Source organism: Scyliorhinus torazame, chromosome 11 (genome assembly GCF_047496885.1).
Source record: "Scyliorhinus torazame isolate Kashiwa2021f chromosome 11, sScyTor2.1, whole genome shotgun sequence".
In the NCBI taxonomy this organism is placed as follows: Eukaryota; Metazoa; Chordata; class Chondrichthyes; order Carcharhiniformes; family Scyliorhinidae; genus Scyliorhinus; species Scyliorhinus torazame.
Genome location: NC_092717.1, coordinates 13181740 through 13470097, shown reverse-complemented (window position 1 = coordinate 13470097; position 288358 = coordinate 13181740).

The following is a 288358-nucleotide window of genomic DNA, read 5'->3' as shown; positions in this document are numbered from 1 at the left end:
TGCTACCAGGACTTGATGGTCTGAGCTATAAGGAGGGGCTGGCTAGACTGGCACTTTTCCCCCTGGAGCATGGAGGGCTTAGGGGTGACCTTATAGAGGTCTATAAAATAATGAGGGGCATAGATAAGGTAGATAGTCAACATCTTTTCCCAAAGGTAGAGGAGTAGAACTAAAGAGCATAGGTTTAAGGTGAGAGGGGAGAGATACAAAAGAGACCAGAGGGGACATTTCTTCACACAGAGGGTGGTGAGGATCTGGAATGGGCTGCCAGGGGCAGTGGTAGAGGCGGGTAGGATTTTGTCTTTCAAAAAAACAGTTAAACAGTTACATGGGCAGGGTGTGTACAGAGGGATATGGGCAAAATGCGGGCAAGTGAGACTAGCTTAGTGATAGAAACTGGGCAGCATGAACCAGCTGGGCTGATAGGCTTGTTTCAATGCTGTGAACATCACAGCGCCAGGGTCCCAGGTTCGATTCCCCGCTGGGTCACTGTCTGTGTGGAGTTTGCATGTTCTCCCAGTGTCTGCATGGGTTTCCTCCGGGTGCTCCGGCTTCCTCCCACAGTCCAAAGACATGTAGGTTAGGTGGATTGGCTAGGATAAATTGCCCTTAGTGACCAAAAAGGTTTGGAGGGGTGATATACCATCAATAATAGATGATGAGTGATGAACGTAACTGAGGCTTTAATACACTAAACGGCAAGCCTCCTGCCTCTGGACCCGAACTGGGTCCAGAGGCGGAGACTTGCCGCTTTTATACAGAAGCCCCGAGGGGAGGAGCCACAGGCGGAGCCAGCCTGGACAAGCCCAGGCATGTACAACACAGCACAGTGAATATAATACAATAAACACAGTGGTTTACCACATTCACCCCCTGTTTAAAAAAAGTCCGGCAGGGGTGAAGTAATGTTAAAGGTCAAGTCTGGCGGGGGCCTTGACCTTCCGCTGTGACCGCCTCAGTCTCGGCTGTGGTGTTGGCGCCGGCGTCGAGACCTGCGCATCCGGGAGTGTGTTGTCATCTTCTTCACCCAGATGTTGAGTCGGCGAAGGGGGGGGGCGGTGTATGGGCGGGGGTGGTGATGCTTGTCCTCAGTGGGCCTGCGGGAGTCAGTTCGTGAGGGAGGTGGGCGGAGGTGGGGGGAGACGGTGCAGGGTGGGGTGTGGTGGTGATTGTTGCCGGGGAGCCTGCAGGAGCCAAATCCCGAAGGGAGACCGTGTCCTGCCACCCATCCTGGTGTGCCACGTAGGGATATTGGGGGTTCTCAACGAGGGGGTCGGTTTTATGGCTCCTCGCATGCTTGCGGAGAAGAACGGGACCCGGGACTGTCAGCCAGGACGGAAGCGAGACCCGGAGGTGGACTTCCTGGGGAAGGCAAACATACGCTCATGAGGAGTCTGGTTAGTGGCCATACATGGAAGCGACCGGATGGAGTGGAGCTCATCAGGGAGGACCTCCTGCCAGCGGGAGACTGGGAGACGTTTCGACCGTAGGGCCAGGAGGACGGCCTTCCAGACCGTTGCGTTCTCCCTCTCCACCTGTCCATTTCCCCACGGGTTATAGCTGGTCGTCCTGCTGGAGGCGATGCCTTTGCTGAGCAGGAACTGACGCAACTCGTCGCTCATAAAGGAGGAGCCCCGATCACTGTGGACAGAGGCGGGGAACCCGAACAGGGTGAAAAGGCTGTGCAGGGCCTTGGTAAAGGAGGCAGAGGTCATGTCAGAACAGGGTATGGCGAAGGGGAAACTGGAGTACTCATCAACAATGTTGAGGAAGTACACGTTATGGTCAGTGGAGGGGAGGGGCCCTTTGAAGTCCATGCTGAGGAGCTCAAAAGGGCGGGAGACCTTTACCAGATGTGCTCCGTCTGGTCGATCGAAGTGTGGTTTGCACTCCATGCAGATCTGGCAGTCCCTGGTCACGGACCTGACCTCCTCGATGGAGTAGGGCAGGCTTCGAGGCTTGATAAAAGGAAAAAGCGGGTGACCCCCCGGTGACACATGTCGTTGTGGAGGGCCCTGAGTCGGTCTACTTGTGCGCTGGCACATGTACCGCGGGAGAGTGCATCTAGGGGCTCATTGAGCTTCCCGGGCTGATACAAGATGTCATAGCTGTAGGTGGAGTGCGCGATCCTCCACATCAGGATCTTGTCGTTCTTGATTTTGCCCCGCTGTGTATTGTTAAACATGAAGGCAACCGACCATTGGTCAGTGAGGAGAGTGAATCGCCTGCCGGCCAGGTAACGCCTCCAATGTCTCACAGCTTCTACTATGGCTTGAGCCTCTTTTTCGACGGAGGAGTGTTGAATTCCGGAGCCCTGGAGGGTACGGGAGAAGAAAGCCACGGGCCTGCCCGCCTGGTTGAGTGTAGCGGCCAGAGCAAAGTCAGACGCATCGCTCTCCACTTGGAAAGGGATGGACCCATCCACAGCGTGCATCCCGGCTTTGGCGATGTCTGCTTTGATGCGATCGAAGGCCAGTCGGCCCTTAGTCGCCAGGGAAACGTGGTGGACTTGATCAGTGGGCAGGCCTTGTTTGCGTAGTTGGGGACCCACTGGGCATAGTAAGTGAAGAACCCCAGGCATCTCTTCAGGGCCTTGGGGCAGTGGGGAAGGGGGAGTTCCAGGAGGGGACGCATGCGGTCGGGGTCGGGCCCTAGGACTCCGTGTTCCACGACGTAGCCGAGGATGGCCAGGCGGGTTGTGCGAAAGACGCACATCTCTCTATCAGAAGTGAGGTTCAGGCGTTTCGCGGTGTGGAGGAAGCGCCGGAGGTTCTCGTCATAGTCCTGCTGGTCACAGTCGCAGATGGATGACGTTGTCTAGGTACGGGAACGTGGCCCGCAGTCCGTACTTGTCAACCATTCGGTCCATTTCCCTTTGGAAGACCGAGACCCGTTGGTGATGCCGAAGGGAACCCTTGAGGAATTGAACAAACGAATGTGATATAAAATAGTTAGTTCAAATATTAGTTACAATAATGTAGATGTGAGCCAGTCTGATAGTAGTGAGTTCACAAACAAAGGACAAACAAAGGGATTCAGAAAGCATGGCAAGGATGAGGAAAAGGATGCTGGGTAACAAGAGGCCCAGGGTTAAGGAATGCAAATTGAGCCAATCAGGATATATGGCCAGGTCAGGAGGTGTATAGGGTGACCTATGAGAATCTTGTATGTGAAACTTGATGCCATTTGAATGAGATTTGTAAAGATTTCTTTGTCTCCGATCTCGCTCGGTTCTGGAGCTCCAGGAGACCGCTTGTGTGTTCTGAATCTCTGTAGAGCGAGTCAGCCTTGCAAGTTGGTTAAAATTAAAGAATACTATACCTACAAATCCATCTCGAGTTTTATTGAGGCCAGACTGACGGGTAAAGAATTCAATATTGTCACCCTGAGGAAGTGATAGAGGCGGCCGTCTGCCTCGAAGGCAGTGTATTGGCGGTCCTCCGTGCGGATAGGGAGCTGGTGGTACGCAGACTTCAAGTCGACTGTAGAGAAGACTCGATACTGCGCAATCTGATTGGCAATGTCAAATATGCGGGGCAGCGGGTAAGCATCGAGCAGCGTGTACCGCTTGATGGTCTGGCTATAATCGATGACCATCCGGTGCTTCTCCCCAGTCTTGACGACCACCGCTTGGGCTCTCCAGGGGCTGTTACTATCCCCTCTTGCAGGCGTCCCTGGACCTCTGACCTGATGAAGGCCCTGTCCTGGGCACTGTAGCGTCTGTTTCTGGTAGCGACGGGCTTACAGTCCGGGGTGAGGTTTGCGAATAAGGGTCGCGAGGCTACAGACGGTGAGGGGGGGCAGGGGTCCGTTGAACTTTAGGGTAAGGCTCTGGAGGTGGCACTGGAAGTCGAGCCCCAGTAATAGGGCAGCGCAGAGATGGGGGAGGACGTAGAGCCTAAAGTTGGTGTACTCTACGCCTTGCACAGTGAGGGTCGTGACACAGTACCCCCGGGTCTCCACTGCGTGGGAGCCGGAAGCCAGGGAGATTTCCTGGGTCGCGGGTAGGATGGGGAGGGAGCAGTGCCTGACCGTATCTGGGTGTATGAAGTTGTCCGTGCTCCCGGAGTCGAAAAGGCAGGCCGTCTCGAGCCTGTTGATCCGGACGGTCATTGTAGACTTTGCGAGGTGTTGCGGCCGGGACTGGTCCAGTGTGACAGAGGCGAGTGTCGGAAGACGGTCGGCGTTAGCTGCGGCCAGCGTATAGTCGGGCGAGGTGGGTTCCCGGGAGGCAGCGGAGGGGTCCCAAGATGGCAGGCCCCATGAGTCGTACCGTGGCGGGCGAGGTGCAAGATGGCGTCCAAGATGGCGGCCCCCATGGGTCGTACGTATCAGCTGAGATTAAAGATGGCGACGCCCACAGGTCGCACATGGCGGGTGGTGCGGCAGCTGGGGATGGCCCCGACCGGCAGCAGGCAGCGCTGCTGGGCCTAGAAGATTTAGGGGGGGGTCGCGCCTGGCAGGCTTTTGCGAAGTGGCCCTTCTCCCCACAGCCATTACAAGTAGCGTTCCGTGCCGGGCAGCGTTGTCGGGGGGCGAGTACCCTGGCAGCAGAAGTAGCACTTCGGGCCTCCGGCTTTGGCGGGTCGCTGCGCGGCTCAGGCTTGTGTTGCGCCCGGGTCGGTTGATGGCTGTGCCCACGAGGCCCACGAGGGTGCCGTGCGGTTGGAGGTGTAGGCACCCATGTTCTGGGAGGCTAATCCCACCAGAAAGGGCTCAATTGTTTTGCTAGCTCGTACCCATATATATATTCAACCTTGATTGTTGACAATATCCTCATCTGATACAGGTGTCACGGTGGCACAGCGACTAGCATTGCTATCTCACAGCTCCAGGGTTCCCGGTTCAATTCCGGCCTTGGGTGACTGTGCGGAGCTTGCACTTTCTCCCCGTGTCTGCGTGGGTTTCCTCCGGGTGCTCCGGTTTCCTTCCACAGTCCAAAGATGTGCAGGTTAGGTGGATTGGCCGCGCTAAATTGCCCCTTCGTGTCAAAACGTTTCGGTGGGGTTACTGGTTAACGGGGCTAGGGTGGAGGTGTGGGCTTAAGCAGGGTGCTCTTTCCAAGGGCCGGGGCAGACTCGATGGGCCGAATGGCCTCATTCTGCGCTGTAGAGATTCTATGATTCTATACTCTGGTGCAAAATGGCACATCATCAAATCTTCCCTTCATCGTTGTCAGTGGCAATAAAGAACTCTCCAAGCCTGTTTAAATCTAGAAATTATTTCTGAAAGATACAATGAGCAGGGTTTTCCTGCGCCTCCACTTACCCGGTTTCCTTCGACGGGACTGGGAGATGTCATCATTGGCAGGGCCAGAAAATCTCACCCAATGTTTGAAGAATTCTGTTTCTGGATCAGAATGTATCAGAGGAGGATGCCCTTGAGTCTGGGGAGCACTTTTGACCATTTAATTAGATCATGGCTGGTCTTTTCTCAACCCCTTTTGACTGCCTTTACCTATATCCCTTGATGCTCTTGCCTAACAAATGTGTTATTTGCTGGTACATGTCGGCATTTGTTGCCCACCCCGAGTTGCCATTGAGAATGTGGTGGTGGTGGTGGCAAGTTCTTGAACCCGCTCCTGTCTGAGTTGTGAAGCTGCTCCCACAATGTTATTCACCTGAGGAAGGAGCAGTGCTCCGAAAGCTAGTGATTCGAAACAAACCTGTTGGACTTTAACCTGGTGTTGTAAGACTTCTTACTGTGCTCACCCCAGCCCAATGCTGGCAGCTCCACACACTGGAAGATAGTGGGTGAAGTGAATGTTAGGCGAGCGGAAATAAAGACTTGCATTTATATCGCATCTTTCGCAACCACCAGACCCCAAAGCTCTCTACCACTAATGAAGCGCAGTCAATGCTGTGAATTAGGAAGGACAGCAGCCAATCAACACTCAGCAAGCTCCCGCAAACAGCAATTTGATGAACACCAATTCATCTAAATGTTTGAGGCAAGGTAACTATTAGCCAGGGCACTGGGTTAGCATCCCTGATGTTCTTCAAAGTGAGGGCGAGGGATTTTCATGTTCACCCAAGAGGGAAAACAGAAGCTCAGTTTAGCACGTTATCGAAAAGACAGCACCCTCGACAGTGCGGCATTCCCTCAGTACTGTACGGAATGGTCAGCCTTGATGCACGTGCTCACGCTGGTGGAATGGGAGCTGAACCCCCAACTTTCTCACTCAAAGGCAGGAAGGAGCGTTACTAACTGAACTCCTGCTGACGCACAGAGTAAAACAAATGAATCAAACTGATGAAATTAGAATCAAATAGTAATAATGGGCTTTACCTATATTCTGCTGGGCAGTTGGGAATAGCAGGTCACTTGAAGGAATAGACATAAGCTGACAGTCCTCAATCCCATGATGGAGTGCAAATCAATCACCCTTATAAGTTAAATTTTAATAAAATGAAATTGCTTGCTTGTTTTCTCGAGATAAACCTTGCATGGAACCTTTGTTCTGGGTCTAAAAAAAAATTGTTCTTTTAATTAAAAGCTACTGTTATATTGCTGAAGCATTAGACCTTTGTCCCCCCTACCCAGATATATTTTCTGCTGAACTATTTTGTCATATACTCATTAAAACAGAGAAGGCAGAGGGGAAAGAAACTGGGAAGCGACTCAGGTACCAGCACTGTGTCTCATACTGCACACCTTCAAAAAGTTAAACCCTGCTACATTCTTGCTGCACGGAGCAAATGAAAACGGAGGTTATCGTTTATTTCCATTTCTTTTGTCCCCTCCAAACAATATATTCCAGGACAAGTTGTAACATCTAGCGGGAAAAAATTGTATGGCCAATGTTTGAATTTATTACTAGAGGTAATTCTAATTTAATACTCGAGGTAATACTAGAGGTAATTATTCATGAGTTAAAACCCGTCCCAATTGCACCTAACATTGGTGAACCCAGGATAAAACAGACAGATGAGGTCAAAAGGATGAAGTTTGAGGCTTTCAGTCACATAAGCGCTTGTATTATACTACTTAACTCCCTAGCGCAGAGATAAATGAGTCAAATTAAAGTTGTATTCACACAAGCAAAATCGAATCATTATAACAAGAGGCACATGTCAGTTTAAAATCCCATATCAGGCATATATTAATTATGTTTAACTTTTGTGATACAACACAACCTCACTTCTCACACGAGTTTGCTTGTGGAACCTATTCATCATAGTCCAAAGATGTGCAGGTTAGGCGGATTGGCCATGCTAAATTGTCTTTCTGTGTCCAGTGGTTGGGTGGGATTACAGGGATAGGGCGGGGTTTGGCCTGTGTCGGGCGGTCTTTCGAATGGTCGCTGAAGACTCGATGGGCCGGGTGGCCTCCTTCTGCACTGTAGGGGTTCTTCTGTGACATACCATCCTGAATTACCATAGTTGCCCAGATGAGGTGAGACCGCTCCTGGAGTATTTTGTACAGTTTTGGTCTCCTTTCAGGGAAGATGTACTTGTAATGGAAGGAGTGCCACGGAAGTGCACCAGATTAATCCCTGGGATGGCGGGAATGTCTTATGAGGAGAGATTGAGGAAACTGGACCTGCATTTTCAAAAAATGAAAGGTGATCTGATTGAATCTTACAAAATGCTGACTGGATGTGACAGGATTGATGTGGAGAGGATGTTTCCCCTGGCTAGTGAGTCTGGAACGGGGGGACACAGGGCGAGATGCTTTGGCCTTCCCCGTGGTGTATTTCTTGACAGGGGGTGGTGACTGGCAGTGGGAACTTCTGGTGTGTCCACCCCCCCCGCTGTCAATGGGATTTCCCATTGAATCCACCAGACCCCACCGGGAATCCCGAGGTGGGGGTGAACCATCAGCGGGACAAGAACAGCCGGAAGATCTCTCCCATTGTCCCAGAATAAGGGGCAGGCCATTTAAGATGAGGAGCAATTTCTTCATTCAGAGGATGGAAAATCTTCGGAATTCTCTATCCTGAAGAGCCGTGGAAGCTCAATCACTGAGCATGTTGAAGACAGAAATCGATAGATTTCTGGATACTAATGACATCAAGGGATATGAGGATAGTGGGGGAAACTGTTGCGGAGATAGATAATCATCCATGAATTGTTTGAATGGTGGAGAAGACCTGACCGGCCAAATGACCAACTCCTGTCACATGTTCCTACGCTCGTATTCATCCAATATATAATTCTGCTGTTTCAGACAATTAAAGGTTAAGTTGATAGGATAGATGCGGAGAATCTATTTCCTTTGGTGAAGCAACAAGGAGGCATAACTGCAAAAGTAGAGCTCTTCAGGAGTGAAGTCCTGAAGTACTTCTTCATGCAAAAGGGTGGAGGAAACATGGAATTCTCACCAACCATAAAGCTGTTGAGGCTGGATTGGCAGGGTGGGGGGTGGGGGGGAGGGTGAAGGTGGGGGGTGTGGTGATATACATCACTGTAAGTACACAAAGGGTTAATGTACATACACTACACCTAGCTAGACACTAGAGGGAACTCCAGAGACATGACACACAGACAGTCAACCAATAGGTCAGTAAGATAGGACACGACCAATGTGCAGTCACGATACACACAGGGGTGATACTACCACAGGAGGGCATTACACCAACCCATATAAAAGGACACATCACACATGATCTTCTTCTTTCCAGTGGAGACACTCAGTGTGTACACAGGGTTGATTACACATCACTCCCACCACATGGATTGTAGCAGACTGGTTAGTCAGTCTGAGTAGCTATAGCAGGATTAACAGTAGCGTCGAATCCAAGTAGGAGAATTGTTAATAGTTTAATAAACGTGTTAAAGCTATCTCCAAGTCTGAACCTTCCTTTGTCAGAGTGCACATCAAGGAAGCAGCTTATGCTATGTCACGAGCATAACAAAACATGATTCCAGGAATGGACTGTTAAATCCATATAGTTTCAACTCAGCGAACAGTGACAACCAGCAACAGCAGCCAGGCAAGATGATGTTCGGGATTCCAGTTCCACAGCAGCTCCAGTACCAAGGCAATCTCAGTGAAAATTTGCGTTGGTTCAGGCAGAGATTAGAGATCTACCTGGTAGCATCCGACTTAGATGGCGTGGCGGATGCAGAGAAAATAAAGCTTCTACTTACCATCGCGGGTCCAAAAGCAGCTGAAATCTTCCAGATCTTCAAATATTCAAAGGAGCAAAACAAGAGCGACTTCCAGGCAGTCCTGGACAAATTCCAAGAATTCTGCGAGGAACATACAAGAAGAAAAGGTAAAAGAGGCGCCAAAACTCACCGCGAGGTAAGCCTGCAGCAATGAACGGCAGTTTTGAATTGCAGCCATCTTGGGAAAGGTGCTGCACATGCGCAGTTGCGCGAAGAGCGCACAGAACGGGAAGGTTGACGAGAAGCCGCGCATGCGCAATTGAAAAGAAGGCCCCAAGGAAAGGAACAGCGATATGCGCATGCGCAATCGCTTCCTACGCTCTACGTCAGCCTCAAAAACCAGATTCTTTCATCTGGAACGACAGCACAATGCCTGAAATTCGACCAGTAGCTGAAAGTAACCTCTGCAGAACCCTGCAACAAGCAGTTAGCACCGCCCAAAGAGGTGATACAGTCCTTGAAGACTATGATTCAGCCCTCAAATTCTTTTTTGGACATCGCAAGCCCAATGCCAGCTCCGACACAAAACGTGATGATATGGTCTTGGAAGACAATGACTTAGACAAAGTTTTCACCTTGGGAGGCTACCCCAGTACCTAATCCGAACCGCAACTAGACGTGTTGCACATTGACGACCCCGACGACAAGTTCTTCGGATTTGAGGATGTTTAGCCCAGCAGATATGACATCCCGTCGTGAGTGCAGGATTATGCTGCGGCCTGACACCAAGAGAGAGAGAGCGGTACCAGCCCACAGAGAGTGGCCTGCTGCCACACAGAGAGTGGTCCATGCACCACGAAGGGGCCCCGACTCCACACAGAGAGTGGTCCACGCACCACAATGGATCCCAGCCTCCACACAGAAAGTGATGAAAGACTCCACAGAGATCTCGTGGACAGACTCCACGATTGAAGCAACGCAAGACTCAACAGCGCAGTCCTTGCATGAATAAGAAGTGACTCGAATGACACAAGCCTCCACAGAGAGCTCGCGGACAGACTCCATGACAGAAGCAACGCAAGACTCCAGAGCGCAGTCCTTGCATGAACAAGAAGTGATGACAGTATCCACAGAGAGACCAATGCACGATTCCACACAAGGAATGCTGCAAGACTCCACAGAGGGAGTGACGCAAGCCTCCACAGCGAGCTCGTGGACAGCCTCCATGATAGAAGCAATGCATGAACAAAACCATGAGGGTCTAGCAACCTCCGTTGAGCAACCAGCAGCAGGCAATGCAAGTCTGCCACGCTCAAGTGTACAGCAAGCAGACTCTGACAGTCTACCACGCTCCGGTGAACAAGAAGAAGACTATGAAAGTCCACCACGCTCCAGTGAACAAGAAGAAGACTCTGACAGTCTACCATGCTCAAGTGTACAGCAAGCAGACTATGACAGTCTACCACGCTCCAGTGAACAAGAAGAAGACTCTGACAGTCTACCCAGCTCAAGTGTACAGCAAGCAGACTATGACAGTCCACCCAGATTATTTGAGCCACCAGAAGAAGACTCTGACAGTCTACCCAGCTCAAGTGAACGACAAGAAGACACTAAGGCTCTACCCACTGTATGTGAGACAAGTGACGACGGCATCCCACCTTCCATACCAGATGTGCAACGTGACAGACCTCAGCTAATGTGTACAGAGGCACTCGACAATCACAGTGAGACTACTGGTGATTCCGGTGACACCACGTTACTTCAAACCTCATTCGCTCGAGCCTATCCACAAGCAAATGCATTCCTGACTGTTTTGACTCCAGACGGGGAGCATCAAGAAACCTCAGCTGATTCAGGTAAAACAGACCAGACTCCAGACGGGGAGCATCGACAATCCAAAATGGACTCAGGTGAAACAGACCAGACTCCATACGGGGAGCAACCACAAGCCACAGCTGATTCAAGTAAGCCGGACATGACTCCAGATGGGGAGCGCCGCAAACTCAGTGACAGCACGCTCAAGGAGACAGCAGATGCCACAAAGCACGCTAACACGAATAACTGTGTGAAGGACTCATATTATCCACAGGGTGTGGTCCTTGAGCGCAGCAAACACGGCAACAAAACCAACCACCATAACAACAACATCAAAGACAATAGCAAGAAGCGCACCAAAGGCAACAACGTTGACAACAAGCACGACAAAAACAACACCAATGGAACTACGATTGGTACGACATGGTACAACTCTGCAAATGAGGGACACTGTTACTCTCAGCTCAGTACAATGACATACCATGGCAGGACGATGCATCTTACCAATTCACGTTTGCTGCACTACCAACAGGCAACCTGGCTTTTAGGACAGATGCCATCAAGAATTACCACCACAAACATCGAAAGAAAAAAAGAGTCCAAATTAGACAAGGAAGTGATTTGACCACTTCTTGGTTCCTTCAGCACAGGGACACTGATGGCGTTTACAATGCAATTCCACCATCAACATCACCAACTCACCAACCAAACAAGAAAACCACTCAACCAAAATAATTAATGAACTTTGGACTCATGCATATGATTTGGACTTATTGTTTAATGATCACTGTTATCATAACTTGTACAAAGTTTCACTCATCTACCTAGTTTGTTCAATTTTCTTTAACACTGTACAGAAATTATGTAACACGTAAAAAGGGGGGATGTGGTGATACACATCACTGTAAGTACACAAAGGGTTAATGTACATACACTACACCTAGCTAGACACTAGAGGGAACACCAGAGACATGACACACAGACATCAACCAATAGGTCAGTAAGATAGGACACGACCAATGGGCAGTCACGATACACACAGAGGTGACACTACCACAGGAGGGCATTACACCAACCCATATAAAAGGACACATCACACATGCTCAGTCTCTTTCCAGTGGAGACACTCAGTGTGTACAGACACAGGGTTGATTACACATCACTCCCACCACATGGATTGTAGCAGACTGGTTAGTCAGTCTGAGTAGCTATAGCAGGATTAACAGTAGCGTCAAATCCAAGTAGGAGAATTGCTAATAGTTCAATAAACGTGTTGAAGCTATCTCCAAGTCTGAACCTTCCTTTGTCAGAGTGCACATCAAGGAAGCAGCTTATGCTACGTCAAGAGCATAACAAAACAGGGGGAATGGTCAAATAAAAGTTTGACAACTGAGATTGAGCATTGTTTGATAGGAAAGGGTGCTGAATGGATGCAGAATGTGGCTGGGTAGAAAGAGTTAAGATACAGATCAGCAGAGCATTAATGAGGGGCTGAATTCCTCCTCCTGTTGCTATACAAACAAAGAACAAAGAACAAAGAAATGTACAGCACAGGAACAGGCCCTTCAGCCCTCCAAGCCCGTGCTGACCATGCTGCCCGACTAAACTACAATCTTCTACACTTCCTGGGTCCGTATCCCTCTATTCCCATCCTATTCATGTATTTGTCAAGATGCCCCTTAAATGTCACTATCGTAAAAGGAGGCCATTCGGCCCATCGAGTCTGCACCGGCTCTTGGAAAGAGCACCCTACCCAAGGTCAACACCTCCACCCTATCCCCATAACCCAGTAACCCCACCCAACACTAAGGGCAATTTTGGACACTAAAGGCAATTTATCATGGCCAATCCACCTCACCTGCACATCTTTGGACTGTGGGAGGAAACCGGAGCACCCGGAAGAAACCCACGCACACACGGGGAGGATGTGCAGACTCCGCACAGACAGTGACCCAAGCCGGGAATCGAACCTGGGACCCTGGTGCTGTGAAGCAATTGTGCTATCCACAAGGCTACCGTGCTGCCCAATCCCCTAACTATGTTCCTGGTTGTGTCCTGCTTGTAATCTTCACACCAGCAATACAATGGCCTTATGGCACAGGCAGCAGGGAGGAAAAATAAAGTTTACAGGGGGAAAAAATGGTTTTTGATAATATCTCCAGTTGTCAATGTTTCAGTTATAATCTGGTTGCACTTTGCGAATTTGCCAAGAAGGTAATTTTTCAGAATAGTGCTACCAACAGCTAAAAGTCCTCCTCATAGGTACTGTTCCTATTTGGATAGATTTGGACACATTAGATGACAATGGAATTCAGGGTGAGTATCTTCCTCTAATTTTATAAGGGATGTGATATTTCTCATGCAATCAATAACAAATTGCGCTCGATAATTATGTTCAGTGTTTTTCAGGGAAATATAAACTTCCTCAAATAGCTTCATTTCAGAATGAAGAAAGGTCAAGTTCGAGGCCAATGATACTTCAGTGCACATTAATGGAATGCGACTGGTTATGACTTATCCAGTTTTTATGGGACACTGCTGGATTCAATGTTCCCTAAATTACTATTATTTAATTTGTAGAAATCAGCACAGAAGTGTATCATTTCAGTGCAGTTAACCCATTCTGGCAAAGCATTTACCCACATTTCTGAAAGAATGATTTAAATTTTTTTTGTTTTATGGTGATTTTCATAATTACTTCATCCAAACAAATTTGCTTTTTATTTGTGTTTCTTAAAACTTTAATAGAATTTACAGTGCAGAAGGAGGCCAATCAGCCCATCGAGTCTGCACCGGCTCTTGGAAAGAGCACCATACCCAAGGTCAACACCTCCACCCTGTCCCCATAACCCACTAACCCCACCCAACACTAAGGGCAATTTTGGACACGAAGGGCAATTTATCATGGCCAATCCACCTCACCTGCACATCTTTGGACTGTGGGAGGAAACCGGAGCACCCGGAGGAAACCCACGCACACACGGGGAGGATGTGCAGACTCCGCACAGTCAGTGACCCAAGCCGGAATCAAACCTGGGACCCTGGAGCTGTGAAGCAATTGTGCTATCCACAAGGCTATCGTGCTGCCCGTGACACTTCTGATAGTCCCTTTACTGCTGATTGTCAGTGATAAAACCACCTAGTATAAGAAGAAAACTGACGTATTGAGCTGTATTTTCATCCTTGAGGTGGGTAGCGAGAGTTGGAAAAATTCCCACCTCAGCTCTGTTATGGGCCAGGGCTTGAAACACCAAAGTGTATTATGGAGTTCACCTGACCTGCAACCTTTATGTTGAATTTGGCTAGGATGAGCACAAAAGCCTTCGCCCCAGGTATGATTCATCAGACTGCCTAGACACCTTAATCAAAACAAGGTTTATTCTAAGAATATAGTTAACACACATATATATATATATATATATATATATCTCAATTACAAACATAAATACCCCACACAGCTACAGTACTCTATGTATAACACTTAATGAATTCCCCCTCAACTGTTCCAATTCAATAACAAAATCCAATAAAGCAAACGCTATTCAAGGGTGTGGCTCAGCGCACTGCATTCTCACTTGAATGGGACTGGGCCCTTCCCCAACATTCTGATCCAGTCTCTTTTCAAAAAATAATATTTTATTAAGGGATTTGAAATTTTTTACAACAGTAACAAAACAATTACATCAACATGGTAAAATAAACATCCCCCCCCCCCCCACCCCAGCCCAATCTTCACACACCTCAACCATTCAAGAACAATCCGCCCGCATGCCCCCCGCCCCCCCCCCCCCCCCCAACCCAGGTCTCTACACTCGGGGGCTTCCAGTCCCTCCACATTAATAAGATCCGTCTCTGGTCTACCAGGAAAGCAAAGGCCAGGACGTCAGCCTCTTTCACCCCCTGAACTCCCGGATCTTCCGACACTCCAAAGATCGCTACCTCCGGACTTGGCACCACCCGTGTTTTTGGCAGCGTGGACATTGCCTTAGCAAAACCCTGCCAAAACTCTCTAAGCTTCGGGCAAGCCCAAAACATGCGGACATGATTTGCTGGGCTTCCCGCGCACCTCGCACATCTATCCTCTACCCCGAAAAACTTGCTCATCCTAGCCAATGTCATGTGTGGCTGGTGAACTACGTTAAATTATATCAGGCTAAACCTGGCGCTCAATGAGGAGGTATTAACCCTGGTTAGTGCATCCGCCCATAGACCCGCCTCTATCACTCCACCTAGCTCGTCCTCCCATTTGCCCTTAAGCTCCTCCACCGGACTTTCCTCCGCCTCCGAAAGCTCCTGGTAAATATCCGATACCTTCCCCTCTCCCACCCAGGTACTGGAGACTACTCTGTCCTGTATCCCCCGTGGCAGCAGCAGCGGAAAGGCCAGCACCTGTTTTCTCAGGAAGCCGCGCACCTGCAAATACCTAAAACCATTCCCTGCTGGCAATTAAAATTTATCCTCCAAGGCTTTCAAGTTGGGAAAGCTCCCATCTATAAATAGATCCCCCAGCCTTCTAATTCCTGCCCTCTGCCAACTCCGGAACCCACCATCTAGCCTACCAGGTACAAACCTGTGGCTATTATAAATGGGGGTCCAAATCGATGCTCCCTCCACTCTCTTATATCTCCTCCACTGCCCCCAGATCCTCAGAGCCGCCACTACCACCGGATTTGTGGAGTATCGGGCCGGCGAGAACGGCAGAGGTGCCACTACCAATGCGCCCAGACTGGTGTCTATACATGACGTCGCCTCAATCCGCTCCCATGCCAACTCCTCCTCCACTACCCACATCCTAATCATGGCTATATTAGCCGCCCAGTAGTAATTGCAGACGTTCGGCAGCCAACCCACCCTCCCTCCGACTGCGCTCCAGCAACACTTTCTTCACTCGCGGGGATTTACTCGCCCACACAAAGCCCAAAATAACCTTATTCACCCGCTTGAAAAAGGCCTTAGGGATGAAGATGGGGAGGCACTGATAGACAAACAGAAATCTGGGGAGGACCGTCATTTTCATTGTCTGTACCCTCCCCGCCAGTGATAGCAGGAGCATGTCCCATCTCTTAAAGTCCCCTTCCATTTGTTCTACCAGCCGGGATAGGTTTAACTTGTGTAGTACCTCCCATTTCCGGGCCACCTGGATTCCAGATACCGAAAGCTCTTCCCTACCATTCTAAGCGACAGCTCTCCCAGTCTCTTTTCCTGCCCTCTTGCCTGGACCACAAACATCTCGCTTTTCCCCATGTTCAATTTATACCCCGAAAAATTGCCAAATTCCCCCAAGATTCGCATCACTTCCCACATCCCCTCCAACGGGTCCGGTATGTACAAGAGCAGGTCATCTGCATAGAGCGAGACCCGGTGCCCCACCCCCCACCCCCCGAACCAGCCCTTTCCAGTTCCTAGAGGCTCCTAACTCCATGGCCAATGGCTCTATGGCCAGAGCAAACAGCAACAGGGAGAGGGGGCGCCCTTGCCTCATCCCTCGGTGTAGTTCAAAATATCCCGACCTCAGCCGGTTCGTACGCACACTCGCTACTGGTGCCTGATAGAGCACCGCACCCAGTCAATAAAGCCCTCACCAAACCCAAACCTTCCCAGCGCCTCCCACAGGCAATTCCACTCCACCCAATCAAAAGCCTTCTCCACATCCATCGTTACCACCACCTCTGCCTCCTCTCCTTCTGAGGGCATCATAATAACATTTCGAAGCCTTCGAACATTGGCCTTGAGTTGCCTGCCCTGAACAAATTCCGTCTGGTCTTCCACTATCACCCCTGGGACACAGTCCTCTATCCTTGTGGCCAGTATCTTAGCCAGCAGTTTGGCATCCACATTCGGTAGAGAAATCGGCCTGTATGACCCTCATTGCTCCGGATCCTTCTCCCGTTTCAAGATCAATGAAATTGAGGCCTGTGACATTGTTGGGGGGAGGACTCCCTTCTCTCTTGCTTCGTTAAATGTCCTCACCAGCAGTGGGCTCAATATCTCTGAAAACTTCTTGTAGAATTTCACCGGGTAGCTGTCAGGCCCCGGGGCCTTGCCCGACTGCATGCCCTCCAGCCCCTTGATTATTTCCTCAATCTTAATTGGGGCTCCCAGCCCCTCCACCAGGTCCTCCTCCACCCTCGAGAACCTCAACTGATCCAGAAATTGCCTCATCACCTCCACCCCAGCCGGGGGTTCCGACTCATATAATTTACTATAAAAGTCCTTAAACACATCATTCACCCCCACTGGGTCCAGGACAGTATTACCGTCTCTACTCTTTACTTTACCTATCTCCCTGGCCGCCTCACTTTTCCTGAGCTGCTGCGCCAACATGCTGCTTGCCTTTTCCCCGTACTCATAGATCGCTCCCCTTGTCTTCCTCAACTGTTCCACTGCTTTCGCTGTGGTCAATAGCTCAAACTCCACCTATAACTTCCACCGCTCCCTCAGACGCTCCGCGTCCGGGGCCTCCGAGTATCTCCTGTCCACCTGGAGTATCTCCTCCACTAATCTATCCCTCTCAGCCCGTTCCGCCGTTTATCTGTGGGCCCGTATCGAGATTAATTCCTCTCTGACTACTGCCTTCAAAGCTTCCCAGACCGTTGCTGCAGAGACCTCCCCCGTATCATTTGTTTCCAGGTAGTTCTGGATGGACTTGTTAACCTGCCCACAGACCGCCTCGTCCCCTAGCAACCCCACATCCAGGCTCCACAGCGGGCGTTGCCCTCTCTCCACACTGACCCGTAGATCCACCCAGTGCGGGGCATGATCCGACACTGCGATTGCCGAATACTCAGTATCCATCACCTTCGGTATTAGCGCCCTGCTCAGAACAAAAACATTGATGCAAGAGTATACCTTGTGGACATGTGAAAAAGAAGAAAACTCCTTCGTCCTCGGCTGTGCAAGCCTCCATGGGTCTACTCCCCCCATCTGTTCCATAAAACCCTTCAATTCCTTTGCCGCAGCCGGCCTCCTCCCTGTCCTGGATTTTGACCGGACCAATTCCGGATCAATAACTGTATTGAAGTCCCCTCCCATGATCAGGTTATGTGACTCTAAGTCTGGGATTTTACCAAACACCCGCCTCATGAATTCCACATCGTCCCAATTCTGAGCATATATGTTCACAAGTACCACTCGCACCCCCTCCTGCTTCCCACTCACCATTATGTACCTACCCCCTTGTCTGACACGATTCTCCCTGCCTCGAATGCCACTCATTTGCTGATCAAGATCACTACCCCCGTGGTCTCTGAGTCCAGTCCTGAGTGGAACACTTGGCTAACCCACCCCTTCCTCAATCGTGCCTGGTCGGTAACCTTTAGGTGTGTCTCTTGTAGCATTGCCACGTCCGCCTTCAGTTCCCTCAAATGCGCGAACTCTTGACCAGCCCATTCAGTCCTCTCGCGTTCCACGTGATCAGCCTGGATGGGGGGCTTCCAACGCCCCCCCCCCCCACACACCCGGCCTACTAGCCATCACCCTTTTTAGGCCAGCCTCGAGCTCGCGCCCTCCGCTTCCTCGAGTCCCCACTCAGGCTGTCGCCGTTCCCGACCTCAAATTTGTCCCCTAGTAACAGTTCCTCTCCTGTCAGCAAAACCGCTACCTCCCCCCCCCCCCCCACCACCTAGCAACAACACTAAAAACCCAATCCCCCAAGTAAAGCCCCAGCTTAACACATGTCCACCCCCCACTGCACTTCCGAGAGTCAGCTGACCCATGCAGACTCGATAGCTCCCACCCCTGGCACCAAGCAGTCTGTCTCCCTATTTTACTCTCCTCTCTCCCCCCCACATAAATAAACATTTTAAAAGCATCACATTCCCCAGTGAACAAACAACAGAAAAAAAACAGTGAAGGAACAATCACTTTAGAAAAATAGTCACCCAAAAGGCAGAACTAAATTCAAAGCCAATCCCCCCCTCACAAGGTCCCTGCAAGACAGATAAACCTTTAACCTTCCACACAGCTCATTATTTCACATAGAGCTACTTAAATTTTCACAATCCAGCACCACAAATCGCTGCCACAGTACTTCTCCAAGGCTTAAGTGTCTTTTAATTTGCCTCCAGCTTCATTTCTTTATCCATACTTCACCTGGTGTTTCAAAGTAGAAGTCCCGTTCCTCATGTGTGACCCACAGGGGGGCTGGGTACAGCATCCCGAACTTCACCCCCTTCTTAAAGAGGGCCATTTTTGCCGATTGAACACAGCTCGCCTCTTGGCCAAATCCGCTCCCAGGTCCTGATGAATGCTCAACTCACAGTTCTCCCACTTGCTGCTCCGTTCTTTCTTGGCCCACCGCAAAATGTGTTCCTTGTCCATGAAACGGTGAAAACGTACCACCATGGCCCTCGGCGGTTCGTTCGCTCTGGGATTCCTTGCGAGGGCTCTGTGCGCTCTGTCCAATTCCAGGGGCCGAGGGAACGCCCCAGTCCCCATCAACTTCTCCAACATGACCGTCACATAGGCCCTCGCCTCCGATCCCCCACTGCCTTCAGGGAGGCCAACAATTCTGAGATTCTGCCTCCTGGACCTATTCTCCAGGTCCTCCAGCTTCTCCTGCATTCTTTTCTGGTGGTCGTTCATCATCCCCACCTTGCTTTCCAGCACGGTTATATACTTCTCGTGCTTGGGCAACCTTTGTTCGACCTCCTGGATCGCTCTCCTGTGTGTTTCCTGATTCTGAACCACTTGATCAATCGAAGCCTTAATCGGGTCCAGCGTGTCCTTCTTCAGCTTGGCGAAGCAATCCTCGAAAAACTTCACCAGCTGCTCCGTCGACCACTGTGCCGTCTCCCCGCGGCCCTTGCCCTCCGCCATGCTGTCCCGTGTTACCAGCTCTGCTTGCGTCTCCCTAAGAGGACTTTGTTGTCTCACACGGCCACTTCTGGTCCAATTCTCCATACACCGGAGGGGGATTTCTCCTTACTGTCTCACTCTTCACTGCTTTATCCCATAAAATCCGAAAAAAAACCAGGGGATAAAGGTCCAAAAGTCCATTACAGGCGGGAGCTATCAAATGTGCGATCTACCCCTCCATGGCCGCCTCCAGAAGTGATTCTGATCCAGTCTCAACCGGCATATTCAAACTCCTTCCTGAAAACAACCTATATATTTTAAGTAACCAAAGCAGTTAGCCACAACCAATGGTCTTTTTATTCTGGAACAGCTTTTAAAAGGAAAATAGAGAAAGGCAGGGAAAAAACACTTCTTTCTTCCTCTGCCGTTCAAAACAGTCCAAAATGAAACTGAAACCCAAACACCCTCACAGCCACAGCCCAGCTCCACCCACAAAATGACATCACTAAAACCATGTGATAAGCCAAAAACCTTTCTTAAAGGGACACTCACATTACATCCCGCCCATCTTAGGAGGAAGTGTCAGGAGAAATGGGATTTTCATTCCAGGGGGTCGGTGCAGGCTGCAACATTGGGTAATGAGGTCTGGTTGAAAGCCCAGAAACTATTAGACTGTCAAAACACCTTCACACCAGGGAAAACATTACTTGATTGACAGCTCTGACCCTCTGATCTCTTCTGTCAGTTGCACAAGGCTCATTTACTCAAGATAAAGGGGTTTCAAGTGCTTTCAGTTTCTGCTGTTGCTACTTTAAAAGGTCAAAAAGGATCCTTATGCTCACAACGCCTCTGAGGCGTCGTCAATCCCAACTCCTTGAAAAGCTGGCCCAATTAAAATAGAGGAGGACTAGGCCATGCTTATCCCCACAGTAGAGCCAGGCAGGTCAGGAATGCAGAGTGCACACTCATGATCCAAACCAGACCACCCTTTAAAAGGCCCTATTGAAAATCAAAGACCCTGGGAATAGGGTTAGGAATCCTGGAATCGGGTCTCGGTCCGCTATTTTTCACCCCTCCACAGAGTCTTTTTGATTCCATGAAAATCCAGGGTGTTAGGTGAAAACACCATGAAGCCTAGGATTTTGAAGAAAGGATGCAGCCAAAATGAACATATAACATAGAACATTACAGCGCAGAACAGGCCCTTCGGCCCTCGATGTTGCGCCGACCTGTGAAACCAATCTAAAGCCCATCTACATTATTCCATTATCATCCATATGTTTATCCAATGACCATTTAAATGCCCTTAGTGTTGGCGAGTCCACTACTGTTGCAGGCAGGGCATTCCATGCCCTTACTACTCTCTGAGTAAAGAACCTACCTCTGACATCTGTCCTATATCTATCTCCCCTCAATTTAAAGCTATGTCCCCTCGTGATCGACATCACCATCCGAGGAAAAAGGCTCTCACTGTCCCCCCTATCTAATCCTCTGATCATCTTGTATGCCTCAATTAAGTTACCTCTTAACCTTCTTCTTTCTAAAGAAAATAACCTCAAGTCCCTCAGCCTTCCCTCATAAGATCTTGCCTCCAGACCAGGCAACATCCTGGTAAATCTCCTCTGCATCCTTTCCAATGCTTCCACATCCTTCCTATAATGCGGCGACCAGAACTGCACACAATACTCCAAATGCGACCGCACCAGAGTTTTGTACAGCTGCAACATGACCTCATGGCTCCGAAACTCAATCCTTCTATCAATAAAAGCTAACACACCGTACGCCTTCTTAACAACCCTCTCAACCTGGGTGGCAACATTCAGGGATCTATGTACATGGACACCGCGATCTCTCTGCTCATCCACACTACCAAGAATCTTACCATTAGCCCAGTACTCTGTATTCCTGTTACTCCTTCCAAAATGATCTACCAACCCCAATCTTTGACATGATTCATAATGTCATGATAGGAAGAGCAAACGATTTAGTCGTTGGTCCACCTTGAACTCTGTAATGAAAGCAGCTTTTATCTTTCCTCCTAACTTTTAAAATACCTTGTCCACATTGGATTTGGGTGGAAGTGGATTTTTCGAAAAATAATTGAATCGAAAAAAACGGATGGATTGAAACAAACATAAAGCAGCTAACTTATTCCACTGATAGACATGGATGCAATTGCTGGGAGAGAAATAGTTTTGGTTTTGCACTTAGTCAGCTCTTCTACCAGGCCAGATTTACACCATCTCCAGCTTTGGACAGAATCGAACAGAGGAAATCATCAAATTGGTTTGCGATGCTCTGTACAGTCAATACAATGGAGCCACATGGTGCAATGCGAGTGAAGGATGCACATGTCAAAGGCACATTCTGCAAAAACTGTTGTTCCTAATATTTCCCTAACAGACTTTGAAATAATGAGCACACGCCAAATGTGAACACTTTTCCCTTTATATCATCACCAGATTCTGAGCACTTATGAAAATAGCTTCTCGCATAAATAAAACCCATCAGTCAAGGTTCTTGAACACAACTGGTCAATAGATTGTCAATGGCTATGGTGCCTCTCAGGAGGTTTATACTAAATCCCAAGAAACCAGACATATCATAGACTCGATCCTGAGCCCCCCCTTAAAAGATAAGCTTGGAAAACATGCAGATTAGAAAACAGAAATGCACGTATCAAAATTTAGCTGCCAGTTCAGGTACAACTAATATATTTGCCCCTAAATCTAAAGGATTGGTAAAGTGTTGCAGTGATTTACTGAAACCAGAGATTTATTTTGTTCATTTATGAATCATCTCTTCGGAGCGCGAACCCTCGTAATGTGGCTTCTTTTATAGTTTTAAGGTCACAGTGACAGCAATATTCAGTTTTCCTTTTGCACTAATTAGCACTAAAATCAACCTTTAATTCACTTTCAGTGCCCATTGATTACTGTTATGCCATTATGCTAAAGCCGTATAATGAGGCAAGGACTATAGATCGAAAATCCTGGTGCGTGGAGTGCTTGCATTTCATAGCTGATGGATGTCATAATCTGCAAACTGCCTCTTACTCCTTTTAATTTCCAATATTGGATGTAAATTGTGCAGCCTGCAGCATCTCAAAAAATACCCAAAGTCTACTCGTGTCTCCTAGCCCTGTGGGGATATGAAATTCTTCACTGCTTTTAAAAAACCCAGACATTTTGTTTCAATCGCAGGAAATTCAAATGTACCATCCAAAATACAATGAAATATTGTATAGCTTAACAAAGCAGAGCAGCATTAGCAGACGAGGTACTAATATTGGAACGATACATATTTTTTAAGTCTGCATTTTGAGCACAAGGACTGTATTTTCGAATACTGCACAGATGTTTGCAGTTTAGTAATTAGGGCACCAAACTGCTTGAACTATGAATATGCACCAAAACCGGGTCCTTCAGTGTTTGCAGCCAAGGATCCATCTGCAATAGTATTCTGTACAACATTTTTCACAGTCCTTTCACATTTTAAACCTGGTCAATACTTAATTACAGCAATTTTCTCAATGCAATCAGTAGTTGCACAATTAAATTGGCAATATCCTGTATTATAGAGAAGCACCATCATTGGTGTGTGTCAAGCGTTTTATCATCATTTCGCTCACTATAATGTGGAACAAAAAAAATGTTTCTGCAGATTGGAGTGGATCTTTCATGTTTCCCTGAATGTATCATCCTTTCTATGCCACTCCTGGGACATAACAATGTCTCGGCATAAACTCAGCACTGAGGGAATGCTGCACTTGGGTGGCACAGCGGTTCGGACTGCTGCCTCAGGGCCCAGGGACCCGGGCTCGATTCCGATCTTGGGTCACTGTCTGTGTGGAGTCTGCACGTTCTCCCCGTGTCTGCGTGGGGTTTCCTCCGGGTGCTCCGGTTTCCTCCCACAGTCCAAAGATGTGCGGGTTAGGTGGATCGGCCATGCCACATCACCCCGAAATAGCCAAAGGTTAGTCGGGGCTATGGGGACAGGGCGGGGGATTGGGCCGAGGTAGGCTGCTCTTTCGGAGGGTCGGTGCAGTTTCAATGGACCCAATGGCCTCCTTTTGCACAGTCAGAATTTTATAATTGCACTATTGGAAATTATGGGAGGGATTCACTGTGCTGCCAGCCCCATTTCCAATGCGGCCCGTCCCGCTCAGCAGCGCGATTCTCCGCACCCACAGCCGGCCAATGGGGTATCCGATTGTGACCACTGCATGCTGGCGGGAATCCCGCCAGCATGGGTGCGCTGCCGGTGAAGCGGAGGTTCCCGCCGACGGAGAATCCCGCAGTAGATCTTTCGGGCGAGGTGCTTAAACTGAGACCCAGCTGGACGTAAAAGATCGTACAACACTTAATCGGAGTAAACCAGGGAAGTTCTCTCCCACAGTGGCCTGGCCAATAATGATCTCCCAACCAGCGTCTCTAAATAAGATCATGGACACATTGCGGTATGTGTGCAGATTGGATATGCATTCTTTACTTCACAATAGTGATTACGCTTCAAAACTGCTTCGTTAACTGTACAGCTCTATGGGACATCCTGAGGCTGTGGTAGGCGCTGCATCAATGCAAGTTTTGCTTTCCTTACTTTGTAGCATTAGGGCGGGGAGTGACTGTTGCGAGTCCACCCCGCTATCGCAGCGAGTGAGAACGAGAATCCACCCCGCTATCGCTGCCAGCGAGGACGGAGACTCCACCCCACTATCACTGCCAGCGAGGACGGAGACTCCACCCCGCTATCGCTGCCAGTGAGAACGGAGACTCCACCCCGCTATCGCTGCCAGTGAGAACGGAGACTCCACCCCGCTATCGCTGCCAGTGAGAACGGAGACTCCACCCCGCTATCGCTGCCAGTGAGAACGGAGACTCCACCCCGCTATCGCTGCCAGCGAGGACGGAGACTCCACCCCACTATCGCTGCCAGCGAGTACGGAGACTCCACCCCGCTATCGCTGCCAGTGAGGACGGAGACTCCACCCCGCTATCGCTGCCAGTGAGGACGGAGACTCCACCCCGCTATCGCTGCCAGTGAGGACGGAGACTCCACCCCGCTATCGCTGCCAGCGAGTACGGAGACTCCACCCCGCTATCGCTGCCAGTGAGAACGGAGACTCCGCCCAGCTATCGCTGCCAGTGAGAACGGAGACTCCACCCCGCTATCGCTGCCAGTGAGGACGGAGACTCCACCCCGCTATCGCTGCCAGTGAGGACGGAGACTCCACCCCGCTATCGCTGCCAGTGAGAACGGAGACTCCACCCCGCTATCGCTGTCAGTGAGGACGGAGACTCCACCCCGCTATCGCCGCCAGCGAGAACGGAGACTCCACCCCGCTATCGCTGTCAGTGAGGACGAGACTCCACCCCGCTATCGCTGTCAGTGAGAACGTGACTCCACCCCGCTATCGCTGCCAGTGAGAACGGGGACTCCACCCCGCTATCGCTGCCAGCGAGGACGGAGACTCCACCCCGCTATCGCTGCCAGTGAGAACGGGGACTCCACCCCGCTATCGCTGCCAGTGAGGACGGAGACTCCACCCCGCTATCGCTGCCAGTGAGGACGGAGACTCCACCCCGCTATCGCTGCCAGTGAGGACGGAGACTCCACCCCGCTATCGCTGCCAGTGAGAACGGGGACTCCACCCCGCTATCGCTGCCAGTGAGAACGAGACTCCACCCCGCTATCGCTGCCAGTGAGAACGGGGACTCCACCCCGCTATCGCTGCCAGTGAGGACGGAGACTCCACCCCGCTATCGCTGCCAGCAAGGACGGAGACTCCACCCCGCTATCGCCGCCAGTGAGAACGAGACTCCACCCCGCTATCGCTGCCAGTGAGGACGGAGACTCCACCCCGCTATCGCTGCCAGTGAGAACGAGACTCCACCCCGCTATCGCTGCCAGTGAGAACGGGGACTCCACCCCGCTATCGCTGCCAGTGAGGACGGGGACTCCACCCCGCTATCGCTGCCAGTGAGAACGGAGACTCCACCCCGCTATCGCTGCCAGTGAGGACGGAGACCCCACCCCACTATCGCTGCCAGCGAGGACGGAGACTCCGCCCCGCTATCGCTGCCAGTGAGGACGGAGACTCCACCCCGCTATCGCTGCCAGTGAGAACGGAGACTCCACCCCGCTATCGCTGCCAGTGAGAACGGAGACTCCACCCCGCTATCGCTGCCAGCGAGGACGGAGACTCCACCCCGCTATCGCTGCCAGTGAGAACGGAGACTCCACCCCGCTATCGCTGCCAGTGAGAACGGAGACTCCACCCCGCTATCGCTGCCAGCGAGGACGGAGACTCCGCCCCGCTATCGCTGCCAGTGAGAACGGAGACTCCACCCCGCTATCGCTGCCAGTGAGAACGGAGACTCCACCCCGCTATCGCTGCCAGTGAGAACGGAGACTCCACCCCGCTATCGCTGCCAGTGAGAACGGAGACTCCACCCCACTATCGCTGCCAGCGAGGACGGAGACTCCACCCCGCTATCGCTGCCAGTGAGAACGGAGACTCCACCCCGCTATCGCTGCCAGTGAGAACGGAGACTCCACCCCGCTATCGCTGCCAGCGAGGACGGAGACTCCGCCCCGCTATCGCTGCCAGTGAGGACGGAGACTCCACCCCGCTATCGCCGCCAGTGAGAACGAGACTCCGCCCCGCTATCGCTGCCAGTGAGAACGGAGACTCCACCCCGCTATCGCTGCCAGTGAGAACGGAGACTCCACCCCGCTATCGCTGCCAGTGAGAACGGAGACTCCACCCCGCTATCGCTGCCAGTGAGGACGGAGACTCCACCCCGCTATCGCTGCCAGTGAGAACGGGGACTCCACCCCGCTATCGCTGCCAGCGAGGACGGAGACTCCGCCCCGCTATCGCTGCCAGTGAGGACGGAGACTCCACCCCGCTATCGCTGCCAGCGAGGACGGAGACTCCACCCCACTATCACTGCCAGCGAGGACGGAGACTCCACCCCGCTATCGCTGCCAGCGAGGACGGAGACTCCACCCCGCTATCGCTGCCAGCGAGTACGGAGACTCCACCCCGCTATCGCTGCCAGTGAGAACGGGGACTCCACCCCGCTATCGCTGCCAGTGAGAACGGGGACTCCACCCCGCTATCGCTGCCAGTGAGAACGGAGACTCCACCCCGCTATCGCTGCCAGTGAGAACGGAGACTCCACCCCGCTATCGCTGCCAGTGAGGACGGAGACTCCACCCCGCTATCGCTGCCAGTGAGAACGGGGACTCCACCCCGCTATCGCTGCCAGTGAGAACGGGGACTCCACCCCGCTATCGCTGCCAGTGAGAACGGGGACTCCACCCCGCTATCGCCACCAGTGAGAACGGGGACTCCACCCCGCTATCGCTGCCAGTGAGAACGGAGACTCCACCCCGCTATCGCCACCAGTGAGAACGGGGACTCCACCCCGCTATCGCCACCAGTGAGAACGGGGACTCCACCCCGCTATCGCTGCCAGTGAGAACGGAGACTCCACCCCGCTATCGCTGCCAGCGAGGACGGAGACTCCAACCCGCTATCGCTGCCAGTGAGGACGGAGACTCCACCCCGCTATCGCTGCCAGCGAGTACGGAGACTCCACCCCGCTATCGCTGCCAGCGAGTACGGAGACTCCACCCCGCTATCGCTGCCAGTGAGAACGGAGACTCCACCCCGCTATCGCTGCCAGCGAGGACGGAGACTCCACCCCGCTATCGCTGCCAGCGAGAACGGGGACTCCACCCCGCTATCGCTGCCAGCGAGAACGGGGACTCCACCCCGCTATCGCTGCCAGCGAGGACGGAGACTCCACCTCGCTATCGCTGCCAGTGAGGACGGAGACTCCACCCCGCTATCGCTGCCAGTGAGGACGGAGACTCCACCCCGCTATCGCTGCCAGTGAGAACGGAGACTCCACCCCGCTATCGCTGCCAGTGAGGACGGAGACTCCACCCCGCTATCGCTGCCAGTGAGAACGGAGACTCCACCCCGCTATCGCTGCCAGCGAGTACGGAGACTCCACCCTGCTATCGCTGCCAGTGAGGACGGAGACTCCACCCCGCTATCGCTGCCAGTGAGGACGGAGACTCCACCCCGCTATCGCTGTCAGCGAGGACGGAGACTCCACCCCGCTATCGCTGCCAGTGAGAACGGAGACTCCACCCCGCTATCGCTGCCAGTGAGGACGGAGACTCCACCCCGCTATCGCTGCCAGTGAGAACGGAGACTCCACCCCGCTATCGCTGCCAGCGAGAACGGGGACTCCACCCCGCTATCGCCACCAGTGAGAACGAGACTCCACCCCGCTATCGCTGCCAGTGAGAACGGAGACTCCACCCCGCTATCGCTGCGAGTGAGAACGGAGACTCCGCCCCGCTATCGCTGCCAGTGAGAACGGAGACTCCACCCCGCTATCGCTGTCAGTGAGGACGGAGACTCCACCCCGCTATCGTTGCCAGTGAGAACGGGGACTCCACCCCGCTATCGCTGCCAGTGAGAACGGAGACTCCACCCCGCTATCGCTGCCAGTGAGGACGGAGACTCCACCCCGCTATCGCTGCCAGTGAGAACGGAGACTCCACCCCGCTATCGCCGCCAGTGAGAACGGAGACTCCACCCCGCTATCGCTGCCAGCGAGGACGGAGACTCCACCCCGCTATCGCTGCCAGTGAGGACGGAGACTCCACCCCGCTATCGCTGCCAGTGAGAACGGAGACTCCACCCCGCTATCGCTGCCAGCGAGGACGGAGACTCCACCCCGCTATCGCTGCCAGTGAGAACGGAGACTCCACCCCGCTATCGCTGCCAGCGAGGACGGAGACTCCACCCCGCTATCGCTGCCAGTGAGGACGGAGACTCCACCCCGCTATCGCTGCCAGTGAGAACGGGGACTCCACCCCGCTATCGCTGCCAGTTAGTACGGAGACTCCACCCCGCTATCGCTGCCAGTGAGGACGGGGACTCCACCCCGCTATCGCTGCCAGTTAGTACGGAGACTCCACCCCGCTATCGCTGCCAGCGAGGACGGAGACTCCACCCCGCTATCGCTGCCAGCGAGGACGGAGACTCCACCCCGCTATCGCTGCCAGTGAGAACGGAGACTCCACCCCGCTATCGCTGCCAGTGAGAACGGAGACTCCACCCCGCTATCGCTGCCAGTGAGGACGGAGACTCCACCCCGCTATCGCTGCCAGCGAGTACGGAGACTCCGCCCCGCTATCGCTGCCAGTGAGGACGGAGACTCCACCCCGCTATCGCTGCCAGCGAGGACGGAGACTCCACCCCACTATCACTGCCAGCGAGGACGGAGACTCCACCCCGCTATCGCCGCCAGTGAGAACGGAGACTCCACCCCGCTATCGCTGCCAGCGAGGACGGAGACTCCACCCCGCTATCGCTGCCAGTGAGAACGGGGACTCCACCCCGCTATCGCTGCCAGTGAGAACGGGGACTCCACCCCGCTATCGCTGCCAGTGAGAACGGAGACTCCACCCCGCTATCGCTGCCAGTGAGGACGGAGACTCCACCCAGCTATCGCTGCCAGCGAGAACGGGGACTCCACCCCGCTATCGCCACCAGCGAGGACGGGGACTCCACCCCGCTATCGCTGCCAGTGAGGACGGGGACTCCACCCCGCTATCGCCGCCAGTGAGAACGGAGACTCCGCCCAGCTATCGCTGCCAGTGAGAACGGAGACTCCGCCCCGCTATCGCTGCCAGCGAGTACGGAGACTCCACCCCGCTATCGCTGCCAGTGAGGACGGAGACTCCACCCCGCTATCGCTGCCAGTGAGGACGGAGACTCCGCCCCGCTATCGCTGCCAGCGAGTACGGAGACTCCACCCCGCTATCGCTGCCAGCGAGTACGGAGACTCCACCCCGCTATCGCTGCCAGTGAGGACGGAGACTCCACCCCGCTATCGCTGCCAGTGTGAACGGAGACTCCACCCCGCTATCGCTGCCAGCGAGTACGGAGACTCCACCCCGCTATCGCTGCCAGTGAGGACGGGGACTCCACCCCGCTATCGCCGCCAGTGAGAACGGAGACTCCACCCCGCTATCGCTGCCAGTGAGAACGGAGACTCCACCCCGCTATCGCTGCCAGCAAGGACGGAGACTCCACCCCGCTATCGCCGCCAGTGAGAACGAGACTCCACCCCGCTATCGCTGCCAGTGAGAACGGAGACTCCGCCCAGCTATCGCTGCCAGTGAGGACGGAGACTCCACCCCGCTATCGCTGCCAGCGAGGACGGAGACTCCACCCCGCTATCGCTGCCAGTGAGAACGGAGACTCCACCCCGCTATCGCTGCCAGCGAGGACGGAGACTCCACCCCGCTATCGCTGCCAGTGAGAACGGAGACTCCACCCCGCTATCCCTGCCAGTGAGGACGGGGACTCCACCCCGCTATCGCTGCCAGTGAGGACGGAGACTCCACCCCGCTATCGCCGCCAGTGAGAACGAGACTCCACCCCGCTATCGCTGCCAGTGAGAACGGAGACTCCACCCCGCTATCGCTGCCAGTGAGAACGGAGACTCCACCCCGCTATCGCTGCCAGTGAGAACGGAGACTCCACCCCGCTATCGCCGCCAGTGAGAACGGGGACTCCACCCCGCTATCGCTGCCAGCGAGTACGGAGACTCCACCCCGCTATCGCTGCCAGTGAGAACGAGACTCCACCCCGCTATCGCTGCCAGCGAGAACGGAGACTCCACCCCGCTATCGCTGCCAGTGAGGACGGAGACTCCACCCCGCTATCGCTGCCAGTGAGAACGAGACTCCACCCCGCTATCGCTGCCAGCGAGGACGGAGACTCCACCCCGCTATCGCTGCCAGTGAGGACGGGGACTCCACCCTGCTATCGCTGCCAGCGAGGACGGAGACTCCACCCCGCTATCGCCGCCAGCGAGGACGGAGACTCCACCCCGCTATCGCTGCCAGCGAGGACGGAGACTCCACCCCGCTATCGCTGCCAGTGAGAACGGAGACTCCACCCCGCTATCGCTGCCAGTGAGAACGGAGACTCCACCCCGCTATCCCTGCCAGTGAGAACGGGGACTCCACCCCGCTATCGCTGCCAGTGAGAACGAGACTCCACCCCGCTATCGCTGCCAGTGAGGACGGGGACTCCACCCCGCTATCGCTGCCAGTGAGGACGGAGACTCCACCCCGCTATCGCTGCCAGTGAGAACGGAGACTCCACCCCGCTATCGCTGCCAGTGAGAACGGAGACTCCACCCCGCTATCGCTGCCAGTGAGAACGGAGACTCCACCCCGCTATCGCCGCCAGTGAGAACGGGGACTCCACCCCGCTATCGCTGCCAGCGAGGACGGAGACTCCACCCCGCTATCGCTGCCAGTGAGGACGGAGACTCCACCCCGCTATCGCTGCCAGTGAGGACGGGGACTCCACCCCGCTATCGCTGCCAGTGAGGACGGAGACTCCACCCCGCTATCGCCGCCAGTGAGAACGGAGACTCCACCCCGCTATCGCTGCCAGTGAGAACGGAGACTCCACCCCGCTATCGCTGCCAGTGAGAACGGAGACTCCACCCCGCTATCGCCGCCAGTGAGAACGGGGACTCCACCCCGCTATCGCTGCCAGCGAGGACGGAGACTCCACCCCGCTATCGCTGCCAGCGAGGACGGAGACTCCACCCCGCTATCGCTGCCAGCGAGTACGGAGACTCCACCCCGCTATCGCTGCCAGTGAGAACGAGACTCCACCCCGCTATCGCTGCCAGCGAGAACGGAGACTCCACCCCGCTATCGCTGCCAGTGAGGACGGAGACTCCACCCCGCTATCGCTGCCAGCAAGGACGGAGACTCCACCCCGCTATCGCCGCCAGTGAGAACGAGACTCCGCCCCGCTATCGCTGCCAGTGAGGACGGAGACTCCACCCCGCTATCGCTGCCAGCGAGGACGGAGACTCCACCCCGCTATCGCTGCCAGTGAGGACGGAGACTCCACCCCGCTATCGCTGCCAGCGAGGACGGAGACTCCACCCCGCTATCGCTGCCAGTGAGGACGGGGACTCCACCCCGCTATCGCTGCCAGCGAGGACGGAGACTCCACCCCGCTATCGCTGCCAGCAAGGACGGAGACTCCACCCCGCTATCGCCGCCAGTGAGAACGAGACTCCACCCCGCTATCGCTGCCAGCGAGGACGGAGACTCCACCCCGCTATCGCTGCCAGCGAGGACGGAGACTCCACCCCGCTATCGCCGCCAGTGAGAACGGAGACTCCACCCCGCTATCGCTGCCAGTGAGAACGGAGACTCCACCCCGCTATCGCTGCCAGTGAGAACGGAGACTCCACCCCACTATCACTGCCAGCGAGGACGGAGACTCCACCCCGCTATCGCTGCCAGTGAGTACGGAGACTCCACACCGCTATCGCTGCCAGCGAGTACGGAGACTCCACCCCGCTATCGCTGCCAGTGAGGACGGAGACTCCACCCCGCTATCGCTGCGAGTGAGAACGGGGACTCCACCCCGCTATCGCTGCCAGTGAGAACGGAGACTCCACCCCGCTATCGCTGCCAGTGAGAACGGGGACTCCACCCCGCTATCGCTGCCAGTGAGAACGGAGACCCCACCCCGCTATCGCTGCCAGTGAGAACGGGGACTCCACCCCGCTATCGCTGCCAGTGAGAACGGGGACTCCACCCCGCTATCGCTGCCAGTGAGAACGGAGACCCCACCCCGCTATCGCTGCCAGTGAGAACGGGGACTCCACCCCGCTATCGCTGCCAGTGAGAACGGGGACTCCACCCCGCTATCGCTGCCAGTGAGAACGGAGACTCCACCCCGCTATCGCTGCCAGCGAGGACGGAGACCCCACCCCGCTATCGCTGCCAGTGAGAACGGAGACTCCACCCCGCTATCGCTGCCAGTGAGAACGGAGACTCCACCCCGCTATCGCTGCCAGTGAGGACGGAGACTCCACCCCGCTATCGCTGCCAGCGAGTACGGAGACTCCACCCCGCTATCGCTGCCAGTGAGAACGGAGACTCCGCCCAGCTATCGCTGCCAGTGAGAACGGAGACTCCGCCCCGCTATCGCTGCCAGCGAGGACGGAGACTCCACCCCGCTATCGCTGCCAGTGAGGACGGAGACTCCACCCCGCTATCGCTGCCAGTGAGAACGGGGACTCCACCCCGCTATCGCTGCCAGTGAGAACGGAGACTCCACCCCGCTATCGCTGCCAGCGAGGACGGAGACTCCACCCCGCTATCGCTGCCAGCGAGAACGGAGACTCCACCCCGCTATCGCTGCCAGTGAGAACGGGGACTCCACCCCGCTATCGCTGCCAGTGAGAACGGGGACTCCACCCCGCTATCGCTGCCAGTGAGAACGGAGACTCCACCCCGCTATCGCTGCCAGTGAGAACGGGGACTCCACCCCGCTATCGCTGCCAGTGAGAACGGGGACTCCACCCCGCTATCGCTGCCAGTGAGAACGGAGACTCCACCCCGCTATCGCTGCCAGTGAGAACGGGGACTCCACCCCGCTATCGCTGCCAGTGAGAACGGAGACTCCACCCCGCTATCGCTGCCAGTGAGAACGGGGACTCCACCCCGCTATCGCTGCCAGTGAGAACGGGGACTCCACCCCGCTATCGCCGCCAGTGAGAACGGAGACTCCACCCCGCTATCGCTGCCAGTGAGGACGGAGACTCCACCCCGCTATCGCTGCCAGTGAGAACGGGGACTCCACCCCGCTATCGCTGCCAGTGAGAACGGAGACTCCGCCCAGCTATCGCTGCGAGTGAGAACGGGGACTCCACCCCGCTATCGCTGCCAGCGAGAACGGGGACTCCACCCCGCTATCGCTGCCAGCGAGGACGGAGACTCCACCCCACTATCACTGCCAGCGAGGACGGAGACTCCACCCCGCTATCGCTGCCAGTGAGGACGGAGACTCCACCCCGTTATCGCTGCCAGTGAGGACGGAGACTCCACCCCGCTATCGCTGCCAGTGAGAACGGGGACTCCACCCCGCTATCGCTGCCAGTGAGGACGGAGACTCCACCCCGCTATCGCTGCCAGTGAGGACGGAGACCCCACCCCGCTATCGCTGTCAGTGAGGACGGAGACTCCACCCCGCTATCGCTGCCAGTGAGTACGGAGACTCCACCCCGCTATCGCTGCCAGTGAGAACGGAGACTCCACCCCGCTATCGCTGCCAGTGAGAACGGGGACTCCACCCCGCTATCGCTGCCAGCGAGAACGGGGACTCCACCCCGCTATCGCTGCCAGCGAGTACGGAGACTCCGCCCCACTATCGCTGCCAGTGAGAACGGAGACTCCGCCCCGCTATCGCTGCCAGCGAGTACGGAGACTCCGCCCAGCTATCGCTGCCAGCGAGGACGGAGACTCCACCCCGCTATCGCCGCCAGTGAGAACGGAGACTCCACCCCGCTATCGCCGCCAGTGAGAACGGAGACTCCACCCCGCTATCGCTGCCAGTGAGAACGGAGACTCCACCCCGCTATCGCTGCCAGTGAGAACGGGGACTCCACCCCGCTATCGCTGCCAGCGAGAACGGGGACTCCACCCCGCTATCGCTGCCAGCGAGTACGGAGACTCCGCCCCACTATCGCTGCCAGTGAGAACGGAGACTCCGCCCCGCTATCGCTGCCAGCGAGTACGGAGACTCCGCCCAGCTATCGCTGCCAGCGAGGACGGAGACTCCACCCCGCTATCGCCGCCAGTGAGAACGGAGACTCCACCCCGCTATCGCCGCCAGTGAGAACGGAGACTCCACCCCGCTATCGCTGCCAGCGAGGACGGAGACTCCACCCTGCTATCGCTGCCAGTGAGAACGGAGACTCCACCCCGCTATCGCTGCCAGCGAGGACGGAGACTCCACCCCGCTATCGCTGCCAGCAAGGACGGAGACTCCACCCCGCTATCGCTGCCAGCGAGGACGGAGACTCCACCCCGCTATCGCTGTCAGTGAGGACGGAGACTCCACCCCGCTATCGCTGTCAGTGAGGACGGAGACTCCACCCCGCTATCGCTGCCAGTGAGAACGGAGACTCCACCCCGCTATCGCTGCCAGTGAGAACGGAGACTCCGCCCAGCTATCGCTGCCAGCAAGGACGGAGACTCCACCCCGCTATCGCTGCCAGCGAGGACGGAGACTCCACCCCGCTATCGCTGCCAGTGAGGACGGAGACTCCACCCCGCTATCGCTGTCAGTGAGGACGGAGACTCCACCCCGCTATCGCCGCCAGTGAGAACGAGACTCCACCCCGCTATCGCTGCCAGTGAGAACGGAGACTCCGCCCCGCTATCGCTGCCAGTGAGAACGGATACTCCGCCCAGCTATCGCCGCCAGTGAGAACGAGACTCCACCCCGCTATCCCTGCCAGTGAGAACGAGACTCCACCCCGCTATTGCTGCCAGCGAGGACGGAGACTCCACCCCGCTATCCCTGCCAGTGAGAACGAGACTCCACCCCGCTATCGCTGCCAGTGAGAACGAGACTCCACCCCGCTATCGCTGCCAGTGAGAACGGAGACTCCACCCCGCTATCCCTGCCAGTGAGAACGAGACTCCACCCCGCTATCGCTGCCAGTGAGGACGGAGACTCCACCCCGCTATCGCTGCCAGTGAGAACGGAGACTCCACCCCGCTATCGCTGCCAGTGAGAACGGAGACTCCACCCCGCTATCGCTGCCAGTGAGGACGGGGACTCCACCCCGCTATCGCTGCCAGTGAGGACGGAGACTCCACCCCGCTATCGCCGCCAGTGAGAACGAGACTCCACCCCGCTATCGCTGCCAGTGAGGACGGGGACTCCACCCCGCTATCGCTGCCAGTGAGGACGGGGACTCCACCCCGCTATCGCTGCCAGTGAGGACGGAGACTCCACCCCGCTATCGCTGCCATCGAGGACGGAGACTCCAGCCCGCTATCGCTGCGAGTGAGAACGGAGACTCCACCCCGCTATCGCTGCCAGTGAGAACGGAGACTCCACCCCGCTATCGCTGCCAGCGAGAACGGAGACTCCACCCCGCTATCGCCGCCAGTGAGAACGAGACTCCACCCCGCTATCGCTGCCAGCGAGGACGGAGACTCCACCCCGCTATCGCTGCCAGTGAGGACGGAGACTCCACCCCGCTATCGCTGCCAGTGAGAACGGAGACTCCACCCCGCTATCGCCGCCAGCGAGGACTGAGACTCCACCCCGCTATCGCCGCCAGCGAGGACGGAGACTCCACCCCGCTATCGCCGCCAGCGAGGACGGAGACTCCACCCCGCTATCGCTGCCAGTGAGAACGGAGACTCCACCCCGCTATCGCTGCCAGTGAGGACGGAGACTCCACCCCGCTATCGCTGCCAGCGAGGACGGAGACTCCACCCCGCTATCACTGCCAGTGAGAACGGAGACTCCACCCCGCTATCGCTGCCAGTGAGGACGGAGACTCCACCCCGCTATCGCTGCCAGTGAGAACGGAGACTCCACCCCGCTATCGCTGCCAGCGAGGACGGAGACTCCACCCCGCTATCGCTGCCAGTGAGGACGGAGACTCCACCCCGCTATCGCTGCCAGTGAGGACGGAGACTCCACCCCGCTATCGCTGCCAGTGAGGACGGAGACTCCACCCCGCTATCGCTGCCAGCGAGGACGGAGACTCCACCCCGCTATCGCTGCCAGTGAGAACGGAGACTCCACCCCGCTATCGCTGCCAGTGAGAACGGAGACTCCACCCCGCTATCGCTGCCAGTGAGGACGGAGACTCCACCCCGCTATCGCTGCCAGCGAGGACGGAGACTCCACCCCGCTATCGCTGCCAGTGAGAACGGAGACTCCACCCCGCTATCGCTGCCAGTGAGAACGGGGACTCCACCCCGCTATCGCTGCCAGCGAGGACGGAGACCCCACCCCGCTATCGCTGTCAGTGAGAACGGAGACTCCACCCCGCTATCGCTGCCAGTGAGGACGGAGACTCCACCCCACTATCGCTGCCAGTGAGAATGGGGACTCCACCCCGCTATCGCTGCCAGCGAGGACGGAGACTCCACCCCGCTATCGCTGCCAGTGAGAACGGAGACTCCACCCCGCTATCGCTGCCAGTGAGAACGGGGACTCCACCCCGCTATCGCTGCCAGCGAGGACGGAGACTCCACCCCGCTATCGCTGCCAGTGAGAACGGAGACTCCGCCCCGCTATCGCTGCCAGTGAGAACGGAGACTCCACCCCGCTATCGCTGCCAGTGAGAACGGAGACTCCACCCCGCTATTGCTGCCAGCGAGGACGGAGACTCCACCCCGCTATCGCTGCCAGTGAGAACGGACACTCCACCCCGCTATCGCCACCAGTGAGAACGGAGACTCCACCCCGCTATCGCTGCCAGTGAGGACGGAGACTCCACCCCGCTATCGCTGCCAGTGAGAACGGAGACTCCACCCCGCTATCGCCGCCAGTGAGGACGGAGACCCCACCCCGCTATCGCTGCCAGTGAGAACGGAGACTCCACCCCGCTATCGCTGCCAGCGAGGACGGAGACTCCACCCCGCTATCGCTGCCAGCGAGGACGGAGACTCCACCCCGCTATCGCTGCCAGCGAGGACGGAGACTCCACCCCGCTATCGCTGCCAGCGAGTACGGAGACTCCACCCCGCTATCGCTGCCAGTGAGAACGAGACTCCACCCCGCTATCGCTGCCAGCGAGGACGGAGACTCCACCCCGCTATCGCTGCCAGCGAGGACGGAGTCTCCACCCCGCTATCGCTGCCAGCGAGGACGGAGACTCCACCCCGCTATCGCCGCCAGTGAGAACGAGACTCCACCCCGCTATCGCTGCCAGTGAGAACGGAGACTCCACCCCGCTATCGCTGCCAGCGAGGACGGAGACTCCACCCCGCTATCGCTGCCAGTGAGAACGAGACTCCACCCCGCTATCGCCGCCAGTGAGAACGAGACTCCACCCCGCTATCGCTGCCAGTGAGAACGGAGACTCCGCCCAGCTATCGCTGCCAGTGAGGACGGAGACTCCACCCCGCTATCGCTGCCAGCGAGGACGGAGACTCCACCCCGCTATCGCTGCCAGTGAGAACGGAGACCCCACCCCGCTATCGCTGCCAGCGAGGACGGAGACTCCACCCCGCTATCGCTGCCAGTGAGGACGGAGACTCCACCCCGCTATCGCTGCCAGTGTGAACGGAGACTCCACCCCGCTATCGCTGCCAGTGAGAACGGAGACTCCGCCCAGCTATCGCTGCCAGTGAGGACGGAGACTCCACCCCGCTATCGCTGCCAGCGAGGACGGAGACTCCACCCCGCTATCGCTGCCAGCGAGTACGGAGACTCCACCCCGCTATCGCTGCCAGTGAGAACGGAGACTCCACCCCGCTATCGCTGCCAGTGAGGACGGGGACTCCACCCCGCTATCGCTGCCAGCGAGTACGGAGACTCCACCCCGCTATCGCTGCCAGTGAGGACGGAGACTCCACCCCGCTATCGCTGCCAGCGAGAACGGAGACTCCACCCCGCTATCGCTGCCAGCGAGTACGGAGACTCCACCCCGCTATCGCTGCCAGCGAGTACGGAGACTCCACCCCGCTATCGCTGCCAGCGAGGACGGAGACTCCACCCCGCTATCGCTGCCAGCGAGGACGGAGACTCCACCCCGCTATCGCTGCCAGCGAGTACGGAGACTCCACCCCGCTATCGCTGCCAGTGAGAACGAGACTCCACCCCGCTATCGCTGCCAGCGAGGACGGAGACTCCACCCCGCTATCGCTGCCAGCGAGTACGGAGACTCCACCCCGCTATCGCTGCCAGTGAGAACGAGACTCCACCCCGCTATCGCTGCCAGCGAGGACGGAGACTCCACCCCGCTATCGCTGCCAGCGAGTACGGAGACTCCACCCCGCTATCGCTGCCAGCGAGGACGGAGACTCCACCCCGCTATCGCTGCCAGCGAGGACGGAGACTCCACCCCGCTATCGCTGCCAGCGAGTACGGAGACTCCACCCCGCTATCGCTGCCAGTGAGAACGAGACTCCACCCCGCTATCGCTGCCAGCGAGGACGGAGACTCCACCCCGCTATCGCCGCCAGTGAGAACCGAGACTCCACCCCGCTATCGCTGCCAGCGAGGACGGAGACTCCACCCCGCTATCGCTGCCAGCGAGGACGGAGGCGCCACCCCGCTATCGCTGCCAGTGAGGACGGAGACTCCGCCCAGCTATCGCTGCCAGCGAGGACGGAGACTCCACCCCGCTATCGCTGCCAGCGAGGACGGAGACTCCGCCCCGCTATCGCCGCCAGTGAGAACGGGGACTCCACCCCGCTATCGCCGCCAGTGAGAACGAGACTCCACCCCGCTATCGCTGCCAGTGAGAACGGAGACTCCACCCCGCTATCGCTGCCAGTGAGAACGGAGACTCCACCCCGCTATCGCTGCCAGTGAGAACGGAGACTCCGCCCAGCTATCGCTGCCAGTGAGGACGGAGACTCCACCCCGCTATCGCTGCCAGTGAGGACGGAGACTCCACCCCGCTATCGCTGCCAGTGAGAACGGGGACTCCACCCCGCTATCGCTGCCAGTGTGAACGGAGACTCCACCCCGCTATCGCTGCCAGTGAGAACGGAGACTCCGCCCCGCTATCGCTGCCAGCGAGGACGGAGACTCCACCCCGCTATCGCTGCCAGTGAGAACGGAGACTCCACCCCGCTATCGCTGCCAGCGAGGACGGAGACTCCACCCCGCTATCGCTGCCAGTGAGAACGGAGACTCCACCCCGCTATCGCTGCCAGCGAGGACGGAGACTCCACCCCGCTATCGCTGCCAGTGAGAACGGAGACTCCGCCCAGCTATCGCTGCCAGTGAGGACGGAGACTCCACCCCGCTATCGCTGCGAGTGAGGACGGAGACTCCACCCCGCTATCGCTGCCAGCGAGGACGGAGACTCCACCCCGCTATCGCTGCCAGCGAGGACGGAGACTCCACCCCGCTATCGCTGCCAGTGTGAACGGAGACTCCACCCCGCTATCGCTGCGAGTGAGGACGGAGACTCCACCCCGCTATCGCTGCCAGTGTGAACGGAGACTCCACCCCGCTATCGCTGCCAGCGAGGACGGAGACTCCACCCCGCTATCGCTGCCAGTGTGAACGGAGACTCCACCCCGCTATCGCTGCGAGTGAGGACGGAGACTCCACCCCGCTATCGCTGCCAGTGTGAACGGAGACTCCACCCCGCTATCGCTGCCAGCGAGGACGGAGACTCCACCCCGCTATCGCTGCGAGTGAGGACGGAGACTCCACCCCGCTATCGCTGCCAGTGTGAACGGAGACTCCACCCCGCTATCGCTGCCAGTGAGAACGGGGACTCCACCCCGCTATCGCTGCCAGTGAGAACGGGGACTCCACCCCGCTATCGCTGCCAGTGAGGACGGAGACTCCACCCCGCTATCGCTGTCAGTGAGGACGGGGACTCCACCCTGCTATCGCTGCCAGTGAGAACGGAGACTCCACCCCGCTATCGCTGCCAGTGAGGACGGAGACTCCACCCTGCTATCGCTGCCAGCGAGTACGGAGACTCCACCCCGCTATCGCTGCCAGCGAGGACGGAGACTCCACCCCGCTATCGCTGCCAGTGAGAACGGAGACTCCACCCCGCTATCGCTGCCAGCGAGAACGGAGACTCCACCCCGCTATCGCTGCCAGTGAGAACGGAGACTCCACCCCGCTATCGCTGCCAGTGAGGACGGAGACTCCACCCCGCTATCGCTGCCAGTGAGGACGGAGACTCCACCCCGCTATCGCTGCCAGTGAGGACGGAGACTCCAGCCCGCTATCGCTGCGAGTGAGAACGGAGACTCCACCCCGCTATCGCTGCCAGTGAGGACGGAGACTCCACCCTGCTATCGCTGCCAGTGAGAACGGAGACTCCACCCCGCTATCCCTGCCAGCGAGGACGGAGACTCCACCCCGCTATCGCTGCCAGTGAGGACGGAGACTCCAGCCCGCTATCGCTGCGAGTGAGAACGGAGACTCCAGCCCGCTATCGCTGCCAGTGAGGACGGAGACTCCAGCCCGCTATCGCTGCCAGCAAGGACGGAGACTCCACCCCGCTATCGCTGCCAGTGAGAACGGAGACTCCACCCCGCTATCGCTGCCAGCGAGGACGGAGACTCCAGCCCGCTATCGCTGCCAGTGAGAACGGAGACTCCACCCCGCTATCCCTGCCAGTGAGAACGGAGACTCCACCCCGCTATCGCTGCCAGTGAGGACGGAGACTCCAGCCCGCTATCGCTGCCAGTGAGAACGGAGACTCCACCCCGCTATCGCTGCCAGTGAGGACGGAGACTCCACCCCGCTATCCCTGCCAGTGAGAACGGAGACTCCACCCCGCTATCGCTGCCAGTGAGAACGGACACTCCACCCCGCTATCGCTGCCAGTGAGGACGGAGAGTCCACCCCGCTATCGCTGCCAGTGAGAACGGGGACTCCACCCCGCTATCGCTGCCAGCAAGGACGGAGACTCCACCCCGCTATCGCTGCCAGCGAGGACGGGGACTCCACCCCGCTATCGCTGCCAGTGAGAACGGGGACTCCACCCCGCTATCGCTGCCAGTGAGGACGGAGACTCCACCCCGCTATCGCTGCCAGCGAGGACGGGGACTCCACCCCGCTATCGCTGCCAGCGAGAACGGGGACTCCACCCCGTTATCGCTGCCAGTGTGAACGGGGACTCCACCCCGCTATCGCTGCCAGCGAGAACGGGGACTCCACCCCGTTATCGCTGCCAGTGTGAACGGGGACTCCACCCCGCTATCGCTGCCAGTGTGAACGGGGACTCCACCCCGCTATCGCTGCCAGCGAGGACGGAGACTCCACCCCGCTATCGCTGCCAGTGAGTACGGAGACTCCACCCCGCTATCGCTGCCAGTGAGAACGGGGACTCCACCCCGTTATCGCTGCCAGTGTGAACGGGGACTCCACCCCGCTATCGCTGCCAGTGTGAACGGGGACTCCACCCCGCTATCGCTGCCAGCAAGGACGGAGAACTTGGCGCTCCATTCGCTGGCGGTGGAATTCTCTACTCCTGCCCCTTGTCAATAGGATTTCCTCTTGAAACTGCCCTCGCGGCTGAGAAACCCATGGGTGGGGGTGAGCTGCTGGTCTGATCAAACAATCCCCCCACCAGCGGACGGCCAGAGAATTCCGGCCTTGGCTTCAATGATTATTAATAACGCTGCTGTGTGGATTATTCAAAGAAGTAAATAGACTTTTATAGGGTGATATGCTGCAGCATAGAAGCTCACAACCAACCCCCACCCCCGTCCCCCACCCCCGTCCCCCACCTCTCTCCCCTGATGAATTCCCAATCATGGTTTAGGGACGAGAGGAACCACAGGAATGGAGTCAGGTGCTTCCCTCCAATGAAGAATGGAAAATCAAAGAGTGAGTTCCTCTCGATCCCCCTTGTGCATTTCCAGTGACTTAGTTCCAGAGTGACATGAGGCGGTGATCTTTATTCCTAAAAATAAATTGTCTCCATATCACGTTGCTCAAGAAACAGGCGGTGGCAAGGAGAAATATAAAGAAGAACAAACTTCCTTCAATATCGAAAGAAAGGAAGAATACACTAAGCTTTCAAATAATGTATCAGCGGAAGTAATAATTAGTTTCAGATATACTTGGACCTCTACTGTTTCAGTTCGGGAGTGTTGATGCTATTTTGTGATTTGTACGGCTTGTTATAAACTTTGGGGCTGCACTAAATAGTTCCATAGAGTCACTGCCAACAGTTTCTCCAATCAGTGGGATTCTGCATCCCTTTTCACCAGGAATCTACCTTCAGTATAAGATCAAAAAGTTGCTGATCTATTTATTCCAGGGTATCTGCACTTTTCATAAGTGAATTCACAGAATCACAGAATGGATGCAGCGAAGACGGAAGCCATTCGGCCCATCGTGTCTGCACCAGCTCTCCAAACGGGCATCATGACTTAGTACCTTTTCCCTGCCTTTTACCCACAACCCTGCACATTGTTTCCATCCAAATAGTCATCTAACGCCCTCTTGAATGCCTCAATTGACCCTACCTCCGCCACACTTCCAGGCAGTGCATTCCAGGCATGAAACATTGGTTTTGTGCAATCACATTAGTTTCTTTTGCAAATCACTTTAAATCCGTACCCTCCCGCTCTTGATCCTTTTACGAGTGGGGAGAGTTTCTCCTGATCTATTCTGTCCAGCAACCTCATGATTTTGAACATCTCAATCAAACCCCCTCTTAGCCTTATTCTCTCCAAGGAGAACAGTCCCAACCTCCCCAATCTGTCCTCATAGCTGATGTTTCTCATCGCTGGAACCATTGTCAGATTCCCAATCGTAACAAAAATGTAGCAGTGACATTTTCTTTCAATTCTATGATGTGTTTACAATTTGCAGCTGAATCTGGCTAAAACCTTCCAATTTCCCAGTAATTTCATATTCCGATGAATAGCTCAGTGCACAGTTCGCACAATATCGCTCAGGGGCAGCACGGTAGCACAGTGGTTAGCACTGTTGCTTCATAGCGCCAGGGTCCCAGGTTCGATTCCCGACTTGGGTCAGTGTCTGTGCGGAGACAGCACTGTGGGTGGGCCTATGTGAACTGCACCAGTTCAAGTATCAGATTTACTGCCACCTGGACACCTAGGGTTGGGTAATTAATGACGGCCTACCAGTGACGTCCACATCTTAATTTTGAATAAAACACAAACTATGCAGTCTAACCAATCCTTCTTTTGTCTCACATGCTACTTGTTTGGTTACGTAGCCTAACATTCTATTTATTGCTGCTTTCCCAGGACGAATCAATTCGCCTTTAATTTGCCGACAATAATTCCTTTAACTATTGCTCATTATTAGTTTCCACTCCGATCCAAGCACAGCAATGGCAAAAGGAACATTGCCTCAGGATGCTCAGATATACCGGGGATATACCTGAGAAGCTGTGCCATTTACTTTAAAAAAAACATGCAGGAGGTTTGGAACATAGGGACGAGACTGCCAGCAGCCATTTAAGTGTCCCAAAGTTCCTCAACATTAATGCCGCCAGCATTTCTAGGGTAGCAGAGAGGGACATCAGCCAAGTTGGATCAAAGAAGGTGATGGAGGTTAACTAGCAGAGTATTTTCATTCCCTTTGCTATTGAACAACGACACTCACACACAGAACTCCTCAATGTCACCAGTCTGCAGGGTTTCCAACATTTCAGAGGGAAATGGGTGATATCCGTATATTCGTCCAAACAAATAACTTTAAAACAAAACACTGCGGACGCTGGAGGTCAGAAATAAAAGCAGAAAGTGTTGGGGAGAGACCCAGCAGGTCTGGTCTCATCTGTGGAGCGATAAACAGGGTTAATGTTTTGAGTCCAATATGATTCTTCTTCGGAACTGGACTTCGGAGTTCCAAGGAAGAGTCAGATTGGACTCAGAATGTTAACTCTGTTTCTCTCTGCACAGAGTGTACCAGAGTAGCTGTGTTTTTTTCTGCACTTTCTGCTTTTATTCATCCAAACACCTATGTTTAGCCCAAACTTATGTTGAATCCAAACCCATAGGCACAATACGCTGGCCAAAAGAACAGGAAAGGGTTGGAGCTATCAATATATAACTGATCGATAATAGCCAATACTGTTTTGTGCTCTCTTCCCAGACCACAGTCACATTGCCTTAATTTTTCATCAATCATCAATGCCAAGCTAATTTGAAGGTGAAGGCAGATTGGATAGATAATGACACTGAGTGCAGCACGTTTGCGCAGTGTGTTAGCCCTGCAGCCTCACGGTGCCGAGGTCCCAGGTTCGATCCCGGCTCTGGGTCACTGTCCGTGTGGAGTTTGCACATTCTCCCCGTGTTTGCGTGGGCTTCGCCCCCACAACCCAAAGATGTGCAGGCTAGGTGAATTGGCCACGCTAAATTGCCCCTTAATTGGAAAAAATGAATTGGGTAGTCTAAATTCATTTTTAAAAAAGATAATGACACTGCTGAGGCAGCCATGAGAGCAGGAAGCATACAGGTACAACAAGACTCACAGGATTGTAATCATTTGTACCTTGACCGTAAGTGTCTTGAAACTGCATTTCATAGATTTGAGAAGTTCAGTGATAATCTGAAGTACATAGCACAAGTTCACTCTCCCCTCCTGCAAGTTCTAATTAGTTACTGTAGACAGTTGAAATATCTTTCATCTCCTGCGACTGCCTGAGTACTAACATAAGGAATTGGAGGAGCTAGATGTCAAGGGTCCGATAGGGGCTTCCTGGGTGAGATTATCCCCCTTGCCTTTTTCCCTGAAGGTGTTTGGTGTCAAAATTCTTTTCATCTTCAAGACAGGTGCAGTGTCATCATTTTTAATATCTGGTCCTAAAGGGGACTCTCTCGCATTTATAAAAACCCAATTTTTAAAAAATGTTTTGTTTAAATAAGACAATCTGGAGCAGTGTTTTACAAACTTTTTTTCCGGGGACCTATTTTTATAAACCGGCCGACCTTCGCGGCCCACGCCGGCCGACCTTCGCAGCCCACGCCGGCCGACCTTCGCGGCCCACGCCGGCCGACCTTCGCGGCCCACGCCGGCCGACCTTCGCGGCCCACGCCGGCCGACCTTCGCAGCCCACGCCGGCCGACCTTCGCGGCCCACGCCGGCCGACCTTCGCGGCCCACGCCGGCCGACCTTCGCGGCCCACGCCGGCCGACCTTCGCGGCCCACGCCGGCCGACCTGCACGACCCACCATTTTCTCTTACCTTGTTTGTTGCTGACAAAAATGGAGGAAATGGTTTTGGGTCCCTTTGGCCCCAATGGTCCCTTTGTTGGGCACGCATGCGCAGTGCGGCCAAATCTGAAAAAATCTGTTCCTGGCCATTTTGAAGCCCGCTTGCAGCTGGCATTATTAAAAGCCAGCTGCGGCTGTTGCCTGCGGATTTGCGCGATCAGGAGCGCCGTGACGGATGACTCCGCGACCCTCCCGACTCCCGCCCTCAACTCACCCGCAGGTCGCGCCCCCAAGTTTGACAATGCCTGATCTATAGAATCCCTACAGTGCAGAAGGAGGCCATTTGGCCCATCCAGTCTGCACCGCCCCTCTGAAAGAGCTCCCTATCGAGGCCCACTTTCCCGCCCTATCCCCATAACCCTGTAACCTCGTCTAACGTTTGGACACCGAGGGAAAATTTATCACGGCCAATCCACCTAACCTGCACATCTTTGGACTGTGGGAGGAAATGGGGGCACCCGGAGGAAACCCACGCAGACACGGGGAGAACATGCAAACTCCACACAGACAGTCACGCAAGGCTGGAATCAAACCCGGGGCCCTGGCGCTGTGAGGCAGCCGTGCTGCCCACAGCAGCCACCATTCCGCCTCAATCCAAGACCTGTGAGGAACATTTTAATACATTGTGTCTGCATCTTCTCATTTAAGCAATCGGCAAGGCAGTCTTTCCATTGAAATACTGACGCATCAAACTAACTTGAGTCAGTTCTATTTCTTGACTACTTAACACCGTGAATGACTGCAGTGACTTAATCTTGACCTCTTTATTAGGCTGTTTAAGTCAGTCGAAAATGCAGTAATGAGTACTTTTGTGAAATTAGTGACATTTAAAGGGTGCACGGCCTTTCATGAAACATATTTTTACTCAGGGGACAAGAAGCCAGATTAAACCACGATATCGAATGAGTGGGTTACAGCGTAAAACAACTAGATAAGGGAATTTTATGGGAATATATCATGTGCTGCCCAAGGAAGTGTCGCACCATGGTAACGTCTGGTTACAAAATGACAGGTGTCAATGCAGTTGCATCATCGTGCATTTGAAAACAATCAAGAGATTTACCAAGTATTTTATTTCTCTTGGACAACACCGTCTCTTAAAGATCCAGCTGAATTTAGTCATCAACTCACCTGCGAATAACATACTTTGCGCTCTGGAGGATGGAGTGAATTTCTTGCCCACCAAAAAGCGTTTGTGGTGGTCAAACCCATGTGCAGAGGAGGTGAAATGCCACGAACATTAAGACAAGCAATAAAATCTGGTAGAAATTGCTACAGCGGAGCTATCAGATCAAGTGCTCATTACAGTGCAAGAGTCCTTCCTGTTTATTTCCCTTGTTCCCATTTCATTTATTTTATTATTTCTGGTTTGTGGATCCATAATCGGGATGTGCCTCGAAGCAGAAGATTCAAAGTTGAAGCTGCCTGCTTACCAGGACACTGTGTTCCCAGGTTTGGGTTTTGGGAAGGAGATGATGTGTTGGGTATGCCGGGTCTGCGAGGACTGCGTTTACTGCAGCAGTGACAGAGACAGGCTTCCAACACTTGAAGAAATGCAACTCGATTTTATTGAACTCGTAACTATCATACATACTTTAACTGTGGGTTGACACTATGCTGACTTGACTGGAGACCTGAGGCTAACCTGACCAGACTATCTTACTACCAGATGGTGTATGTTCTAGTTGTGGTGTTGGGTGCTCTGGTGCACAGATGAGCCAACACAGTTGTATGTGGTACAACTCTATTTTATTATAACTCTTATAATACAGTTCGTTCTGGATACTCTGCACGTGCTGTCTCCCTGAGTGTCCTTGGCAATAGCTGTGTCCTGGTTCCCCTCTGCAGCTCTTACTGACCACCAGGGGTTGTGTCTGTGCTTTTATATCTTTCTGTCATTGGTTGTGGTGTTGTGTGTTCTGATTTGTCTGTTGGTGTGTCTATCATGATGTGTGTGTTTGAATATCATGACATCCCCCTTTTTTACAAAGACAAGTGCCTACGTGGTTATAAATACAATTGTGTCGTGAGTGCATCTAAGAGTGTGCGTTTGTGTTGTGTACAGCGTGTGTTTATGACGTAACTATTTACATGGGGCGATGTCGGGTGCGTCACACTAACAAGGTTGTACCATAACAAAACTTGGATGCGAGAGAAAAAAAAAAACTTGAACATTGGTCCGGTCAGACGATATCTGGAACAATAAACAACAACAGGTTATAATACAGAAGTGTTTGACTTTTTGAACGTATTAACAGCGTTATAAGTCCAGTCTAATGGGTGACCGCCTCAAGAATGGGCTGGTCCTCAAGCCGGTTCAGCTGTGGAGATTTGGGTTCACACTGGTTCACCTTGGACTGTTGGAGGTGATGCTGTTGCCGAAGTCTCTACTTTACCATTTGTTGTACTTCATGCAGTGCTTGGTTTTTTTCATTCTTGCAAATATAACATTCAACATCTTTGTTAGTGGTGCCCTGGCTGTGGTTTGGTTCTGGTGGCGATGGAAGGGGCATGATCCGTGGCATCTCCACGAAGTCATCCTTGGGAACCAGTGGAGGATCCGGCGTGTGCGTACGGTGCAGTTGCGAGCGTGGAAGGTGGCACAGAGCCCGCTGATTGCGCCTACGCACCAATCCATCCGCCCTGCATGCCAGGAACAAGGTGGAGTCTGTGTTCTTTTTATGTTTATGGTGGACGGCATCTTGTAGCCGATGGGTCGTTGCCATCGAAGTAGCACCATCACTAATATCATGCAAGGCGATGACTGTGCCAGATGTGGAAGTTGGCCAAGACCGTGTACGCTGGTTCCGGCCACCTGCTGTGCCGGAAGGGCGACTCCGCAGAGAAACGTCGAAGCATGTCGCCTTGGATAGAGAATTGTTGCTCGCATCAACGTCTGGCGATGGCGCGAGTTGGTGTGTCCATCTTGGACCGCCGGTGCTGGTTGCCACTGCCGACCCAGTGGGACTGCCACGCGATCCATTCCCTGTCGCCGTGGCATCTGCCGTCACCCTGAGCGTGCCATCACCGAGGCCGCGACACCGCCCGTCCGGAGCAAGGTCTGGCGTGCGCAGATCAGAGTCGGCGCTTGGCTGCTCCCCATCTGGAGTCCGGTCTGCCTTCCGTCGATGCCCCCCATCCGGAGTCCCAACAGGTTCACTGGAGGCAGCCGAGATTCCCTGAAGCTGCACTTCTGGAGTCGGAACATGCAGGAATGCACCAACCAGTGGAGAGGCTCGAGCCATCGAGGGTGGAAGCGGTGCGCCGCCACCGCAGTCGTCAGTGGTCCCACCGTGATCGTTGAGTGCCTTGGTACGCACTAGGCGAGGTCTGTCACCTTGCACCTTTTGCATGGGAAGTGGGATGCTGTCGTCACTCGTCTCACATCCCGTGGATAGATCGTCATTAGCAGCTTGCTGTTCACTAGGGTTGGGTAAATTGTCAGAGTTTTCATCTGGTGGTGCACACCATGTCGGTGGACTGTCATTGTCTTGCCATTGTCCTTCATTTGGGCTTTTCTTCTTTGGAACTTTAAATCTTCCCCCAGACATTGCAGAACCTTGTTTATTACCCCAAAATTCTCCCATATGTATGGTCTCGAATATAGTATCCACTGTTTCTATCGACATTGTACCATTTTCCAAAGAACATTCCGTTTCACTTTTCTTCTCAGGTACCTCATATGTAACTTTGTTTGATGTACATGCCTTCATGGTCTCTGGGTCTGATTTTGCTGGGACTGGCATGGTCACAGTCTCTTTTTTACTGTTCTCAATTGCCCACATTATACTCCCCATACATAACTGCTTAAGCACTGGGGTTAGTGTGGTACAATGGATAATCGGGTCGACCTTATCTGCATCTTCATCATTAGTGGAAAGCACACTTGGTTCACTTGAAACTGCTGTGGGTGTTAAATTCGTTATCTGGCTACTTGATGTCGGTGTCCTCAGGATTCTTGCTCCAATGTTCTGCTCAATAATCAGTGGAGTGTGTATAGGTTCAATGCAATTAATGTTCCCCTCCAGGTTTGAAGAGTCATTACTGACTAACTGCTGGTCTCCGAAGTTGGGATTTTGCGGTATTGTGTTGAAGGGAGACATTTGTCCCTGCTGTAGATATGATTCAGGTTGTGTTATTTCCATTACCTGAGGATCAATGTCTTGTCCATTTTTTCGATCCGTACTAAAACACTGGCAATTCTCAGTCTGCTCCTTGCAAGTTAAACATACAATTAATTTCGTTAGCAAATCCTCAGCATCCTTCTGTGGCCGTGCTGCATTATTAATCACTGTTCGGCTACAATGATCCTGAAGGTCAGCGCATAAACCTTTTTTCTTCGGGCTTGGACGAGGCGATTCCTTTGGCTTGTCTTCAGTTGGGCTTGAACAGTCTTCAGCGCTGTGCCCTTTATTGTAGCGTGAGAGACCGTCATGGTCATGCTGCTGTGTAGTGGAGCATGGTAGGCTGTTATAGCCTTCTTGCTGTTCACGGGAGCATGGCAGACTTGCATCGTCTGCCGCTGGTTGGTCAGGAGAGGTTGCTAGACCCTCATGGTCTTGTTCCTGCGAGGACTGCGCTCTGGAGTCTTGCGTTCCTTCCATCGTGGAGTCCGTCCACGAGCTCTCTGTGGAGGCTTGTGACACTGGAGTCACTTCTTGTTCGTGCAAGGACTGCGCTCTGGAGTCTTGCGTTGCTTCTATCGTGGAGGCTGTCCACGAGCTTGCTGTGGAAGCTTGTGACACTGGAGTCACTTCTTGTTCGTGCAAGGACTGCGCTCTGGAGTCTTGCGTTGCTTCTATCGTGGAGGCTGTCCACGAGCTTGCTGTGGAAGCTTGTGACACTGGAGTCACTTCTGGTTCATGCGAGGACTGCACTCTGGAGTCTTGCATGTCTTCTTTCATAGAGTCGGGAACGTTGAGCGGGACGTGGACCACGCTCTGTGTGGCAGCAGGGCACTCTCCGTGTGCTTGCACCGCTCCCTGTCTGGTAATGTCAGGCTGCAGCATCATCCGGTACTGATAAGTTGGAACGTCATATCTGCTGGGTTGAAGATCCTCAAATCCGAAAAATGTATCCGCATCTGCGTCGGATTCAATATGGGGGCCGCCAATGTGCAACACGAAAGGTTCGTCCGAGTCATAGTCATATAGGACCACGGAGCTATCATTGGGCTCGCGAGGTCCGGAAACACTGTAAAAATCGTCATCGAAGTATTCAAGGTCGGAATCATCGGCTTGTGCGTAGGTAACTGCTTGTCGGAGGGTTCTTCGGAGGTTAAATTCATCTCCTGGGTCAATTTGCGGCACTGTGCTGTCATTCCAGGTGAAGGAAGGTTGTTTTACAGCTTTAACAGATTTTTGTTTTTTTGATTTGGGACGTTTCCCTTTTAAATTGGATTTGGGACATTTCCTTTTTAAATTGATCCAGTCTTGGGCCTCTGACATCCTGACGCTCGGTATGTAGCACGTAGGAAGCGACTGCGCATGCTCAGATCGCTGTTCCGTTACCGATGGCCGTTTTCTTAACTGCGCATGCGCACCATATTGCGCATGCGCAAACGAAACTTCCGGTTCTGCGCACTTCTCGCGCAACTGTGCTAGCGTTATACCTTTAGCAAGATGGCCGCCGACCTCGACCCAGCCTTTTCTCAGGCCCGGGATTTCGGGCTCCGGGATCCCAGCCACGAGGTGAGTACTGCAGCTTGTCTTACCTTTAAGTCCCCATTGGATTGCGTATTCTTCACAGTACTTGGCGAATTTGCCCATGACTGCCTGGTAATCGTGCCTTTGCTGCCTCCTGAAGAACCTGAACCTTCTGAACATTGCTCTTGCCCTTGCACCGGCGACGATGAGGAGAAATTCAATTTTTTCCTTATCATCCAGGTCTTGGAGTTCAGCTGCCGCCAGGAACAACTCGAACATTTGCCGGAATCGCCGCCAGTTTTCGTGGAGGTCGCCGTCGCACTGGAGCGCCTGCGGAACCGGGAGCTCTTGCATTATGCCTGGGCACTGCTGGTTGTCTCTGTACACTGAGGTATGCCGGCAGGTATCGATCCACTCCTGTACCATGTGGTGTTGGGTGCTCTGGTGCACAGATGAGCCAACACAGTTGTATGTGGTACAACTCTATTTTATTATAACTCTTATAATACAGTTCGTTCTGGATACTCTGCACGTGCTGTCTCCCTGAGTGTCCTTGGCAATAGCTGTGTCCTGGTTCCCCTCTGCAGCTCTTACTGACCACCAGGGGTTGTGTCTGTGCTTTTATATCTTTCTGTCATTGGTTGTGGTGTTGTGTGTTCTGATTTGTCTGTTGGTGTGTCTATCATGATGTGTGTGTTTGAATATCATGACACTAGTTGCTGCTCATGGGCTCTGACTGTCTCAGAGGCTGGATCCCAAGAGAGCGGGAAAACTAGTGCCCTCTGGCTTTATAGTGGTCGTGTCCTGTCTGGTGATTGGCTGCTGTGTTCTGTGTGTTCACTGGTCATCCTGTGTGTCAATCACTGCCTGTCTGTGCACCATCATATACCTGTGTGTATATTATGGCAGGAGAAGCCAGACTCCTCGGCACCGAGTGGATCTTAGGAACCAGCTTTGGAGAGAGTCAGTTCAGTTGGTTAACTGGCAACTGGTGGGTTGACCAGGTATAGTGTTCTGCCTGATAATGGTCAGTGATTATTTCCTGCCTGATGCTTTCTGGGAGAACTGGGCAGAAATGTTTAGACCTTAGAAATAAAAGGAACGCTCTCTCTCTCTCTCCTGCTTGCTGAAGTGAAAGAACGAAAGTGAAAGAGGGTGGCACAGTGACACAGTGGTTAGCACTGCTGCCACAGAACGCCAGGGACCTGGGGTCAATTCTGGCCTTGGGTGACTGTGTTTGAGGAGTTTGCACGTTCTCCCCCAGTCTGCGTGGGTTTCCTCCGGGTGCTCCGGTTTCCTCCCACAGTCCAAAGATATGCAGGTTCGGTGGATTGACCATGCGAACAAATTGCCGCATAGTGTCCAAAGATATGCAGGTTAGGTGGGTTATGGGGTTACGGGATAGGGCGAGAAAGTGCATCTAGGGATGGTGCTCTTTCAGCAGATCAGTGCAGACTCGATGGGCTGAATGGCACCGGGGGATATCCCCGGCTATTGTAGGCCGGGGTGGTCGGGCTCTGGGCAAGGTGCGTGGACCAGGCGTAACAGCAGCAGGGGTGCCAGTCAGGCATCTTGGAAATATCAGGCTGGCTGGGGCACTGCTGGGTGCCAGGCTGGCAGTGCTAAGGTACCCGGGTGCCAGGTTGCCCCCCCCCCCCCAGGGACCGTGCCCGGGGGGGGGGGGGGGGGGGGCCTGCCCTTATGAGGTGGAGTGAGGGGTGGGGGTTCGAGGACCCCCTAACAGGTGAGTAGGGTGGGGGGGGTGGGGTCCGGAGGTCATGGTGGGGAGTCCGAGGGAAGGACGGTATTTACAAATGGCACCTAATCTCTTCCTGCACTGACAAGCTCAGGAAATGAGGTAACTGTGACTTTGGAAGGGCGTTCCTCATCGAGGCCAAAAAGAAGAGTCCCGTTTGATGGCGGGGTTATTCTCGGAGCTGCAGGTGCTGAGAAGCACCCTGCTATCTGAATCCAAAGCAAGTCTGTACCTTGGGCGTCAAATCGCACCCACTGACTGGAATTCATCCCAGCGCGTCAACGATCCTTAGCCTCTGATTTTAATTAATATTTTCTTTCCCTTTCCACCACCCTTTCCAACACTCTGCGTTGTTTGTCTGTTTGTGTGTGTATGTAGAGAGGGGGGAAAGTTAGAAAGGGGGGCGGTTGGGAAAGGGGTATTAGATGGTCAGTTACATTTTCTGCCTGTTTAATTATAATACTGTACACAATAGAATGTTACTTGTGCTAAAGTTACAAACCTGGTGACTGTAGTATATCGGGGCTCAACCAAGGACCTCAGGTATTTCAAATTAAATCTAATTTCACCAGTGTCCTGACTCCGGTTCAAATGGGACTGGAATGGACCACGCACCAACCCAGGGTGTCCACAGCTATATTCTCACCCTGCCCAAAACAAAAAAATCATTGCAACGGAATCTCTGTAAAACGATCTGGCTGCTGGCAAAATAATAAAAAGCTTTATTATTGTCACAAGTAGGCGTCAATTAACACTGCAATGAAGTTACTGTGAAAAGCCCCTAGTCGCCACACTCCGTCGCCTGCTCGGGTACACTGAGGGACAATTCAAAACGTCCAATTCACCTATCAAGCACTTCTTTTGGGACTTGTGGGAGGAAACCGGAGCACCCGGAGGAAACCCACGCAGACACGGGGAGAACATGCAGACTCCGCACAGACAGAGACCCAAGCCGGGAATTGAACCTGGGACCCTGGCGCTATGAAGCAACTGTACTAACCACTGTGCTACCGATAGACACACTCACTGTGCAGTCTATTTGGGTTCAGATATTTTTACTGTGACCAAATAATTTGCCGTTTTGTTTTCTAGGTCTGTTGCATTGATGTCATCTCTACTGCTCCAGATTAAATTACTATTCATCTCCTCATTGCTGCTTATGTATATTTGATAGTTGCTATTGGCTGCCTAACCACCCCCCCCCCCCCCCCCCCCCACCAAATGCACTTCCCAAATAACGGAGTGGCTGTCAAACATCTGAGTCCTACCGAGGAAATGATAAGGTATTGTATTATTATGTAGACTTGTTTTTCTCCTCCTTCATCAGGGTCCACTTGACGTTTCCCAGCGGGATCTTGATCATTAATATCTAGCGGCAGCATTTCATATTGTTGGGTGAGAGTCGAAACAAGAATAAGGAGGAAGCCCTGCCCTCAAAGAACATCAACAGCAGTCACTGGATAGTTGTGAGAAATTGAAACTGTGGTAGTATGTATTGGGGGTCATGTGGGACTGGAAGCCCTAATGTCATTGGCTGACAGATCCCGAGTCCTGGTTGGCCGTTGACCTCTAGCTCCGCCCTGAAGGCGGAGTATAAGAAGCTGGAGTCTTCCCCCGCAGGCCAGTTTACTATCGAGCTGCGGGGGAACAGACACGCTTAATAAAGCCTCATCGACTTCACTATATTCGTCTCATGGAGTCTTTGTGCGCTACAATTTATTAAGCGTGCCTAAAAAGGACTATGGAGCTCAGGATCATTCCGGAATGCCTGAGGATCAGCCCCCACGCAGTGAACGCGGCAGCAGCCTTCAAGTACTGGCAGACTTGCTTCGAGGCCTACCTCAGAACGACCACCGGCCGGGTCACAGAAGACCAAAAACTGCAGGTCCTGCACTCAAGGGTGAGCACGGAGATTTTCTCCCTCATCGAAGACTCGGAGGATTTCCAGACGGCGTTCGCAGCACTGAAAAGTCTCTATGTCCGCCCAGTTAACCAAATCTACGCTTGGTACCAGCTCGCGACGAGACGGCAAGCTCCCGGAGAATCGATGGACGAATTCTACACCGCGCTGCTGATTTTGGGACGAGCCTGCAGCTGCCCGTCGGTGAACGCAAACGAACACACGGACATGTTAATGCGCGATGCTTTTGTGGCAGGTATGCAATCCTCCCAAATCCGCCAAAGACTTCTAGAAAAAGAGTTGCTAGGACTCTCAGAGGCACGGGCCCTAGCAGCCTCCCTAGACGTGGCCGCGCGTAATACCCGCGCCTACGGCCCCGACTGCGCAGCAACCCATTGGGCCCCATACGTACCCGTCGCGGCAAACCCCCTACCCCCCCCCCCGGACACCCCACAGGCTTGCGCGGTCCAAACGCCGAGTCGCACCGGGGGCGCCCGCTGTTATTTCTGCGGCCAGGCGAAACACCCCCGACAGCGCTGCCCGGCCCACGCAGCTATCTGCAAAAGCTGCGGGAAAAAGGGCCATTATGCGGTTGTGTGCCGGTCCCGCGAGGTCGCCGCTGTCCCGGGAGCACAGGGAGCCCTGCAAGCAGTTTACGCGCCCCAACCCCCCCAGCACGCCATGTACGACCCGCAGGCGCAGCCGCTCTGGGTCCCGACCACCGCGGTCCCGGGAGAACTGGGAGCTCTGCACGCCGCTTACGCTCCCCAACCCCCCTCCACGCAGCCCATGTATGACCCGCCGCCGGCGCTACCGCTTTGGGTCCCAGCCAACACTCTCCACGGAGAGGAGGGAGTTTTGCGCGTCCCTAACGCCACCCTAACCCCCACCCCGCGCCCCATGCCTGACCCGCCGGCGCCACCTACTTGGGCCCCGACCACCGCTGTCCCCGGTGAGGGAGCTCCGCGCGGTCCTAGCGCTCGCGGTCCTAGCGCTCGTGGTCCTAGCGCTCCGCAGCCCCCCCAGCACACCATGTGCGACCTGCAGACGCCGCCATTTTGGGTCCCGGCCACCACGAGGGGAGGAGGGGCGCCGATTTGCGACCCGCAGACGCCGCCATTTTGGGTCCCGGCCACCACGAGGGGAGGAGGGGCGCCGCCATCTTGGACCGCCCCAGACCTGTACGACGCGTGGGGGCGGCCATTTTGTCCACCCCCGCCGCCATCTTGTGACCCCCAGCCACGTGCGATGTATGGGGGCGGCCATTTTGTCCATCCCCGACGCCATCTTGGACGGCAACAACGGACCCCACTCCACTACTACAACCACGTCTCGCTTCAATTACGCTCGATCAAGCTCGGACCCGGACACTCCAGACGACGACGACAACGGTGCTAATAAACGGCCACGAGACGCCATGCCTAGTCGACTCCGGGAGCACGGAGAGCTTTATACACCCCGACACGGTAAGACGCTGTTCCTTGACCACCTATCCCAGCGCACAAAAGATTTCCCTAGCTGCAGGATCCCACTCCGTACAGATCCAGGGATTCTGCATAGTTACCCTAACGGTGCAGGGGAGGGAGTTCAAAAACTACAAACTAAACGTCCTTCCCCAACTCTGTGCCCCCACCTTGCTGGGATTAGATTTCCAATGCAATCTACAGAGCCTTACGTTCAAATTCGGCGGCCCAATACCCCCACTCACTATCTGCGGCCTCGCAACCCTCAAGGTGCAACCCCCGTCCTTGTTTGCGAACCTCACCCCGGATTGAAAACCCGTCGCCACTAGGAGCAGACGGTACAGCGCCCAGGACCGGACCACATCTGCGCGGAATGCAAGCCGCATTTTTTCAGGCCAGATGGAGCGCACCTGATTAAGGCTTCCCACCCCTTTGAACGCCTCAGTCTCGATTTCAAAGGGCCCCTCCCCTCCACCGACCGCAACGCATATTTTCTTAATGTGGTGGACGAATACTCCCGCTTCCCTTTTGCCATTCCCTGTTCTGACATGACCGCGGCCACAGTCATTAAAGCCCTGAACAGCATCTTCACACTGTTCGGTTACCCCGCTTACGTCCACAGCGACAGGGGGTCCTCTTTCATGAGTGACGAGCTGCGCCAGTTCCTGCTTCATTCGGTCCGAAGTCCAGCGGCTACTAAAGGAGGGCATAATCCAGGCCAGCAATAGTCCCTGGAGAGCGCAGGTGGTAGTAGTGAAGACAGGGGAGAAACAAAGGATGGTCATTGCCTATAGCCAGACCATCAACAGGTACACACAACTAGACGCGTACCCTCTCCCCCGCATATCCGACATGGTCAACCGGATTGCCCAATATAAAGTCTTCTCCACCGTGGACCTCAAGTCCGCCTACCATCATTTCCCCATCCGCCCAAGTGACCGCAAGTACACAGCCTTCGAGGCAGACGGGCGATTATACCATTTCCTACGGGTCCCTTTTGGCGTCACAAACGGGGTCTCGGTCTTCCAACGGGAGATGGACCGAATGGTTGATCAACATGGGTTGCGGGCCACGTTCCCGTATCTCGACAATGTAACCATCTGCGGCCACGATCAGCAGGACCACGACGCCAACCTCCAAAAATTCCTCCAGACCGCCAAATCCTTGAACCTCACGTACAACGAGGACAAGTGCGTTTTTAGCACCGATCGGCTAGCCATTCTGGGCTACGTAGTGCGCAATGGGATAATAGGCCCCGACCCCGAACGTATGCGCGCACTCATGGAATTTCCCCTCCCGCACTGCCCAAAATCCCTGAAACGCTGCTTGGGGTTCTTTTCATACTACGCCCAGTGGGTCCCCCAGTACGCAGACAAGGCCCGCCCCCTAATACAGACCACGACCTTCCCTCTGTCGACAGAGGCTTGCCAGGCCTTCAGCCGCATCAAAGCGGATATCGCAAAGGCCACGATGCGCGCCATCAACGAGTCCCTCCCCTTCCAGGTCGAGAGCGACGCCTCCGACGTAGCTCTAGCGGCCACCCTTAACCAAGCGGGCAGACCCGTGGCCTTTTTCTCCCGGACACTCCACGCCTCAGAAATCCGCCACTCTTCAGTAGAAAAGGAAGCCCAAGCCATAGTGGAAGCTGTGCGACATTGGAGGCATTACCTGGCCGGCAGGAGATTCACTCTCCTCACTGACCAACGGTCGGTAGCCTTCATGTTCGATAATGCACAGCGGGGCAAAATCAAAAACGACAAGATCTTAAGGTGGAGGATCGAGCTCTCCAACTTCAACTATGAGATTTTGTATCGTCCCGGAAAGCTGAACGAGCCGTCCGATGCCCTATCCCGCGGCACATGTGCCAATGCACAAATTAACCGCCTCCAAACCCTCCACGAGGACCTCTGCCACCCGGGGGTCACTCGGTTTTACAACTTCATCAAGTCCCGCAATCTCCCATACTCTTTAGAGGAGGTCCGTACAGTCACAAGGGACTGCCACATCTGCGCGGAATGCAAGCCACATTTTTTCAGGCCAGATGGAGCGCACCTGATTAAGGCTTCCCACCCCTTTGAACGCCTCAGTCTCGATTTCAAAGGGCCCCTCCCCTCCACCGACCGCAGCGCATATTTTCTTAATGTGGTGGACGAATACTCCCGCTTCCCTTTTGCCATTCCCTGTTCTGACATGACCGCGGCCACAGTCATTAAAGCCCTGAACAGCATCTTCACACTGTTCGGTTACCCCGCTTACGTCCACAGCGACAGGGGGTCCTCTTTCATGAGTGACGAGCTGCGCCAGTTCCTGCTCAGCAGGGGCATAGCCTCAAGCAGGACGACCAGCTACAACCCCCGGGGGAACGGGCAAGTAGAGAGGGAGAACGGCACGGTCTGGAAGGCCGTCCTACTGGCCCTACGGTCCAGGGACCTCCCAGTTTCACGGTGGCAGGAGGTCCTCCCGGACGCTCTCCACTCCATCCGGTCGTTATTGTGTACGAGCACTAATCAAACGCCTCATGAGCGTCTCCTTGTTTTCCCTAGGAGGTCCTCCTCTGGAACGTCGCTGCAGACCTGGCTGGCGGCCCCAGGACCCATCCTGCTCCGAAAGCATGTGCGGGCACATAAGGCGGACCCGTTGGTTGAAAGGGTTCACCTCCTCCACGCGAACCCCCAGTACGCCTACGTGGAGTACCTCGACGGCCGACAGGACACGGTCTCCCTGCGGGATCTGGCGCCCGCCGGCAACACGCACATCCCCCCGACACCATCAACCCAACCCCCCCCCCCTTCCTGCCACCACCGCACCCCGCGACCGCCCCCTTCCCAGGAGGATCGGTTCCCCTCCCCTCAGCACCGACCAAGAATAAAGCCCAAGCTGAAACCGTAAGGCTCCTGGAGGCGACAACACCGGTACAAGCACCACCACCACCGGGGCCGAGGCGATCGACACGGACGACCAGACCACCCGACCGACTCGTGGCGTCGATCTAAAACTAAATATGGACTTTTCACAAGAACATTTTGCTTTTCTTCCCATACCCTCTGTAAATAGTTGCAACAGGACAAAATTGTACAATACTGTATTGCCTTGTGAATGTTGTTTTTCCTCCCAGGACCAGCCCTGTAAACCCTTACCACCATACGAAGCGTCACCCCGCCGGGTTCATTTTTGACAAGGGGTGAATGTGGTAGTATGTATTGGGGGTCATGTGGGACTGGAAGCCCTAATGTCATTGGCTGACAGATCCCGGGTCCTGGTTGGCCGTTGACCTCTAGCTCCGCCCTGAAGGCGGAGTATAAGAAGCCGGAGTCTTACCCCGCAGGCCAGTTTACTATCGAGCTGCGGGGGAACAGACACGCTTAATAAAGCCTCATCGACTTCACTCTATTCGTCTCACGGAGTCTTTGTGCGCTCCAGAAACTCTGGCTGATTTTTCCTTTCTGTGATCCTGGACGAAGTCCAATGTTCAACTGTCAGCCAAGGTGGGATGCAGCATAGTCCGGAGTTCCTTAGAACAAGGGTGGCCTATTCAGCCCCTTTAACCTGCTCCCCATTCAATGAGAACATGGCCGATCAGACTGTGGATTCCTTGTCATCTTTGCGGAGTGGCTTTGTGTCAGATGTTGAATGCACCAACTAGACCACTACGAGGCCTCTTGGCCAGTTTGTACTGTGTCAAATCAATTCGCAAAAAACTCTTCAAACGGAATGCAAGTGCCTTTTGGGGATTCTTCAATGGGAGCAGTGCGCCAAAGTGAACTCAAACTGTGCAAAATAAATAGTGTGTTTCTCTACTATTCTTGAGAGGTATGAACAAATAAACTGTTTTAATTTGTCACAACCAGCAGGAAGGTGGCTCCAGTGGCCATGGCAGCGTACTCGGCAATTTCCTAAGTGAGGGTTAAGTGATGGAATCCATTTGTGATGCCCCAGATGTTATCATCCTCAAAAGAAATGTTCTGCTTCTTCTATCAATGTTCAAAGCCAGTGCTGGGTGGAAAACAATTCAAGCTGATCAATATGTAATTTAGGGTGGGCGATATCCTTTTAAACTCTCTGTATAAAGATGAATGGGCTGAAGCTTTTTCCTGTGGAAAAGAGAAGGGCAAAGGATGACCTGATAGAGTCCTGTAAGATTATGAAAAGTTTTGACAAGACAGATGTAGGGAGGCCCCCTCTTATCCTCTGTCACTGGGTCAGAATCCTATAACTCCCTCCCTAACAGCACTGTTGTTGTATCGATACTAAGGGATGGCAACATTCAAGAAGGCTGCTCACCGCCACCTTCTCAAGGGCAACAAATGCTGGCCTAAACAACGATGCCCACACCCCAGGAAAGAATAACTAAAAACAGGCAGGAGTCAGGAATGTGATGGAATACCCCATCATCAATACTCCAACAACATTCTCGAAGCTCAACACCATTCAGGAGAAAGCCACCCGCACTTCATTCACCACATTAAGCATTCACTCCCTCCACTACCAGTGCATATTGACAACATTTCGTGCCATCCACAAGATGCACCACAACAAGTCACCAAGTCTCCCTTGACAACAGCTTCACAACCCGCAACCTCTACCATATAGAAGAACAAGGGTAGCAGAGGCATGAAAACACCACCAGCTGTGAGTTCCCCTCAAAGACACACACCATCCTGCCTTGGAACTGCAACCCCATTCGTTCTCCATCATTGGGTCGAAATTCTAGAACCCCCTCCCTAACAGCACTGTGCATGCACCTACACTGCATGGACTGCAGCAGTTCAAGAAAGTGGCTTCTCAAGGACAATTAGGGGGTGTGGCAATAAATGCTGATCTTGCCATTGATGCTCACGTCTTGAGAACAAATTTTTAAAAAGAATTATCCGCTTGTGGGAGACCAAAATGATAGGTCCCACAAATATAATATAGTCATTAATAAATTCATGAGGGTATTCAAGAGAAACCTCTTTACCCAGAGAGTGGTGCAAATGTTACTTCCAAACTTTCACATTTGCAAAACTCAAAACAAAACATCTATTGTGATTCTGCAATTGGGCAGCACTCGCTGAACAGTCCTGAGTGCGCTAATAACCACATTAACAACTACTTTAAGATAATCAGTCAAACATATTAACGCAGCTCATTTCCGCTTTTCAGAAGTAACATGCACTCATTCCTAAGAGCCCACCCGCTGCAAAGAAGAGGAATACGTTCTGCCTGGTGTCTTCTTTTTTAAATACCGGGGAGTTTGGGAAGCTTATATCGTTTCCTGGTTGCTTTCTCCATGGCAACAACTCAGCCAACCAGAGTAGACTTGCCAACTAATCAACACCCTTTTCTCCTGTTCTATAAATTACGATTGTTTGAAATTTGGCACTTTTGTATTTGTCCTGATCAATGCAAGATGAAAAGCTTTGGCAACAAGTCTCGCTTTTTAGAAATTTGTTGGTAGGGTTAGATGGATAGGCGCAAGAGGAGGCTGGTGTGGAGCATAAACATGAACTGGTTGCGCCAAATAGTCTGCTCTCTGTGCTGTGAATTCTACATAACATAATTCTATGTAATCTTCCAATAAAGCGTGTGTTCAGTGCAGTATTCTCTTCTATCCAGGCCTGGCTTGTCTCCCACTACCGCACACTCAGTATGAAGTACTGAACTTAATAAGTACGCACTGGAGTGTTGTACTGTTCCATATATGTACTCACCACAGAGATGAAGTAGACTATTGTATGTCTATATATCCCTCAAATCAATAATAATAAGAAATAAAAACAAGATTGATTACGGCTGGCTTCCGTTTATAAATCGCCGCTTGGTCAACGGCATGTATTTCAAGAGCAATTTATGAATGCAGTTCTGTTACAGCATAATTTCCAATTTGAAAATGAAAATGAAAGAGGGCTGCTGACCTACGATATTTGCTCTGCCTTGACGGATCTCCACACGACAGGGAATGTGGAACATCCCCTCTTTGGATATCAGAATGTGTAAATATTCCACACCATTATTTCATTAAAGAATCGCAACACATCACATGCAAAATCGTTTTGCTCCTGTTTTCCGAAGAACTGAATCCTTCCAACTTTCCCAACACTTTTTTTTTCCGTCAAGAGATCAGATTGAGGGCCCAAAGCCAATAATGCGGCACATCACCAGGGTAAACAGCAATGAGGTAACTCAGAAATTAACTAGGCCGTAAAGCCTAAAGGGTATAGGGGGAAGGAAAAACGGAGGGCGTGATGGATCCAGCGGTTTTATGGCCCTGTGAAAGAATGAACTGATGTGGGACGGTGTGTACCGTGCCTGGGTTTCAGCACAATGAGGATAAAGTGTGCTGGAAGAGCCTATGGATTTGAGTGACCTACTCTGTTTGGTGCATTCTTGTAACTTTCATCATACAATCCCATGCTCACCAATTGTCACACTCCAACCAAACTGACTTTATCCTTATTCCCAGTATTTGTTATAACTAATAAAAGTATTGAAAGTAAAATCTTTTTCATGCCCCTATGATATTTCTTTCAGGTGTGTTGCTGCAGTGTGTTGCTGCAGGTGTGTTTGGGCAGCACGATAGCACAAGTGGATAGCACTGTAGCTTCACAGCGCCAGGGTCCCAGGTTCCATTCCCCGCTGGGTCACTGTCTGTGCGGAGTCTGCACGTTCTCCCCGTGTCTGCGTGGGTTTCCTCCGGGTGCTCCGGTTTCCTCCCACAGTCCGAAGACTTGCAGGTTAGGTGGATTGGCCATGTTAACTTGTCCTTAGTGTCCAAAAAGGTTAGGAGGGGTTATTGGGTTACGGGGAATAGGGTGGAAGTGAGGGCTTAAGTAGGTCGGTGCAGGTTCGATGGGCCGAATGGCCTCCTTTTGCACATTATGTTCTATGTTCTATGTGTCCAGGAGGTTAGCCTTCTCCCCCATCTTATTCATGCAACCCCATCCTTAGGGGCAATTTATCATGGCCAATCCACCTAATTTGCACATCTTTGGACTCTGGGAGGAAATCGGAGCACCCGGAGGAAACCCACGCAAACATGGGGAGAATGTGCAAACTCCACGCAAATGGTCACCCGAGGTTGGAGTCGGACCCGGGTCCCTGGCGCTGTGAAGCAGCAGTGCTAACCACTGTGCTATTTTGGAGAGAGAGAGAGAAACTAAAGACTTTCTCTTTGTCTTTCTCTGTCACAATACTGAATAAGGACAAGTTACATGTATATAGGACCTTTAATGTAGCAAGATATCCCATATAGCTTCTCAATTGAGTTTTGCAACTGATAAAGTGTTGGTGGGAGGTTAGGCTGAAGGTGTTGTTCGACGAGTAGCTTTCAAGAGAGTTTATGATGGTTGTGGGGTGATTGCAGAAAGGGAACAAGGTGCGTGAGGGTTCAGCTATTAGTGGCAGAATATAGAACATGCAACGATCTTGGGTTGGAAGAGACAAGCGTCTTTGCTGTGACATAGGGCCGAGGGGAGGTGTAGAGGTGGGGAGGAGTGAGGCAGTGCAGTACTGGCGGAGGTTTGTAATCTGGATCCAATGGGAAACAGGGAGCCACAGATCAGGGTGAATGGGACTGGGGTTCGATGCAGGACAGTAGCAAATGGAAGTTGGAAGTATGCGTGAACTTTTTGCCTGTCGATCTGGAGCCCGGGGAGTCCATGTGGAACCTGAAAACTGAATGTTACTTCAATTCAAAATCAGTGTTATGAGGGTTGAAAGAGGAAAGTGCAATATCTTCCGATCTGGATTTGAGCCCAGCAGACTGATTTTTAAGTCTAGTTTCCAATTGCTTTGATCATCGTAAGTTGGTCAGTAAAAACCCATTAATTTTCTAGCTTAGGGAGTTATAGAGGTCTACAGCAAAGAAAAGGCCCATCGGCCCATCACACCTGCCCCGGTGAAGAACACCCACCTAAGTATTCTAATCCCACTTGGTCCATAGCTTTGTCGACCTTGGCATCGCAAGTGCACATCAAAATACTTCTTAAATGTTATGAGGGTCTCTGCCTCCACCACCCTTTCAGTAAGAGAGTTCCAGACTCCCAGCACCCTCTGGGTGAAATAGTTTTTTCTCACATCCCCTCTAAACCTTCTGCTCCTTAATTTAAACCTATTCCCCTGGTCACTGATCCCTCTACCAAGGGGGAAAGTTTCTTCCTGTCTACCCTGCATAGTTTCATGCATGTCTATCATTATCCAAGACTCTGACGTCTTGTGTGCTAACCCGCACACTAGGCCCCCGCTCACCCTTCACTCAGGTGTCGCTGACCCTTAACTCGATCAACATTTGTTTATGCCACAGTTCTAAAATTCTCCTGCTCTGCATCCAAATAACACAATGGCCTCACCTTCCCTCCCTACCCCTGTAATGTCCTCCACTCCCGTATGCCTTTGAGACCTCTGCACTCCTCCCATTCTGCTCACTTGCACACCTCTAATTGTAATCGCTCCACCGTTGTTGGCTGTGCCCTCAGTTGCCTTGGCCCAAAGCTCCACAATTTCCTCTCCGAACCTCTTAGCCTCTCTACCTCACTCTCCTCCTTTAAGACGCTCCTTAAAAACCATCTCATTGACCAACCTGTCCCAATACCTTCTTCTGTGCTAAATGTTGTTTGATAGCATCCTGCAAAGCAGCATGGCATGTTTCGCTACATCAAGGCACTAGATAACTGCAAGATCGATTGCTCCAGCTCAGAAAAGCAAGTATTTTAGCGGATCCATTTTGAATTTACACATTCCTGACTGGGCCAAATTTGCACATGAGAGCAACTTGATTTTGTGTAAAGTCCTACTTCTGTCAGTTTTGCACTGGAACAGGTGGTAAATCACCCCGAGGATAGCAACTCAAAGTGCCTGGAGAGAGACACGGGCATTCAAATCTTCCTTTTGCAAACTATTGACGTGAAAGAATATTTGGACCGAATGAGAGGGACCTTTGACCCCAAACCCGAGCCTTGACTGCAGCTCCTCCCATGGACGATCTCTGGGCTTGGCTTCGCTGTCGGAGGAGGCAAGGGAATCCAGGTGCTTCCCTGCAGGAAAGGGGACATGCACCGAGGGCATCTCGAGTTGGCGAAGGGGAAAATTGCGAACAAAACGATGCGAAAGATATTGCGAGACTCTTCAGCCTTTTGGGTACTGGGTAAAATCGGTCTGTATTTTCCAAATCATTTCATCCTTTATTGTGTTGTCTGTATCACATGTAGAATGTCACCAAAACCTGCAATTAGGCTAAGTGTGCGTTGAGCATACAAAGGAAATGATACCACTGCACTGTATACTTAAAGCTGCACAATCACTTTTCAAAGAATCTACTTGTCAATTTCTGGTCAATTTCATTAATTCAAAATTAACCAGTCATTGACCTCTCTCATACCCACACAGAACGCGTAGCCAGACTGATAGAGAACCAACTACTGCAATATGGTATCAGTAACATATACAGATAAAAAATGAATCACATGATTTAGAGGAGTAGATAGTATATGTAGATCCCGGGCTGGATTCTCCAACAATGGGGCTATATCCCCACGCCGGCGTAAAAACGCTGGCGTTTCACTCCCCAGTTTCCTGCAAAAAATAAAGAGCTATTCACTCACCTTGAAGGGGCCAGCAGGGACCCGGAGTACTTCACGCAACTTTGACTACGGATATGGGCCCCGCACTTTCGGTTCTGAGTTAACGCATGCGCATGGTGTTGCCTCCAGCGGCCGCGCCGAGCGCCATAGCGGACTCGAACCACGGACCAAGACCAAGAAACAAGGTCTTGGTCCCGCGCCGCTTCATCTGACCACCAGATCGCTGCCCCAGCCGCCCATAAGGCCCTCCCCCGTGATGGATCCCCCCCACCCCACCCCCCGCTCCCCACCAGGGCGGCCATGGACTGAGTCCGCAGCCGCAGCCGCCGCGCGCGAGTCTCAACGGGCCATACATGGTTAGAACCACGCCGTCGAGAACTCGGCTGGCCGGGATCGGAGTATCACTGGGAGGGCCTCTGGCAATGGCCCCCCAGCCGCGTGGCGTAATTCGATTCTCCAAGAATCGCGGGAGCGGCGGTGGGCCCGATTCGGGCTAAAAGCCGATTCTCGGCCCCTGCGCCAAACGCGATTCCGGAGCGAGGCGGCGGGGAATCCAGCCCTCCCATTTCTGACCTGCATTATTAATATTCAAAATTCCTAATAGCTACCCACCGCCTTCACATTTTGCAATGCAAAGTTGATGCCAAGATTCCAATTTAAAAATGTGGGCACCTTAAGGCTGTTCAAGCTTTCAAACAGGTTCACAACCCATTTTGGTTTGTCTGTTGAAAGCAGCAGAAGTGACACAGACAAGCTGAAGCTTATGGGAGTTGGAGGATGAAAGATCGGTGTTTGAGAACACAGGAGAGTAGTTCAGCCTGGAGCGGACAAACATATGGATGTGGGTTTCATCAAATGATTAGCTCAGTTTGGGGGCAGATAGGATGCTGGAGATCATAGATACATAGAAGATAGGAGCAGGAGGAGGCCTTTTGGCCCTTCGAGCCTGCTCCGCCATTCACCACGATCATGGCTGATCACCCAACTCAATAGCCTACAGATACATAGAAGCCCCATCTTCAAAGCCAAGTAGGTGTGATGGGTTGAGAAAGCTGATGGAAAGGAAGCTAACGCCTTGCCGACAGATCACACCTCTCCAGCACGTAGATAAGGAAGAGGACAAGGCCAATGATAATCCTCACAGGACTCTGGAGGTAACAATACAGTAGCAGCAAAGGGTGTCATTGCTCAGGATGTTTAGGGCATGGCCAAGTAGGCAAGAGTGGAACCAAGTGAGGATTGTCCCAATGAACTGGGCAAACTTGGCAGGATGGGGGTGGTAGATCGCCTTAAAATCCAAGTTAAAATATTCAGTAGGATTAATACACAATTGTCACATTTACGATCTTGGCTGGGGACATTCCAGTGCTGTGCCAGGGACTGAATAGAAATGCTGAGTTATTTTACTGTTTTAATCCTAATGTACCTTTTATATTTTTCCACTTTTATAGCATGTAAATTCAATAAACAATAAGCATTGAAAAATAATTGGTATTTGGCACAAGAATACTCCCTGGAAATTACTGTTAGGGATTATTACAGGACAAATGCACAAACATTTATATAATGTTTGTGCACTAATGGAGTTTGAACCAATTTGATATGTCAATTTTAGCTTAATTAAAACCTATTTATTTATACACAGTTAAAATCAGGTCCATAAACACAGGCAGAAGAATAATATAGAAATGTGTTAAGCATTTGTTTGCTAATGTCGCCAGCAGTCATTTCCAACCCTATACCTATCAACCAATCGATAGAATAGGGAGGATGTCCTGATTTCTAACACTGACCATTTTTATACCTACCCATTATAAACTTCATTTGTTCCATGAGCTGAAGGAATCTTCTGCAGAATAATACGCACCAACGACAAAGTTTCCCTGTAATCAACTGTTGAACAATGATTGATATACTTGAAGCACTTCGCTCGCAATCATTCCTCATTGTGTGTGCTTGTCCCAAATCGTAGAGTGCATTGGTTTCCTATGTACATCGTGAGAGTTACTATTATGAAGAAATAAAAGGCATGCCATTAGGTAAGGCGACCTCCAACCCCATGACCTTAGCATTAGAAACAGAGGACGGATCATGCAGAGTCATGTGCCATCATCCTGATCCAGTAGTTCTTGAACGATCAGATTGAAGGGGATTGTCGATCTCTTCTCGAATGTAACAATGGTGAATATACTCCAGTTCCAATTGACATCCTAGCGAAGAACCACCTGCAGGACAGGAGCATAGAGAGGTTCATCGGGAGGAACATAGCTGACTCTTTTGACAGATTAAAATCCCACTTGTGTACCATCCTACTGTGCTCCCCATATCTCTTCCCTCTCCTACACATCTAATTGCTTTGGAACACATTTATATTACCTGCATTAATGGAACCCCCAACTAATTTAATCCATGTTGTCCTTTGGATGAAAACGTTCTGGGCGGGATTCTCCATCCCGCCGCACCCATTTTCTGCTGCGGCGTCCCCCGCTGGCAGCGGGATTCTCCATCCTGGCAGTCGGCCAATGGGAATTCCCATTGTGGGCACCCCCACACCGTCGGGAAGTCCGCGGACTTGAGTACGCTGCCGGCAAAACGGAGTAACCCGCCGACGGAGAATCCAGCCCCATGTCTGTGTTCCTTCCTTACTATATATTAATTTAATAACTATGAACATTCACTCCATAATTATTTGACCCCCATCCCCATGCCGACTTCGTCAATACCCTTCTGCAACTTCAGCGTAACCACATGGAATCTCCTCTTTTCAGGGCAAGTTTTATCAATAATTTTCCTGAGCCACTGCCCTCAACGCCATCCATTGGGTGTCAATGTTTAACAATAATTTTTTTTAATTTTTTAAAAATAAATTTAGAGTACTCAATTCTTTTTTTTCCATTTAAGGAGCAATTCAGCGTGGCCAATCCACCTAGCTTGCACATTTTTGGGTTGTGGGGGCAAAACCCAAGCAAACATGGGGAGAATATGCAAACTCCACACGGACAGTGACCGAGAGCCGGGACCGAACCTGGGACCTCGGCGCCGTGAGGCTGCCGGGCTAACCCACTGCGCCACCGTGCTGCCCCATGTTTAACAATAATAATCTTTATTGACACTGCAATGAAGTTACTGTGAAAAGCCCCGAGTCGCCACATGCTGGCGCCTGTTCGGGTACACGGAGGGAGAATTCAGAATGTCCAATTCACCTAACAAGCACGTCTTTCGGGACTTGTGGGAGGAAACCGGAGCACCCGGAGGAAACCCACGCAGACACGGGGAGAATGTGCAGACTCCCCACAGACGGGCATCGAAACTGGGACCCTGGCGCTGTGAAGCAACAGTGCTAACCACTGTGCTACCGTGCTGCCCCTTTTTCTTTGGCCAATGAGCGGGAGCTGAAAAAGCCACGTTATCATTTTCGTTACAATGACATGACGCACGAGCAACAGCCTTACATGTTGTTTCGCAAGCATTTGCTGGAAAGAAATGCTTGCCGAATACCTCACCATGAACACAATTCCCCTTTAAACATAGTAACCCCCTGAAATGCTGAAACAATTAAAAGGATTTAAATCTTTCTGGCAATTCTTTATGCCCGACTTGTAAAAGGGAATCTTGGATGGAGAGACATCGTCCTTTTTTTCAGTCACCCACTGACCCCCCCCCCCCGCTCTGGCACCTTATTTAAAACTATACATTTTAAAATGCATCAATCGGAGGACTCAAAGCCCCACCTCAAAGATTTGCTGTCAAATCTCACATTTGTTCACTGAGTGGTCCAGGGCTTTTAGGAGGGATACGTTCCCTCAACCTATTTGCTGGGCACTCAGACATAAATGATAAAGCATTTTGTCTATTAGTTTTTTTCAATAATGTGTTCGATATTTGAAAGGAATGGGCGGTGTAACTAGCATGTCACATTTGCGAAACCCGTGATGCGGACAATAGCATTTTCAATAAAAAAGGACTTTTGATTTTTTTTTCCTTCCCTGTGTCAAACCGTTTTAATAAAAGGCATTTCTAGGTCAGTGAAGGGTTAATGTGCCATCATAAATCATATTTAAATAGGGAGCTCTGTGCTGCCTCGGCCTGTGTTGATGTTATTGGCACTGGGGTCAAAAGGCATGAAAGAAACATTGAGCCAGGCGAGAGAAAGCTGGTTTAAAAGTGAATCCATTTCTCTGCCCTATCCAGACATTGATAAAACACAGTAGGCTGTGTGAATAATAGGTGAATTAGAAATTAATGATTCTCCTAGTATGTAAATGGCAATTAAAGGACATACAATGCTGCAGGCTCTGTCCATAATCTCTTCTCCATTAAATGTGATGGAAATTCATTCAGATGCATATCTGAAGCTAGTAATGCACTTTGGCCAACATTTATCATCAATACTGAATTTCTTAAACAATGCATTTCTTTACGCTTTTTAAAACATTTGATTGCATGGATGCTTCAGTGAAAACCTCTCGACTCCAGGGTTATTTTTTTTTTATTAAGGGGCAATTTAGCGTGGCCAATCCACCTACCCTGCACATCTTTGGGTTGTGGGGGCGAAACCCACGCAAACACGGGGAGAATGTGCAAACTCCACACAGACAGTGACCCACAGAGCCGGGATCGAACCTGGGACCTCGGCGCCATGAGGCAGCAATGCTAGCCACTGCGCCACCGTGCTGCCCAACTCCAGGGTTATTGAAGTTTGGAGCTACTGTGCGCAATTCCAAACACACCACTGCTGATGTCTAGGATACATCGTAACCAGCTCGCAAATGCGTCACAAGGTGTGTGGTGAGTTTAGGCGCCTTTATCAAGCAGAAGCTGCCCGACCCCGACACAATATTCCGTGCTAGCATGTGAAACATGGGCTTGTGGACTGGGAAAGCTGCATTGACAAGCTCCTCAAAGGGTCATTTTGTATTATTCAATGAAGGACCGGTAATGACTCTAATAATGTGCCCCCTTGGTTTCAGGCTAGTCTGCCTTACTCTGATATGTCACACATCTACCTTATTTGAATTCGTACAGGGCGGACTTTATCCAATGCGTTTTCCCGTGCGCATACCAGTGGACCCCTGTCGTCATATTTTTTGCGAGAAACAGATTGAGTTTCACTCCCTAACTTTGTAAAGTACATCAAAATCATATCTGAGCCTTGGAAACCTAATCTTCATCACATTTCACTGTCTCACACTTTGGTGCCAAACAAATAAAATATAGAAGAAAATCTTCTGTGGGGTAAATTTGCCCACTTTGAAACTCATCATGAGTATTCTGAATATTTGCAGAAAGGCAGAATTGAGCTGATCGTGTGATCAGCCAGACGGAGACAGTGCCTTGAATTTCCCAAACCACATTTTTACAACTGTGATATTAAAGATAAATAAAATAACACCACTTGCGAAATCCAGGTTAATTATAGAGAATCAGTTTAATACTACTTTCAGGAGATCAACTAAGGGACGGCTTTTAGGCCTGTGTCGAATCTGGTTCTTCCATAAATAAAAGGAGGCGAGATGTGTAGTGGTTATGTCACTGGATCTTTGTAATCCAGAGGGTTAGGCTAATGTCCTGGGGACACGAGTTCAAATGCCGCCATGGCGTTTGGTGAAATTTAAATTTGATTATTAAATCTGGAATTGAAAATTAGTAATGGGGGGTGGGGGGGGTCTCCCAGGCCATTGGGGGCCCGGGTGGTTGGGCTCTGGGTAGGATGGTATCCTGGCACCCCCGATGCCATCCAGGCACTGTGGCACTGGTGGCCTGGCACCCTGGCAATGCCACCCGGGCACGCTGGCAGTAACACCTGGGTGCCACCCTGTCAATGCCAGGAGTTGGCAATGCCTGGGTGGCATCTTGCCTGTGCCGGGGATCAGGCCGGGGGTGCCCTGCTCTCACGAGGGGAGGGGAACTCAAGGACCACCTAATTGGTAAGTTGGGGCGATGGAGGAGGGGTGGGCGGAGGCCACGGTGGAGGGGAGGGGATCGAGAGATCTGCATGCCATTTAAAAATGGCTTCTTGCACTGGGGAGATGAGCTCGTTAGTGCAAGAAATGGGTCTAAGTGTGGCCTCAGCCGGGCGCTCCCCGGCGAGGCCCGAAAAAGAAGCAGTTTCCTGTTTAATAGCGGGGTTGTTCTCAGTGCTGTCAGCACAGGGAATCACCCCGCTAAAACAGGACTCTGTTTTTTCCCATTAAACCATGCCCACTGTCATTGATTGCTGTGAAAACCCATCTGGCTCCCTCATGTCCTTTAGGGAAGGAAATCTGCCATCCTTTCCAGTTCTGGCCTACATGTACCTGACACCTAATTGCCCCTCTGAAATGGCCTAACAGTTCGAGGACAATTAGGAATGGGCAACCTTGTCAACGATGGCCCACATCACATAAAAGAATAAAGAAAGAGAAAACAACTTATGATAGTGGTTTATGGGGCGAAAAGGTGGATGGATTATTCCCTACTCTCAAACCACTAGAATTACTCCAGGAAACCACTGAAGAACATCAACCTTCTGCTGGACATGTGGCCAAGTTTGGCTTTGATTGCCCCCAGTGAGGTGATAGCCCTACTGATACCCAATGTAAAAGCTGACAAATGCACATACAGCAAAACCGAGGGAAACAAGTGCCCATGGAATCTTATCCTGCCAATCCGACAAGGCCATCAAAGAGGAGAGAGAAACACTTGTGAGGTAAAAAGAGTCATTTGCACGCCAGCGTCATTCATTTCAGACTATTTCTGATGGCAATAGCAGCCACCAATGAAGCTATTTTCTTTGGTCGGCAGGTTCTTGAAGCAATGTGTTTTATTTCACTTGAACGAGAGAGATACGCAACAGATAGACGAGCAGAAGGACAGCTAGCCTAGTTGTACCTTTGCCCTCAGGCATTGGCTGAGAAGCAGTCACACCTCAGAAAATAATGTTCACTTTTGGTTGGCAATGAGCAGTGATAGTCTGTGTGGATAGTGACGGAGAACTGAATCGAACAGGAACTGTACGCAGATGCACATCAGGATGAAAGTCCCCCTCACAGAGGTCAGTGGAAAACTGGACTCTCGGCCCTCAATAAACCTTTGAGGCTGGGGGTCAATTGAAAATTTCAATACAGAGATCGATAGATTTTTTTTTTTATTGGGAAAGGGTATTAAGGATTGGGAAGGCAAAGCAAGTGTTTGGAGTTAAGATGGAGGTCAGCCATGATCTAGTCAGAGGGCAGAATGGGTTTCAGGGGCTGAATGGCCTCCTCTTATTCCTCCGTCACTGCCTCTGCTGTTTTAAGGGATAAAGTTGACCTGTACAGTCGAATGAATTAGAAAATCTGTTCAAATTGCAGAGAAAAAAAATTACAAACCGATGAAGCCTGCGGTACACCTTCAGTGTTATAGTTTGTTAATGCTGTAGAATGACACAGCACAGAAGGAGAAGATTTGGTCAATAGCGGGACATAGGAATAGAGGAGGTTATCTAAACCCTTCGAATCCCTTCTGCCACTCAGTTAGATCCAGGTTGATCTATGACCTGATTCCATGGGTGTAAATTTCACCCCCCTCCCCCGTCCCCAGCATGTTTTGTGGGGGTGTAGGTGGCCCGCTATTTTGTCCACGGTGGGGGGGGGGGGTATCTCGTACCTCTTCGAATGAGCTAACCAATTGGGCCCACTCCCTTGTCTCCATAGCCTTTCAAATGTTGCCCTCTCACACATGTATCCAATCCCTGTAAGGGAGTTACTATCAAATCTGTTTCTGCTGCTCTTCAGACAGATCATAACAGCTCATTGAGAAGAAACATTTGCTCCTCACCTTACACGATGAGTGTAAATTTTGCACGGTTACTCACGTACCATGGAGCCCCACTTAACGGAATGAAGTTGGTAGAAGAGGGCTCAGATGGTGAGCATGATGTGGATGGAGGGCTCCCGCTGTTCTGGCGACCTAACCTATAAAGACCGCCGTTTACAGTGTTCGAAAATAAACTATTGATTCTCCAATTCTTCAGACAGTGCCCTCACATGTGAAATGATGGCATCTGCCTTTTAATACACTTTCAGTCACTTTAATATCCCTTAGTCAATAATCACCATTCATCCGAGCCTTCAATTTGCATCAACATATGCACAGTATCCCTCAAAACAAAAGCAAAGCTTGAGTGCAATGCAACCCACTTATAGGAGATTCTGTCGGCTCTCTGGCAAATTGGAAAGCAGAAAACACGAGAAGAAAGTGTTCACCCACAAGTAAAGTCCCACAGTGAGATGCGGCAGTACAGTGAGAGTGAAAAGCTGTGTCAGAACACTGCTGTCACCGGGTTTGTATTTTCATTCATTTCGCTGTGGTCACGTGGCTTGTACTGCTGAGCAAACCAAAGCTGGGGGACGAAAAACGGGGGGTTCGTGAATTTTTTTGAAAAAGGCGGAAAATAGATTCTGGAATCGTAGAAAAGGGTGAATTATTCTGCAGACAGATTACTGATCAGAATGGAGATCACCTGATCCTATACCAGCTTGCCGAGCCTTGTCCTGTCCTTTACTGAGATGCGTGTTGAAAGCTGCACTGCCCCCTTTTGTGGTTTATCGTCATCGGCTCATCTTTTAAAACAAGGGATTTGCAAACCTTCATCAGAATGCCTCTCCCCCGCCTTTGCCCTGTCCGCACATCTTCTCGGCCATTGATGAGCAGACCCTGAAAGCAATAGAGAAAAATAATGCAGGTGGAATTCTCCGTTCCTGAGGCAAAGTGACGGCAGCAACGGAGAATCCGCGGGTGATTTGCGACGGTGAAATAGGCTCGAACCCCTGACTGATTCCGGTACCGGTGAGGGGCTAGTGCCGGCGCCGCTTGGCGCACCCCCGGATCTCGCGGAAAATAGCCGGAGAACGGCCGGGTCCCGGGCCGCGCATGTGCAAGGCTGACGGGTTGCACTGGTCACACTGTACAACATGGGGCTGGCCGTGCTGGGACCCTAACCCGCCCAGCCGACCCCACAGCCCACCCTCTAATGCCCGCCCAGCCTGAGCAGCAGCTCCCCGGCCAGCGGCATGGATCCCAGACGAGTGTGGTGGCGCTGGACACTGTCCGCAGCCGACACGCCGGGTTCCAGACCGCTGGGACCACACATGGCCCGTGCAGTCGGGAACTTCGCTCATCGGTGGCGGAGCCTCGCGGGGTGGGCTGGCTGATGGCGCGTCAACGGCGTTGTGACTGCGCGCGGCGCCCGTCCCAATGATGCCAATTTGAAGGGGTCGGAGCATCGCGAACCGGGGTCAAACCGGCGCCTGCCCCGAATTCGGCGTCGGAAGCCATTCTCCGCCCGATTGCATCCCGATTTTGGCGTTGGGATAAGGAGAATTCCGCCCGCTCTTAAACACACTATTGGTAAAAGGTGTGACAAAACTGACAGGTCAGGCACAACGGTGATGGGGGCAGGAGATGCCCATTGTGTCATCGCGCAAATGGCCTCTTACGATTCTTTGTGATGTCACAAGAATGAGAAATGCTGACGGACCTTTTGAATGACAGAACCTCCCTCAAGGCAACAGCACAGCTCTGCTGGTTGTAGTCGTTTCAGCGGGGGCAGTGCCATTTACTTCTGATGGGATCGGCGCCAGCTGGGACGTTACCATGTGGTTATCATGCCTGCCCAGCATCTGTTGCAAATGTTGCCCCAGCCTCGACGCCATTGGGGTCGTAAGATTCTGTTTGAAACCTTTCAGCTTTTTAGCGAATGTTTCATGAATTTTCTGGATCATGCTTTGCACAATAAGAGAAGAAGCAGAATGATTGTGGTTATATTACTGGGTTTAAGTAATATATGTTGTTACTAACTGTAGATGATGTTGAAGAACACTTGAGTCTTCAAAGTAAACTGAAAGAATGTATTAAGTAACAATAAAACAAATAAATGAGTTGGACACTCCACTGAACTAACTCTAGCAATAAAGTAAGGATAACTAACTGCACAAACTGTATCTAAGATACGCGTGGTGTCTAGGCTGAGATCTCTACTACACTGATATTCTTCCTGCGACTCCTGCTGGAAGTGAGCGAGAGAGAGCTTCTGGGAGCTCCGGTTATATAGTGGGCCTTGAAATGCCCTCTAGTGGTCATGCCACAGCTAGGTGTTGTGATTAACCCTTTAGTCTACATATCATGACAATTGTTACTTAATCGTACAGCACAGAAGGAGGCCGATCTGTCCATCGCGCCTGTTCTGCTGCCTTGGAAGAGCTACCCAATCAGACCCAATCCCCTGCTCTTTCCCCATGACCCCTCAAAGTTCTCCTTTTCAAGGTTAATGATAATAATAATTAATAATAGTTTAAATAAGTAAAATAATTGTTTCCTTAAAATATGTTTTTTTTAATTCTTGGGGAAGGAAACATTTCCAAAGCTCAGGCACACTATTGCATGTAACGGAGGCCAGGTAGAATATAAAGCCCTTTATTCAAATCATCGCGACTATACACGAACATATGAAATAGGAGCAGGAGTGGACGATATTTCCCATCAAACCTGTCCAGGTATTCAGTACGATCATGGCTTGATCTTGGGCTCCCACTCGCTCCCCATATCCCTTGGTTGCCTGAGAGACAGAAATCTGTCTAACTCTGTCTTAAATGTATTCAACGATGAAACATCCACTGTCCACTGAGCAAGAGAACTCCAAAGATTCACAACCTTTTGAGCGAAGTGATTTCTCCTCATCCCCATCCCAAATTATCCCAGTTTTCAGATTCCCGACTGGCAGAACCAACCTCAGTGTCTACCTGATCAAGCCCCTTCAGAACCTTGGGTGTTTCAATGAGATCGCCCCTTCTTCTGAACTCCAAGGAATATAGACACAATTTACTCAGCCTCTGACCGCAGAACAACTTCCTCATCCCAGGGACGAATCTAACCAACCTTTTCTGTGGCGCCTCCAATCAAGTAAACCTCTCCTTAAATATGGAGGCCAAAATTGCACATAGTATTCCATTTGAAGCAGAAATGTTACACTTCAAGTCCAAGACACAATAGGCATGATATGATGTTTCAAAGGAACCATAAATAGGTTGGCGAAATCTATTATGATGCCACAATCATCCGGTCAGGCTCAGGCATTCCTCTGGTGTCTCCACTAGCTTCAGCTAGTCAGGGTCAGGATCCTGTAAGGAACCAGAAGGTTGTCACTGTCAGTGTTAAGCATCTAATACCCCAAGCTGATATGTACAAACATACACATTAGGAGCAGGAGTAGGCCACTTGGCCAGTTAAGCCTGCTCCACCGTTCAACAAGAAAGGGGAGTGTGTCAGTGAGTGTGATACAATGTGCTTGATGACATGCCTGTTATGGTTGAATAGTTGGCAATGTGTGAAAACTGTGAGATATGAGGCTAACAGCAAGTCTCCATGTATGTGAGTGCATTGAGGTTAAGTGTGTCAGGTATGACCAGTGACTGTTTAAAATTGTTTGTAGATCAGTATGTGGTGCTTTGAGCAGTGTCTGAGGTCACTGAGTAACTGGTGGAATGTGACATTGGAAGATCTTTTCACTGACCTTGATCACTCATGTGAGATCATTGAATTTCTTTTTGTACCGCATCGGCTTCCTCGGGGCTGCTCCCAATATCTTCTCAGGCTTTGTCTGGAGGCCACCCTCCTGGTCCAGTGTGGATACAGGACCCCTCCTCCTGTCAACCTCCAGCGGGTGGAGGGAAATCCCTCCAGCAGCCAATTCAGGGGCTGCGGAAACCTACGTTTCACTCCCACGACCCTCCCCCCAGCCTGCCCCCACCTCAGCAAATCCCCACAAAATGGTCTCTTCAGTGGCCACTAGTTATTTAAACCAGCTGCCCACTGATTGAAAGCAGGCGGCTGACCCATATCCGGACTCATCGCTGGTAAAATGGCCCAAGGCCAGTACTGCTCTGGGAAGCCACCCCAAAGCGCCTCCCTGGCATGTTGCTAGCCACTCCACTGCCTAGCTCAGTAAAACCTCATCCAATGGGCTAGATTCCTCCGCACCGCCCCCCCCCCCCCCCCCCCCGCCACAGGAACGCCACAGGGGAGACGGGGACAATGGAGAAGTTCATTGACCTCGGGCGGGTTTCTCCGGTCACCGGGCAGACGCGGCAAGAGATTCCCGCCCAATGTTTCCGGTCTGTGACCTTACATCAGAACTGGAAAAGGTCAGAAAAGCAACAGGGTTGGAGCAGGTGAAAGAGAGGGAAGATGGGAAGAAGAACAAAAGGGATGGGTTGGGGGGTGGGAGAGAGCAAATGACGGTAGGGATGATGGTGCAAGGTCAAATGGAGAGGTAATGGGTCAAGTAAAGAAACAAAAGATGTGTCTGGAAGAGGAGTGAATGGCTGGATCCTTAAATGCTGGGATGGCCACTTCCAAAATACAAAATGGACGCTCACAGAGAATGTAGGGAAATGTGGACAATGCTAGACAACAAGCAGGCACAGAACCTGAATGTATATTTGGGAAGCAGTTACCAGACGGAATCGAAACTCTGGGTCGATTAGCATATTGATGGCCCATCTCCGAGGAACAAAGGACTAACACTCAGGTAGTTGATACTGTTACAGACATCCCGGCACCAGAAAGACACAAACAAAGTAAGGCCAATGGCCACCTAGGACATGCCCAGCCATCAGGGCACCCACCCCTTTATTGGTTAAGGTCGATAACAATGATCGAGAAGCTGCCCAATTAATTGGGACCAAGTTTAAGGCCACGCCTAAAAGCGCACGAAGCCCCTCCAAGTATAAGAAGGAATCTCCACGAGAGATTCGCTCTCTTGGATTTGGCTCTCAGGCGGAGAGACCCATCCACCAGCATCACCAGAAGCAAGTAAGTTCAAGGTCAACGCTCGCTACCAGACGGACGACCTTAGCTGTTCTCCTGTATCTCTTCGAACCCAACAGCCTCAGATCTGAACAACAGCCATTGTTCCTCTGACTAAGTGGGCACCCGAAGTTAAGTATAGGCGTCAGCATTAGAGATAGTTTAGTTTGTAGTACTGTTGTGCATGAGTAGATCTTACTGTGTGTGTAAATAAATAGTATTGACTTTGAACTAACTAACTGGTGTATTTGCTCTTTGATCAGTATTCGGGTTTGAACCTTGTGGCGGTATCGAGAGATACCTGGCGACTCTGAAAGTAGAAACATAATTAGGATTAAGGAAGGCGACCATATTGACCGCCATATTTATAACCAGACAAACAGAGCAACACCTCAGAAAGGTAAGTCAAGGCAAGAAGGGCGAAATGAGAGGAAAAACGAATTAGTAAAGAAAAATGAAACAAAATAGCCACGGAAGTTACGATCTAAAATCAATGAACTCTATGCAGAGCCCAGAATGGTTAGCACCCAGAGCCACTGTTACACCTGTGCAAAAACAATTGGCCAACGTATACGCAGTCACAAAGACTGACCAAAGCATTAACGTTGGTTAATTCCGAGACAAAATGTTTCTCAGGAAGGCATGACCAGGATGAGGGAGGAAAGGCCTCATTACCGGATGGAACAACCAGTATGGTTGGTCACTCTGGCTGTAGCATGCAGGCTGAGGACAGAAAGGTCAGTGTGGGAGCAAGGTGAAGAGTTAAAATGGCAGGCCACTGGAAACTGATCAGTCTTTGCGGACCGAATGGTGGGAGATCTGCAGCACCATTGGCCGGTCTGTATCACTATCCCAAATATGGTGGAGACGGAACGCAGTCTTTAGTCTCTCATGCCCCACACCCTATCGCAGACCTTCCCTTTTGTACTTTATCCAATGTTTCCTTTCTGTCGCTCAAACCTACCCAGCGGAATTCTCCGTCAGCGGGAGCCTCCAGTCCGCCGGCAGCATACTGACCCCCGCGGGTTTCACAACGGTGTGAGGCAGCCGTAACGGAAAACCCCATTGGCCGGATGCGGGAACAGAGAATCCCACGGCCGGCGGGGGCGCGCCATGCCGGAAAACCCGGCTGGCGGACCAGAGAATCCTGCCTACTATATCTCGTACTTTACGCAGTTCTGCTGAAGGGCTACAGATCTGAGATGTTGGCCGCGATTATCCCTGAAAAAAAATCTGTATGCAGCTATAACTGAAATAGACTCCAGATCTTGAAGTTAGTTCAATTTGATTTATTGAACCTGTCACACAGTTAGCACAGTTCTCTGTGAGTTCGACTCTCTGCTAACTTAAGTGTGATCCCTCTGTCTGACTGAACCAGACTAGCTCTTCGCCACGTGCTGTATGCATTACGTGATATATACACCAGACTCACTCTGTAGATGTCCCTAGTGGAAAGAGGCGGAGTGTGAGTGCCTCGTGCCTTTTATAGTGAGATACCAACCCTGAGTGTTCTGCCTGCTGATTGGTTATGTCCTATTCTCATAGATTATCATAGAATTTATAGTGCAGAAGGAGGCCATTCGGCCCATCGAGTCTGCACCGGCTCTTGGAAAGAGCACCCTATCCAAGGTCAACACCTCCACCCTATCCCCATAACCCAGTAACCCCACCCAACACTAAGGGCAATTTTGGACACTATGGGCAATTTATCATGGCCAAACCACCTCACCTGCACATCTTTGGACTGTGGGAGGAACCGGAGCACCCGGAGGAAACCCACGCACACACGGGGAGGGTGTGCAGACTCTGCACAGACAGTGACCCAAGCCGGGAATCGAACCTGGGACCCTGGTGCTGTGAAGCAATTGTGCTATCCACAAGGCTACCGTGCTGCCCAATTCTCTGTGTTCATTAGCTGTCTGTATCTGTCTGTATCTCATTCTGTGCATGTCCGCACATCATGACAAGGATGTTCAAATGTGCATACAAAAACAAAATACTGTGGAGACTGGAGATCTGAAATCAAAACAGAAAATGCTGGAAATAATCAGCAGGTCTGTTGGCACCTGAGGAGCGAGAAACAGATTTAACGGCCTCGTTGCGTCTGATTTGCTGTGGGGACGAGGCCGTTGAATCGCGCGATAGGCCTCTCGTGAGATTTGCAACACTCGAAACGCCTCGTGAGATTTAATGGCGTCTCCCAAGACGTCGCGATCTGGATCTCACCCTCACAAGATGTGATCCAGATCCACATATTTAAATGAGCCGTTAGGCCGCACCTGGGAGACCTCACTGTTTAGTGCTGATTTCCATAAACGTGGACCAGTCATAATGGCACCTGACGGCATCTCCTAGACCATTGGAGACCACCGGGTGTTTGGGCACAGGGCAGGGTGGTACCCAGGCACTCCCTCTGGCACCCGGGCACCTTGGCTGGCAGGGGCTGCCAGGGTGTCCAAGTTCTAGGTTGACACTGCCAGGAATTTGGTCCGGGGAGCCTTACCAGGTGGTAGGGTGGGATGGGGGTGGGTGGGTGGGGGGGGGTTTGTTCTCGGGGGGCCTCCCCAAGGTTGGGGGGGGAATGGGGGGTCGAAAACAGGGGTTGGGGCTGAAGGGATTTAGGGGGGGGGAAACTCGGGGCAGCCAGACAAAATGGCCCCCAGATCTGTGAAGAACCTTTCCTGCTGGGCTCGCTCCTGACTCTTAAGTGTGACATCGGCAGAGGGAATCTCTCCAAGGCCCAAAAACCCAGCAAAGTGCCATTAAATAGTGGAGTGTTTAATGGCGCTGCAACTTCCGAGAAACACCCTGCTAAATGCTCCCAAAAATTGGACGTAGATTTGGGCAATTTAGCATGGCCAATCCATCTAACCTGCACATCTTTGGACTGTGGGAGGAAACCGGAGCACCCGGAGGAAACCCACACAGACACGGGGAGAACGTGCAGACTCTGCACAGGCAGTGACCCAAGCTGGGAATCGAACCCGGGACCCTGAAGCTGTGAAGCAACCATGCTAACCACTGTGCTATCGTGCTGCCCACATGTGTATTGAATGTCTTTAATCTTATTCACGGGGTTATGGTCAGTGGACAAACCTGATTTCAATCTTGTGGCCCATTGAGATGAAGGAGGGCCACTCATGAGCCCACTCACCAGCTTAGGTTGCCCATCACTGTTGTAGGCCCTTTGCTTTGGATCATGTACCCAGGGAAGGCCCTGTGAGGGATTGGGCTGCAGGTGAATGCTCTTCCTGTTGCTCATAGTATGGGTTTCAATCTCCTTGTTTTTAAAGGCTACCAATGTGGAATTGTTCTGTGTTTGATTATGTGAGTCAGTTTACTATTGATGCTCACTGTGCTTGGTTAAGCCTGGGTATGCACTGAGAGAAAAAATAAACAAACTGCAGAAAGAACTGGAAGCCAGAGCTGAAGGATGGAGCAGACATTTTAAAACACTGTGAATAAAGGCTGAAACACACATTGGGCATGATTTTCGGCCCGCGTTTCCTGATTTTCCGCCCCTCACTGGGTGACGTCACAAAGTTCACATGTTTTAGCATTGATGCAAGGATGGGCCCCAAAATGTGATGACTTCATGACTCTGGATTGATGTCACACCCCAACGTTAGCAGATTGAAACGACTTTGCATGAACATGACAGTAGTGGAGTAAATTAAACCTTAATGTACGCCGAACAATAGGTTAACGTCACGATGGACGCGATTCAGCGACCACGTTACGCTCGGGGTGGATCCAGGTGCAAAGGGGGAATCGCCTGACAGCCCCAAATTGGGCTTTGCGCTGGGCCGATTGTGAGTCACCCAACTCACTCCACCCGGCGCGATCCGGATCTTGCCCTCGCTGGGCACGATCCAGATCTGCATATTTAAATTAGCCATTGTGCACCCACCACCTGGGAGTCAACAGCCGTACCTGGGAGACCTCGCCAGGGCGCTGTCCAGCACTGCTTTCCGAAACGTGGACCAGGCGTGACAACACCTCGGGGGGTCTCGCAGGCCATCGGAGACCACTGGGTGGGTGGGGGCAGGGCAAGTTGATACTCTGGCACCCTGGCACTGCCAGGGGCATTGTCAGAGTGGCAGGCTGGCAGTGACAGGGTGCCAACCTGACACTGCCAGTGTTTCGGCTTGGAAGGGGGTCCCCATTGCAAGGGGGTCGAGGGGCATTCCAGGAGTTTCAACAAGGTTGAGGGGTCAATGGGAGGTCAATAAAGCCGGGGGGTGGGGTTGTGTCTGAAAGGGGGAGGGGGACGGTGCAGAGATCGGACTGGCTTCCAGAACTGCAGCAAGATCTACGAGGAGCCGTCCCTGCTGAGTAAAGTGTGAATTCTGTCACGCCTTCTCCGATTTGTCTATATTCCTTTTATAATATTGAGACCAGAAATATGCACAATATCCTTAAAGTGTGGTCCAAACAACAAGGTTCAATAAAAGCTCAACTTAAATTTCTCTGCTTTTCAATGGCTGTGTGTGCGTGTGCACGCGCGTGTCTCTGTGTGTGCGTGCGTGCACATGCGTGTCTGTGTGTGTGTTTATGGCCTATTTTTAGTATTTGCTGTTGCCTGACTCTAACATGCTCTGATGCCAACAAATTATCCAGTATAATTTTAATTTGGTGCTCTTCTGCACTTCAGTAAATATATGTCGCCTTTTCCCGCAACTTCCCTACGCTGAAGGAGTTAATGTGATTAAAATACTAACGAGGCACAGAATCCTGGGTGATTCAAGGGGATTCTTTTTTTTTGTCATGCCTGTCTCCCCCGCTACTCACCATCAACACTCCCCTCCAACCTGCCCCCCCCACCTCCCTCCACCCCCCCTCACCCCCTCCCTCTCCACCCCCCCCCCCCCCCCCCTCCCATTACCGCCCGCATCCGCCACCCCACGCTCTCCTCGTCTTTCTGCCTGGTCACAATATAAATGTCAGTGGATACATAAAACAAAATCAGGAACATAAATACTCATCTCATCACTGGGCGTAGTATAACACAATGGTGAATACTCTTCCTCCTCCATTGCCCCAGGCCTGCTTGAGTTTAAATAGCACAGAGAAAGCTCCACGCACACAAAAGAAACTAATAACCAGATTCTTGACTTAATACAAATCTAAGGGTCACCGAGGATTGTGCTGTCAAGGGACTGGGGTCAGAGGTCAAACTGACCAATACTGAGCAAATTACATTTGTTTGAATGATCCTCCTCTGAGCTGGTATTGATAGGGCCTACACGACTTTTTTTTAACCAACTGATTGATACATGCTGCCATTTACAGTTAATGGACAGAAAGGAAGGATACAGAAATGACAGACTACCTACCTGTCAGTTTATGTGATCTGTCTACAGATAGGTGGCATGTCTTCCCCAGAGGAAATGTTTGAATGATGAAATCAATTTTGGACAAAAAAAAGCCCATCTTGGAGACACCAGCTTCCCATTGCAGAATCTATAAAGTAAGAGTCTTCAAAATTCTCGTTAATAGGAAGGCCATATGGAAAGACAGATTACGGGGTCCAAGCATGAGAATGGCTGCCCTTCTGCATCAAGGCAAGGATGAACCCAATTAATCTTTAGTTTCCCAACTGGGGATGATATGAAGTGATTAGGATGGGAGGAAGGCGCAGGACGGCGCTTCCTTGACATTCTGGATCACCATGTCGTTGGTTATTGAAGCTGTGTAGTAAAATGTATAGCTGGAAAATCCTGGGCGGGATTCTCCGACCCCCCCGCCGGGTCGGACAATCGCCGGGGGGAGGCGTGAATCCCGCCCCCCGCCAAATTCTCCGGCACCGGAGATTCGGCGGGGGCGGGAATTGCATCGCGCCGTTCGGCGGGCCCCCCCCTCCCCCAGCGATTCTTTGGCCCGCGATGGGCCGAAGTCCCGCTGCTTCTATGCCAGTCCCGCCGGCCTAAATTGAACCAGATCCCTTACCGGCGGGACCGGGTGGCGCGGGCGTGGTCCTGGGGGAGCGCTGGGCGATCTTGTTCCGGGGGGGGGGGGTGCCCCCACGGTGGCCTGGCCCGCGACCGGGGCCCATCGATCCGCGAGCGGGCCTGTGCCGTGGGGGCACTCTTTTCCTACGCGCCGACCATCAGCCTCCGCCATGGCCGACGTGTAGGTAAACCACCCCCTGCGCATGCGCGGGGATGACTTCAGCCGCCGCTGACGCTCCCGCGCATGCGTGGACTCGCGCCGGCTGGCGGAGTCCCTTCGGCCCCGGCTTTGCGTGGCACCAAAGACCTTCCACGCCAGGCGGCGGGGCGCCAACCACTCCGGGGCGGGCCTAGCCCCTAATTGTGCGGGCCTAGCCCCTAAAGGTGCGGAGGATTCCGCATCTTTGGGACGGCCCGACACCGGAGTGGTTCACACCACTCCGTCCCGTCGGCACCCCCCGCCCCGCTGGGTAGGGGAGAATCCCGCCCCCTGTGTTATTAATGATCAGTTATTGTTCAATCGTCCAAGCCTCTAGATCTCTTCATGACCAACATACAACCTTACACAAGGTCTGACCCTCTAAATGTTTCAGCGCAACATTACGTATGTAGGATACAAAATATTGTAATTCGACGGGGCGGCATGGTGGCACAGTGGTTAGCACTGCTGCCTCACAGCTCCAGGGTCTCAGGTTCAATTCCAGGCTTGGGTCACTCTCTGTGTGGAGTTTGCACTTTCGCCCCGTGTCTGCGTGGGTTTCCTCCGGGTGCCCCGGTTTCCTCCCACAGTCCAAAGGTGTGCAGGTTAGGTGGATTGGCCATGATAAATTGCCCCTTAGTGTCCAAAAGGTTTGGTGGGGTTACTGGGTTACGGGGTAGGGTGGAGGCGTGGGCTTAAGTGGGGTGCTTTTTGCAGGGGTCGGTGCAGACCCGATGGGCCGAATGGCCTCCTTCTGCACTGTAAATTCAATGGTTCAATGATTCTAACAGAAAGAAAGTCATTTTAAAAAGAGGTTATCATCACAGCAGTCAATTCAGACCAACAGAAATATCCTCCAAAAAAGGTTCCCCACACTCCTCCCTATCTGCCTCTATCAACATATCCATTTATTGCCTTCTCTCTCAAGTACTTAGTTAGCTTCTACTGAAATGCATCTATGTTATTTACCTCAACCATTCCATGTGATAGCAAGTTCCATATTCAAAACAAAACATTATCCTGAATTCCCCATTGTCTTTGTCAGTGACTATCTTACATTTATGATCCCTATTTTAGTTCTCCCCTGGAGTCTGACATGGGGAAGTGTGCCTAACTTGAATACCTCGAATAAACAGCTGGAGATTTCATCAGGAGCTCTATTACAGGTGTGGAGGCTGAAGGGAAACAATTTTTACTGTGCAACGCAAAAGGACTCCAGCAGAGCATGTGGATGTCCATTGCGAGACCCAATCGAGAGCAGAGTCAAAGGACCTAGCCAGACCACAAAATGGTGAGCAAACTACAAAACAAAAGACTGAAATAAGCTATAATAATAATAATTTTTATTATTGTCACAAGAAGGCTTACATTAACACTGCAATGAAGTTACTGTGAAAATCCCCTATCGCCACACTCCGGTACCTGTTTGGAGACACAGAGGGAGAATTCAGTATGTACAATCCACCTAACCTGCACATCTTCCAGGACTTGTGGGAGGAAACAGGAGCACCCGAAGGAAACCCACGCAGACACAGGGAGAACATGCAGACTCTGCACAGACAGTAACCCAAGCTGGGAATCGAACCTGGGTCCCTTGCGCTGTGAAGCAGCAATGCTAACCACTGTGCTACCACGCCACCCAGTAAGCAATTAAGCATAATAACCAGGGCAGCACTGGCAGACCCATCCTTTTAATGAGCGCAGCTTGAAGAAGGCTTCAGCTTGGATCCAGAGCGGCATCAGAACACAAAGTGACCGCGTGCGAATGAAAACCCCCCCAGAGAAATCAGTTTCAAAAAATCGGGTCAAATCAATTCTTTAAGCTCAGGAAAGCAAACGGCTGCCCAATACAATTCATTCAAAAGATTTTCTGCAAAATCGCTGAATTTTAAAATGGTTCCACAACCACGTCAGGAACCAACAAATCCTCACAGGCGCGCGAAGAGAAAAAAAAAAGATAAACGATTACTGGGCCACCATTTTCTTTTTAAAAAGCTGCACTCCCCCATGCTTAAAACATCCATGGATGGTAAATCAACACTGCCAGGGCAATGAAGGCCAGTGGAAAGACCAGGCCAAGTGCAAGCTTGATCATTATTGAGAAGAAGAATCTGAAGATATATGATAGCATCAGGTATGGATTAACAAGTAAATGCACTATTATAGTCAGTCATTCCATTTAGCTGATGACACAATTGCGCGACAAGAAATAAATGAATCGCCCAGTAACTTTGAAGAGGTGATGAAGTCCTTTGGCACCTAATTTAACCTAAGAAGCTTTGGAGCTAACAAAACATAACAAGTGAGTCCAAAGGTCCGGGAAACCCATAAATTCTTTCATACATTTTAGCTGAAGGCTGTGACTATGGTGACCTTAAATCGGAGCTAATAAGAGACCAATCAGTAGTGGCACTGGCCGATGATATTCTTTTGGATGTAATCCAATCTAAAGGAGACCAGGTTTTGAAAAAAGCCATCCAAATCGTCTGACAATCAGAAGTCCGCATGATGAAGTTCAATCATGGTACAGAGCAGCCCCAACAGTCCAACTGATAAAGCAACAACAGGGCAGGAAGGCTCCAGAGCAAGGAAAGCAATACCCAAGCAAAACACAAGATGGTGGCAGACGATATCAGCACTGTGGCGCCAAGAGACCTCCCAGCCGTAAGCAGTGTCCAGCAATCACCATGTACTCGCTTTCACTGCAACCGCCTGGGACACTTTGGAAAGGTATGTCAGCACAAAGTCTGAGATGTGCAGAGGCTACCAACTGTGTCCATGAGATAGATGAGCCACAGCCAGAAGGAGTCCAACAGTGTTTCTTGGGAGAAATTAAGGGTCAAAGACTCACATTTTGGAATGCTGACAACTGGTAAATGGTGACCTCATGAATTTCAAATTAGACGCAAGAGCCAATGGTCCTGTCTTATAAAGGAACTGTGGTTGGCTCAGCCAGGAGTGAAACCACCTACCACACAGTTATATGGTCCAGGAGGTCTCAAGCTCCAGGTCAAAGGTACGTCACAAGCATACAGAAACAAGTATTGGAGACATGGAGGGCGATTCTCCAATATGGAGCCCAAGCGTTCGCGCCGTCGTGAATGCTGATGCGTTTAACGACGGCGCGAACCGGGCCCGGATACGACCGATTCTGTCCCCCACAGGGGGCCAGCACGGCGCTGGAGTAGTTCACGCCGCTCCAGCCTCCTTTTGTGGCGCCAAATGAGCACCGCACCAACCCGCGCATGCACGGGGGATTTCTTTAGCACGCCAGCCTCGACTCAACATGGAGTCGTGTGTTCAGGGGCCGGCCGCACCAGAAAGTAGGCCTGGGGGGGGAGAGGCTGGCCTGCCGATCGGTGGGCCCCGATCGCGGGCCAGACCCGATCGGAGGCCCCCTCCGGTGAAGGAGCCCCCCCCCCCCCCGCCACCCCCCCCCCCCCCCCCCCCCCGCCACCCCCCCCCCCCCCCAAACAGGCCGCCCCCTGACCGTTCACACAGAGTTCCCGCCGGTAGAGACCAGGCGCGGGCCTCGGAGAATCGGCCCCATTATATGTGTTCCAAAACCAAGAATGTTCTCTCCTGAGCAGAAAAGCCTGTGTTGGCTTCAACCTCATCCAAAAGGTCAACAAGATTAACCGGCACGGATCTGGTTCCGGTTTTAACAAGGATTTTCCCAAACCTTTTACGGGACTAGGCTGACTGAATAACTGAGAAATGATGCCGAAGCTTGTTTACGCCACAAAAAATTCTGCAGGTGCTTAGAAAGCAAGTACAACAGCAGATTGATGAGGTGACCAAGATGGCGGTAACGTCCTCCGTCATTCGGTCAACAAAATGGGTGTTCCATGATGGAGCCAATTCCAAAGCCAGATGGGTCCATTCGTGGCTGTATCGTCCCGATGCAGCTCCACAAGGCAGTGGTGAGGGAAATTCACCCAATGTTCTCGGTGGACGACAGCTTGACCAAACTCTCCAATAGCACAGCCTTCTCAAAGCATGATGCCAACAGCAGCCTCTAGCAGACTCCGTTAGACAAAAGATCTAAGATGCTGACAACTTTTATCACCCCATTTGGCAGATTCTGCTTCAGCCATTTGTCCTTCAGCATTACCCTGGCACCCGGAAATTTTCAGCGCGTGCAGTCGGCCATCTTTCAAGGACTTACAGGAGTCACCCGCCATATGGATGATGTCTTTGCCCATGGTATGATTGTTGAGGAATATGATAGTAGACTCATTGCTGTCTTGAAACACACGGAAGAAGCAGGATTAACGGCGTATGGTCAGTGCGTGTCCTCTAAGACCTCCATTCAGTCATTAGGTCATATCGTGAGTAGCAAAGGCATCATTGTGAACCATGGACCAAAGGCAATTAGCGAGTTTACAACCGGTTATCCATTCCAGACCTCCAAAGGTTCCTGGTTATGGCGAACCAGTTGGCAACATTTCTGCCCAACTTGGCGCAGGCCTCAGAGCCACTGTAATACCTTCGCAAAAAGGCCCAAGTGTGGTGTTTGTATTTAAACCAATGACAATCAAAGATATGCTACCACCAACCTGTGTACTTGGACATCACAAAGTGCAGGGCATGAGCCCAGTCTGTAGTGTGGTGCCGGCAATATCTAGAGCAATTGAAGAGATGATTTTAAACTGCCAGGTGTGCAGGCTGCAGAAACCAGTTCAAAGGCAGCCACTTATTCCCACCGAACCGTGGGAACATTTGGGAATGAACCTATTCATATATAACGGCAAGCCCTCCCTCCTCATTGTTGACTATTTCTCGTGGTGAATCTAAGGGAAGCGATTGCACACAATGACCACAGATTTGGTCATTAGGTCCTTGAAATAACTGTTTGTGATCCAGGGCACCACAGATGAGGTCGTTAATGAGTGCTTCACTCATTTTGCCAGGAATTGCAGATTTCAAATTTCAACACCTCACTAGCTTTCCGAGATACCCACAATCTAATGGTGAGGTGGAACGGGACGTCTGCACTATTCATATCCTCTTGAAGAAAAATGGTGACTTTTCAACGGTGCTTTTGAGATGTAGATCCGCCCCACTGCATTGTGGATTAGCCCCAACAAAAATTCACACTCATCTTCCCATGTTGCTGAAGAAATGAATCCCAGGGCTGACAATCAGGAATCATCAGGAAGTTTAGGACCAAGAACAATCCTACAGATAGTGATGTGCTTCCACTACAATGGGAGATGCCATATCAGAAACCTGCGTAGGCTAATCATAGCGACAAGGTTTGGATCAGGGACCTTAACAGAGATGGCACCATTGTTCTCAGTGATGAAGATCAATGCTGATCCTACTTTATACATACCCCAGAAGGCACAATCAGAGAGAACACGATAAATCTTCTCATTTCTCATGGTGAACACCTTATGATACATTTGAGCATGTGAGCGAACTAGATGTTGAAACCCAAATAATTGAAACGCCAAGTAACAATATAATAATCGCTTATTGTCACAAGTCGGCTTCGATGAAGTTACTGTGAAAAGCCCCGAGCCGCCACATTCCGGCGCCTGTTCGGGGAGGCCGGTAGGGGAATTGAACCCGCGCTGCTGGCATTGTTCTGTATTACAAGCCAGCTGTTTAGCCCACTGTGCTAAGTACAACTACAACATTAGACTAACAAACTCAGCCTAAGCAGCTGAGACTGCTGCTACTTCAACTGAAAAGGAAGGGATTTTGAAGAGTCATAAACCCTGTCTGAACCTGTAAAGTCAGAGACTTGGAGGGGGGGGTGGGAGCAGGGACAGCATGTTAATATTATTGTAGAATGCAGTTGGGTATGTAGTGATACATATATACATATATATAGACAAGTAAAGGGTTAATGATGGCATCGCAGTGTAACACAACCACTAGAGGGCAGCACTAGATCCCACTATAAATATGAGAACTCAAAGGATCTTGGGTCTCTTCTAACCAGGAGTGACTAGACAGCAGAATGTTAGAGATAAAGCACAGCATAGGTAGCATGTGTAGTTTAAATGAGTTAATACTTTAATATAGATTACTTGATTACTAGTTATAGTTCTGTAGAGTGTGCAAACTCAATATTAATCAATTCGTTATTCAATAAATTTGTTTTGCTTTTAGTTGAAGATTGGTGGTTTCTTCAGAATCACACCATCAGACCATTCTGGATATAAAAACAAAGAGTAACGAGATATTACCACAGAGTAATAGAACAGGGTACAGATTAGGGGAGGTTTGGTTTAAGGATGTTCAGGGTTAATGAAGGACTGAGACAAGCATTGTTGCTGTTCTTCCCACACCTTGCAGTGCACAAGACATACTTGCTTCTGTTCCCATAGCGAGGTGCTTCCTGAAACAGATGGCGAGCCTGTCACCAGAGGTTTATAGCTTGAAGGGCGCCTCTCCACTGAAGGGTGGCTGACCAGGAGTCGCACCCATGCTTAGCACCTGCCATTGGCATGTTGGAAGGGCTTTGCAGGTTGATAGTCAGCCTGTTTGGCTACATTATGAATGCATCTTCCTTGGTCATCAAGTCCTGGGGCGGGACTCAAAGCCAAAGCCTCTGGCTCAGAGGCAGGGACGCTAAGCCACTGTGCCACAAGACCTCCATACTCGGGAAACAGTACCACCCACATCATATCTCAGAAGACATGGTGGCATAGTGGTAACATCACTGGACTTGTAATCCAGAGATACGTTGATGCTTTGGGGGCATGGGTTCAAACCTCACCATGGAAGCTGGTGGAATTTAAATTCAATTAATAGACTGTGGAATTCAAAGCTTGTCTCAGGAATAGTGCCCAGGAACTATCATCAATTGTTATTTAGGAGATTATCATAGATTATCATAGAATTTACAGTGCAGAAGGAGGCCATTCGGCCCATCGAGTCTGCACCGGCTCCCGGAAATAGCACCCTACCCAAGGTCAACACCTCCACCCTGTCCCCACAACCCAGCAACTCCACCCAACACTAAGGGCAATTTTGGACACTGAGGCCAATTTATCATGGTCAATCCACCTGACCTGCACATCTTTGGACTGTGGGAGGAAACCGGAGCACCCGGAGGAAACCCACGCACACACGGGGAGAACGTGCAGACTCCGCACAGACAGTGACCCAAGCCGGAATCGAACCTGGGACCCCGGAGCTGTGAAGCAATTGTGCTATCCACAATGCTACCGTGCTGCCCGTGCTGTAGAGGTAGTGCTGTAGTGGTATTGTCACTGGACTAATAATTTAGATACCTTACATAATGCTCTGGGGACCTGGATTCAAATCCTGCTGTGGCAGAGAGTAAAATTTGAATTTAGTAAAAATCTGGAATTAAAAGTCTAATATTGACCATAAATTGTTGAGGAAAAATCCATCTGTCTTTTAGGGCAGGAAATCTGCTGACCTTTCCTGGTCTGGCCGACATGTGACTCTAGATCCATGTGGTTGACTCATAAGATGTCCCCTGAAATGGTCTAGAGAGCCAGTTCAGGGCAATTCTGGATGGGCAATAAATGCTGGCTCAGGCAGCGATGCCTGCATCCAATGAACATTTTTTTAAATGTAGAGATTCACATGGGAGTAGTAGAGTGTAGAGGTGAGTCTGGTAGAAAATGGCATGAAGATAACATCTAATTCGGACTGTATCCTGTATATATGTATATAGCTACGTGTCACTAATAAACAGTTATTGTTCAATCCGTACAAACGTCCAGAACTCATCATGAGCGTACAGACAACCTCACAACAACCTGTATCTCTGTACGAAGCATGTTGAACTCTCGAGAATTTCTGTTTTGGGGCATCGCAAAGCTGAACAATCAAAATATCTGCAATTGAAATATCTTCAATTCCCGTACCAGATTCCCTGAACAGGCGCCGGAATGTGGCGACTAGGGTCTTTTCACAGTAACTTTATTTGAAGCCTACTTGTGACAATAAGCAATTTTCATTTCTTTTTCATTTCCAAATGCAACAAGATGTGGACAATATCCAGGCTTGGGCTGACATGTGACAAGTAACATTCACGCTACACAAGTGTCCAACAAGAGAGAATCTAACCATCAGCCCTTGACATTCAATGTCATTACCATTACTGAATCCCCCACTATCAACATCCTGGGGGTTACCATTAACCAGGAATTTAACTGGATGAGCCTATAAATACTATCGTTACAAGAGCAGGTCAAGTTTTAGGAATCCTGTGGTGAGCAACTCACCTCCAGATTCCCAGAGTCTATCCACAGTCTACAAGCAGAAGTCAGGAGTGTGATGGAATACTCTCCTCTTGCCTGAATGAGTGTATATCCAACAACACTCAAGAAGCTCAACACCATCCAGGGCACAGTCGCCCGCTTGATGGGTGCCCCATCCACAAACATACATTCCCTCCACCACCGATTCAAAATAGCAGCCGTGCGTACTATCTACAAGATACACTGTAGGAACTCACCAAGGCTCCTTAGAAGGCACCTTCTAAACCTAGAACTATTACCATCTAGAAGGACAAGCACGGTTGATATATAGGAAAACCATCACCTGAAAGTTCCCCTCCAAGACGCTCACCACCCTGACTTGGAAATATATCACCGTTCCTTCTCTGTTGAAGGGTCAACATCCTGGTACTCCCTCCCTAACAGCACTGTAGGTGCACCTACACCTCAGGAACTGCAACGGTTCAAGAATACAGCTCACCACCGCCTTTTCAAGGACAATTAGGTTTGGGTAATGAATGTTGACCTAGCCAGTCACGTCCACATTCCTTGAATGAATAATGATAAATTGGCCAAGACCCCAGAGAATTCCCACGCTCTTCTTAAAAATAGTGGCCAGAAACAACTTATGTTTACGTGAAATATTTAACATTGTAAAATGTTCCAAGGCATTTAACGAGAGCAACATTTTAAAAAACATTTAGAGTACCCAATTAATTTTTTCCAATAAAGGGTCAATTTGGCATAGCCAATCCACCTACCCTGCACATCTTTGGGTTGTGGGGGCGAAACCCACGTAAACACGGGGAGAATGTGCAAACACCACACGGATAGTGACCGAGAGCCGTGATCGAACCTGGGACCTCAGCATTGTGAGGCAACAGGGCTAACCCACTGCGCCACCGTGCTGCCCTTTAACAAGAGCAACATGAATACAAACATTTGGATATTTTTGAAACCGAGACACAGGATAAATCTGGAAAGGTGACCAAAATGATTGACCAAAGAGGTAGATTTTAAGAACTACCTTAAAAGGGGAGGGAGAATCTCTGAGCTTAACCAAGACAACTGGAAGCACTAACAGTGGAATGATCAATGTCACAAAAAGGTAGAGAGGGATCCTTGGTTTCAACACCTCATTCGAAAGACTCTGGCTGTGCGGCCGCCCCTCAGGAGATTGGGCAGCCCCGATTTTGTGGTCAGTTTCTGGGGTGGGACTTGAACATGGAATAAGGCAAGTGCGCTACCAATGAGCTAAGACTGATACTTAAGAGTCCTTATTCACCAGAATTAGAGTGCAGGGGTTTTATGTTTTGGACAAGCATTAACTTTGAAGGGAGTTGACCGAGGTTACACTCAAACCAAATGGGTTAACGATTTGAGTTAGATAGGTTAAGGAAGGTCAGGTGTCAATGTACAAATTCTAGAAGCAAAGGGTAAGGTTAGGATTAGGAGGTTCTTTTTGCGATAATTTATCTCCGGAATAAGACCCAAATGTGTCATGAGTACAGATTTTCATTCAAAAGGGAGCTAGGCATGTTCCTGAGAGTGACCAACAGATTTATATTTGGAAGATAGGTGATCATTGGGGTTGCGTCATTCGGTAATTGTGAGCATCCAGGAGCATGCTTGATTGCCTTCAGGGTGGGTGGTCAGCGAGGAAAGGAGGAATTCTCCAGTCCCCCGCTGGCGAGATCTTTCAATCCCGCTGACGTCGAGTTCCCTGATGGAGACACGGACCGGGGTTGTAAATCGTCATCAAACTTCAACGTGTCCAGAAGATCCCAATGGTGACCAATGGCGACTCTGCCGCAGGAAAATCCGCCGTGGTGGTGGTGGGGTGGGGGGAGGGGGGCGGTGCTGGAAAATTCAACCCGAACTTCCCGGAGGGCTCCCTTAAATTGATCTTAAGTCTTTTTTCTCTGTTTGTGTTCAGCTGTCCCAGGAGTGAGTTGGGTGAGTGACCATGTTAGTGAGTGAACCAGTGATACCTGATCCATATGTTAGAGCATGCCTGGGGTGGGACCAGTTTAACCGACCAGCCAGTTTCTTGCCTGTTGTAGAATCGTCTCCCTGCTCTAAAATCAAAAGCAAACAAGCTTAGGCTCCTTCCGGGATGTTGATGGTGCAATTATGTGAAATAAAAACAAAAGCTTACACATTACCACACAGAATTATCAAGAACCACCTTCTACCGGGATTCATTTGTCGGACAGCTAGGAAGAGAACTAGACGTTTGGATCCTCTTAGTGGCTTCAGCGGACATAATTATCTTGTTCGGGTCGGAGTGATGGAGTGGCCGGGAGCCGGCAGTCATTTCTGCTATTCAAGGACCCTGCTGAAATCTGAAACGAGAAAGCATACGATGGTTCCCTTCCTCCGCAGTCTGCTAAGGGTCAAAAGTGAAATGAATTTTGGCAGTTCAATTTACTTTCCAATTGATATGAATCCATACCATGAACCTGCCTTTAATTTTGCCCTTAATCAGCGGTTCTGCTGCTGAGAGGGCGCAGGACTGAGATTGTGGAAAAATGAAAATGTCATATTGGTGTAACGGTGGTGCCCTTCTGACGCGGGGACCGAAGTGGACTGTCAGGGCAATGCAAGGAGACTATGACTGCAATCAAGCTCTACTCGATTAACCAGTGATTAGTGCTGCCATGGGCTTGCGGGGGGGGGGGCTCCATTCGGTAACACTACCATCCATTACTGCAACCAGTTCGGTGAAAATAAAAAATGAGTATTGCATCCTGACTGTTCATTCGGGAACATGTGTCACTCCAGCATAGGGACTAGTTGGACTTTTGGATACCGTGTGTAATCAACAGATACTATCTGGGTTAAAACTATATTTCGGAACGCGGTATTACGAGTGTAGGCACTGATAACTGTTTTACATTGTAGTCTATAGGGACTAACTGATCCAAAAAAGCATTTAATCTTTTTCAAAATCTTCTTATCATATTTTAACATGATGAGTAATATATTACCTTTTGAGCATCCCCAATATCCAGGGCTGAATCACGGTGGCTGTGCTTTCAGCTGTCTAGGTGCTAAGCTCCGAATTTGTTCCCTAAACTTCACCATCTCTCCGCCTCTCTCTCTCTCTCTCTCTCCGCCTTTCAGATGCTTCTTGCAATCTAGTTCTTGGGCAAAGCTTTTGGTTACTTGTCCAAGCACCCCCTCGGTTCAATGCCCAATTCTGTTTGATAATTGTTCCTGTGAAATGTTTTACTACATTAAAGGCGCTATATAAATGCAAGTGGGGGGGGGTTAAAGCACTCCTCGTATGTTTGGGAAGAAGTGCTTATGCGTTGAAAAGCTATGAAGAGTTGGCAGCGTGCGCAGGGTTAATAGGAGGTTGTTCGCTGCTGTAACACAGAGTAAAACACGAAAGACAGAGAAAGGGAGGCAGGGTAGCACAGTGGTTAGCACTGTTGCTTCACAGCGCCAGAGACTGGGGTTCGATTCCTGGCTTGGGTCACTGTCTGTGCGGAGTCTGCACGTTCTCCCCGTGTCTGCGTGGGTTTCCTCCGGGCGCTCCGGTTTCCTCCCACAAGTCCCGAAAGACGTGCAGGTTAGGTGGATTGGACAATCTGAATTCGCCCTCTGTGTACCCGAACAGGTGCTGGAATGTGGCGACTAGGGGCTTTTCACAGTAACTTCATTGCAGTGTTAATGTAAGCCTACTTGTGACACTAATAAAAATTCTTATTATTATTAGATGAAAATAATTTCTTCTTCTTCCTGGGATGCTGAGCTACCCCAGTTGATCCCGTTCAGTTCCATTATGACTTACATCGGCAGGAATGGAAATGGATATTGTTACTTTAACACTTTCAGAGCTCACCCAGAAACCTCCACTGTGATGGACCACGAAAGAGAGGGAGCAACATGCACACGATACAGGGAAGGCGAAGGGGAGACACGAAGCGGGGACTGGATTAGTTGAGAGCGTCGGGCGACCAGCAGTTGGATTCAAAGTCAAACTATCCTCTTTTGCAGAAAATCAACCAAAGGTCAGCAACAGAACCCCAAGGTGACCTCATGTCAGAAACAAGCACGGGCCAATCATTCAGGAGGCACTCACGGCTGATATTTGCCCTCCTTGTCATCTTTAGATCTTTCTCAAAACAGTCAACAACTCTTTACCAAACTGCGTACCTTTCGAAATATTCCACAGGTTGTGATGTATTGCTCAACGTCCTATGAAAATTCATTACAAATTAAATCACGTCTGGGTTTAAATTGCCACTGTGTAATACGTATCATATCATCATGAATGACATTGAAGTTATATTCTACAGTAGTTGACTCCACCTGCTGATAAGGCACTTCTAAGGCACGATCAATACTTACTATTCATTTTTGAAATTATCTTCACATTGATCCCTGAGTGGGTGCCAGCACTGCAGATGCACAGTGCCTTTAATACAATAATTATATCAAGGTTTACAGGCTCACCCACCCAGCCAATAGAAGCTGTCAGCAGGCAGGGACAGTGACAATCCCATAATCCATCAAACCTCTGCCCTTTGACCCATGGGCTATTGGGCTTTCAAGAGCTTTGCATAAAAGTTCCCTTTGAAGTCTGCTGTGTACGGACTGTAGGACTGCTCACGTATCCGCAACCTGTCCATGTCTCAATCATGCTTTTTATGGCTTTTAAGAAAGATTCTCGCTGATTTTCTTTTTTTGTTGTTGTTTAACGAGCGTGCTCCGTGTTCCGGTTCGAGTCATGATGTCCCGAAGGTGAAAAATGTCGTTGGGTCATGAGGTGGCGATAGATTCTTCGACTCACATCGCTACAGCTGCACATTCGTGTAATTCTTAATGAAGCCACACATCAACTTTTTATGATCCGAGTAATTTTGCTTAAAGTCAGGCTTTATTAAAAAAACTACGTGTCAGCGAGTTTCTTTGTAAACTACAGTAACTAGGGTTTCTTTGATTTGTTTTCAGTGTCACAGGGATATTGCAGGACAAACCATTGTTTCTCAAGCTGAACAAAAATGTTCCAGTTCGTATTATTTTAGAAAACAGCAATATCTGTGAAAGCATTTACTTTGGGGAATTAATGCCCTTGGTGGTGGAGGTGATGGAGTTGGGGGGGGAGGGCATGTAATCGGGCAGGAGAATGACAGATGGCAACCCGTTGCCTTCCCAAATCCGCACTGGTTAAATCCTTGGGAGGAAGCCTCATGGATGACCTTCCCATCCCACAGCCAATTCATGCCCTTGAGTCATCAATGAATGCCCGCTTAAGGGCATCACCCTGCCACTGCTGGTATTAACCAAGTGGCTGCTGGGGGCACCGCCACGTGGGAGCACCTGTGCAGGGTGTTTGCAGGATCCCAAAGGTGGGGTGGGTAGAGGTACCTAGTCCAAATGCATTCAGTACCGGATCAAGGGACCCAGCCGGATGAGCAGGGCCTGCTGAGAGCTACCCATCTGCCTTTGCTGGCAACACCCGCCACCCTGACTTCTTCCCCATTACCTCCTCACCCCCCTTCCAATGCCCCCCCCTCCCCACCCACCTCACCCCCTTCCGCCCGACCCACCATCACTCTGCCAAGGCATGAAATTCAGCAATGGTCCTAGGCCTTGGATGAATGTGTCACCAGCCACAGCCACTGCCTCCCTGGTGGAGCTGCCTTTCAGTAAGCATGCCATCCTCTGATTGGCCAACACCTCGGGCCAGGTGGAACTTCTGCTCCTGGGATTCTTGATCCCAAGGAAGGCCCTCCACTGTCCACCTCAGTGCCTGAGTGGCACTTACTATGCTGGGCCTTCCATAAACGAGGCCATGGGGAACTCTTGCCTGCTCTCTAACCAAAGGGCTAGACCCCCGTTACTTCCATTAAATACCATGCAATGTATCGCCGTGTTATATTCTGAACCAGCTTATTCTATCTTTTCTCTTTCAATCCCCCCACGCTTCCCACCTCCTTTCTTGAAAGTTCTGCCCAGTTCTGGGACAGTACCAGTCACCTTTGGGTGTGCCTGGACTATTGGTCCCCAAACTCTGAGTCGTGACCCCAATGGGCGTTGCAGGAACTACGAATGGCGGATTGAGCTCCTTTCCACATGAGATTGTGTCCCACACCGGCACTCAGGCTTTGGTACTCAGCCCTTGTCTGATGATCTCTTTCTCCCTCATTGGGCTTCAGCAACACCCGGGGCTGCGTCACTGAGTCTCCAAACCCAGCCCTGACCGTGAATCCAGTGGGGATGCCTACACTCCTGAGTCGCGGCTGTCTGAGTTCAAGACTGTCACCTACGAGATGGTGTAGGCCCCAACATCAACCACTTCAAGATCCTCAAACAGCGCTTCCGCTTCTTCCTGGCCAGTCAATGATATTGGAGCAGCTCAGATGAAGTAATGCACTTGGTGACTACACACAAAAATCATATTTACGAAATACTTTGAAAGCACAGATTTTCATTTCATGTTGGCCGGATGGGGGGTTCTCTTATGTGGGCCTGGGTTCGGGGAAAGGGTAACACTGTATTGATGAAGAGAACATTGAAGAAAGAGAAAAACAATAGATAAAAGTATAGGAACAGAAGGGAAACATAGAGCAGGGACAGGAATGGTTGTTACATGTGCCGGGGTTTAGATATTTCAGTAAGCTCAGAGAAGGTGGTATAAGAGGGGGAGGGGTGGCATTGTTAGTCAAGAACAGTATTACGGTGGCAGAAAGGACGTTCGATGAGGACTCGTCTACTGAGGTGGTATGGGCTGAGGTCAGAAACAGGAAAGGAGAGGTCACCCTGCTGGGAGTTTTCTATAGGCCTCCGAAAAGTTCCAGAGATGTAGAGGAAAGGATTGCAAAGATGATTCTGGATAGGAGTGAAAGTAACAGGGTAGTTGTTATGGGGGACTTTAACTTTTCAAATATTGACTGGAAACGCTATAGTTTGAGCACGTTAGATGGGTCCTTTTTTGTCCAATGTGTGCAGGAGGGTTTCCTGACACAGTATGTAGATAGGCCAACGAGAGGCGAGGCCATATTGGATTTGGTACTGGAAAATGAACCTGGACAGGTGTTAGATTTGGAGGTAGGTGAGCACTTTGGTGATAGTGACCACAATTCGATTACGTTTACTTTAGCGATGGAAAGGGATAGGTATATGCCGCAGGGCAAGAGTTATAGCTGGGGGAAAGGCAATTATGATGCGATAAGGCAAGACTTAGAATGCATAGGATGGGGAGGGAAACTGCAGGGATGGGCACAATGGAAATGTGGAGCTTGTTCAAGGAACAGCTACTGCGTGTCCTTGATAAGTATGTACCTGTCAGGCAGGGAGGAAGTGGTCGAGCAAGGGAACCGTGGTTTACTAAAGCAGTCAAAACACTTGTCAAGAGGAAGAAGGAGGCTTATGTAAAGATGAGACATGAAGGTTCAGTTAGGGTACTCGAGAGTTACATGTTAGCTAGGATGGACCTAAAGAGAGAGCTAAGAAGAGTCAGGAGGGTTTATGAGAAGACTTTGGCAGGTAGGATCAAGGATAACCCTAAAGCTTTCTATAGGTATGTCAGGAATAAAAGAATGACTAGGGTAAGAGTGGGGCCAGTCAAGGACAGTAGTGGGAAGTTGTGCGTGGAGTCCTAGGAGATAGGAGAGGTGCTAAATGAACATTTTTCGTCAGTATTCACGCAGGAAAAAGACAATGTTGTCGAGGAGAATACTGAGATACAGGCTACTAGACTAGAAGGGCTTGAGGTTCTTAAGGAGGAGGTGTTAGCAATTCTGGAAAGTGTGAAAATAGATAAGTCCCCTGGGCTGGATGGGATTTATCCTAGGATTCTATGGGAAGCTAGGGCGGAGATTGCTGAGCCTTTGGCTTTGATCTTTATGTCATCATTGTCTACAGGAATAGTGCCAGAAGACTGGAGGATAGCAAATGTTGTCCCCTTGTTCAAGAAGGGGAGTAGAGGCAGCCCCGGTAACTATAGACCAGTGAGCCTTACTTCTGTTGTGGGCAAAGTCTTGGAAAGGTTGATAAAAGATAGGATGTACAATCATCTGGAAAGGAATAATTGAATTAGAGATAGTCAACACGGTTTTGTGAAGGGTAGGTTGTGCCTCACAAACCTTATTGAGTTCTTTGAGAAGGTGACCAAACAGGTGGACGAGTGTAAAGCAGTTGATGTGGTGTATATGGATTTCAGTAAAGTGTTTGATAAGGTTCCCCACGGTAGGCTATTGCAGAAAATAGCCTACAGGTGCCGGAATGTGGCGACTAGGGGCTTTTCACAGTAACTTCATTTGAAGCCTACTTGTGACAATAAGCGATTTTCATTTTCAGAATTCAGAGACATGGGATTCAGGGTGATTTAGCAATTTGGATCAGAAATTGGCTGGCTGGAAGAAGGCAAAGGGTGGTGGTTGATGGGAAATATTCAGCCTGGAATCCAGTTACTAGTGGTGTACCACAAGGATCTGTTTTGGGGCCACAGCTGTTTGTCATTTTTATAAATGACCTGGAGGATGAGTAGAAGGATGGGTGAGTAAATTTGCCGATGACAGTAAAGTCGCTGGAGTTGTGGACAGTGCGGAAGGATGTAACACGTTACAGAGGGACATAGATAAGCTGCAGAGCTGGACTGAGAGGTGGCAAATGGAGTTTAATGCAGAAAAATGTGAGGTAATTTATTTTGGAAGGAATAACAGGAAGACAGAGTACTGGGCTAATGGTAAGATTCTTGGTAGTGTGGATGAGCAGAGAGATCTCGGTGTCCATGTACATAGTTCCCTGAAAGTTGCCACCCAGGTTGAGAGGGTGGTTAAGAAGGCATACAGTGTGTTAGCTTTTATTGGTAGAGGGATTGATTTTCGGAGCCATGAGGTCATGTTGGAGCTGTACAAAACTCTGGTGCGGCCGTATTTGGAATATTGCGTGCAATTCTGGTCGCCGCATTATAGGAACTCTGTGGCAGCATTGGAAAGGGTGCAGAGGAGATTTACCAGGATGTTGCCTGGTCTGGAGGCAAGATCTTATGAGGAAAGGCTGAGGGACTTGAGGCTGTTTTCTTTAGAAAGAAGAAGGTTAAGAGGTGACTTAATTGAGGCATACAAGATGATCAGAGGATTAGATAGGGTGGACAGTGAGAGCCTTTTTCCTCGGATGGTGATGTCGAGCACGAGGGGGCATAGCTTTAAATTGAGGAGTGTGAAAGATATAGGACAGATGTCAGAGGTAGGTTCTTTACTCAGAGACTAGTAAGGGCGTGGAATGCCCTGCCTGCAACAGTAGTGGACTCACCAACACTAAGGGCATTCAAATGGTCATTGGATAGACATATGTTTCACAGGTCGGCGCAACATCGAAGGCCAAAGGGCCTGTCCTGCGCTATAATGTTCTATGTTCCATTCAGCCCCTCAAATCTGTTCTGCCACTCAATCCAGCTAACTAGTATCGTAATTTATCTACCCACCCTGGATCCCTGCCCCTTTGTACTCTTGCTCAACAAAAGTCTATCAAACACAGTCTTGACACCTCGCGTTTCCAGCTTTTTTGAGGGAGAAAGTTCCAGATTTCCTTTGTGCAATGAAGTGATTCTTGACATCACCCCTGAATGATCTCACCTTTTCAGGTTATCTCCACTTGTTCTGGAATCTTTTATTTATTCATTCAACAGATGCGGGCAGTGCTGGCTCGGCCAGCATTCATTGTCATCCTTAATCACCCTTGAGAAAGTTGAGGTAAGCTGCCTTCTTGAACCGCTACAGTCCATTTAATGGTGTCATGGAGGGAGTTCCAGGATTTTGACCCATTGACAGCGAAGAACCAGCTATATTGGTGCAAGTAAGGATGGTATGTGTCTTGGAGGAGAACTTGCGGGCGGGGATGTTACCATGCACCTTCTACTTGCAATACTCAGTAGTAGAGGTATGGAAGGTGCTGTCGAAGGAGCCTCGGTGAGTTGCATCTTGTAGATGGTACACACTGCTGCCACTGTGTTGGTGGTGGAGGGAGTGGATGATAAATGTGATGGATGGGGTGCCAATCAAGGGACCTAATTTGTAGTGTCAAGCTTCTTGAGTGCTGTTGGACCTGCACTCATCCAGGCAAGTGGAAAATATTCCTTCACACTCTTGACTTGTGCCTTCCAGATGGTGGGCAGTCTTTGGGCAGTTAGGAGGTTGTTATAACCTGCCTGCTTACCATTGGCTGGGGACTAATGACAATCCCACAATCCTGTGGGAGTATGAGCTTCCCCAATGAGGGGGGCGGAGAAACCATTAGTAAACTCCAAGTATAAATAAAGCTGGACAGTTGAGGAACCAGCAGGAAGGAGTGTGCAGCAAGGGAAGTTGCTGCTGCTGTTATATATATATATGTTATTGTAAATAAATGTTATTACTTTGTATCCTTAAAACTCGTGCTGGATTCTTCGTGGCCCTCACAAAAGAGGTGAGTGATTCTCTGCAGAATTCTCAATCTTTAACATGGTCTTGAAGCCACATGGCTGATTGAGTTCTGTTTCTGGCCTTTGGTAACCCCCATGATATTGATTGCGGGGGATTCCGCAATGGTAATTCCATGTGAAAGGGATGTGGTTAGATTTTCTCTTACAGGAGATGGCCATTGCCTGGCACTTGCGTGATGCAAATGTTCCTCACACACCAGGGGGAAGAGTTTCTGCCCTATCAACTCCTTTCATCATTTTGAACAGCTTAATTTGATCATCCTTAACCTTTTAGCTCAAGTGAATACAAACCTAGAGCAAAATTCTCCTCCTCGCCACACACAAACACGAACCATGATCGGACAGAGAATCAGGCGTCCGTCCAAACTCATGGTCTGTGCCCGGCGCCGATTCAGGAGCCATGCTCCAGTCCCAACCTGGTGGTGAGACGAAGGTTTGCACCACGCACCGGTGGGGGCACGTAAAACCCACATTTGCATGCATTTAAATGTATTCAGTGCGTTTGACCCACCATGCTCCGGTCCTCCGCGATACATATCCCTCTCAGGGGGAGGTCACGTGGGTGCGATGTACTACAGGTATTTACCAGTGGGGACTGGGCGCCATGGCTGCTGAGGGGGAGAGAGAAGGTAAGCAAAGTTTGAAAAACTGTTAACCATAATAGCGCTTGCTGGAGGGGTGGTTGCCAGGGCCGGGGGGGATTGGAGGGTGGGGGTGGGGGCGTAGCGGGGAGCGACCTGGTGACAGCTCCATGGATTCGGGGTGGCCTGGTAGGGATTGGGGTTGCATGGCTCAGACCGCCATTTTAAATGCACCCATTTGTGAATCAGCGCTGGGATGGATGCACTTTGCGCCTGGATAGTGGACTACATGAACTTCAGTCTGGACCAGGCACGCCAGGGTGCAGGATTTGCCACCATTGCTGGCTTGCCCCAGTTCCAGGGGGCGATTGATAGCATGCAGGTCCCCCAATGAGCACCGGCTCAAAAACGTATGGATTCAAGGAAAAATAGTCATTCCACGAAAGCGACAGAAACTAGGAGAAGAGCAAAATGGACCATGAGTCAAAAATCTCACACAGAGCGGCAATAAAGACAAATTGTACAGCTACGATTGAAAGAAAACTAAAAACAGGCATTAAAAGGGAACAGCAGACTGATACTTACAAGCAGAAATACGAGGAAAATCATTAGAAAATAAAATCGCCAGATGTAGGTATATAAAATAAAACATACGAATACCAGGAAATAGATTCCAAACAAAATCAAAAGGTCAAGAATGGAACTTCGAAAATAATATAAATATACCAGATAGTAAATTAGCTGTCGCGGTGAGGTGTGCGATACGCTCACCATTCCAATACTGTTTCCTGGCACCAGAGTCCCAAAGCAATCCTCTAACCATGGCCAGGATTCTCCCCTACCCGGCGGGGCGGGGGGGTCCCGGCGGGATGGAGTGGCGTGAACCACTCCGGCGTCGGGCCGCCCCAAAGGTGCGGATTTCTCCGCACCTTTAGGGGCCAAGCCCTCGCCTTGAGGGGCTAGCCCCGCGCCGGAGTGGTTGGCACACCGCCAGCCGGCAGGAAAGGCCTTTGGCGCCACGCCGGTCGGGGCCGAAAGGACTTCGCCGGTCGGCGGAAGTCCGCGCATGCGTAGGAGCATCAGCGGCTGCTGACGTCATCCCCATGCATGCGCAGGGAGGGTATCTCTTACGCATCGGGCATCGTGGAGGCTGTGGCCGGGACAGAAGAAAAAGAGTGCCTCCACGGCACAGGCCCGCCCACGGATCGGTGGGCCCCAATCGTGGGCCAGGCCACCGTGGGGGCACCCCCCCGGGGCCAGATCGCCCCCCCCCCCAGGACCCCAGAGCCCACCCACCGCCGATAAGGTAGGTGGTTTGATTCACGCCGGCAGGACAGGCATGACAGCAGCGGGACTTCGGCCCATCGCGGGCGGTCGGAGAATCCCGCCCCAGATTTCGGTCGCGGCAGGAGGCTCCCAGGGCGAACTCCCAGGGCGACAGCAGAAACATTTTAGGGACTTCATGGGCAGCAGGGTAGCACAGTGGGTAGCACAGTTGCTTCACAGCACCAGGGTCCCAGGTTCGATTCCCGGCTTGGGCCACTGTCTGTACGGAGTCTGCACGTTCTCCCTGTGTCTGCGTGGGTTTCCTCCGGGCGCTCCGGTTTCCTCCCACAAGTCTCGAAAGACGTGCTGTTAGGTGATTTGGACATTCGGAATTCTACCTCCGTGTACCCGAACAGGGGCCGGAATGTGGCGACTAGGGGCTTTTCACAGTAACTTCATTGCAGGGTTAATGGAAACCTACTTGTGGCAAGATTTTGAACAGATGAGTATTTTGATGATGGATGTGGCCCCTGAAATTGAGTCCCAAGAAACAAGAAACAAAGGCAAGACAGTAGATAGTCAGTGGCACCCCAACCATGGGAAAGACTGCCTGCTGTCCTGGTGAAGCTAAATGCAATCTTCATCTGCTTCTCTTCGGAAAGATGGAAGTCAATGTACTGCCCTCTCTTTGTTAGTCACCTCCCTTATACAACAATGGGCAGTGCATGATGTTGGATATAGCCAGGAAGCTGAGGTCGGTTTAAGTGACCTATATTTGCATTGTTAAATATTAGAAATATGGTATAGATTTATGTGGGTTTAATTTAGTGTTTCTGTGGAAGCAAGAGTACAACTCTTCTTCTCTTCTTGTTATTCATGTTAAATGTGATTCTGTTAAACAAAGGTGTTTGCAGGTATGGAAGCATTTGTTTTCAGTTCAAACTGTGCTTTTATTATGCCGGGAGAGAATTTACGATGGGAAAAGTAAACTCGAGCTTTGGTAAAGAATGAGATGTTACTTAGCAACCAGAGGGAAAAGACCCTTTTGAGTTTAGTTTTAACTGGAAGCCTGGGTGGAAGAAGCTTAGCAGTGAGCCAGGGAGCATCTTTTGTGTCTTTGCTCAAGGAAAGTCATACGATGGAATAAGGGACAAAGAAGGCAAGTGGCATAATTCTAAAGAACAGCGAGTTAACGAAACTAGGGAAATGAAGAGAGTTTGCCAGGAAGCCTGAAGTTAAAGGAACAGAGGAAACTGGAATTTGAATAGAGTGCTGCTCATTGAAGTCGCAGACAGAGCTGAGGCAACGTTGGCTAGTGAGAAGCGAAAGATATCTCAAGCGATCTTCAGGTTTGTGATATTTTACGACAGCTGGTGAAGCACTTGTGAAGCAATTAGTGGCTGGGTCTCTGAGAGTTTGTGTAAAAGCTTAAAAGCATTTCGGACAAAGGAATACTGAAAGGAGAGTTGGAAAACCTGAAAGTGGATCCTTGTTAAAACCGTGGAGAGGAAGCATTGTCTGGAAGGATGGTTGGAAAACCTGGGGACATGGAATCTGAATGAAAACGGCTGATGGAAAACATTGTTTGAGCAAGTATTTTAAGGCGTATCTTTTTGAGAATTGAATTTGGAATGTTATACAGGGCAGCACGGTAGCATTGTGGATAGCACAATTGCTTCACAGCTCCAGGGTCCCAGGTTCGATTCCGGCTTGGGTCACTGTCTGTGCGGAGTCTGCACATCCTCCCCGTGTGTGCGTGGGTTTCCTCCGGGTGCTCCGGTTTCCTCCCACAGTCCAAAGATGTGCAGGTTAGGTGGATTGGCCATGATAAATTGCTCTTAGTGTCCAAAATTGCCCTTAGTGTTGGGTGGGGTTACTGGGTTATGGGGATAGGGTGGAGGTGTTGACTTTGGGTAGGGTGCTCGTTCCAAGAGGAGGTGCAGACTCGATGGGCTGAATGGCCTTCTTCTGCACTGTAAACTCTATGATAATCTATGTGGGGGAAATTTGTGGAGAAATCCACAGAGGATCGATTGAGTGGCATCTGCCAGTTGGTTTCAGAGTAGGGTGTTGTCTGATCACAGCTAGCCTGTTGAGTTACAGGGACTGTATGTTTATTGAGAACATTATAACATTGGATATATTATGTAACCTGTGTTATCCTTGAAATCTGTGTACATTTGAGAAGATAAGTGGGGGTTTAGGAGTACTGTGTTACAGTCAAACGTTTCATGTTTAATAAATGTTTTTTTTTGTTGTTAAAAACCGATTGGTAGTCCTGTGACTGTTCCTCCCCGTTGTCTGAAAAAAGCAATCATTACGGTCTTTTGAGCCTGGGTCCCATTCTGGGATCTTCCTATGTATTGATAACATCAACTGGGATCGTAACGAGATCTCCCCTGCAACAGTATGGAAAAAGCTCAGGTAAAATGTTGCGCATGACCATAGTCACCTTCAAGTCACTGGCAATGCCATCCTTACCCAGCTCTGAGGCTGTAGGTCTACCTGTAACCAGTGTCAGATTTCAATGAGCACTCTGTAATTGAAGTAGTGATATCCGACTTACTGTTCCTTGTGGAGACTGAGGTAGGAGAATCCCTCCTTGAAGACCCTGTGTGGCTATAGTCCCCTACTGAAAGTCCTTCTTCCCCTCCTCCTCCCTCTTCAAGCAACCTGTCCTCCTCTATGTCACCTCAGCTCATTCTCCTTTTCATGCTGCAGGCCACGAGGGATGGAAACTACAACATCAATGACATGGGTCTAAGTGAGCTGACCAGATCCCTTGAAGTCAAGATAAAGGCCCTCGCCATGTGTCCCACACAACTCGCTGCATACTTCATCAACTTTAGATAATTGTACAAACTATCAAACACTTCTTCAACAACAGCAATCTCTCAGCAATGCACCTGAAGACAGTCAATAATTCTTTTAAATAGCGCTGGTGAGGGGGGTGGGAACCTTCCTGCTGACGTTCAACTGTGCGAGGCCAAGAGTGTAAGTTGGAGCGTTATAAAAAAAATGGCGGCGCTAGGGTGAAATCAGCGATACAGTCTGCCTACAGTGCATACCTCAAGAACAACGTTCAAGTGTATGTTCCAACGCCCTCACCAAAATGGCGTCCAGCATGGCCAGTACCAGCAGTGTACTTGCGTGCCACAAACTTCACTTTGGAGGAAAATCGGCAAGGCGATGCACATTTCAATTCTGCGGCCACTATGTCCACAGGGAAATTCTAATAGGAGTGGAGGAAAGTGCTCAATTTTAAGTGTTTATCCAGAACTACACATAAATATATAGGACATGTAGGATTGAGGCACAGTGGCACAGTGGTTAGCGCTGCTGCCTCACAGCTCTTAGGTCCCAGGTTCAATTCCGGTCTCGGGTGACCGTCTGTGTGGAGCTTGCACTTTCTCCTTGTGTCTGGGTGGGTTTCCTCCGGGTGCTCCGGTTTCCTCCCATAGTCCAAAGATGTGCAGGTTAGGTGGATCGGCCATGATAAATTGCCCCCCTCAGTGTCTCAAAGGTTCGGGTGGGTTACGGGGATAGGGTGGAGGCGCAGGTTTATGTAGGGTGCTCTTTCCAAGGGCCGGCGTAGACTTGATGGGCCGAATAGTCTCCTCCTGCACTGTTGGGGTTCTGAAACATTCACGTTTAACTGCTCTCCATACATTTATCATTGACGGAAGGGGTTACCCTAAGTTTCGAAGCCTGGAAGTGGCACCAGTTTGGGTCAGAAACTCCCTAATTGAATACAAGTCCGAATCCCATTCTTGCGTGATATCCTCAATACAGATTATTATGTTGATGTAGCTATCACCATTACAACTGGGATGATCAGGCAGCACCACTTAAAAGAGCAACCGGATTAAAAAAGACATTTTAAATATTTAATGCTCCAGCATTACCACATCATATATTTTTTTTAAATTGCTTTTCTCTCAAAACAGTGGAGCCGTACTGATCTGTGGCAGCACAATGTTGGAATGTACAGCAGAGAATGTATCTATTATCTCAACATCTATGAAGGTCAGCAACCTGTGACAGTTGGAGTAGCAGAATCATTAGAAATCATGTGCAATTTAATCTTTACACAAATAAAGGGAAGTATTGTATTGTCTGAATAATCTGGGTTTAAAAAAGGGAAGTCTACCCAGCCCACAGGATATTCTTCATCGTCTTCACTGAGCTGCTCCAACCCGTTTCCACCATGAGATTTACTCAGTCTGCTGACACCACTATTAATAGCATTTGGGGCCTGAGAGTGCAGTTGTACTGAAGTGATTGCACAAAATGCAGCTGCAACAAGGCCCTCCTTTCACTGTTTCATTATTACTGCCAGGGTGACAGCTCACAAAGGCTATTGCAGCCTGGAATGAACTGTCAAGGGTAATGTAAAGAGAATTAACCGCTTGCTGACCACTGAGTTAAGATCAAAGGCCGCGAAGGAGTTCTCGACCCAGAGCCCGTGCTGCTTTGGGTGTGATTTCCATTTGCAAACAAGTGCCTGCAGTGTCAGCATTTCCTCGTTTATTTCGTAATATTTTTATATTCACCCCCCCCCCCCCCCCCCTCCTCCCCCAAACAACCACATTGAGGTTGTCTCTCCTAATTTCCTGAAGCTGCCGACTTGGCCTGCTCAGGAAGCTCTGGCAATCGCTTCACCAGCTTGTTGAACGAGCCATAGTTCACTGGGATCAGTTTTCCGAACTTGTGCATCCAGCAAACAGGCTTCCGAGCACGGATAAAAGAAAGGTGCCGTCACAATCTCAGGACATCCCAAAGAGTTTTATGATCAGTGTTTCTGAAGTGTTACATTTGACAAATCTGCTGGAGTTTTTTGAGAACGCAACTAGTAGAATAGATAAGGGAGAACCAGCGGATTTGGCGTATTTGGATTTTCAGAAAGTTTTTGATAAAGTCCCACTTTAAACTTCATGGGATTGGAGTTCATGCATTGGCATGGATTGAGAATTGGTCAGCAGAAAGGAAAGAGAGAGTAGGAATAAATGGGTCTTTTTCGGAGTGGTAGGCGGTAACTAGTGGGGTACCAGAAAGATGAGTGCTTGGGCCCCAGATATTCACAATATACATCAATGATTTGGATGAGGGAGCAAAATGTAATGGGCAGGATTCTCCGATCGGCGACGGCAAAATCGCGTTCGGCGATCATCTGGAGAATCCCAGTTTATGCCGGAATCAGGAGTGGCGCAATTTATGCAATGTTCCGCCCCCTCAAAAATGGTGCACTCAGGGAGCATGGCGTATAGACAGCCTCAGGACCGTCACCTGAGGCCCTCCCCCCGATGCTCCGCCCCCGATGGGCCAAGTCCCCGACGGCATCGCCCGCGTGTGCTCACACCGTTTGGGGATCTGGCGTGGCGGCTGCGGACTGAGCCCAGCCCCGCCACAGTTGGGGGGGGGGGAGCCTTTCCGCTGGCAGGGGAGGCTTCGGCGGGGGCTGGTGGGTCTGCTGGGGGGTAGGCTGCGGGTGGCGAGGCTGGTTACAGGGGGGCAGTTTTTGGCAGGCTGGGTCCACGCAGCCGGCGCCCTGTTGCACAGTGCGGCGGCCGCAGGCCGCAGGTGGGAATGTGAGTGGTGAGGTGGATGGAGAAAGGCTTCAAGGCAATTTAGACAAGTTGAGTGAGTTGGCAGGTTCAGTGGATAATTTATCCACTTTAGTTGGAAAAACTGAATGTCAGAGTTTAATTGAATGGCGATAGATTGGGAAATGTTGACATACAAAGGCACCTGGGTGTCCTGGTACACCAGCCACTGAAAGCGAGCATATAGGCACAGCAAGCAGTTTGGAAGATAAATGGTTGGCCTACATTGCAAGAGGAATTGAGTACTGGAGCAAGGATGTCTTAATACAGGGCCTTGGTGAGGCCATTCCTGGAGTATTGTGTGCAGCTTGGTCGCCTTAGCTAAGAAAGGATATACTTGCCATTGGAATGCAAGAAAAGTTCACCAGACTTATTCCTGGGATGGCAGGATTGCTGTATGAGGAGAGATTGGGTCGACGAGGTCTGTATTCACGAGAGTTTAGAAGAGTTAGAGGGGATACCATTGAAATGAATAAAATTCTGACAGGACTGCCCAGACTGGGTGCAGGGATAATGCTTCCCCTGACTGAAGGGTCTGGAACAAGGGGTGACAGTCTCGGGATATGGAGTCGGCCATTTAGGACTGAGATGAGGAGACATTTCTTCACTCAGAGGGTGGTGAACCTCTTCTGTGGCGAATTCTGTACCACAAAAGGCTGGGGAGGCCAAGTTATTGAATTTATTTAAAAAGGAAATAGGTCGATTTCGAGACACTAAAGGCATCAAGGAGCACGGGGAGAGAGCAGGAGCATGATGTTGAGATAATGGATCTGCTATGATCACATTGAATGTTGGAGCAGGGTTTGAGGGGCTGATTGCCTGACTCCTGCTCCTATTTCCTATGTATCTCTGTATACAGTGTAGGAAGCACAGCAGCCAGATTTGCGCACAGCAAGCTCCCACAGTCAGCAATGAGGTAATGGCCAAATGCTCGGTTTCTTTTTCAGTGACATTGGTTGAGGGATATATTATGAGTCAGGACATTGGAGACAACTCCGCTGCTTTTTCTCACGGGTTATTCAATAGACGCGTGAGTGACAGACGGGTCTAACATCTCACCTGGAAGATAGCATGCTGGGCAATGCAGCACTGCCTCAAACTGGTGATTTGGGTGACCAGTGGTCAAACTTTTCCAGTGTGTGCTTTGGGTGGGCAGGCTCTCTGCTGGCTGCATGAACTGGTAAAGTCAGTCAATATGCAATGGTGAATGTTGCATGCGTTCGATTTAATGGGAAGGAGATCATGGCGGCATTCTGATCATTAGCCTGATAACCCTCTCATCACGCTGCATACGTTAATTCAGCTTATGACTACACATGGGCAGGGTCTCAGCTCAGCTTGATCTTCTCCTCAAACCAATGTCTGCATAATTTATCAAGGTATCATTATTTAGTGATCAGGATTTGCAGAATTCTCCTCCTCCTAGATTTGGAGATTCTGAGGACGATCTCCAAATGCTATGCGCGGGCAAGACAATAGGGAGGTGGTGGCGCAGTGGTATTGTCACTCGGCGAGTAATCCAGAGACCCAGAGTCATGCTCTGGGGACACAGGTTCAAATCCCGCCACTGCAGGTGCTGAAATTTGAATTCAATAAAAATCTGGAATTAAAAGTCTCGTGATGACCATGAAACCAGGGGCAGCACGGTAGCAATGTGGACAGCACAATTGCTTCACAGCTCCAGGGTCCCAGGTTCGATTCCGGCTTGGGTCACTGTCTGTGCGGAGTCTGCACATCCTCCCCGTGTGTGCGTGGGTTTCCTCTGGGTGCTCCGGTTTCCTCCCACAGTCCAAAGATGTGCAGGTTAGGTGGATTGGCCATGGTAAATTGCCCGTAGTGTCCAAAATTGCCCTTAGTGTTGGGTGTGGTTACTGGGTTATGGGGATAGGGTGGAGGTATTGACCTTGGGTAGGGTGCTCTTTCCAAGAGCCGGTGCAGACTCGATGGGCCAAATTCTATGAAACCATTGTCGATTGTTGTAAAAACCCATCTGGTTCACTGATGTCCTTTAGGGAAGGAAATCTGCCGTCCTTACCCGGTCTGGCCTACATGTGACTCCAGACCCACAGCAATGTGATTGACTCTTAATGGCCCCCTCAATGGAAATTAGGGATGGGCAACAAATGTTGGCCCAGCCTGAGTCGCCCATGTTCCATGAAAGATTTTAAAAAACAAAATTCTCAGGGACGCTTCTTTACTCTGTGAGTGGTGAGAATATGGAATTTGCTATCACATGGAGTTATTGAGGCAAATAGGATGGATACATTTCAAAGGAAACTAGATAAACACATGAAGCATTGGAGAATGGAAATATATGTTGATAGTGTTAGATAAAATAAGGAGGGAGGAAGCTCATGTAGAGAATAAATGGCAAAATTGGACCATTTGAATCTAATAGCTTGTATTTTTATGTAGATTTCACGTAACAACTCATCAGTCTTTCAGTTTGTATGGTTTAGTACAACAATATTTACCAATTTGCATCCGGCTTTTCCAGCCAGTTTTGGATGAAGGACATTTTCTGCTGGCTGGTGTGTGACGGTTAGGATTACAACAAGCAAGTAAGCACAACAGTGCCTATACTTCCTCAGGAAACTAAGGAAATTCGGCATATCCACATGAACTCTTACCAACTTTTACAGATGCACCATAGAAAGCATCCTATCGGGCTGCATCACAGCCTGGTATGACAACTGCTCGGCCCAGGACCGCAAGGAACTTCAGAGAGTCGTGAACACCGCCCAGTCCATCACACAAACCTGCCTCCCATTCATTGACACCATCTACACCTCCCGCTGCCTGGGGAAAGCGGGCAGCATATTCAAAGACCCCTCCCACCCGGCTTACACACTCTTCGGGCAGGAGATACAGAAGTCTGAGGACCCGCATGAACAGACTCAAAAACAGTTTCTTCCCGCACTCCTAAACGACCCACTTATGGACTGATCGCATTAACACTACATCCCTGTATACTTCATCCAATGCCGGTGTTATATAGAACATAGAACATAGAAAATACAGCACAGAACAGGCCCTTCGGCCCACGATGTTATGTAGCTACATTGTGTACCTATTATGTATTTTCTTTTATTTCCTTTTCTTTTCATGTACTTAATGATCTGTTGAGCTGCTCGCAGAAAAATACTTTTCACTGTACCTCGGTACACGTGACAATAAACAAATCCAATCCAATCCAATCCAAACAACCGATATTTATATAGCACCTTTAACGTGATAAAACTTCCCACGGTGCTGCACAGTGGCCTTGAGAAGCTTCTTTGAACAAAACTGCTCATATTCCAGTGTTAACTAATATGAACAAAGCCTCTCCCCACTGCTGCTGACACCCTTGTTCATGCCTTTTCTGTCTCAAATCTCCACTTTATAACCGCTTACCCTGTCGACCATCCAGCCCTCAATCTCCACAAATTGCAAACTGAGCGTCATAACTGGTGTTCACTCACGCACAAACCCATCATGCGATCCCACTGGCTTCCTATGCCACAATTGGACAGATTGCAAGACCTTTACCATCCTCAAATCCCTCACAGTCTTATTCCATTTTACTTGTGTGATTGCCTCATCCTGTGCAACCCGATATTCCTCGTGTACGCAGTAAGCTTCTTAGCCCCTTGCTCCCCCAGCTCTATTATTGTTGGTCTTTCTCCCGGCCTTCAAGTCTGCTACCTAAAGAGATGTGGCCTGCAAACAGAGCCTGTCACGATGCCTATGAAGTGGTACAATTGGCAAAAATACTCAAGGCAAAATGAGGAGAAGTGTTTCTTATGCAGCACGTTATTGTGATCTGGACTGCACTGCCTGAAGAGGTGGTGAACGCAGATTCAATCGGAACCACCAAAAGGGATTGGGTAAATATCTGAAAAGACTTTGCAGAGCTATGAGGAAAGAACAGCGGTATGGGTCTAATTGGATAGTACCTGCCAAATGGCTTCTCTCTGTGCTGTATAATTCCAAGATTATCCATAATTCTCTAAACCTCGCCCAGAAGGGAAAAACATTTCGGACCAGTACTCCTATTTCCCCTTTTTACTGGTGTCCCATTTTGCTGTATACAAGACCAGTCCAGACTAGTATTCTTACTTCCCCATTTTAATGTTTTTTCCCCATCTGGGCACTGACAAATCCTTCTGCCTTGTTTCCTCCCGTTCAGTTTACAAATGTCTCCCTGAAACACTTTGCTTCCGCCATATCTTTGCTTCCCTTCGCGAGCCTGCATTTCCCTTCATTTTTCTCTCCTACATTCAAGTGTCTTAAAACAGTGAGAGAAAGGCTATTGCAGAAATTCAGCACATTCTTTGGAATTAAGCTTGCTCCCCTTAAGAAAGAAATAACCTGTATTTACATTGTACCGCTTACAACGCTAGGACATCCCAAAGCAATTTGGGGCCAATTAAATACTTTGAAAGTGTAGGCATTATTGCAATGAGGAAATGTGGCAACATACGTCACACAAACAGGAATGTGATGATTGACAATACAATCTGTGTTAGTGATGTTAGTTGAGGATTAAAAGTTAACTTGCACACTGGGGATATAGACATTGCTGAAGCCCAGTTGCTCACAGGAAGGTGGTGGTCAACCTTCTTCCTGAAGCACTGCAGTCCGTGTGGCGAATGTGCCATTTGTTAGGGAACTCCAGGATTTTGAATCAATAGTGGATATATTTCCAAATCAACGTGGTGGGGAGCTTGCAGGTGATGGTGTTCCCAAGCATCTACTGCTTCCCTTGTTCTTCTAGGTGGTAGATGTCACAGATTCGGAAGGTACCATTGAAGAAGCCTTGGTAAGTTGCTGTAGTGACTGTAGATAGTGCGCACGGCAGCCATGGTGGTGGAGGAGGAGCGTGGGAAAGGTGGTGGAGAGGTTGCTGATCTAGTAGACTGCTTTGTCCTTCATGGCAGGATAAACCTGAGCCTTTCGTCTCTGGAACTGGGGTACAAATCGAGCGGAAATCGCAGCATCCTGCGTGAAATGAGTTTATGCAGTCTCAACCCTGTTCCTGACAGTCATACTCCTGGAGTAGAAATATGCCGAAACTTGCAAATGCACTCAGAAACATTAGTGAGGAAAATGTCACAGGAGAAACAGTGACAGCCCTTCTGAAGTAAGTGAGGGACATTTATTTCACATCTGGCTGCGCTAAACCGAACCTGAGAAAGCTTATTGCTGACAATGGAAACTGTTCTCCATTTAAACAGCACCTTGAAGACTGAATTTCCGTAATAAGTGTTATTTTGAGATGATAGAAATAAAATCATCAACGGTATGTTTACAGCGATTTATTTTGATTTGCCATGTGGTATGTAATTAGCCCAATTTGTAACATCTGATTCTTCTTTCATTTTTTGGCACCCCCAGTCTGGCGAAGTCTTGAATTTAAAATCCTCAGCCCTGTGCGCAAATCCTCCCAGGCCCCCGTCCCCCTCCCTATTTCTGTAAACTTCTGCAGCCCCCTCCAACTCTATGAGATCCATGTGTTCAATCAATTCTGGCCCCTTGCACATCACTGAATTCCATTGGTCTACCCGTATATCCAGCTTTCTCAATATGACCTCCCTAAACCTCTCCACTCCTCTCTCACTCCCTTTAAGGCACTTTCTCAAAACTCTTTGACATAAGACCATAAGTCATAGGAGCAGAATTAGGCCACTCGGCCCATCGAGTCTGCTCCGCCATTCAATCATGGCTGATATTTTTCTCATCCCCATTCTCCTGCCTTCTCCCCATAACCTCTGATCCTCTTATTAATCAAGAACCTATCTATCTCTGTCTTAAAGACACTCAGTGATTTGGCCTCCACAGCCTTCTGCGGCAAAGAGTTCCACAGGTTCACCACCCTCTGGCTGAAGAAATTCCTCCTCATCGCAGTTTTAAAGGATCGTCCCTTTAGTCTGAGATTGTGGCCTCGGGTTCTAGTTTTTCCTACAAAACATTCTCTCCACGTCCACTCTACCCAGGCCTCGCAGTATCCTGTAAGTTTCAATAAGATCCCCCCTCATCCTCCTAAACTCCAACGAGTACAGACCCAGAGTCCTCAACAGTTCCTCATAGAACAAGCTCTTCATTCCAGGGATCATTCTTGTGAACCTCCTCTGGACCCATTCCATGGCCAGCACATCCTTCCTTAGATACGGAGCCCAAAACTGCTCACAATACTCCAAATGGGGTCTGACCAGAGCTTGGTAGAGTCTCAGAAGTACATCCCTAGTCTTGTATTCTCACCCTCTTGACATGAATGCTCACATTGCATTTGCCTTCCGAACTGCCGACTGAACCTGCACGTTAACCCTAAGAGCATCGTGAACAAGGACTCCCTTTGTGCTTCTGATTTCCTAAGCATTTCCCCATTTAGTAAATTTGGACTATCCTAATATCAGAGTGAAATTTGTCTGAGAGCTCCTATGAGGCGTTGTGGGATGTTTTACCACACACCACGATGCCATTTCTTTGATGAAGAGAAATATTTTTTGTTTGCTGCTCGTTGACCATTGTTCCCATAGGTTTCTAGCTATCTTCCATTTGATCCTCTATATTATTTTGACAGGCGGTTAAAAGCTGCTTTATAAATGTGAACTGACATCATCGCCGTTGCCATAAATATGAGACAGTCGTGAAGAAAATGCAATTAGGAATTCAGGAAGAACCCTCTTTGCCTAACGAGGGCAGTTGCAATGTGGAATTGCAGCCACAAGGAGCAGTAGAGACAAATAGCACAAGTGATTTTAAGGAAAAAGGAATATAGAAGGATATTTTGAGAGAGATAGATGGAATAATCTGGTCGAAGGTTCGTGTGGACGCAAACACTAACACGGACTCAGGGGGCCAAATAGCCTGTTTCCATGCTGTAAACTCAGCATCATTCCATAATATCAGCTTTCACTTTGGCACTTTGGACAACAGAGCTCAGAGATAGCTGCACACTGGTGTGCAAGAGATCAATTCAAAGTGTTCTTCAATGAATTGGTTAATAATTCATGGTACTCAGGACTGATTAATAACCTGGTGGTGAGTTAAATATTCTGCACCTACTTTGACTGCAAGCGAGCATCATTTACATGCTGCAAACTATTGAACCATTATAGAGGCATTATGCATTAAAAAGAATATCTAAAGCTGGAATTAAAAGCCCTCAAACTGCTTTTACTGATGTTTTCTTCACGGGGATAAGTGCGGCTGAAAATTAGTGACAAATTCCAACTGTTTGCTCTCACCCACTTTTGTTTAAATAACCGCAGAGTTTCTTTGTTGTTAAATTTAAAACAAAACTGGGAATGGGTGCGTCCTGGCGACGGTCTAGCGACACTGGTTTGGAACTCCCTCCCGAAACCTCTTCCGTCTCTCTCTGCCTCTCGCTCCTTCTTTCAAGCCGACCTCACCTGCCCTGAGAGTCTCCTCATGTGGCTTGCTCACAAATTCTCCTTGATAAAGCTCATGTGCAGTGCCTCAGGATGTTTTACTCCCTTAAAGGTGCTACATAAATTCAAAGCCTTTGCTGCTGTTGTTGCACCAGGCAGCCATGAAACAAATCTTTTGACCGCAGAGCTATACAATGTCACAACATATCACTTTCCTCATTAAATATAAATGCGTTATTTCGCTGATCCCACTTATTGAAGCTGAGGCGTAGCGAGCCAACACTTGGGTTAGCGGCTGTTAACACCTCAGGAACAGCATCCCAGGAGTTGCCGTTTACCTTTTGCAGAGGGAGAGCAGAAACTAGGCGTGGTGTTCCTTGTGATTCTTGTTCTCAGGATGGAAGTTTAGTGTTCACACAGACCACAGAAGCTAAATTCATTAACAAAGCTAACATTTATTTACAATATTTATCAAAGCTCGACCACTTACTCCTGTTGTAAATAATAATCTAGTAATCTACAATCTACACTCAACTAACACTCGTCTCTACACTCTATCCATAGCTGTACTCTAATCTATCTCACTACTCCTATGCTCTCCTCTCCAGCCTTCTCCCAGCAGCCTGTGAGTCAGTGTTTTATATAGGTCTGCATCTAGCTCCATCTAGTGGTTAATTGTGATATGACATTAACCCTTTGTATTCTGAACATTTCCCATAATGTCACACGAGGGGAACGGACCACGCCATTGCAGGAGCTTTCAGAGAGAATAAAACAGCGGAAAATATCTTTGAAAGGATTAATAAAAATGAAGCTTAACTTTTGTTTCATTCTCATAGCCAGGCTTTGTTTGTACCACAGAGGATCTGGATTTATTTGGCTGCTTTACCATTTCTCTTATTTTCAGTTGCAATATTGCCTGTGCCTGCCCTTTCGAAGCCCACATTACTCAAAGCCACATGCTTTCTCATAAAATACTTGTAAAAACTTTCAGTGATATCCTTGATAGCCCCCACAATTTTTTTTTCTCTCATTTCCTTTTTGCAACTCTGGTTTCACTTTTTTGTTTTCTATGTCTATGCCGGTCTGTGGGATAACCCACGGTTCGTTAACTTTTTGTAAGCCTTTGGTTTTCTCTCACCTCATTTGTTGGCCAAGCTTGTTTATTTGCAGAAGTAGAGACCTGGGGCGGGATTCTCCGATATCGGCGCGACTGGCGCTGACTGGCGCCAAAAACGGCGCGAATCAGTCCGGCATCGCGCCGCCCCAAAGGTACGGAATTCTCCGCATCTTGAGGGGCCGAGCCCTCACCTTGAGGGGCTAGGCCCGCGCCAGACTGATTTCCGCCCCGCCAGCTGGCGGGAAAGGCCTTTCGTGCCCCGCCAGCTGGTGCGGAAATGACTTTGCCGTGCGGCGCATGCGCGGGTGCGTCAGCGGCCGCTCACGGCATCCCCGCGCATGCGCAGTGGAGGGGTCTCTTCCGCCTCCGCCATAGTGGAGACCATGGTGAAGGCGGAAGGAAAAGAGTGCTCCCACGGCACAGGCCCGCCCGCAGATCGGTGGGCCCCGATCGCGGGCCAGGCCACCGTGGGGGCACCCCCCGGGGCCAGATTGCCCCGCGCCCCCCCCAGGACCCCGGAGCCCACCCGCGCCGCCTTGTCCCGCCGTTCAAAAGGTGGTTTGATTCTCGCCGGCGGGACAGGCATTCCAGCAGCGGGACTTCGGCCCATCGCGGGCCGGAGAATCGCCGGGGGGGGGGGGGGGGGGGGGGGGGGGCGCCAACCGGCGCGGCGCGATTCCCACCCCCGCCGAATATCCGGTGCCGGTGAATTCGGCAACCGGCGGGGGCGGGATTCACGCCAGCCCCCGGCGATTCTCCGACCCGGCGGGGGGTTGGAGAATCCCGCCCCTGGCCCTTCAGGGGACGGTACAGGATTGCACCAAATGCTTCTTTGAACATTCTATGATCTCCCACAGTTCATCCACGGTTTGATCTGTTAGCAGTGCCGCCCAGAACACTTCGCCCCGTCAACAGCGAGATCCAGGAAAATGTGGAACGTTTTCCATGTCTTGGGAGCCTCCTTTCGATGAAGGCGGGCAAAGGTGATGTAATTCTTCATTGCCTCCAGTACGCTAGCTCAGCCTTACGACCAATTGAGGAACAGAATATTTGACGCCCAGGATGTCACATCCAAGATTAAAGTCATGTTTATGGGGCAGCAGTGAACCTTGCATTTTTATCTGCTTTGCTGACTTGTACGGCCTACAGCAGCAGGCACATGAATGCACTGGATAAGTACCACCAGCAGATGCCTTTGATCCCCCATATCTGGAATCAAGAACGGCAGTCCAACAGCCGTGTCCACTCCCAAGCCAACCTGCCCAGCATCCAGGTGCTAATGGCTCCAAATCAGCTCTGCTGGGCAGGACATGTCGTCCATATACCTGACACCAGCTTCCCGAAGCAACTGTTCGACGCAGAACTCAATCACAGCCAAATCCCAGGAGGAAGGTGGAAATGCTTTATGGATGTCTTCAAAGCATCTCTGAAGAGGTCAGACGTGTTCACTGACTCATGGGCATCCTTGGCTTAGGACCAAAGTGGCGAGGGATCATTCAGGAAGACACCAAACACATCAAGCGACTTTGTGCAGAGGTGAAGTTACAGCAGTGGAGTGAATGCACAATCCTCCAAACAACCCATCTACCCTACCCTTCCAGCACCACCTTCCCCACATGTGACAGCGTCTGAACAGCGTACATTGGACGTATAAGCCATTCTGGAGCCCATCAAACTGGATTGGAATCAAGTCCTCCTCAAGTCTGAGGGACTAAAGAGAAGGTCAATCTTCATCTATCCCTTCAAAGTCAGTCTCATTTCAACTTTAAACCTTATTTTGTGGCTCAATCTTCTTCCTCCCAAACCTAACATGGAATGCAATTATTTTAACATGGAATCATATAATCAAAGATTGACTACTACACAGAACCAGACCAGTTCACCAATTGAACCTATGCCAGGTCTCTACAAGAGCAGCTTCGCTCGCCCTACCTCTTGCCCTATTCCCCGCGATTCTGTAATTTCCCCCCCTAAAATTCGAGGCCACTATTAGACAGATCTTCTCTTATCATTAGATTGTTGACTAATTCTGGTGCATGTTCAAATTGGATCCACCCCTCTTTTTGCTTCAAGAACACATTTGTTCCAGAAAACTGTTTCAAAGACAGTCAGAACGTTGACTGCCTTTGAGATTCAAGCTATTCCTGCTTCTTTTTAGTTTCTGTGAAAATGAGCGGTTCTCATTATAGGCACTCTACTTTTGGTACATTCTCTGATCTTCATATTGATGCATTCCACTATTTAATTGAAAGCTCTGTAGACAACTTCCACTGAAGGATTCTTTCTCGCTCTCTACTCCTTCCTTCTATTCAGACAATTTCTACTATCTGCTCGTCCTTACTCTATTCACATTCTCTCATGCTGTCATAATTGCAAATTCTCTTCTTCTTCCAATGTTCTTTCCAAATCTAGAAACATAGCCAATTTACAGCCGGGAAGATGCCATTTGGCCCATTACATCTGCGCTGGCTGATAAAGAGCTATCCAGCCTAGTCCTGCTAAATCCACCTCCTGTTTCATAGCCCTGTAGATTGCAGCACTTCAAATGTGTATCCAAGCACTTCTTAAATGAGATAGAAGGTTCTGCCTCTACCCTTTCGGGCAGTGGCCGGAAGTTTCTGGCCATTCACGCCGACGGGATCTTCCAGCCCCGTCCATGGCGCACCACCGTCACGGGTTTCCTGGTGGCATGGGGTGCTTCCAAGGGGATATCCGGTTGATAACAATGGAACCAGAAGATCCCACCACCAGCCAATGGCAGGCCGCCTCCGCCACTGCGAAACACGTGACGGGTTGCATAGAAAACCCCGCCCAGTGAGTTCCAATACCTTACTAACTTCTGGTGAAAAACATTGTCCTCAACTCCCCTCTAGTACTTTTCTTCCCAATTTCCTTAAACCAATGCTCCTGATTATTGACTTCCCTGCAAAGGGAGGTTCTTCCTAGCCACTCTTTCTGGGACCCTTCAGACCTTATACCTTGAAATATCTACTCTCACTTGTACTCAGCTTGTAACCAGGTCTCACTGCCCACCACAACCTTTTAAGTTTAATTGGTTTATATACTTATGTACATTCTAGAACTTACTGGGGCACAAATACACTAACTTGGCCTTCCTGACTGATGTTATTTCTCTCACACATTTATTTTTATTCAACCATGGTATATGGGCATTGCTGGCCAAGCCAGCATTTATTGCCCATCCTGAGGGAACTTAACCATATTGCTCTGGGTCTGGAGTCACATGTAGGCCAGACCAGGTAAGGACGGCAGATTTACTTCCATAAAGGACATTAGTGTGTTATGGGCCAGGGTTTAGAGAATCCCAAAGTGTATCATGGAGTTCACTTGTCCCACAACTTTCAATAGATTGTGGTATGGGGAGCACACGGCCCACTCTACAGGTGTGGTAGAGCAGAAATGGAAAAGTATTTTGTAAAACAAAACAATGTTTATTCTATGAACTCAAGTTAACCTTTTTGAAACATACAGTGAACATCTTAGCAACCATTAATTCAAATACACCGCCCAAAGAATACAACACTAAGTAATCCTTTAAGCTTTCCTTTTAACATCCATAGAATTAAAACACCTTTTACCAGAAGCACATTAGATTCACATTCACTACTGAGAACATTTATAATTTTGAATTCACCAAATGATCAAGAGATAGTCTTTTGATGGCAGAGAGCTCAACAGTACACCTGCTCTGTCTGGCTTCAGTTCCAACACTGAAAACGAAACTAAAACACACCCTACAGCAAACAGTCTAAAACAAAAGTAAAAAGCTGACAGACAGCCCAGCTCCACCCACTCTCTGACATCCCTGCAGTAGTAAACAGCCATTTCTTAAAGGTACTCTCACTACAGATATTTATATACACACCAATTTATAAACACCCATTTCTTAAAGGTACTCTCACATGACAAGAGAACCAGATTACCACAATCGCCAATGTTTTCATGGTCACCATTAGACTTTTAATTACAGGTTTTTATTGAATTCAAATTTCACCATCTGCCATGGCGGGATTCGAACCCAGATCTCCAGAGAGTCACCCTGGATCGCTGGATTGCTAGTCCAGTGACAATACCACTACACCACCTTCACCCCCAATTTTAACCTATCCTATTTTATATTTCACAACACTCCTCCTGTATTTTTAGCAGTTATTTTGCTACTATTTCCTTTTTTTTGTCAGAATTGAGGTATTAATGGACAAGCTCTTCCAGCTGTTCATGTTGGCGGGATCTTCTAGTCCTGCCAATGGTGCACCCCCGCTGCGGGGTTCCCATCTGCACCTGGCTGGGCCAGTCTGCATCACAGTTGAGAAGAGCGGAAGTAGCCATCGCATCGCCAGTGGGCCAAGGTGGTGTGGGAAGTCTGGTGGGATGCCATCTTTCCCGGCAGCTTTGCTCTTATTTGTGGTTTCTAGACCAGCATCCAGTTCCACGAGGGTAGAGATGCCTGAGAGCAGGGGGGCGGGGGGTGGGGGGGTTCTGTTTGCGTCACTTATTGAGGAATCCCTTTGGGGTGGCCAGAAGTTAGGCAGCACCAGCATTCGTGCTCACTTGTGGGGTTAGCGGCCCCTGCTGGGTTCGGTGCTCCAAGTTTCCTCAGGGGGTTCTAGGGCCCGAGAGCCCGAGGGCAGAAAGCCCACGGGCTCAACGCAGTCCAGCCAGCCTTGATGTTTACAGTTATCCAAAGGTTCAAATTGTGCTGTGGCTGCTCCAGTTTGTTGGTGTGTTTGAAAGACATCTCCAATATAGCACGCACTAGTCACTAAAACCTGGAGGGATGTTCTTCTTTGCTGCAGCTGTGAATCGATTTGGTTTCGGGAAGGAGTGGGGGTGGGGAGGGGGGAATCTGGGGGGAGGGGGGTGGGGTCTTCACCTGGGCAGTAAATCCAGGCTAGTTTTTCTTATGGAAGTTTCGCCTCGGCAAGTGTTTTGGTGACACAACAGGGATTTCAACACTCACTTGGCTGATAATTGGTCTGTGTTGATTCTGTCTGGGAGGATAGTTTGGCGTTCAGGGACACCTTCGCTATCTGAGGAGATAATGCTGAGATCAGACGTTGGAGTTATCTCCCCCCCACCTCCCCGACCTTGCTGATCACAAAGCTCCCCCCAGTAATTTCAGCTCAGTAAGTTTGTGTAAACGGTAGCTTGTGTGTCCAAGTCACGGCTAAACTGGCTCTTCAATCAGGAACCACTGGCTGCATTTACCTTTTCAAAACTTCAGTAAGTTTTTTGCTGTGTTCCCCCTGTTTAAGCAGGAAAGTGTGAACCGCTTGAATACGTGCGTAGTCGATTTTCTGGCCAAGTTTGGATGGTTTTGAGAATGGCTGCCTTCAGGATTCGTCTCCATTAAAATCAGCCAGTTTAGCTTGTACAGATACAGAGCTGCATTACATCCTCAGTCGATTAGAGTGCGCGTTTCCTAGGAGTCAGAATGAAAGACAATAATGGCTCTCAGAGCGGTATTAGAAAAGCTCGGGGTCTCAAATAAATGCAATAAATATTTTAACAGCAATAAAGTTTCTTTTCCTAAATGATTAGGGATGACGAGGCAATGTTTTAAGAAACGTTAATCAGATACAGTCGGTTCGGGAATGTTTAAAGAGGGGTCAGTGCATTCTACTCCGCACACATAGTAAACGCCGATGGCATATCAATAACGGGCCTGACCCGGTATTCTCCGGGGCCTCCGCCATGCTCCGCCTCCACCAGGAGAAATTACCGATGGCGAGTTTCACTTGTGGTTTCAAAAACTGGGAAACAGGCGCCGTGGCTGCTGAGGGAGAGAGAGGGGGGCGGGTACAAAAAGTGTCCAACGTCACTATAGTGTGCTGACAGTTGTGCCGCTGGTCGGGGGGCTGCTGCCAGAGCCGGGTGGAGTAGCTAGGGGCACCCAGGAGGAAGGCTGTGGAATCGGGTGGATGGGCACATTGCTGACTGCCCACTGTGAACTTAGTGCCACAGGTCGTAGGGGTGCATCCCCAGGCTACCCCCCGAGGTACCATCTAGACCCAGCGGACCTGTCACAGTAACTTCATTGTGATGTTAATGTGACAATAATAAAGGTTATTATATCAGCGGGATGGGCGCGCTCTAGGACAACCAATGCCATCTTGTTGGCTGTGATGAGTGTGTGTGGGGAGGGAAGTCGCTAATATGTGGCTACAGCTTGTCAGTCTCTCAAGTGCCAAACCCGGCTCAGGCAAATCCAACACCGTGTTTCATGGGAATTGCTCATGTTCCACGTGGAGCTGGTGCTAGCCCATTAATGGTTCTGGAATTGATCTGGGATTGGCACCAATTTTGCTGTCATAGAACTCCACTGATTCTGGCCCGGTGTCAACACTTAAGGCTGGATTCTACCTCCACGCCTGCGGCAAAAACGCCATGGTAAGCCACGGGCAATGGAGAACTCCATTGACCTTGGGCGGGGTTCCCCGGTCGCCGGGCGGACCCGGCCGACGAATCCTTGCCCAGAGTCGCTGAAATGGAGAATCACACCCAATATCACTCCATTGGGGCCCTTTCACTACAAATATGTTGCAAGGAATTATTATTAATTTAAATATTCTGCAGTTCATTTTCTGTGTTCGATCTTCCTCGCATGGCAGCACGGTAGCACAGTGGTTAGCACAATTGCTTCACAGCCCCGGGGACCCGGGCTCAATTCCAGCTTGGGTCACTGTCTGTGTGGAGTCTCCCTGTGTCTGCGCGGGTTTCCTCCGGGTGCTCCGGTTTCCTCCGACAAGTCCCGAAAGACATGCTTGTTAAGTGAATTGGACATTCTGAATTCTCCCTCTGTGTACCCGAACAGGCGCCGGAGTGTGGCGACTAGGGGCTTTTCACAGTAACTTCATTGCAGTGTTATTGTAAGCCTTCTTGTGACACTAATAAAGATTATTATTATTATGTACGTTTAGAGATTGGCTACTGACAACATCAATCAGAGAAAGAAATGGGTAGGATGAGTTACAGAGCAAAGGAGCTGGATGATTTGCTCCATAGACATAATACGCCACACTCTAGCTCCATCAAGGCTGGCCACAGCCATTCAAAGATCAGCCACAGAGAGAATGGTCCATCTCAGGCCAGAAATGCTGTAATTCCAACGATTGCCATGAGAAGTTTAGGTGTTCTGGATGACTGGCCACTTCCCCACAGGCTATTCAGAAGAATGTAACCGAGCAGAGTCAGCGAGGTTTCATGCAAGGGAAATCGTGCCTGACAAATTTATTAGAGTTCTTTGAGGCAGTAATGAGCAGGATAGATTAAGGGAAACCAGTCGATGTAATGCACTTGGATTTCCAAAATGTGTTTGGTACGGTATCACACAAATGGCTATTTAATATAGATAAGAGCTCATGGTGCTGGGATAGTAAATTAGTATGGATAGAGGATTGGCTAACTGATGATGGCAGAGAGTTGAGAGGAGAGGGGTATTTTCAGGATGGCAACTTGTAACTTGTTGAGTGCCACAGGGGTCAGTGCTGGTGTCACAATGCATATTAATGACTTGGGCGAGGGAAGTGAATATACCATTGGCAAGTTTGTGGATGACACAAAAATAGATGGGGAGGCAAGTGATGAGGATGACACCGAGTCGACAGAGAGATATAGACTGGTTAGGTGAGTTGGCAGTAACTCGGCATATAATGTAGGAAAATGTAAAGTTATACACTTTGGTAGGAAGAATAAAGGAGCTGAATATTATTTGAATGGAAAAGATTTCAGAAAACTGAAGCACAGAGGGATACGTGAGTGTTTGTGCTTAAATCACAGAAAGCTAGCCTGCGAGTTCAGCAGGTAATAGGGAAGGCAAATGGATTGTTAGCCTTTATTTCAAAGGGAATGGAGTATAAAAATAGGAAAGTCTTACTAAGACTATACAGGGCACGAGTTAGACCACACCTGGAAAACTGTGAACAGTTTTGGTCCCCTTATCTCAGGAAAGATAGACTGGCATTGGCGGCAGTCCAGAGAAGGTCCATTCGGTTGATCCCGGCTATGGAGGGATTTTCTATTGAGGAGAGGTTGAATAGATTGGGCCTGTGCTCATTGGAGTTTAGAAGAATGAGAGACAACCTTATTGAGACCTACAGGATTCTCAGGGGATTTGACAGGGTAGATGCTGAGAGGATGTTTCCTCTTGTGGGAGAGTCTCGGGCCAGAGGGCAAATCTCATTTAAGACAGAGGTGAGGAGAAATTTCTTCTCTCACAGGCTAGTGAATCTGTGGAATTCTTTACCGCAGAGAGCTGTCAAGGCTGGATCATTCAGTGTATTCAAGGCTGAGGTCAACAAGTCATCAGCGAAGGAATCAAGGGTAACGTGGATAAGGCGGGAAAGTGAAGTTGAGGATTATCACATCAGACCAGTCGTGATCTCGTTGAATGATGGAGCAGACACGATGGGCCGAATGGCTTATTTCTGCTCCAGTGTCTTATGGTCGTACAGCCATTCAAGGAATTCTTGACAGTGAGGACATTCAAAGTAGGATTGAAACCCCTTTTCTGAGTTGCGTTAGTCCCCTCCCCAAATGAATGAGGGATGCTGACTTCTTAGACATTCGATTATTTCACATTACATTCCTGCAGCTCACTGCCCTGAAATTTAACGCCATTTTGTACCAATGGCATTACTTAAAAATATCAAACCGACAATAGCAACTGCTTGGCTTCGCACAATGAATGCACTGGCTGATACGTGATTTTCTAACTCAGGGAATTGCACTGATGAAGTTGCTGTCCTCAACAAGGACTGCTAATTCAGCACAATTTCATGATCGAACTATGGCCCTTTGATCCTGATCTGGTTGACTTGAATTACAGCGTTTCATCTCCGTCTTACCCCTCTTTTTGTTGACCCTTTCAAAACAAGCATAAAATGTGTGCATGTGCATCTGTGTGTATGTGCACGCCTACATGTGTGCATGTTAGTGTTGTCATGTCCATGTGCTTTGCCTGCAGTTTCTTTGTGAAATATTAGCAAGCGTGCTACCAACAGTACCAAATTCTTGTAAACCACAATATTAATTTGGAAAAAGATGTCTTAACAGTCACTATGCTTCTTCCGTCTTTGTGTTATAGCTGGCATCAATTGTTTTTCATTTGTGCCTGAATTTTCAAAAATGAGTGGCACAGTGGTTAGCACTGCTGCCTCACAGCGCCAGGGACCCAGGTTCGATTCCGACCTGAGGTCACTGTCTGCGTGGAGTTTGCACTTTCTCCCCGTGTCTGCGTGGGTTTCCTCCGGGTGCTCCGGTTTCCTCCCACAGTCCAAAGCTGTGTCGGCTAGGTGGCTTGGCCAGGTTAAATTGCCCCTTAGGGTGCAAGAATGTGCAGGTCAGATGGATTGGCCATGATCAAAGCGTGGGGTTACAGGCATAGGGTGAGGGAATGAGTCTAGATAGGGTGCTCTTTCAGAATGTCGACGCAGACTTGATGGGCCAAATAGCCTCCTTCTGCACAGTAGGGACTGTATGGATTCTATGGAAAGGTGAGTATATGGAGCTATGTCACAGATGATCTCACTGAACTTTGGAACAGACTTGAGGGCTGAATGGTCTAGTCCTGTTACTATGTTACTGACATACTTTGAGTAATTCAGAGTAGGAACAGAGACGAATTTTCCTAATAATATGGCATACTCAAGCCCGAACCTCATGCACTCTGGACATTGTGTCAGTCCAGCTTCCTTAAACCAATGGTGCAAGTTTGTAATGAAACACTTCATTTTGTCAAACAAACAGGTAACAGAAAGAACTCCACTGTTGCCTTGACAACTGCACAAACAACATTGCACGTCATATTGCATTGCCTGTTTGACTGTATTAAAGAAATATATTTCACTCGTGCCTGTTTGCTTTGCTTCAACAGAACAAAAACTTTGAGGATTTTAATTCTGAGCCACTGTGGCACAACATTCACTCTTCATTTTTTGTTAAGTTATCTCTTGAGATTTTTACTCAACGGTTTTCTTTTTACTTGTTGCAATTTACTGCAGTTTGTCCATGTCCAAATGCAGTAAGACCTGGGCAATACCCAGGCTTGGGCTGACAAGTGGCAAGTTACATTTGCACCACACAAGTGCCAGGGAATGACCATCTCCTACAAGGGAAGGTCGAACCATCCTCCTTTGACATTCAAGGCGTTGAATCTATGTTACTATGCAGCAGCAACATGAGTGATACCCGTCACTAACTGGATGCTGCCGACAATCCAAAAAGGCACTCTGCCTATCACGCAAATTAGTAATGCTGAATATGAATTTCAGTGCCAGTGCGATGCGAGCATGCAGGCCCTACATTCCAAAGACTGGCGGGTTATATCAAACAGAACGTCCCAGGCACTGTTCGCAATGGGCAAGATACAGACCATACCCAACCAGCCAGTACTTGCAAAACACAAAAGGCAGTGCCCAACATTAGATGTGATTCTGCGATTGGACAACGTTTGCTAAATAATCCCAGTGTAACGAGAATTACACTGACAACCAATTTAAATTGTCAGTCGGGTTCTCAGTGTGGCGAGGTTTGTGTACACTGGAAGCTACAGACATGAATACACGAGGCTCTGTTCTCTGCAGACTCCAAAATGGCGATTCTCCCGTGCCGCGCCGTATGGGAGAATTGACGTTCGCGCCATTTTTTTCCCACGACGCCAGTCCGACACCGGCAGGCGGTTCTCCGAGGAGCGGAGAATCGGTGCCATTTGCGCCGGCGCGTTTGGCGCGGCGCTGGTCGCGGGCCACTGTCCGCGGCCGGGCCGCCGATTCTCCGGCCTTGATGGGCCGAGCGGCCGCGCAGAAACGGCAGAGTCCCGCCGGCACCGTTCACACCTGCTCGCAGCCGGCGGGAACTCTGCGCGCAGGGTCAGGGGCGGCCTGTGGGGCGGGGAAAAGTGCTCCTTCACTGGGGGTGGGGGTTGGGGGGGCGCCTCTGATGGGGTCTGGCCCGCGATCGGGGCCCACCGATTGGCGGGCCGGCCTCTCCAGCCCTGGCCCTATTTTATTACACGGTCGGCCCCTGAACCTTTTTGCCTTGTTGCGCCAGGGCCGGCGCGCTGAGGAGGTCCCCCACTCATTCGTGGGTTGGCGCGGCCCAACTGCGCATTTGGCTCCGGGAAGGGAGGCTGGAGCGGCGTGAACTGCTCCAGCATCGTGCTGGCCCCTGTGGGGGCCAGAATCGCTACTGCCCGTGCCCATTTTGCGGCGTCGTGAAACGCAACAGCGTTCACGACGGCACGAACACTGTCTCCATTTCGGAGAATCGCGCCCAGGAACTCCTAGTTTTGGGGTATTATAATAGCATGGATACAGGATTTTCTAACTACCAGGAGACAGAAGGCAGGACTTTCCAGCCCTTCCCACTCATGGGATCTTCTGGTCCCGGCGAAGCCGACCCCTGTCGTGGGTTCCCCAGTGCAGGGGTGCGTAAGTCATGCAAAAAGCTGTAGACTTTGGTGGGGCAGGAAGATCCCATCAGTGGCGGATGTCTGTGTTTGGATCTCAGCTGTCATTTTATGGACTTTCATGCTCAAACTTAATTGTTGGGCTTCCTTAGCCCAACTTCATTCCATAAAGATCTCGAATTCGAAAGCCTTCTTGAGGTTTCAGTTGCTTTCTGTTAACAGCCTTTTTTGGATTGCTTCGCTCCTCAACCCACACACTAGTCTGTCTCTAATGGTGTCCATCAAAACATCTCTAAATGCACAGTGTTCAACTAATTTCTTCAAGGAAACCACGAGCTGTGTGATAGATTCACCTTCTTGTTGGTTCGATTAATGGAACCTGAACCTCCCGCCGATGACCAAAGGTTTAAGTAAAAACTGGCCCTGCAATATCTCCACAATCTCATTCTAGGTTTTGTGAGCCTGGTTTTTCAGGTTGCATCAAACTTCGTAGGGGGTTGAATAGCCAGGTTACTGTCCTTGAGGAGTGTACATATTCTCCCCGTGTCTCACCCCCACAACCCAAAGATGTGGAGGATAGGTGAATCGGCCATGCTAAATTGCCCTTAATTGGATTTTTTTTTAAACTCTAAACTATTGTTGCAAGGCAATTACTACTCACTGTGCTCCCTGTACTGTTCAAAATCTTTCTGGGCAGAGCACGTGACATGCTACTTTCCAATGTTGTTTTCTCCGAAATCTACATTTAAATTTTAGTTTCTTTGATGGCTGATATCAATATTTGTCACCTCTCCATTGCCAGCTTTGATGTAGCAAAGTTTTAGCCTCTTAATTCTTTTCAGTAGTCTGCTCGCTGATCAGCGATTTTTCTGTATATTATTTACTTCTGCCAGAGTCTGTCAACATGGTTTTCATCTCCTCGTCGCCAGTTTTCTTTGTGGTATTTTTAAAGGATAGGCGTGCAGGCCATGAGGTACAAAAAAACAAGAACTTTATTGGAAAGGCGTTTACTCTAGAGGCTGTTTCATAGAATTTACAGTGCAGAAGGAGGCCATTCGGCCCATCGAGTCTGCACCGGCTCTTGGAAAGAGCACCCTACCCAAGGTCAACACTTCCACCCTATCCCCATAACCCAGTAACACCACCCAACACTAAGGGCAATTTTGGACACTAAGGGCAATTTATCATGGCCAATCCACTTAACCTGCACATCTTTGGACTGTGGGAGGAAACCGGAGCACCCGGAGGAAACCCACGCACACACGGTGAGGATGTGCAGACTCCGCACAGACAGTGACCCAAGCCGGAATCGAACCTGGGACCCTGGAGCTGTGAAGCAATTGTGCTATCCACAATGCTACCGTGCTGCCCTAGGCTGTTATGATAGACTGCCCATTTTCCCATGTAAATTGCCGATGATGTCATCAATGTATGATGTGGAGATGCCGGCGTTGGAATGGGGTGGGCATAGTAAGAAGTCTTACAACACCAGGTTAAAGTCCAACAGGTTTATTTGGAATCATAAGCTTTCGGAGCACAGCTCCTTCCATCAGGTGAGTGATCAATCAATATATCACGTGATCAGACTCTGAAAGTGGCCATGTTCTAACTAGGAACAAACATGTATGCACGGCAGCTTAGTTGTGAGGAGGACACAAAGAGTCTGCAAAGAGATAGAGAACGGTTAAATGAGAGGGCAAAAATTTGGAAGATGGAGTATAATGTGGGAAATTGCGAGATTGTCCATTTTAGCAAGAAAAATAGGCAAACAGAACATTATTTAAATGGAGGGAGATTGAAGAATGTTATGGAATTCTGAGGGATCTGGGTGCACTTGTACACAAATCATGCAGATACATTCAGTGATTAGGAAGGCAAATGGAATGTTAGTCGTTGCAAGGGGGATGGAGTATAAAAGTAAGGAAGTCTTTTGTTATGGGTCAGGGTTTAGAAAACACCAAAGTATATTGTGGAGTTCACCTGACCTCTAACTGTTTATTGATTTTGGCTAGGATAAGCACAAGAGCCTGCCTTTTAGGTTTTATTCAACAGAGGTCTTAGGTGCTTTCAATCAAAAAAAGTAGCTTTATTCTACACATTTAGTTAACATTTGTATAAACACTCACAGTAAGCATTTTTAACAACTACAAACATAAATATCCCACACAGCTACAGTAATCTATATATAACCCTTAATGAATTCCTCCTTTAACTGTTCCAATTCAATAACAAAATCAAAATAAAACCAGAAATTCATTTTCAAAGGTGTGGCCCAGCAGACGGCACTCTTACTATCATTAAGATTTGTTATTGATACTCTGAGTTCCTTTTCACACAGCAGGTTTGAATTCCTTCCAGAAAGCAGTTATCCCTTTTAAGTTATCAAGTAGTCTGGAAACAGCTTTTAAAATGAAGGTAGAGAAACACATCTTTCAACCGGTGGAGTTCAAAACCCAGTCCAAAATTCAAAACGAAAGTAAAACCCACAAAGCCACGAACCAGCTCCAAACTCAAAGCGAAAGTAAAAACTCAGAGCCACAGCCCAGCTCCACCCACACAATGACATCACTGAAGCCATGTGATAAGACAAAAACATCTCTTAAAGGGACACTCCCGTGACACTTTCTACAACTTAGCTGAGACCACACTTTGGTTACTGCATACAGTTTGGATCTACCTGTTCAAGGAGGAACTTGTTTCTTCTTTCTTCAAGGCAAGGATGACCGTGTTCATCATCGAACGTGTTTGGTGTGGTTCCAGTTGGTAATGGTATGAGGCTGGGCCAGACCCCCAAGTTTTTGGTAAGATCCAGGTTGGGATCAATAACCTTTTTTAAAAAGTAGACAAAGTTTGAGATTCAAGACACTGGTTCAGTGAATAAAGCCACAACATTCCATAGGTTTTATTTAAATAAACTTGATTGTACAAAGTCAGAAAAATAAAATATCTGACGATATGCGTCTTATCGTATGAAGTTCAGAGTTAAGATGAGGTACATGTGAACTAAAAGGCAAGGAATACCAGTGACTTAGAGTCCAAGGACCGATCCCACCTCCCGGAAACAGGTGCAAGTGTGCGGCCGAAGAAACGGCTCTAGGATCGGGTTCATCATCCATTAAAGGACCCACATAACCCATGACCGATAACACAGAGTTTCTTAGGGGGACAATCATACTCCCTAGCGAGTGATTGCTGAAGTAGAAGAAGTAAGCAATAAATGGCACATGCAACCAAGACAGATTCCACATAATTCTCAGTAACATACCCAGGCATCAGTAACGCTGTGAGTCAACCGATTTCATCAAAACTCTGTCTCTCTCATGAGAGATTTCTGTCTTCAACTTCAAAGATCTCGACTTGGAATTCTTTCCGATGTTCACGCCAGTTCAGACAACCTCAACGACTGCTCAACTCCCGGGGTTTCAGTCTTGTCCCCCAAGATTCCGTTACCCTGGATTCCTAGGTCTGCACACCAACACTAACTCACAAGCACAACTTCAGCTCTTCGGCTGTGGCATGAAGACTACTGCTGCACCAAAGGGGTATCTCCGCCCCACTGGTCCGCAGCATGGAATCACCAACTTCTGCAGCCTTCTACAACTGCCAGGGCTTCTTCCGAACCCTCCTGAGGTCTGCCATCCGCTGCCCTTTTTCTGCTGGGAACCTAATTTTTTCTTCTCGTCTCTCTTCTTAACTGGGATCCCTCCCTATCCCCTCTCCCTGTCTCCTGCCTGGGACCCTTCCGGATTATGGCGCTCTACTCCTGGGTCACGTGACCCAAGTTTTTGACCATTTTCTTTTCGTGCAGATGCACTAGGACCCACGACCTCAGCCCAAAAGAACTTCAAATACTGTACTGCACAGGCGCTGCCTGTTCCCATGTGTGAACGTCCCTGAGGCATGCTGGCGATTATAGCTCCCTGCCCCCTGACAAGGTGGTAAGTTAGGATCTCATAACAGTATATAAGTGACTGCCAAGGCTGATTTGTGCCTGGAAGGTCCTGCTGCAAAAAAGCCAGGACACCACAGGCAATTGGGTTTTGGGCGAGTTCCTGGCCTGGGAGATCCTCTTCTTGTACCCCATGAGGATTCGCTTTGGTCAGTGAGTTTCAGGTATTCCGGCTGCGTGACCAACCCAAATCAGTTGTGGTATGGATGCTTGGCATGCGAGCTTGGGGAAGCACCTCCGCATTTTGTGCTGCTACCCGAGTCTCCAGAAGATTCTGGAGGCAGCTCAAGTGGAAGGGGTTGAGGTTCTTGGCACAGTCCAAATCACACTAAGCTTCACCCTCCCCAGTTACTCTCCCCTTCCGTTTCAAAACCGCCATTTTCATCCCTCTTTACAAAAATGGTTCTCTTGACCCCTGTAACATTGCAAACTACCACCCATATCCAATGTCATTTTCCTCTCGTAGGGCCTTCGATATTTTCCCCGTGTGGTAACTCTGTGCTTGACTCTCTCGAGTCAGGTTTTCACCTCGTGCGACGGCATCAAAGCAACCCAAATCTAAGTCACAAATAACATTGCCTGTAACTTGCGTTGCCTTGCATTGTCCTTCCCTCGCCTTCCTCAATCTCCATGAAAATCTTTGACACAGTTGAACACAGCATCCAAATCCATACCTACAGCTCCTCAATTTTCCAGCACGGTGGACCTTCCTTCATTTTGTTCTACTTTTCGCTTATCCGATTTTTAGCTGGCACATTTCCAGCAATGGCAGCTCCTCCTGCAGCTCTGCAACAACCTCTGGAGTTCATCAAGGGTCTATCGCCGTCCTACTCTACCATCACATCTGCAAGTTGCCCCTCAGCAACATCGTCTCTAAGTGTGCAGTTAGGTTCCACATATTAAAAGCTTGTCTTATATGGGAGGCCTATAAGGAGACTCTTTAAGGAGAGGTGGGGGGGAAGTGGAACAGTTTAGGGAGGGGATTTCACTTCGGTTGAAGCTACAACCATTAATGGTGGGATGAAGGAATGGGAGAAGGAAGGGAACAGTTGGCCACATTCAAAGGAATGGATAGTTCAGGATGATGAGGTCACAGAGATCATAGAATCATAGACTTTACAGTGCAGAAAGAGGCCATTCGGCCCATCGAGTCTGCACTGGCCCTTAGAAAGAGCACCCTACCTAAGCCCACACCTCCACCCTATCCCCGTAACCCAGTAACCCCTCCCAACCTTTTTGCACACTAAGGGCAATTTAGCGTGACCGATCCACCTAACCTGCACATCTTTGGACTGTGGGAGGAAACCGGAGCACCCGGAGGAAACCCACGCAGACACGGGGGAGAAAGTGCAAACTCCGCACAGGCAGTGACCCAAGCCGGGAATCGAACCTGGGATCCTGGAGCTGTGGAGCAACTGTGCTAACCACTGTGCTACTGTGCCCCCCTACGATATGATGCCTCGGGAGAGATGCTAACTCAAGGATGAGAGTTCCAAATGTGAGATTTTGACAAAATGAAGGCCATTGCAGGGCGGTGAGAATCGGAGCAACGAGCGAGCGGGGCCGAATTCATGATACAGTACAAGTCGCAAAATTATCGAATGAGCTCATGTTTACTGAGGCTGGGGAGCCAGCAGGGGAATATTGGCAAGAGAACAGTCAAGTGTGGAGGGTTTTCAGTGGGCTGAGGATTTAAGTGATGCTGCCATGATGAAAGTAAGTGCCCTTTGTGATGGAGAAGATATGGGGCATTCTATGATCTGACGATACTTAGAGAACCAGATTGTAGGAGGTTTTCAGCATATATCTCTGTTGAGAAATTCCTAAAAGACTCCACTCCTTTGAAGCCACTATCTTTATTCCACCAGTCTGTACCTCAGTGCGGGCTAATGATGTTATCATCATGTTCAGGCCAAGGGGCTAAAGGCTGGAGATCTGGCAAAAAGAAATAATGACTGTCAAGGTCAGACGATCAGGATCTGGGCTCCTAGAAAAAAACAGTTAGACTGTAAACGCTACCAGACTCTCAGAATGATTCCTTCATATGGATGAACAACTTAGGAATTGTTCCTTCCAAAAAGCTGTCACTCTCTAAAAGCAAAACATATCTAATGAAAGGATTAGCCCACATTCAATGAACATCGGAACTGAATAAATATTGTAATGATCGAATGAAATTTCCATGTCAAAATCATAAGTAAAGGGATTGCACTGAATCTAATATCAGCATACAGGCTTTCTGTAATCGCGTTCAGGATTTGGGCATTGTCCTGATCTGCGGAGATGATCCGGAATTAGCATGGCATACAAATCAGCTTTCGGATTTTTATCAGATTATCGGCATTACTGGCTAATGCTGACGCATTCCCCAACAAACTCCAAGCATGTTTGCGGATCAAATTTTCAATATGAGACGCACAGCTTAACTATGATGTCAAACTCAACGCTGTTTAATTTTACGCAAGTTAACAACCACAGTTTTCACTGAAATTGAAAGGTGGTTTTATTACATCTGGGCTTTCGCAGGCTGACAAATGCTGGTGCGTTCCCTTTTTTTTAATTTTTAAGAATGTGATGAACGTGGCAATTCCTGCGAGGCCATGCTGAAGGCTTTAGTCAGACGATTTCTGCATAAAATTATGGATGAAGATGCCTGTTACAAGTCCTTCACGAATTTACTTCTCAGCATTGTGCTGCCCAGTTAACTGAGGTGGAAAAGTATTTGAAAAGATTACGTATTGCCGCAGAATTAATGACACCGTCTCCCACTCTAATTCACTCCGTATATGGCCTCAGATTTTGATTCGCAACTCACGCTGGTCTTTTCTTCCTTTCTGCATTCATCAGGACATTGAAGCCTAAGTTTGTTGTCTTCTACAAATCATTAATTTTCAATTTATCTTCTCTCCTCTCCGAATCTTTTCAACCGCGGTGTCCGCCACCGCCCCCCCCCCCCCCCCCCCGCACCCCCCTTCCCCCCCCCCCCCCCCCCCCCCCGCTCCCCCTGCCATAGGGGCCAAATCTCTCCTTTTACCTGGACTCCATTACTGCTTGCAATCCAAATCCCCTGTTCGCAAGCATGGGTCGTCCTCGGCTAAATAAACTGGGCCACGCTTCAGTGAGATGGCATGCCCGAGAAACATGGCCAACCTCATGTGTCCTTCAAGACTCGGGCCTGCTGCCAATGGCTGTCAAACAGGAATGAACTGTTGTGCGGGAGGCGGCAGAATGACGCCCTGCCGATTCGAGAAAGATACGGGAGGTGAAACACAGTGTCAGGAGAAACCGTGAGAAAAGAATTGAATGAAACAATTTTTGCTGCGATTTACAGATATCCCTCAACGGGACACAGATAGCACGAGTGGAAAAGAAAATCAGCAAAGCACCCGCCACTTTTTATTGGTGAACGAACAAGATGCTCCCTTTCTAAAAAAAAAAGTCATGTAATAAGTGCAATTTACATCTCTTTGATTGATACATTAGAATGTATTACAATGTCATGCACATGTCAAAAGTTGTGATTAAGTGGCTTCTGGTTATTTCAATTTACTCTTTTTAAAGTTTTTTAATTAGTAAATGAATCCCTCATGGTCAAATGATTAATTACACAATAATTCACCGTAGAAGCTTGTTTCCCTGTCAGGGCACACAAAGAGAATTCTCATAAATTCTTACAAATGGAAAAAAGAAAAAGATCGAGGTAATGAATAATAGAGAAGTTGTAAGCACTGCTCAAACCACCTTAACCAGCAAAACAAATCTGGCACCCCACGCCATTGAAGGAGTTCTTGGAGGGCATTATCAAATTAAGAAAAGAGAAAGCGTGAAGCATTAATTGAGCCTTTCTCATAACAATTTAATTGCTTCAGAAATATTGTTCCAAATTATAGCGTTTTGAAAATGCGCAGGCCCGTAATGACTGCATTGACAACATATTCCACGCTTGTGAAAGAATGGGGCTTGACAAATAAATCATAACCTGTAATAGTGAACAATACGGTGGCTTTTTGGAAAATACAGAGTCTTAGGAAGCAATAGAAAGTGACTTAAAATGACGGTGTTGCGTCGCTGTCGCATTCAACTGTGTTGAATTGGCCTAGATAAAGGCCAAAAGTATATGTTCTTCGAAAAGGATCAGCCAATATAAAGAAGTCAATGCATCTAAGAATGCCACATGCAGAGTTGTTTTATTGCATTGACAGTGAAAGTTTCTGTGGCCTAAATCTTGTAGAAACTTAAATATTTTTGATGTACCTAAAGGCAATTGGATTTCTTTTTCTCGCTTGTCAAGGTGAGGGGTATTAGCCGGGGATATAGTCAGGTGTAGCAGAGGCAATTACTGACTGGAGGTTACCCGACTCTTCCCCAACTTCAGAAGAGCGTTCCCGACTGTCCCACTCTGACATATTTTGCTCATCACACCAGTGATCCTCTGGTAGCTCTTTGAATAAGATTGCCAATTGCCAATAACGTGCTGCACATCAAGTGCTGACGGCTGCCACACTCGTCCCACATAGAGCCCTCCACTGTCAGTGGATAGAGGAGGCCTTCCTGATTTAATTCTGGGCCAGATTTGAGCCCAGGTCTCAGAAATGAAAAACTCGTGTTAATTGACACCACTATCTAGTCGCCCCACCCTCTTTCAAATGAGATATTGGACTGAGCTCTCAGGTGGTCTGAAACAATTCTATGGCACCATTTCAAAGAATGGGGGGGGGAGTTATCCTCGTGTCCTGAACAAGACTGATCCCGGCTCCCGAAAGCAGATTATTTGGTCTTTCTCACAGTGCTGCCTGTGGGATCTTGCTGTACACTGATCGCCTGCTGCATTATTAAAGCAATGACTACACTTCAGAAGTGTTTCAGGGTATCGTGGAGTTGCAAAAGGTGTTATAGCAATGCCTGCTCTTCCTTCCGTTTCTAGGTTTTCACATCCCCTGTAGATAACTTGAGAATAAGAAAGGTGATTGGACCTACCGGAGCCCCCCTTTCCCACAAATAATTTACCTTATTATTTTCTCTATTATTTAATCCATTGAGGGACATTTCTGTGGAAATACTTCTCTATTCCCAAAGGCAAACAAGTAAGGTTTGAGAATATCTATCCATCCCCACATGTCTGCTACTTAATACTAACCTTATGGCCTCACATACCATCAATCTTAGCTTCAACAGGACAGGAATCGTAACCCTTGTGTTCCATGGAGCATCTGAATCTATATTTATCCCTATGACCTTCAGTCCCATTAACAGCCAGATATTTATCCAAATATTTTTTGCGTGAGTTAATTGGTGCATCGTCAGCTGCATTCGACAGGTGTCTGTTCCATGTATTCACGGCTCCATCATAATGCATACACAGTCTCGATTTTAAGACTTTTATTGATGCTACTGAATGAATTGATGGGCTAATTCTTTGCTGATTACAGCATGGAGTCTTGACTACCAGACGTGTTTCTTCATAAAAGTTGCCCGATTATTTTATTTGATTACACTATTTAATGGGTAGCTTCCTCCCAGTTACGTATGCCTTTTTCATTTGCAGTTTTATAAATGTCATAATGAGAGGACAGATGGAATCTTGTCCTTTAGGCATTCCCTGGGGATTGAGGATGACGTGCTTCGACTGTGGTTCGATGGACCCTGGAATGGCTGATAAGTCCAATGCACGATTTGCAGACTTTGCCACACGGGGGGGGGGGGTGCAGACGGTGCTCAAAGGATTGGGTAGATACGTGGTTTGGAGTGTTGTGCGCTCTCTCTCTCCCCAACTCCTTGATTTCACCTCTGCACACTCCCAACGAAGCTTCTCGATGTGTTTGGTGTCCCTCCTGAACAAAACGTCTCCATTTTGGTGGGTCAGAAGCCAGGGGAGGGAGGGACGTCGGGAGGGTTATCTGACCTCTTCACAGATGCTTTGAGGACATCCCTAAAGCGTTGCCACTCTGCTCCAGGGAACCTCCCGGTGTCAGGCATACAATGAGATAGAGTATGGAACATTGGTGAAGAAGGATTTTGGAGCTCTTGTCTGACTTTCAAAGAACAAAGAACAAAGAACAAAGAAATGTACAGCACAGGAACAGGCCCTTCGGCCCTCCAAGCCCGTGCCGACCATACTGCCCGACTAAACTACAATCTTCTACACTTCCTGGGTCCGTATCCTTCTATTCCCATCCTATTCATATATTTGTCAAGATGCCCCTTAAATGTCCCTATCGTCCCTGCCTCCACTACCTCCTCCGGTAGTGAGTTCCAGGCACCCACTACCCTCTGCGTAAAAAACTTGCCTCGTACATCTACTCTAAACTTTGCCCCTCTCACCTTAAACCTATGCCCCCTAGTAATTGACCCCTCTACCCTGGGGAAAAGCCTCTGACTATCCACTCTGTCTATGCCCCTCATAATTTTGTATACCTCTATCAGGTCGCCCCTCAACCTCCTTCATTCCAGTGAGAACAAACCGAGTTTATTCAATCGCTCCTCATAGCTTATGCCCTCCATACCAGGCAACATTCTGGTAAATCTCTTCTGCACCCTCTCTAAAGCCTCCACATCCTTCTGGTAGTGTGGCGACCAGAATTCAAATGTACTTGCTCTTCCTCCATTTTTGTAATCCTAACCAGGATGACACAGTTGAAAGAGACAGATTTAGTGTTACATAGAATTTTACAGCACAGAAACATTCATTCGGCCCAACAGGTCTTTGCTGGTGCTTTTGATCCTTACGAGCTTCACCTCCCCTGGTCAGTCAATCTTCCTCTTCCTTTCTCTCTCATGTATTTACCTAATTCTCCCAATTATTTGATGTCAGATATCTGGCCTTGTTTAAGTGACCTGAATGCCCGCTTCTCCTGTGAAGTGAGGGATTGGAAAATACATTGAAATTGTAATACATTCAAGCACCAACTAGCTGTAAATGCTGCCCTTGCCTTCAGCTGCCTGAGCCTTGAGTGTTCCGGAATTCCCTTCCAAAGCCACCCCTCTTCTCCAACTCCCTCGCTTTTTTTTTAATGCTCCTTAAACTCTCCATCCTTGGCCAAGCTTTGATGTTTAGCTACACACTCTGCTACATAAATGCAAGTCATTGCTCTGTGGTTTATGCCACCTCTCCAGGAGCGCCGCTGGAATTACAGAAGGGGATTGGGACAACCTTCTTGGGATTTCAAGACATGTGCATCGTAATGCCAAGACACACACAATTCAGAAATTAAACCACATCCTACAACATCCACCTGACGACATTCTCTGTCCTTTTCCATTATTGCCATCTCAATGTACCATCGCTGGACGTCAGAACGTTTTGGACTCCAAGGTACAAACCACCTCACCCCAGAACCATACTTTACCTATGCTGCCTTCCTCAGCCCTGCCAGCTCCCTTTTGGAGGCCTGATAAAATGATCTCAGGAATAATAAAATGCAGGTGCTCAGGGGTCCAATCTCTTGGGCGAAATTCTCCCCCAATGGCGCGATGTCCGCCGACTGGCGCCAAAAACGGCGCCAATCAGACGGGCATCGCGCCGGCCCAAAGGTGTGGAATTCTCCGCATCTTTGGGGGCCGAGCCCCAACATTGAGGGGCTAGGCCGACGCCGGAGGGATTTCCGCCCCGCCAGCTGGCGGAAATGGCGTTTGTTGCCCCGCCAGCTGGCGGAAATGGCGTTTGTTGCCCCGCCAGCTGGCGCGGAAATGCGGCGCATGCGCGGGAGCGTCAGCGGCCGCCGACAGTTTCCCGTGCATGCGCAGTGGGGAGAGTCTCTTCCGCCTCCTCCATGGTGGAGACCGTGGCGGAGGCGGAAGGGAAAGAGTGCCCCCACGGCACAGGCCCGCCCGCGGATCGGTGGGCCCCGATTGCGGGCCAGGCCACCCGTGGGGGGCACCCCCCGGGGTCAGATCGCCCCGCGCCCCCCCCCAGGACCCCGGAGCCCGCCCACGCCGCCTGGTCCCGCCGGTAAATACCAGCTTTGATTTACGCCGGCGGGACAGGCAATTTCTGGGCGGGACTTCGGCCCATATGGGCCGGAGAATTGAGCGGGGGGTCCCGCCAACCAGCGCGGCCCGATTCCCGCCCCCGCCCAATCTCCGGTACCGGAGACTTCGGCGGGGGCGGGATTCACGGCGGCCAACGGCCATTCCCCGACCCGGCGGAGGGTCGGAGAATGACGCCCCCTCGTGTTAGAAATTACATTTCCCCACATCGTTCAGTTGGCCAGGTCTGCTGTTCTTGCACAAAAGAGTGCATATGTTTTTTGTCATTCAGTGTAATACAGTGGAGTCCAGGAATCAAACATCATTATTCTTCCTTAATATGAAAAATCCATTTAACTCATCTTCATTTGTTACTTTTTTTGGAATAGGCTTCTTTTTGATGTGTTAGTCAACAACACCATCATCATTGAATGATGGGACTACCAGAGGGTGAACTGAATTCGGAGGTCAGAAATACTTGCCTTTATACAGCACATCTGATGACCCCAAAGAGCTTTACAGCCAATGAAGTATTTGTCGAATTGTATTGACTGGTGCAGAGGGTAAGAAGAACCAGGTGGATGCAAAATGTGGGTTTTCATTAAAGTTATGGCAGTACCAAACTAGTTCCTCAAACAATTTGCCTTTCCAGCGATGCGGGGTTAAATTCCATCTGGTACCACAAACAGGAGTTGGTGAGTTGGGAAGAGAAGGGGGAAATCAAACATCGACTCAGGCACCAAATGCACTCCTTGGACATGGAATGCCTTTTTCAGTTATTATTCTGGGGCGTGCCTAGAGCTGAAGATGCCACACCCAGCTTGTGACCTTTCTGGGTGAAAGAATATCAGCTGAGAAGACGGTGAAGGCATTGTGGCGTCTCCCAGGGAAGTGAGGATCCACTTGCATGTTGGAGGGGCTGGTTTAGCACAGGCCTAAAGAGCTGGCTTTTAAAGCAGATCAAGGCAGGCCAGCAGCACGGTTCAATTCCCGTACCAGCCTCCCCGAACAGGTGCCGGAATGTGGCGACTAGGGGCTTTTCACAGTCACTTCATTTGAAGCCTACTTGTGACAATAAGCGATTTTCGTTTCATTTCATTTTGAATGCTACTTACTAAAAGCAAGTTGCACACAGAGAATGGATTGTTTCTTATTGCCATGGGTCACGGCATTGAGGAAGAGTTTATGGAGGACGATCGTGACTCTTTCGACCTTTGGAAATCATGCCCTGCGTCTGGTTCTCTGCGTGGAAGGAGATTAAACTGTTTGCTCCGAGAAACAATCCATCAGCGACTTGTTTAATGTAACCATGCAAGCTGATTGGCTAAATGGTTGATATCCTTGGTATCTGCCCGGAAAACCCATGGACCATTAAAAAAAATAAGGGCAGTTGTGACCTTAACCACTAGTGGCTTTACGCTAACTGTAGTGTAGATGGGTTGTCCATTCTTTTGAAGGGTGTATCATCGATCTCCATGGTTTCCCGATCTCCATGGTTTCCTGCTAACTATTCTGCTTCTCAGCTAACATCAGATCAGACAAAGTGTCAGATGTCAAGGGGAAGTGAGTAAAGCTCTTTAGGGATTGAAGACATTCCAGCAATAGAGATAAACCCAGGGAAAAGAAAATACTATGAGAGAGTGAAGTACAAAGAAAGAATGAAGGAAGACTTGCATTTATATAGCACTTTAATGACCACAGCACATCTCAAAGTGCTTCACAGTCAAAGATGTACTGTGGAAATGATTTGCTGTTGCAATGCAGCAAATGCAGCAGCCAATCTGCACACAGCAAGCTCCCAGTGACCAGATCATCTGTTTTTTTGTGATGTTTATTCTTCACAATATCTCCACCTGATAGGGTATGGTTTAATCCTCATCTGAAAAACAGCACCTTCAACAGTACAGCACTCTCCCAGTACCGCATTGGAGTGCCAGCTTAGATTTTTGCATTCATGTCTCCGGAGTGGGACTTGAACCCACAAACCTCTGACTCAGGGATGAGAATATGACCCAGTCAGGCACGACTGATGCTACAAGTTAAACGCAGTCAAAGAAGAGAAATACTGACCAGAGCAAAAATATGGAGAAGGTCTGCAACTATTACTTCTTGAGTAACATTTTATCTTCCCTGTAACCGCCACTATTACTCTTTGCTATTCTGTCCTATGTGGTTCTATTCTTACTCTATCCCATCTCACCCCACTTATATGCGCGTTGCTCCTCCGAGACACAACCCACAAATCTTTCACATATGTTGGATGAATCACAGTTTCCATCAAGTCAACGTCAGTGAAAGGCAGCACGATGGCACAGTGGTTAACACTGCTGCCTCACGGCTCCGAGGTCCCAGGTTCGATCCCGGCTCTGGGTCACTGTCCGTGTGGAATTTGCACATTCTCCCCGTGTCTGCGTGGGCCTCGGCCCCACAACCCAAACGATGTGAAGGTTAGGTGAATTGGCCATACTCAATTAAGAACAAAACAAAAAACAAAAAATATATACATATATATATAATTACGTTCACAGAAGTTCAGAGAAGGTTCACTCAATTCATTCCTGGGATGAAGGGCTTAATTATGAAATAATGTTGAACAAGTTGGGCCCATATTAGAGTTTAGGAGAATAAGTCGTGATCTTATGGAAACATATAAGATCCTGAGGGAATTTGATTGGGGAGATGCTGGGAGGATGTTTCCGCTTGTGGAGGAGACCAGAACCAGTGGACACAGCTTAAAACAGGTGGTCTCCATTTTAAGGCTGATAAAGGGAGAACTCTTTTCTCCCTGTAGATCATTCGTCTGTGGAATTCTCTACCCTGGAATACGGTGAGGCTGGCTCATTGAATTTATTCAAGGCAGCTTTAGACAGGTTTTTGATGGGCAAGTGAGTCAAGCATTGTGGGGCAGGCAGGCAGGAAAGTGGAGTTGACACCTCAACCAAAAACAGCCATGAATGGCGGGGCAAGCTCGAAGGGCTGAATGGCCTACTCCTGATCCTGAGTCCTGTGTTCCTCAGGCATACATGACTACTTCCTCCAACTTCCCAAAACTGAGGGCAGAAATTGAGGCCGGCATTAAACTTAAGGGGCGGGATTCTCCGCCGGCGGGATGCTCCATTTTGCCGGCAGCCCGGGGGGTTTCCCCGATGGCGGGGGGCTGCCCCACAATGGGAAACCCCAGTGACCGGCCGGCATAACGGAGACTCCCGCCGGCGGGACGAGGCAGAAAAGTGGCGGGGCGGGGCGGAGAATCCCGCCCAGGGTTTCAACAGAGTGAAATCTCCGAGCTTTTCCCAATTATGGGCTGTCCGATTGAGGCCTACAAAATGGGCGGCCTACATGGCCAACACTTGGCTGACTTGTCGAAGATATTGCCTCACATTGGTGGTCAGTATTGTGAAAACACAATGATAAAGTGGCTCAGTGTCCTGACCGAGGAGGTTCCTGGTGGATATGAGGAGATTCAGCCAAACAGAGGAAGAAGGTAAACTTTATTTTAAGGTTAAAAAAACCTCGAGCCCCGGCGCGCTGATGTGTTTTCCAACAGCCCTTACTTTACTGTAGCCATGCAATCTCTTTTTATGACCTTTATATTAGAAGGATGATGGGCAATTTTTCTTCCCCGTGTAGACTGACAGGAGCAAAGGCAAGTTATGAAGTCTGGGAAATAGTTAAAGGCAATAAGTACTTATCTACTGCAACAAAAAAAAGATTGGTTACTGGTAATCAATATAAAGTGTTTTTTTAACAGTTCCTTTTAAGGAATTGTGTATGATGTGGTGCTCTCTGCAACAATTTTTTTGCAGGCGCATCACAGTGAGGGACACTGGTTCATGTAAGGTTCACCTATTACACTGCCCTTCTACCAGCTGGAGGCTAACCAGGCTGATAACCCCAAACCGCCTCAGCACAGACCCAATGATTTTTACATCAAGCAGCCTGATGTACTGCTCTGCTGTCTACCAATCCTGTTCCACCATTGATCCATTCTTAAATGAGCCTTCCCTGCTTTGTACCATGAGCAATAATTAAAAAAGCAGCACATTGATTTTAACTAATATTATGAAGGATCTGGATGTCCACATGTTCACAATTAAATCCCAAAGACTTTAGCCATCATTCATCGTGCAACAAAGGCCGTTGATTAAAATGCAAACGCAAGAGGGGAACAAATGCCTCTGCAATTAAACGTGACAAAATGTGAGGTTTTTTTCCCCCTGTTTTTATTATGAGCCTCTTTGGGCTGCTGAGATTATAGGCTCTCTTTTTTTTTCCCTTGCAGACGGACATGAAACTGCGAAAGGCTGGCAAGACCGACGATGCCAGCGCCTGCTGATTGCACAGCTTCCCCGGTGCCCAATCTACCTGGCCTCGCAGGTAAATGGGAGAGTTGTTACTCCCTGAAAGATATCTCCGGTGTGTTACATGCTCCACGGTACTCACAATGCACCGTGCAGACCTTCTCTCCTGCTCGTTTCCCCTTTTGTCTTATTTAAATAACAAAAAAGATGCTGGAATTTGTGCTGGGGGTTTGCAGAGCGAGTCATTGAATTTACAGCCTGGAAATAGACCATTCAGCCCAACTGGTCTCTGCTAGCGGTTACGCTTCACACAAGTAACCTTTCCCCCACTTTTCGCCCAACCCTATTCGCACATCCTTCTACCCCTTTAGAATTTACAGTGCAGAAGGAGGCCATTTGACCCATCAAGTCTGCACCGGCCCTTGGAAAGAGCACCCGACCTAAGCCCACACCTCCACCCTATCCCTGTAACCCCACCTACCCTTTCTGGACACTACGGGCTATGTAGCATGGCCGATCCATCTAATTTGCACATCTTTGGACTGTGGGAGGAAACCGGAGCACCCGGAGGAAACCCACGCAGACACGGGGAGAATGTGCAGACTCCACACAGACAGTGACCCAAACTGGGAATCGAACCTGGGGCCCTGGAGCTGTGAAGCAACTGTGCTAATCACTGTGCTACTATGCCACCCTCTTCCTCTTGTGCTTCTCTTAAATGCACCAATACTGCACAGTTGTCCCATGTCTGTACAGCACAGGTTGACTGGCATCAGGAGCAGTCAGAGCTGTCACATTTTAAATGCGATTGATTTGAGAAATGGACTCGTAAACTGCAGAACTTTGGCAGGAATGACAATGAGTGCAACTGGTGCACCTGTTGTGGGGTGTTAGTTGGAGCTCGGTAGGGCTCCTTAGTCATGCGCAGGTTAAGGTAATTTTTTTTGTCTCTTATAACTATTTACAAATGTACAGAAAAGGGTTACCAGCTAGGAGCACTCAGCTCAAGGGCAATTCGGGATGGACAATAAATGCTGGCCCAGGCAGCGGCGCCCACATCGGGACTGAATGAATTTATTTTAAAAATCTACATCACCTGTCGTTTAAATAAAACATAATGTTGTCCTGCTCCATATTTCTGTTGAGGTCAATGTTTTTCTCAGCACCTAACATTTGGGCAGGATTAGCCACCCAGCGATGCCGGAATCGCGGTGGGGCGGGGATTCGGGCGTCAGCCGACGGAACAGCTTGCCCCGGCACCCCGAAGGCAACGTGAATGCGTTCCCCGCCCCGTGCCGGTGTGGGTATGCAAATCGTACAGTAACGGCCATTAGCACATCAGTAACGAGATCCGATTAATGCAACAGCTACTCAACCCGGTGGATCTGATTGGGCACGGGCGTACTCACCATGCTAACATGTCTGCCCCTTTACCCCCTGCAGAAACTGAATTTCAGTGCACAGCCGGGTGTGGTTGGCATCTGCCTGGCCGCCGCAGCCCTGGCGGATGCACTGAGGCTGCATCAGCAGGAGCTGCTCGGGGAGGGCCCTGCAGAACAGGAGCCTGCCCCAGAGGAGCAGGAGCCAAACAGTGACGATAGAGAGCCGACCACGCAGCAGGCCGAGGAGGAGGTGGGATGGAGACGTCACATCAGGCCCCATGGATATGGGCAGCACCTGTCGCACGAGGACCTGCTGGACCAGTCGTGCCACCTCCGACTGCGGCTCAGCTGAGAGACCGTGCAACATCTGCCCTGGATCAAAGAACAAAACAAAGAACAAAGAAATGTACAGCACAGGAACAGGCCCTTCGGCCCTCCAAGCACGTGCCGACCATACTGCCCGACTAAACTACAATCTTCTACACTTCCTGGGTCCGTATCCTTCTATTCCCATCCTATTCATATATTTGTCAAGATGCCCCTTAAATGTCCCTATCGTCCCTGCTTCCACTACCTCCTCCGGTAGCGAGTTCCAGGTACCCACTACCCTCTGCGTAAAAAACTTGCCTCGTACATCTACTCTAAACCTTGCCCCTCTCACCTTAAACCTATGCCCCCTAGTAATTGACCCCTCTACCCTGGGGAAAAGCCTCTGACTATCCACTCTGTCTATGTCCCTCATAATTTTGTATACCTCTATCAGGTCGCCCCTCAACCTCCTTCGTTCCAGTGAGAACAAACCGAGTTTATTCAATCGCTCCTCATAGCTTATGCCCTCCATACCAGGCAACATTCTGGTAAATCTCTTCTGCACCCTCTCTAAACCTCCACATCCTTCTGGTTGTGTGGCGACCAGAATTGAACACTATACTCCAAGTGTGGCCTAACTAAGGTTCTATACAGCTGCAACATGACTTGCCAATTCTTATACTCAATGCCCCGGCCAATGAAGGCAAGCATGCCGTATGCCTTCTTGACTACCTTCTCCACCTGTGTTGCCCCTTTCAATGACCTGTGGACCTGTACTCCTAGATCTCTTTGACTTTCAATACTCTTGAGGGTTCTACCATTCACTGTATATTCCCTACCTGCATTAGACCTTCCAAAATGCATTACCTCACATTTGTCTGGATTAAACTCCATCTGCCATCTCTCCACCCAAGTCTCCAGACAATCTAAATCCTGCTGTATCCTCAGACAGTCCTCATCGCTATCCGCAATTCCACCAACCTTTGTGTCGTCTGCAAACTTACTAATCAGACCAGTTACATTTTCCTCCAAATCATTTATATATACTACAAAGAGCAAAGGTCCCAGCACTGATCCCTGTGGAACACCACTGGTCACAGCCCTCCAATTAGAAAAGCATCCTTCCATTGCTACTCTCTGCCTTCTATGACCTAGCCAGTTCTGTATCCAACTTGCCAGCTCACCCCTGATCCCGTGTGACTTCACCTTTTGTACTAGTCTACCATGAGGGACCTTGTCAAAGGCCTTACTGAAGTCCATATAGACAACATCTACTGCCCTACCTGCATCAATCATCTTAGTGACCTCCTCGAAAAACTCTATCAAGTTAGTGAGACACGACCTCCCCTTCACAAAACCGTGCTGCCTCTCACTAATACGTCCATTTGCTTCCAAATGGGAGTAGATCCTGTCTCTAAGAATTCTCTCCAGTAATTTCCCTACCACTGAAGTAAGGCTCACCGGCCTGTAGTTCCCGGGATTATCCTTGCTACCCTTCTTAAACAGAGGAACAACATTGGCTATTCTCCAGTCCTCCGGGACATCCCCTGAAGACAGCGAGGATCCAAAGATTTCTGTCAAGGCCTCAGCAATTTCCTCTCCAGCCTCCTTCAGTATTCTGGGGTAGATCCCATCAAGCCCTGGGGACTTATCTACCTTAATATTTTTTAAGACACCCAACACCTCGTCTTTTTGGATCACAATGTGACCCAGGCTATCTACACCCCCTTCTCCAGACTCAACATCTACCAATTCCTTCTCTTTGGTGAATACTGATGCAAAGTATTCATTTAGTACCTCGCCCATTTCCTCTGGCTCCACACATAGATTCCCTTGCCTATCCTTCAGTGGGCCAACCCTTTCCCTGGCTACCCTCTTGCTTTTTATGTACGTATAAAAAGCCTTGGGATTTTCCTTAACCCTATTTGATAATGACTTTTCGTGACCCCTTCTAGCCCTCCTGACTCCTTGCTTAAGTTCCTTCCTACTTTCCTTATATGCCACACAGGCTTCGTCTGTTCCCAGCCTTTTAGCCCTGACAAATGCCTCCTTTTTCTTTTTGACGAGGCCTACAATATCACTCGTCATCCAAGGTTCCCGAAAATTGCCATATTTATCTTTCTTCCTCACAGGAACATGCCGGTCCTGTATTCCTTTCAACTGACACTTGAAAGCCTCCCACATGTCAGATGTTGATTTGCCCTCAAACATCCGCCCCCAATCTATGTTCTTCAGTTCCTGCCTAATATTGTTATAATTAGCCTTCCCCCAATTTAGCACATTCATCCTCGGACCACTCTTATCCTTGTCCACCAGTACTTTAAAACTTACTGAATTGTGGTCACTGTTACCGAAATGCTCCCCTACTGAAACATCTACCACCTGGCCGGGCTCATTCCCCAATACCAGGTCCAGTACCGCCCCTTCCCTAGTTGGACTGTTTACATATTGTTTTAAGAAGCCCTCCTGGATGCTCCTTACAAACTCCGCCCCGTCTAAGCCCCTGGCACTAAGTGAGTCCCAGTCAATATTGGGGAAGTTGAAGTCTCCCATCACCACAACCCTGTTGTTTTTACTCTTTTCCAAAATCTGTCTACCTATCTGCTCCTCTATCTCCCACTGGCTGTTGGGAGGCCTGTAGTATACCCCCAACATTGTGACTGCACCCTTCTTATTCCTGATCTCTACCCATATAGCCTCACTGCTCTCTGAGGTGTCCTCTCGCAGTATAGCTGTGATATTCTCCCGAACAAGTAGCGCAACTCCACCTCCCCTTTTACATCCCCCTCTATCCCGTCTGAAACATCTAAATCCTGGAACGTTTAGCTGCCAAGTTCCAGATCATGGCACATCTGGAACAGCGGGGTTAAGGGGGAGGACACCCGCTCCCGGTGACTGTCAAGATACCTCGGTGCCCTTTCAGGTGCCAAGCAGGGACCTGTCTGGGATCGTCCAGAACTCTGTGCATTGGCGCATTCGCGCCATAACAGATGCCAGGTTTGCCCGGGCAGCACAATACACATTACCTTCGATGTGGCCCGAACCTACCAGGTTGCCCGGGCAGTGGGATTCGCCACCATCACCGGCATGCCCCAGGTCCAGGGGGTGATCGACGCTTGAGGGGGTGCCCTTCATTAATCAGAAGGGATTCCACTCCCTCAATGAGCAACTGGTGCGTGATCACTGGCTGCACATTGTGCACGTCTGCTACCCGCCATCCAGGCAGCGTGCACGACGCCTTTTTCCTGGCACATTCGACGGTGCCCAACACCTTCGAGGCATTCCTCCGGGTGAGGGGCTGGCTCCTGGGCGACATGGATTGTCCACTGTGTTCATGGCTGCTGATGCCTATCTAGAGGGTTCGGACCGATGCAAAGAACCATTATAACGACACCCATGCACCGACCAGAGGCATCATCGAGTGGTGCATCGATGACCGAAGGCATGGTTCAGGTGCCTGGACTGTACTGGTGGATGTCAATTCTGGAGGACAAATCCAGGCATTCTGGAGCTGTGAGGGTGTAATTTCAAACCGACCTGAGGGTTTCTCGCTCTATTTTCTTTTTCTAGTCTTCCCGCCCCCATGGAGAAAGAACGTATGGATGTTGCTGCCTTGTCATTCAGGATGACTCACTCCTTGCACTCAACGTAGTGTTCAATTATTACATGAGGCTCTTTACTATTGATGCTCACTGTGCTTGATAAGTTAGGTGTGCTTGTGGACTTCAGAAAAAGTCCATCACAGCTGTCGGAGGAACTGAAAGCTCGGGTTGGAGGCATGGGGTGCATATCTTAAAGCACTGTGAAAAAAATACTGTTCCACACATCGGGCACGATCTTCGGGCCTCGGAACAGGCAGGACGGGGAGATTTGGCTCTCCAAATGTTATCATAGATGTTATCATAGAATTGACAGTGCAGAAGGAGGCCATTCGGCCCATCGAGTCTGCACCGGCTCTTGGAAAGAGCACCCTACCCAAGGTCAACACCTCCACCCTATCCCCATAACCCAGTAACCCCGCCCAACACTAAGGGCAATTTTGGACACTAAGGGCAAGTTATTATGGCCAATCCACCTAACCTGCACATCTTTGGACTGTGGGAGGAAACCGGAGCACCCGGAGGAAACCCACGCACACATGGGGAGGATGTGCAGACTCCGCACAGACAGTGACCCAAGCCGGAATCGAACCTGGGACCCTGGAGCTGTGAAGCAATTGTGCTATCCACAATGCTACCGTGCTGCCCTCAAATGTTCCTGTGCCACCCACGATGATGCCTGTCAAAGCCGAGGCTGGGAAAACCCTGCCATAAAAACTAGAGCCTTCTCTGCATGCATTCGAAATGTACTGTGTACACACTGAGGAGCGCTCAAAGCGTCTTTCAAACCTAACTTCTCTCAACTTTGTACCTTTGTCCTTTATTAAATAACAATGCGCTCAATAAAACTCAAGTTCCCGCAGGAGAGAAAGGTCATCCCTTGGATAAATCCTGCATCATCCATTCCCTTCCTTCAACCCGAAAATGCTGCCATAATGCTGATTACTGAACCAAAATAACCCAAAGCAGAATATAGCAGAAGAATTAATTTTGGCAGCTTGTCAAAAGGACTAAGTTATGCCCTGTCAAATAATTCCAGACCGCACAGATATGATACGAGGTGACACATCAAATTAATAATGCTGGGCGCAGTATCTATCAAAAAATTTAATTAGGAACCTTCCTTTCATCTATATTTCCATAACCTCCCTTCAAGTTTCATGATTTACCTCTGTCACAGTATGTCTTTCTCTCCTCCAATGTCTCGTGTTTCCAACGCACTAGATAGGAAGCGCCTTCAAAGGTTTCAATGCAAACGCGGAACGGTGATCTATTTCCAAGCCAGGATGGTGAGTGGTTTGGAGGGGAACTTGCAGGTGGTAGTGTCCCATACATCTGCTGCCCTTGTCCTTTTAGGTGGCAGAGGTCATGTGTTTGGAAGGTGGTGTTAAAGGAGCCTTTGGTGAGTTGCTTCAAAATGGTGTCATGGGATATTTGACACCAAAAGGAGAGGGCACATGCAGCCGTGGTCTAAAGTCCCACCCAAAAAACTACAACCTGAGTTTTCAGTTTCATGGAGATTCTCTGCACCTTCCCGTACATTACCTTCCAGTCTGGTGGGTCCGACTTGTACCTGGAGATCCTGCCTCATTTCCAAAGGATTAAGTTTTTGCAAGTAGTGAAAGGGAACACGGCATAACTCACTCACAGAGGGGAATTCTGAATTCAGTTGTGCTGTTTGAATTCAGTGTTGAGTTCAAACAGACACCATTTGTGCTGTACTAAGAGTCTTTGTTCGACGTTTAGCTGCTGTTGTATAAAGAGTCAAAGGTACTGCTCCTTTTTACAAACACCTTTATTTCACTTTAACAGACTGTACAAAACTCTATCTTCACATCACCTGACACAAAGGCCAGCTGAAGCCTCTTTACATATCAGTGTCAATTATTGGATACTTAACATAAATGAGACAACTAATTGGAATGTCTCTTAACCTATTACTTAACAGTCTTAACCCACAATGTGTGTTACAATTTTTTTAGAGTAGGTTTAAATGCTCTTAAAGATCTGATGAAGTTGTTTAAATCCCCAGTCTTTTAAAAACATAGGCTGCCTGTGTCATTGAGAGCTAAACAAACTCTGTCCCAGCAATTGGATTGGCTATTTGTTTACATTACCCCAAGGACTTCCACTGTCTCATTTTTTATAATGGAATGCATTCCACAACTTATCATCCTCTCAATAGTGGTTCCTAAATTCACAGTTGGATTGACAGCTTAAAGAGGTTAGTAAAATATTATCTGACTTTAATGTGGGATCGTGAATCCAATTTGTTTTAAAAGGGATTAAGCACTTGAGCCTGGAAACATCTGTGGAGACAGAAAGGGTTAATATTTCAGGTCAATTACCTTTCTTCAAAACTGAAGGAAGGTGAAAATGTAATAGGCTTTGAGCGAGTGAAAGATGAGAGTGGGGAGGAAGAGCAACAGGTTTTCCATAAAGTAGAGGTGGGTGGATTAAATGACAAAAGATTTCAAAAATAAAGGCAGTAGTAATGATTGTAGTAAAGAAACAAAATATTTGCTCGGAATGGGTGTTAATAGCTGATTCATCGAGCTTACATTGAGCTTTATTGGAACAGTACAGCAGGCCGAGGACAGAGACGTCAGCTTGAGAGCAAGGTGGAGATTTAAAACAACAGGCCGCAAGAAGACCAGGGTCATGCTTGCAGTCTAAGTGAGGAGTTGCACAAAGCACTCACCCAGTCTGTGTTTGATCCCCTCAGTGTGGAGGTGACAAGGTTGTAAGCAGTGAACCCACTAAACTAAATTGAAAGAAGTACACGCAAATCGCTGCTTCACCTGGGAGGAGAGCCTGGGCCCTGGAATGCTGAGGGCAGGTGTCACCTCTCTTGCCTTTGCACAGGAAGGCGCCATGAAAAGGTGACAGGGTGTTGGAAGTGATTGAGGAGTGTACCATGGCATCAGGGAGGGAACAATCCATTCGGAATTCTGACAGGGGAGGGAGGTGAAGGCCTGTTTGATGGTAGTATCATGCTGGAGGTGGCAGGAATTGCAGAGGACGATCCCATTGGATTAAGAGATTGGAAGGTGATGACAAGGTGAAACCTATACAGTTGTGGGAGGGAATGGGAGAGGTGAGAACAGGGACTGGATTCTCCATTCCCCCAGCCCCGAGTTCTCATTCCCTGGGAGCAGAATTCTCTACTCCCATCACTTTTCAAAGCGGCCCCATGCTGCCAGGAAACCCACAGATGGATGCACTGCCAGCAGGGACAGTGAATTGCGATGGCCAGAGAATTCCGGCCCAGACGCATTGAAGGATTTATCCCGAGTTAAAGATTCATCAGGAAATACTTGCTCCAAGACCTGGGTATAATATTATGCATTCCCCTGCAACTGCAGAATGCCAGTGAGAATCAGCAGAGATAAGACAGGGCAGGACAGACATCTGAAAGAGGGATGAGGAGGGAATGGATGAACATGTTGGGGATCATTCACCAGTGAAGTTGACTGTGGCTAGGACTTTTGGCATCTGGCTCCTTCCAGCCTGGAGTAATTAACATTTGAAGTATCTCCCAGTTTGCCTTTTACTGTTGGGGAAGGGAAGGCACCAAGGCTCTGTGTCCAGGGAGAGGTGAATACAGTTCACCTTCTCTTACCAGAGAAATGCTGACAAAGTGAGGGTGCATCTTCACTGGGGACTGCAGCCTTTCTTGTGGTGCAGGGTGGCATTGTCTACACACTAGCAACATCAGCTTTCATTGTAAGGGCTCTTGCTGTTGATTCCTTTTATTTAGTTTTTATCATCTTTGATCCATGAATCAATAATGGAAACGTACCTTTAAGTTGAGCAGAGGGAGCAAGGAATTCAATGTCAAAATAGTGCACTGTCTTATAAAGTTTTGAATTTTGGACAGAAGATCCCAGACTTTATGGCACCCAAGAGATTGGAGGGTTTTAAAAATTGTTTGGCTGGTGGCCAATGGATTAGCCAGGGACAGTATTCTGCCCAGCAACCAACATGCGATTGGTTCATGACAGGTGGGTGTTTTCGGAGAGAATCCAGGAGAAGCTTCTGGATTGTCAAGTCATGTGAGGTGATAATAGCAGAAGTTTTGTTTGAAGGAACAACTTAAAAGAGGAAAGAGAGGTAGTGAGACAGATTGATTTAAAGAAGGAACACCACAACTTTGGGCAGAAGCAGCTGAAGGTACGGGCACCAATTATGGAGCACAAAAGGCCAGAATTGGAGGAGCGCAGGTAGCTCGGAGAGTCGGAGGGCTGAAGGAGGTTACAGAGATAGAAGGAGAAAGACTATGAAACAAGCAGGCAGAATTTTAAAATCGGGGTGTTGAAAACAGTTGCATCGACTTTCCTAACAAGCTATGGGCTGGGCAAAACAGGAGGCCCGTGTTGTGTGGGTGTCCCTTGGGGCTTGGAGGGTTTCCGATGAATGAGATGCCTTTCTGGCTATGTCTGCAAGAGAACGGGGGCAGCAGGTGCATGGAGCACCCATTCGCACAACAAAAAGGGGTTTTGATGCCGTCCGGTTTAGATGGCCACACCTCAATTTCCGCCTGCAAGAACAAATTGGGTGGGATTCGCCTTGCTGCCGCACCCGTTTTCTGGTGCAGCACGCCCCCACCTGCAGCGGGATCCTCCGTCCCGCCAGCCGGCCAATGGGGTTTCCCATTATGGGCACCCCCACGTCGTAGGGAAACCCAGGGGTGTGAGTGCGCTGCCGGCGAAACGGACGACCCCGCCGACGGCGAATCCAGTCCATGGTGTTTCCAAAGTGCCTCTCCAGGCCCAGGGACTTCAAACCTTGTGCTTGAATGACTTGAAATGAAAGAAGGATGGAGGTGATCGAAAATGCATCCAAACGGTTCCACCTGTCCCGCCACAATAGCAGAGAGAAGCAGGAATTATGTCGAAGTGAATGCAGACAGAGAGAGAGAGAGATATGAGAATTAATTATCCAATAGTCAGCCACAATGACCATAAAGTTAAATCCAAAAGAATTCCTTCCTCACACTCCGCAATCGGATTATGCGATAACCAAACACTCTCCCCGCCCCCACCCCCCCCCCCACCTCCCCCGCCCCCCACCCCCCAACCACCTCCAGCTCCTGAGCCTGCAGGGTATACCTGAATGCTGAATGACCGCCCCCCCCCGCCCCCGCCCCCCATGACCAAGTGCCCACTCGCTGCTGATAAAGTACCAGTGGTGGCAGGAAGAGGTCCTTAAGTTCCCATTAATTTGTCACTTCAGGGCTTCAACTGGTCCAAGGGCAGGAGGTCTGCCCAATATCCTCCCCCAGCCCCACCAAACCCGCAGAGGTGACGGGAACCCCACCCCCACCGTCCCACCTGATTTTGCCCCCTCTCAGTCCCCCGGCATGCTCCTTGCGGACCCATTAAATCCCGTCCATTGGCTTCAAAAGTAAACCAACGGGGTTAAAGCACTCAGTGTGTGATAAGTTATGGTTTAAAAGCACATTCTTTATCTGCTGTGGTCAGGAAAAACGCCTGACCTGAGCTCAGTTGTAACAAAAAAAAGGCACAGAAATGGGTCCTTGCCGAAATTGCATTTTTGCAGAGGCCTGCAGTGCGCTGGAGGTTGAAAAGTGCGAATCAGATCAGAATAAAGGTCAGTTCAATAATAAAAAAAGAACTGCCATACATTTTAAAACTATGCAGAGTTTTGAATTATAATTGGGTCATTAATGTTTACTAGAATATTGATGAGGCCTAATTACATCTATGGATTGTGTATCGCAAGCAACTGCAGTCACACCCGCTCGCTGTTCTGCTTCGCCTCTCACAGGAGTTAATCTCAGAATGAAAATCAGACTCAGGGGAACGCGGGTGAAGTAGTGATTGAGGAGCATGTGGACCCTCGCAAAGCCTGGCTTTCTGACAACCCTGTCTCCTCTTCTTCTGAGGCAGACGCTCGGGATCGAGGGGCACTTGCTCCCACTCTGGCTCGATGGGTTCCGTGACGGCTGGTAAGTCCAACGTGGGATCTGCAGACCCTTGCCACATGTGAGGCAGGTGGTGCTTGAAGGGTTGGGTAGATCAGGTATTTGGAGGTTTGTGCAACCTCTCTGACGCCTCACCGTTACGTCTGCATTTTCCTGATGAAGCCTCTCGATGTGTCCGATATCTTCCCAAATGAACCTTCTCCATTTTGGTCAGTCACAGGCCGGGTCTCCCATTAATCAGCGGGGGTGATTGACCTCTTCAGGAATGCTTTGAGGCCATCCCTAAAGTTGTCCCGCTGCCCTCCTGGGAGTCTCCTGGTATGACCGAGTTCTGAGTAGAACAGTTGCTTCGGGAGTCTGGTGTTAGGTTTACCAACAGTGGGCATGGTTTAACTAAACGGGAACAAAATCCCATCACAAGCGCATTTAGCCGCGTATTTCCCAGCACTTGCAGCAGCGAGAAACACCCCACTGTTTAAGACGCCCGCTGTTAGATCTGACCCCCCAGCGAGGAACGCTTGGCTAAGGCCATCGCTCCGTTTTGTGCAGAGGAGCTCTGCTCGCTGCAACTCTTCAGTGTAGCAAGAGGTCAAGATGCCATTTTTAAAGAGCCCCCAGACATGACCCGCACACCCTCCCAAAACAGACACAGGACACCCCCGACTCGATCGCCACCATGTGAAAAATGCCAGCTTGGCAGTGCCAGCCTGGCACCCCAGCAATGCCACCTGGGTACCTTGGCAGTGCCAGCCTGGCACCCTGGCAATGCCACCTTGGCACTGACAGCCTGGCACCCTGGCAATGCCACCTGGTCATCTTGGCAGTGCCAGCCTGGCACCCTGGCAATGCCACCTTGGCACCACCAGCCTGGCACCCTGGAAATGCCACCTGGGCACCTTGGCAGTGACAGGTTGGCACCCAGGTGGTACCAGCAGTGCCAAGGTATCACCCAACCTGAAAGGCATGCACCTGGGGGCCTCCAATCCCCTGGGTGACCCCCACAAATACCATTCCATCTGGTTCCCATTTGTGGAGAGCAGTACTGAACGGCGCTCACCTGAGGTCTCCGAGGTGAAGGAGATGGATGGCATGCCACGGTACCTCAGAAAACTGCACATTAAAGTGAGACTAGCTGTCTCGCTCTATTATGCAAATTTGCCGAAAAGTTACATCGCAACGTCTCGCGAGGTCACGTTAGATCTTGCGAGGCGTTGCGAGTCGGGTAGATCCCTGGAGCGAGGTACACAGGCTTCTACCAGGCACTCTGCACCGTGGTGAGCTGCTTTTAGGGTGCAGTGTGGCCTTATAATTGCGCCCGATATGTCCCACCCAGCAGCAGATTAGCACTAAAATGCTGGGCAGGTTGGCTGAACCATAGAAACATAGAATCCCTGCAGTACAGAAGGAGGCCATCGAGTCTGCACCAACCCACTGAAAGAGCACCCTACCTAGGTCCAACCCCCCAACCTAACCCCATAACCCCACCTAACCTGTACGTCTTTGTACAGAGGGAGGAAACCGGGAGGGAACCCACGCAGACACGGAAAGTACAAACACCGCACAGTCACCCAAAGTCAGAATTGAACTCGGAACCCTGGCGCTGATTAGGCAGCAGTGCTAACCACTGGGGGCTTGGGAAAGGATACTGCTGTTAACTCTTTTCAAACCTTGTACTATATCGATAGCAAAAACCCATTGGGTTTCACTTTTTTCTTTTTGCCCATCTCATTCCTTCAACTTGACAGGTCTTGAGTTAGAACATAGAACATAGAACATAGAAAATACAGCACAGAACAGGCCCTTCGGCCCACGATGTTGTGCCGAACCTTTGTCCTAGATTAATCATAGATTATCATTGAATTTACAGTGCAGAAGGAGGCCATTCGGCCCTTTGAGTCTGCACCGGCTCTTGGAAAGAGCACCCTACCCAAACTCAACACCTCCACCCAACACCAAGGGCAATTTTGGACACTAAGGGCAATTTATCATGGCCAATCCACCCAACCTGCACATCTTTAGACCGTGGGAGGAAACCGGAGCACCCGGAGGAAACCCACGCAGACACGGGGAGGATGTGCAGACTCCGCACAGACAGCGATCCAAGCCGGAATCGAACCTGGGACCCTGGAGCTGTGAAGCAACTGTGCTATCCACAATGCTACCGTGCTGCCCTTAAGAACAAATAAATCTACACTATATAATTTTACCGTAATCCATATACCTATCCAATAGTTGCTTGAAGGTCCCTAATGTTTCCGACTCAACTACTTCCACAGGCAGTGCATTCCATGCCCCCACTACTCTCTGGGTAAAGAACCTACCTCTGATATCCCTCCTATATCTTCCACCTTTCACCTTAAATTTATGTCCCCTTGTAATGGTTTGTTCCACCCGGGGAAAAAGTCTCTGACTGTCTACTCTATCTATTCCCCTGATCATCTTATAAACCTCTATCAAGTCGCCCCTCATCCTTCTCCGTTCTAATGAGAAAAGGCCTAGCACCCTCAACCTTTCCTCGTAAGACCTACTCTCCATTCCAGGCAACATCCTGGTAAATCTCCTTTGCACCTTTTCCAAAGCTTCCACATCCTTCCTAAAATGAGGCGACCAGAACTGTACACAGTACTCCAAATGTGGCCTTACCAAAGTTTTGTACAGCTGCATCATTACCTCACGGCTCTTAAATTCAATCCCTCTGTTAATGAATACGAGCACACCATAGGCCTTCTCCACAGCTCTATCCACTTGAGTGGCAACTTTCAAAGATGTATGAACATAGACCCCAAGATCTCTCTGCTCCTCCACATTGCCAAGAACTCTACCGTTAACCCTGTATTCCGCATTCATATTTGTCCTTCCAAAATGGACAACCTCACACTTTTCAGGGTTAAACTCCATCTGCCACTTCTCAGCCTAGCTCTGCATCCTATCTATGTCTCTTTGCAGCCGACAACAGCCCTCCTTACTATCCACAACTCCACCAATCTTTGTATCGTCTGCAAATTTACAGACCCACCCTTCAACTCCCTCATCCAAGTCATTAATGAAAATCACAAATAGCAGAGGACCCAGAACTGATCCCTGTGGTACGCCACTGGTAACTGGGACCCAGGCTGAATATTTGCCATCCACCACCACTCTCTGACTTCTATCGGTTAGCCAGTTCGTTATCCAACTGGCCAAATTTCCCACTATCCCATGCCTCCTTACTTTCTGCAGAAGCCTACCATGGGGAACCTTATCAAATGCCTTACTAAAATCCATGTACACTACATCCACTGCTTTACCTTCATCCACATGCTTGGTCACCTCCTCAAAGAATTCAATAAGACTTGTAAGGCAAGACCTGCCCCTCACAAATCCGTGCTGACTATCCCTAATCAAGCAGTGTCTTTTCAGATGCTCAGAAATCCTATCCTTCAGTACCCTTTCCATGACTTTGCCTACCACCGAAGTAAGACTAACTGGCCTGTAATTCCCAGGGTTATCCCTAGTCCCTTTTTTGAACAGGGGCACGACATTCGCCACTCTCCAATCCCCTGGTACCACCCCTGTTGACAGTGAGGACGAAAAGATCATTGCCAACGGCTCTGCAATTTCATCTCTTGCTTCCCATAGAATCCTTGGATATATCCCGTCAGGCCCGGGGGACTTGTCTATCCTCAAGTTTTTCAAAATGCCCAACACATCTTCCTTCCTAACAAGTATTCCCTCGAGCTTACCAATCTGTTTCACACTGTCCTCTCCAACAATATGGCCCCTCTCATTTGTAAATACAGAAGAAAAGTACTCGTTCAAGACCTCTCCTATCTCTTCAGACTCAATACACAATCTCCCGCTACTGTCCTTGATCGGACCTACCCTCGTTCTAGTCATTCTCATATTTCTCACATATGTGTAAAAGGCCTTGGGGTTTTCCTTGATCCTACCCGCCAAAGATTGTTCATGCCCTCTCTTAGCTCTCCTAATCCATTTCTTCAGTTCCCTCCTGGCTATCTTGTATCCCTCCAATGCCCTGTCTGAACCTTGTTTCCTCAGCCTTACATAAGTCTCCATTTTCCTCTTAACAAGACATTCAACCTCTCTTGTCAACCATGGTTCCCTCACTCGACCATCTCTTCCCTGCCTGACAGGGACATACATATCAAGGACATGTAGTACCTGTTCCTTGAACAAGTTCCACATTTCACTTGTGTCCTTCCCTGACAGCCTATGTTCCCAACTTATGCACTTCAATTCTTGTCTGACAACATCGTATTTACCCTTCCCCCAATTGTAAACCTTGCCCTGTTGCACGCACCTATCACTCTCCATTACTAAAGTGAAAGTCACAGAATTGTGGTCACTATCTCCAAAATGCTTCCCCAATAATAAATCTATCACTTGCCCTGGTTCATTACCAAGTACTAAATCCAATACTGCCCCTCCTCTGGTCGGACAATCTACATACTGTGTTAGAAAAACTTCCTGGACACACTGCACAAACACCACCCCATCCAAACTATTTGATCTAAAGAGTTTCCACTCAATATTTGGGAAGTTAAAGTCACCCATGACTACTACCCTGTGACTTCTGTACCTTTCCAAAATCTGTTTCCCAATCTGTTCCTCCACATCTCTGCTACTATTGGGGGGTCTATAGAAAACTCCTAACAAGGTGGCTGCTTCTTTCCTATTTCTGACTTCAACCCATACTACCTCAGTAGGGTGATACTCCTCGAACTGCCTTTCTGCAGCTGTTATACTATCTCTAATTCAAAATGCCACCCCCCCCCCCACCTCTTTTACCACCCTCCCTAATCTTGTTGAAACATCTATAACCAGGGACCTCCAACAACCATTTCTGTCCCTCTTCTATCCAAGTTTCCGTGATGGCCACCACATCGTAGTCCCAAGTACCGATCCATACCTTAAGTTCACCCACCTTATTCCTGATGCTTCTTGCGTTGAAGTATACACACTTCAACCCATCTCCGTGCCTGCAAGTACTCTCCTTTGTCAGTGTTCCCTTCCCCACTGCCTCATTACACGCTTTGGCGTCCTGAATATCGGCTATCTTAGTTGCTGGACTACAAATCCGGTTCCCATTCCCCTGCCAAATTAGTTTAAACCCTCCCGGGGTTTAAGTTGACTTAAATAAATTGCTTCAATAGAGAAGTGGCCAATCTGTACTTGTTTGGACACCTTGGCGCAAGGTTTCCTCTGCGCATGACGGATAACAAATTCCTACCTCCGTTTACATAGGATGAATTTACAATTTTGCTACACATGTACACACAATGGGAAATATCCCCTCGTTAATTGAAATTTGTTTTTGACTTAAGTCTTTTTACCTGAGGTGTGCAAACCACTTGTGCCATTAGAACCCCCCCCCCCCCCCCCCCCCACCGCCCCAACCTGTTCAGACGAAGAAATCCTGCTCGATAAACGTCAGTTAGCTCAATAGAAGGAGCCACCTGTGACTCAGTGGGTGGCACTTCTATCTCTGAAGATTGTTACTACAAGCCCCACTCTTGCACAATGCTTCAGACTGAGACTCCAGTGCAGTACCAAGAGAGGCGCACAGTCGAAAGCCCCGTCCTTTGGATGGACATAAAGGATGCTACAACTCTGCTTCGAAGACGAGCAAGGCAATTCTCCTCAGTACCCTGCACAATATCTATCCTTCAACCAACATCACTAAGTTGATCTGCGTCATGAACACAGTGGTTTCTGTCAGCGGCAGTTGTGTGCAGATGCGCTGCTGTGCTTTCCACATTGCACCGGTTGCTCAAAGAAAAAATATTTCATTGGCTGCAAAGGTGTCCTGTTGTTGTGGAAGGTTCAATATAATTGCACGCCTTTCGATTCTTTGAGGGAAACTATCTAAACGATCCTGAACAAGGTACGATCCATCATAATTTACGGCTGCCAGGCCTGGCTAGCGGCAACCTGATGACTCCAGAGGACGAGAGCAAAACCAGTGCTGGTCACTGGTTCCACGTCATGCATTGTATTTGTGCCATGTGGTATTGCGGAGCAACACAACTGTCCTGGAGTGATAGAAACCTCAGTTACTGGTTGATGGCAGGGAGCAACCAGAAAATAGGGTTTTCTCCAAAGATTCCAATGAAACCATGTCAGTTTTAATATTTGTATCTTTTTTTTTCCTGAACAGTTTGCGTCCATCTACTTAAACAAGAGCAGTGTCCCAACCGTCCCCAAACTGTGGAAGTAATAAAGGAAGCAGGTGATTTACTTGAAAAACACACGATGACTTTGTATGAAAGTGGAGAGTCACCAAGGGGGGGGGGGTTCTTCGGCCACGCCCGCCCGGCGAATGGAAATGCCCGCACGGTGTCAATGGGTCTTTACATGGTCCGCGTCCTGCCATGGCGATCTTGCGGCGGGCAGGGCAGAAGGATCCAGCCCCAAGCTTGTTGCCATTCACAAGGGTGGAACGTACTTTAGTGTGTCCTGTGCAAGCGGAGTGTAATTGCCAACGAGTAGTGGTGGGAGCCTGCTGTACGTGCGAAAAAGGCCTGCAGGCATGCCCCTGATATTTTACGCTGCATTAGCCGTTATGATGATGTGCTATGACAGCTCTCGAAAATGTCGCCCCGAGCCTTCAATTGCTCCAATTACTCCTCCAGCGCCGAGGTTCCCGTGCAAGGCGGCAGCCCCAACGCTTTAGCAAAAAAAGCCAATAATCTTCACATAATCTGGTCCCAGAGCACCGTGTCACACTCCTTCACCATAGCTTTTCATAATCCCCAGCATATGGTCATGTTTTGATGGGTATGAAATTACATCAAGCAAGGTCATTTTAAATAACTGTCAATATCCCTGAACAGCAGCCTTATTGACACCTAAACCGAGAGCTCAGGGAATTGTCAAGTTGCTGACAGACTTGGCGTGGGAAAGCTGATCCGCGGGGAGCCAGATTAATATTGATATTAGTAAATTGTTATTGATATAGATTTGAAGGGTATTGTGCAGCTGGATGATACTGTAACTCAAGCACCACTGACAGCAAATGGCTTTCTTTGCGTTCCATGAGGGATTTTCGTGGGACATTTTCTTTTCCCCTCTGTGCTACACAGCAAGGATTGTCTGATAATCTACAGCAAGGAGCTACATGTCAACAAATCGGAGGATAAAAACCACTGAAAGGCGCGGGGCTTAACCCTTACTATTCACCAGCCAGAGTCCTGGTTTGAACAGCTTTCAGAGATTTTCAAAGATGTGGCAGGTTTACTTCCAGCAATCATCCCCCTGTTGAGCAAACGAGGCGCATTTTTAAGTTCCACCCCCATTAATCTTCAGGTATTAAAATAATTTTGTCACTGAAGGTGAAACCTATGATATATTCCTCCTAACCAGTGCACCCCCCCCCCCCTTCCAATCATCTCTCTGTCAACTCTGACTCAATGTCATAAATTCAAAAGCAGCCAATTGGAGCTATCCGCGCGGTTGTGCTGATTTAGAAGCAGGGGATGTCACTAAATGATTCTCTTATTATGATAGCATAATAATTGCTTCAAGGGGTATCCGACATCATCTCAATGAGATTCGCATTAATCCTGCCATTTTTCCAAGTAATAGGTTCAGGCAGAAGGCCAGGACAAAGCTTTCATAACCACTTCTGTTGATTTACTGCAATGACCATAATTATCATAGTTTATGGTTCAGAGGAAAACAGATCATCGTGATTATGGATTTTACAATTCATGTATATTACTGTATTGCAACAATGTACTGTCCTTATTCAGGGGCAGATTTTCCTGTCAATACATCAGTGGAATTAAACCCTCCAAAAGATTTGAAATGCAGTAACTTTACAAGAGGTGCGTGCAAAGCTGTATCATTTAGTGAATCCAGAAAACAGGTACTCAACTGAGGATTTTGGAAATAAATGGTCATAGAATTTATATCTGAGATCCTCCATGACATAGAGTCATTTAGGCTACAGAAGGAGGCTATTGGGCCCATTGAGTCCCTGCTAGCTCCCTGTGGAGCAACCCAGTCAGGCCCTTTCCCCCGCTCGATCCCTGTAGACCTGCAAGTTTATTTCCTTGGCGCGCCCATCCAATTTCCTTTCGAAATGATTGATTGTTTCTGCCTTCACACCCTCATAGGCAACGAGTGTCAGGTCATTGGCATTCGCTGCCTAAAAAAGATTCTTCCTCGCACTACGACTCCTCTTGCCAAAAAACATAAATCTGTGTCTCCTGGTCCTTATCCCAGCAGCTATTCGAAAGAGTTTTCCTTGACTACCTTACCTAAGCCTGTCATAAGCTTGCACACCGCTACCAAATCTCCCCTCACTCTCCTTTGCTCCAAGGAGAACGGCCCTAGCCTTTCAAACCGAATCTTGGAACTAAAATCCCTCATCCCTGGATCCATTCTGGTGAATCTCCTCCAAACCATCTCGAGGAACTTCACATCCTTCTGAAGTTGTGGTGACAGGAACGGGGTCCAATACTCTGGTTTGAGCCTAAAGGTTCAGCATAGCTTCTGTATGCAGCGAGCAGGAATCGCGGCGCGCCCCCCACCGGCAGCGGGATTCTCCGCCCCCCCCCCAGCCGGCTAATGGGGTTTCCCATTGTGGGCAACCCCACGCCGCCGGGAAACCGCCAGGCGTGGGAGCGCTGCCGGCGCAATGGAGAATCCCACCAGTGGAGAATCCAATCCAGTGTCTCTAAGGCCAAGATCCCATCTGCTTAACTACCCATTTTCTCAATGTGTCCTGCCACCTTCAATGATTTAAGATCTTGCACTCCCAGGTCCCTCTGTTCCTGCACACTTCTTTAAAGTTTTGCATTTAGGTCCATATTGCCTCTCCCAATCCCTTCTACCAAAATACAGCACCCCAAAACTATTTGTATTAAATTCCATCTGCCACTGGTCTGCCCATTCTTTGATCCATCTGTGACGTGTTGCAGGCAATGCGTATCACCCTCACTATCGAAAGGCAGCAAGACTGGCGGGATAGCTTTTTCAAAGAGATGGTACGACCTTCTGAATTGTATGAGTTTATGATTCGATTATCTCACTTTACATGGTTTCTTTCGTAATGATGTATAGCGTTCACGTTTGTTTCTAAATTTATGAAAGGGTTTCACGTGATAGATGTAGAGAGTCCAAAATTAGAGATCATAAATATAAGGTAGCCTAGCAAGCCACTCAGTTCAAGGGCAATTAGGGATGGGCAATAAATGCAGGCCTTGCCAGTGATGCCAACATCCGATGAATGAAAAAACAAAGTTAATAAGCATTTCAGGGGGAAATCCTTTACTCCGAGTTGTTAGAATATGGTACTTGCTGCTACAAGTGTCAGTTGAGATGAATAGCAGATGCATTTAAGAGGAAACTGGATAAGGACATGAGGGTGAAAGGAATAGAGGGAAAAGCTGACCGGGTGAGATGATATAATGCGGAAGAGGTTGGTATAGTATTGACTGGTTGGGACGAGTGGCCAGCTTCTGTGCTGTAAAATCCTCTCTCGTGATACCATTTCCAATCCTTGGTAGTTATCTCCATTCTCAGATTGAACTGATAGAGCTTTCACTCTGAAACAACTTTGTAGCGATGCCGATGCCTGGCTATTCGTTTTCAGAAGCTAAACCAGAAAGCGAAGTTAACCTGCTACCTGTGAGAAAAGTAAATCATATTTTAATATTAATAGAATGGCTCATCAGTTTTCAGACTGTGGACAATAGGTACGGTCATTAATGATTCCTGTGTAACTGGATAAGGACATGAGGGTGAAAGGAATAGAGGGAAAAGCTGACCGGGTGAGATGATATAATGCGGAAGAGGTTGGTATAGTATTGACTGGTTGGGACGAGTGGCGAATACAGGCAGCAGCAGTGGCACTGCAATTTAATTGACAGAATGTTACTGATGAAGTGGAATCACACACACTGAAGACATTGTTCAACAGAGATGGCCAAACAAGTCAAGTCCTTCACTCTGCCCTTTCTTATTCAAGCTCATACACATATATCTCCTGTCTGTTACCCAAATGGGAAAAACATTTTTTCGACGGTGGCTATTTTGCCAAACATAATTGACATGGAATTACAAATTATGGTCCCCCAGAGGTTTGGCCAACAGTGCACCAACTTGCCCGTTTGACTTTAACTCCCAGGCTTGAAAATAAAGTGTCCAGATCTTCCAGGTTACCGTCAGCCAGGTGAAGTCCCCAAGATACATATCAGGACCCCCTCAGATGTCCTGACGTATCGGCTGCATGGGGATTGCCTGGGAAGCTTGAACTTGTGATGGGCAATTCCACTGTTCCAGGCGACTGCCACTCCTGGTACCATGATGTGTTGGGTACTCTGCTACACAGACGAACCAACACGGTTGCGAATTGTACAACTCAGTTTTATTACTAACATTTATTTACAGTGGTAAACTGTTTACTGAGGTTCGATCATAACCCTAGAACCTGTGGACCTATTCCTAATACTATCTTGTACTGGCACTCAGCATATTGTGGATGTCTGAGTGGCTTGCTATGAGCTCTGTGCACTGAGCTGTCTCCTGCTGGAATGCTCAGGAAGTGTCGTGTTCCCTGTTTTGTACTGTGTATGCTCTTGCCTGTGATTGGCTGTGGTGTTGTGTGTGTGTTGATTGGTCCGTTGATCTGTCCATCAGTGTGTATGTATGTTTGTGCTATGATGTTTATCTGAATATCATGACAGCGACCCTCTGAAAAAGTCTCCGGGGGTGAATTTCAGCAACCGTTAGCTGCCGGCGAGAACAGCGGCGTGGGTATAAAATACGGCAAGAATCGCGTTTCCCAATTCCCGGCCGGCGAGATCGCAGCTTCTGATTTTCCAGGTCCCTCGCCGATGAGGTAACAAAAATCCCGCCACGGAAGGTCGATAACCTCAATTAAGTATATTAGTATCGTGTATTAGAGAGCCCTCCGGCTGGGACTCCCCCCCCCCCCCCCTCCCCCACCCTTCCCCCCCCACCTCCCACCCCCCGCTCCCCATGTCCTCCTTACTGGGACTGTGGTGATATCCCTGCTGATATCCCTTCCAGAGTGCCAGCTGAAAAATGGATGGGAGCAGGTGAGTCAAAAGGTCAACGCAGGGGGTGACTTTTCCATGAGGATGGGGTCCTGTGAGGTGCCAGACTGCATGGGCAGAGTGGGGTCTCTGACAAAGGGTGGTTCGCAGCCTCATGAGGCTGAAGACCCTCATACAAGGGGGAAGACAAGTGAAGACACCAGTCCAGACAGTAGGCAAAAAGGAAACAGCTCCAATACAATAACATGCATATGAGCAAACATTAAACGACAGTATGTAACAGTACAAAGACACCAGCCATTAACATGGCCTTCCAAACTTGAACCAGAAACAGTCATTATTTCATGGAAGCGACCAACAGCCTTCAAGGACGTGTCATTACGGCCTCCAAGGTGTCCAGTTGAGGTGAGCCAGCTCTGTCCTCGTCCTGTAGTCCCAATATCCAGTTACCTACTCCAGTCAGCCCCCAGTCCAGGCCACAAACGTAGGAGCAGGAGGAAGAACACATGGCTTCCAAACATAGAACTGTAAACAGTCAGCAGTCTAAAGAAAAGCAACATCAGATGGTAAATCAGTCCTCCAAACCTCCAGCATGTTGCCGTTGGTTCGGGCCACCACCCTTCCTCACCGGCAGCAGGGCACCTGACTTTCTCCCTCTCCTGCAAAAAGTCAATCAGACGAACCAGCCACCACCCTTCTCTCCTCCTTCCTCCGAATGGCAGCAGTGTGGTGTTGGGTGCTCTGAGGTACAGACGAACCAACACGGTTGCAATTGGTACAACGTAGTTTTATTCCAACTAGTTATTTACACATCTGACTTGGTACTCAGCACGTGGTGACGGTGTGAGTGTCTTGTTAATGAGGTCCTGGCCTTGTCCTGTCTCCAGATGGACTGACCAGGAGGTGTCGTGTTTCTTGTCTTATACCGTGTCTGCTCTTGTCTGTGATTGGCTGTCGTGTTATGTGTGCTAATTTGTCTGTTGGTCTGTCTATCATGATGTGTGTGTTGTGATGTGTGTTTGAATATCATGACAAGCAGCAGTCCATCAAACAAGCAGAAAGGGAGGCAGGCAATCGTTAAATCCAGCCTGAGGCTGAACTCCAGGCCAGGCCTCACCAGCAAAAAGTTCTCTCTCTCTCTCCTCTCTCTCCCACATGGCAGGCGAGCTCCAGGTTCAGGGTGCATCCATGTGGCTCTACGTTTCCCCGTGGTGGCATGGCGGCAATTTTTGATTTGCCCTGGAGACCACTCCCTCAATATCTAGATTGTCTGTGACCACAGGAGGTGCATCGTGCAGGTGTGTGCCTGTTTCCCAAGGATCGTCCATGCATTTCGCAGCACTCACAGATAAAACCGCTTTTGAAGGAAAGCAGTGGCCGAAGGGATAGATCCTCCCAGACAAAGGGTACTTACTCAGGAGGTGACTAATGGAGACAGTGCAGAGGTCACAAACACCCGCTGGGCTCATAACAACATGGCTCATGCATCAACATGTGGACTGGTCGAACAGGCGATTGGACTGCTCAAGATCTGGACCCAGTGCCTGTACCGGTCCGGGGGATCCCTCCAATACAGCCCCCACAGTGTGTCCCACATCATAGCGGTCTGCTGCGCTCTGCACAACCTGACACTGCAACGGGGTGAGCAGCTGGACCAGGAGAAGATGGAGGAGCACCACATCACGACAGCCGAAGAGGATGTCGAGGAGGGCGGCAAGGGGAAACCTGTATAAGAGGAGGAGGAAGGACCTCAGCGATGGCCAAGGCCCGTATTAGGCGCAGAGTCAGGGACACCCTCACTGATTCTCGGTTTGGTGAAGAACAGCGCTAGGTTTTGAAGACCTCTCTCACCATAGGGTCTGACATCCTCTCACCATTGTGGTGCCTGCTGCTGGTCCTCGTGATGATGACTATGTTCATGGGCAGGGCGTGAAAGCCATTGGCGGGAAGCTGCAGGAGAATGTTGATGACTTGCAGCGAGGACAGAGCGATGCTCCTCTTAGACCCTGCGACCGTCCAACTCCTGCCTGACAGAGAACTGAGCATGGCCTGCCACTGAACGGGGTGTTCTAGGGGCCCAGGGATGCTGAATGACACATCTCAGCTGCTATTACCTCCTCCGAGGCCAGGGGTCCTGGTGTTTTTCTCCACCTGCTAATGAGGGGGACAGACTCCCTACACATTTTCAGCTCTTGGCCTCCATGGACGGGGGAGTTGGGATGGAGAGACTGAGGGGGCCCATGCCAGCAGTGGAGTCGCTTTTCTGCATTGTAAGTGTGGGAGGTGAGAGAGACATGATGGTGCTGTCATTCAAGTACTTAATTGGCTTGAAATTGTTTTGAGATGTCCAGTATTTATGAAAGGTGCTATATAAAAACACGTCTTTCTTTTTTCGCCTCAGGTAATCCTAGGTAACCTGTTGCCTTTTCCACCTGTGGTGTCCTGAAACGTTTTTGTTGGGCATTTACATTCACGTTAAAAAATCAACTCTGTGCAAATTCAAATCTACAATTTAAAAAAAAAAGAAATTAAAGTCTTGAAAGGGAGTTGTCCTGTCTGCAATAATGTTAGCATCCTGCCAGCATTTATTGTGGGATAGTTATTCTGGTTCAATTCTTCTTTTCAAACCATTACCGCAAACTTGTATTTTGCATTGTTACTAATTACAGGCACAATCATTAGCACATCAGTAATAAATTCCCTTTTGTTCCCGATTATCAGACAATGAACTGCATTTTTACAGGAAAAAAGTTGATTGAACACAGAGACAATAGACATTGAAGATTTAATATGGTTCATTGTGCTCCTTAATGTGTTATTTACATCAGTGTTATATCAGTTTCCAGCGCATATTCCTGATTCCCCCACATGTTTCACAGAGAACTCAGGCTTTCTTCTCCCTTGTGAACAGAAGGAGGCAGGGGCCATTCAGCCCCTTCAGTCTGTTCGATCATTAAGTGAGATCGCGGTTGATCTTAACTCTATCCACCTTCCTTGGTTTTATGTGCCTTTTTATACCCTTATCTAGAAAAAAAACCTACCAATCCCAGATTTAAAATGATGAATTAAGCTAGCAGCTACTGCTTTTATTGTGCGGAGTCAATTCCACGGTTCTACCAAACTTTGCGTGAAGAAATGTTTTCTCCTGAATGCTTGGCTCCTTGTGAAGGCCTCCTTGTCCGAGTCTCCCCTACAAACTTTTCTCTGCACCTGTCTTATCGATTCCCATCAAAATTCTAAAACAATGGCATGGTTCCTTATCTTCAGGCTGTAAGGCTGCATCCTTTACTTTTTTTTTTATCCCAGAACACTGGTTACTCTTCTGCAATCACAGAGTCACACGACTTTCCTCAATCTTTTGCATCATTCCATTTGTATTTTCATAATTCTAAATGGCTCAGGGAGCTCATGATTTACCTCTTTGTTTCTTCATAAATTTCCTTTACTCTAAACTAGGGAGGGAGCACCTGTTCCCCTAAATACAGATGTAAAATTTGATCTTCCTGCCATTTTGTCTTTGTTACGATGAGTCACTGTCAAAGATCAAGTGATTCTGGTGACATTCTATTGGAAAACTAACTCACCACAAGTTGTAAACTTGCATTGGGCCCCAAGTATTAAATTGTATGTTTCTAACTTGGATGATAAATAGAAAGAGAGGACTTGCACTTCTATAGCACCTTTGATAACCTCAGGATGCCCCGAAGCGTTTTATAGCCACTGAAGGCCTGGATTTTCATTCCTGGGTCGGAAGCGCAGAATTGGGACACTTCCCAGCTCCGCAAACCTGATGTGGGAGGAAGCGGCCTAATATCACAATGGTCAGCACTGCTGCCTCATTGTGCCAGGGACCTGGGCTCGATTCCCGGCTTGGGTCACTGTCTGCACGTTAGAACATAGAACATAGAACATAGAACAATACAGCGCAGTACAGGCCCTTCGGCCCACGATGTTGCACCGAAACAAAAGCCATCTAACCTACACTATGCCATTATCATCCATATGTTTATCCAATAAATTTTTAAATGCCCTCAATGTTGGCGAGTTCACTACTGTAGCAGGTAGGGCATTCCACGGCCTCACTACTCTCGTTCTCCCCGTGTGTGCATGGGTTTTCTCCGGGTGCTCCGGTTTCCTCCCACAGTCCAAAGATGTGCAGGTTAGGTGGATTGGCTATGTTAAATTGCCCTTAATTCTCCATAAAGGTTAAATGGGGTTACAGGGTAACGGGGATGGGGCAGAGGTGTGGGCTTGGGAAGGGTGCTGTTTCCAAGGGCTGGTGCAGACTCGATGGGCTGAACAACCTCCTTCTTTCTGTAAATTCTATGATAACTATGTGACCCCGGAATGCCAGACGTGGAGGCAGGCTGGGTGGAAAGCATGACCAGTTACATCGGCACTGTATCAAAGTTTTAAAGAATCCAGAAGAATATAAAACAGACCTCCAGCCCTCACCTTCACATTCCAAATGCCCCATCCATGCTAACCCATGCCACCTCATGCTCCCAACCCACCCCTATGGCCCCTCATACCTTTCATGCCCCCACCCATGGCCTTTTATATCCATGCCAACTTAGTGCTAACTCATACCAACCCATGCCTTCCACCCACCAGCCTTTGCCCATACACCAACCATGAGAATTCACACAGTGCAGAAGGAGGCCATTCAGCCCATCAAGTCTGCACCGGCTCTTGGAAAGAGCACCCTGCTTAACCCCACATCTCCACCCTATCCCCATAACCCTGCAACTCTATCTAACCTAAGGGCAATTTTATCATGGCCAATCAACCTAACCTGCACATCTTTGGACTATGGGAAGAAACCAGATCACCCGGAGGAAACCCACGCAGACACGGGGAGAACGTGCAGACTTTGCACAGACAGTGACCCAAGCCGGGAATCGAACCTGGGACCCTGGCGCTGTGAAGCCATCGTGCTAATCACCATGCTACTGTGCTGCCCTAATATAAGCGTATACATGTAACCCAACTAGACTGCAAGGAGAATGAGATATATACCAACAACAAAATCTGACCAATCAATAACTCCCAGCATGACGAAGAAGCTTACTTTATGGCATATTAGTGTAAGAGTCATTCCTGTTTATTTCCTTTGTTTACATTTCATTTATTTTATTATTTTTGGGCCCTGGATCCATAATCGGAATGTGCCTTTAAGCAGAAGAGTGCTTTCCAGGAAAGTCTGTTCCAAGGTTTTTTATTTTGGAGAGGAGAAACCAGACTCATCAGCACCGAGTGAATCCTAGGAACCGGTTTTGGAGGAAGGCAATTCAATTGGTTGGCTAACCAATGGGCTGGCCAGGGACAATCTGACAACAGTCAGTGGTTGGTTCCTGCATGATGCTTTCTGAGATAGTTTTTTAAATCTTTTCATCTTTATTAGTGTCACAAATAGGCTGACATCAGCACTGCAATGAAGTCACTGTGAAAAGCCCCTAGACGCCACATTCCGACACCTGTTCGGGTACACTGAGGGAGAATTCAAAATTTCCAATTCACCGAACAGCACGTCTTTTGGGACTTGTGGGAGGAAACCGGAGCACCCGGAGAAACCCCACGCAGACACAGGGAGAACATGCAGACTCCGCATGCAGTGACCCAGGTCGGGAATCGATCCCAGGTCCCTGGCGCTGTGGAGCAACAGTGCTAAACGCTGTGCTGCTATATGGTGAGTGCCTGGCACATCTTTGCTGTAAACTTGAAATGATCCTGAATCGACAGAAAAAATCGGCAACCGGACAAGAAGCGTCTAGACCCTCGATGGAAGAGGTGTTGTGTTTACTCCCTCTCTTTACTGCCAGTTGCCTGCTGTCAATGTCAATCTGCCAAGATCACTCCACGCAGTCCAAAGATGTACAGATTAGACGCATTGGCCATGATCAATGTGCAGGATTAAGATTATAGGGAGGGGGAGTGGGCCTAGGCAGGGCGCTCTTTCGGAGGGTCAGTGCAGACTCAATGGGCCGAATGGCTTCCTTCTGCACTGTAGGAATTCTATGGAAAAGCTGAAGGAAAACAAAGTACCCAACTGAAGGCCTAACCTTGAGAAAGAAACGAACTGGAAAACATCCATCTGAACCCAAGATCCTTATCCCTTTGTTTTATCATATTTTCATTATCTCTCAAACACCCTTTTGCCTCTGTTTTGGTTATGCGTGAGAGCAGAGAGTGAGGGGAGTTAAAAAGGCAGGGAGTGGTTGGGAATCAGATAGTAGATAGTCAGTTGTATTATTTGCCTAGTTCATTATAATTAGTGTTAAAAAAAAGGTTATTTGTGTTGACATTTTACAACCTGGTAACCGTGGTCAATTTAACTCAACCAAAGCCACGGGTGTAAATATAAAATCTAATTTCACCTGTGTTGCAACTCGGGTCAATTGGGGCTGGAATTGGCCACACACTAGCCCAGGGTTTCATGGCAATAGTTAGTAATGGACCTCTTTGTGCCCATTGAGCATGTGCAAAATATACACAATGAAAACCAACTTCAGGGGGCATGTGTCCTGCATCCTCAACAAGGAAGCCTCACTGCTCAAACGAATGTTATGATGCAACACAATGGCCACGGGATGAATGGGTAGGTGCAGGGTCCAGATCAGTGATGGATGAGCCCTGGGTCTGGCCAGGTGCTTGGACCAGCAGGAGGGCAATTGGAGTTCAGAGGTGATGGGGGTGGTGAGTTCAGGCCGAGGTTCCCAGATCATGAGGGGCTGGAGTGAAGAAAAATGGGGAGAAGTTGCTTCAGGGTGGCAGCGGTTTGGGTCACCAAGGAAGAGGATCAGGGTTTTGGTAGAGCACAGGTCCTTACATTCAGGAAAGCAATTTCACTTTTTTGTTGCGAGCTGAAGCTGGTTTCTCTGAATGAAGGTTGTCACCAACCTTGGGCAGTGGACCTCAGACTGGCAAAAGGCACTATGATGAATGTAGGAATTTAAGGTATATTGTTTTGGTGCAGTAAGGGTTAAAGGCCTGGGTTAGTGTGTGTCTGACTGCTGCAGTCGTGTTTTTAAAGAATCCTGGGTTGAAAGGTTTTGGGAGCCAGGAGTGCAATTAGAGCATTGTAAAAGCTTGGGCTAATGGAGTTTTGTTTGGATTAAGTGGGTTCCCTGTGGAGTTCATTAGATCCAATGGGCCGGAGAATCTGTGGACTTTCATGTCAGAGAAATCGCGCCGCACCTACACTGGTTCTGTTACCGGTGAGGGGCGAGCACCTACGCTGCGTGGAACACCATTGGATCTCATGCAAAACGGTGCGGGAATCACCAGGTCCGTGATGGACACTCGCAGGGCTGTCAAGCTACAGCCGTGCTTAAACAGTATACTCCCCCAACACACACACACACAGATTGGGGCCAGAAAGATGGGACAAGTTGCGCTGGAGCGCCAATACAGCTGATGGGTCAGCTGGGGCTAGAGGGCAACCAAGGGGGTGCCATGGGGGGGGGGGGGGACCTATACTATCCAGGGCACCAGGTTTCAAGCAGACTGTCAGCAGCATGCACAGCTGCATGGCTTCCTTGCCGGCTGCGGTAATGGTCTTGCGTACCTGTCCACCCCGACCCCACAGCCCACCTCCTGGCCACCCCCCCCCACTACTCCCCTAGCCCTGGCAGAAGCCCCCCGGCCAGCGGCACGGCTGTCGGTGATGTAGTGCGGTGCTGGACACTGTCTGTACGCCCTCTCTCTCAGCAGCCACCATGACAGGTTCACGGTTTGTGAGAGCACACGTGCACTGTGCCATCGGGAACTCGGCCCATCGGAGGCGGAGAATCGCGGATGGGCCCACTAATGATATGCGAACGGTGTGTCAACTACGCGCGGCGTGCGTTGCATTGATGCCATTTTCGAGAAGACGCAGCATCGCGATCCAGCGTCAAACCAGCACCTGCCGCGATTTCTGCATCGGGAGCTATTCTCTGCCCAATCGCACGCCCCGATTTCGGTGTCGGCCAACGGAGAATCTCGCCCAATGTGCGTCAGCTTGGGTAAGATGATGTAACTAATGGGAGGTGCTAAGGTACCAGGCATTTTGCAGAAAAGCAGTTTAGTTGAGTTTTCGATTGGGATGTGAGCAGAAGTCAAGCATCTGCTCTCATTGTAACTCAGTTAAAGATATGTCTGTAGACAGATTAGCAGTTTCTTTCCGAGCAGTTCAGAATTGCGTGATTGGAAGGGGAGTTGAAACAAGCTGAGAAGTAGCTTCTGAAGATATACAGCCAGAGTTTCTGCCTGGTTCTGACGGGATTCAGATATTTTCTTTAAAGCTATGTCAAAAGATCTCTCTTTCTCACAGTAGAGTATCCTGATATCGCCATACAGCAGGTATTCCTGAGAGCTAACTGTATTTGAAAGTGGATTGAGAGCTGAGATTTTATTTTGTTGTTTGAGTAGGAATAAAGATAGCAGTTAAGGGTTACTGTGTTCAATGTATTGATTAGCATTATTCCAGAGATAATTGTAAGCTATTTTCTTGAGCGATGTTAAAGATATTTAAATACTGCATTCGTAATGAAGTTTGTTTTAATATCCCTAATTTTCATGCAATCACTCCTGGAGTGAGGTATCCTTTCCTCACAGTCTTCCAAAATTAAAGTAAATATTGAGGTCTCTATCCAGTATCCTTGCCACTGTTGGGGTCTGGTCTGGGATAGTAACAGGCCCTTCATTTGCAAGTGCCCAGGACAAAAGATGCAAGAGGCTGACCTTAAATAATAATCGTTATTAGTGTCACAAGTAGGCTTACACTGGATTGGATTGGTTTGGATTTTGTTTATTGTCACATGTACCGAGGTACAGTGAAAAGTATTTTTCTGTGAGCAGCTCAACAGACCATTAAGTACATGAAAAGAAAAGGAAATAAAAGAAAATACAAAATAGGGCAACACAAGGTACACAATGTAACTACATAACAGCGGCATCGGGTGAAGCAGAGAGGGGTGTAGTGTTAATCAGGTTAGTCCATAAGAGGGTCATTTAGGAGTCTGGTAACAGCGTGAAAGAAGCTGTTTTGAGTCTGTTCATGCGTGTTCTCAGACTCTTGTATCTCCTGCCCGATGGAAGAAGTTGGAAGAGGGGTGGGAGGGGTCTTTGATTATTAATATGCAATGAAGTTACTGTGACAATCCCCAAGTCGCCACACTCTCGTGTACACAGAGAGAGAATTCAGAATGTCCAATTCACCTAACAAGCACGTCTTTTGGGACTTGTGGGAGGAAACCGGAACATCCGGAGGAAACCCACGCAGACACAGGCAGAACGTGTCGACTCCGCACAGACAGTGACCCAAGCTGGGAATCAAACCTGGGACCCTGGCGCTGTGAAGCAACAGTGCTCAGCAGTGAGCTCAAATCCAGTCACGGAAGAATTGAAGTTACAATATCACCATAATTTGAAACTAGGACACATGGTACCTTATGGAGAAAAATAATTCACTTTATGCTGGCATGGTTCTGTAGTTTGTAAAAATATTAGTCTTGGACAGGTTTGCTCCAAAGTTTCAATATTTCTTACTTGTGATTATAGCAAATAGCATTCAACTGAACAAGGTTTGTGATTTCTTTCAGGGTAAAATGCCCTGCACCAAGTTATGTTTTTCTGTCTGGTGGGCAGCGAGGAAGTGAGGTGCTGGTTTCAACCATTTTCAAACAACTCCCTCCAAATTCTTACCAACATCCAACCTGCTATTGGAGGCCAACAATTTCACACTGGCATGAAGTCGGAGTGTGTCATTTGGCAAGTGTTCAGTGACCAAATTCATGCTGAAGTACAGTCTGTGCTTGGTTTCATTCCAGTGTTAATTTCACAGTATAAATGGCATTATTATGTGTTCATTGCGCGAATACACAAGGCTGTTACTTACAGACAGATTGGAGGGAAATGGCTCGACGGGCTTATTCGCGTGTTCCCGCAAAACATCCCCTCCCCCACCCGCGTACTCCCCAGAAACCTTTGGCTGCCCACCTCAAAATGCGCACTGCACCTGCCTCATGCCAGACACTGCACTCAGCACAGAATCTGTGCTAAATGAGTATCGGTGAGCCCTCTCGCTTCCTTCCGGCAGCGGGGTGGGGGCTGGGGGGGGGGGGGGGGGGGGGGGGGGGTGTTGGGTGGTGGCCTGCTCAAGGCATCTCATGGTGCCTCTTTGTTAACGCTCATTAGGAGGTTCATCAAACTGCCCTGGAGGAACGCGTGTAGTCCACAGCCTTGCTCCCCCATCGCTGTCAAGAGGCAACATTCCTCTACCGAAAGCTTCCTGACTCATGCCATTCAACAATTGAAGTCAGGAATGCGTTAAGTGAGTAATTATGGAAGAGCACATTCTCTCTGATGACACTTGCCATGCAGGAAACCTTAATCTTGTTCACACTTGAGACCCTACTATCTTAAATCTTGTCTTTAATAGGTTTTCCAATGATCACAAACAACGAAGATGGCCATCGAATAAAATACATCCAAGCATTAAAAAGTATATTTGCACAGCTGGTTTAAGAGATAGTTTAGAATTCTATTTGGCAAATAAAAAGCTTGCATTTACCCATCACTTTCCGCATCTCCAAATTATTTCACGGTCAATGTAGTATTTTTGAAGTGTATTCTTATTCAATAGGCAAAAATGGCAATTTATTCACGTAAGCAACCACAAACAGGAAATTAAATAAATGAGCACTTCATCTGCTTTGGTATTATTAGTTGGGAGATCAATCCTTGTCAGGGTAACTGGAAAACTGCCCAACCCCCAACCCACCCCCCTGCAACACGTTGATGTGTTGGGTACTCTGGGTCTGTGGAGACTGCGTTTACCTTAGCAGTAATATAGACAGGCTACGAACACTTGTAATAGTACAACTCTATTTTATTTAACTAAGAGCTGTTAAACATACTTGCACTGTGGGTCGACACTGTGTTAGATTGACTGAAGACCTATACCTAACCTGACCAGCCTGTACTGCTAACACATGGTGAATGTTTGTGTGACTGTCTGCGGGCTCTGTCTATCTCAGAGGCTGCATCCCGAATGAGCAGGAAAACTAGTGCTCTCTGTCTTTATAGAGACCGTGCCCTAACTGGTGATTGGCTGCTGTGTTGTGTGTGTTGATTGGTCTTGCAGTGTATCAGTCAGTGTGTCTCTGCACCATCATATACTGATGTGTATATTATGACACCCCCCCCCCCTTTTCTAAAAAAAATGTGTGTTTGTGGCAATAAATAATGTAGTGTGCGAATGTTCCTAACTATGTGTGGCACATGCGAGCATATTTACAGGACTATGTACAGAAACTCTAAGCTATTTACATTGGAAGGTGTCTAGTGCAGATGGACAGTGTGTAACACAAAATATAACTAGAACAACAGTATGTACAAACCAATGAGTTAATCAAACAGGGTAACGAAACAATCAGTTCATGAGTTCAAAGAGTCCATGAATTCAGGCAGTTCATAAATTCAGTCTCTGAGGTGGGCGACGAATTCTGGTTGACCGCCTTAAGGGTGGGTCAGGGGCCGCCTGTTCTGGAATGGGCGGGACTGTGTCAGACTTAGAGAGTGGCAGAGCAAAAGGGAGATCTGCAAAGTCCGTGACGGGTTCGTTGTGACGGCGAGGCAGGACATGATGATCTGGTGGCGAGCAAGGAAGGAGTCGTAGTACCCGCCTGTTTGGGCGAAGAAGAGGGCCGTCTTGTAGACAAACCAAAAATGACCTGGGGGCCACTTGTCTGAGCACCACAGCGGTGGCGGATCAACCACCATCGGGAAGTTGGACATGGACCTCGTCATCAGGAGCCAGAGCAGGGAGATCCGTGGCACGAGCGCGTACGCCGATTTGTGTTGGGCCCGAGCCAACTGCATTCGACGAAGGACCGGAAGGTTGTCCAAGTCCGGGACATGAATGGCCGGCACCGTCGTCCGCAGCTGCGATTAATCAACAATTGAGCCGGTGACAGGCCGGTGGACAATGGAGCTGATCTGTAAGCAAGCAGGGCGAAGTAAAAATCGGATCCTGCATCAGCCACCTTGCACAGGAGTCGTTTGACAATGTGCACCCCCTTTTCAGCTTTGCCATTGGATTGGGGGTAATGGGGACTGGACGTGACATGTGTGAAGTTGTATCGTTTGGCAAAATTGGACCACTCCTGACTGGCGAAACACGGGCCATTGTCGGACATGACCGTGAGCGGGATGCCATGGCGAGCGAAGGTTTCCTTGCACGCACAGCTGACCGCAGTTGAGGTGAGGTCGTGTAGCCTAACTACCTCTGGGTAGTTTGAGAAATAGTCCACTATGAGGACGTAGTCCCGGCCAAGTGCATGGAACAGGTCGATGCCCACTTTGGTCCAGGGGGACGTGACCAACTCATGGGGTTGCAAGGTCTCCCTTGGCTGAGCAGGCTGGAAACGCTGGCATTTGGGCAGTTAAGAACGGCGTTGGCAATGTCCTCGTTGATTCCAGGCCAGTACACTGCCTCACGGGCCCGGCACATTTCTCCACTCCCAGGTGGCCCTCATGGAGCTGCACAAGGACGAGGTTCCGCATGCTGTGCGGAATGACGATCCTGTCCAGTTTTAGTAGAATTCCATCTACCACCACCAGGTCATCTTTAATCTTATAGGATTGAGGGCATTGGCCCTTGAGCCACCCGTCTGTCAGGTGGCGCATGACACGTTGGAGTAGGGGATCGTTGGCCATCTCACGATGAATCTGGATGAGTCGTTCGTCCGTGGCGGGCAGATTGGATGTGGCGAATGCCACCTGAGCATCAATTTGGCACACGAAGTCCGCTGGGTCGCAGGGTGTGGTGACAGATCGGGAGAGTGCATCGGAGACGATGAGGTCCTTACCCGGGGTGTAGACGAGTTTGAAGTCGTACTGTCTGAGTTTAAGGAGAATGCGTTGCAGGCGCGGCGTCATGTCGTTAAGGTCTTTTTGAATGATATTGACCAGTGGCCTGTGGTCTGTCTCAACGTGAACTTTGGGAGTCCATAGACATAGTCATGGAATTTGACGACTCCGGTAAGAAGGCCCAGGCACTCTCTTTCAATTTGCGCATAGTGCTGTTCGGTGGGCGTCATTGCACGTGACGCGTATGCGACAGGAGCCCATGAGGAGGCGTCGTCATGGTGAAGGACCACTACTCCAATGCTGGACTGACTGGCATCCGTGGTGATCTTTGTTTCTTTGGCCGGATCGAAAAATGCCAACACCGGGGCCTTGGTCAGCTTCGCCCTGAGTTCCCACCATTCTTGTTCGTGGGCAGGGAGCCATTGGAACTCGGTCGTCTTCTTAACCAGGTTTCTGAGAGCCGTGGTGTGGGAGGCGAGGTTAGGGATGAATTTCCCCAGGAAATTTACGATGCCCAGGAAGCGGAGGACCGCCTTCTTGTCCTCCGGTGTCTTCATGGCCTTAATGGCAGATACCTTGTCAGCGTCCGGCTGCACGCCAAACTGTGAAATGTGGTCTTCGAGGAATTTAAGTTCTGTTTGACCAAAGGAGCATTTGGCCCTGTTGAGGCGGAGGCCATGCTCATGGATTCGACGGAAGACGCGTTGGAGGCTATCAATGTGCTCCTGCGGGGTGGTAGACCAGACGATGATGTCATCCACATATACGCGAACCCCTTCGATACCTCCATTATCTGCTCCATTATTCTGTGGAACACTTCCGATGCAGAGATGATGCCAAACGGCATCCGGTTGTAGCAATGCCGGCCAAACGGGGTGTTAAAGGTGCAGAGCTTCCGACTGGCTGCGTCGAGTTGGATCTGCCAGAACCCCTTGGATGCGTCTAGCTTGGGGGAAAATTTGGCGCGAGCCATTTCGCAGGTGAGTTCTTCGCGCTTTGGAATGGGATAGTGTTCTTTCATAATATTGCGGTTGAGATCCTTGGGATCAATACATATGCGTAATTCACCGGATGTTTTTTTCATGCACACCATAGAGCTGACCCAGTCAGTCGGTTCTGTAACTTTCAAAATTACACCCTGGTCCTGGAGGTCCTGCAGCTGCTGCTTGAGGCGGTCCTTGAGGGGTGCTGGTACCCTGCGAGGTGCGTGCATCACAGGCGTGGCATTTGGTTTTAACAAGATTTTATAAGTGTATGGGAGTGTGCCCATGCCCTCGAATACACCGTGGTATCGGGTGATGGTGGCGTTCAGCTGTGTCCGAAAGTCAGCGTCCTGAGATGCGGAAGCGTCAGCGGGTGACAGGGAGTGAACCCTTTGGACAAGGTTTAGAAGTTTGCACGCCTGAGCACCAAGCAGGGAGGCTTTAGTGAATCCCACTATTTCGAATGGCAGGTTAGCCTTTAATGACCAGTGCGACACTTCAAGCTGGCAAGAGCCACTGGGAGCAATGGCATTACCATTATAGTCCAGAAGCTGGCAGGCGGATGGTAGGCTTGACATGGAGGCTTTTGAGGTCAGACCGCGCAATGAGGTTGGCTGAAGCGCCGGTGTCCAGGTGGAATCGGATGCGGGATCGGCTGACCGTGAGGGTGGCACACCACTTGTCGTCCGGATCAATGCTGAATATTGGGAGAGACTTGGCTTTTGTCTTCTGGAGCATCTTGTGTTTGGTGATGATGCCCACCCGAAATGGTGCTTTAGGGTCCTCGGTGTCAAGGTCCGGAATCAAGTCGGAGTCGGAATCGGTGACCGGTGGCTGGATGGTTCGGACATCCCTGCGTGGCTGATTGGAGCGACGAGAGGTAGTAGGTTGAGCAGACCTGCATAGGCCTGAATAGTGGCCAAGCTGGCCACATTGGAGACTGCGTCGGGATTTTGCAGGACATTGCCGCTTTAAGTGGGCGGAGCCACAGTTGTCGCACAGCGTGACATCAGAACGTTCGGTATGTCACTGCGCATGCGCGGTGCGGTCATACGTAGTGCGCGCCTGAGCAGTGCGATCTTCGGCCTCGCTGTCCCCTTGGTCAGTGCGCACGTGCGAAATGGCCGCCCTCATCCAGGCTTAGGCCCTGGAGTTGTTTAATGACTTGCACCCGCTCTGCCTCGTGGGGACCTTACCGCGCCGTTTCAGCCGCTTGAATGTGCGAGTATCGGATAGTGGCGTGTTCATGCAGAACGCTGATCTCGATGGCTATCGCAAGGGTGAGCTGTTTAACCTTGAGGAGCTGCTGGCGTAGGGGGTCCGATTGCACACCGAAAATGATCTGGTCACAGATCATCGAGTCGGAGGTGGAGCCGTAATTGCAGGACTACGCGAGGATGCGAAGGTGGGTGAGGAAAGATTGAAAAGGTTCATCCTTACCCTGCAGACGCTGTTGAAAGACATAACGCTCAAAACTTTCATTTACCTCGATGTCACAGTGACTGTCGAATTTGAGCAGGACTGTCTTCAACTTGGACTTGTCTTCACCTTCAGCGAAAGTGAGAGAGTTGAAGATATGGATGGCGTGGTCCCCGGCCGTGGAAAGGAAGAGAGCAATCTTCCTGGCATCTGAAGCAGCTTCCAGGTCTGTAGCTTTGAGGTATAGCTGGAATCGTTGTTTAAAGATTTTCCAGTTCACACCGAGGTTGCCGATGATGCGGAGCGGCGGGGGAGGGCGGAAGCTGTCCATACTACCGGATGGTTGATTGCTGGTCGAAGGCAGATCACTTGAAGGTAGGTCTATTAAACTCTAACATCACATACTGGTACCATGATGTGTTGGGTACTCTGGATCTGTGGAGACTGCGTTTACTTTAGCAGTAACATGGACAGGCTACCAACACCTGTAATAGTACAACCCTATTTTATTTAACTAAGAGCTGTTAAACATACTTGCACTGTGGATCGACACTATGTTAGATTGACTGAAGACCTATGCCTAACCTGACCAGCCTATACTGCTAGCACATGGTGGATGTTTGTGCTACTGACTGCGGGCTCTGTCGCTCTCAGAGGCTGCATCCCGAATGAGCGGGAAAACTAGTGCCCTCTGTCTTTATAGTGACCGTGCCCTAACTGGTGATTGGCTGCTGTGTTGTGTGTGTTGATTGGTCTTGCAGTGTGTCAGTTACTGTGTGTCTCTGCACCATCATATACTGATGTGTATATTATGACACACGTGTCACCTGAACAAGCAGACGGGAACTCAATTCAGCATCTCATCCCAAAAAAATCGATAGTGCCTCCAACAATGGCCGAAAAGCCTCAGTACTAGAGGGCAGGATTTTACAATCCCATTGTTCACCCTCTGCCGCCGGGAAACTGCCAGCGGGAACGGTGGGAAAAGTTCAGCCATGGTGTCATAGTGGACACATTCAGCTGGAGGAGTGGAATGTGAACCCACAACGTTCAGGTTCAGAAGGAAAGAGTGTTACCCATTGAGTCTCGAGGGAGAACAGCGAAGGATTACCAGACTGATTCCAGGGATGGCAGGACTGAGGAGAGATTGACTAGGTTGGTATTGTTCTCGCTGGAGTTCAGCAGAATGAGGGGGGATCTCATGGAGACTTATAAAATTCTAACGGGACTAGACAGGGTAGATGCAGGGAAGATGTTACCAATGATGGGTGTGTCCAGAACCAGGGGTCACAGTCTGAGGATTCAGGGTAAACCATTTCGGACAGAGATAAGGAGACATTTCTTCACACAAAGAGTGGTGAGCCTGTGGAATTCATTACCACAGGAAGTAGTTGATGCTAAAACTTTGAATATATTCAAGAGGTGGCTTGATATAGCACTTGGGGAGAATGGGACCAAAGGCTATGGGGAGAAAGCAGGATTAGGCTATTGAGTTGGATGATCAGCCATGATTGTGATGAATGGCGGAGCAGGCCCGAAGGGCCAAAAGGCCTCCTCCTGCTCCTATCTTCTATGTATCTATGTATCCATGAGTCAGATTGTCACTGAAAAGGCGCGTTTTATAATTGGTCATCCCCCTTTACCATTGGTCAATCCACTTAGCCATCGGTCATTCTTCTTTATCATGGGCCAGTTACCTTTTAATGTTGGTCAGACCCTTTATTATAGGCCGATTCCCTTTAATCATTGGTTAGTCTGAGCACGTTGGAACTGTTTTGCAATCAGCTTACTTGAATTAATGATGCTTGATTGGGGAAAATTCCGCCGTTTGTGTATCAAACACCTCTATTTGTTTAAGTAGGACTACAATTACCGCTTTTCTCGAAAAGAGGAAAAGAAAATCTCATTGTTTGATTTCGACAAGTATATTGAAGCATGAGAGTAAGACTTATTCTTCACTCACTTCGGAATGTCTAATTTTAAATAAAATCCTGGGGAAGTTTTCAAAAAGTGGGAACGGTGTGCTGCTGAATTCTTTGCTCAAAACGTATATGAAGTAATGATTTTCACTCAAACAGCATGGCATTAAAACAAGTTGAAAAATTAACCTCCCCAGTCAATGGTGCCTTTCTATCGCTCTGACTGAGTGATGAGCAAACCCAGGAGAATACAAGCATTTGGCCGAGTGTTTGAACGCAGTGTCAGTCAGGTCTTCATCACAAGGGCTCAGATTTATACCGAACATACACCAAGTAAGTGTCAGGTCTATTACATCCTGGGCAACCTCAAAACACAAATGGCTGAATGGTAGATGTTAACAAATTGTGTGTGTTTCGGAACTTGGCTGATTTCTGATTCTTTCTTGGGGGGCAATGGGATGAGGGAGGGGGGTTGGGTGACATGGGGCTGGGGGAGGAAGAAATAATCAGTGTTTCCCACTTACTGAACGCTTTAAATGGGTGAGCAATCAAAGCACCAGCTTGGACCAGTTAAAACCCTCTGTAAAATCTTTTGATACAACATAAGGCTTCAGCCATTTTCCTGAAATGAGATTTCAAAAGCGGATGCCTACGTATTTAAGAGAGCGTGTGCCCAGCTGTGTTTACAGTTACACATATGTGTATGACACATATATGTGCATCTATATCCGGTATTATTTCTAAATACATGAATGTGATGCGTGTAGAAGACATGCAAACCTGTGTGCTCACACATGTCTATGCATTGATGTTACATGTATGATTGTTTTTAAGATTATGATCTATGTTTTACTACTACATGTATACTTGCACATTCATAGTTCTGTGTGCACACTTATAATAGTTACAGCAATTTAAAAATATACCAGTGCGACAGTATTGCCCTCCAGATGTCAGTAATGCATAAGTCCCATCAAATGAACAATAAGATGCACAACGTGGTTTTAAAAGTTCACCAATGTGATAGCATTATCATTTAATTATAAAAATGAGTTCAGTCAATTGTTGTTTTTTTGTTCCTGCAGCCGACACAGTTCGAGCAGACCAGTAATTTTGTTTTTAAACACACTTATATTTTACTCGTCAGTTCATCTGTATTGACTAACCAAGATAACAGAGAATATTATTCTCAGTCTTTGTAACCAGCCAGTTTTTTTTTGTGTGTGTGTTATTTAGCGCAGGGTCCGTTTGAATGTATGTACCTGAAGGAACTGAAAGCTTAGCGGCAAGTCTGCAGTTTCAATTTCAGCTCGGATCCGCTCATGGTTTGGAGCACTTCCTTCAACCAGCATTTTTTTTTAGCTTATTATTACTGAGCCTAAAGTTCACCACCCTACATTGGACACAAGCACAGTAGCACAATAGATATCAGAAATCTCTGTGTGGCATCCACGTGACATGGCTCCCACGAGGCAGGTATAGAAATGAGCTTATTACTAAAGCCCTCTGCAGCTAACCTGCAACACGGTAAACAAAAAAGCATCGCGACAATGGATTGAAAAATGATACAAAGAGTGGTATTGGCGGCGCACGTACAGAATTATGAATAATAAGTACTGAGGATCACCTTAATGTAAATGAAAAATCATAACCTAAACGTTTTGCAAGTTCATCTGTCCGATGAATTGCCCGCAGACTGAAATCGATGATCTGGGATGTGCACTGCACCCAGTAAGCAATTGAAGAAAATAAAAAAGGCTTTGCTGATATTCGTAGGCTTATTCTCGAGTTTAGAAGGAAAGGGATGTTGCAAAAAAATATAATGACGTGCTGGCCAACCAGGTGAATCTCACAAGGTGTGTTTAAAAACTACCTTGCATGTCATTGAGTCTGTTGATGTCAACAGAAATAAAAAATCATGAGATGTGGAAAAGGGGCTGCCAATTCTCAAACACTCGATGTGCACAATGACAAAGTCAAGGTTATCCCCAACCAGACCATTTTTGGAAACCAATGATGTCCTGTACCCCAATGGCCTTAATCATTAAAATTTGTTAATATTAACCTTTAGTGAACTGAGGGTGTTCTTATCCCTTCCTTTTTTCTATGGGAACACTGGCAACCTCACCTGTTTGTCAACTTTTGTCTGTTATTCCACACCTCTACACGTGGGTGTCACGGTAGCACAGTGGTTAGCAATGTTGCTTGACAGCGCCAGGGTCCCAGGTTCGATTCCTGCCTTGGGTCACTGTCTGTGCGGAGTCTGCACGTTCTCCCCGTGTCTGTGTGGGTTTCCTCCGGGCGCTCCGGTTTCCTCCCACAAGTCCCGAAAGACGTGCTTGTTAGGCGAATTGAACATTCTGAATTCTCCCTCAGTGTACCAGAATGTGGCGACTAGGGGACTTTCACAGTAACTTTGTTGCAGTGTTAATGTAAGCCTTATTTGTGACACTAATAAAGATTGGCTGGTGAGTCTGCTCCCTATTGTTGGATCCGCGAAAACAGTCACTGATTTTGAAGCAATTTAATTAGCCTCTCGGAGGCTAATTCCTAATTTCTTTTTTTAAATAAATTTAGAGTACCCAATTAATTTTTTCCAATTAAGGAGCAATTTAGTGTGGCCAATCCACCTACCCTGCACATCTTTGGGTTGTGGGGGTGAGACCCACGCAGACAGTGGGAGAAGGTGCAAACTCCACACGGACAGTGACCCAGAGCCGGGATCGAATCTGGGACCTCGGCGCTGTGAGGCAGCCGTGCTAACCATTGCGCCACCGTGCTGTCCAGTTTCTTTTAAAATATAGCCCACCTTCAAGTCTGAACAGGGGGGGAAGGAGTCAAAGGGCTGACATACCTTTACATAAAATAGTTTGAAGATTGATTTTGTTTCCGAGGTTAATGCTGCTCATCACATTCTTGTTCAGACAACTCCTGCAACTAGTTGCTGCCCCTTTGATACTCATTAACCTTCGAGTCAGCTCACCTCAACCATCAACAATGAAAGGATCAGTACTGGCACCGCCGCTTTTCATTATCTATGAGAGCAACATGCCGCCGACCATGTCGCAAAATTTCCTTATGTGGACCATCATGCACTGGCAACGCAGGCAGCCACCTTCGACGACATAGAGTCCACCTTGAACAGTGACCTCAACATCATTTATGAGTTCTCCCAGAAACAGAGATCCAAACCCCCCGCTATACAACAGACACTGCATTTCACCTTGAGATGAAGAATGCTAAACGCACCCTGGATGTGATTTTCTGCAACAACCTGAAACAACATGACCCCAGCCCAACTTGCCTCGGAGCGAAGCTGGACAGCACGCTCACCTTCCGTGACCATCAAGACGAAGTCAAGAGTCAACTTGATCCAGAACCTGGCAAACACCAATAGTCGAGCCTCAGCACCAGTACTGCAGGCATGAGCAATGGCTCTCATGTGCTCTGCAGCCGATTATTCTTCACCAGTATGGGCCAGAAGTAGCTGCATTCGACTGATTGATGTTCAATGGAACACCGCAATGCGATACACCACTGGAACCCTCAAGTCCACCCTGGCTACCTGCGCTGGCATGCATTGTACTGCCCCTCCCCTTCTCCCCGTGACCTGCTGCCATGCAATGGCCCCCCATGAAGTGCATCTCTGCTTGGATATCATGTGAGCCCTCTTGGACCCATGCACACAACTGCAGGCAATGCGATTTCTAAACCCTGAAGAAGCTCGGACAACTGAATGGTCCTCACAAGAAGTCACGGACAAACACCTCATGGAAGACCCAATACAGAAGGCCCCTGGTTTCAAACTCCCACAAAGCTCATGGGTATCCCTAAACCCCATCTGTACAAACTGCGACAGGTGTGGATACCTGATGCACAAATGGAAAATGAAAACCCTCCTGTGTGTGACTGTGCACACCCAGAAGAAACCATGGAACACAGAACGATTCACTACCCGACTCGAATACAAAGGAGATATTTCAGCGATATACACCGGCCACTCCTGGATTGAAATCCTGACATGACCAACTCAATGTAAAATGATAGCTTTAAGCTCTGTACCCAACCATACGAAAGACGATCTTCTCTGAAATATCAATTCCACACTTCCTTCCGTTCTAGATGGAACACACTTAAAATTAAACTACTTGATGCTGTCAAAAGATATTTTGAGTTAAGACCATCTTGCAAACAAACATTTCCAACTTCATGAAGGGCATTTTCTGCTTCCAGGACGAGAACTTGGAGTTTGCAGATGACACCAAGATTGGTGGCACAGTGGATAGTGAAGAAGGTTATCTAGGATTGCAACGGGATCTTGATCAATTAGGCCAGTGGGCCGACGAATGGCAGATGGAGTTTAATTTAGGTAAATATGAGGTGATGCATTTTGGCAGATCGAATCAGGCCAGGACCTACTCAGTTTTTGGTATGGCGTTGGGGAGAGTTATAGAACAAAGAGATCTAGGAGTACAGGTTCATAGCTCCTTGAAGGTGGAGTCGCAGGTGGACAGGGTGGTGAAGAAGGCATTCGGCATGCTTGGTTTCATTGGTCAGAACATTGAATACAGGAGTTGGGACGTCTTGTTGAAGTTGTACAAGACATTGGTACGGCCACACTTGGAATACTGTGTGCAGTTCTGGTCACCCTATTATAGAAAGGATATTATTAAACTAGAAAGAGTGCAGAAAAGATTTACTAGGATGTTGCCGGGACTTGATGGTTTGAGTTATAAGGAGAGGCTGGATAGACTGGGACTTTTTTCCCTGGAGCGTAGGAGGCTTAGGGGTGATCTTATAGAGGTCTATAAAATAATGAGGGGCATAGATAAGGTAGATAGTCAACATCTTTTCCCAAAGGTAGGGGAGTCTAAAACTAGAGGGCATAGGTTTAAGGTGAGAGGGGAGAGATTCAGAAGGGCCCAGAGGGGCAATTTCTTCACTCTGAGGGTAGTGAGTGTCTGGAATGTGCTGCCAGAGGTAGTGGTAGAGGCGGGTACAATTGTGTCTTTTAAAAAGCATGTAGATAGTTACATGGGTAAGATGGGTATAGAGGGTTATGGACCAAGTGCGGGCAACTGGGACTAGCTTAATGGTAAAAACTGGGCGGCATGGACTGGTTGGGCCGAAGGGCCTGTTTCCATGCTGTAAACTTCTATGATTCTATAACTATTGCAGTCCGGTCAGATTTCTCATGATATTATCCACTCTAATGTTGCCATCCTCCCAATATTGACCTGGGGGTCAGCGGAATTAAATAAAGATTCAACTCTTGTTGCATTGTCACAAACAACAGCGGAGAAAAGGTCACGGGGACGTAACACGGTGCATTTTGGTCAACTCCTTTGGACACTTCTGTTCATTAAGTATAAAAATATTGCATTGGACGTGTCAAGCAACCAATAGTGGGAGCATTGGGGGTGGGGCGGTTGGAGGTAGGAGATCATGTGATGAAACTGGGAAAACATCCAACCAAAGTTGGCAACCCTGACCCAGGCTGATATCATTAGAAACTGCAGCACCAAACAAAACAATGAGGAATGGTTAGCGATGACAGTGTGGTGATTTGTATTGCGTTTGATTTGAGTTGCTGCTATTGTGTCTCCTGAAGCTTATGGGATCTCTTTGACATCCCCTCGGGCAGAAAGCCATTGCAAACCGGCTTTCAAACAGGCTTAATAAATATATACTCAAGTAGCTGTTCCGACATAATGTGCTTTAATCTTGGCCGTGCTGTCTGCCTTATAATCATAGGGCGGGATTTAGCAGACATGTTAGCCGTGGCCACAAATCCCATAATGGTCGCTAAGTCCAACAAGAGACCAAAAACAGGATTTGCGTTGACAAGATTTCGCAATGGGATCATCCGACTCTTTGCCTGATGACACGATCAGGTTCATGCCCAGGAAAGGTGCGGACCTGATTTGCATGAATTTGAATCCATCATAATATACCTAGCGTGTTTACTGCCGCATAGTCAGCTCTCACTCGATCTTTCCGCTCGCCAGGCCTGACATCACACTGACGCGAATTACGACTGCTTTTTAAAAATAGGAACCAGTTGCCATGATCTCCGAGATGGAGGAAGGAGCTGAGCACCATTGTCTCCTCCTAGCACCGAGGGATTCCAACGGAACAGAGCCTGCTTGGCCAGCTCCGGAGGGGGACGGGCTCAGGGGTCTCCTGGGGCAGGGCTGGGGGTGGTGGTGGTTTGGCCGTTTCCGGGATGGGTTCGCGGCTGGAGTGGGTGGTCCTGAGGTCTGCTGTCTGTGTCGTTTAAATGTTCTGAGAGGGCTGTGCTAGCCTGATGTCTGTGGCACGGGGGCATGGGGGCAGCTGCGACTATGGGCCAGATGGGGTGGGTGGTGGGGTATGATGGGAGTCAAGGAGGTTAGCTTAATGGGCAGGGTGGATGCGACCCTGAAAAAGAAGGATACATGGTGCCCAGCCTGGGTGGTGGGGCGGGGTGGGGGTTGGGGGCTGGTGGCAAAACCTCTAGAATGGCTGTCCGGGAGTCACAGTGTAGAGGCATGGCAGCAATGAGACTTCGTAAGGATGCAGTCTGAGTAAGAAGGTCGCATATAGCTTTGCGTATCCCTGAAACCAAAAGCAATTGTGCTCTCGGACATTAATGAGATTCATGCTCGCCAAACTGATTGGCCACCAAGTGTTAACCCTAAACAATGTCAGCTGCCCACAACCTCAAAGTCAAGGAATAGGATGAATACTCAGCATTCAAGGCTAAACATTTGGGGTACACGGGATCAAGATACACTGGACTTGCTTATGTGCCGTACTGCAAAGCATGCCAGTGAGGATACATTAGCCCCCAAGGTGGATACCACCATCCTGTTGACCCTGCCCATTAGGGATGTGCGAGCATATAAACCTCCTGTCAGAACCCCCAGTAATTTAGAGAATAAGGGAGTGGGGGAGAATCAGATGGAAGGCCAAAATCAAGTCAAAGTGGGCGAGGTCATAGACCGAGGCCAGTCATGCAACGGAGATGGGTCGGCAGCTGAGCTGTGAGTGAGCTGGGGGTGGGGCTGGCTGTCTCCAGGTCTGCGAGGCCAATGGATCAGCGAGGTACTGATATTATTTGGCTGCGCTACCTCGCTGGCTTTTTCTCTCTCTCTCTCTCTCACCCCTCATAGGTAACTGGGCGATATCAGCTTGGAGTTGCTATTCTTCTTATTGCAGCGCTGGAGGAGTGCGGACTCCAACAACAACATGTGGGAGGAGCTCCGACTCCAACAGCAACAGGTGGGAGGAGCTCGGACTCCAACAGCAACAGGTGGGAGGAGCTCGGACTCCAACAGCAACAGGTGGGAGGAGCTCGGACTCCAACAGCAACAGGTGGGAGGAGCTCGGACTCCAACAGCAACATGTGGGAGCGCCCAGGAAAGACCCTGTGGCACGAGGCCAGGGGGCCGCAAGGCAGGCTCAGGGGCCGGAAACGATGGCGTAGAAGGAGACTGAGAGTGTGAGGCATTCAGATGGTGAAGAACAATAACATGTAATTCAGTGACATGTGCTGATGTTACAAGTGATAATGACTGCCAACTCAGGCTGGTTTAGCTTAGTGGGTTAGACAGCTGGTTTGTGATGCAGAACAAGGCCACCAGTGCGGGTTTAATTCCCGTACCAGCTGAGAATTTTGATTTCTCCCTCAGTGTACCCAAACAGGCACCAGAATGTGGCAACTAGGGGCTTTTCACAGACCTTCATTGCAGTGTTAATGTAAGTCTACTTGTGATAATAAAAAGATTGTTATTATTAACTCCCTGTGCCTACCTTCACCGTGCCCACACAGTGCCCCTATAATTCTTTACACTTGCGAGCCTTCCCACTGCCTCTGGCTGTGTTCCCAGGATACTCAGCTGGGCTGGAGGCAGCCTGCTACCTTCCGCGCCCTGTTCCTCAGATGCCCTTGGTGGTCACCTTCTGGAGGACCAGGATCTGGAGGGCCTGGCCTATCTTTGGGTGGCGCTCATGTTGCCGTGGTCACCCGGTTCTGTCACCTGTGCCTGAATGGCGCCAGTCTCTGGAAGCGAAGATTCAGATTGGCTGGTCACTCCTGGAGGTTTTTTAAAAATTATTATTTATTCACCGGGTATGGACGTCACTGGCAGGGCCTGCATTTATTGCCCAACTCTGAGGGCATTTAAGACTCAAGCACTTTGCTGTGGGTCTGGAGTCACATGTAGGCCAGACCGGGTAAGGACGGCAGATTTCCTTCCCTAAAGGGCATTAGTGAACCAGATGGGTGTTTACGACAATTGGCAATGGTTTCATGGTCATCATTTTTAAAAAATTGAATTCAAATTTCACCATCGGCCATGAAGGGATTCGAACCCGCGTCCCCAGAGCATGGCTCGACGTCTCTGGATTACTAGTCCAGCGACAATACCACTACGCCACTGCCTCCCCATGAGGTGTAAGGCCACACCATGTGCCCCAGTGAATCCTCTTCCCTCTGGGTGCTCGTGGGTCAATGGGTTACTCCATGGGGTGGAGGGGCAGCTGGAGTGATCTCCGGAAGCCTCAAAGTCATCTGGCACTGCTAGACCCGGAGCCTCCCTCCCACTGTCTGCACCACGCAGTCAAAGCCCTCAGCGATGGTCCTCAGGGACTGAGCCATGCTTCACAGTTACCCCATTGTGTAGCTGAACTTTTGCCCCTGGCTTTCCACTGCGAACGCCACCCTTGCACTGTTGGCCTGGGTGCCACACATTTCGAGTCTGGATGACTCTGTGTCAAAATATAATTGGACCCCAGCATATGGATATTGACACAGATCCTGCAGGCCGACTGCCCGCGACCTGAACGGGCAGGGGGTTAAAATAGCGGAGTGCTCCAACGCATCAGGAATGTTTATTTTTACCCCCGCCTGCATCATTTTCGCTGATTAAAAAGTCAGTCTCCAAACAGCCCGTTTATGACACCATCAGAGTTCAGCTTTAGGTTACAGAATAGAACAATGGATATGCTTACCTGACCACCCTCACCTGGGAGCATAACAATCTGGGGGACCTCGGGTCAGGGGACGGTCGGAAGATATACCGCACACTTTTGCCTCGCGCCATCATCCATTCCGTCATTTAATCGCGCCTGTATTCCGCACCATCACAAACGTTAGCTTGGATTTAACGCCTGGGTTTGCTGTGGGTGCAAATGGCGATGCAGGCGCAAAATCCCAGGAGAGTGAAAAAACGAGAATCTCGGTGAGATCTCGCGGCGCAATTGTCTACACCGTGGTTCTCACTGAGTACAAGCTCCCCCGCTGAGCGGCGGGGCAATTCCGTTCAGCTGCGTATACAAGTAAGGCACCGGTCGTGGAGAGGCCGCTACGGATCTATCGGGAATTATATATAACGTATGTGTCAATAAACTAAAATTCTTTATTCTTATTCGGTGTGTACTCCCCGTGCCCTTATTAAACTGGCGACGAGGAGGAAACTGGTTTGCTGTCGGCGCTACAACCTACTCCGCTGAGCCACTTCCCTGATTTCTGGACCCGGGTTGGAACCAATTATTTCCCCATGCCTCTGTTTGGGTGACTGGATGCATTTGATGCCGGTGTTGCAGACTGAACCCAGTTCTCAAAAAGGAAGTGTTACTTCTTCCGGGCCAACAACATCACAGAGAACCAGCGCCAGACGGTCATCCTGCTGACGGCCTGTGGACACACACGTTCGGAGTGATCAGGATTCTGACAGTGGCACCAAAAACACACTCATTCCATCAACTTGCGGCACGTGTGGTGCAACACTTTGACTCAATCCCGTCAGCGATCATTCAAAGGCATCACTTCAATACGGCAGCGAGGTCCCCCATTGAGTCCGTCACCGAGTTCATTCGCGGCTATGGAAGACAGCCGGGTTTTGTGAGTATGGAACCGCTTTATCTGATATGCAATGGTTTGGTGCGCGGATTAAATAATGTAGAGTCACAGAAAAAGCTTTTGAGAGAAACCTCCCTAACTTTTCAACAGGTGCTACAGATCTCTTTGTCCTGAGAGAGGGCGGAATGCGGCATCCAAGAAATAGAAGGGATGGGGGCATACGTTTTGGGGTGTAACTCCTCACGTGGTATCCCTACAGCCTGGACTGACTGTCGCAGCCACCCCGGCCTCTGGGTCGTCGAGACGTGGGATTATCATAGATTATCATAGAATTTACAGTGCAGAAGGAGACCATTCGGCCCATCGAGTCTGCACCGGCTCTTGGAAAGAGCACCCTACCAAGGTCAACACCTCCAGCCTATCCCCATAACCCAGCAACCCCACCCAACACTAAGGGCAATTTTGGACACTAAGGGCAACTTATCATGGCCAACCCACCTAACCTGCGCATCTTTGGACTGTGGGAGGAAACCGGAGCACCCGGAGGAAACCCACGAACGTCCCCGGACTCGGCTGAAGTAGATTCCGGCCCGTGCGCGATGTGTGGGTGCTGGTCTAGGCGTAATCGCAGGCAGCAGGAGGGCCAACGCTCCAGTCGCCCTGGTCCAGGTAGGCGTCAGTCCCTGGGGCCCGGCCTTGCATCTGGATGACCCAGAAGAGGCCGTGGATGAGGCTGAGATGCAGTTAGACTGTTTGACAACGTTGCGCATGGCCCCTATTCAAGATCCAAAATAGGTGAATGGCAATATGTTCCAGATGGGATTGGAAGAAGGAGCTGCCGTTTCAGCGGTGGTGCAGAGAACCTTTGATTGTGTTAAACAGGGAGTGCACTCTTTGACTTTAGCTACATGGCAGCTCATTTGGTCACTTACATAAGAACATAAGAACTGGGAGCAGGAGTAGGCCATCTGGCCCCTCGAGCCTGCTCCGCCATTCAATGAGATCATGGCTGATCTTTTGTGGACTCAGCTCCACTTTCCCGCCCGAACACCATAACCCTTAATCCCTTTATTCTTCAAAAAACTATCTATCTTTATCTTAAAACATTTAATGAAGGACCCTCAACTGCTTCACTGGGCAAGAATTCCATAGATTCACAACCCTTTGGGTGAAGAAGTTCCTCCTAAACTCAGTCCTAAAACTACTTCCCCTTATTTTAAGGCTATGCCCCCTAGTTCTGCTTTCACCCGCCAGTGGAAATAACCGGCCCGCATCTATCCTATCTATTCCCTTCATAATTTTATATGTTTCTATAAGATCCCCCCTCATCCTTCTAAATTCCAACGAGTACAGTCCCAGTCTACTCAACCTCTCCTCGTAATCCAACCCCTTCAGCTCTGGGATTAACCTAGTGAATCTCCTCTGTACACCCTCCAGTGCCAGTATTGGCCAGTATTTGCCAATGAAGGGCAAAATTCCATTTGCCTTCTTAATCACCTGTTGCACCTGTAAACCAACTTTTTGCGACTCGCGCACTAGCACACCCAGGTCTCTCTGCACAGCAGCATGTTTTAATATTTTATCATTTAAATAAAAATCCCTTTTGCTGTTATTCCTACCAAAATGGATAACCTCATATTTGTCAACATTGTATTCCATCTGCCAGACCCTAGCCCATTCACTCAACCTATCCAAATCCCTCTGCAGACTTCCGGTATCCTCTGCACTTTTTGCTTTACCACTCATCTTAATGTCGTCTGCAAACTTGGACACATTGCCCTTGGTCCGTAACTCCAAATCATCAATGTAAATTGTGAACAATTTTGGGCCCAACACTGATCCATGAGGGACACCACTAGCTACTGATTGCCAACCAGAGAAACACCCATTAATCCCCACTCTTTACTTTCTATTAAGTAACCAATCCTCTATCCATGCTACTACTTTACCCTTAATGCCATGCATCTTTATCTTATGCAGCAACCTTTTGTGTGGCACCTTGTCAAATGCTTTCTGGAAATCCAGATATACCACATCCATTGGCACCCCGTTATCTACCGCACTGGTAATGTCCTCAAAAAATTCCACTAAATTAGTTAGGCATGACCTGCCCTTTATGAACCCATGCTGCATCTGCCCAATGGGACAATTTCCATCCAGATGCCTCGCTATTTCTTCCTTGATGATAGATTCCAGCATCTTCCCTACTACCGAAGTTAAGCTCACTGGCCTATAATTACCCGCTTTCTGCCTACCTCCTTTTTTAAACAGTGGTGTCACGTTTGCTAATTTCCAATCTGCCGGGGCCACCTCAGAATTTTGGTAAATTATCACTAGTGCATTTGCAATTTCCCTCGCCATCTCTTTTAGCACACTGGGATGCATTCCATCAGGGCCAGGAGACTTGTCTACCTTTAGTCCCATTAGCTTGCCCATCACTACCTCCTTAGTGATTACAATCATCTCAAGGTACTCACCTGTCATAGCCTCATTTCTATCAGTCACTGGCATGCTATTTGTGTCGTCCACTGTGAGGACCGACCCAAAAAATCTGTTCAGTTCCTCAGCCATTTCCTCAACTCCCATTATTAAATCTCCCTTCTCATCCTCTAAAGGACCAATATTTACCTTAGCCACTCTTTTTTGTTTTATATATTTGTAGAAACTTTTACTATCTGTTTTTATATTCTGAGCACGTTTACTCTCATAATCTATCTTACTCTTCTTTTAGCTGTTTTAGTAGCTTTCTGTTGCCCCCTAACGATTTCCCAGTCCTCTTGTCTCCCACTAAGTTTGCCACTTTGTATGCTTTTTCCTTCAGTTTGATACTCTCCCTTATTTCCTTGGATATCCATGGTCGATTTTCCCTCTTTCTACCGTCCTTCCTTTTTGTTGGTATAAACCTTTGCTGAGCAAAGCGAAAAATCGCTTGGAAGGTTCTCCACTGTTCCTCAACTGTTTTACCATAAAGTCTTTGCTCCCAGTCTACCTTAGCTAGCTCTTCTCTCATCCCATTGTAATCTCCTTTGTTTCAGCACAAAACACTAGTGTTTGATTTTACCTTCTCACCCTCCATCTGTATTTTAAATTCCACCATATTGTGATCGCTCCTTCCGAGAGGATCCGTAACTATGAGATCATTAACCAATCTTGTCTCATTACACAGGACCAGATCTAGGATCACTTGTTCCCTCATAAGTTCCATTACATACTGTTCTAGGAAACTATCGCGGATACATTCTATAAACTCCTCCTCAAGGCTGCCTTGACCGACCTGGTTAAACCAATCGACATGTAGATTAAAATCCCCCATGATAACTGCTGCGCCATTTCTACATGCATCAGTTATTTCTTTGTTTATTGCCTGCCCCACCATAATGTTACTATTTGGTGGCCTATAGACTACTCCTATCAGTGACTTTTTCGCCTTACTATTCCTGATTTCCACCCAAATGGATTCAACCTTATCCTCCATAGCACCGATGTCATCCCTTACTATTGCCTGGATGTCATCCTAAATAACAGAGCTACTCCACCTCCCCTACCATCCACTCTGTCCTTCCGAATAGTTTGATACCCTCGGATATTTAACTCCCAGTCTTGACCATCCTTTAACCATGTTTCAGTAATGGCCACTAAATCATAGTCATTCATGATAATTTGCGCCATCAACTCATTTCCCTTATTCCGAATACTACGAGCATTCAGGTAACGTACCCTTATGTTGGCTTTTATACCTCTGTTTTGAATCTTAACACCTCGATCAGTAACCTCTCCTAAGTTATATTTCCTCTTAACTTTTCCCCTAATTTTCCTTGTCGTTGAACCCATATCTTCATGTAACAACCTGCCTCGTTGCTTACCATTTATGTTTTTACTTCCCGTTTTATTCCTTTCAGTATTACACTGGGGAACAAGTGAATATTGTGGGGATGTCGCTTACTCCGGGAGTTTATGTTCACCAATCTGTTCACTTTCCCTCGTTGTCGTGCAAGAGAGCAGCCCTAGCCTGTTGGGCCTCGATTGCTTGCACCAGCTGTTGGTGACATATCCTCCAGGTGGGATCTGGTGGTCTGTGTCAGGTTCTGAGCAAGTTCCCCAAGGTTTGCCAGCGTGGCTTGGGTACAATTAAAGCGGCCATGGCCAAGATCCAGGTGGACTCTGAAGCTCAGCCCCGATATTTCCGAGCCCATCCAGTTCCCTACGCCTTAGGGGAGAAACCGAACTACGTCACCTGGAGCGTTTGGGCATTATTAGAACTGTGCGCCTGTGCCGCGTGGAGTGCGTGTTTCACGCAAAATAAGTCATCTCCTTGGGATATTGGGCAGACCGGGGACGACCTGCACCCGGTTGCAAAGAAAGTGAGAACCATCCAACTGGTCTCCGGCCCATGAGACACCAAGAAGTTTTGCTCTCTTCTTGGATTGGTCAATGATTATGGCACATTCATTCCAAATTTTGCGACGGTCCTGGCCACCCTTCATTTGCTCCTCAAGAAACACCAGACTTGGGTGTGGACAAGGCACAGGATGAGGCGGTTTTCCTCTTCGGGGATGTTGACGCATTTCGATTCTTCAAAGCTGTTATTCCTCACATGTGATGCTTCGCCATGTGGAATTCGGACAGTCCTGTCTCACCGGATGAGCGGTGGCCATGAACGTCCGATCGCCTTTGCCTCCTCCCGGACGCTGACTGTGGCTGAGCGTAAGTACGCTCAAATAGAAAAGGAAGGTCTGGCGGTCGTATTTGGGGTGAATAAATTTCATCAGTCTGCCTATGGCCGCCATTTCTTGATCATCACAGATCACAAGCCGTTGCCAGCCCTGTTGCGTGCAGACAAGGAGATCCTCCCGATTGCTTCCGCAAGGATTCAGCGCTGGGCTGCTTACGAGTACTCTCTTGAGCATGCCCATGGACTCAGATTGCACATGCTGATGCATTCAGCCCTCTTCCACTGCAGACCGAGTCCATAAACCCCACTATGGTGGACGAGGTAGTCGCTGCCCTGAATTTTATGGACTCCTTGACTGTCAGTGTGCAGTGTATTCGTGACCGAATGGAAACAGACCCCGTCCTTGCCAAGATGCGGCATCTGGTGCTATATGGTGGCCAGCATCAACAGCTACCAGGCGAGTTGAAGGCTTTCTCCTCGAAGTTCTAAGAGTTGACCATAGAAGACATTATCCTCTTGAGGGGCACAAGGGTTGTTGATCCAGCGAAGGACCAGGAATTCATGTCGAAAGACCTTCACAATGGGCACCCAGAAGTGTCCAAAATGAAGACATTGGCTCAACTGTACTCCATCTGTCAAGAGCACGAGAAGCTCCCTGTGGTGGCACCCCTGCACCCTGGGAGTGCCCGGGACGCCCTTGGGCCCGCGCACATGCTGCTTTCGCCGGTACATTCCTGGATTCAACGCTTCTCGTTCTGGTGGATGTCCATTCCAAGTGGCTGGAGGTCCACAAAATGGCGACGATCACCTCCCGGGCGACCGTCAAGTAATTGCGTATTTCTTTTCCACCCATGGAATCCCGGAGGTTCTCGTAACAGATTATGGGGCCTCTTTCACCAGTGGGGAGTTTTCTGCTTTCGTGAAAGGCGACAGGATTCGGCATGTCTGTACTGCCCCATACCATCCGGCATCAAACGTCTTGGCAAAGAGGGCAGTTCAGATGGTTAAAGAAGCAGATTTCAGGCTCGATGAACACCAGGCTGGCATGTTTTTTGTTCTTGTACAAGACTACAACGCCTGCGATAACCGGGGTGGCCCCCGCTGAGATGCTCATGGGTCGTCGGCTTCATGCCCGACTTAGTTTGCTCCTCCCAGACATTGGCGCAAAGATGCGCCCTAAGTAGGAGTTGCAAAGGCGCTGCCCAGATCAATGTTGTCCCCTTCGAAGCTTTGCACCTGACGACGTGGCGTTTATTCGTAACTTCACCAATGGTACTGGCTCGCTCTCTGGGTTGTCGCCCTTTAAACGGGACCAGTTTCTTATCAAGTTCGGGTCTGGGGGCAACAGATGAGGTGGCATTTGGATTGTATTCGCTTGTTCCTTCGTGAGGTTCCTCAGAAGAATCCTGTCCTGGATCCCCCCACTCCATTGCCAAACCAGCCCGCTGTGACGCCTCCAGTCTGCGTCAAGATACCTGACGTTGCATCTTCAGATTAAGACATGGGGTTAAGACGTCTGAGGTCTCGGGTGCAGATTCACCGGTTCAGCCGCCTCCTGCCGATCGTCCACCATGGCATTCTTGCCACAGGCGACGTTCCCCTTCACGGTCCACACTGCCCGATCCGGCGCTTCGGGGGGCTCAAAGCTTCACTGGAGCCGAAGAGGGCAGGACAACCTTCACCTGGTCCTCCTTCACCTCCTCATCGGCTGTCGAAGGTGCCTTCCGGCTTTGTGGGGGAGGAATGTCATATCCCGCACGGGACTTGCGGGGTGGGAACGATTATCTTCCCCATGGTTCTCGGGGAGTACGAGCTCCCCCCGCTGAGGGGCATTGGAACTCTATTCAGCAAACCATCGGCCAGCAAAGGCACCGGTCGTGGAGAGACCCAGGGGCGATCTGCCGGGAAGTTGTATATAACCTAACTGTGAACGAACCAATGTTCTTTATTCTAAATCAGTGTGGACTCCCCGTGTGTTTATTAAAGTTCCCACCCCGGAGAATCGGGGAAGTCATTTAAATGCATCAACGTATAATTATTGGGCTTCCCCACTGCATCTTGGGATTTCCCCCCCTCCCTTGTTGGTGAGGTTCACAACAGGTCTGGAGAACCATGAACCAGGTGAAGGTTGTCCTGCCCTCTTCGGCAGACGCAGGTAAGGAAAACACCCCGGGGTGGGGGGGGGGGGGGGATGGCCAGGCAGCGGCTCCATGGCAACATTCTGAGGAAAGGTGATCGACCTGAAACATTTACTTAGTTGTTCTCCCCAGAGATGTTACTCAGGGTCAACTCTTGTTGGACAACCAACCCATGAAGCACCTTGTGACTTTCCCCAACATGAATGGTGCTGTACAAGTGCGAGTGGTTCTTCCCTTTACCACCTGATCTCCCTGGCGAAACAATAGGTGGCCAAGGGGTGCCTTGTCCTCAGTTTCAAGTTCCACAGGGCACAGGATCTTCCTGCGCAAAAATAGACTTCAACTACCCCCCCCCCCACCCCCAAACCCCCCACCCCAGTCCCCCACAACCACCTCCCCCACCCCACGGTTAAAACAGTTCATCAGAAATAAAATCTGTCAAACAGAAATAATGCTCTCTAAAATTGAGATTTTCCAATTGAAAGGCGAATTCAGCAGTCCGTAATCTCCAGCGTTTGAAATGTTGGCCATCCGTCAGCTGTATTTGCGAAAATGTAAACAGGGGCCTCAAAACAGCTCACCTGTCATTTCCAATACCGGGAAGGAATGAATGAAAAACGTGAAAGACTGTGACATGAAAGCAGCTGGCAAAAAGGACTCCTGTCAAACAACACATGCAGCTCACGGGAATAGTATCCGTCAAACTGACAATGCCTTTTGGAAAGAGAGTCGAACTGACTACATCCAGTTAGTTAGCTACCATTCAAAATCATCTCTTCCAAAAGTATTCAGTCCGCTCCTGCTGTCAGCGTTCCGATGGAAACTTCTCAGCTGTCAGATCTCCTGCTTTCAGAAGCTCGGAATTAATTATTGCTGGGTTCTATATTCTGCTGCATGTGCCTTGAGCCTCGACGAATGTTCCCGAGTCTTCAAATTCCACTGGTTGGCGTTGGCACGCGAAGGGATGGAACGAGACCATGTCTGCCCTTTCAGGCAGGGGTAATAGGGTCCCAGTGCTAGGGGGCAGTGGCAAGGGGCAGTGCCGTGGAGGAGGGGGGGGGGTGCCAGGGTGCTGTCGGGGGGCAGTGGCCAGGCAACATTGGCCGGTGTGAATGGGTGAATGGACAATGGACACCATTGCCGCTTCTGCCCCCTCGAAAACGGGTGCGGAAAATCCCCCCCCCCCCCCCAGAAAAGACATTTTCACTTGTTGGGAAATCCAAAACTGGAAGCCATAAGTATAAGATTGTTACTAATGAACCCAGTCGGGTTCCCTTTTTACTCCAGAGAGTGGTGAGAATGTGGGCCTTGCGAACACAAGGTGCAGTTGAGGTGAATAACATGGGCGCACTCAACAAGAAGCTAGATAAGCACACAAGGATGACAGGAATAGAAAGATACATCAATGGAGTTAGAATCTAACAATTCGGTTAAGGGTGGTGGAGGACATTAATAAATATCTCGAATAAATATCCAGATTTAGGTGTTGATTGAAGGGTAAGTATTGGCCGGAACACCAGGAAGAAATTCACAGCTCCTCTTGAAAGACAGTCATGGTGTTTTTATACATTCACCCCAGAGTGCAGACAGTGAGACAGATTTCGTGGCCCCGTTAGCTGTGGGCACAAATCCCACAATGGCTGTTAAATCTCGCGAGAGGCCAAAAAACGAGATTTGCGATGGTGAGATTTCTGAACGCGATCAGGTTCATGGCCAAGAAGGGCACCGACCAGATTTGCATGCATTTGAATACATTATCATACACTCAGCGGGCTTAACGTGACTTCTTCCGCACTCCACACACCAGCTGTGACATCACATTGGCACGAATTCCTACAGCTCTTGGGAACCGGGCGCCATGACCTCCGAGAGGGGGGAAGGAGGTGAGCAGGTCAGCATCACAGTCTCCACTGAGCACTAGGGGGTTTAAGGGGACAGAGGCCACTGGGCAGTTCTGCGGGGTTTGGGGGGGGGTGAGGGGAAGCGGGTTGGAGGGTCAAGGCAGGTCGGGGATGGGAGAAAGAGGAGGTCAGCTGTCGAGTTTTACTCGTGAGGGTGGGGCAACAACATTGCGGTCGATGTCGGTGGTCTTGGAGTCTGCTCTCTGTGTTGTGTGAGTTTGCCCTCTACGGTATGGGAGTCCGGGGCGGGGGTGCCTGGAGTCGGGGTGGGTGTGGGGCACAAGGGGTGGGGGTGGGATGTGACGATTGCCATGCAGCCGGGCCAAATGGGCAGCATGGATGAGACCCGTAAGACAAACCGACTCTATGCCCGCTCGGGGATGAGGGGGAAGGTTGGCCAACCTGAGGATTAGCAATCCAGTAGGCCTAAGTATGGAGGGATGACACCTATGAACTCTTTGAGTTCTGACTGCCCATCAGCCCTGCTTCTCCCTGTAGGAGAAAACAATTGCGTCCAGTTAGAATCCTGCGCTCAAGCAGGTGAAACCAATTAGCCCTCAGGAGTTAACCCTTCAGTCCATCAGCTCCGCACAGATTCAGAGACAAGGCTGGGATTCAGCTTGAGGTGTCAGGGCTGTCAGCTTGGTGGCAGACCATAGTAGACCGTCCATTTATTTTTCGGCATTGCACCTCTGTCCTCTTGTGGAGGGTAGTGGCGCTCACTGATCTGCCGCCATCTCCCAAGCGGGTTTCATGACCCTGCTGGAGGGTCCCCTGCCTGCCTGAAGGCTGATAGTTGCCCCTGTCTCCATTGCGAGCTGCAGCGACCACATCTGCAGTAAGTGTTGGCTGCTCGAAGAGCTCCGGCTCAGAGTTGATGAGCTGGAGTCTGAGCTTCAAACACTGCGGCACATCCGGGAGGGGGAGACTTACCTGGACACTGTGTTTCAGGAGGCAGTCACACCTGTCAGAGTAAGTAGTTTAAATCCTGCCAGTGGCCAGGGACAGCAGGGTGTGACTGCAAGTCAGGCAGGTAAAGGCAACCAGCAGTCAGGAACTCAGGAGCCTCAGCCCTTGACCCTGTCCAACAGGTATGAGGCACTTGCTCCCTGTGTGGATGGCGAACAGGGCTGCAGGAAAGATGAGTCAGCTGACCAAGGCACCATGGTTCAGCAGGCCATTCAAGGGGAGGGAGTAAATAGGCAAGTTGTAGTTGTAGGGGATTCTATTATCAGGGGGTTAGATAGTATCCTTTGTGAGCAGGATAAAGAGTCCCGCATGGTATGTTGCCTGCCCGGTGCTAGGGTGCGGGACATCTCTGACCGGCTTGAAAGGATACTGGAGAGGGAGGAGGAGGATCCAGTTGTTGTGGTCCACGTCGGTACCAACAACATAGGCAAGTCTAGGAAAGAGGACCTGTTTAGAGATTATAAAGAGCTAGGATTCAAATTAAAAAACAGGTTCCCAAGGGTCATAATCTCTGGATTACTGCCCGAGCCACGTGCAAATTGGCAGAGGGAGGCAAGAATAAGGGAAGTTAACACATGGCTGAAAGAGTGGTGTGAGAAAGAGGGGTTCCTTTTCATGGGACACTGGTATCAGTTTTGGGACAGGGGGGACCTATACCGTTGGGATGGTCTCCACCTGAACCGAGCTGGGACCAGTGTTCTGGCGAAAAGAGTAAATAGGGTGGTCAATAGGACTTTAAACTAGAGATTGGGGGGGAAGGGAAAGTCAGGGAACCAAGGGGTGAAGTAATCAGTGGGAAGCGTAGCTGCTTAGGAATACAAAAAAGCACAAAAAGACAGAACTCAGGAGAGGTTACGATAGTCCCCATCCCACAAAATATGACACAGTGTATGGAAAGGCTCAGTAACCCAAGGTCCACCACACTAAGAAAACAAAAAGGGACGGTCAATAGAGAATTAAAGGTGGTATATTTAAATGCGCGCAGTGTACGGAACAAGGTAGATGAGCTTGTGGCCCAGATTGTGACTGGCAGGTATGATGTGGTAGGCATCACAGAGACGTGGTTGCAGGGGGTTCAGGACTGGCATTTAAACATCCAGGGATTCACAACCTATCGAAAAGACAGAGAGGTGGGCAGAGGGGACGGGGTTGCCTTGTTAATTAGGAATGAAATTAAATCAATAGCACTAAACGACATAGGGTCAGATGATGTGGAGTCTGTGTGGGTAGAGTTGAGGAACCACAAAGGCAAAAAAACCATAATGGGAGTTATGTACAGGCCTCCTAACAGTGGTCAGGACCAGGGGCACAAAATGCACCATGAAATAGAAAGTGCATGTCAGAAAGGCAAGGTCACAGTGATCATGGAGGACTTCAATATGCAGGTGGACTGGGTAAATAATGCTGCCAGTGGACCCAAGGAAAGGGAATTCATTGAATGTTTACAGGAGGGCTTTTTGGAACAGCTTGTGATGGAGCCCACTTGGGAACAGGCCATTCTGGACTTAGTGTTATGTAATGAGCCAGACTTGATTAAAGATCTTAAAGTAAGGGAACACTTAGGAGGCAGTGATCATAATATGGTAGAATTCAATCTCCAATTTGAAAGAAAGAAGGTAGAATCAGATGTAAAGGTGTTACAGTTAAATAAAGGTAACTACAGGGGCATGAGGGAGGAACTGACGAAAATCGACTGGGAGCAGAGCCTAGTGGGAAAGACAGTCGAGCGCTAGTGGGAAAGACACAGTACAGAGGTTCATCCCAAAGAAAAGAAAGGTTATCAGAGGGGGGATTAGGCAGCCATGGCTGACAAAGGAAGTTAGGGAATGCATCAAAGCAAAAGAGAAAGCCTGTAATGTGGCAAAGAGTAGTGGGAAGTCAGAAGATTGGGAAGGCTACAAAAACAAACAGAGGATAACAAAGAGGGAAATAAGGAAAGAGAGCATCAATTATGAAGGTAGGCTAGCCAGTAACATTAGGAATGATAGTAAAAGTTTCTTTAAATAGATTAAAAACAAACGGGAGGCAAAAGTAGACATTGGGCCGCTCCAAAATGACGCTGGTAATCTAGTGATGGGAGACAAGGAAATAGCTGAGGAACTAAATCAGTACTTTGCGTCAGTCTTCACAGTAGAAGACATGAGTAATATCCCAACAATTCAGGAGAGTCAGGGGGCAGAGTTGAATATGGTAGCCATCACAAAGGAGAAAGTGCTAGAGAAACTAAGAGGTCTAAAAATTGATAAATCTCCGGGCCCAGATGGGCTACATCCGAGAGTTCTAAAGGAGATAGCTGAAGAAATAGTGGAGGCGTTAGTTATGATCTTTCAAAAGTCACTGGAGTCCGGGAAAGTCCCAGAGGATTGGAAAATCGCTGTTGTAACCCCCCTGTTCAAGAAGGGAACAAGGAAAAAGATGGAAAATTATAGGCCAATTATCGGTCTAACCTCAGTTGTTGGCACGATTCTAGAATCCATTGTTAAGGATGAGATTTCTAAATTCTCGGAAGTGCAGGGTCGGATTAGGACAAGTCAGCATGGATTTAGTAAGGGGAGGTCGTGCCTGGCAAACCTGTTAGAGTTCTTTGAAGAGATAACAAATAGGTTAGACCAAGGAGAGCCAATGGATGTTATCTATCTTGACTTCCAAAAGGCCTTTGATAAGGTGCCTCACGGGAGACTGCTGAGTAAAATAAGGGCCCATGGTATTCGAGGCAAGGTACTAACATGGATTGATGATTGGCTGTCAGGCAGAAGGCAGAGAGTTGGGATAAAAGGTTCTTTTTCGGAATGGCAACCGGTGACGAGTGGTGTCCCGCAGGGTTCAGTGTTGGGGCCACAGCTGTTCTCTTTATATATTAACGATCTAGATGACGGGACTGGGGGCATTCTGGCTAAGCTTGCCGCTGATACAAAGATAGGTGGAGGGGCAGGTAGTATGGAGGAGGTGGGGAGGCTGCAGAAAGATTTAGACAGTTTAGGAGAGTGGTCCAAGAAATGGCTGATGAAATTCAACGTGGGCAAGTGCGAGGTCTTGCACTTTGGAAAAAAGAATAGAGGCATGGACTATTTTCTAAACGGTGACAAAATTCATAATGCTGAAGTGCAAAGGGACTTGGGAGTCCTAGTCCAGGATTCTCTAAAGGTAAACTTGCAGGTTGAGTCCGTAATTAAGAAAGCAAATGCAATGTTGTCATTCATCTCAAGAGGCTTGGAATATAAAAGCAGGGATGTACTTCTGAAGCTTTATAAAGCATTAGTTAGGCCCCATTTAGAATACTGTGAGCAATTTTGGGCCCCACACCTCAGGAAGGACATACTGGCACTGGAGCGGGTCCAGCGGAGATTCACACGGATGATCCCAGGAATGGTAGGCCTAACATACGATGAACGTCTGAGGGTCCTGGGATTATATTCATTGGAGTTTAGGAGGTTGAGGAGAGATCTAATAGAAACTTACAAGATAATGAATGGCTTAGATAGGGTGGACTAGGACCCGGGGGCACAGCCTTAGAATAAAAGGAAGTTACTTTAGAACAGAGATGAGGAGAAATTTCTTCAGCCAGAGAGTGGTGGGTCTGTGGAATTCATTGCCACAGAGGGCGGTGGAGGCCAGGACGTTGAGTGTCTTTAAGACAGAAGTTGATAAATTCTTGATTTCTCGAGGAATTAAGGGCGATGGAGAGAGAGCGGGTAAATGGAGTTGAAATCAGCCATGATTGAATGGTGGAGTGGACTTGATGGGCCGAATGGCCTTACTTCCGCTCCTATGTCTTATGGTCTTAAAACATGATTCTCTCCGGCGAGCTAGCCATTTCCGATTTCCCAGGCCCCTTGTCGGAGGGGTGACGAGAAATCCGCCGCAGAAGGCGGGGAATCTCGCTTTGATACATGGTAATGTCATGAGCGGCGCTCCCTCCGGGTTGTCCCCGCTCACTGAATATTCAGCGGTTTACAAGAGCTGAAAAAAATGAGACCCTGGCCTCTTCACCTCCGGAGGGGATATCGGAGGTGAGCACTCAGGTCGCCAGCCACAGAAACAGGCAGCGGAGAGGAAGCAGGGTCCCCAGATAGGTTTGGCTCGGGGCCGGGTAGGGGGTGGGGCGAGGGGCTTCAGTCTCGGCATCTCGGGGGTTGCTCTCTTGCTGTGCCCACTCATGAGTGTATGTGGAGTTACTGGGTTTCGGGGATAGGGTGGAGGTGTGAGCTTGGATAGGGAGCTCTTTCCAAAAGCCGGTGCAGACTCGATGGGCCAAATGGCCTCCATCTGCACTGTAAATTCTGTGATTCTCTGATTCTATGTGGGAGTCCTGCCAGGTGAGATGTTGATGAAGTCTGTCATGTGTGGACCGTGAGTGTGGGCGGGGATTTGAAGAGCAAATGATCTACTCGGAAGACCACAGGAACTGGGGAATGTGGGGTGGAGGGGGTAGGAGAAGGGCTCCATGACAAGTGTTGGTATCCCGTGAGGTGACTGGGAGAGAGATCACCGTGGAGGTGTGATAGGTGTGTGAAGGAGATGTAGTGGGAGGCAACAGGAGGCAGACTTACCCTGGCTGCACGAAGAAGGTCCATAGGATAAAACAGAATCTCTCGAGTGCCGCAAGGGGCCATTCAGCCCATCGAGTCTTCAACAACCATCCAAAATAGCACTACCGAGGCCCAGTCCCTCACCCTTTCCCCGTAACCCCAGTTAACCTGCACATCTATGGACACTAAGGGGCAATTTAGTCTGGCCAATCCACCTAATCTGCACATCATTGAAGTTCCTACATGTTCATGCGGCACTCTTCCCCCTGTGCTCTTATGGAGCGAGCTGGCACTCACTATCGCGGCCACTACCTCCCTTGTTTCTTGGACATTGGATGATCACGGGTAGCGAATGCTCAACACCACCGAGGAGTTTGCTCAAGGCTCCCTCCGAAACTCTTGGTGCTGTTTTCTGGGCAGCCAGCCCCCAATTGAACTTGGAAAAACTGCTGGAGAGGCACTGATTACCGGAGCGAGCGAATCAGAGGCAAGTCACTGCGAGCACAGCGTGAATCGCGTGGGAAAAAGCATTTTGTTAAAGAGGCTGACTATTGGGTGAGTTTTACTGCCATTGGCCAGACCCTCGCACGTTTTCCCGCCAGAACCGACACTTGGGAGAAATCTGGGGCGCGATTCTCTAGTAAGATTTCTTCTAAGTGTGGTAGCGAGCGGGAACTGCCGCGAGCTTCCCAGCGCAAGGCCTGGCGAGGCTGGCAACACATTCCCCAACGGCAACGACTCCGGCGCCTGGCCGTCCGGCCTACAAGCACCACCATGGGGGCGTGTTCTGCGGGGTTCAAGATACCATCCATAGCATTCAATATCTCTAAGGAATTGGGAGAGGGTGTTAGACTGACAAACAGCGATGGCTCCCACCTCAGGAACTTCCATTTCCACCATTGTGTCGCCTCCCTTCCCCACACCCAGCACGCCCTGCCCACGCAGACCCGGCCACAGCGGGCCCCCCTCAGCGGACCCCAGACCCTGTAACCCTGATACCGGCATGTATCTTTACCTGGACAAGATGCTGGTACCCTCCCTATTCCACTCACCCACCCTTCAGCCATGGACATGTTCCTGGTGCTGGACCCATCCCCTGGGTGCTCGGATTTTGGCTGCTGCGTGTGTGGTGTTGCCTCCCGCAGTGTCCAGGCCTCACGGTCTGATTGGGATGCTGGGCAATAACTCCCACATACTACATGGCCCACCTGACCACGGGAATCCACTTGGGATGTGTGAAGTGCTCATTTAACCGCGATAGCCAATTCAGCAATAGCCTTCAGCCGCACGGCCAGAGTCCTCCGCAGTCGGTGGGGGTTGCAGGTGGTAGGTGGGGCAGATGGGCAGGGACAAGGGTTGCCTCCGGAATGGGCACACACGATCCAGAGGACGGCATGGTGGAGCCGCGTGCGGTTGCCGCATCAGCAGACCACCCCCACCCTCCCCAACGCCGACCCCACCCCCCTCATGGTGGCCCACCCCAGCCGAGGGTACCACCCCCCACCACCGAGCACTGGGGCAGTAGGCCCAGTGCTCCCAGGCTCTTAGCCTGTGAGCGATGATGGCTACTCCCTCCTTGGCTCCTCGCAGAAGCCCTTCCGCCAGGTTCACGTTTGTAAAAAGGTGTACTAATTGGTGCCAGCGTGACCACTTGCTGGGGAGGCCATTAGATAGGGGGTCACTCCGTTAATTGTATGGAGATTGGGCTTAAGTGGTGATAATTGGCTTCTGGCCTTGCGGATTTCACAATAATAATAATAATCTTTATCGTCACAAGTAGGCTTACATTAACTGCAATGAAGTTACTGTGAAAAGCCCCTAGTCGCCACACACCGGCGCCTGTTCGGGTACACAGAGGGAGATTTCAGAATGTCCAATTCACCTAACAGCACCTCTTTCGGGACTTGTGGGAGGAAACCGGAGCACCCGGAGGAAACCCACGCAGACTCGGGGAGAACGTGCAGACTCCACACAAACAGTGACCCAAGCCGGTAATCGAACCTGGGACCCTGGCACTGTGAAGCAACAGTGCTAACCACTGTGCTCCCGTGCCGACTGTCAGCAGCAGGGGTGGGTCGGTTGCATTGCAGGCTGTTTGCCGCCCGGCGCAGCTCTCGTTTGTGGTCTCTCTCGCTGTTCACCGGCTTCGTCGCGCTCTCGCAAAACGAGGCCAGAGAATCGTGCCCACGGTAAGGTTCCAGCCCAAGGGCAGAATCCTCCCAAGGCCCTGCCAGTGCGTTCGATGGTAGGCCGGGCGGGAGAATGTGGCGGGGGGCCCAGAAGTTGGTTTCACGCCGACGTAAATTTCCAGCGGGATCTGCGGTTGATGCCAGCCGTGGCGGGTCAGAAAAGCCACCAGAGGGCAGCGCGAACCACATTTGCATCCCGTTAATTGGATACAGATGAAGGCCTGACCCTCAGCATGCCAGATTCTCCCCAATGCCAGTGGGAAAACACGCCGGCGTAAAACACATTCGGAACAACGTGGTGTACCGATGGCATGCTGAACATTGCCTGGGGCTGTCTTTAGTTCAGGATGTAGGCCATCTGCAATTCTGGAACCCGAAGCCCCACAGCAGTGGGTCGGGCAGCATCTGCAGTTGAACCTCCCAGATTCAGTGCCCTGGAGTGGGTACATCTTCCAGCATCAGGATGTTCCTGGAGATCTGTCTTCTTTCTCAGTGGTCCATCTCCCAGTGTCAGGGTCCTCCCGGAGTTCCTTCTTCATTTTATGGAAGTCGACCTCCTTTCTCCGACACTGGGTCAGTGACGTTGGGCATCCTTTCAATGTGGCGCCCGGACATGGCGACAGACTACGTACCATTCAGGCCTGCCCCGCTACTGAATAGGCCGTGGAACACCCAGGTGCATAATTAGCGAGGTCGGGACCCTGGTGCTTGGTGCGTTTTCCCACCAGTCTCCGCAGCGGGAAATAATCCACGTTCCCACCCTCGCCACGGCGCTTCGTCTCAAAATGGGAGAATTCCACCCAGCACCTCCAACCACACAGCACTGCGTCAGCACTTGCGCCAGAATGTCAGTGTCAGAGTTTGTGCTCAAGACTCTGGAGCGGGACTTGAACCCAAAAGTCTTCTGACTGAAAGAGTCTTAGCCATTAACTCACAGCTCACGTGGTGGTAGAAAAGCCAGGGATCTATAATAACCTGCTCCCTATCCCCTGCTACCTATCCCCCTCCCCGCCCTCCCCCAACCGCCCCCCCAACACCTCAGACCCTTGTCCTCCTGAAGATCACACTTTTGAGTTGATGATTCATTCACTTCCCTTTAGTTTTGTGAGGTTCCTTGCTTTTGATTGAATCCTTGGACCAGCGTTCCTCAAATACTTTCCCAGCGTGACGCCATTTTAATGCCTCGGACTTCATGTGACCCCGGAGTGAGAAATTGTAAGGTGCAGGGGCTGTTGCGGGTGCTGGGGACGGGGGGAGGGGCTGGGCCTTCATTGTGTTGAAGGGAGGGGAGGCTTCTGTTGCTGGCCAGGAGGGGGCTTTAGTTCTTGGCCAGAGGGGGGGGGAACAGGAGTTGGCCATTGGGGGAGTTGATTAATGGGTAAGCTTTCGATAAAATAAAAACCTTTTCGCAGGCTTTTTGCGAAGCAGCAATCGAGCCACAGAGAAGCATTTGGAGAGAGCATTAAGGGAAGAGGGGGGACATGGAGAGCACACATCTCCATTCAAATCCAGCAGACAGTTGTCGGCTTGTGGAGGAGGCAGCTCCTCACTTTTGGTGGCATTAAGAGCCTTCGGCAAATTGTGCTGGAGTAGTCTGAAGCCAGTTCCCAGCAGTTGTGACTTCACACCACAAAACTGCTCAGAGTCCGGCACATTGTGGATCTAATTGGCACTAACTTGGCAACCTCGTTTACAGAGGTCGGGGAAATGAGAAGTGTGCGTACCAGGGGTAGCATTTCTGACAAGGTTGGCAAGGACAGATCAAACATTCCTCTTGCCGAAACCCGTAATGTTTCTGTTTGAGGGCAGGGGAGGGCAAAGGTTTACCCCATGTATAAATGAAATAACGCAACAAAATCACCATCTGTCTCGGCAACTGGCACACCCAACAGAGGTAATGTTCCCATCAAGTCATCTGGATTGTTTTATGAGAGGCAACCTGCCATTTATTTTAAATACAAAACAGAAAGACTGGCGGAGATTCTGGAAAAATGAATTGGTCTTCCAAAACTACACTGCAGTCGGTTTCATGTGAGTTTGTTTAACAAAGGCCTCCACAAACAATGATTAACCTAAGACATTATTGGAACATTAAAATGTTATGGAAAATTGGTTGTGCTTTTAAAATGGGTGTGTGTTAGAAGGATTACGGTACCTGGTAATGCCGGAATACCATTGGTGGAGAATGTACTTGTTCCCATTGGTTAAGCCTATATGTTAGCTCCGCCCTGCAAGGCGGGGTATAAGAGCCCGTGCCGCCCCAGCAGCATTCTTCTGTACCTGCGCTGCTGGGGGAAACATCTAGCGTATTAAAGCCTTCAATTGTCTCCAATCTCGCTTCTGGAGTTATTGATCGTGCATCAGGGTGTTTGATCAAAATGTGCTATGACAGGACAGTGGAATATGACATTTATCACTTGGTTTGATAACACACTATCTCTCCTTCCCGAACTGCAGAATTGAGATGTTAACGGCTGATGAACTAGCCTTACTGCATTTAATTAAAGTGTAAAAATACATTTTTCCTGTACGGTTGCTGACGTTTGACAATGTATTTGAATTGTTAGAACAATCACGGAACTAAAGATCCACGCTTGATATTTGACATTGAAAGCCGCTTGACTTGGGGGGATGGTAAAGGCAAATTTACCATCGGGTGCATAAAGAAGGTTTACAAGATTGAGCCCAGTTATGTTGGGGAAGAGCAAGAATCAATGCGGGTTGATTGACAGGAAGGTGCCATTTTGTAGAGACCGACACGTTTCTTGACCAGTTTGACCCTGTACCGTCAGCTTCATTGATTCTCAGTGAAATGGGTCAAGGCTTTTGGCATGGTAGCTCTACTCGGCTGCCCCCCCCCCCCCTCACGTCCTCCTCCCTCCCTCCCTTCCCCCCCCCCCCTCTTCTCACGCCCCCCGCCCATCCCCCACCCGCCCCAAATTGCATGGTTCTCTGTATTCCATAGAACCACTGGCATGCATCCATTTGGAAGTTGCAAATATAACCATCCACTGACAAAGCCAGGTCTGCTGCCAACAACACAAGTGTTGGAATTTTTCCTTGGCTAAGAAGAAGAGAGGATATGACAACCCTACAGGATTGTCTGGGATGTTTGGAGAATTGATGATTAATCACTCGGACAATGCCAGAGCAAACCCAGAGGAAGAAATCAGAGGGACGTTCAAAAAATATGTGCTGCAGTTTTTTTCCCCATTTTCCTGCAACACTTTTGCTTATTAGTCATAAAACGAGAGCAGACTGAGGACATTTTCTTTTGACTGCCAGCCAACGGGCTTTCTCAACCATCAAACTTCCCTTCCTGGTTCCAAGGTTAGCTGATGCTGTAAGCGGTTCTCTATCGAGTTGTTGTCCCTCTCTCCCTCAAATCTACATTCATTAGATTCTCCTCAAAAAACTAATCCTTGACCCCCCCCTCCACCCTTGCAAATTACTGTTCTATTGACAAACTCCCTGCTCACCTCCATCGTTTTTCAATGTGTTGTCACTTCCCAAATTCAGGCTCGTTTTTCCTTGAACCCCCAACACAACATTGAAATGTTTCCTATAAAAGTCACAAATAACATTCCACATGAATCTGACAGGGGTAAACTATCCCTCTCAGCCCTACACAAGTCACCTGTGGCCATTGACCACACCATCCTCCTCCATCTCTCCTCTCCCGCCTAGCTGGACAGGATTACATCAAGCTAGTTCCATTCTTATCCATGTACTCATCGCCAGAGAATTGCCATCAATGGCATCTCTTCTTATTCCTCATTACCTATCATAATCAATGATCTTTATTAGTGTCACAGGTAGGCTTACATTAACACTGCAATAACGTTGCTGTGAAAATACCCTAGTCTCCACATTCCTGCGCCTGTTCGGGTACACTGAGGGAGAATTCGGAATGTCCAATTCACCTAACAGCACGTCTTTTGGGACTTGTGGGAGGAAACCGGAGCACCCGGAGGAAATCCACGCAGACACGGGGAGAACGTGCAGACTCCGCACAGGCAGTGACCCAAGCTGGGAATTGAACCCGGGTCCCTGGCGCTCTGAGGCAACAGTGCTAACCACTGTGTTACCGTGCCACCCTCTGGCATCCCCAAGAATCAATCTATGGCCCCCTCCTTTTACTCATCCATTGCCCTTTGGCAACATCATCTGAAACATTTCAGCTTCCACCAATTCAATCCCTCACCATGCCAAACTATTCCTGACCTTGGTGATGTATTTGACTCTGAAATAGACTTCACCCGCAAATCCACACCATCACTTCGACTGCATATTTCGACTTCCGTAGCAACACCCATCTCCATCCCTTTCTCAAATCATCTGCTTTCGAAACACCTCATCTTTGTCTTTCTGACCTCCAGGTTTCTAACGCACAGCTTGCTGGCCTCTCACAGTCCACCCTCCGTAAGCCTGAGTTTGTCTAAAGGTCTGCTGCCCATGCAGTAACTCGCACCGAGCACCTTTCATCCGTCACCCTCATGCTCGCTGACCTACCTTGGCTCCTGGTTCAACAACACCTCAGTTTGAAAATTCCAATCCATGCGTTCAAACCTCTACAGAGACCGGTACTTCCCTCTCTCCGTAACCTCCTCCATCTCTCCAACCCTCTGAAACATCTGCACTCCTCCAATTCTGGCATCTTGAACATCCCCGATTTTATTCCCTCCACCATTGGTGGCTGTTCCTTCTGCTGCAAAGCCCGTAGACCCCTCTGCCTCTTGTGGTATTATCATAACTATCAGCATTACAAGGGTTAATGTGGTGTCAAGAGTAGCCACTAGAGGGAGCTGCAGATACAACTATATAAAGCAGTGATGCTGGACCTTAGAGGAGGAGTGTATGCAGGAAATAGCCAGTTGAGTGTGGCCTCAACCGGGACCTGGGATTCATGTCGTATTACATTCATCCCCTACCATCTGGCCTGCTAAATCCTACCAACTGTCCTGGCTTGGTACAATTCACACCTCTTTAACCTGGGGTTACCCCATCTCTGGATCTGTAAAGATTTAATCACCTGCTAATGCTCGCATTCCAAGCTTTGTTTGGCATCTTTGAATCTGTCTATATAGATGTTTCTGGAACAGACCTCTTCATTCACCTGAGGAAGGAGCAGCGCTCCAAAAGCTAGTGATTCGAAACAAACCTGTTGGACTTTAAGCTGGTGTTGTAAGACTTGTTACTGTGCTCACCCCAGTCCAACGCCGGCATCTCCACATCATGGCTTCCCTCTTTGAGACAGTCCTTAAAACCTGCCTCCTTGATCCAGCATTGGCTCACCTTTCCTTGCCTTACTTGTTGGCACATTTTGTTTCATTACGCCTCGGTGGAGATGCCTGGGGAGGATTTATTCTGTTAAATGGGGTTACACAAGTACAAGTTGCTGTTTCCAATTGACTTGGGAGGATGTTGTTCTGTGAGGATCGTTGCATAGAGGAACCAATCGCGGGAGCCAGGTTCCAGGGCAGAAGGAAGTGTTTGGTTGGACAAAGAAACCTCCAGGAATATGTCGCAAGTAAAGTTGGCAACAGCGCTGAAAAGAATGGAGGATATTCCAATCTAAACTCGCAAGAGCCGTGATACCCCCCAAGAAAGAACAAACAAAACATAAAACACGTCCGTTTACGCTGACTTTTTCTTCCTATTGTCTCTTCTTTCCCTCTCTCAGTGTCTCGATGGACACATTAGTTAGCAACATAAAATATGAATACTCAAACCTACACAAAACATGCGGGATGTGCAATGTACCACTTATTTTTGTCCGCTTTATCTTCTGACCTCGAACGACACATCAGAACTACATCAGAAGTGGGGTAAACTGGGTATCGTACCCGCGCATGTTATATTCTGTTCAAAAAATATATTGTGCATTCCATTCCGTAAATGAAGTTGTGGGATGGTTCCTGACTGTTGCTGGAATAAAACATAGAACATACAGTGCAGAAGGAGGCCATTCAGCCCATTGAGTCTGCACCAACCCACTTAAACCCTCACTTCCACCCTATCCCCGCAACCCAACAACACCTCCTAACCTTTTTGGACACTAAGGACAATTTATCATGGCCAATCCACCTAACCTGCACATCTTTGGACTGTGGGAGGAAACCGGAGCATCCGGAGGAAACCCACGCAGACACGGGGAGAAAGTGCAGACTCCGCACAGACAGTGATCCAGCGGGGAATCGAACCTGGGACCCTGGCGCTGTGAAGCCACAGTGCTATCCACTTGTGCTACCGTGCTGCCCTAATTCTGGTGAGTGATAATTTTCCATTTTGTTGGCCATTATATGAAAACATGTCAAGGACTGTTTTAGAAATGGGATTGCGAGTTGATTGGACGGAGTGAGAAAATTGCCCCACGTGAATATTTTGTGGAGAAAGGTGGAAAGTTTTTTTTGGTTGGTGTTCCATGTCGCGAGGAACAGTCCAGGAACGCTGATTGGAGGTTTAGATAACAACAATCAGTGACCCAGATAAGGTCAGGTGTGGAGTAAACTAATTCTAATGGTAAGAGAATCAGAGGGAGAGATGAGAGTTTATTTTACGCAGTGAGTTCTTATGATCTGGAATGCGCTGCCTGAAAGGGCGATGGATAGAACAAAGAACAAAGAAAAATTACAGATCAGGAACAGGCCCTTCGGCCCTCCAAGGCTGTGCTGATCCAGATCCTCTGTCTAAAACTGTCGCCTATTTTCTAAGGATCTGTATCCCTCTGCTCCCTGCCCATTCGGGTATCTGTCTAGATACATCTTAAATGACGCTATCGTGCCCGCCTCTACCACCTTTGCCGGCACTGCGTTCCAGGCACCCACCACCCTCTGCGAAAGAACTTTCCACGCATATCTCCCTTAAACTTTCCCCCTCTCACCTTGAACTCGCGACCCCTAGTAATTGAGTCCCCCACTCTGGGAAAAAGCTTCTTGCTATCCACCCTGTCTCTACCTCTCATGATTTTGTAGACCTCAATGAGGTCCCCCCTCAACCTCCGTCTTTCTGACGAAAATAATCCTAATGTACTCAACCTCTCTTCATAGCTAGCACCCTCCATACCAGGCAACATCCTGGTGAACCTCCTCTGCACCCTCTCCAAAGCATCCACATCCTTTTGGTAATGTGGCGACCAGAACTGCACGTAGTATTCCAAATGTGGCCGAACCAAAGTCTTATACAACTGTAACATGACCTGCCAACTCTTGTACTCAATACCCCTTCCGATGAAGGAAAGCATGCCGTATGCCTTCTTGACCACTCTGTCGACCTGCGACCTATCGACCTGAATTTGGATGTATGTTAGTTCTTTCATTGAGCCAATAGGCACATGATAGGCCCAGTCATGATTCGATAAGAGTGCACAGTTTCTCACTGCAGTAAAGGGCGCGAGTTACTGGCCTTGCCACGTCCGAGTTGGTATCGCGACAAGGCCATTAGGCTTATTTAAATAAGTACGCACCAGATTCTCTGAGCTCCCGGGAACTAATGGCCTCCCTAGCCAGGCCTCGACTGGGCGCCATGTAGTGCTGGTCCACATAAATGTGGACAGGGCATAATGGAACCTGGGGGGTCTCCTATGCCACTGGAAGCCCTGGGTGATTGAGGAAAGGGCAGGGTAGCACTCTGGCTCTCCCTCTGGCACCCAGGCACCTCGGCACTGCCACTCAGCCACTGTCAGGGTGCCCAGGTGGCACTGCTGGGCTGGCAGGGGTGCTGCCAGGGTAGCAGTGCCATGATGCCCAGGTACTAGGGTGGCATTTCCAAGGGCCGTGGCCATGCCTATGAAAAGGTGGATGACGGGGGGTATGAAGGGTGAAGGAGTGAAGGGCAGATATGAAGGGGCCTCATAAAGGTTGCGGGGTTGAAGGGTGGGGGTCCTGAAAAGCGATGTGCCTGAAAGGGGGAGGGTAGGCCTGAAAAGGGCTGTCCTCAGCAACTCCATAGTGGGGTGTCCTCATTTGGAGGGGGGGTAATGCCCATGTGTGCGTGGGTGACTTTGTCCATGTGTAGGGGATGTGGGGGACCCTCAAGCACACTTAGAGATCGGGGCACCCTTTCAAAATGGCGGCCCGATCTCTGAGGGATGGTCTCGTCGTAAGTGAGGGCTTGACTGGGAATAAAATCCCCAGGATCCAAATTGTGGTTGAATAGCGGCGTGGATCTCACTGAAAAAGCTGACGAAAAACACCCACCAACTCACCCAAAATGACACTTAGGGCTGGATTCTTCCACCCCGCCTGCCACAACGCGGACAATGGAAAAGGCCATTGACCTCGGGCGGGATTCTCCGGTCGCCGGGCGAGCGGGGTGGTAGAATCCCGCCCTTAGAAATTGTTTGATTGAATTCCGCGCAATGAGTCAGGAGTATGCATTGAATTGCTTATGGAATCCCTACAGTGTCAAGGAGGCCATTCTGCCCATCGAGTCTGCACCGACCCTCCGAAATAGCGCCCTACCTCGGCGCGATCTCCTGCTCTATCCCAATAACCCCACCTAACCATTGGACACTAAGGAGCAATTTAGCATGGCCAAACCACCTAACCTGCACATCTTTGGACAGTGGGAGGAAACCAGAGCACCCGGAGGAGAACGTGCAAAATCCACTCAGTCATTCTAGGTCACAATCGAACCCGGGCCCCTGGAGCTGTGAGGCAGCAGTGCTAACCACGCTAACGCTGTGCCGTCCTAAATACTATATGAAAGCACTTTGAAGGTAGAGTCATTAGTAATTAATAACGGGGGCGATTTAACCATCGGATTGCGCCCAGCTCAGATCTGGGCCGTTAAATATGGGCTGCGATCTCGCCAATGCAGCCGTCAGGAAACACTCCATCAATTGAGCCCAAAATGACAGTTAGAAATGTTTCCGTTAAATTGCTCCCGACAGCGCAGAAGGGGGCTATTCAGCTCATCGAATCCCTACTGGCAATCAAAACTCTCCTTTGATAAACTACTCCCTTATTCTCTTTACAAGTGTTCATAGAATTTACAGTGCAGAAGGAGGCCATTCGGCCCATCGAGTCTGCATCGGCTCTTGGAAAGAGCACCCTACCCAAGGTCCACACCTCCACCCCATCACCCAGTAACCCCACCCAACACTAAGGGCAATTTTGGACACTAAGGACAATTTATCATGGCCAATCCACCTAACCTGCACATCTTTGGACTGTGGGAGGAAACCGGAGCACCCGGAGGAAACCCACGCAGACACGGGGAGGATGTGCAGACTCCGCACAGACAGTGACCCAAGCCGGAATCGAACCTGGGACCTTGGAGCTGTGAAGCAATTGTGCTATCCACAATGCTACCGTGCTGCCCTAACTGTTCCAGTGATATATCATCAGGGCAGGGCCAGGAGACAGATATTTGAGTTCAACGCCTGGTTTTCTTTCACATTTAGTCAACAGAGATCAGGTGGAGGTGAAGTGTTCGGATGTGGGAATAAAGAAATGGCCGGAAATCAGTAACAAGGTGTAAGGACAGAGATAGCGGTGGGCTTGGGTGGAGGCCTTTATTCACAAATGATTGAAGGTGACAGGACCAGTTAGCGAAGCAGTTGAAAAGGTATATGGGCCTTGAAATAAAATGAAAATCAACAGTGCTGCTGGCCTGCCTTGGTCTGCTTTCAAAGCCAGCGATTCAGCCCTGTGCTAAACCAGCCCCTGGGCATTATGAATAGAGGCATGGTGTGGGTGTTAAAGGTCAACAGTTCTCCAAATGTTCCCGTCCCGTCTGCGGGCCAGAAAACCCTGGCCACGGAGGATAAAAAGTTTTGCTTTTTGAATAAATAATCTGTATTGTCCCAAGTAGGCTTACATTAATGAAGTTTCTGTTCGGGTACACAGAGGGAGATTTCAGAATTCTCAGCCGGTACAGGAATTGAACCCGCGCTGCTGGCCTTGTTCTGCATCACAAACCAGCTGTCTAGCCCACTGAGCTAAACCAGCTCTATATTTGCTTATATTTATTTTTGTTTGTATTTGTATTTATATTTGTTCACTCGGAGGGGAATTTGCAAGTGATGATGTTCCCAGGTATCGGCTGCTGTTGTCCTTGTCGATGGCCAAGGGTTTGTAAGGTGCTGAAGAAGGTGAGTTGGTGCATGGACCTTGCAGATGGTGCACACTGCTGCCACTGTGTGTCAGTGGTGGAAGGGATGGCCCTTAAGATGGTGGATGGGGTGCCAATCAAGCGGGTGAAAGCAAGTTACTGCGGATGCTGGAATCTGAAACCAAAGAGAAAATGCTGGAAAATCTCAGCAGGTCTGGCAGCATCTGTCGGGAGAGAAAAGAGCGAACGTTTCGAGTCCAGGTGACCATTTGTCAAAGCTAATCAAGCGGGTCTGCTTTGTCCAGGGTGGTGTGCAGCATTTTGAGTGTTGTTGGAGCCGCACCCCCTCGGACAAGTGGAAAATTTCCCATCACACTCCTGACCTGTTCCTTACAGATGGTGGGACAGGCTTTGGGATGTCAGGAGCTGAGTTACTCTCTGTAGAATTCTCAGCCTCTGACCCATGCTATCCCTAAATCATTAGTGATGTACCAGCTGGGGTTCTGTGTCCAATTCTGGGCCCCCCAATTCAGGAAGGAGGTGAAAGCTTCGGAAAGGGTACGGAAGAGATTCACAAAATCACAAAACACTAGTATGCAAGTTCAGCAGATCATTGCAAGGCAAATGGAATTTTGGCCTTTATTTCAAAGGGAATGGTGTGTAAAAATAGGGAAGTCTTGCTAAAATTATATAAGGCACTGGTTAGACCTCACATGGAATACTGTGTCCCCTTATCTAAGGAAAGATAGACTGGCATTGGAGGCAATCCAGAGAAGGTTCACTCGGTTGATCCCAGGAAGGGAGGGATTTTCTTATGAGGGGAGGTTGAGTAGGTTGGGCCTGTGCTCATTGGAGTTTAGATGAATGAGAGACGATCTTATTGAGACATACAGGATTCTCAGGGGACTGGCAGTGTAGATGTTTTCTCTTGTGGGCGAATCTAGGACCTGAGTAAGGAGGTCACGCATTGAAGACAGAGATGAGGAGGAATTTCTTCTCTCAGAGGGGAGTGAATCTGTGGAATTCTTTGCCGCAGAGAGCTGTAGAGGCTGGGTCATTAAGTATGTTCAAGGCTGAGAGAGACACATTTTTAAATCAGTCAGGGAATCAAGGATTATGGGGATAAGGCGGGAAAATGGAGTTGAGAATTATTACAGCACATCAATCGTGATCTCATTGAATGTCAGAGTGGATTCTATGGGCTGAATGGCCTACCTCTGCTCCCATGTCTTCTGGACAATGATTCCAGAATGAAGTGGAGAAGCTGGGACTAATCTCCGTGGAGGAGATTCAACAGAGGTGTTTAAAATCAGGAAGAGGTTCGATAGAGCAAAGGAAGAGAAACTACTTCCAACGGCCGAGGGTCAATAATCAGTGGACGCCGATTTAAGGCGATTGACAAATGAAACTGAGGAGGCGCAAGGAAAAAATCTCCTTACGCAACGAGTGGTTCGGATTTAGGATGCGTTGCCTGATAGCGTGGTGGATACAGATTCAAATCACAGCTTTCAAAAGGGAATTTGATTGATAATTGAAGGGGGAAAAGTATTGCAGGAATATAGGGAAAGAGTGGGGGAGTGGGACACTTTTTTTTATTTGTTCATGGAACGTGGGCGTCGCAGGCTGGGCTGGCATTTATTGCCCATTGTTGCTCGTTTTAGCCTTAGTTTAATTGCTCTTGTTCTATCACCTTTGCTCTTGAGTCGCCAGGTATCTTTCTGATACCGCCACGTGGTTCAAGTCCGGGTAATGATCAATAATCCAACACACCGCTTAGTAAGAGTTAAATCAATGCACATTTATTATATACAGTAATCAACACTAATACATTAATTCTACTTCTAAGCTATTTCCTACAACTAACAGGCCAATACTAAACTTTGGAAATGGCCCACCAGGTCAGGGAAACGAATGGCCTTTCGTATGGGTTCTGAGCCTGCGGGATTCAAAGCTGGTACAGGTCGATAGCCAGGAGCGCCTATCTCGTAGCGAGCGTTGAAGTAAGACTTACGATTTTAGCGGCTGTTGCAGAAGGTCAGCAGAAGGGTCTCGAAGGGTTCGGAAGGATGGAGAAGGAGAAGAAGGGTCGATTTGAACTTGGACTCTATTCTTATAGTCCCCAGGGGCTTCCCGCCTTTCGGGGCGGACCCGGTATCTGGTTCCAAGTGATTGAACTTCGTCCCAATCACTTGGTTCGATATTCTCCAATGCTGGGGCGATTCCTTGATCGATGGGCGGTTTTGGGGTGGTCGTTCACCTCTCTTTGTGTAGGCTCCTGCTGGCGCCAAAAAGTCTGGGTTGGCTTTGTGTGTCTAATTTGTTGCACATTGTTCCCGGGGATTGCTAATTAATATTCAGATGGCTGGTGTGTTGTGATGCTGGTGGCTGCAGGTATCGATTCTGTCTGACCTCTCCAGAGGCGAATACATAGTTTTACCTACAGCTGCTTGTTTTTAGTCCTGTTGGCTAATTTTCCCATCAGCCTTTTCCGTTCGCCATTTTAAATCGGGGGTGGCCATTCTAAATCGGGTGTTAGCCATTTTAACTGGCGACACCATCCCTAATTGCCCCTGAGGGGCTGTTAGGAGTCAACCGCATTGCTGTGGATCTGGAGTCACATGGAGGCAAGACCGGGTAAGGATGGCAAATTTTAATAATAATAATCTTTATTTGTGCACCAAGTAGGCTTATATTACACTGCAATGAAGTTCCTGTGAAAATCCCCTAGTCGCCACACTCCGGCGCCTGTTCGTAGAGGGAGAGTTCAGAATGTCCAATTCACCCAACAAGCACACCCGGAGGAAACCCACGCAGACACGAGGAGAACGTGCAGACTCCGCAGACAGTGACCCAAGCTGGGAATCGAACCCGGGTCCCTGGCGCCGTGAAGCAACAGTGCTAACCACTGTGCTACCGTGCCGCCCATTCCTTCCCGGAGCGGCATTAGTGAACCAGGTGGGCTTATGCAACCATTGACAATGGTTCCGTGGTCATCATTGGACTTTTTAATTCCAGATTTTCTTTGCCGGGTTGCTCTTCGAATGAGCCAGCAAGACTCGATGGGCCTCCTTCTGCACTCTGCTACTCAGTGAACCTATAATTAGTGAACAGCAAACAGTACAGCTACGCTGACCCCGATGCAGATTAAGGGCTGATTATCTGCAATAATTTCCCTTCGCACCTGCTCGTTCTGTTTTCTTTGCCACTTTTGTTTCATAGAATTTTCTCTTGTTATCTTTTGGAGTTCTTTCTCCCCCTGCGTTATATTTGAAATTCGTTCGTTTTAGCAGAACTGGGTGGGAGTCTCTCCCGCTCTGCCCTCCCCACGACTGGCACGGGAAAATGTACTTGAACAGTTTGCGGAGCTCCGCCAGCAGCTCCAGCACATCCCGCTGGATCCACGTGAGGCAGCATCGCGGCAGGGTGCGTGCCGGACGATGGAAGGTCAGTGGGCAGGACCCACGCTGGAGGAGCCGTGCACAGGCTCTGCTCTCCAGTACAAAAAAATCAGCACCAGGAGTGGTGATGAATCCCCTTTTTCCCGGATCAACTCCTGAAGTCATTCAGGGTAATAAAAGACGATTGCTTCGAAAGAAGAAAATGAATCACTTTAAGCATCGAAACATTTCATTGCAGGGATGACAGCTTGCCCTAGTTGCGTTTTCTTTGTGGATTAATAGATGAATTTGGGAATGGCAGTGATCCACTTTGTTTGCTTAGTTTGCGTTTTCTCACACCACACAATTGAGTGGCCCAAACAACAGCTTGCATTTGTCTAGCGCCTCCCATGTCGCAGAATGCCTCAAACGGGCATCACAGGAACGCTATCAGGAACCATTTGACACCAAGCCATATTTAGCTATCAGGAGAGGTTGAATAAACTGGGATTGTTCTCCCTCAAGAGATGGAGGCTCAGGGGAGACCTGATAGAAGTTTATAAAATGATTAGGGGTATAGAATGGGAGAACAGTTGGAGGCATTTTCCCAGGGCGGAATTAACAATTACAAGGGGGCACAAGGTCAAGGTGAGGGGGGGAACGGTTCAGTGGAGATGTGTGGGGAAGGTTTTTTACACAGAGGGTGGTGTTAGCCTGGAATGCACTGCCAAGTGAGGTGGTTGAGGCAGGTGCGTTGGCGACCATTAAGACTTATCTGGATAGGCACATGAACAGAAGGATTTAGGCGGTTGGTCGAAATAGGACCCGTGATCGGCACAGGCTTGGAGGGCCGAAGAGCCTGTTCCTGTGCTGTATTGTTCGCTGCATTAATGAGGCTCAAGGGTGAGTTACCAAAAACTTGATGAAAGAGAGAGTTTTTAAGCAGGTTTTTTTAATTCATTGGATGTCATAGAATTTACAGTGCAGAAGGAGGCCATTCGGCCCATCGAGTCTGCACCAGCTCTTGGAAAGAGCACCCGACCCAAGGTCAACACCTCCACCCTATCCCCATAACCCAGTAACTCCACCCAACACTAAGGGCAATTTTGGACACTACGGGCAATTTATCATGGCCAATCCACCTAACCTGCACATCTTTGGACTGTGGGAGGAAACCGGAGCACCCGGTGGAAACCCACGCACACACGGGGAGGATGTGCAGACTCCGCACAGACAGTGACCCAAGCCAGAATCGAACCTGGTACCCTGGAGCTGTGAAGCAAATTGTGCTATCCACAATGCTACCGTGCTGCCCGTGATGTGGGCAACACCTAGCCAGCATTTATTGCCCATCCCTAATTGCCCTTGATCTGAGTGGGATTTCAAAGGGCATTTGTTGTAGATCGAGAGTCACACGCCCAGGCCAGGCCAGGTAAGGGTCCCTTCTCGAAAGGACGTAAATGAATCAGATGGTCTTTGACAACAGTGGTTTCGCTGTCATCTTTACGTTTTTAATTCCAGATTTTTTTACAATCAAATTCAAATTTCACCCTGTGCTGTGGTGGGATTCGAACAGGAGTTGGCGAAACGTTACCCTGGGTCACTACTTCCGATCATAATACACCCAAACCACCACCTCCCCCTTTGAGTGCTGAAAGAAGGAGAGATAAAGAGGTGGAGAGTTTTAGTGAGGGAATTCTCGAGTTAGTGGTCCGCAGACAGATGAAGGCACGGCCACCAATGGTGAGACAGCAGGGAAGCACAGATAGCTATTTTATAATCTTTATTGTCACAAGTAGGCTTACATTAACACTGCAAAGAAGTTACTGTGAAAAGCCCCAAGTCGCCACACTCTGGCGTCTACACTGAGGGAGAATTCAGAATGTCCAAATTACCTAACAAGCACGTTTGTGGGACTTGTGGGAGGAAACCGGAGCATCCGAAGGAAACCCACGCAGCCACGGGGTGATGTGTTGGGTGTTCTGGATCACAAACGGGTCACCAACACTGGAAGTGATGCAACTCTATATTATTATAAGGTTAACTATATTAACATACTTGACCTGTGGGTAAATGCAATACCAGCTTTAACTGTTGACCTTTGCCTAGTCCTAACCAGGTGATGCACTCAGCACATGGTGAATGTCTGTGTTGCAGGCTGTGAGCTCTGTGCTCCGAGCTGGCTGCTACTAGAATGAATGGGAACTCTCCTGTCCCCTGTCTTTATAGTGCGTGTGCTCTCACTGGTGATTGGCTGCGGTGTTGTGTCTGCTGATTGGTCCCACTGCATGTCCATCAGTGTGTGTGTGTGTGTCTGCACCATAATATACTGGTGTATATTATGACATCCCCCCTTTTATATAAAGAACATGTGCCTGCATGACAATAAATATCATGTTGTGAATGTACCTGACTATGTGTGTGCGTGTTATTTACATGACTATGTACATGAGGCTAATCTATTTACACGGGAAGGTGCCTGGTGCAGAGAAATAGGGTGTCACACCAACAACGAAATGAACATTATATACAAACTACTGGAACGATGAAACAGGATAACAGAACAGATCAAAGAGTCCAACATTGTAACACTCATAAGTCAAGTCTCTGAGGTGGGCGATGAATTCTGTTTGACCGCCTCAAAGGTGGGTCAGGAGCCACCGTCTGAGGAATGGGCTGGGCCACGGCGGAGTGAGGAGGATGCAGAGTATTCGGAATCTCCACATAGTCCGGGTTGGGGACAACAGGAGGGCGTGGCACCGGTGGAGGATCAAATAGCGAGCGTGGAATGAGACGAAGGGCACGTCAATTGTGGCGGCGAATGGAACCATCTGGCAGACGAACCAGGAACGAGCGGGGAGACACCTGCCGAAGAACCACAGCAGTTGCAGACCAGCCACCCTCCGGAAGTTGGATGCGGACGTTATCATCCGGCGCCAGAGCAGGGAGATCAGTCGCCCGAGCGTCATGCGCCGCCTTGTGTTGTGCACGAGACTGTTGCATCCGCTGAAGGACCGGAACATGGTCGAGGTCTGGGACGTGAATGGATGGCACCGTGGTCCTGAGGGTGTCACCCATGAGCAGCTGGGCTGGCGACAGGCCCGTGGAGAGTGGGGCCGAACGATAGGCCAGCAAGGCGAGGTAGAAGTCGGATCCTGCATCGGCAGCCTTGCAGAGGAGCCGTTTGACGATGTGGACGCCCTTTTCCGCTTTGCCATTGGATTGGGGGTGCAGGGGACTAGATGTCACATGCACAAAGTTGTACCTGAAGGCAAAGTTGGACCATTCCTGGCTCGCGAAGCAGGGGCCATTGTCCGACATCACAGTGAGTGGGATGCCATGATGAGCAAAGGTCTCCTTGCAGGCACAGATGACCGCCGATGATATGATGTCGTGCAGGCGTACGACCTCCGGGTAGTTCCAAAAATAGTCTACAATCAGAACATAGTCTCTGCCGAGCGCATGGAACAGGTCAACGCCTACCTTAGACCAAGGGGATGTGACCAATTCATGGGACTGTAGGGTCTCACGTGGTTCGGCCGGCTGGAACCGCTGACAGGTGGGGCAGTTGCGCACTGTGTTGGCGATGTCCTCATTGATGCCGGGCCAGTACACAGCCTCTCGGGCCCTCTGTCGGCATTTCTCCAAGCCAAGATGGCCCTCGTGTAGCTGTTCCAAAACGAGCTGGCGCATGCTGTGCGGGATAACAATGCGGTCCAGCTTCAGGAGGACACCATCGACTACTGCCAGATCGTCTCTGATATTGTAGAACTGCGGGTATTGGCCCTTGAGCCACCCGTCCATCATGTGGCGCATGACATGCTGTAGTAGGGGGTCAGCCGCAGTCTCGCGGCAAACATGGATAAGGTGTTCATCCGTGGCCAGCAGATTGGAGGCCGTGAAGGCCACATGGGCGTCAACCTGGCAGACGAACCCCTCTGGGTCACACGGGGTGTTGACTGCCCTGGACAGAGTGTCGGCTATGATCAGGTCCTTGCCCGCGGTGTATAGGAGCTGGAAATCGTACAGCCAGAGTTTAAGCAGAATGCACTGGAGGCGAAGGGTCATATCATTCAGGTCTTTTTGTATAATGTTGACCAGCGGGCGATGGTCGGTCTCAACAGTGAATTGGGAGAGGCCGTACATGTAATCATGAAATTTGTCGACCTCAGTCAACAGGCCCAGGCACTCCTTTTCGATCTGCGCATAGCGCTGTTCCTTGGGGGTCATGGCACGTGACGCATATGCAACGGGGGCCCATGATGAGGCCTCACCGCGTTGCAGGAGCACCGCCCCAATGCCAAATTGACTGGCATCCGTTGAAATTTTTGTTTCCTTCGTAGGATCAAAAAATGCCAATACGGGGCTCCTCCCATTCGCGCTCGTGGGCGGGAAGCCATTGGAAGTCTGTCGTCTTCCTGACCAGGTTCCGGAGAGCTGTGGTATGGAGGCGAGGTTGGGGGTGAACTTCCCCAGGAAGTTGACCATGCCCAAAAATCGGAGGACCGCCTTCTTATCCGCTGGCTTCTCCATGGCCGTGATGGCTGCCACCTTGTCCGCATCCGACCGCACACCCAACCGGGAGATGTGGTCGCCTAGGAACTTGAGTTCCGTCTGGCCGAAGGAACATTTGGCTCAGTTGAGACGAAGGCCTTGGTCCCGTATTCGTTTGAAAACGTGCTGGAGGTGACTGATATGCTCCTGCGGGGTGGTGGACCAAATGATGATGCCGTCAACATAGATACGCACACCCTCAATGCCCTCCATCATTTGCTCCATGATCCTGTGGAATACTTCTGATGCCGATATAATCCCAAACGACATCCAGTTGTAGCAGTATCTGCCAAACGGGGTATTAAAGGTACACAGCTTTCTGCTGGACCTGTCTAGTTGAATTTGCCAGAATCCTTTCGAGGCATCAAGTTTGGTGAAGATGTTGGCCCGAGCCATTCCGCACGTGATCTTGGGGATAGGGTAATGCTCCCTCTTTATGTTGCGATTCAGGGGCGTCATTCTCCGACCCCCCGCCGGGTCGGAGAATGGCCGTTGGCCGCCGTGAATCCCGCCCCCGCCAAAGTCTCCGGTACCGGAGATTGGGCGGGGGCGGGAATCGGGCCGCGCCGGTTGGCGGGACCCCCCGCTCAATTCTCCGGTCCGGATGGGCCGAAGTCCCGCCCAGAAATTGCCTGTCCCGCCGGCGTAAATCATAGCTGGTATTTACCGGCGGGACCAGGCGGCGTGGGCGGGCTCCGGGGTCCTGGGGGGGGGGCACGGGGCGATCTGACCCCGGGGGGTGCCCCCACGGTGGCCTGGCCCACGATCGGGGCCCACCAATCCGCGGGCGGGCCTGTGCCGTGGGGGCACTCTTTCCCTTCCGCCTCCGCCACGGCCTCCACCATGGCGGAGGCGGAAGAGACTCTCCCCACTGCGCATGCGCGGGAAACTTTCAGCGGCCGCTGACGCTCCCGCGCATGCGCCACATTTCCGCGCCAGCTGGCGGGGCACCAAATGCCATTTCCGCCAGCTGGCGGGGCGGAAATCCCTCCGGCGTCGGCCTAGCCCCTCAATGTTGGGGCTTGGCCCCCAAAGATGCGGAGCATTCCGCACCTTTGGGCCGGCGCGATGCCCGTCTGATTGGCGCCGTTTTTGGCGCCAGTCGGCGGACATCGCGCCATTGGGGGAGAATTTCGCCCCAGATCCTTTGGGTCAATGCAGATCCGGAGCTCGCCGGAAGGCTTCTTTACGCACACCATGGAACTGACCCACTTGGTTCCGTCACTCTGGAGAGCACTCCTTGGTCCTGGAGGTCCTGCATCTGCTGCTTGAGGCGGTCCTTGAGGGGTGCTGGGACTCTGCGAGGTACATGAACCACAGGCGTGGCGTCTTGTTTGAGCAGAATTTTGTAAGTGTATGGAAGCGTGCCCATGCCTTCGAAAATGTCGCGGTGCTGGTCGATGATGGCATTGAGTTGCGCCCTGAAGTCCGTATCCTGGAAGACAGACGTGTCCTCTGGAGAGAGAGAGTGTACTCGTTGAACGAGGTTTAGGAGTTTGCACGCCTGTGCGCCTAGCAGAGAGTCCTTCGAGGAGCCCACGATCTCGAAGGGAAGGATGGCTTTTCGCGAGTTGTGCGTCACTTCGAGTTGGCATGAACCGTTGGTAGCAGGAATGACTAGTAGTCCACTAGTTGGCAGGTTGACGGAAGAATGGTTGGTTTAACACCAAGGGTCTGAAAGGCTGACCACGCTAGGAGATTAGCGGAAGCACCAGTGTCCAGGCAGAATCGTATCTGGGATCGGTTGACCGTCAGGGTGGCGCACCATAATATACTGGTGTATATTATGACACGGGGGGGGAACGTGCAGACTCCGCACAGACAGTGACCCAAGCCGGGAATCGAACCTGGGACCCTGGCGCTGTGAAGCCGCAGTGCTAACCACTGTGCTACCGTGCTGGGATTGTGGGGCTGCAGGAGCTAACAGAGATAGGGAGGAGCAACGCCACAGAGGGACATGAAAACAAGGATCAGAATTGTGAATGCAAAGCGATGCTGTACCAGGTCAGCGAGCACAAGGGTGATGACGGGCAAATGGGTTTTGGCGCAGGTTAGTGTACGAGTGGCAGATTAGCGGCAAACGATTCTGGTGCCTGCCTGATCCAGCCTTTGCAAGACACTGTGTGCTGTGGCTGCGGCCTGGTTTCCATTTGATTTGCCATGCAGGCTTCAAAGGCGCAAACATTCTCACAACGGGAATAACCTATGGGATCTCAAAGGCAAATATGCTGGTTTTAAAAGTATTAGCTCCATTCTAGTGTCACAATGAGACCAGCTTGAATTGTTGTAAAAGAGACAATTTAACATTTGAAAGTAGTTAATTAGTTTAAAAATAAACAGAAATCTGACCACATTACCAACTGGATAACTTGCACAAAGTGCGCGCTCAGTCCAAATCTTAGGAGGCAATACTGCCATCTAGTGACTGAGAGGGAGACGGGTTTTACTGCAGTTCCTTCATCTAAAGGCTGATCTCAGTGCCGTAATCTCTCTCGCGACGCACATTGCTATGGCTCCCTCAGTAGCACAGGGACTGTATAAACACCTTGTCCATAACGCGGCCTCTTTCCGTATGTCCAATGTCTCCACTGAGACTACTGCAGGGGAAACTCTGGGTCCCGATCCACCTATAGGTACACAAACAGCAGATAACTAAAGATATTCTCCCAAACGTTGCTTCAAGATTTGCAACTCAGATCCCTTTGCTGACCCCTTGCATTCTGCTGCCTGTGTCTCGCCCTGGAGGATTGGAGGCAATAGTCCCACGATATGTAGAGTTCCCGGGCAAAATCCACGTGCTAGGTGGCAGCTCTTTGGGAGCTTATTGGAGTGAAACGGAATTTGTTTTTTAAGTCACACCTCATTTCGATACGGAGCACCGACTGCTTCAAACATTCCCAGGTCCTCAATTAAGGATGGTTGAGTGTAGATTGTGTGTGTAAATCTTCATGACATCACATTGCAGGGCAATATAAAAGTAACAATCTTTATTGTCACAAGTAGGCTTACATTAACACTGCAATGAAGTTACTGTGAAAAGCCCCTAGTCGCCACACTCTGGCGCCTGTTCGGGTACACTGAGGGAGAATTCAGAATGTCCAAATTACCTAAACAGCACGTCTTTCGGGACCTGTGGGAGGAAACTGGAGCACCCGGAGGAAACCCACGCAGACACGGGGAGAACGTGCAGACTCCGCACAGACAGTGACCCAAGCCGGGAATTGAACCTGGGACCCTGGAGCTGTGAAGCAATAGTGCTAACCGCTGTGCTACCATGGGCAAGGCACCATACTGAATTGATTGGGGACAGGAAGGTAGGGTTGTGACATCCAAGCACTGCCCAGCAAAGCGAATGAGAACTACGGAATAGAAAGGTTAAAAGCCTTTTGCTTGAAGGGATACCTGTAATGACTCCTGAGTCTGTGCCACACCAAACTGAGAGTAGGCCGGGAGATTGACAAACCTGACCTTTGATCTCATCTTTCATTCAGCCGGCCTGTCCACACGTTGCAGAGATGCCCGTTGTTATTTAACTTCTTAACAGCAAGTGACAAATTGACTCATTGCATTTACACGGTTAGATTGCGACGGCCGCAGCAAAGGTTTAGCCACAAGAGAAATTTGTTCCACATTATCAAGGCAACCCAGTGTGCAGCCACTGCGAACGATTAGCATCAGCACAATGCCTCTTATCTACCGTAGCTGCAACGAAAGGACCAAGGTGGGGATGGAGGTTATGAAAGGGAATTGAGATCCGCTCTTTCATGCACCACCGTGACAGTGCTGCAGCATTTCTGCCATTAGGTGGCGGGAGAGTAGTATTTAAAGTAAAGTCGCCGAGTCCCAAATGCCCAGAGGCTGCTTTGCCCTTTGAGGGGGAGAGCTGAGTGGTGGCGATTTAACCTGAGGGTCACCACACCTCAGGTGAGGGGCAAGGTTGAGACGACGGGCCTTCATGAACAACCTCAGCCGATACGGGGATTGAACCCACGCTGTTGGCTCTGCATCGCGAACCAACCGTCCAGCCAACTGAGCTAAACCGGCCTCATTATACCTAATGCAACAAGACGGGCGTACCTGTGTAATATAACAATGTGATCACGCATCGAACACAATGCACAAGGTGAAACTGTACAGTTTGAAAGTGAGCGTGGGCCCAGAAGATTCAATTCAATGACAATTCAGCTTCCTCTGTCAACTCCAGCTGCCCTGCCTTCCAGATCTCTAAGCTCCTTCAATTCTGGCCTCTAGCTCATCCCTGATTTTCAGTGCCTCATCATTGACAGCCACATCTTTAGCTGCCTTGCCCCAAACCTCCGGAAATTCCTCCCTAAACCTCTCTCTCTCTCTCTCTCTCTGTCCTTCTCTGTGTCTCTCTCTCTGTCTCACTCTCTTTCTTACTCTCTTTCTCACTCTCTTTCTCACTGTCTGTCTCTCACTCTGTCTCTCTCTCTCTCTCTCTCTCTCTGTTTCTCTGTCTTTCTGTCTCTCACTCTGTCCTTCTCTCTCTCAGTTTCTCTCTCTCTCCCTCTCTCCCTGTTTCACCTTCTTTCAGGAGCTCCATAAGCCCAACATCTTTGTCCAAGCTTTTGGTCATGTTTCCTGACATCTTCCAATGTGGCTCAAGGCCAAACTCAATCTTGCAATGCTGCTTTGAAATGCCTTGGGACATTTTGCCATGTCAAAGGTGCTACACAAATGCAAATTAATGTTGCCCACACCCCTAAAAGGGACTGTGATGGGGGCTCCTCGGGTAAATCTGCCTTTTAAAAAACATTTTAACATCAGAGAAAATTGGAATCATTCACTCACTCGCAGAGTTTCCCACCAAACGTTTAAAGATCATCGGTAATGTTCAATTTTTCTGTGTTTGATTATGTGAGTCTGTTCACCATTGAGGCACACTGTACTTGATTGGTTAAGCCTGGGTGCAGACTCTGAGCAAAGTAAAAAAATATTGTAGAAAAAGCTGGACGTCAGAGCTGAAGTGCGGACATTTTAAAGCATTGTGGATAAAATCTCCTGTGTACATAGAGACTAGTGTCATCTCGGCATTTCTCCGGGATAGTTAAAATATACATTACCTGGTATATTATGAAGAACACAGCTTGTCCTACTTCCATTATTTCGCCCCATGGACACTTTGATCCTCAGCATCCTGTGGAGATATCCCAATTATCCATCAGATCCTCGGAAGACCTTGCACAGAATTAACATCAATGGTCATCTTCAGCCACTTATACCTTTGCTCCAGGAGCTTGGCCATTCACCCTTCAGTGAATTCCCATGGGAATACCGGGAATCCTATTCAATCATTGCAGTGTGGTGGAGACATCATCTACATCTTTAAACAATGTTTCTGAGTGGAATACACAGCCCAAAGTATCCTTTGGTAAAACACTTGCTATAAGTGAAGTAATGCTGCACATTTCAGAACACTGGATAGAGGTTTCTGATTGTGAGTGACTTCGGGCCAACTTCATTTCAAAGGACATTTGAAAACCAGTCTCAAAATCTTTCGCAGGAATCGTTGGATGTTTTCAACCTGATTGGTGAGTGTGATTGCCTTCCGATGGTTAAAAGGATTTAAGGAAGTCAACCTAGATCCAACACGAGTAAAAATCAGTGCCTAAAAAACACTCACCGTTCAGTGTAAATTGCCACTATATCGGAGTATTAGGGTGCCAGTTGGCGCAGCCAAGAGTTGAGGCCTGAGGGGGATCAGGCCCTTGAAAGTGGAGAAGGGGGGGGGGGGGGCGGGGGAAATGGAGGTTCTGGGGGGGGGGGCAGGTGAAGAGGGGTATGAAGGGGCGTCAAGAAGTTTGGGGGGAAGGGTGAAGGGGGATTCCTGAAAGGGGGGGTGCCTGCAAAGGGTAGGGGGGGGGGGGGGGGAGACCCAAGTGCATGCTTGGGGAGGGAGGAGTTAATGCCCCTGTCTACGGGGGTGCCATTGTCCCTGGGTGGGGGTGTGTGGGACCGTCAAGCTCACTTAGAGATTGGGGCGTACTTTCAAGAGGGCCTGGTGACACATTAAGCCCTCTCCGTGTTCGTGCGGACCAGTTCTAGATGGCACTCTGGCGAGGTCTCCTAGGTGTAGCTGTTGAGTACCAGCGGGAGAACTCGGCAGTACGCCTCATTTCAATCTGCTGATCTGGGTCATGCCCGTTGAGGGCGAGATCCAGATGGCGACATCTCGCGAGAAGCTTTGAGCGTCGCATCTCGCGAGATTCAACAGCCTCGTCCCGACACCAAGCCGGGCGCGATGAGGCCACTGAATCGCGCTCCCAGTCATTTTTATGGATGAATCGCGCCCAACAGGGTCGAGGGTCAGATAGCATATGTAAGTGTGGACTCTAACAAGGCTGCAATGGCTTTGTAATTGGGAGCGGATGTTCTGTTGTGTATAAGGTTAGTTTACAACAATGATATCGGTCATCCTGCAACATAAAAACAAGACAATGTCAACAGTTAGTGCACTCCAAAGTAACCCTAAGAAACACTTAATGAATATTTCAGGCAGTTATGATAAAAACTAAAGAAGAAATTTCAACGAGATTGGTGTACTTTTCGCCTATTGAACAAACGACTATTTGAGATATCCACATTTAATTACTGTATAACAAGCAAATCTCTTCATGCTTTGGTTTAAATATTTCAGTTGTCTGACACTAAAGAAATCTGTGATTGACTTTGGAATTTGGGGTACACGCCAGCAACCAATCAAAGTTAGATTGTTTAATTCAATATAAAATCCTGTACAGAAAGTGAAATAAAGAGTGGGAAAGAAAGATTGGATTAAGAGAGAGAGAGTGAGGTAAAAGAGAACGAGAGAGAGAAAGCGTAAAGGAAATTATTTTAATTTTATTTATTTTTAAGCCACAAACAATAATTAAAATCTAAAGGAATGTGACTCCACACTTATAAATTAGATTTTCAGTGCTAGAGAGGTTACTGACAGTAATTGAGACTTAACATGCCATCAAAAAAGTCACATTTGGATTGGGCCAGCCCTATTTCTTTTTGGCATGTTTGGTCAATAACCAGGTGGGTAAGTATCAGAGCGTCACATGCTTCCACCTATGTGAATTTTGGATTTTGCAGTGAGATACTGGTGTAGTGGAGAATTCAGGGCAAATTAGCAACAACATCCTGGCTTCCACCGACAACAAAGCATTTGTAAACACATGGTAGTTGCTGTCAAATTGACTCCATAAGAATGTCGACACCATTGTACTCAAAATCCAGGCCATTATATTGTACCAAAGATGTGCGAATATGGTTAGGGTAGATAATACCGCACGTCCCTTATTTACATTCTTGTTGATAAGATTTTTAAATTGATTGTCGTCACAATGTCCCTTGTTCAGTTTTTTGTGGGTGCAGCTCTGAACAAAAAAAAGTTACACCCCTTCCGTTCAATGTGGTTACATTTTCTGCAGTGTGGATCAGAAAGACCAAAATGGTTCTGTTTGTGTGCCATGTTGGATGCTTCACTTCGGTTCTTGGCCCTGCCATTCACAAAGGACTAGAGGATTCTACTGTTGTGCACACTGAGCATAACTTGATGTGTTGGGTGTTCTGGATCACATAGAGGTCACCAACACTTGAAGTAGTGCAACTCTATTTTATTAAAAGGTTAACTATTTAAACATACTTGAACTGTGGGTAAATACGATACCAGCTTTAACTAAAGACCTTTGCCTTGTCCTAACCAGTCGATGCACTCAGCACATGGTGAATGTCTGTGTTGCAGGCTGTGAGCTCTGTGCTACTCGAATGAGCGAGAACTCTGATGTCCCCTGTCTTTATAGTGCGTGTGCTCTCACTGGTGATTGGCTGCGGCGTTGTGTGTGTTGATTGGTCCCACTGCGTGTCCATCAGTGTGTGTCTGCACCATGATATACTGGTGTATATTATGACATAACTTACACACACAGCTGCGAGGGAAGCACAAAGGATTGGGGGAGGGATAGTCTTTAAAAGGCAGTTGGATAAACACGTGAGGGGGGAAATGAGGAAGAAGGGTGTGCTGAGACAGTGAGATCAAGTAGGATCGAAAGGAGCTCGCGTGAAGCGTATCATACAATCATAGAACTTACAGGGCAGTAGGAGGCCATTCGGCCCATCGAGTCTGCACCGGCTCTTGGAAAGGGCACCCTACTTAAGCCGACGCCTCCACCCTATTCCCGTAACCCAGTAACCCCACTTAACCTTTTGGACAGTAAGGGGCAATTTAACATGGCCGATCCACCTAACCTGCACATCTTTGGACTGTGGGAGGAAACCGGAGCACCCGGAGGAAACCCACGCAGACACGGGGAGAACGTGCAGACTCCACACAGAAACCCGAAGTCGGAATTCAACCTGGGACCCTGGAGCTGTGAGATAGCAGCGGTAACCACCGTGCCGCCCAGCTTGAAGGGGGCACAGTGGTTAGCACTGCTGCTTCACAGCACCAGGGACCCGGGTTCAATTCCAGCCTTGCGTCACTGTGTGTGTGCAGTTTGTACGTTCTCCCCGTGTCTGCTTGGGTTTCCTCCACGTGCTCTGGTGGCCTCCTACAGTCCAAACATGTGCAGGTTAGGTGGGTGGACATGATACATTGCCGCTTCGTGTCCAAAAGGTTCGTTGGGGTTACTGGGTTATGGTAATAGGGTGGGGGTGTGGGACTAGTTAGGGTGCTATTTTGGAGGGTCGTTGCAGACTCGATGGGCCGAATGGCCTCCTTCTGCACTGTAGTGATTCTATGAAACGGACCACTTGGGCGGAATGGTCTGTTTCTCTATCGACGCAATTCCACGTAATTGCCCCTCATCAAAGCCAGCATTGCGTCCCGTCAAGGTACAGAGCTTTGGCCCCAGGGAGGTCCCGTCACACTTTTGCCATTTCTCGATCAGTAATGAGAAACACATCAAAGAAAACTCTAGAAACTGGGTGCTTGTCTTCCCTGAGCACTGATGCTTGATACAGTGTTCAATTGATATCCTGGCTCTTTCACACAATTACCCTCAGGTGTCAGGGAAGAAATTTCACAACTGTTTCATCCACTCAGATGATTTACCTGTGGCTATTCACCTTCCTCAGGAGATTAAATAAAGTGGAGCGAGCCCATGACAGTGAAAATTGTACAAGCTCTGTTGAGAGCAGAATGAACTCAGAGGGCCAAAGGGTATTTTCCATGTCTCTGCTTTATGACCTTAATAATAATTTTATGATGTTTCAGTCCAGTTTGGCTCATAACTCTCGCCAAATACCCGACGGGCTCAGGGAGGAGCAGTGGCGGTGGCGAAACAGGTTATACAGCCTCACAAAAAAAAAATCCCTTTTTTTTCTGTTTTGCAGTCTTAACGGTCACTGTGGGGCATATTTGCTGCTGTTATTTTAACTTTCCCAGAGACGTAGATATGAAAGGTGCGCGAAACCCCTGAAAAGTAACAACTGCAAATGGACGTTAGCACTTTTTAAAAACAAATAAAAGCGTCGCTTCTGGTTTTTGAGGGTCATGAAGTGAGTGGATTAACCTACATGTTTTTAGCACATCGCCTCGAAGCCCTACGCAGTGAACCAGCCGATAAATAAATAACCCTCATAATCAGTTGAGAACTACAATTAGGAGGAATTTAAACAATTGAGTTGGAAGAGAGGAGGTCGCGGGCAGCTGTTAAGAAAGCAAAGTTGTTGCTAAGATTACTATGTGTTATAATTAAGAATGGTCAATTCGCTGCCCGCGAACCCGAGGCCCTACTTCTAGAATCTGAGAGATGGGGGAAGGAACCTCGCTGGTGGCTGTCTCCCTGGGGAAATCAATAGGGCTGAGGGGAGAGGAGCCAGCAATAGCCATCGTGGTGCCAGCAATGGTCTCCTTCCCTCACATCCCTCACAACGCACAGCCCACATTCGTCTTGGGCTCAGTCGAATCACGTTGGACTGTCAGTGAAAACCTTCAGCTCCCCATTGTTACATGGGCCAAGCCAGTTGGTGAAGTCAAAACTGAGTCTGGGGGTGGGGTTCTCCAGCCTTTCCTGCTGGTGGGATCTTACAGCCCTGCCGAAGGCAGCCCCCTGCCTTGGGTCCCCTGGAGGCGTGACCTTCCATTCACATTCTGGAATCACCTGACTTGTGACATTTAATTGTTTGCAGGTTGAAAATTGAACCTTTTGAACTTCCTCCTGTGATGAATGCCAGAAATTGGCATTTATATTGTGTGATATGTATTTTGTTGCAGGAATATTTTAAAAGCCTGGGGGAGGGTGTGTATATATCTGCTGCAGTAATTTTTTAAAAAGTCCTGGTTTAATAGTCAGACCGATTTTTCTGGCTGCAAAATGTGCAATTAAGATGTCGTAAAAGTGAGATAATCTTTCGTTCAAGCCATATTTATGTTTACAGGGAAGGAGGGTATATTTATGATTATTCTGGATTCCCTGGGAAGTATATAATTGGAGACATTGGGGTGAATTCTCCACCAGTGGGATTCTCCGTTCCTCTGATAGCGCACCCCCTCCACGGGTTTCCCAGTAGTGTGGTGGTGCTTACAATGGGAAATCCCCTTGGCTAGCGGCAGCAATGGAGAATTCTGCCATAAGCGACGGTGCACTGCCAAAAAACACATGGCTGGGGAGGGTGAGGAACACCCCATTGTGTTTAAACGTAAGTAAATAGGACATGGGATTTGAGTGGAATAAAGATGATGTAGGTAATGGGAGGAGCCAGGTCTGTCGCCCGCAATGTTAGTTTATTTTCTGGAGACTGTGAGCAGCTTTTGTCATAAGGCTGTCAGATTCAGCATTAATCTGGCAGGCAAGTATCTGCGGGTTGTTTACTGAAAGGATCTCTCCCACTCTCATGAAGCAGTCTTTTAAAATAACTCTCTATCCAGAGAATGGCAAGAAATCCTGTGTTTGCTAACTTTATTTCTAAGTGGTGTTTGACATGTGATGGGTTTTGCTTGATTGGAGATAGAGAACGTATCAGTTAGAAGGTAAAGTGCTTCCTTTGATTGTTAAGCATTGTTTAACTGGTAAGTGTAAGTTATATTTCTGTGATGTTAAGGTAGTTTAGTTCTGTGTTAACAATAATTTGTTTTAATAAACCATATCCTTATTTGTGCGCAGAATCACTCCTGGAGCGAAGTACCACTTCCTCATAGTTTTACAAATTAAAATAAGAAGTGATTGGAGTTCCTGTCTGATATCTTAGCAAATGTTGTGGTCTGGTCGGGGATCAGAATACTCCTCAACATGTTAACAAAAATATGAAAAATAAAGATTAAATAAGCAACTTTCACAAGTTCAGGATATACCTAAGTGTTTTACAGCTAATGAGGTACTGTTAGGTACTATTAGTTACTATTGACATGTAGCCACACTCCACCCACATTTACACCTTATTCATCTGGTCTTGCCCGCCACAGACATTGTTGTGGGTGGGACAGAGAATTGGACGGACCAGCAAAAGGTCTGTTGACCTTGGGTAGGCAAGACTGGAAAATCCCACGCTTAGCAACTACTTAGCCAGGTTTATAAATGAAATGGTTAGTTAGTGGTTGAGAAGTTGGACAGAATTCTCCAATCACTTTAAATCAGTGTCATCTGGTTCTTGATGCTTCAGTTAATGGGTACAGAAGGATTCAGTGTTTCCCATTTACACCTTCTCTAAACACATCTTTTGTTTCTTTACTTGTCCCATTCACACCCCTGTTCATCTTGCGGCATCACCCCTTTAGTCTCTCCTGCCTTCCATTCCCCTCTCCCCTTTTGTCTGTTTCTGTTCTCCTTTAAAACCTGTTACATCTGTAACTCTTTCCCCATTCTCACGGAACGTCATTGGCCTAAAAGGTTTGTCGGGTTTCTCCAAGGGCTGCCCGCCTGTGGAGGGAATCCCGATGGCCCGGTAAATCGCACATCGGGCCAAAAACGGGGTTCGTGCCAGTGGTGAAACCTGTTGCGAGTCTCCCCACCGGCCCCAATGAACTTCCCGACATCCCCGGCGAGCATCCTGCCCACACCCAGCGGGAAAATGCAAATAATTCATTGGAGCTGTTCTGAATGTAATTTACGGGTGTGACGCCTAATGCTCCAGCCAACAGCCCCCCCCCCCCCTTCCACCCCCACCCCGGCGTACATGCCCAGCTGAGAATCCTGTTGCCATGAATTCGTGCAAATCCTGACAAAAGGGCACCTGCCAGCTTGCAGTGTGAGGGGTGGCAAGGGGGTGAGTACCCTCACTAAAAAATGCTTCCAGAGTTCCGAGTCGGTCCTTTATGGGAGGTGGGGTGAGGGGGGCTTGTGCTGGGTTGGTGGGGCTCAAGTCCGGGATCATTCCTGGGATGGTTGCCATTTGGTTGGTCTTCCCCTCTGCAGCTTTTAAGCCCTTGAAACTGCCTGTCAGCATCTCACAAACGCAGTTCAGTGACAATAAAGTGAGAGTCTTCCCTTCTGCAGCCTTAAACCCATTAAACTCAGCATGCCAGGTTCAAAGATCTGTGAAATGAAGGTAAAAGTATTCCCTTTAATGTGGTAGATGTTTTTGGGGCATTTTATTTTTACAGTTAATTTCATTTCTCTTTAACTTTTTCTAGCCCGCTTGTATGCCTGGAAGACAAAAGCTTGAACTGCATTGTTCACTTTCAATTTCATGGACCATTGCCTTTTGTGAGATTTCTGATTGACAGGTCCAGGCACTTTCAAAGGGATGATTAAGGTTGTTCATTTATTCTGCTCTACAGGGGTCCATTAATTCAGAGCAGCTACTTTTATAACCACAGTTTTTCTTTAAAAGAGACTGTCTCTTCGTTTTCAAGAACTTCCAGGTGCTGGGAAGAGTGGTGTGTTTTGCAACAGCGGAGGTGACCCAGCATTGGTCAGGGTTTTCCAGTTGTTCGCACCCTCTGCCGTCAGGAAATCCACGGCATGTGGTCACTGTCAGCGGAGCAGACAGCAGAGATGGGCAGAAAATTCAGTACTCTGTTTTTATTCCATATTTCCCGAATCCGCTGCATCTATATTTAGCACAGGTACATTTTATATCCTAAGGTATACCTTTGGTTAAAAATGTGTTCCAATTAAAATCACATTTCAAAACCGTGGGCGCAATCCAATGGCCTTGTTGCATCAGAAATGCAGCTCACTGCGGTGCAGCATGGCCGATGAAAGCCAGGAGACTCCACTCCCAGGATCTACCCGGCTCGCAACATCCCGTGAGATATAAAGCGATCCCCCAACTGCATGTCCTTTGGGCAGTGTGGTGCCTGGGGCACTGCTGGTGCCAGCTGGGCACCCTGACAGTACCACATGGCACATTGGAAGTGCCACCTGGGTGCCAGCCTGGCACTGCCAAGGTGCCCAGGTGGCACTGCCAGTTGGCATGAGCAATGCCAGGGTGCCAAGCTGGCATTTTTTGTACGCGCGGGGGTGCCTTGCGTGAGTGTTGGAGGGAGGCTGGGGACCCTCCCATAGTGCGTTTGGGCTGGCGGGGAGGTCGGGGATCGCTTTAGGGGCCTCGGAGATCGAGGCGCCATTTAAAAATGGTGCCCCAATCTCTTGCTACACTGGGGAGTTCCGGCAAGTGGAGCAAAAGTGTCCAAAAACGGGGCGATGTGCAGTCTCGGCCGCGCATTCCTGGTTCAGACCATTATACAATACCATGTCCAATGCTTATTGAATAGCCACGGTAGCACAAGTGGATAGCACTGTGGCTTCACAGCGCCAGGGTCCCAAGTTCAATTCCCCGCTGGGTCACTGTCTGTGCAGAGTCTGCACATCCTCCCCGTGTGTGCGTGGGTTTCCTCCGGGTGCTCCGGTTTCCTCCCACAGTCTAAAGACGTGCAGGTTAGGTGGATTGGCCATGATAAATTGTCCTTAGTGACCAAAAAAGGTTAGGAGGGGTTATTGGGTTACGGGGATAGGGTGGAAGTGAGGGCTTAAGTGGGTCGGTGCAGACTTGATGGGCCGAATGGCCTCCTTCTGCACTGTATGTTCTATGTTTCTCTGCATTGCGAGCGCTGGGAAACACACAGCTAAACGCGCTCGCTAGGGGACTTTGTTCCCTTTTGGGAGAATCGTGCCATCTTTCCGCCATTTTGTTGGTGTAACTGGGAGAACAAACAGTTGTCACAATCTGGAATGCGTTGCTTCAAAGGGCGGTGGAAGCAAATTCAACAGCAGCTTCCAGAAGTGAGTTGGGTTAAAACTCAAAGGGGAAACATTTGGCAGGGTTGCGGGGAGCGGGACTAATCGCACGGCCCTTTCGAAGCTCAGTGAGCTACGATTCTATAGATGACTGAAAAAAACACCCGGCCCTCCCTTCGGAAATGAAGTAAACATGACCCACTTTCCCAAAGAAATCCCCAGCAGCTCCTTGAGGGGGCTCTGAACAAATATGAGACAGAGTTATAGGGATCAATCAATTTGTGTCAGGATAATCAAATTTCATAAGTGGAATATTATTGCACCAATTGCTGTCACATTGATTTCATTTAGGCGGTTAATTCTATTCCCTTGTGTTCTTGGTCGGAGAAGGACCTTACACTTGGGGAGAGCTGCAAAGTGTTTGAAATCTCGAGCAGCTGAAGGAAAACCACTTTTACAGAAACAACATCACACTCTGCTCACCTAAGCTCTGTTAAGCTTTTTTGTGTGTAGACATTTCAGACTTGTGGTCTCATCTTCAGTGGGGATGTGTGGCTGTTTCTTGGCTGCTTTTGCTGGGCAAGGTAAACTCCAGATCAGTCAGAGGCCTCAAGTGTGCCCCAGTTGCAGAGTGATTAAAAGAGCCCTTGGCGGGGAAACGTGGAACAGTTTACGGAACAAAATCTCTTTCTGGGTGCAAACACTTTTCCGCGCAACCTATGCCGGTGGTGGCGGCCTGCTTTTGGCCGACAGCAGGATATTCTGGTCCTGCCCTTGTCAATAGGGTTTCCTGGGAAGCCCACGGCGTGCAGGCGTCATCGGCGGGACCAGAACATCACGCCGGCATGAATGGCCGGTAAATTCTGACTCACGTGCTAAATGTTCGACATTTTGACCGACAATTCCAGTCGAATGCACCTCTTTCCTCACACAGTTTCTGGAACATGAAGGGAACTGCGTAGATACGGCGCAACGGAGAATCCAGCCGGCGGAGAATCTCACAGACAATGTTTTGGCTCTACCAGAGACCTGGCTCAAAAAATGCGGAATGTGTATTAAATATTCCTGGATACAAAGGGCTGGATGCTCTGCCTGCGGGATGCTCTGTTGCGCTGGCAGCGTGCCCACGCCCCCCAGGTTTCCCCGTGGTGTGGGGTGGCGACGATGGGAAATCCCATTGACCGGTGATGGAACGTCGAATCTCACTGCCGGCGAGGGCAGGTCGCCCAGGAAAACGCGGCTGGTGGTCCAGAGAAGGAGCAAGAGTTCCCAAAGTGTGCTCAGGAACACAGTGCGCGATTCTCCCGAAAGATTTATCACTGTGGTAGCGAGCGGGAACTGCGGATAGCTTCCCAGCGCTCGGTCCTGAGAGGCCAATGCAATGTTAATTGGCCCATGGGTACCCTCCACACAGCCCTCTCGTCACACTCCCAACCCTCCCTTCACACACTCCCAACCCTCCCTTCACACTCCCAACCCTCCCTTCACACACTCCCAACCCTCCCTTCACACTCCCAACCCTCGCTTCACACAATCCCAACCCTCCCTTCACACACTCCCAACCCTCGCTTCACACACTCCCAACCCTCGCTTCACACAATCCCAACCCTCCCTTCACACACTCCCAACCCTCCCTTCACACACTCCCAACCCTCCCTTCACACTCCCAACCCTCGCTTCACACACTCCCAACCCTCGCTTCACACAATCCCAACCCTCCCTTCACACACTCCCAACCCTCCCTTCACACACTCCCAACCCTCCCTTCACACTCCCAACCCTCGCTTCACACACTCCCAACCCTCCCTTCACACTCCCAACCCTACCTTCACACACTCCCAACCCTCCCTTCACACACTCCCAACCCTCCCTTCACACACTCCCAAACCTCCCTTCACAATCCCAACCCTCGCTTCACACACTCCCAACCCTCCCTTCACACACTCCCAACCCTCCCTTCACACACTCCCAACCCTCCCTTCACACACTCCCAACCCTCCCTTCACACTCCCAACCCTCGCTTCACACACTCCCAACCCTCCCTTCACACTCCCAACCCTACCTTCACACACTCCCAACCCTCCCTTCACACACTCCCAACCCTCCCTTCACACACTCCCAACCCTCCCTTCACACTCCCAACCCTCGCTTCACACACTCCCAACCCTCCCTTCACACGACTGCAACCCTCCCTTCACACTCCCAACCCTCGCTTCACACACTCCCAACCCTCGCTTCACATACTCCCAACCCTCCCTTCACACACTCCCAACCCTCCCTTCACACCAATGCAACCTTCACTTCACACACTCCCAACCCTCCCTTCACACACTCCCAACCCTCCCTTCACACTCCCAACCGTCGCTTCACACACTCCCAACCCTCCCTTCACACACTCCCAACCCTCTCATCACACACTCCAAATCCTCCCTTCACACCACTGCAACCCTCCCTTCACACACTCCCAACCCTCCCTTCACACACTCCCAACCCTCCCTTCACACTCCCAACCATCCCTTCACACACTCCCAACCCTCCCTTCACACACTCCCAACGCTCCCTTCACACTCCCAACCCTCGCTTCACACAGTCCCAACCCTCCCATCATCCACTCCCAACCCTCCCTTCACACACTCCCAACCAGCCCTTCACACCACCGCAACCCTCCCTTCACACACTCCCAACCCTCCCTTCACACACTCACAACCCTCCCTTCATACCACCGTAACCCTCCCTTCACACACTCCCAACTCTCCCTTCACACTCCCAACCCTCCCTTCACACTCCCAACCCTCCCTTCACACACTCCCAACCCTCCCTTCACACCACCGCAACCCTCCCTTCACACACTCCCAACCCTCCCTTCACACACTCCCAAGCCTCCCTTCACACACTCCCTTCACACCACAGCAGCACTCCCTTCACATACTCCCAACCCTCCCTTCACACACTCCCAACCCTCCCTTCACACTCCCAACCCTAACTTCACACACTCCCAACCCTCCCTTCACACACTCCCAACCCTCCCTTCACACACTCCCAACCCTCCCGTCACACACTCCCAACGCTCCCTTCACACCACTGCAACCCTCCCATCACACACTCCCAACCCTCCCTTCACACACACCCAACCCTCCCTTCACACACTCCCCAACCTTCCCTTCACACCACCGCAACCATCCCTTCACACACTCCCAACCCTCCCTTCACACACTCCCAACCCTCCCTTCACACCACCGCAACCCTCCCTTCACACACTCCCAACCCTCCCTTCACACACTCCCAACCCTCCCTTCACACACACCCAACCCTACCTTCACACCACCGCAACCCTCCCTTCACACACACCCAACCCTCCTTTCACACACTCCCAACCCTCCCTTCACACATTCCCCAACGCTCCCTTCACACCACTGCAACCCTCCCTTCACACACACCCAACCCTACCTTCACACCACCGCAACCCTCCCTTCACACACTCCCAACCCTCCCTTCACACTCTCCCAACCCTCCCTTCACACTCTCAACCCTCCCTTCACACCACCACATCCTTCCCTTCACACCACCGCAACCCTCCCATCAGACACTCCAAACCCTCCCGTCACACCACTGCAACCCTCCGTTCACACACTCCCAACCCTCCCTTCACATACTCCCAACCTTCCCTTCACACTCCCAACCCTCCCTTCACACATTCCCAACCCTCCCTTCACACCACCGCAACCATCCCTTCACACCACTGCGATCCTCCCTTCACACACTCCCCAACCTTCCCTTCACACCACCGCAACCCTCCCTTCACACACTCCCATCCCTCCCTTCACACCACCGCAACTTTCCCTTCACACCACCGCAACCCTCCCTTCACACACTCCCAAACCTCCCTTCACACCACCACAACCTTCCCTTCACACCACCGCAACCCTCCCGTCAGACACTCCCAACCTTCCCTTCACACCACCGCAACCCTCCCGACACACACTCCCAACCCTCCCTTCACACACTCCCAACCCTCCCTTCACACACTCCCAACCCTCCCCTCACACACTCCCAACCCTCCCCTCACACACTCCCAACCCTCCCTTCACACACCCCCAAACTTCCCTTCACACAGTCCCAACCCTCCCTTCACACACTCCCAACCCTCCCATCACACACTCCCAACCCTCCCCTCACACACTCCCAACCCTCCCTTCACACACTCCCAACCCTCCCTTCACACCACCGCAACCCTCCCTTCACACACTCCCAATCCTCCCTTCACACACTCCCCAACCTTCCCTTCACACTCCCAACCCTCCCTTCACACACTCCCAACCCTCCCTTTACACACTCCAACCCCTCCCGTCACACCACTTCAACCCTCCCTTCACACACTCCCAACCCTCCCTTCACACACTCCCAACCCTCCCTTTACACACTCCAAACCCTCCCGTCACACCACTTCAACCCTCCATTCACACACTCCCAACCCTCCCTTCACACACTCCCAACCCTCCCTTCACACACTCTCAACCCTCCCTTCACACACTCCCACCCCTACTTTCACACAGTCCCAACCCTCCCTTCACACACTCCCAACCCTCCCATCACACACTCCCAACCCTCCCCTCACACACTCCCAACCCTCCCTTCACACACTCCCAACCCTCCCTTCACACCACCGCAACCCTCCCTTCACACACTCCCAACCCTCCCTTCACACACTCCCCAACCTTCCCTTCACACTCCCAACCCTCCCTTCACACACTCCCAACCCTCCCTTTACACACTCCAAACCCTCCCGTCACATCAATGCAACCCTCCCTTCACACACTCCCAACCCTCCCTTCACATACTCCCAACCTACCCTTCACACTCCCAACCCTCCCTTCACACACTCCCAACCCTCCCCTCACAACACCGCAACCCTCCCTTCAAACCACTGCGACCCTCCCTTCACACACTCCCAACCCTCCATTCACACCACCGCAACCCTCCCTTCACACACTCCCAACCCTCCCTTCACACCACCACAACCTTCCCTTCACACCACCGCAACCCTCCCGTCAGAAACTCCCAACCCTCCCTTCACACCACCGCAACCCTCCCGACACACACTCCCAACCCTCCCTTCACAACACCGCAACCCTCCGTTCACACATTCCCAACCCTCCCTTCACACACACCCAACCCTCCCTTCACACACTCCCCAACCTTCCCTTCACACCACCGCAACCATCCCTTCACACACTCCCAACCCTCCCTTTACACATTCCCAACCCTCTCTTCACACCATAGCAACCCTCCCTTCACACACTCCCAACCCTCCCCTCACACATTCCCAACCCTCCCTTCACACACTCCCAACCCTCCCATCACACACTCCCAACCCTCCCCTCACACACTCCCAAACCTCCCTTCACACACTCCCAACCCTCCCTTCACACCACCGCAACCCTCCCTTCACACACTCCCAACCCTCCCTTCACACACTCCAAACCCTCCCGTCACACCACTGCAACCCTCCCTTCACACACTCCCAACCCTCCCTTCACATACTCCCAACCTTCCCTTCACACTCCCAACCCTCCCTTCACACACTCCCAACCCTCCCTTCACACCACCGCAACCCTCCCTTCACACCACTGCGATCCTCCCTTCACACACTCCCCAACCTTCCCTTCACACCACCGCAACCCTCCCTTCACACACTCCCAACCCTCCCTTCGCACCACCGCAACTTTCCCTTCACACCACCGCAACCCTCCCTTCACACACTCCCAACCCTCCCTTCACACCACCACAACCTTCCCTTCACACCACCGCAACCCTCCCGTCAGACACTCCCAACCCTCCCTTCACACCACCGCAACCCTCCAGACACACACTCCCAACCCTCCCTTCACACACCCCCAACACTCCCTTCACACACTCCCAACCCTCCCCTCACACACTGCCAACCCTCCCCTCACACACTCCCAAACCTCCCTTCACACACCCCCAAACCTCCCTTCACACACTCCCAACCCTACCTTCACACACTCCCAACCCTCCCTTCACACACTCCCAACCCTCCCTTCACACACTCCCAACCCTCCCTTCACACACTCCCAACCCTCCCTTCACACACTCCCAACCCTCCATTCACACACTCCCAACCCTCCCTTCACACACTCCCAACCCTCCCTTCACACACTCCCAACCCTCCCTTCACACCACCGCAACCCTCCAGACACACACTCCCAACCCTCCCTTCACACACCCCCAACACTCCCTTCACACACTCCCAACCCTCCCCTCACACACTCCCAACCCTCCCCTCACACACTCCCAAACCTCCCTTCACACACCCCCAAACCTCCCTTCACACACTCACAACCTTCCCTTCACACCACCGCAACCCTCCCGATACACACTCCCAACCCTCCCTTCACACACTCCCAACCCTCCCTTCACACACTCCCAACCCTCCCTTCACACACTCCCAACCCTCCCCTCACACACTCCCAACCCTCCCCTCACACACTCCAACCCTCCCTTCACACACCCCCAAACCTCCCTTCACACAGTCCCAACCCTACCTTCACACACTCCCAACCCTCCCTTCACACACTCCCAACCCTCCCTTCACACACTCCCAACCTTCCCTTCACACACTCCCAACCCTCCCTTCACACACTCCCAACCCTCCCTTCACACACTCCCAACCCTCCCTTCACACACTCCCAACCCTCCCTTCACACACTCTCAACTCTCCCTTCACACACTATCACCCCTGCCTTCACACAGTCCCAACCCTCCCTTCACACACTCCCAACCCTCCCATCACACACTCCCAACCCTCCCCTCACACACTCCCAACCCTCCCTTCACACACTCCCAACCCTCCCTTCACACCACCGCAACCCTCCCTTCACACACTCCCAATCCTCCCTTCACACACTCCCCAACCTTCCCTTCACACTCCCAACCCTCCCTTCACACACTCCCAACCCTCCCTTTACACACTCCAACCCCTCCCGTCACACCACTTCAACCCTCCCTTCACACACTCCCAACCCTCCCTTCACACACTCCCAACCCTCCCTTTACACACTCCAAACCCTCCCGTCACACCACTTCAACCCTCCATTCACACACTCCCAACCCTCCCTTCACACACTCCCAACCCTCCCTTCACACACTCTCAACCCTCCCTTCACACACTCCCACCCCTACCTTCACACAGTCCCAACCCTCCCTTCACACACTCCCAACCCTCCCATCACACACTCCCAACCCTCCCCTCACACACTCCCAACCCTCCCTTCACACACTCCCAACCCTCCCTTCACACCACCGCAACCCTCCCTTCACACACTCCCAACCCTCCCTTCACACACTCCCCAACCTTCCCTTCACACTCCGAACCCTCCCTTCACACACTCCCAACCCTCCCTTTACACACTCCAAACCCTCCCGTCACATCAATGCAACCCTCCCTTCACACACTCCCAACCCTCCCTTCACATACTCCCAACCTACCCTTCACACTCCCAACCCTCCCTTCACACACTCCCAACCCTCCCCTCACAACACCGCAACCCTCCCTTCACACCACTGCGACCCTCCCTTCACACACTCCCCAACCTTGCCTTCACACCACCGCAAACCTCCCTTCACACACTCCCAACCCTCCATTCACACCACCGCAACCCTCCCTTCACACACTCCCAACCCTCCCTTCACACCACCACAACCTTCCCTTCACACCACCGCAACCCTCCCGTCAGAAACTCCCAACCCTCCCTTCACACCACCGCAACCCTCCCGACACACACTCCCAACCCTCCCTTCACACCACCGCAACCCTCCGTTCACACATTCCCAACCCTCCCTTCACACACACCCAACCCTCCCTTCACACACTCCCCAACCTTCCCTTCACACCACCGCAACCATCCCTTCACACACTCCCAACCCTCCCTTTACACATTCCCAACCCTCTCTTCACACCATAGCAACCCTCCCTTCACACACTCCCAACCCTCCCCTCACACATTCCCAACCCTCCCTTCACACACTCCCAACCCTCCCATCACACACTCCCAACCCTCCCCTCACACACTCCCAAACCTCCCTTCACACACTCCCAACCCTCCCTTCACACCACCGCAACCCTCCCTTCACACACTCCCAACCCTCCCTTCACACACTCCAAACCCTCCCGTCACACCACTGCAACCCTCCCTTCACACACTCCCAACCCTCCCTTCACATACTCCCAACCTTCCCTTCACACTCCCAACCCTCCCTTCACACACTCCCAACCCTCCCTTCACACCACCGCAACCCTCCCTTCACACCACTGCGATCCTCCCTTCACACACTCCCCAACCTTCCCTTCACACCACCGCAACCCTCCCTTCACACACTCCCAACCCTCCCTTCGCACCACCGCAACTTTCCCTTCACACCACCGCAACCCTCCCTTCACACACTCCCAACCCTCCCTTCACACCACCACAACCTTCCCTTCACACCACCGCAACCCTCCCGTCAGACACTCCCAACCCTCCCTTCACACCACCGCAACCCTCCAGACACACACTCCCAACCCTCCCTTCACACACCCCCAACACTCCCTTCACACACTCCCAACCCTCCCCTCACACACTGCCAACCCTCCCCTCACACACTCCCAAACCTCCCTTCACACACCCCCAAACCTCCCTTCACACACTCCCAACCCTACCTTCACACACTCCCAACCCTCCCTTCACACACTCCCAACCCTCCCTTCACACACTCCCAACCCTCCCTTCACACACTCCCAACCCTCCCTTCACACACTCCCAACCCTCCATTCACACACTCCCAACCCTCCCTTCACACACTCCCAACCCTCCCTTCACACACTCCCAACCCTCCCTTCACACCACCGCAACCCTCCAGACACACACTCCCAACCCTCCCTTCACACACCCCCAACACTCCCTTCACACACTCCCAACCCTCCCCTCACACACTCCCAACCCTCCCCTCACACACTCCCAAACCTCCCTTCACACACACCCAAACCTCCCTTCACACACTCCCAACCCTACCTTCACACACTCCCAACCCTCCCTTCACACACTCCCAACCCTCCCTTCACACACTCCCAACCCTCCCTTCACACACTCCCAACCCTCCCTTCACACACTCCCAACCCTCCATTCACACACTCCCAACCCTCCCTTCACACACTCCCAACCCTCCCTTCACACACTCCCAACCCTCCCTTCACACACTCCCAACCCTCCCTTCACACACTCCCAACCCTCCATTCACACACTCCCAACCCTCCCTTCACACACTCCCAACCCTCCCTTCACACACTCCAAACCCTCCCTTCACACACTCCCAACCCTCCCTTCACACACTCCCAACCCTCCCTTCACACCACCGCAACCCTCGCTTCACACACTCCCAACCCTCCCTTCACACCACCGCAACCCTCCCTTCACACACTCCCAACCCTCCCTTCACACTCCCAACCCTCCCTTCACACCACCGCAACCCCCCCTTCACACACTCCCAACCCTCCCTTCACACACTCCCAACCCTCCCTTCACACCACCGCAACCGTCCCTTCACACACTCCCAGCCCTCCCTTCACAGTCCTAACCCTCCATTCACACCACCGCAATCCTCCGTTCACACACTCCCAACCCGCCCTTCACACACTCCCAACCTCCCTTCACACACTCCCAACCCTCCCTTCACACCACCGCAACCCTCCCTTCACACACTCCCATTCCTCCCTTCACACACTCCCATCACACCACCGCAAACCTCCCTTCACACACTCCCAACCCTCCCTTCACACACTCCCAACCCTCGCTTCACACATAGAACATAGAACTCCCAACCCTCCCTTCACACACTCCCAACTCTCCCTTCACACCACCGCAACCCTCCCTTCAGACACTCCCCAACGCTCCCTTCACACCACTGCAACCCTCCCTTCACACACACCCAACCCTACCTTCACACCACCGCAACCCTCCCTTCACACACTCCCAACCCTCCCTTCACACACTCCCAACTCTCCCTTCACACACTCCCAACCCTCCCTTCACACCACCGCAACCCTCCCCTCACACACTCCCAACCCTCCCTTCACACTCCCAACCCTCCCTTCACACACTCCCAACCCTCCCTTCACACACTGCCAACCCACCCTTCACACACTCCCAACCCTCCCCTCACACACTCCCAACCCTCCCTTCACACACTCCCAACCCTCCCTTCACACACTCTCAACCCTCCCTTCACACACTCCCAACCCTCCCCTCACACACTCCCAACCCTCCCCTCACACACTCCCAACCCTCCCTTCACACACTCTCAACCCTACCTTCACACTCCCACCCCTACCATCACACACTCCTTACCCTCAGTTCACACACTCCCCAACGCTCCCTTCACACCACCGCAACCCTCCCTTCATACCCTCCAAACTCTACCTTCACAACACCGCAACCCTCCCTTCACACACTCCCAACCCTCCCTTCACACAATCCCAACCCTCCCTTCAAACACTCCCAACTCTCCCTTCACACACTCCCAACCCTCCCTTCACACCACCGCAACCCTCCCTTCACACCACTGCGACCCTCCCTTCACACACTCCCAACCCTCCCTTCACACTCCCAACCCTCCCTTCACACACTCCCAACCCTCCCTTCACACTCCCAACCCTCCCTTCACACACTCCCAACCCTCCCTTCACACACTCCCAACCCTCCCTTCACACACTCCCAACCCTCCCTTCACACTCCCAACCCTCCCTTCACACACTCCCAACCCTCCCTTCACACTCCCAACCCTCACTTCACACTCCCAACCCTCCCTTCACACACTCCCAACCCTCCCTTCACACACTCCCAACCCACCCATCACACCACCGCAACCCTCCCTTCACTCACTCCCAACCCTCCCTTCACACCACCGCAACCCTCCCGACACACACTCCCAACCCTCCCTTCACAACACCGCAACCCTCCGTTCACACATTCCCAACCCTCCCTTCACACACACCCAACCCTCCCTTCACACACTCCCCAACCTTCCCTTCACACCACCGCAACCATCCCTTCACACACTCCCAACCCTCCCTTTACACATTCCCAACCCTCTCTTCACACCATAGCAACCCTCCCTTCACACACTCCCAACCCTCCCCTCACACATTCCCAACCCTCCCTTCACACACTCCCAACCCTCCCATCACACACTCCCAACCCTCCCCTCACACACTCCCAAACCTCCCTTCACACACTCCCAACCCTCCCTTCACACCACCGCAACCCTCCCTTCACACACTCCCAACCCTCCCTTCACACACTCCAAACCCTCCCGTCACACCACTGCAACCCTCCCTTCACACACTCCCAACCCTCCCTTCACATACTCCCAACCTTCCCTTCACACTCCCAACCCTCCCTTCACACACTCCCAACCCTCCCTTCACACCACCGCAACCCTCCCTTCACACCACTGCGATCCTCCCTTCACACACTCCCCAACCTTCCCTTCACACCACCGCAACCCTCCCTTCACACACTCCCAACCCTCCCTTCGCACCACCGCAACTTTCCCTTCACACCACCGCAACCCTCCCTTCACACACTCCCAACCCTCCCTTCACACCACCACAACCTTCCCTTCACACCACCGCAACCCTCCCGTCAGACACTCCCAACCCTCCCTTCACACCACCGCAACCCTCCAGACACACACTCCCAACCCTCCCTTCACACACCCCCAACACTCCCTTCACACACTCCCAACCCTCCCCTCACACACTGCCAACCCTCCCCTCACACACTCCCAAACCTCCCTTCACACACCCCCAAACCTCCCTTCACACACTCCCAACCCTACCTTCACACACTCCCAACCCTCCCTTCACACACTCCCAACCCTCCCTTCACACACTCCCAACCCTCCCTTCACACACTCCCAACCCTCCCTTCACACACTCCCAACCCTCCATTCACACACTCCCAACCCTCCCTTCACACACTCCCAACCCTCCCTTCACACACTCCCAACCCTCCCTTCACACCACCGCAACCCTCCAGACACACACTCCCAACCCTCCCTTCACACACCCCCAACACTCCCTTCACACACTCCCAACCCTCCCCTCACACACTCCCAACCCTCCCCTCACACACTCCCAAACCTCCCTTCACACACCCCCAAACCTCCCTTCACACACTCACAACCTTCCCTTCACACCACCGCAACCCTCCCGATACACACTCCCAACCCTCCCTTCACACACTCCCAACCCTCCCTTCACACACTCCCAACCCTCCCTTCACACACTCCCAACCCTCCCCTCACACACTCCCAACCCTCCCCTCACACACTCCAACCCTCCCTTCACACACCCCCAAACCTCCCTTCACACAGTCCCAACCCTACCTTCACACACTCCCAACCCTCCCTTCACACACTCCCAACCCTCCCTTCACACACTCCCAACCTTCCCTTCACACACTCCCAACCCTCCCTTCACACACTCCCAACCCTCCCTTCACACACTCCCAACCCTCCCTTCACACACTCCCAACCCTCCCTTCACACACTCTCAACTCTCCCTTCACACACTATCACCCCTGCCTTCACACAGTCCCAACCCTCCCTTCACACACTCCCAACCCTCCCATCACACACTCCCAACCCTCCCCTCACACACTCCCAACCCTCCCTTCACACACTCCCAACCCTCCCTTCACACCACCGCAACCCTCCCTTCACACACTCCCAATCCTCCCTTCACACACTCCCCAACCTTCCCTTCACACTCCCAACCCTCCCTTCACACACTCCCAACCCTCCCTTTACACACTCCAACCCCTCCCGTCACACCACTTCAACCCTCCCTTCACACACTCCCAACCCTCCCTTCACACACTCCCAACCCTCCCTTTACACACTCCAAACCCTCCCGTCACACCACTTCAACCCTCCATTCACACACTCCCAACCCTCCCTTCACACACTCCCAACCCTCCCTTCACACACTCTCAACCCTCCCTTCACACACTCCCACCCCTACCTTCACACAGTCCCAACCCTCCCTTCACACACTCCCAACCCTCCCATCACACACTCCCAACCCTCCCCTCACACACTCCCAACCCTCCCTTCACACACTCCCAACCCTCCCTTCACACCACCGCAACCCTCCCTTCACACACTCCCAACCCTCCCTTCACACACTCCCCAACCTTCCCTTCACACTCCGAACCCTCCCTTCACACACTCCCAACCCTCCCTTTACACACTCCAAACCCTCCCGTCACATCAATGCAACCCTCCCTTCACACACTCCCAACCCTCCCTTCACATACTCCCAACCTACCCTTCACACTCCCAACCCTCCCTTCACACACTCCCAACCCTCCCCTCACAACACCGCAACCCTCCCTTCACACCACTGCGACCCTCCCTTCACACACTCCCCAACCTTGCCTTCACACCACCGCAAACCTCCCTTCACACACTCCCAACCCTCCATTCACACCACCGCAACCCTCCCTTCACACACTCCCAACCCTCCCTTCACACCACCACAACCTTCCCTTCACACCACCGCAACCCTCCCGTCAGAAACTCCCAACCCTCCCTTCACACCACCGCAACCCTCCCGACACACACTCCCAACCCTCCCTTCACACCACCGCAACCCTCCGTTCACACATTCCCAACCCTCCCTTCACACACACCCAACCCTCCCTTCACACACTCCCCAACCTTCCCTTCACACCACCGCAACCATCCCTTCACACACTCCCAACCCTCCCTTTACACATTCCCAACCCTCTCTTCACACCATAGCAACCCTCCCTTCACACACTCCCAACCCTCCCCTCACACATTCCCAACCCTCCCTTCACACACTCCCAACCCTCCCATCACACACTCCCAACCCTCCCCTCACACACTCCCAAACCTCCCTTCACACACTCCCAACCCTCCCTTCACACCACCGCAACCCTCCCTTCACACACTCCCAACCCTCCCTTCACACACTCCAAACCCTCCCGTCACACCACTGCAACCCTCCCTTCACACACTCCCAACCCTCCCTTCACATACTCCCAACCTTCCCTTCACACTCCCAACCCTCCCTTCACACACTCCCAACCCTCCCTTCACACCACCGCAACCCTCCCTTCACACCACTGCGATCCTCCCTTCACACACTCCCCAACCTTCCCTTCACACCACCGCAACCCTCCCTTCACACACTCCCAACCCTCCCTTCGCACCACCGCAACTTTCCCTTCACACCACCGCAACCCTCCCTTCACACACTCCCAACCCTCCCTTCACACCACCACAACCTTCCCTTCACACCACCGCAACCCTCCCGTCAGACACTCCCAACCCTCCCTTCACACCACCGCAACCCTCCAGACACACACTCCCAACCCTCCCTTCACACACCCCCAACACTCCCTTCACACACTCCCAACCCTCCCCTCACACACTGCCAACCCTCCCCTCACACACTCCCAAACCTCCCTTCACACACCCCCAAACCTCCCTTCACACACTCCCAACCCTACCTTCACACACTCCCAACCCTCCCTTCACACACTCCCAACCCTCCCTTCACACACTCCCAACCCTCCCTTCACACACTCCCAACCCTCCCTTCACACACTCCCAACCCTCCATTCACACACTCCCAACCCTCCCTTCACACACTCCCAACCCTCCCTTCACACACTCCCAACCCTCCCTTCACACCACCGCAACCCTCCAGACACACACTCCCAACCCTCCCTTCACACACCCCCAACACTCCCTTCACACACTCCCAACCCTCCCCTCACACACTCCCAACCCTCCCCTCACACACTCCCAAACCTCCCTTCACACACACCCAAACCTCCCTTCACACACTCCCAACCCTACCTTCACACACTCCCAACCCTCCCTTCACACACTCCCAACCCTCCCTTCACACACTCCCAACCCTCCCTTCACACACTCCCAACCCTCCCTTCACACACTCCCAACCCTCCATTCACACACTCCCAACCCTCCCTTCACACACTCCCAACCCTCCCTTCACACACTCCCAACCCTCCCTTCACACACTCCCAACCCTCCCTTCACACACTCCCAACCCTCCATTCACACACTCCCAACCCTCCCTTCACACACTCCCAACCCTCCCTTCACACACTCCAAACCCTCCCTTCACACACTCCCAACCCTCCCTTCACACACTCCCAACCCTCCCTTCACACCACCGCAACCCTCGCTTCACACACTCCCAACCCTCCCTTCACACCACCGCAACCCTCCCTTCACACACTCCCAACCCTCCCTTCACACTCCCAACCCTCCCTTCACACCACCGCAACCCCCCCTTCACACACTCCCAACCCTCCCTTCACACACTCCCAACCCTCCCTTCACACCACCGCAACCGTCCCTTCACACACTCCCAGCCCTCCCTTCACAGTCCTAACCCTCCATTCACACCACCGCAATCCTCCGTTCACACACTCCCAACCCGCCCTTCACACACTCCCAACCTCCCTTCACACACTCCCAACCCTCCCTTCACACCACCGCAACCCTCCCTTCACACACTCCCATTCCTCCCTTCACACACTCCCATCACACCACCGCAAACCTCCCTTCACACACTCCCAACCCTCCCTTCACACACTCCCAACCCTCGCTTCACACATAGAACATAGAACTCCCAACCCTCCCTTCACACACTCCCAACTCTCCCTTCACACCACCGCAACCCTCCCTTCAGACACTCCCCAACGCTCCCTTCACACCACTGCAACCCTCCCTTCACACACACCCAACCCTACCTTCACACCACCGCAACCCTCCCTTCACACACTCCCAACCCTCCCTTCACACACTCCCAACTCTCCCTTCACACACTCCCAACCCTCCCTTCACACCACCGCAACCCTCCCCTCACACACTCCCAACCCTCCCTTCACACTCCCAACCCTCCCTTCACACACTCCCAACCCTCCCTTCACACACTGCCAACCCACCCTTCACACACTCCCAACCCTCCCCTCACACACTCCCAACCCTCCCTTCACACACTCCCAACCCTCCCTTCACACACTCTCAACCCTCCCTTCACACACTCCCAACCCTCCCCTCACACACTCCCAACCCTCCCCTCACACACTCCCAACCCTCCCTTCACACACTCTCAACCCTACCTTCACACTCCCACCCCTACCATCACACACTCCTTACCCTCAGTTCACACACTCCCCAACGCTCCCTTCACACCACCGCAACCCTCCCTTCATACCCTCCAAACTCTACCTTCACAACACCGCAACCCTCCCTTCACACACTCCCAACCCTCCCTTCACACAATCCCAACCCTCCCTTCAAACACTCCCAACTCTCCCTTCACACACTCCCAACCCTCCCTTCACACCACCGCAACCCTCCCTTCACACCACTGCGACCCTCCCTTCACACACTCCCAACCCTCCCTTCACACTCCCAACCCTCCCTTCACACACTCCCAACCCTCCCTTCACACTCCCAACCCTCCCTTCACACACTCCCAACCCTCCCTTCACACACTCCCAACCCTCCCTTCACACACTCCCAACCCTCCCTTCACACTCCCAACCCTCCCTTCACACACTCCCAACCCTCCCTTCACACTCCCAACCCTCACTTCACACTCCCAACCCTCCCTTCACACACTCCCAACCCTCCCTTCACACACTCCCAACCCACCCATCACACCACCGCAACCCTCCCTTCACTCACTCCCAACCCTCCCTTCACACCACAGCAACCCTCCCTTCACACACACCCAACCCTCCCTTCACACTCCCAATCCTCCCTTCACACACTCCCAACCATCCCTTCACACACTCCCAAGCCTCCCTTCACACACTCCCTTCACACCACAGCAACACTCCCATCACACTCTCCCAACCCTCCCTTCACACACTCCCAACCCTCCCTTCACACTCCAACCCTCACTTCACACACTCCCAACCCTCCCTTCACACACTCCCAACCCTCCCTTTACACACTCCCAACCCTCCCGTCACACACTCCCAACCCTCCCTTCACACCACCGCAACCCTCCGTTCATACATTCCCAACCCTCCCTTCACACACACCCAACCCTCCCTTCACACACTCCCCAACCTTCCCTTCACACCACTGCAACCATCCCTTCACACACTCCCAACCCTCCCTTTACACATTCCCAACCCTCCCTTCACACAATCCCAACCCTCCCACCACACACTGCCAACCCTCCCCTCACACACTCCCAACCCTCCCTTCACACACTCCCAACCCTCCCTTCACACCACCGCAACCCTCCCTTCACACACTCCCAACCCTCCCTTCACACACTCCAAACCCTCCCGTCACACCACTGCAACCCTCCCTTCACACACTCCCAACCCTCCCTTCACACACTCCCAACCCTCCCTTCACACCACCGCAACCCTCCCTTCACACCACTGCGATCCTCCCTTCATACACTCCCCAACCTTCCCTTCACACCACCGCAACCCTCCCTTCACACACTCCCAACCCTCCCTTCACACCACCGCAACTTTCCCTTCACACCACCGCAACCCTCCCTTCACACACTCCAAACCCTCCCGTCACACCACCACAACCTTCCCTTCACACCACCGCAACCCTCCCGTCAGACACTCCCAACCCTCCCTTCACACCACCGCAACCCTCCCGACACACACTCCCAACCCTCCCTTCACACACTCCCAACCCTCCCTTCACACACTCCCAACCCTCCCCTCACACACTCCCAACCCTCCCCTCACACACTCCCAACCCTCCCTTCACACACCCCCAAACCTCCCTTCACACACTCCCAAGCCTACCTTCACACACTCCCAACCCTCCCTTCACACACTCCCAACCCTCCCGTCACACACTCCCAACCCTCCCTTCACACACTCCCAACCCTCCCTTCACACACTCCCAACCCTCCCTTCACACACTCCCAACCCTCCCTTCACACACACCCACCCCTACCTTCACACACTCCCAACCCTTCTTTCACACACTCCCAACCCTCCCTTCACACACTCCCAAACCTCCCTTCACACACTCCCAACCGTCCCTTCACACACTCCCCAACGCTCCCTTCACACCACTGCAACCCTCCCTTCACACACTCCCAACCCTCCCTTCACACACTCCCAACCCTTCCTTCACACACTCCCAACCCTCCCTTCACACACTCCCAACCCTCCCTTCACACCACCGCAACCCTCCCTTCACACACTCCCAACCCTCCCTTCACACTCCCAACCCTCCCTTCACACACTCCCAACCCTCCCTTCACACACTCCCAACCCACCCTTCACACCACCGCAACCCTCCCTTCACACACTCCCAACCCTCCCTTCACTCCACCGCAACCCTCCCTTCACACACTCCCAACCCTCCCTTCACACTCCCAACCCTCCCTTCACACCACCGCAACACCCCCTTCACACACTCCCAACCTCCCTTCACACACTCCCAACCCTCCCTTCACACCACCGCAACCCTCCCTTCACACACTCCCATTCCTCCCTTCACACACTCCCATCACACCACCGCAAACCTCCCTTCACACACTCCCAACCCTCCCTTCACACACTCCCAACCCTCGCTTCACACATAGAACATAGAACTCCCAACCCTCCCTTCACACACTCCCAACTCTCCCTTCACACCACCGCAACCCTCCCTTCAGACACTCCCCAACGCTCCCTTCACACCACTGCAACCCTCCCTTCACACACACCCAACCCTACCTTCACACCACCGCAACCCTCCCTTCACACACTCCCAACCCTCCCTTCACACACTCCCAACTCTCCCTTCACACACTCCCAACCCTCCCTTCACACCACCGCAACCCTCCCCTCACACACTCCCAACCCTCCCTTCACACTCCCAACCCTCCCTTCACACACTCCCAACCCTCCCTTCACACACTGCCAACCCACCCTTCACACACTCCCAACCCTCCCCTCACACACTCCCAACCCTCCCTTCACACACTCCCAACCCTCCCTTCACACACTCTCAACCCTCCCTTCACACACTCCCAACCCTCCCCTCACACACTCCCAACCCTCCCCTCACACACTCTCAACCCTCCCTTCACACTCCCACCCCTACCATCACACACTCCTTACCCTCAGTTCACACACTCCCCAACGCTCCCTTCACACCACAGCAACCCTCCCTTCATACCCTCCAAACTCTACCTTCACAACACCGCAACCCTCCCTTCACACACTCCCAACCCTCCCTTCACACAATCCCAACCCTCCCTTCAAACACTCCCAACTCTCCCTTCACACACTCCCAACCCTCCCTTCACACCACCGCAACCCTCCCTTCACACCACTGCGACCCTCCCTTCACACACTCCCAACCCTCCCTTCACACTCCCAACCCTCCCTTCACACACTCCCAACCCTCCCTTCACACTCCCAACCCTCCCTTCACACACTCCCAACCCTCCCTTCACACACTCCCAACCCTCCCTTCACACTCCCAACCCTCACTTCACACTCCCAACCCTCCCTTCACACACTCCCAACCCTCCCTTCACACACTCCCAACCCACCCATCACACCACCGCAACCCTCCCTTCACTCACTCCCAACCCTCCCTTCACACCACAGCAACCCTCCCTTCACACACACCCAACCCTCCCTTCACACTCCCAATCCTCCCTTCACACACTCCCAACCATCCCTTCACACACTCCCAAGCCTCCCTTCACACACTCCCTTCACACCACAGCAACACTCCCATCACACTCTCCCAACCCTCCCTTCACACACTCCCAACCCTCCCTTCACACTCCCAACCCTCACTTCACACACTCCCAACCCTCCCTTCACACACTCCCAACCCTCCCTTTACACACTCCCAACCCTCCCGTCACACACTCCCAACCCTCCCTTCACACCACCGCAACCCTCCGTTCATACATTCCCAACCCTCCCTTCACACACACCCAACCCTCCCTTCACACACTCCCCAACCTTCCCTTCACACCACTGCAACCATCCCTTCACACACTCCCAACCCTCCCTTTACACATTCCCAACCCTCCCTTCACACAATCCCAACCCTCCCATCACACACTGCCAACCCTCCCCTCACACACTCCCAACCCTCCCTTCACACACTCCCAACCCTCCCTTCACACCACCGCAACCCTCCCTTCACACACTCCCAACCCTCCCTTCACACACTCCAAACCCTCCCGTCACACCACTGCAACCCTCCCTTCACACACTCCCAACCCTCCCTTCACACACTCCCAACCCTCCCTTCACACCACCGCAACCCTCCCTTCACACCACTGCGATCCTCCCTTCATACACTCCCCAACCTTCCCTTCACACCACCGCAACCCTCCCTTCACACACTCCCAACCCTCCCTTCACACCACCGCAACTTTCCCTTCACACCACCGCAACCCTCCCTTCACACACTCCAAACCCTCCCGTCACACCACCACAACCTTCCCTTCACACCACCGCAACCCTCCCGTCAGACACTCCCAACCCTCCCTTCACACCACCGCAACCCTCCCGACACACACTCCCAACCCTCCCTTCACACACTCCCAACCCTCCCTTCACACACTCCCAACCCTCCCCTCACACACTCCCAACCCTCCCCTCACACACTCCCAACCCTCCCTTCACACACCCCCAAACCTCCCTTCACACACTCCCAAGCCTACCTTCACACACTCCCAACCCTCCCTTCACACACTCCCAACCCTCCCGTCACACACTCCCAACCCTCCCTTCACACACTCCCAACCCTCCCTTCACACACTCCCAACCCTCCCTTCACACACTCCCAACCCTCCCTTCACACACACCCACCCCTACCTTCACACACTCCCAACCCTTCTTTCACACACTCCCAACCCTCCCTTCACACACTCCCAAACCTCCCTTCACACACTCCCAACCGTCCCTTCACACACTCCCCAACGCTCCCTTCACACCACTGCAACCCTCCCTTCACACACTCCCAACCCTCCCTTCACACACTCCCAACCCTTCCTTCACACACTCCCAACCCTCCCTTCACACACTCCCAACCCTCCCTTCACACCACCGCAACCCTCCCTTCACACACTCCCAACCCTCCCTTCACACTCCCAACCCTCCCTTCACACACTCCCAACCCTCCCTTCACACACTCCCAACCCACCCTTCACACCACCGCAACCCTCCCTTCACACACTCCCAACCCTCCCTTCACTCCACCGCAACCCTCCCTTCACACACTCCCAACCCTCCCTTCACACTCCCAACCCTCCCTTCACACCACCGCAACACCCCCTTCACACACTCCCAACCCTCCCTTCACACACTCCCAACCCTCCCTTCACACCACCGCAACCCTCCCTTCACACACTCCCAGCCCTCCCTTCACAGTCCCAACCCTCCCTTCACACCACCGCAATCCTCCCTTCACACACTCCCAACCCGCCCTTCACACACTCCCAACCTCCCCTCACACACTCCCAACCCTCCCTTCACACCACCGCAAACCTTCCTTCACACACTCCCAACCCTCCCTTCACACACTCCCAACCCTCGCTTCACACATAGAACATAGAACTCCCAACCCTCCCTTCACACACTCCCAACTCTCCCTTCACATCACCGCAACCCTCCCTTCACACACTCCCAACCCTCCCTTCACACACTCCCAACCCTCCCTTCACACACTCCCTTCACACCACCGCAACCCTCCCTTCACACACTGCCAACCCTCCCTTCACACACTCCCAACCCTCCCTTCACACTCCCAACCCTCGCTTCACACACTCCCAACCCGCCCTTCACACATTCCCAACACTCCCTTCACACCACCGCAACCTTCCCTTCACACACTCCCAACCCTCCCTTTACATACTCCCAACCCTCCCTTCACACCACAGCAACCCTCCCTTCACACACTCCCAACCCTCCCTTCACACACTCCCAACCCTCCCACCACACACTCCCAATCCTCCCCTCGCACACTCCCAACCCTCCCTTCAGACAGTTCCAACCCTCCCTTCACACCACCGCAACCCTCCCTTCACACACTCCCAACCCCCCCTTCACACACTCCAAACCCTCCCGTCACACCACTGCAACCTTCCCTTCACACACTCCCAAACCTCCCTTCACATACTCCCAACCTTCCCTTCACACTCCCAACCCTCCCTTCACACACGCCCAACCCACCCTTCACACCACCGCAACCCTCCCTTCACACCACTGCGACCCTCCCTTCACACACTCCCCAACCTTCCCTTCACACCACCGCAACCCTCCCTTCATACACTCCCAACCCTCCCTTCACACCACCGCAACTTTCCCTTCACACCACCGCAACCCTCCCTTCACACACGCCCAACCCTACCTTCACACCACCGCAACCTTCCCTTCACACACCCCCAAACCTACCCTCACACACACCCAACCCTCCCTTCACACCGCCGCAACCCTCCCGACACACACTCCCAACCCTCCCTTCTCACACTCCCAACCCTACCTTCACACACTCCCAACCCTCCCTTCACACACTCCCAACCCTCCCCTCACACACTCCCAACCCTCCCTTCACACACTCCCACCCCTCCCTTCACACACTCCCAACCCTCCCATCACACACTCCCAACCCTCCCCTCACACACTCCCAACCCTCCCTTCAGACACTTCCAACCCTCCCTTCACACCACCGCAACCCTCCCTTCACACACTCCCAACCCCCCCTTCACACACTCCAAACCCTCCCGTCACACCACTGCAACCTTCCCTTCACACATTTCCAACCCTCTCTTCACATACACCCAACCTTCCCTTCACACTCCCAACCCTCCCTTCACACACTCCCAACCCACCCTTCACAACACCGCAACCCTCCCTTCACACCACTGCGATCCTCCCTTCACACACTCCCCAACCTTCCCTTCACACCACCGCAACCCTCCCTTCACACACTCCCAACCCTCCCTTCGCACCACCGCAACTTTCCCTTCACACCACCGCAACCCTCCCTTCACACACTCCCAACCCTCCCTTCACACCACCACAACCTTCCCTTCACACCACCGCAACCCTCCCGTCAGACACTCCCAACCCTCCCTTCACACCACCGCAACCCTCCAGACACACACTCCCAACCCTCCCTTCACACACCCCCAACACTCCCTTCACACACTCCCAACCCTCCCCTCACACACTGCCAACCCTCCCCTCACACACTCCCAAACCTCCCTTCACACACCCCCAAACCTCCCTTCACACACTCCCAACCCTACCTTCACACACTCCCAACCCTCCCTTCACACACTCCCAACCCTACCTTCACACACTCCCAACCCTCCCTTCACACACTCCCAACCCTCCCTTCACACACTCCCAACCCTCCATTCACACACTCCCAACCCTCCCTTCACACACTCCCAACCCTCCCTTCACACACTCTCAACCCTCCCTTCACACACTCCCACCCCTACCTTCACACACTCCCAACCCTTCCTTCACACACTCCCAACCCTCCCTTCACACACTCCCAACCCTCCCTTCACACACTCCCAAGCCTCCCTTCACACACTCCCCAACGCTCCCTTCACACCACTGCAACCCTCCCTTCACACACTTCCAACCCTCCCTTCACACACTCCAAACCCTCCCTTCACACACTCCCAACCCTCCCTTCACACACTCCCAACCCTCGCTTCACACATAGAACATAGACCTCCCAACCCTCCCTTCACACACTCCCAACTCTCCCTTCACATCACCGCAACCCTCCCTTCACACACTCCCAACCCTCCCTTCACACACTCCCAACCCTCCCTTCACACACTCCCTTCACACCACCGCAACCCTCCCTTCACACACTGCCAACCCTCCCTTCACACACTCCCAACCCTCCCTTCACACTCCCAACCCTCGCTTCACACACTCCCAACCGGCCCTTCACACATTCCCAACACTCCCTTCACACCACCGCAACCTTCCCTTCACACACTCCCAACCCTCCCTTTACATACTCCCAACCCTCCCTTCACACCACAGCAACCCTCCCTTCACACACTCCCAACCCTCCCTTCACACACTCCCAACCCTCCCACCACACACTCCCAATCCTCCCCTCGCACACTCCCAACCCTCCCTTCAGACAGTTCCAACCCTCCCTTCACACCACCGCAACCCTCCCTTCACACACTCCCAACCCCCCCTTCACACACTCCAAACCCTCCCGTCACACCACTGCAACCTTCCCTTCACACACTCCCAAACCTCCCTTCACATACTCCCAACCTTCCCTTCACACTCCCAACCCTCCCTTCACAGACGCCCAACCCACCCTTCACACCACCGCAACCCTCCATTCACACCACTGCGACCCTCCCTTCACACACTCCCCAACCTTCCCTTCACACCACCGCAACCCTCCCTTCATACACTCCCAACCCTCCCTTCACACCACCGCAACTTTCCCTTCACACCACCGCAACCCTCCCTTCACACACGCCCAACCCTACCTTCACACCACCGCAACCTTCCCTTCACACACCCCCAAACCTACCCTCACACACACCCAACCCTCCCTTCACACCGCCGCAACCCTCCCGACACACACTCCCAACCCTCCCTTCTCACACTCCCAACCCTACCTTCACACATTCCCAACCCTCCCTTCACACACTCCCAACCCTCCCCTCACACACTCCCAACCCTCCCTTCACACACTCCCACCCCTCCCTTCACACACTCCCAACCCTCCCATCACACACTCCCAACCCTCCCCTCACACACTCCCAACCCTCCCTTCAGACACTTCCAACCCTCCCTTCACACCACCGCAACCCTCCCTTCACACACTCCCAACCCCCCCTTCACACACTCCAAACCCTCCCGTCACACCACTGCAACCTTCCCTTCACACATTTCCAACCCTCTCTTCACATACACCCAACCTTCCCTTCACACTCCCAACCCTCCCTTCACACACTCCCAACCCACCCTTCACAACACCGCAACCCTCCCTTCACACCACTGCGATCCTCCCTTCACACACTCCCCAACCTTCCCTTCACACCACCGCAACCCTCCCTTCACACACTCCCAACCCTCCCTTCGCACCACCGCAACTTTCCCTTCACACCACCGCAACCCTCCCTTCACACACTCCCAACCCTCCCTTCACACCACCACAACCTTCCCTTCACACCACCGCAACCCTCCCGTCAGACACTCCCAACCCTCCCTTCACACCACCGCAACCCTCCAGACACACACTCCCAACCCTCCCTTCACACACCCCCAACACTCCCTTCACACACTCCCAACCCTCCCCTCACACACTGCCAACCCTCCCCTCACACACTCCCAAACCTCCCTTCACACACCCCCAAACCTCCCTTCACACACTCCCAACCCTACCTTCACACACTCCCAACCCTCCCTTCACACACTCCCAACCCTCCCTTCACACACTCCCAACCCTCCCTTCACACACTCCCAAACCTCCCTTCACACACTCCCAACCCTCCATTCACACACTCCCAACCCTCCCTTCACACACTCCCAACCCTCCCTTCACACACTCTCAACCCTCCCTTCACACACTCCCACCCCTACCTTCACACACTCCCAACCCTTCCTTCACACACTCCCAACCCTCCCTTCACACACTCCCAACCCTCCCTTCACACACTCCCAACCCTCCCTTCACACACTCCCCAACGCTCCCTTCACACCACTGCAACCCTCCCTTCACACACTCCCAACCCTCCCTTCACACACTCCAAACCCTCCCTTCACACACTCCCAACCCTCCCTTCACACACTCCCAACCCTCCCTTCACACCACCGCAACCCTCGCTTCACACACTCCCAACCCTCCCTTCACACCACCGCAACCCTCCCTTCACACACTCCCAACCCTCCCTTCACACTCCCAACCCTCCCTTCACACCACCGCAACCATCCCTTCACACACTCCCAACCCTCCCTTTACACATTCCCAACCCTCTCTTCAGACCATAGCAACCCTCCCTTCACACACTCCCAACCCTCCCCTCACACATTCCCAACCCTCCCTTCACACACTCCCAACCCTCCCATCACACACTCCCAACCCTCCCCTCACACACTCCCAAACCTCCCTTCACACACTCCCAACCCTCCCTTCACACCACCGCAACCCTCCCTTCACACACTCCCAACCCTCCCTTCACACACTCCAAACCCTCCCGTCACACCACTGCAACCCTCCCTTCACACACTCCCAACCCTCCCTTCACATACTCCCAACCTTCCCTTCACACTCCCAACCCTCCCTTCACACACTCCCAACCCTCCCTTCACACCACCGCAACCCTCCCTTCACACCACTGCGATCCTCCCTTCACACACTCCCCAACCTTCCCTTCACACCACCGCAACCCTCCCTTCACACACTCCCAACCCTCCCTTCGCACCACCGCAACTTTCCCTTCACACCACCGCAACCCTCCCTTCACACACTCCCAACCCTCCCTTCACACCACCACAACCTTCCCTTCACACCACCGCAACCCTCCCGTCAGACACTCCCAACCCTCCCTTCACACCACCGCAACCCTCCAGACACACACTCCCAACCCTCCCTTCACACACCCCCAACACTCCCTTCACACACTCCCAACCCTCCCCTCACACACTCCCAACCCTCCCCTCACACACTCCCAAACCTCCCTTCACACACCCCCAAACCTCCCTTCACACACTCCCAACCCTACCTTCACACACTCCCAACCCTCCCTTCACACACTCCCAACCCTCCCTTCACACACTCCCAACCCTCCCTTCACACACTCCCAACCCTCCCTTCACACACTCCCAACCCTCCATTCACACACTCCCAACCCTCCCTTCACACACTCCCAACCCTCCCTTCACACACTCTCAACCCTCCCTTCACACACTCCCACCCCTACCTTCACACACTCCCAACCCTTCCTTCACACACTCCCAACCCTCCCTTCACACACTCCCAACCCTCCCTTCACACACTCCCAACCCTCCCTTCACACACTCCCAACCCTCCATTCACACACTCCCAACCCTCCCTTCACACACTCCCAACCCTCCCTTCACACACTCCAAACCCTCCCTTCACACACTCCCAACCCTCCCTTCACACACTCCCAACCCTCCCTTCACACCACCGCAACCCTCGCTTCACACACTCCCAACCCTCCCTTCACACCACCGCAACCCTCCCTTCACACACTCCCAACCCTCCCTTCACACTCCCAACCCTCCCTTCACACCACCGCAACCCCCCCTTCACACACTCCCAACCCTCCCTTCACACACTCCCAACCCTCCCTTCACACCACCGCAACCGTCCCTTCACACACTCCCAGCCCTCCCTTCACAGTCCTAACCCTCCATTCACACCACCGCAATCCTCCGTTCACACACTCCCAACCCGCCCTTCACACACTCCCAACCTCCCTTCACACACTCCCAACCCTCCCTTCACACCACCGCAACCCTCCCTTCACACACTCCCATTCCTCCCTTCACACACTCCCATCACACCACCGCAAACCTCCCTTCACACACTCCCAACCCTCCCTTCACACACTCCCAACCCTCGCTTCACACATAGAACATAGAACTCCCAACCCTCCCTTCACACACTCCCAACTCTCCCTTCACACCACCGCAACCCTCCCTTCAGACACTCCCCAACGCTCCCTTCACACCACTGCAACCCTCCCTTCACACACACCCAACCCTACCTTCACACCACCGCAACCCTCCCTTCACACACTCCCAACCCTCCCTTCACACACTCCCAACTCTCCCTTCACACACTCCCAACCCTCCCTTCACACCACCGCAACCCTCCCCTCACACACTCCCAACCCTCCCTTCACACTCCCAACCCTCCCTTCACACACTCCCAACCCTCCCTTCACACACTGCCAACCCACCCTTCACACACTCCCAACCCTCCCCTCACACACTCCCAACCCTCCCTTCACACACTCCCAACCCTCCCTTCACACACTCTCAACCCTCCCTTCACACACTCCCAACCCTCCCCTCACACACTCCCAACCCTCCCCTCACACACTCCCAACCCTCCCTTCACACACTCTCAACCCTCCCTTCACACTCCCACCCCTACCATCACACACTCCTTACCCTCAGTTCACACACTCCCCAACGCTCCCTTCACACCACCGCAACCCTCCCTTCATACCCACCAAACTCTACCTTCACAACACCGCAACGCTCCCTTCACACACTCCCAACCCTCCCTTCACACAATCCCAACCCTCCCTTCAAACACTCCCAACTCTCCCTTCACACACTCCCAACCCTCCCTTCACACCACCGCAACCCTCCCTTCACACCACTGCGACCCTCCCTTCACACACTCCCAACCCTCCCTTCACACTCCCAACCCTCCCTTCACACACTCCCAACCCTCCCTTCACACTCCCAACCCTCCCTTCACGCACTCCCAACCCTCCCTTCACACACTCCCAACCCTCCCTTCACACACTCCCAACCCTCCCTTCACACTCCCAAACCTCCCTTCACACACTCCCAACCCTCCCTTCACACTCCCAACCCTCCCTTCACACTCCCAACCCTCCCTTCACACACTCCCAACCCTCCCTTCACACACTCCCAACCCACCCATCACACCACCGCAACCCTCCCTTCACTCACTCCCAACCCTCCCTTCACACCACAGCAACCCTCCCTTCACACACACCCAACCCTCCCTTCACACTCCCAATCCTCCCTTCACACACTCCCAACCATCCCTTCACACACTCCCAAGCCTCCCTTCACACACTCCCTTCACACCACAGCAACACTCCCATCACACTCTCCCAACCCTCCCTTCACACACTCCCAACCCTCCCTTCACACTCCCAACCCTCACTTCACACACTCCCAACCCTCCCTTCACACACTCCCAACCCTCCCTTTACACACTCCCAACCCTCCCGTCACACACTCCCAACCCTCCCTTCACACCACCGCAACCCTCCGTTCATACATTCCCAACCCTCCCTTCACACACACCCAACCCTCCCTTCACACACTCCCCAACCTTCCCTTCACACCACCACAACCTTCCCTTCACACCACCGCAACCCTCCCGTCAGACACTCCCAACCCTCCCTTCACACCACCGCAACCCTCCCGACACACACTCCCAACCCTCCCTTCACCCACTCCCAACCCTCCCTCTTCACACACTCCCAACCCTCCCCTCACACACTCCCAACCCTCCCCTCACACACTCCCAACCCTCCCTTCACACACCCCCAAACCTCCCTTCACACACTCCCAACCCTACCTTCACACACTCCCAACCCTCCCTTCACACACTCCCAACCCTCCCGTCACACACTCCCAACCCTCCCTTCACACACTCCCAACCCTCCCTTCACACACTCCCAACCCTCCATTCACACACTCCCAACCCTCCCTTCACACACTCCCAACCCTCCCTTCACACACTCTCAACCCTCCCTTCACACACACCCACCCCTACCTTCACACACTCCCAACCCTTCTTTCACACACTCCCAACCCTCCCTTCACACACTCCCAACCCTCCCTTCACACATCCCCAACCCTCCCTTCACACACTCCCCAACGCTCCCTTCACACCACTGCAACCCTCCCTTCACACACTCCCAACCCTCCCTTCACACACTCCCAACCCTCCCTTCACACACTCCCAACCCTCCCTTCACACACTCCCAACCCTCCCTTCACACCACCGCAACCCTCCCTTCACACACTCCCAACCCTCCCTTCACACACTCCCAACCCCCCCTTCACACACTCCAAACCCTCCCGTCACACCACTGCAACCTTCCCTTCACACATTTCCAACCCTCTCTTCACATACACCCAACCTTCCCTTCACACTCCCAACCCTCCCTTCACACACTCCCAACCCACCCTTCACACCACCGCAACCCTCCCTTCACACCACTGCGACCCTCCCTTCACACACTCCCCAATCTTCCCTTCACACCACCGCAACCCTCCCTTCACACACTCCCAACCCTCCCTTCACACCACCGCAACTTTCCCTTCACACCACCGCAACCCTCCCTTCACACACTCCAAACCCTCCCGTCACACCACCACAACCTTCCCTTCACACCACCGCAACCCTCCCGTCAGACACTCCCAACCCTCCCTTCACACCACCGCAACCCTCCCGACACACACTCCCAACCCTCCCTTCACCCACTCCCAACCCTCCCTCTTCACACACTCCCAACCCTCCCTTCACACACTCCCAACCCTCCCTTCACACACTCCCAACCCTCCCTTCACACACTCCCAACCCTCCCTTCACACCACCGCAACCCTCCCTTCACACACTCCCAACCCTCCCTTCACACACTCCCAACCCACCCTTCACACACTCCAAACCCTCCCGTCACACCACTGCAACCTTCCCTTCACACATTTCCAACCCTCTCTTCACATACACCCAACCTTCCCTTCACACTCCCAACCCTCCCTTCACACACTCCCAACCCACCCTTCACACCACCGCAACCCTCCCTTCACACCACTGCGACCCTCCCTTCACACACTCCCCAATCTTCCCTTCACACCACCGCAACCCTCCCTTCACACACTCCCAACCCTCCCTTCACACCACCGCAACTTTCCCTTCACACCACCGCAACCCTCCCTTCACACACTCCAAACCCTCCCGTCACACCACCACAACCTTCCCTTCACACCACGCAACCCTCCCGTCAGACACTCCCAACCCTCCCTTCACACCACCGCAACCCTCCCGACACACACTCCCAACCCTCCCTTCACCCACTCCCAACCCTCCCTCTTCACACACTCCCAACCCTCCCTTCACACACTCCCAACCCTCCCTTCACACACTCCCAACCCTCCCTTCACACACTCCCAACCCTCCCTTCACACCACCGCAACCCTCCCTTCACACACTCCCAACCCTCCCTTCACACACTCCCAATCCCCCTTCACACACTCCAAACCCTCCCGTCACACCACTGCAACCTTCCCTTCACACATTTCCAACCCTCTCTTCACATACACCCAACCTTCCCTTCACACTCCCAACCCTCCCTTCACACACTCCCAACCCACCCTTCACACCACCGCAACCCTCCCTTCACACCACTGCGACCCTCCCTTCACACACTCCCCAATCTTCCCTTCACACCACCGCAACCCTCCCTTCACACACTCCCAACCCTCCCTTCACACCACCGCAACTTTCCCTTCACACCACCGCAACCCTCCCTTCACACACTTCAAACCCTCCCGTCACACCACCACAACCTTCCCTTCACACCACCGCAACCCTCCCGTCAGACACTCCCAACCCTCCCTTCACACCACCGCAACCCTCCCGACACACACTCCCAACCCTCCCTTCACCCACTCCCAACCCTCCCTCTTCACACACTCCCAACGCTCCCCTCACACACTCCCAACCCTCCCCTCACACACTCCCAACCCTCCCTTCACACACCCCCAAACCTCCCTTCACACACTCCCAACCCTACCTTCACACACTCCCAACCATCCCTTCACACACTCCCAACCCTCCCGTCACACACTCCCAACCCTCCCTTCACACACTCCCAACCCTCCCTTCACACACTCCCAACCCTCCATTCACACACTCCCAACCCTCCCTTCACACACTCCCAACCCTCCCTTCACACACTCTCAACCCTCCCTTCACACACACCCACCCCTACCTTCACACACTCCCAACCCTTCTTTCACACACTCCCAACCCTCCCTTCACACACTCCCAACCCTCCCTTCACACACTCCCAACCCTCCCTTCACACACTCCCCAACGCTGTCTTCACACCACTGCAACCCTCCCTTCACACACTCCCAACCCTCCCTTCACACACTCCCAACCCTCCCTTCACACACTCCCAACCCTCCCTTCACACACTCCCAACCCTCCCTTCACACCACCGCAACCCTCCCTTCACACACACCCAACCCTCCCTTCACACTCCCAACCCTCCCTTCACACACTCCCAACCCTCCCTTCACACACTCCCAACCCACCCTTCACACCACCGCAACCCTCCCTTCACACACTCCCAACCCTCCCTTCACACCACCGCAACCCTCCCTTCACACACTCCCAACCCTCCCTTCACACTCCCAACCCTCCCTTCACACCACCGCAACACCCCCTTCACACACTCCCAACCCTCCCTTCACACACTCCCAACCCTCCCTTCACACCACCGCAACCCTCCCTTCACACACTCCCAGCCCTCCCTTCACAGTCCCAACCCTCCCTTCACACCACCGCAATCCTCCCTTCACACACTCCCAACCCGCCCTTCACACACTCCCAACCTCCCCTCACACACTCCCAACCCTCCCTTCACACCACCGCAAACCTCGCTTCACACACACCCAACCCTCCCTTCACACACTCCCAACCCTCGCTTCACACATAGAACATAGAACATAGAACTCCCAACCCTCCCTTCACACACTGCCAACTCTCCCTTCACATCACCGCAACCCTCCCTTCACACACTCCCAACCCTCCCTTCACACACTCCCAACCCTCCCTTCACACACTCCCTTCACACCACCGCAACCCTCCCTTCACACACTGCCAACCCTCCCTTCACACACTCCCAACCCTCCCTTCACACTCCCAACCCTCGCTTCACACACTCCCAACCCGCCCTTCACACACTCCCAACACTCCCTTCACACCACCGCAACCTTCCCTTCACACACTCCCAACCCTCCCTTTACACACTCCCAACCCTCCCACCACACACTCCCAATCCTCCCCTCGCACACTCCCAACCCTCCCTTCAGACAGTTCCAACCCTCCCTTCACACCACCGCAACCCTCCCTTCACACACTCCCAACCCCCCCTTCACACACTCCAAACCCTCCCGTCACACCACTGCAACCTTCCGTTCACACACTCCCAACCCTCCCTTCACATACTCCCAACCTTCCCTTCACACTCCCAACCCTCCCTTCACACACTCCCAACCCACCCTTCACACCACCGCAACCCTCCCTTCACACCACTGCGACCCTCCCTTCACACACTCCCCAACCATCCCTTCACACCACCGCAACCCTCCCTTCACACACGCCCAACCCTCCCTTCACACCACCGCAACCTTCCCTTCACACACCCCCAAACCTACCCTCACACACACCCAACCCTCCCTTCACACCACCGCAAACCTCCCGTCAGACACTCCCAACCCTCCCTTCACACCGCCGCAACCCTCCCGACACACACACCCAACCCTCCCTTCTCACACACCCAACCCTACCTTCACACACTCCCAACCCTCCCCTCACACACTCCCAACCCTCCCCTCACACACTCCCAACCCTCCCTTCACACACTCCCACCCCTCCCTTCACACACTCCCAACCCTCCCTTCACACAATCCCCAACGCTCCCTTCACACCACTGCAACCCTCCCTTCACACACTCCCAACCCTCCCTTCACACACTCCCAACCCTCCCTTCACACACTCCCAACCCTCCCTTCACACCACCGCAACCCTCCCTTCACACACTCTCAACCCTCCCTTCACACTCCCAACCCTCCCTTCACACACTCCCAACCCTCCCTTCACACACTCCCAACCCACCTTTCACACCACCGCAACGCTCCCTTCACACACTCCCAACCCTCCCTTCACACCACCGCAACCCTCCCTTCACACACTCCCAACCCTCCCTTCACACTCCCAACCCTCCCTTCACACCACCGCAACCCCCCCTTCACACACTCCCAACCCTCCCTTCACACACTCCCAACCCTCCCTTCACACCACCGCAACCCTCCCTTCACACACTCCCTGCCCTCCCTTCACAGTCCCAACCCTCCCTTCACACCACCGCAATCCTCCCTTCACACACTCCCAACCCGCCCTTCACACACTCCCAACCTCCCCTCACACACTCCCAACCCTCCCTTCACACCACCGCAAACCTCCCTTCACACACTCCCAACCCTCCCTTCACACACTCCCAACCCTCGCTTCACACATAGAACATAGAACATAGAACTCCCAACCCTCCCTTCACACACTCCCAACTCTCCCTTCACATCACCGCAACCCTCCCTTCACACACTCCCAACCCTCCCTTCACACACTCCCAACCCTCCCTTCACACGCTCCCTTCACACCACCGCAACCCTCCCTTCACACACCACCGCAATCCTCCCTTCACACACTCCCAACCCTCCCTTCACACTCCCAACCCTCGGTTCACACACTCCCAACCCTCCCTTCACACACTCCCTTCACACCACCGCAACCCTCCCTTCGCACACTGCCAACCCTCCCTTCACACACTCCCAACCCTCCCTTCACACTCCCAACCCTCGCTTCACACACTCCCAACCCGCCCTTCAGACACTCCCAACACTCCCTTCACACCACCGCAACCTTCCCTTCACACACTCCCAATCCTCCCTTTACACACTCCCAACCCTCCCTTCACACCACAGCAACCCTCCCTTCACACACTCCCAACCCTCCCTTCACACACTCCCAACCCTCCCACCACACACTCCCAATCCTCCCCTCGCACACTCCCAACCCTCCCTTCAGACAGTTCCAACCCTCCCTTCACACCACCGCAACCCTCCCTTCACACACTCCCAACCCTACCTTCACACACTCCCAACCCTCCCTTCACACACTCCCAACCCCCCCTTCACACACTCCAAACCCTCCCGTCACACCACTGCAACCTTCCCTTCACAAACTCCCAACCCTCCCTTCACGTACTCCCAACCTTCCCTTCACACTCCCAACCCTCCCTTCACACACTCCCAACCCACCCTTCACACCACCGCAACCCTCCCTTCACACCACTGCGACCCTCCCTTCACACACTCCCCAACCTTCCCTTCACACCACCGCAACCCTCCCTTCACACACTCCCAACCCTCCCTTCACACCACCGCAACTTTCCCTTCACACCACCGCAACCCTCCCTTCACACACGCCCAACCCTCCCTTCACACCACCGCAACCTTCCCTTCACACACCCCCAAACCTACCCTCACACACAACCAACCCTCCCTTCACACCACCGCAAACCTCCCGTCAGACACTCCCAACCCTCCCTTCACACCGCCGCAACCCTCCCGACACACACTCCCAACCCTCCCTTCTCACACACCCAACCCTACCTTCAAACACTCCCAACCCTCCCCTCACACACTCCCAACCCTCCCCTCACACACTCCCAACCCTCCCTTCACACACTCCCACCCCTCCCTTCACACACTCCCAACCCTCCCATCACACACTCCCAACCCTCCCCTCACACACTCCCAACCCTCCCTTCACACACTCCCAACCCCCCCTTCACACACTCCAAACCCTCCCGTCACACCACTGCAACCTTCCCTTCACACATTTCCAACCCTCTCTTCACATACACCCAACCTTCCCTTCACACTCCCAACCCTCCCTTCACACACTCCCAACCCACCCTTCACACCACCGCAACCCTCCCTTCACACCACTGCGACCCTCCCTTCACACACTCCCCAACCTTCCCTTCACACCACCGCAACCCTCCCTTCACACACTCCCAACCCTCCCTTCACACCACCGCAATTTTCCTTTCACACCACCGCAACCCTCCCTTCACACACGCCCAACCCTCCCTTCACACCACCGCAACCTTCCCCTCACACACCCACAACCCTCCCCTCACACACTCCCAACCCTCCCCTCGCACACTCCCAACCCTCCATTCACACACTCCCAACCCTCCCTTCACACCACCGCAACCCTCCCTTCACACACTCCCAACCCTCCCTTCACACACTCCCAACCCTCCCTTCACACACTCCCCAACGCTCCCTTCACACCACTGCAACCCTCCCTTCACACACTCCCAACCCTCCCTTCACACACTCCCAACCCTCCCTTCACACACTCCCAACCCTCCCTTCACACACTCCCAACCCTCCCTTCACACCACCGCAACCCTCCCTTCACACACTCCCAACCCTCCCTTCACACTCCCAACCCTCCCTTCACACACTCCCAACCCTCCCTTCACACACTCCCAACCCACCCTTCACACCAAAGCAACGCTCCCTTCACACACTCCAAACCCTCCCTTCACACCACCGCAACCCTCCCTTCACACACTTCCAACCCTCCCTTCACACTCCCAACCCTCCCTTCACACCACCGCAACCCCCCCTTCACACACTCCCAACCCTCCCTTCACACACTCCCAACCCTCCCTTCACACCACCGCAACCCTCCCTTCACACACTCCCAACCCTCCCACCACACACTCCCAATCCTCCCCTCGCACACTCCCAACCCTCCCTTCAGACAGTTCCAACCCTCCCTTCACACCACCGCAAGCCTCCCTTCACACACTCCCAACCCTACCTTCACACACTCCCAACCCTCCCTTCACACACTCCCAACCCCCCCTTCACACACTCCAAACCCTCCCGTCACACCACTGCAACCTTCCCTTCACAAACTCCCAACCCTCCCTTCACATACTCCCAACCTTCCCTTCACACTCCCAACCCTCCCTTCACACACTCCCAACCCACCCTTCACACCACCGCAACCCTCCCTTCACACCACTGCGACCCTCCCTTCACACACTCCCCAACCTTCCCTTCACACCACCGCAACCCTCCCTTCACACACTCCCAACCCTCCCTTCACACCACCGCAACTTTCCCTTCACACCACCGCAACCCTCCCTTGCTCACACGCCCAACCCTCCCTTCACACCACCGCAACCTTCCCTTCACACACCCCCAAACCTACCCTCACACACAACCAACCCTCCCTTCACACCACCGCAAACCTCCCGTCAGACACTCCCAACCCTCCCTTCACACCGCCGCAACCCTCCCGACACACACTCCCAACCCTCCCTTCTCACACACCCAACCCTACCTTCACACACTCCCAACCCTCCCCTCACACACTCCCAACCCTCCCCTCACACACTCCCAACCCTCCCTTCACACACTCCCACCCCTCCCTTCACACACTCCCAACCCTCCCATCACACAATCCCAACCCTCCCCTCACACACTCCCAACCCTCCCTTCACACACTCCCAACCCCCCCTTCACACACTCCAAACCCTCCCGTCACACCACTGCAACCTTCCCTTCACACATTTCCAACCCTCTCTTCACATACACCCAACCTTCCCTTCACACTCCCAACCCTCCCTTCACACACTCCCAACACACCCTTCACACCACCGCAACCCTCCCTTCACACCACTGCGACCCTCCCTTCACACACTCCCGAACCTTCCCTTCACACCACCGCAACCCTCCCTTCACACACTCCCAACCCTCCCTTCACACCACCGCAATTTTCCTTTCACACCACCGCAACCCTCCCTTCACACACGCCCAACCCTCCCTTCACACCACCGCAACCTTCCCCTCACACACCCACAACCCTCCCCTCACACACTCCCAACCCTCCCCTCGCACACTCCCAACCCTCCATTCACACACTCCCAACCCTCCCTTCACACCACCGCAACCCTCCCTTCACACACTCCCAACCCTCCCTTCACACACTCCCAACCCTCCCTTCACACACTCCCCAACGCTCCCTTCACACCACTGCAACCCTCCCTTCACACACTCCCAACCCTCCCTTCACACACTCCCAACCCTCCCTTCACACACTCCCAACCCTCCCTTCACACACTCCCAACCCTCCCTTCACACCACCGCAACCCTCCCTTCACACACTCCCAACCCTCCCTTCACACTCCCAACCCTCCCTTCACACACTCCCAACCCTCCCATCACACACTCCCAACCCACCCTTCACACCACCGCAACACTCCCTTCACACACTCCCAACCCTCCCTTCACACCACCGCAACCCTCCCTTCACACACTTCCAACCCTCCCTTCACACTCCCAACCCTCCCTTCACACCACCGCAACCCCCCCTTCACACACTCCCAACCCTCCCTTCACACACTCCCAACCCTCCCTTCACACCACCGCAACCCTCCCTTCACACACTCCCAGCCCTCCCTTCACAGTCCCAACCCTCCCTTCACACCACCGCAATCCTCCCTTCACACACTCCCAACCCGCCCTTCACACACTCCCAACCTCCCCTCACACACTCCGAACCCTCCCTTCACACCACCGCAACCCTCCCTTCACACACTCCCAACCCTCCCTTCACACACTCCCAACCCTCCCTTCACACACTCCCTTCACACCACCGCAACCCTCCCTTCACACACTGCCAACCCTCCCTTCACACACTCCCAACCCTCCCTTCACACTCCCAACCCTCGCTTCACACACTCCCAACCCGCCCTTCACACACTCCCAACCCTCCCTTCACACCACCGCAACCTTCCCTTCACACACTCCCAACCCTCCCTTTACACACTCCCAACCCTCCCTTCACACCACAGCAACCCTCCCTTCACACACTCCCAACCCTCCCTTCACACACTCCCAACCGTCCCACCACACACTCCCAACCCCCCCTTCACACACTCCAAACCCTCCCGTCACACCACTGCAACCTTCCCTTCACACTCCCAACCCTCCCTTCACATACTCCCAACCTTCCCTTCACACTCCCAACCCTCCCTTCACACACTCCCAACCCACCCTTCACACCACCGCAACCCTCCCTTCACACCACTGCGACCCTCCCTTCACACACTCCCCAACCTTCCCTTCACACCACCGCAACCCTCCCTTCACACACTCCCAACCCTCCCTTCACGCCACCGCAACTTTCCCTTCACACCACCGCAACCCTCCCTTCACACACGCCCAACCCTCCCTTCACACCACCGCAACCTTCCCTTCACACACCCCCAAACCTACCCTCACACACACCCAACCCTCCCTTCACACCACCGCAAACCTCCCGTCAGACACTCCCAACCCTCCCTTCACACCGCCGCAACCCTCCCGACACACACTCCCAATCCTCCCTTCTCACACTCCCAACCCTACCTTCACACACTCCCAACCCTCCCCTCACACACTCCCAACCCTCCCTTCACACACTCCCACCCCTCCCTTCACACACTCCCAACCCTCCCATCACACACTCCCAACCCTCCCCTCACACACTCCCAACCCTCCCTTCAGACACTTCCAACCCTCCCTTCACACCACCGCAACCCTTCCTTCACACATTCCCAACCCCCCCTTCACACACTCCAAACCCTCCCGTCACACCACTGCAACCTTCCCTTCACACATTTCCAACCCTCCCTTCACATACACCCAACCTTCCCTTCACACTCCCAACCCTCCCTTCACACACTCCCAACCCACCCTTCACACCACCGCAACCCTCCCTTCACACCACTGCGACCCTCCCTTCACACACTCCCCAACCTTCCCTTCACACCACCGCAACCCTCCCTTCACACACTCCCAACCCTCCCTTCACACCACCGCAATTTTCCTTTCACACCACCGCAACCCTCCCTTCACACACGCCCAACCCTCCCTTCACACCACCGCAACCTTCCCCTCACACACCCCCAACCCTCCCCTCACACACTCCCAACCCTCCCCTCACACACTCCCAACCCTCCCTTCACACACTTCCAACCCTCCCTTCACACCACCGCAACCCTCCCTTCACACACTCCCAACCCTCCCTTCACACACTGCAAACCCTCCCGTCACACCACTGCAACCCTCCCTTCACACACTCCCAACCCTCCCTTCACATACTCCCAACCTTCCCTTCACACTCCCAACCCTCCCTTCACACACTCCCAACCCTCCCTTCACACCACCGCAACCCTCCCTTCACACCACTGCGATCCTCCCTTCACACACTCCCCAACCTTCCCTTCACACCACCGCAACCCTCCCTTCACACACTCCCAATCCTCCCTTCACACCACCGCAACACTCCCGTCAGATGCTCCCAACCCTCCCTTCACACCACCGCAACCCTCCCGACACACACTCCCAACCCTCCCTTCACACACTCCCAACCATCCCTTCACACACTCCCAACCCTCCACTCACACACTCCCGACCCTCCCCTCACACAATTCCAACCCTCCCTTCACACACTCCCAACCCTACCATCACACACTCCCAACCCTCCCTTCACACACTCCCAACCCTCCCTTCACACACTCCCAGCCCTCCCTTCACAGTCCCAACCCTCCCTTCACACCACCGCAATCCTCCCTTCACACACTCCCAACCCGTCCTTCACACACTCCCAGCCTCCCTTCACACACTCCCAAACCTCCCTTCACACCACCGCAACCCTCCCTTCACACACTCCCAATCCTCCCTTCACACACTCCCAACCCTCCCTTCACACCACCGCAACCCTCCCTTCACACACTCCCAATCCTCTCTTCACACACTCCCAACCATACCTTCACACACTACCAACCCTCGCTTCACACACTCCCAACTCTCCCTTCACACCACCGCAACCCTCCCTTCACACACTCCCAACCCTCCCTTCACACACTCCCAACCCTCGCTTCACACATAGAACATAGAACTCCCAACCCTCCCTTCACACACTCCCAACTCTCCCTTCACACCACCGCAACCCTCCCTTCACACACTCCCAACCCTCCCTTCAGACACTCCCTTCTCACCACTGCAACCTTCCCTTCACACACTCCCAGCCCTCCCTTTACATACTCCCAACCCTCCCTTCACACCACAGCAACCCTCCCTTCACACACTCCCAACCCTCCCTTCACACACTCCCAACCCTCCCATCACACACTCCCAACCCTCCCTCACACACTCCCAACCCTCCCTTCAGACACTTCCAACCCTCCCTTCACACCACCGCAACCCTCCCTTCACACACTCCCAACCCCCCCTTCACACACTCCAAACCCTCCCGTCATACCACTGCAACCTTCCCTTCACAAACTCCCAACCTTCCCTTCACACTCCCAACCCTCCCTTCACACACTCCCAACCAACCCTTCACACCACCGCAACCCTCCCTTCACACCACTGCGACCCTCCCTTCACACACTCCCCAACCTTCCCTTCACACCACCGCAACCCTCCCTTCGCACACTCCCAACCCTCCCTTCACACCACCGCAACTTTCCCTTCACACACCCCCAACCCTCCCCTCACACACACCCAACCCTCCCTTCACACCACCGCAACCCTCCCGTCAGACACTCCCAACCCTCCCTTCACACCGCCGCAACCCTCCCGACACACACTCCCAACCCTCCCTTCACACACTCCCAACCCTACCTTCACACACTCCCAACCCTCCCCTCACACACTCCCAACCCTCCCCTCACACACTCCCAACCCTCCCCTCACACACTCCCAACCCTCCCTTCACACACTCCCAACCCTCCCTTCACACACTCCCAGCCCTCCCATCACACACTCCCAACCCTCCCCTCACACACTCCCAACCCTCCCTTCAGACACTTCCAACCCTCCCTTCACACCACCGCAACCCTCCCTTCACACACTCCCAACCCCCCCTTCACACACTCCAAACGCTCCCGTCACACCACTGCAACCTTCCCTTCACACACTCCCAACCCTCCCTTCACATACTCCCAACCTTCCCTTCACACTCCCAACCCTCCCTTCACACACTCCCAACCCACCCTTCACACCACCGCAACCCTCCCTTCACACCACTGCGACCCACCCTTCACACACTCCCCAACCTTCCCTTCACACCACCGCAACCCTCCCTTCACACACTCCCAACCCTCCCTTCACACCACCGCAACTTTCCCTTCACACCACCGCAACCCTCCCTTCACACACGCCCAACCCTCCCTTCACACCACCGCAGCCTTCCCTTCACACACCCCCAACCCTCCCCTCACACACACCCAACCCTCCCTTCACACCACCGCAAACCTCCCGTCAGACACTCCCAACCCTCCCTTCACACCGCCGCAACCCTCCCGACACACACTCCCAACCCTCCCTTCACACACTCCCAACCCTCCCTTCACACACTCCCAACCCTCCCTTTACACACTCCCAACCCTCCGTTCACACACCCCCAACCCTCCCTTCACACACTCCCAACCCTCCCGTCACACACTCCCAACCCTCCCTTCACACCACCGCAACCCTCCCCTCACACACTCCCAAACCTCCCCTCACACATTCCCAACCCTCCCCTCACACACTCCCAACACTCCCTTCTCACACTCCCAACCCTCCCTTCACACACTCCCAACCCTCCCTTCACACACTCCCAAACCTCCCCTCACACACTCCCAACCCTCCATTTTCTCACTCCCAACCCTCCCTTCACACACTCCCAACCCTCGCACCACACCACCGCAACCCTCCCTTCATACCCTCCCAACCCTCCCGTCACACACTCCCAACCCTCCCGTCACACACACCCAACCCTCCCTTCACACACTCCCAACCCTCCCTTCACACACTCCCAACCCTCCCTTCACACACTCCCAACCCTCCCTTTTCTCACTCCCAACCCTCCATTCACACACTCTCAACCCTCCCTTCACACTCCCAACCCTCCCTTCACACACTCCCAACCCTCCCTTCACACACTCCAACTCTCCCTTCACACCACCGCAACCCTCCCTTCACACACTCCCAACCCTCCCTTCACACCACCGCAACCTTCCCTTCACACACCCCCAACCCTCCCTTCACACACTCCCAACCCTCCCTTCACACCACCGCAACCCTCCCTTCACACACTCCCAACCATCCCTTCACGCACTCCCAACCCTCCCTTCACACCACCGCAACCCTCCCTTCAGCCCCACGCTCCCACCCCCCTCCTCACCACCACCATGGTGAACCACACGTGAGCACAACATTGCCCTTTCTGTGGCTCCGCAGGAGAAGCTGTCCCACCACCATCGGGAGAGGGCCCAGACTTGCGGCGGGGTGCCAGACATCAGAACCCTCACCATCTTCGAGGAGCGTGCCCTGGAGGTTACGGTGTGGCCGAGGACGGACCAGTCACCAGCACGGAGGTCAGCACACACCGCAGATGTGGGAACCACCGGACCCCACCCGGAGGACCTGTCAAACGCTAATGCCATACAGACTGATCCATCCTTCTCACTGACCACGTGTTCATTCTCCTGCAGGACCTGCAGCCGATGGCGCTTGTCTATCCGAGGTTGTTACCCGCTCCTCCCCCAGACTTCCATGAGACCATCTCGGAGGAGAGCTCCGTGGATGCAACCATCGATGCGTCACGACTGTCATCCGCACCTTCCACCAGCGCAGAGACACGCACCCTCTGTGGGCAATGTTGGTGGTCAGGCTTCTGGGGCGCATTCTAGAGCACCTCACATTTACTGATGTACATCAGGTGGAGGCTGTATCGCCCGGGAGAGACAGCAGTCAGAGAGGTCTACTGGATCCCAGG